The sequence below is a fragment of the Cetorhinus maximus genome, chromosome 25, assembly GCF_964194155.1.
Source record: "Cetorhinus maximus chromosome 25, sCetMax3.hap1.1, whole genome shotgun sequence".
Taxonomy (NCBI): domain Eukaryota; kingdom Metazoa; phylum Chordata; class Chondrichthyes; order Lamniformes; family Cetorhinidae; genus Cetorhinus; species Cetorhinus maximus.
Window position 1 is genome coordinate 28,259,753 of NC_135903.1, and position 288,358 is coordinate 28,548,110.

The 288,358-nt window shown below is 43.5% G+C and overlaps 4 protein-coding genes and 2 long non-coding RNA genes across 10 annotated transcripts; 5 read left to right on the top strand and 1 right to left on the bottom strand.

Moving 5' to 3' along the window:
- Window positions 1-2,855: 2,855 nt before the first annotated feature.
- LOC144667991 (abl interactor 1-like) lies at window positions 2,856-88,557 on the bottom strand. Of its 3 annotated transcripts, none has more exons than XM_078529685.1 (10): window positions 88,485-88,557; window positions 47,235-48,054; window positions 37,711-37,878; window positions 24,032-24,208; window positions 21,899-21,984; window positions 18,250-18,354; window positions 18,013-18,128; window positions 13,521-13,655; window positions 4,816-4,947; window positions 2,856-3,705 (listed from the first exon to the last, which is right to left on the bottom strand). In XM_078529685.1, exons 2-10 carry the CDS (start codon window positions 47,349-47,351, stop codon window positions 3,542-3,544), a joined length of 1,200 nt encoding a protein of 399 aa, XP_078385811.1. In that variant the 5' UTR covers window positions 47,352-48,054; window positions 88,485-88,557; the 3' UTR covers window positions 2,856-3,541. The 3 variants fall into 3 exon arrangements, with proteins under 3 accessions (XP_078385811.1, XP_078385812.1, XP_078385809.1); XM_078529686.1 differs by lacking the exon at window positions 88,485-88,557 and adding an exon at window positions 56,305-56,894 and having other exon boundaries at window positions 18,013-18,125; XM_078529683.1 differs by lacking the exon at window positions 88,485-88,557 and adding an exon at window positions 56,305-56,894.
- On the top strand, window positions 55,049-188,859 carry LOC144667990 (acyl-CoA-binding domain-containing protein 5-like). 3 transcript variants are annotated; one of them, XM_078529681.1, is made up of 13 exons: window positions 55,049-55,130; window positions 66,882-67,042; window positions 85,175-85,295; window positions 89,027-89,111; window positions 93,769-93,889; window positions 96,988-97,113; window positions 101,443-101,640; window positions 105,424-105,530; window positions 108,701-108,983; window positions 131,278-131,483; window positions 141,358-141,408; window positions 151,144-151,266; window positions 188,185-188,859. In XM_078529681.1, exons 2-12 carry the CDS (start codon window positions 66,967-66,969, stop codon window positions 151,255-151,257), a joined length of 1,488 nt encoding a protein of 495 aa, XP_078385807.1. In that variant the 5' UTR covers window positions 55,049-55,130; window positions 66,882-66,966; the 3' UTR covers window positions 151,258-151,266; window positions 188,185-188,859. The 3 variants fall into 3 exon arrangements, with proteins under 3 accessions (XP_078385807.1, XP_078385806.1, XP_078385808.1); XM_078529680.1 differs by lacking the exon at window positions 188,185-188,859 and adding an exon at window positions 180,755-181,293; XM_078529682.1 differs by lacking the exons at window positions 151,144-151,266; window positions 188,185-188,859 and adding an exon at window positions 180,755-181,293.
- A 1,924-nt stretch (window positions 188,860-190,783) lies between these two features.
- Window positions 190,784-192,157, top strand: LOC144667992 (uncharacterized). Its single transcript, XM_078529687.1, has one exon. The coding sequence runs from the start codon at window positions 190,946-190,948 to the stop codon at window positions 191,873-191,875; it is 930 nt and encodes a 309-aa protein (XP_078385813.1). The 5' UTR covers window positions 190,784-190,945; the 3' UTR covers window positions 191,876-192,157.
- Window positions 192,158-192,773: 616 nt separating this feature from the next.
- LOC144667745 (uncharacterized) lies at window positions 192,774-242,602 on the top strand. Its single transcript, XR_013573369.1, has 3 exons — window positions 192,774-192,903; window positions 206,257-206,347; window positions 242,372-242,602. It is a non-coding gene; the product is annotated as an uncharacterized LOC144667745 (long non-coding RNA).
- On the top strand, window positions 207,147-221,227 carry LOC144667744 (uncharacterized). Its single transcript, XR_013573368.1, has 2 exons — window positions 207,147-207,269; window positions 221,010-221,227. It is a non-coding gene; the product is annotated as an uncharacterized LOC144667744 (long non-coding RNA).
- Window positions 242,603-248,491: 5,889 nt separating the features above from the next.
- Window positions 248,492-251,652, top strand: LOC144667989 (protein HEXIM1-like). Its single transcript, XM_078529679.1, has one exon. The coding sequence runs from the start codon at window positions 248,576-248,578 to the stop codon at window positions 249,572-249,574; it is 999 nt and encodes a 332-aa protein (XP_078385805.1). The 5' UTR covers window positions 248,492-248,575; the 3' UTR covers window positions 249,575-251,652.
- Window positions 251,653-288,358: the final 36,706 nt, after the last annotated feature.

The following is a 288,358-nucleotide window of genomic DNA, read 5'->3' on the forward strand; positions in this document are numbered from 1 at the left end:
TCTGAGCTGTTTTTTTCAGTTTTGTACAAAAAGCTAAAATCTGTTTCCATCTTTCACCAGTAGCATCGTGAGAAAATAAAAGGGCAGGTTAATAAAACTCAAACAGAACAAGGATAGAAAAGTTTTACATTTTAAAGTGGGAGAATGCACTGGATAGAAACTCCACAACATAGTTAGCTCATATAGTTAAAGCATTGTCTATTGACATCACTGTGTCGATCAATGAGTTGGACATAGGGTGGAACTTACAGAAGGACTCAAAGTCTATTTACTCAGCAAACTGCAGAGCAGACTCTGTTTAAACAGTGCACCACAGCAGACAGTCCACAGAGTCGATTTAAAAAGAGAAATCAGCAACAGAACTCATGGCCAGAACTACAGTCACTGCTCCCGATGATAAAAGGGTGATTTTCCCCAGGAAAATGTAGTATGTAAAGGATAGTGACACAGTACGCACTGATTATTTCTCCAACGAATTGTAGTAAGGATGTTTAGGCCTACTAAGATCAATCCAGCTCATTTACAGTAGTGCAGTCTTCAGGCTTGGCGTTCTTTATACTTTAACAGGAGGCGATCCAGCATGAAGTACAAAAGCTGCCGGGATAGCGTGGGGGGAAAATAGCACAGCGTGCAATTGTGAGAATTGCAGGCTGAAGCAAACAAAACACCTTCCCACGCTTGTTTATAAAGTGTTGGAGATGCAATCAAAAAAGTTTGAATGGCCATCATTATTTTTTTAACATGCAACCACAACAGCAAAAAATAAAAGGCAACTGAACTCACCACAAGCAGCTTTCTGAATTCTTCAGAAACCAATGTGCAAAGTTCAACCCTGCTCCCCTTGTACTGTACCCAACATTGACAATGTGTTATAACAATTGCAATATAGTTGTTTAAATATTGTTGTTTATTTATTAAAGGATGTGTTTAAAAAGTTTTAAATTTAGCAAAATATTCACAGTGGATTAAAAGATGAAGTGGTAAATGTGTATTATTTTGCATTAGGGATTTGATGTAATTTGGTGATTCAGATTTTTTGAAGGCATGGTACAGGCTCTCCTTTTGACATACAGTAATCAGAAAGAGCTTAGGCTTTGACCTACTTAGAATCTACTTCTGAGCACGGTTCTTTCTGTGGTGAATTCTTGTTCTTATCAGGATTAAGAAAGATTTTGTTCCGTGAACCAGAAACCACATATTTTTCAACTGTTGAGTGGCAGCAAACTTTGTGTCATAAACTGTAAAATTGCTGTCATAAATCTAGATCTGCCATTAGCTGCTTCTTAAAACGAATCAACACTCTCACTTTTTTTGGGTAAGTGTGTATATTACTGAGGATGTTACACTTCATTGGTGTTAACATTTCTTTGGATAATAATAATGCCAGATGTGCACTGATTCATGATGCATAAAGGTATGTCCAATTTAGAATTTCAGTCCATATTTTTCAGAATTTCAGTAGGTTGTAAGTTCATGTCGCACTGCTAAGACTTGCGCACACAACCGAGACCGACACTCCCAATGAAGTACTGATGGAGTGCTGCACTTTCGGAAGTGCCGTCTTTTAGATGAGATGTTAAACCGAGTCCCCATCTACCCCCTCAGGCGAATGTAAAAGATCCCCTGGCACTATTTTGAAGAAGAGAAGAGGAATTCTTCCTGGTGTCCTGGCCAACATTTATTCCTCAACCAACGTTGGGGAAACAGAATGCTGTTTGTGGAGCAGTGCTATGTGAAAATTGCCTGCTGCATTCTCCTGCACTACAATAATGACTACACTTTAAAAAATACTTCATTGGCTGTCAAGCACTTTGAGACACCCTGAGTTTGTGAAAGGCACTACGCACATATAAAAAGTTCTTTCCGGTTCCTTTAATATGCGTGGGATTTCAGATTTCCAAAGAGATGATCAATCCAGGGGGAGTTTTTAACCTGGATTTATCACTAATATCACCGAGGTGTAGACCTTTACAAAACTAACCCGGCGTAAGAAAAGGATAAGATTCTGCAATGCGGTGACCTCCGCCATATTTCTACAGGTTTCTAATTATTATTTTTAAAAATAAAGGAGTTTATTTCTGTAATGCATTTTACTTTTTACATGACATGGACAAGAACTTTGAAAACAAGGTTTATGTTTTCAGGTCTGAATTCAGAGAGGGGGGGCAAAAAAATCTTAACAATTTCAAAATTAATCACTGGTCAGGAGCATTTCAGGAACTTGTTGACAAGCGGCTACTGGTGTGATTTTTTTTTGGGGGGGACCTCCTAACTAGCCACTGCCACGTCCTCCGCCCACCCAGAAGGAAAAAAACAGTAAAAACTGGGAAATAAGGGTACTGGTCCGAACTGGTCTTGCATACCTTAAAATGGAACACTAGTAAAACTGGGAAATAACAGTACTGGTCCGAGCTGTATTTTCCTTCTGGGCAACTAAGGACAGCGGGCGTGTCTCTGAGGTTGCAGGCCCAATCAGAGAGCCTGCTGTCTTGGAAGGACAGCAGCCTCACTGGCAGATTTGGGTCCTGCCAAATTAGGAGGGGAACCGCGAAGGTAACACCATCTTGAGGCGCCCTCTGGAGATGTCTCAATTTTCTTACAATAAACTGTGGCCACAGTTGTGGCCCGCTAATCCTTGCAGCTCTGGTGTGGGGGGGGGGGGGGGGGGTGGAGAGGAGGGCGGGGGGGGGGGGGGGGAAGAGGTGGGGGGGAGGGAGGGAAAATGGGGGAGGGGGGAAGAGGGGGAGGGGGCGGAAGGGGAGGAGGGGAAGAGGGGGAGGGCAGGGGAAGCGGAGAGGGTAGGGGGGGAGGGGCGCAATGTTGGAGGTCTCACAAATCACCACGGCCAACCTTTAGGCACCTGCTGGGCTTTGGCCTCAGCTGGGGTGCTAGCCAATACCAGGAAGATGGTGGCACTTTCCCCATTATGTCCACAATCAGGCACTTATAGATTCAAACTGATGACACACCAATGCTGGGCAAGTAGCCCTTTCCACCCTGCATCTGGCAAGATCAGCAGGGGGTTGGAAATCATTGGCCCACCAACCTGATGCCCTCTGGTCTGACCTTCCTCTTGATCAAAGCTACCTTGGTAAGATTCGGCCCACATAGTTAACAGGGGAGATTACACCCCTGACAGTTTCTGTTTGCTTTTAGCAAGCTCTGTGAAACTTTATGGATGGCTTGGCCCTATATTCTAGTTATTCTCGGTTGCTGTCGGGCTAGGGTTTACAATTGCTTTCAGCCAGTTAGACATGATATCCCTTGTGTTTCAAATGCTAGGGGGATGAACAGATGGTCAAGCTTCAATGGGTAAAGTGGCTCCCTCATTTACCTGGTAGTTCTATTTTCAGTCTATTTCAAGGTTTGAGAAACACCAACGGTGCCCACAGAATAGGATATCATTAATGCCCCATCTAGAGATGTTTATTGCTAAACAAAAAAACTGTTTTCAAATGAACATTACCACTTTGTACATGACTAATCTGACCATCGCTTGTGGCTCTATGAACATGTAAGGTCCTTTCTGTATTCTGCTGTCTTAATCCAGGCGCTTTACATAATTTGAAGGAAAGTAACCTGTAGCTCCATTGATCACGCCTTCATACCAGCCGTTCTCATTCTTGGTGATGACATAGATGATTTCTCCTTCTTGGAAGGCCAAATCGTCATCACTATGTTTATTGTAAGCGTACAGTGCAACAACTGAGGGGAAAGAACACACAGATCCAAACATTGGCTGACTCAAAGCATAGATACTGCGACACTGATCAAAGTTAATGTGAAACTGAAGTGTTTGAAAAAGGACATCTCCATAGGAAGCACTAATGCAGGTATCGCTACATCTTTGCCATTTCTTGCCTGAAACTAATCTTCATTTCTAAAGGACTGCTCTACATCAGAGAAAGGCATGTTATTGGCACATGTTGGAGGTCAGCTATGCATGCAAGGAATTTGGGAGATAATTTTAAGACTAAATTCAATCTTATAAAGTTGATTCAGACAAAGAAAGGTATAAGGTTGGTAAAGCAAATGGGAAAACATAAACCAAAAGGGAAGATATTTTCTGGAAACATTTGTTGGGAGGGTGTTGGGTACAGAATAGGATGTCTTAAAGAAGTCTTCATAGTCTTCTGTGGGTTAACTGGAAGTCTTTATTAACTACTAGAACAATTTGATGTATAATAAAAGGTACAGGTTAGGAGCTATCTCCATGCTTAGGTCTTTACCCATCTCTGCTCAACACCACACTGACCCCTGGGTCTGGGTCTTGCCCTCGTACATCACTGTGGGCAGACTGCACTCAGTCCCACATGAGCCCCTATGCTACAAGATTCTAAATTTCTGTAAATTTACCAATAAAGAATAGAAGAATAGAAAGCAAAAGGGAGCAGGAATATGGAGAGAGAAAGAAGAAATAATTAGAGAAGAAGACAAAAAGTAAGCTGAGAGAAAAAGAGCTGTAGGTTTGAAAGAGATAGTGCAGCAAAGCATTTTGCAAGATTACTGCACCAATTCCAAAATGTGTTCTATGTGCCTGCTCACAGTAGCAAACACTCTTTATTCGATTTTGCCCCTCAAGCCAATCATTTTTAAAGTATTTTTTTCCTGATCCTCGTTAGCAGTAATGTGAGCCAAAAGTATTAAACAACTAAAATTGAAGTTGATGGAAATAAATTAAATTATTGCACAAAAGTCAAAATCCATCCTTTTTCAAAGTCATACATTTGGTACAACTCCTATAAACAGTATCAATGTTCACAAAAAAAAAGAAATAAACTCCATAGGAACTGAAAACAGAAGTCCTACCAGTACCTTTTTCAATGTAGTTAGCTGGTGTCCATTGAGGCTCATCTAAGTAATCTATAGGAGGTGGTGGTGGTGGGGACAATTCATCAAGATCAAGCATAAAGTCAGGAGGAGGAGGTGGGGGCGGGCAATCAGTGACTGAAAGAGCAGGACAAGCACAAAATCAGAACAGTGGAATAACATAAGCATAACAAAAAATAAGTATTACAACAATTAAACCAAATCATAGAGAGCCAACAAAGATTATTACACAAGCAAGTCTGTATATTCATAGGTTCTAAGCCTCAACATTAGAATGTTTTTGGACATATCCAATGGCAATTTTAACTTTATTGTAGACTGGGCAACATCAAATTAGTCCTGCCCAATTTTCCCTTCCATTGATGTGGTGTGCAATAAAATTGATTTAATTTCACCCACTCTACACTCATCTAAAGATAAGTTATCCCAGCCCTCTTCGCCTATTTGTACCGCTTTAGGCATCCATAGTGGTAGCTCAGTAACAGAATACAAATGTCATTTCAAAATGGTCAAATGCATTCCTGAGGTTCATAGTGTAATTAATCAGCAACATATAATCAAACAGCACAATTTTTATTTTTTTTTGAATGCTCATGAGGATCGAAGAGTAAATCTGCGCAGTTGGTCTAAAGTTCTGCAGCTGCCCACGCTCTGGCTCCGAGCCAGCAGAAACACCATTGGCAGGCAAGTGTACTACTGCCTGTAGATACAATTTGGTGATATAATGGCAGATGCAGCCTATCGAGCCAATGGCAGCTGATCTTCCAGCATGCCTTTGTTTTCATTTCTTCCACTTCATGAAAATGTTTGAAAAAGTAACCCCACATTTACCAAAAAATGTCTGTTTTTAAAAAAAGTGATCTATCCTTTAGAGCATCTTCTCCCGAAAGTGATAATGTTGCTACTCTTCAACATCCAGTTTCAAAGGCCAGACTTAACAGTGGTTGGAATTTATGTCCGAGTCTCAGAAAAGGAGCAATGTCTTCATGCTTACACATGTTACACACCAGTTAAGAAGCTCTTGCATATTCTGTGCAAGAGCTATCATCGCTTCCAAGGAATTGGGAGTGGGAAATGGAAGGGTTGTAAGCTGAACCTGGCAATAAGTGACCAGTTTTCCCAGACTAGCTTGGGAGTAGCTTGTGGTGTAACAGTTGACTGTCACTGGGAGTTCCATTCCAATTGTGAAGATTGGTGGCAGTTGTCCTTATAGCAGGCGATGCAGCTCTTCAAATGTTGCTTTGCCAACTTAGAGCCTGAGAAGGCTTGGTCACTGGAAGTTAGCAATCCCAATCTTACCCCTTATACACTTGCTATCTGGTGTGGATATATAGGACTTTGATATAGGACCATTTTGTTACCTGTAACTTCAGTACATGCCAGTTCATATGCAACTTAAACTAGAGAAATGTGCAGTTAAAAACATTTTACAATGTTAACAAGAAAATGTGGCTTTAAGACACAGCTCAATTACAATGGGCCAGATTTTGCAATTGTTTGCACAGTGTGAATCTAATGTATTTATGTAAATTAAGTGTACAGATCTGTTGTGCATCGCCACCTAAATATTAAAGTATAGCATAAGAATTCTTTTATTTTTACTTTTATTCCCAATAGTTTTGCACTCAGCAAACATAGAGAAATTACTCCGAAACTCTCTGTGAGTTCATAATTTATGAAGTAACATAGTAAAAATTCAAAACACTATTCGAGATTTGCCTCCTTAGGGAACAAAAATCATCTTACCTTAAAAGAATATAATTTGAAGATACAACATTTCACTGTGGGTCACACATTCTTTTTATCTCCAGCATCTTAATGTGAATTCAGTTCTACCACTCAGCTGAATAATTCTCTCTCAGCTGACTGAAAGAAGAGTCTTTTTACAGTCTCAACCAGCAACTATTGATCCAGGGATGGTGACATTTCAATGACTTTATTCACACACCAGTAATTAAATGTAAAAGCCTAGCACTGTTACAGGAAAAAAATCAATTTTTACGGCATTGATAAAATAATTTTTATAATTTAAGGAACATGAGAATTAAACGAGGTCCAGTATATCCATTTGTACAAGCATGCAAACTTACTGTTCTCTTGAAAGCGGGCAACAAAGCCAGTCAGGGGGATCTGTGGAATAAACTGCAATAAAGGGGGAAGGATAGGTGCTGGGGAGCAGACTAAAGAAGTGGTGAAGAGACATAGAAGCTTTTGTGAGTCATTAGCGCAAATGAATAAGATTATAAATTGCACAAAGCGGAATTCTGAAATTCACATAGATGAAGGAATCTTACTTGAGAGCGGAGAGGATAGTGACACACCATTTACAAGTGGTTGCAGGGAAGCAGGAGAGCTCGCAGAGTGCCTGCACCTGAGGCTTGCAGAAGATGTAGCACTGTGGCCATGCCGAAGGCCCTGCCACATAAATTGGTATTGACAGCCTGAAGCAGAGCTAGCTGCATTAAAGATCAAGAGGGACAGGAGATAAATCCATCACTATCCACAGACAGAATAACAATGTTTTCAGCTCAAAAACAGAATTACCTGGAAAAACTCAGCAGGTCTGGCAGCATCGGCAGAGAAGAAAAGAGTTGACGTTTCGAGTCCTCATGACCCTTCAACAGAACTGAGTAATATTAGGAGAGGGGTGAAATATAAGCTGGTTTAAGGTGGGGGGTGTGGGGGGAGAGAAGTGGGGGTTGGGGGGGGGTTGCGGTTGTAGGGACAAACAAGCAGTGATAGGAGCAGATAATCAAAAGATGTCACAGACAAAAGAACAAAGAGGTGTTGAAGGTGGTGATATTATCTAAACGAATGTGCTAATTAAGAATGGATGGCAGGACACTCAAGGTACAGCTCTAGGGGGGGTGGGGTGGAAAGACTAACAGGGCATAAAAGGTATAGATTTAAAAATAATGGAAATAGGTGGGAAAAGAAAAATCTATATAAATTATTGGAAAAAACAAAAGGAAGGGGGAAGAAACGGAAAGGGGGTGGGGATGGAGGATGGATCTAAAGTTGTTGAACTCAATATTCAGCCCGGAAGGCTGTAAAGTGCCTAGTCGGAAGATGAGGTGCTGTTCCTCCAGTTTGCGTTGGGCTTCACTGGAACAATGCAGCAAGCCAAGGACAGACATGTGGGCAAGAGTGCAGGGTGGAGTGTTAAAATGGCAAGCGACAAGGAGGTTTGGGTCTTTCTTGCGGACAGACCTCAGGTGTTCTGCAAAGCGGTCGCCCAGTTTACGTTTGGTCTCTCCAATGTAGAGGAGACTGCATTGGGAGCAACGAATGCAGTAGACTAAGTTAGGGGAAATGCAAGTGAAATGCTGCTTCACTTGAAAGGAGTGTTTGGGCCCTTGGACGGTGAGGAGAGAGGAAGTGAAGGGGCAGGTGTTGCATCTTTTGCGTGGGCATGGGGAGGTGCCATAGGTGGGGGTTGAGGAGTAGGGGGTGATGGAGGAGTGGACCAGGGTGTCCCGGAGGGAACGATCCCTATGGAATGCCGCCGGGGGGGTGAAGAGAAGATGTGTTTGGTGGTGGCATCATGCTGGAGTTGGTGGAAATGGCGGAGGATGATCCTTTGAATGCGGAGGCTGGTGGGGTGATGAGTGAGGACAAGGGGGACCCTATCATGTTTCTGGCAGGGAGGAGAAGGCGTGAGGGCGGATGCGCGGGAGATGGGCCGGACACGGTTGAGCTGTTTTCATCTGGCTTTCTAACACTCTGTGTCATTCAGTACATTGTTCTCTTAACAAGCTAACAGATTGTTCATTTACTGCACGTCCCACCCATCTCAACAGCTATGTTTTTACTCTGGTTTCGTATGGGTAGCACAGAGATACCTCAGAGTTGGTCATCTAATGTGCTATGTCATAAAGTTGCAAGGCAGTAGGTGTAGCCCTTGGTGCTCCTGCTTAGTGAGTTCCTGTGACACCCGGTTACTTTATTGGCTGCATACAGTCACGCCACTATTTCTGGTCAGCATGGGAAATGATTGGGTAATGTCCCATCAATCACACCTGGAGGACAGTGCTGCTGTAAATAACTGGGGTTGATTTCACACACAAATGGCTGGAATTTATTGTGGGAGGGCATGCAAAATATGATGGGCCATTAGCCTACCACCTTCCCAGCCATCCCTGACCCGGTCCCCATAATACAGGGGGTGGGTAAGGCACCCACTAGCCCATCTGCCTTTAGACCGGTTGAAGCCCATATGTGGCCTCTTAAGGGCGTCAACCTGCCTGCACGACCAAAATATACTGGGCAATGGAAGGCGGGCAAGAGTAGAAGGCCATTTTTTCAATGCGTCTATCTCATTGACTGGCACAATTTACTATTATGAGTTGCAGTTGGGCATGGTGGCAGCTGCTTCTCCTCGTAGAGGGAGAAGATTAGGAACTTTTTTAAAATTTATTCGCGGGATGTGGGCTTCGCTGGCTGGGCCAGCATTTATTGCCCATCCCTAGTTGCCCTTGAGAGGGTGGCGGTGAGTTGCCTTCTTGAACCGTTGCAATCCCTGTGGTGTAGGTACACCCACAGTGCTGTTAGGAAGGTAGTTCCAAGGTTTTGCCCCAGCGGCAATGAAGAAAAGGCGATATATTTCCAAGACAGGATGGTGAGTGACTTGGAGAGAAATTACAGGTGATGGTGTTCGCATCTATCTGCTGCCCTTGTCCTTCTCGATGGTACCGGTTGTGGGCTTGGAAGGTGCTGCCTAAGGATCCTTGGTGAATTTCTGCAGTGCATTGTGTAGATGGTACACACTGCTGCGACTCTGCATCAGAGGTGGAGTGCGTGAAAGTTTGTGGATGTGGTGCCAATCAAGAGGGCTGCTTTGTCCTGGATGGTGTCAAGCTTCTTGAGTGTTGTGCAGGCTGCACTTATCCAGGCAAGTGGGGAGTATTACATCACACTCCTGACTTGTGCCTTGTAGATGGTGGACAGGCTTTGGGGAGTCAGGCGGTGGGTTACTCATCGCAGGATTCCTAGTCTCTGACCTGCTCTTGTAGCCACAGTATTTATATGGCTAGTCCAATTCAGTTTCTGGTCAATAGTAACCCCCAGGATGTTGATAGTGGGGGATTCAGTGATGGTAATGCCACTGAACGTCAAGGGGCGATGGTTAGATTCTCTCTTGCTGGAGATGGTCATTGCCTGGCACTTGTATGTTACTTGCCAATTGTCAGCCCAAGTCTGGATATCATCCAGGTCTTGCTGCATTTGGACACGGACTGCTTCAGTATCTGAGAAGTCGCGAATGGTGCTGACCATTGTGCAATCATCAGTGAACATCCGCACTTCTGACCTTATGATGGAATCAAGGTCATTGATGAACAGCTGAAGATGGTTGGGCTGAGGACATTACCCTGAGGAACTCTTGCAGTGATGTCCTGGAGCTGAGGTGACTGACCTTTGACAACCACAACCATCTTCCTTAGTGCTAGGTGTGATTCCAACCAGTGGAGAGTTTTCCCTCTGACTCCTATTGACTCCAGTTTTGCTAGGACACCTTGATGCCACACTCGGTCACATGCAGCCTTGATGTCAAGGGCAGTCACTCTCACCTCACCTCAGGAGTTCAGCTCTTTTGTCCGTGTTTGAACCAAGGTTGTAACGAGGTCAGTAGCTAAGTGACCCTGGAGGAACCCAAACTGGATGTCAGTGAGCAGGTTACAGATAGGCAAGTACCGCTTCATAGCACTGTTGATGACCCCTTCCATTACTTTACTACTGTTGATGGACAGTAGACTGATGGGGTGGTAATTGGCTGGATTGGATTTGTCCTTTTGTGTACAGGACATACCTGGGCAATTTTCCACATAGCTGGGTAGATGCCAGTATTGTAGCTGTACTGGAACAGCTTGGCTAGGGGCGTGACAAGTTCTGGAGCACAAGCCTTCACTGCTATTGCCGGAATATTGTCAGGGCACATAGCCTTTGCAGTATCCATTGCCTTCAGCCATTTCTTGATATCATGTGGAGTGAACTGAATTGGCTGACGACTGGCATCTGTGATGCTGAAGACCTCCGGCGAAGGCCGAGATGGATCATCCACTCGGCACTTCTGGCTGAAAATTGTGGCAAATGCTTCAGCCTTATCTTTTGCACTGATGTGCTGGGCTCCCCCATCATTGAGGATGGGGATATTTGTGGGGCCTCCTCCTCCAGTGAGTTGTTTAATTGTCCACCACCATTCACAATTGGGTGTGGCAGGACTGCAAAGCTTAGATCTGTTGGTTGTGGGATTGCCTGCTCTGCCTATCACTTGCTGCTTATGCTATTTGGCATGCAAGTAGTCCAATGTTAGAGCTTCACCAGGTTGACACCTCATTTTTAGGTATGCCTAGTGCTGCTCCTGGCATGCCCTCCTGCACTCTTCATTGAACCAGGGTTGATCCCCTCGCTTGATGGTAATGGTAGAGTGGGGATATGCCAGGCCATGAGGTTACAGATTGTATTTGAATACAATTCTGCTGCTGCGATGGCCCACAGCACCTCATGGATGCCCAGTCTTGAATTGCTAGATCTGTTTGAAATCTATCCCATTTAGCACGATGGTAATGCCACATGACACGATGGAGGGTATCCTCAATGTGGAGGCGGGACTTCGTCTCCACAACGACTGTGAGATGGTCACTCCTACTGTCATGGGCAAATGCATCTGCAGCAGGCAGGCTGGTGAGGATAAGTATGTTTTTCCCTCACCACCAACGCAGACCCAGCCTAGCAGCTATGTCTATTAGGACTCGGCCAGCTCAGTCAGTAGTAGTACTACTGAGTCATTTTTGGTGATGGACATTGAAGTCCCCTACCCAGAGTACATTCTGTGCCCTTGCTTCCTCCAAATGATGTTCAACATGGAGGAACACTGATTCATCAACTGATGAAGGAGAGCAGTACATGGCAATCAGCAGGAGGTTTCCTTACCCATGTTTGGCTGGATGCCATGGGGTCCAGATTCGATGTTGAGGACTCCCAGGGCAATCCCTCCCCATTGTATACCACTGTGCCACCACCTCTGCTGGGCCTGTCTTGCCAGTGGGACAGGACATACCCCAGGATAGTGATGGATATGATACCATGAGATTGACTATGTCAGGCTGCTCCTTGACAGCTCTCCCAATTTTGGCACTGGCTCCCAGATGTTAGTAAGGACGACTTTGCAGGGTTGACAGGTCTATCTGGTTTAATTCCTATTTTTGGAGACTTTGTAGTGGCTTGAAACAACTGAGTGGATTGCAAGGCCATTTCAGAAGTAGTCAGTAGGAGGCTTGCTGTGATGGTGGGGTGGGGGAGAAGGTGAGTTTTCACAACAATCAACAATGATTATACTTTTACTTCCAGATTTTTATTGAATTCAAATTACACCATCTGCTGTGGCAGGATTTGAACCTGGGCCCCAGAGCATTAAGATAAAAGCAAAAAACTGCGGATGCTGGAAATCTAAAACAAAAACAAAAATACCTGGAAAAACTCAGCAGGTCTGACAGCATCTGCGGAGAGGAACAAAGTTAACGTTGCGAGTCCGTATGACTCTTCAACAGAACTAAGGAAAAATAGAAAAGAGGTGAAATATAAGCTGGTTTAAGGGGGGGGGGGGGCAGGACAGGTAGAGCTGGATAGAGGGCCAGTGATAGGTGGAGATAACCAAAAGATGTCATAGACAAAAGAACAAAGAGGTGTTGAAGCTGGTGATATTATCTAAGGAATGTGCTAATAGATGACATTAAGGGTAGAAAGCAGGACGAGCAAGGTACAGATGGCCCTAGTGAGGGTGGGATGGGGGGAAGGGATCGAAATAGACTAAAAGGCAGAGATAAAACAATGGATGGAAATACATTTAAGAATAATGGAAATAGGTGGGAAAAGAAAAATCTATATAAATTATTGGAAAAAAGGGGGATCGGAAAGGGGGTGGGGATGGAGGAGAGAGTTCATGACCTAAAATTGTTGAACTCAATATTCAGTCCAGTCTCTGGATTACTAGGCCAGTGACAATACCACTATGCTATCCCCCACCCCCTCCCCCGCCCCAGCTCCTTTATGCTATTAGCTATCAGTCACAGAGACTAAAGAGCTGGTTTCTTTGCCAGTTGCTTCTCCTGTCCTGCAGATAGTGTTGGTGAAAAAAAAATCAGAGAGAAGTACAAACCAACTTAACACTTATAAGGAATGGTTTTCCCTAAATCACCTTTGGGAGTAATGTGAATGATCATATCAGTAAATCAAGGTGTTAACTGTTACACAACTTAGACTTTCAACTTGCTACCCAAATAGGAATTTCCATTGTGCATCAGTACAATTGTAAGAACAGGAATATCCTGAAGTCAATGTACATGAAAATCAGGCAATTTCTGTTATCGGCAGCTAATGCACATGATCAATTTTTGGCTTGACGGCAAGTTGAAAGTCTATAGTCCATTTATCGCAGGCGCCACAGTGGATTTCAATTGCATGTATCATTTGATTTTTTTTATGCAAGGAACATTTCTCTAGTTTCAAAAATGTTTTGCAAAAATTTCAAAATTATAACTTAACTCCCGGAAATTTCCAACTACATTTTACCAGGAAAGTAAAAACTGGGAGCTGAATGGGAATTGTGACAGGGACTTTAAAAACATGTCACATTCACTTGGTGATTTTGTTTGAAGACAGTGAGTACAAAAGTAAACCAGCTGATGTCTCACCTGATAAAGGAGGGTCAGACATCAACGGGGGAGGAGGAGGGAGACAGACCTCATTGGAAATCTGCGGAGGAGGAGCTGGAGGTGGAGGCAGTTCCATTGGAGGTGGGGGTGGTGAGTCTGGGAGGCCATTTCCATCTACAAAGTGTACACACAATAAGCACCATTAATCTCAATGAGTGACAACTGGATCAATTCATTTTCAGCAACAACAACAGAAACATTTTTGATTAAGACCTAATGAACTTAAATTACTTAATACATGACTCAAATCTTAAACATAAGAGTCCTAGCATTATGTCAAGCGATACCTAAAATTCAAATACAATGTATCTCCTTACTTAAGGAGGGATATACTTGCATTGGAGACAGTTCAGAGAAGGCTCAATAGGCTGATCCCTGGGATGAAGGGGTTGTCTTGTGAGGAAAGGTTGAGTAGTTTGGGCCTTTATTCATTGGAGTTTAGAAGAATGAAAGGTGATCTTTACATATAAGATTCTTATCATATGAAGTATATAGATTCTGAGGGGGCTTGATAGTGTAGAGGCTGAGACGATGTTTTCCCTTGTAGAAGAATCTAGAGCTAGGGGGCAAAGTTTAAAAGTAAGGGGTCTCCCATTTAAGACTGAGATGAGGAAGAATTTCTTCTCTCAGAGGGAATTTTGGAATTCTCTTCCCCAGAGAGCAGTGGGAGATGGGTCATTGGACACATTCAGGGCTAAGTTGGACAGGTCTTTCATCTACAAGGGAGTCAAGCATTACGAGGAACAGGCAGGAAAGTGGCCACAGTCAGATCAGCCATGATGTCATGTCCCAGTACACTCTGAATTTCAAACTAATTTTTATATTTTAAAACTGACCACAAAAGGCTGCAAAATATGGCAGCCCAAGTGTCACCTGATTTCTTTTGTGCATTGAAACCACTCCCCTGTCTCAAGAGGGAACAAACAGGACTTTCCAGACTGATGATAACCTCTCCTGAAACTAATCAAAACGGGTATTGTCAAATTAAATATGTCATTCAAAGACAAAGACCTTGACTGTCTCAAACTCTCAAGGTTCCCACAACACAGGATGTGTACTCAATGTAACCACCCGCCTTATCTAGAAAAACGACTTTGAACTTGTGGAATCACATGATGAGAGAACCATTTTTTTCTGCTTTTAAAATCATCAAGAAACTGTTTGCAGACAGCGTTCCCCAAACGCCATCAAATTAGCTGCAAGCCATCAAGCAGCCAAGGTAATCAACAGCAATACCTTTTAAGCAGAGAATCCCAAGAGAAGGTCTCCCCCAAACTGTTCCAGCTTTGAATTCACCTGAGAACTAACTCATAGAAATTCAACTACAAGAAACTTCACAGTCTGCTGAGAATCCTTCGCTTTACAAGGCCTTCACGCCAACTTAAACATCAACTTCATCTAAGAAACTACAGGCCTGGCATGAAAGAGACCAAAATAATTATAAGCTGTAACAGTATAATATCTTCATCTCTATATAATCTTTGTGTGTGTAAGAGAGTGTGTGAGGTGATCGAGTGAAACGTGTTATTTCAGGGTAAGTGAGTGAGAATAAATAACCTTCTTTATTTTTAACCTCACAAAAGCTTGCTACTGGAATCTTTTATTTGGAATACACACACAAAAGGTAAGAAAACATGTACCACTTCCATAAAAAACATACTGACCACAGGCAATAAAAGGAAAACATTAAATTTTGTCAGTGACATGATCTTATTAAATGATAGAGCAGACTCAATGGGCCAATTTACACCCCTCCCTTTCACATGGTCCATCTTGGACTCTTCCCTTCCTCAACTTCTTTATTTCCATTTCTGGGATGGACTATTGTAATGGACAATAGTCAACAAGAAACAGATAAACTTTATTACAGAGAGTTTTTCAGAAGCTACATGTTCGATCAGTACCCTCATCAGGAAACCCCGCCTTTAGATTACCCAAGCTTAGGGCCCTTTGGTCAGAGCCTCCAAGAACATCATGTGACCCCTGCTAGACACCAGGAGAAGCTAATCTTTCAATTACTACAACTATCAATCAATATTCGCTGTAAATATTCGCTGATTCCTGCAGCTGCCTGGACTGCACTTCCTCACACCCCTCTTCCTGTAAGGACTATACATCATTCTCCCAGTTTCTCACTTCCCATTGGATCTGATGCCACCTTCCATGCCAGTGCTTTTGATATGTCTTCCTTTTTCCTCAACTGAGAATTCCCCTCAACCATGATTGGACAAGGCCCTCTACCATATCTGTCCCATTTCCCACACTTCTACTCTCACCCACCCCTCCTTCCCAGAATGGCGACAGGGTTCCCTTTGTTCTCATTTTCCACCCCACCAGATGGCCTGCCGCACTCTTCAATCACCCTCAGCACTCCTCCTCTTCTCAAGCACCTTCCCTGCAGGTGCAGGAGATGTAACACCTGTGCTTTTAACTCCTTCTTTCCCATTGTCCAGAGTCCTAAACACTCCTTCCAGGTGAAACGGCAATTTACTTGTACTCCTTTCAATGAGGATGCGGTATTTGCTGATCGCGATGTGGACTCCTCTACACTGAGAAGGCCCAACCTGCACAGGGTGACAGCTTTGCAGAACCACAAATGTGACTCCATTCTTGGTCCCACTCCTATTCTGACCTCTCTGTCCTCGGCCTCCTACACTATTGTAATAATGCTCAACATGAGCCCAAGAAACAGCACCGCATCTTTCAATTAGGCACTTTGCAGCTTTCCAGGCCTAACAATGATTTTAACAATTTCAGATGGTAACCACTGTTCCCATTTTTTCAGACAGCAGCCATTGGTAATGATTCTGCTATTCCAATTTCTACCTCCCCTATTTCTTTACTTGTCCCATTAGTATGTGAAAAGATTATAGATTAAAACTAGTCTTTTAAACTTTAAGGTAATTACAAGGGTATGAGGACAGAGCTGGCTAAAGTGAAGCTGGGAAATTAGGTTAAGGGTAGGTCAGTAGAGATGCAGTGGCAGACATTTAAGGATATTTCATAGCACTCAGCAAAGGTGCATTCCAGTAAGAAAGCATGATTCCAGGAGACGAATGCACCCTCCACGACCACACTAAGATAATATCAAATTGAAAGAAAAAGTGCACAATTCTGGTGGTAGGTCAGAAGATTGGACAGAATTTAAAAACCAGCAAAGAGCGATGATAAAAGTAATAAAGAGAGAGAAATTAGATTATGAGAGAAAGTTAGCTAGAAATATAGAAACAGATAGCAAGAGTTTCTACAAGTATTTAAAAAGATAAAAGAGTAACTAAAGTGAGCATGGGTCCCCTAGAGAGTCTGGGTTATTAATAATGGAGAAATAAGGAAATGGCAGAAGTGTTGAACAGATAATTTGTCTGTCTTCACTGTAGAGGACACAAATAACACATATATGAACCACCCCTTTTGCCTTTCACCATCATCCTTTCATTTAATCTCTCCTGTATTCCACCTATTACAGAACTTCCCCTTTGTTCCTTTCTCCCTGCCTTCTTTTGTGTCTCTGTACTTGTTTATAACTTGTTACATCTCCAGCTTTTTCCGGTCTTGATGAATGGTCATTGACCGGAAATGTGAGTTTTGTTTCTCTCCCCACGGGTGTTGCCAGACTTGCTGAGTATTTCCAGCATTTGCTGTTTATATTTTAGATTCCCAACATCCACAGTATTTTGCTTTTATATTTTCCTGGCCCACACCCAAAAATGGGTGCTCTTGAATTTCTGGATCTTGGCATCTACACACTGGGGACAGAGTAAGAGATTGTCAGACAGTGTATTAAGCTTAGGAGGAATGAGAATGAAAAATAGAGGAGCCCTGATCGGAGAAGTGTTGAGTGAAGAGAGAGAGAGAGAGGGAGAGAGAGAGAGAAGATAGGCTGCAGTAGAAAGAGAGAAGATGGAGGTTAAAGATATAGGATGAATTATCTGTTAGATGGAAAGCCTTGCTTATTCAGGGATATGTGAAATACTTCCCAGTGCCGTCATGTTCTCATTACTCTCAATGGGAGAAAGAAGTAATAGAACAATTGATTATTAACACAGTCAGAATTCCACTAAAATCACTTGGAGTTCAAATTTCTTTACATGAACATTTTTGAATTCAAATCAAAGTGCTAAAAATGCAATTGAGCATTTTTAGAATGGAACTGGACTGTGATTTGCAACTTGAGTTCCAAATTGCAGTAGAGGTAACATTATTACGGTCCAAGTTATGCACTCCCATTGTTTTCTTTGAGATACTCATACAGCATGGAAAGAGGCCATTCGGCCCATCATGTCCGTGCTGGTCATCAAGCCCCATCTACTCTAATCCCATTTTCCAACACTTGGCCCATAGCCTTGTATGCTATGGCGCTTCAAGTGTTCATCTAAATACTTCTTAAATGCTGTAAAGGTTCCTGCCTCTACTACCCTTTCAGGCAGAAAGGGTGTACTGTTCAAATGTTCACACACTTACTAACACTGACCTGGTTCACATGCCACTGGTGGTGGTGGTGGTGGAGGAGGCATCGGCACAGGTACAGTCACAGGCATCGTCATGTTCTCAGCTCCGTAGCTATTTCTGTTTCTACTAATATCACTGCTTCCAACCAACAATAAAAAGGAAAGCATAAAGGAGCAGCCATAGGTATTCTGTATAATGAACATATCCAATTGTATCTATAAAAATGTCCACATTTTATTATTGATTTTGATAAACTTACTTAAGTTTTGGAGGCCCATCTGTTGGAGGAGAGTTAGTCACAGGACTGCTATATGCATTTGGGATAACAGGAGGTTGAACAGGTCTTGGTGCCTTAGCACTTCTTCTGAAAATGACAAAAACAGAAAGTTTCTTTAATAGTGAGCATGAGTTATAAGAGAAATTAAGAATGAAGTGGGGCAGAGACTGGCCTTTCAGCTCAGGAATCAAAGTTTAAATCCAGTCCAGACTGGGGACAAGGCAAATGTGCTCTTTCTGCTGATTGGATAGATCCTACAAGTTTGGGGAGATTCAAATCTGTTCATAGTGGACATGGGCTTTAACCACCAAATTGGTGGCCTCTCTCCCAGAGGCCACAGAATGACTGGGAACTCGAAAAGTTAAAGTTTAGGGCTCATACATCTCTCTTGAATCACACTAGAGAGAGATTTACTATGCGAGTAGCAGTGTTATATGTGGCTGGGAAGGGTTCTCGATGCTGATTGAAGTAAGTAAGAACATAATTAACCCTTAATGTATTGTTGCTCAATTTGGTGACCATACAACCTAAAAAGGTAACATGGTGAAAATGGCAGAAGAAGCCCGAACCCAGAAGTCCCACCTCCGAGCACGGCCCCTGCCATTTTCACGGGCCCCGGTCGGGGTTTGCGTATACGCATTTTACGGCAGCGGCTACCCATAGAAATGAGCAGCTGCATCCAGTGTGAGACGTGTCTGAAATGTGACATGGGCAGATTAGACCTAGTAGGAGTAGGTCTGAATTTTGTGAATTAATTTGGATAGCCTGGGTACCCTTTTGGAGAGGTAAGGTACCCTGTGGTAATCTGAGGTGCAATACACCTTTGAGAGAATGTGAGCAGATTGACCACGTGATTGCATTACCCAATTGCTGTGTAGCACGGGCTACATTGTTAATCAGTAGTTTAGGATGGATTTTTTGTCTGAGAAGCACACTTGGTTAATTGCTTATGTGAATAAACAGCATGTGCCTCACTTTACAACCGTCTCTTCGTCTACATCGTATGGATTACCAACTCACTCATCAGTAGATAGGCGTGCAACCATGTTCGCTGAGCAAAGCAACCCGAGAGAAGGAACATACACACCACTTTGCATATGGTCCCGGGTCACTTTTGCAGGAGATAAGGTGCCCTTTGGGAGGGGTCAAATGCCCTTTTTTACTAAACATAGGCATGAGTGTGCGTCAAAAGTGCATAACTTCATTAGAACTGTCAAAAACAACTGTCAAAAGTGTCAAGATGAACTGTCAAGAGTAGCTGTCAAGCTGTCAAGGAATTTAAAACTCCTGCCCTTTAAATCTTTGGGAGAAAAACTGTCTGGAGTGTTAAATAAAGATTGCTTACTATTTCACTCTGTCTGTTGACATAATACTTAGGATTACTATGTCTGGATTACTACTGCATGACTGATTTCACAACCTTCATAGTAGGGTGCCTTCCATTTCTCAGCATAGGTCCTTAGGTCTGCCAGTGGTGCATACTGGGTGAGTTGGCAGGTGTAAGGGCAAAGGGTGGGTGGTGGGGTCATGGGTTGGCATGAGTTGGCACTAAACTGTAATAGTGGCTATAAAATGCCATGGTTGGAGGTATAGGTCGGCATGGAGGATATGAGGGGCCATGGCTGGTGGGGAGAGGGGAATAGGTTGGCATGGGAGACATAAGGGGCCATAGGGTGGGCAGGGGGAATAGGTTGGCATGGAGAGCATGAGGGGCTATGGGGGGTGGGCAGAAGAGCACAAGTTTGCATGAAGGGTGTGAAGGGCCATGACAGTAGGTGGGGGACATAGGTTGGCATGGGTTAGCTTGGATGGGGTAGGGGAGTGTGCGGGGGTATGAGGTGCGAAGGGCTGTTTTACGTTTTCCTTTTTTTTAAAAGTGATACTGTGCCGGTGCACAGAGGCAGGCCTTCCTTCCAGCCCGCCTTGGCACCTGGCATCCTCCGCACTCGTTCGGGTCACCCGACCCGACTCCGAATACAACCCGCCACCCCAGGATGAAAATTTGTCAGACATTTTTAGAAGTCAGGTTTGCAGAGACAAGAGTTCTCCCGACTCTGCACAACTGGCGCTCGGACAAAAATCTAGGCCTGAGATCTGTCAATAACAGTATTTCAGCTTTCGGTTAAAAGAGGAGTTTGGTCTTTAAGAAAAAATCATGTTCATAGAATCATTAAACAGCACAGAAAGGGGTCATCGTACCTGCGCTGGCTCTTTGAAAGAGTTAAATAATTTGTTCCTCCCCCTGCTCTTTCACAAAACTCTGCAATTTTTTTTCCCCTTTTCAGGTAATTATCCAATTCCCTTTCACAAGTTACAACTGAATCTACTTCCATCAACCTTTCAGAAAGTGCATTCCAGGTTATAACAAGTCACCATGTAGAAAAAATGATCCTCATCTCCCCCAACTCTTTTGCCAATTATCTTAAATCTGTGTCCTAGGGCATGAGAACGGGTCTTCCTTTATTTATTCCATCAAAATCCCTCATCGTTTTGAAGGCCTCTAGTAAATCTTCCCTTAACCAACTCTGCTCCAAAGTGGGTAATCCCAGCTTCTCCATATAACTGAAGTCCCTCATCCCAGGTATCATTTTACTAAATCTCCTCCGTCCCCTCTCCAAGGTTATTAATATAGCATTTCTGTTATGCTTTTGTTTTCTAATTATGTCATTATTTGCAATAATTTGGGCTGGCTTTTCCTACAGCACACAGCCTAAAATCAGGCAGTACAGCAGCAGAGGAAAGACAATAAAATCATAGAAACATAGAATGGTTACAGCGCAGAAGGAGGCCATTTGGCCCATCGTGTCTATGCTAGCTCTGTGTAACAGCTATGCAGTTCATCCTCCTCCCCCACCTTTTCCCCGTAGTCCTGCAACTTTTTTCACTTCAAATAATTATCCAATTTCTTCTTGAAAGCTCTGATTGAATCTGCTCTCACCACGCTCTCAGGTAGTGCACTCCTACATAAAAAAAGGTTTTACTCTTTTTGCCGTTGCTTCGTTTGCCAATCACCTTAAATCAATGCCCTCTGGTTCTCAATCCTTCCACCAAAAGGAACAGTTTCTCCCTATCTCCTCTGTCCAGACCCCTCATGATTTTGAACACCTCTGTAAAATCTCCTCTCAGCCTTCTCTTCTCTAAATAGCACAGCCCCGGCTTCACCAAACTATCCTCGTAACTGAAGTCTCTCATCCCCTAAATCCCTGCCTTAAAGCTTGTACCTGAAATCTGCTTTCCCATCCCTATAGAGTATTTAGCCACTTGGCCGTTCAATGTCCTGCCACGTTCAAAGGATGTGGTAGGGGCCAAGCTAATGGAACCCGTTGATTTCCCTACCCTCCCACCACATGAACACCAGGTAATGCCACAAGAGAGTAGCGGTACATCCTGTGCAACCTAGGAAGTCTGCTGGTGGAGGGAGAGGGCTCTCACTCTTCAGTACCCTAAGCAATAGTCACTGCAACCCATTATATGCATTTGTAACCCCCACCATGATCTACTACTGCCCAATTTATAAGAGCATTCCGTGGAGCGGAGCTAAAAATTGAGAAAGCAGATCTCACAGTTTAACTCTCCCAAATGAACTTCCCCAGCTATCAGTAAACATGTTAGTTAATAAATTTACACTTACCCTAAAGTTCCTTGTGATGATGCAGCTTTCATACTCATTTGTCCATACCTTCGTGTTAATGTTCCAACCCTTACATTACTAAATTCCTACAACGAAAAATTGAGAATAAACTGTGGCTCAGAGCAAAGGTCTTAAACTTACCAAACCTCTTCAAACATCTATAATAGATTAAAACCTTATGGAAGTTAAACTGGTTAGCCACTGAAATCGGGCACAGCGATCGCAATGCATGATTAACCCACGCCCATTGAGTGGAACTCAGGCAGCTGCCAGCATTGTGCTGCCTGCTGATTTTTATGATTACTGTGTACAGCCAGAGGTACCCACGCTGTTCATTGCTGCATGCATCAGCAGGAAGCCCAAAATCTTAACTTCCTAGCACCACTTAAAGCTAACCGGCATGGTTAAAGTTAGCCTCCATCCCTTGAAGCAAAGAGAGAAGAATGACTGACCATGGGAGGGAGTGCAGGCATCAGACACTGCACTGGAGCTACTGGTGGAGGAGATGGAAAGGATAAGGATGTCACGTACCCTCAGGGGTGTTGGGGTCCTGCAGAAACATGTGGGAGAAGGATAGCCGCAGGGGTCAAAACCAGCAGTGTAGCTAAAGGACTGGAGGCAATGTCACAAGGCTTTTAATGACCCCACACAAGTGATAAAGATCAGTGAACGCATCTTCAAAACTATATTCTACGAACTGCATCACTAGCCTCAAACACTGCTCATTTCCCCACATCCCCATCACTCACCAACCAACAATCTCTATTAATCAGGACACATACACCTTCAGGCTTCACCTCTCCCTCACCCTCATTCACCTAGCACTGCTGCAAGCCTCATACCCACATCTCACAATTTGCACTCACTCCTCAGCCTTTGCTGCAGAGAAACCCCTACAATCCAACCAACTCTCCTTCTCTGCTTCCCAATCGATGCAAGTTTTACTATTCAATTAAAAATAAGAATATAAAACTAAATTATTGTGCAAAATGACAACACAACGTAAAACTTCAAGATGGCAACTGCGTTGCATCTGTGTGCCCTAATCAATTAGACACAACCCTCCAACCTCATTTCACCCAATCGGCCTGGAACTTCCTCAGAACTTCTCTGCTCCACTGTCGTAACTGTGCCGTAAGTATAACATAAAAGCACATGTTAACAGGGTTTCCGCTGCACTCCCGACAAAGATATGGCGATGGAACGGGAACAAATATGAGGCGATTCCAGCTTCTGTGTCATATTTGTTACTCATGTTTAAGGTCATCTTTCAGATTCACTCAGAAACTGGCATTTTCATTGTCGCTGGAAGTTTTAATACCACATTTCATTAAACAGGCGACATTTCTGCTATACCTGGTAGATGTACGAAATTACAGAATTTAACGTTGTACTATTTTAATTATCATTAAAACCCCAAATATATATGCAAACTGGTTTAAGAGAGCACATCATGTTCTTCATAGACATCGCAGCCCATTGGGGACTTGCAGTGTGTGTATATTCTGCTATATATGTTGAAATTTGCAGAAGAACTCAGTGTTGCAACTAACATATCATGCATATCTTTGATTGACATGCTAGCCATAACTATACAAGCTTCACTAAGTACAAGCTATGTAAAACCACCTATGGGGCTACAGGAGCCTTTCTGCTGTGCACTCCTTGCTGCAAAATCACAATTATATTCTTCATTTTAATGTTTATGACTTTGCCATGAACAGGAAAACAGAAAATGAGCTGAAAATGTGTAGAAAAATACTGTTTAATTTGGTCTATAAATGTTACACGGAGTTGAACCTCATTGAGTGTTTTAATTCAATTTTGCTTCATTAATATTGTCTGATCATTCTATTTTTAGCACTAAGTTCCCATTTTGCTCGTAGTTATACTGCCTGATTCAAGTTATTGGATAGTACACATTTTTTAATGCAAAAATGCCTTTGACTTGTTAGAACTAGACTGTGGTCCCAGCAAAAGTTCTAAGTTAGATATCTGTTCTCTTTTTATCTTGGAATTTAATATATTTCATGTCAAATTTTATTTTTTTTTTATGGAGGATAATAACGTGCATAAAAAAAATTCAGGCAGCTATTTATTTTTAATAATGCTATCCTGAATTACCTTACTTACCTTCACTCCATGTCCAGTATCATCTAGGATTGTATAAACAATGGGTTTCCTGGTGTACTTTTCTCGTTGCACAGGGTTTGTTGGAGGTATGATTCTGGCAACCCTTGCTGTGGTTTTAGGGACAGCAAATGCGCCAATCTCTCGCCGAGCTACTTTCTCCTTGTGCATCTCCACTTTCTAAGGAAATCAAATGGAAAAAAATAGGGAGACAAACAAATGGTGCTTTACCCGTGGTGGTGAGTGAGACCCACTCTACTTGAATGTTAAAGAGGCATAACTGTAGAATTATATAGAAGACAGGTTCTAGTTCCAATTTAACTGATCGCCGAAGGAGCAAGATTTGGAGAAATGGAGGGAAAAATTCTTGCTCCTATTCACTACCCAGTGATGAAAACTGCAAACATATGGAAAGAAGTTAAAAACCAAGGTGACTTGCTGTTCTGCTGTTTATGTTCAAAGAGCTCATAGCTTATCATGAAATGTGATTACATGGGTAAGGTGCTGAAGAGTTGCCAGTATCTATGGAACCTTATTCCAGCATGTGCCTGCAGAATAGGGAAAATTAGATAATGAAATGAACTCAAGCAGCAACAAGATGCAATGGTTTGCGGTTTGTCACGAAATGTTGACTCTGTGTGATGTAAAATGGAGAAGTCCATGGAAGTAAAAATTGGGAGAGGCGTAATATGGACTTCTGACCCATTATTACTCATTTTTACATGATCACACACATTCAATATCCACAGTGTCTAAAATTTCACTCCTAACTGTTGATGCCATATGGACATCATTCTGTCATCTCTGAACATTACAATAATTCCATCAGAAAAATCTGCTATTAAAAAGCAGTGGAAATAATTATGGTATAAATTAATTTATTTAACTCTTCCTTTGAAAGATTATAAAACAACACGTGAAACATTTCCTCTTGGTCACCATGAAGCCACTTCATGGGAACAAAATTAAATTCTCTCAGAACAAAACAGACCAAGATTTAGCACTATCCTGTTGTTCTTTTAATTATAGTTATGTATGAGCAGATGAGTTGAGCTCAGCAAATATTGCACTTCTCCATCTCTTAATCATCACAATCACTGCATAAAACATGAGGGCCCCTGTCAGCAGTAAATCATTGTATGAACTACAAGATTACGACATAAATGAGCAACTGTATTAAAGAAGGAATCTTCCCATCAGAAGCATCATAATATTTTGTGTTCTCAGCAAATCAGTGTTGGTTTTTGTTTCAACAAATAGCACAAGCAGAAGTGAAAGTGTTCCTGAAACTGACCGTATGAGGAAGCCAATCTGGCACGTGAGGCTGTCATGATGCGATTGTGGGGTCAATGGTTCTGTCAATAATAATGTTAATTTGGGTTCTTCACAATCATTTAAGCCGCTGTCCAACCTCTCACTCCAATCATAAAAAAATTACAAAAATCTAAAGCAAAAAGACTTGCATTTATATAGCACCTTTTGTGACCTCAGCCAGTGAAGTACTTTTAAAGTGTGGTCACTGTTGGGATATAGGAAATGTAGCAGCCAATATGTGCACAGAAAGCTTCCACATGCTGAAAGGTGATAACAACCAGATAGTGTGCTTTTAGTGATGTTGATTGAGGGATAAATATTGGCCAGGGTGCTGGGGATAAACCCCCTGCTCTCCTTCAAAATAGCTCATGGGAAACTTTTCCATCTGCCTGAGAGAGCAGACAGGGCCTCAGTTTAATGTTTCATCATGAAGATGACATCTCTGACAGTGGTCCTCCCTCAGCACTCACTTGATAAAATCTTGAAAGTTAATCGCCACTTTTTGTAACTTATTCAGGTAAGGATTTCAAAAAGATACACTCATGGTGGACCTTTCAGTTAAGAATATTCCCCTTTATGCATTGTATTAATTATTTCAGTTTATTTAACACACTGCACATCAAATAGCACGTAGTACATTATGGCCAGAATTTTGAAGTCGGCGTGCGGGGGCGGGCCCGGCACGCCGATGCGTAAAATGACGCACGGTGAAGTCGGGCGTGCATCCTGATGTCACCGCACGTCATTTAAATCTTTCGTTTGGCGGGCGCACACCGGAGGCGGCCGCGCACCCGCCGAACTGTCAAAGGCCTGTTAAGGCAATTAAAAACCTAATTAAAGTAATTATCAACGCTGCCCATCCAACCTTAAGCGGCCTTCCCATTTTTCAGGAAACCTCACTCACGGGCGGGATGAGGTTTCCTGAAAGTTTTATTAAATAAATAAAAAAAATTTTCACAATTCATAAACCTGTCCCAGCTCATGTGACACTTTCACATGAGAGGACATGTCTAAATAATTTTTATCTTTCTTTATTTAAAAATTTCAACGTGAACTTAATCTCGCTGAGGCAGCTCTGACTCTCCCTCCTCCCCCTGCCTGCACAGGTAGCACTGAGCGCTAGCGGCCGTGCATCACGCTGGGTGGGCCTTAATTGGCCCGCCCACGTTAATCAGCTGATTGTAGGCACCGATTGGCTCCATGCCCGCCCGCGCCCACTCCCAACCAGCCCGCCTGACATACAGAAAATTCTTCCCTATGTGTCAAAATGAATAGTTGATCTCATTGAGGTGAGGTTTCTCACATTGTCTTGGGGAATAGAAATTTTTTAAAAAGCAGATGTGAAAAAGATTCACATCCCATTCTCAGTCACAGAAGAGTAATTGTCATCTAAGTATGGCCCTTATTTTATTTATCCTACAGCAAGTGCCCCCAACTTCAGCAGCACTGTTATATTCAATATTCATTTGTGGGATGTGAGCATCGTTGTCAAGGCCAGCATTTATCGTCCATTCCTAATTGTCTTTGAGAAGATGATGATGAGACACCTTCTTGAACCATTGCAGTGTTATTAGGGCAAGAGCAAGATTTTGACCCAGCACCAGAGAAGGAATGGCAATGCAGTTCCAAACCAGGATGGTGTGTGCCAAATAAGGCTGCATTTTTGCTTCTGGAGATAGCAAGGCCCAATCTTCAAAATGCTTTTCACAAAAGCAACACCAGAGCCTTATTGTAAACAGCCATCATTTATTCTGGCCATGGGCTTAACTTTGTGTACAGGCACCAGTGTGTCTCTCTCAGTTTGGTCTGCATGGACCTTCTCAACCATGAGAAACAGGAAATTGCAACCTTATACCACACAGACAAAATCAGTTCTCCTTGTAGCAGATCACACTAGTTGCTGTAATATAACCATGACACTGCCGTTCTTAAAAAAAACTGCAAATGCTAGAAACATGAAATAAAAAGAGAAACTGTTGGAAATATTCTGCATTTGAAAGAGAAAACACAAATTAAAGTTTCTCCACCTAAAACTTTAACACTTTCTCATCCAGTTATTTGCTGTCTATTGCAGCGTTTTATGTCTTTATGGGCAGAATCTTCTGCCTGCCGGGAGAGGGTGCGGGCGGGCGCAGAGCCGAGCGTTGCCCGCGATCGGCTGCGCGCCGCCATTTTACATGGTCGGGCGCACCCCCCCGGGCCACGCCCCCTCCCCACCAGGAGGAGGGAGAGTTGGAGCTCAGAGCTGCCTCGGGGAGATTAAATTCAATTTGAAACTTCAAAATAAAGAAAGTTAAAAATCATTTACACATGTCCCCTCTTGTGACAGCATCACGTGAGCTGGGACATGTTTATGAAATGTTTAAAAAATATTTATTAATTTAATAAACCCTTCATGAAACCTCATCCCGCCCGTGGATGAGGTTTCATGAAAAATGCATAGGCCGCCTGGGCTCTTTGCCTGCCCGCCTATATTAAGGTTGGACGGGCAGCCCTGTAAATTTGGTTAATTGCTGTATTAATGGCCTCAACAGGCCTTTGACAGTTCGGCAGGCGCACAGCTGACTCCGGTGTGCGCCTGCCGAACAAGAGATCAGAATGATGCACGGTGACGTCAGGACGCACGCCCGATGTCACCGCGCGTCATTTTTACGTGTCGGCGTGTGGGGGCAGATGAGAAAATTCTGCCCAATGAGATAAACATAATGTGACTTACGCATTGCTCCAAAAGCACAGAGGCCTGAATCTTTAGAATGGCAGCGGCCCTGATTGTCCGGCAGCTTTCCAGTCCCTGCAAGCAACAGCACTGCCGGAAGAGGATCTGCACGGAAGTACCTGAGACTAAGTCCCGGGAACCGGAGACCCAGGTAAGTGGCGGGGTCCCGGGGCAGGGAAGGTAGGGAAGACCTGGGCGTTTGCTGGGTTGGGGGCGATTGTGGTCTCAGGGGATAGACCGGGGGTGGGGAGAGAGGTCAGGAGGTCATAAGGCCTTAAAGGGAGGGTGCCCCCAGTTAGAAGGGGCCTTCTGATGGAGGTGCATAACCTCCCCCGGGAAAGTCAACCACCTTCCCGTCCGAGATCTAACTTTCTTTATTTTCAGGCTTTCCCCATGGAACTTCAATCCGCCCGTAGACTAAAAATTGAGGCTGAACAGGAAACACTTAAGGACCTCAATTGGGGCCAAAGGCTGCCTGTCCATGGCCCTGCCTGCCCCAGCGTAAAATCGCTGCGAGTTCGGGGCGGGCAGGAACCCAGAGGGAATCTCATCTCTGCAATTTCACACTCCCCCACCACCTGAAAACCTGCTGGGGAGGGAGCGTAGAAATTCTGGCCACAAGGGGCTGATATTTGCCAGGTTTTTATTCTGTATTAATACGCAAAAAGACTTCAGACGGAGATTATAAGCTTTTCTCTTGCAAGTAAATGGGATTTTTTCCCCCTAGTGAAATGTAGAACAAGCAACGTAAAGATGAACAGTGGAAATCAGGGTGTTTCGCATTTCTCAATCTGGCACTTAAGTGGATTTTCACTCTGTTTTCACAGCAGCCAGAGCTAGTGTCACAATAACAGCTTTTCACTGAAGGCATTGAGCTGGGAAAGAGATTAAACCCTTTGTCCCAACTAAGCTGTGTGTACTTGGAAGGAACCATGAGGGTGGAGTGCACAAGCTGTTACATTCTGGCAGTGATTCTTATGCCATGAACTTTATTAACATCAAACCCCTTTGTGATGACCATGAATGAGTTCTGCATCTCTTGCTTAATTACTCTGTTAACTATTTGAGGGCTGCTGCAGGAATCTTGCAACAAATTGTTTTTTGTCTTTGCTAGCAAAGCTCCATACCCACTGACACACATGTAGCTGACAATGAATTCCATTAATTATATTTTCCTCCACAGCATTATCCTTTTGATCTAAAGTACATTTTCAGATGGACTGCTAGCTGGATGAAAATGTTATTTTATTAGAACAAAAACAGAAATACCTGGAAAAACTCAGCAGGTCTGGCAGCATCGGTGGAGAAGAGCAAAGTTGACGTTTCGAGTCCTCATGACCCTTCAACAGAACTCCGCCGATGCTGCCAGACCTGCTGAGTTTTTCCAGGTATTTCTGTTTTTGTTTTGGATTTCCAGCATCCGCAGTTTTTTGTTTTTATCTCTGTGTTATTTTGTTAGCATTTCGTGAACTGGAATTTCTGAAATGTAAAATACACTATAAAATGTGATATATTTTCAGGTTGCCTATTATTGATATAGTTACCTTATCACAGATAGCGTTGAAGGATAGTCCACATCAACAATTTGCATTAAAGACATTACAAGGAGCTCCACACAGGTGAAAACAAATGATAGGAGATGGACGGGTGAGTGAGGAAATGAATGAAAATCCGAAGCGATGTCTAATGGGCAACTGTTCCGATATCGCCCAGTTTACATTATGGGCCAAAGTTAAAATTGCCCCTGATGAGTTTTGAGTATTGAAATCTGGTTAATGAATCTAGCAGCAATGAGAGTGAGGTGGAAGCTGAATGAGGAAAGAACAGAGGCAGATATTAGGGAAATAGAAGCAGTCTTACAGATGAATAGGATTTGAGGGTTGAAGCTCGGTTGTGGGTCAAACACCCACAGCGGAATTTTCTGTTCCAGATACTAAGTATAGTGGGCGAAGAGAAAGTCAGAGTGGCCTCTGCTGAAGAACAGGACGGCTGAACAAGAGGGATCTCATTAATTATGCATCTGCGATGAGCACGTTGAATCTCATGGTGGGGCGGGCAGGAATTGGCCCGCCACGCTGTCACCTCATAGGCTGCAACGTCCAGAAGCCATATTTGAATGGCACTCAGACAGCCTTCCACTCTTCCGCCCTGCTCCTTGACTGCCTCCCCTCAGTCTTGGCTTGGTCGCACTCCCTCCCTGTGCCCAGCCTTGGCGCAGCATGTTTGATAGGCAGCTGATACCATTCAGTGACGATGTGAAAGAAAGGCGAAAGCATCATCTACTGACCTGAAAGTCCGGGAAGATATCTACCTCGCCAGGTGCACGCCACTTTTATGTACAGTTGTGAATCACAGCATTCTAACTTTCCACTGGCAATGGGCTAAATTTGGAGGGGGAACAAGATTCCAGTGTGTTGGGCTTTTAGTGATGCAAATGGGGTTCCCGGCATAGATCAAAGGGACACTCAACGCACCTTTAACCTGCCATGAAAGTCAGGAGAAGATTCCAAACTAATTTCCCCAACATCGGGAAACTGATTTTTAGTCTCCCACCAAATCTTGCTCCCCCGCCCACCATGATACCCGCTGTTGAAACCAATTTGAATTTGAAACCAACACCATGGCCAGAATTTTCAAAGGGCTGCAGGGTCAGGATCTGGTGCAGGCGGCCTTTAAAAATTGTGGTCCTAGAAGGCATGTCGGGATCCCAACGCCTCCGGGACAGTTTCAAACTTTCAATTGACCACCAGGGCAGAGAGGGACTGGGTGAGGCACTTACCTTCAATTAGTGGCTCCATAAGCTCCTTAAGGAGCTTGTTGAAGGGCCTGTCTGAAACGGAATGAGATTTTGAAAGATTTTCCTGCCAACCCCAGGCAGTTTTGTGCACGTTAGTGCACAGTTGTTGGGCTCACCACATGGCTTGGATAATTTGCTTTGCAGAACTTTTAAAATGTTATCAGTGGGCCCAACATGCGCAGTATGAGTGCTTCTCCTACCCATCTCGTCCATGGCCACAATCACGTTCCATCTTGAGGAGCTGCCTGCTCTAACTGGCAAGGCAGTGGCAGCCCCACATTGAAAATCTGGCCCATATTACTGAGTGGTAACAGATAAAGGTTGGAATTTGGGGTACTCCAGAAATGACTGTGTGGGGAGAAGCCATTGCTTCCAAAGTGCTGGCTGCAATCAGACGTCTGGAAACAGAATCAGGTGAGGGCAGTTTCACAGGGGCAGAGAATTGTTTAAACTACCTTGTAAAACATGTGACTAGATCAGATAGATAAGGACAAATTGCATGTCATGGTTAAAGTCACAGAGTACATGGCTGGTGACTAAGACCAGGGCAATCTTGATTCTATGGAAAGGCTGGAACTTGGACTGAATGGATTTGAACAGGGAACTGTCAGGGAGGTGGGCACAGACCTGAAAGGTGACAACACACTCTAGGATCTTGTAGATCTACAGGAAGAATGAGAAATGGGGAGGCAATTGAAAGGATGAGAAACTATGAGTGGCTTTATTAAAAACAAGGTGATGACAGCAGCTTTAAAGGGGAAGAACATGAGAATCTCAGGGAGGGTGTTTTTAATGCTCTGTTTTACTTAGCCGCTGGAAAGCCACTTGGATATCACAATTCATGACTTTAACAGGCACTTCTCGATCAGCAGCAAAGCTGCCTGCCAAAATGGGCAGAGTCCTAATTCATGTGTGCTAATTGACCCTCTTACCCAGACTTACCTAATCACTGGCGGGTGACGATTTTCCAGAGTCCAGCAGCTGCTGCAGTCAACTTACTCATTTGGGTGGCAAAGGGACTGGTGGCTTGCTAATGAGGCCCAGTGGTTACTCATTGTGGCCTTATACTGTCATGAGAGGCCAGGAGACTAACTGAAACCAACAACAAGGGAGAATCCAACTATCGCCCCTTGATGTTCAATAGCATTACAATCACTGAATCCCCCATTGTCAATATCCTGGAGGTTACCATTGACCAGAATCTGAACTGGACTAGCCATATAAATACTGTGGCTACAGGAGCAGGTCAGAGGCTAGGACTCATGAGATGAGTAACCCACATCCTGACTCCCAGAGCCTGTCCATCATCTACAAGGCACAAATCAGGAGTGGATGGATGGATTACTCCCCACTTGCCTGGGTGAGTACAGCTCCCACAACACTCAAGAAGCTTGACACTGTCCAGGACAAAGCAGCCTGCTTGATTGGCACCACATTCACAAACATTCACACCCTCCACCACTGACGCACAGTGGCAGCAGTGTGTACCACCTACAAGATGCACTGTAGGAATTCACCAACGCTCCTTCGATAGCACCTTCCAAACCCACGACCACTACCAACTAGAAGGACAAGGGCAGCAGACAGATGGAACACCACCACCTGGAAGATCCCCTCCAAGTCACTCACCATCCTGACTTGGAAATATATTGCCGTTCCTTCACTGTTGCTGGGTCAAAATCCTGGAACTCCCTTCCTAACAGCACTATGGGTGTGCCTACACCTCATGGACTGCAGCAGTTCAACAAGGCAGCTCACCACTACTTTCTCATCGGCAACTAAGGATGGGCAATAAATGCTGACCCAGCCAGCAAAGCCCAAATCCCATGAATGAATAAAAAAAAATGTCCCACTGATAGTTAGAATTCCCTTGATCTATTTGTGGAGGCACACCTGTGTGCACAGAAAATCTCAAAGAAGCGACATCATCATATTTCTGGTGAAGCCCTAACCCTACAGCTCCCCTTCCCCCTCCCCATCATATACCTGGCCTGTTGAACTTTACATTCTCCCTGCCTCCCTGTACAGGATCAATGCCATTATTATTATTTGATTCCTAAGTATGGAATGTTAAAGTCCTCGTGCAACTTTAAACTTTAATAGCTTTGGATGTGTATATGATAAAAGGAAATTGTAAATGGCCTAACAAAGCATAATCTTTTTTAAACGCTAATTTGTTTTTCATTTATTTCAGATGCTGAAACAGATTGAAAATGGCAACGGTCAAATAAATATAAAAGGAAGGTATAAGCATCAGAATTCAAAACCAAAATAGAATAGAACATAACATATAAAGAAATAAATGATAGTTAAAGTATATCAGAGGTAGCAATGCATTCCCAGCTACCTACTATTCTCCAGGTTTAATCTTGCATATATGTTGTTTCCAATGGCTTACTTTATGTACATTCCACAGCCCTTCTCATGAGGTTTAGATTGCCATGACCTTCAGAGATTTTATCTACAGTTTTACAAAATAGCCACTGAAATGAAAGAGAAATAGTGTCTCATAAGGCTGATGTGCATTTGAACAAGTATGAATATAGGAAATAGAAGCAGGTGTAAGCCATTCGGTCCATCAAGCCTGTTCCGCCACTCAAACAGATCATTGCTGATCATCTACCTCTTAATCCATTTCACCCCACTATCCCCATGTCATTAGTATACATAAATATATCGATTTCAGTCCTGAACCTGCTCAGTGACTGATCTTCCACAGTCTGCAGGGGTAGGGAATTAAGCTTCATCAACATCTGTAGGGAAGCTTAAGGAAAAATGAAGTCTAAACACTTTCAGTTTTCATGCTGGTGCCAAAGGTGGATGGCTAAGGCGGGTCACTGTTCCTAATTTTCAGAAATGCCCACCTGGTAGGAACTGAAATGAATGTATCTTTTTTGGCACACAGTAACTTGCATTCACATTGGGCGGAATCGTCCCAGAGTTGCACTAAGTGCAGTAGTGGGCGCAAAAGACGACGCTTTACCTGCCAGCCGCAATGGCGGGTTTTCACGCTGTACTGTCTGCTTCCTGCCTCATTAATTATGCAGCCACAATAAACACGCAATCTCGCTGGTGGGCAACCTCTGAATCGCCCGCCACATCGTTACCTCACCATCTCCTCACTCCGGGTGCCATATCTAAACTGCACCTGCCCACACACTTCTCAATGTTTGCAGCCCAGGACTGCTCCAGTGATGACATGGCCCCAAAAGCCAAAAGGAGTTCAGTGACCCATCGATGGGATGTCTTTTGGAGGCCCATCGCAATGTCCTCCAGCCCCGCTCTGGCTGCGGGAGGTCCAGCAATCTCACCACTATAGCTTGGGAGGCGGTGGCATTGCTGCTTGGAAAAGGTTGGCCATCCAGTGCAGAAAGAGGATGAATGATCTCATCCATGCTACCAGGGTAAGGACTCTCTAACTCTCTCATTATCACTCTAAACTCACAAAATCACAAAGCCATCACACATTCACTGGCATCTCACTCACTGCCAGCTCAAGGGACATCACCATTCACTCTCTCACACACACCCTCTGAGTCATACAGACTCGAAACGTTAACTGTATTCCTCTCCGCAGATGCTGTCAGACCTGCTGAGTTTTTCCAGGTATTTTCGTTTTTGTTTCAGATTTCCAGCATCCGCAGTTTTTTGCTTTTACCCTCACATAATCTTCTGGCCTCATGTCCTCTGGAGTCTGTCTTCTCATTCCTCATCATCTTGAGGCCACTTGCACAGAGCAACATGTGCCCCCACACACACCCTGGGATACCCCACTTCCCCAGTATAGCCGTCGCCCTGCAGCCTCTTCTCTTGCCTGAGGCCACTTCTTCCCCCTTCCCCAAGCAAGCCCTAGCCCTGCAACTGTTGAAAAGCCACCCACACCTTACAGCTGGTCTGGTAGGTAGACACCTGCCCCTGAGCCCCTCACTAAAAGCGATGTGGTGCTGCCTGCGAAGGCTGGCACTGATGACCAAAACAAGGTAGGCCAACAAACCTCCAAGTCCCGAGTGAAGTGCAGCTCGCCAGGTGCACGTCGCTTATGTACAGTCCTGAAACATATCGGTGTGCAATCACACGGACGTGCCCGGATGATCCAGCATAGGGGGATGATTCCGGCGAGCAGGGCTTATAATGAGATGCTAAAATATTGGAATTAGGTTCCCAATGTGTGGCAGTGAGACACACAGCCCACCATTGACAGGTTGAGCGGACAATCACAAACTCGTTTCACGACAGCGTAAAACCGATTTTTGGCCTTCTCGCCATATTGTCCGCTCACGCTGCCAAACACGCCCACCACCAACAGGGGCGGAAAATTCCGCCCACTGACCTCTAAGTTCAGGCTTTACTCACCTCTTGTCTGCCTAAATGTTTTTTACAGACTGCGATGCTCTCTACATATTACCCAATACTAATTAGTACATATAAATCGTGAGATATTACCCGATCATTCTACCTGGTTCTGGATTACCTGGTCCTTCTAACATCCCAGACCCCAATCCACATTTTGATTACTCCTATAAAGGGGCTACCTTCCTTTCACGGCTCTGATGCAGGGTCATAACCTGAAACAGTAATCTTTCCTTTCCCCTTTTCAGATGCAGATCTGCCTGTGTTTTCGTGTTATATTTCAGATTTCAGTATTTTTTTTTCTTTTTATCTCTATTCAGCTTTGTTTCCTCAAAGTGCAGGTTTGCAACCCTTGAGGCATCAGCATACGTTTGATGGTAACCTGCTTACGGAGGATTCACAGAACAGGAGTTAATACAATACATTGTCAAGATGGCTTTCAAAATTGCGATGGCTCGACGGAGCGGACAGGTTTCAACAAGGAACAACTAAACTTTATTACAGAGAGCTTTTCTGGTGCGACACGCTCGATCAGGACTCTTGTCAGGAAGCCCCACCCCCTGGATTGCCCGCACTTACGGCTCATTGGTTGGAGCCTCCAGAACATCACGTGACCCCTGATAGACAGCAGGAGGGGCTATACCCTCAGTTACTACAAAAAATCAACCTATGATTGCCACTGTAGAGAAAATACTAACTGTTTATCCCCCACAGCCTCATAACCATGATGCAAGTTCTATTAGATCATTTCACGAACATTTCTTCATTGCCATGAAGCACCAGTTGGTCTACTCACTAGAGCTTGAAAACAAGCTCTTTTGTTGGCCAACCTAGCTGGCTAAAGGTAATTGATGCTTAAAATAGGACATGGGAGTCTCTACAATTGATCCTCAGTTCCAACCCATGTCACAACATCTTCCTGGCTAAGAATTAACCCAGTAACGTTTGTGACAATGATCGGAGTGGTTTAGATTTCGAATGAAATTTGGCCAGTGTGTTCCCACTGATCTAGAAAAGCTTTGACTCTTACTTTAATCTGTGAAAGTCTATATGTGTGGACTGTGCAAATCTGTATGTCATAGGCTGATCCAGCTCGCCCTACAGTCTCTCTTGTCCCTCTCTCCTGCAGCAGCTGGTGCTACTCTGCCTGGTCTCATCACCTCCTCCCATTCCTCTGGCAGACCAAGGGAACCTGTAGCAAAATGCTGATGACCAAGCACTCATTTTCTGCTGGCGACTCCTATAAGGTATTCAATAAGGTGGAGTAGCACAGCGCTTACTACTTTTATGTGAAATCCTCGGAGGATTTCTGAAATAAATGTTGATGAAGTGTTGGTGACATCTTGACAAAGTGTCCCAGAAGTGCTCTTCAAACCGTCAGCAGCAAATGAACAGTAAAAGGCAAAAATAAAAATAAAAATAGCTGGAAAAACTCAGCAGGTCTGACAGCATCTGCGGAGAGGAATACAGTTAACATTTCAAGTCCGTATGACCCCTCATCAGAACCTGCTGAGTTTTTCCAGCTATTTTTATTTTTATTTTTGTTTCAGGTTTCCGGCATCCGAAGTATTTCGCTTTTATCTTAGAGTAAGAGGCAAAATACTTGTAAGTAGCTCTTGAAATCCTCTGCAACAACTTTTTACGCCCAATCAGCTAGTTGCTGTTCCGAGAAGGCATTAGGTGAAGCACTAGCAACCAAAACCAAGCCCCTTCCCCCAAGACACTCCCCCACACCCCCCTCCCACCATCACTCACCTGTGCCTGGGTCCATGGTAATCCCATGCCTCGGGTGAGTGTAGTACCACCTGCAGCCTCCCCGGTGGCACTGCCGAGCGCTAAAGAGCTGCCAGCCTCTGATTGACTGGCATCTCTCGGCAGGTGGGAATTCCGCCTCCTAGGGTCCTTGGTCTCAAGGAAGGACTGCCGCTGACCAGTTAAGTGCCTGATTTATACTTAATATAGCGTGCCTTCCCAAAAAGGGATGTGGGGTTCTTGCTGGCTCTCCAGCCAGCAGGTGAGACCCCCCGTCGTCTCCCATTAAATACTGCCCATACTGTTCCACAAAACTTGTCATGTAACCTCTTTCATGAGCACTAACAGGCAAGTTAAGTGGCAATCAGCTGCTTAACAATCCTCTGAGTGGCCAGTCTTAGACTTCAACTCCAAGATTGCGCCTTGCTCAAAATGTGGGCTAAACGGGCATTTCAGCTCACGACTCTTTCTTGGCCACCTGGGAGGCTCTTTGGCACCTAAAATATTACTGCCCTCCTAACATCTGTTTGAGGCAGCCACCAAGCATGCCTATAGATATCACCCAATCCAATATGGCATTGGACATATTTCCAGTGCTGTTCAGGCACACAAGATACCACCCAAAAAAAACAGGCACGATGAGTATTTGTTTCACTCTGCCTCATTTGCAGAAATCTCTGAAATTTGAAATGTTGCAAAATGAAGAAAATAATCACTGAAAAGGAATAAGATTGAATGAAGATTTATTATCACCTGAGATATGAAGTTAATGGAAGACTCCATTTTGGAGAGCTCAGCGGTCTGTAGATCCAGCAGTTGGAGTACTTTCTCAGCGAAGCTGTTGATTTGACTAGCTACACTTGCAAGAGATTGGGCAGCATAGGCCTTGGTCTCCTCAAAAGCTTTTGTCTTGTCTTGAGCCTGTAAGAAAAATAAATTATTTTAGGGACAGCTTTTATGAAAAAAGTGTAAAGTTCTCTCCAGATACTGAGAACTATTCATGCTGCATCAAGTATTGTGGTCCATCATTTTTGTAAAAATCCGTTGCTTTGGGAATCATGGAAAACAATTATCATTTGTTTATTTGTGAGAATATTGAAAACTAACAATAATCTTCAAATCCAATTGTTGCAATGTGCACTATTGGTTTTGCATTGGAACATGTTGAAAATACAATTTCACTTTTTGCACTTAATTATATATGTAAAAAGAACAAGGTTTTTTTATAAGCAGGGAAGCTGTTATAACTTCATTCAATTGCTCGACATAATATATATTTTTTTATTCTTTCATGGAATGTGGGTGCCACTGGAAATTCTTTATTGCCCATCCCTAATTACCCTTGAACTGAGTGGCTTGCTGGGCCATTTCAGAGGGCAGTTAAGAGTCAACCACATTGCTGGGGGTCTGGAGTCACATGTAGGCTAGACCAGGTAAGGATGGCATGTTGCCTTCCTTAACTCTTTCGAGTTATCAATAGTCACAGATTGCAACTCTTTCGAGTACATTCACAGTTCTTGGTTTCCAGGAGTGGGACATGAACCCACAACCTTCTGATTCAAAGGCGAGGGTGCTATGAACTGAGCCACAGCTGACACCTCGGGCATTAGTGAACCGCATGGTTTTTTTTGGGTTTTTTTATGACAATTTACAGGCACCATTAGTGATACTTATATTCCAGATTTTGATAATTAATTGAATTTAAATTCCACCAGTTGCCATGGTGGGATTTGAAACTGTGTCCTCAAAACATTACCCTGAGTCTCTGGATTACTAGTCCAGTGGCCTGACCACTATGGCACCCTCTCCTGCCTCTATTTATAATGTTTTAAAATAATTCCCTATGATATGCACACTGGAGCTGCTTATTGCCTACAGCAACATCAGTGTAGCAGCAGCTGCTATGAACCCCAGGAGCATCATCATCACCTCAATCTTCATCTGGCAAATGTCTCAGGCCAGACAACACATGGCTCCACAGTTCAGCCATGGCTCCCTGTAGGTTCTCCTCTAGGCTGTCCGAGAACGGCGGGATGTGCTTTTTCCCACCACCGGCATCAGGAAACCCTCCAGTCTGAACAAGGAAGCCTGGACAGAGATTGAAGTGAAGATTAGCAGCCTTGTGGTCCACAGGCACACTTGGGTCCAAGGCAGGGAAAAAGGTCAGCGACCTATTCCTCACCGCCAGGGTGAGTAAATGGTGGCATCAGGTCTATGTGGTTCACAGGGGTGGGGGGCAACAAGCAGCGTATTTCAGTGAAGGGGGGCAGCGGGCAGGCAGTAGAATGCAGAGTAAATCTCAGTAGCAGATGCATCATGAGGCCTGAAAATAGTTGGTCCAGAATTTGCTGGCTTATACTTCCATCATTGTACAAGTGGCATGAGAGTGAGTGTGGACCGTTATCCGGGAGGCCACATTATTTGTCGGAGAGATGCGTACTGATAAGGGAGTTCAGTGTCCCTCGCGGTGAGACTCATTGTTCCCTTCAGTCTGCAAAAGAAAATGGCACATAAGAACATACACACATAAGAAATAGGAGCATGAGTAGTCAATTCAGCCCCTCGAGCCTGCTCTGCCAGTCAGTTAGATCGTGGCTGATCTGATGTGGCCTTAACTTCACATTCCTGCATGTCCTATAACCCTTAACTTCCTTGTAGCTCAAAAATCTAACTCAGTCTTGAATATATTCAGTGATCCAACCTCCACTGCTGTCTGTGGAAGAGAATTCCAAATTCTAGCGACCCTCTGAGAAAAGAAATTTATCCTCATCTCCTTCTTAAATGGGAGACCCTTTATTTTGAAGCTGTTATTTTTTTTATTCATTCATGGGATGTGGGCTTCGCTGGCTAGGCCAGCATTTATTGCCCATCCCTAGTTGCCCTTGAAAAGGTGGTCATGAGCTGCTTTCTTGAACCGCTGCAGTCGATGTGGTGTAGGTACACCCTCAGTGCTGTTAGGAAGGGAGTTCCAGGATTTTGACCTAGCTACAATGAAGGAACAGCGATATAGTTCCAAGTCAGGATGGTGAGTGACTTGGAGGGGAACTTCCATGTGGCGGTGTTCCCATATATCTGCTGCCCTTGTCCTTCTAGATGGTAGTGGTCGTGGGTTTGGAAGGTCCTGTTGAAGGAGTCTTGGGTGAATTCCTGCAATGCATCTTGTAGATGGTACACACTGCTGCTACTGTGCATCAGTGGTGGAGGGAGTGAATGTTTGTAGATGTGGTGCCAATCAAGCGGACTGCTTTGTCCTAGGTGGTGTCAAACTTCTTGAGTGTGGTGGGAGCTGCACTCACCCAGGCAAGTGTGGAGTATTCCATCACACTCCTGACTTGTGCCTTGTAGATGGTGGACAGGCTTCAGGGAGTCAGGAGGTGGGTTACTCGTTGTATGATTCTTAGCATCTGACCGGCTCTTGTAGCCGCAGTATTTATATGGCTCGTCCAGTTCAGTTTCTGGTCAATGGTAACCCCCAGGGGGTTGATAATGGGGTATTCAGTGATGGTAATGTCATTGAACATCAAGGGGCAATGATTGGATTTTCTCTTGTTGGAAATGGTCATTGCCTGATACTTGTGTGGCACAAATGTTACATGCCACTTGTCAGCCCAAACCTCGATACTGCCCAAGTCTTGCTGTTATTGGACATGGACTGCTTCAGTATCTGAGGAGTTGCGAATGGTGCTGAACATCATGCAATCATCAGCGAATATCCCCATTTCTGACCTTATAACGAAGGAAGGTCATTGATGAAGCAGCTGAAGATGGTTGGGCCGAAGACACTACCCTGAGGAACTTCTGTGGTGAAGCCCTGGAGCTGAGATGACTGACCTCCAACAACCACAACCATCTTCCTTTGTGCTAGGTATGACTCCAAACAGCGGAGAGCTTTCCCCCTGATTCCCATTGACTCCAGTTTTGCTAGGGCTCCTTGATGCCACATTCTGTCAAATGCGGCCTTGATGTCAAGGGCAGTCACTCTCACCTCGGGAGTTCAGCTCTTTTGTCCATGCTTGAACCAGAGCTGTAATGAGGTGAGGAGCTGAGTGGCCCTGGCAGAACCCAAACAGGGCGTCAGTAAGCAGATTATTGCTAAGCAAGTGTCGCTTGATAGCATTGTTGATGACCCCTTCCATTACTTTACTGATGATGGAGAGTAGACTGATGGGCTGGCAATTGGCTGGGTTGGATTTGTCCGGCTTTTTGTGTACAGGAGTTGGATCATCCACTCGGCACTTCTGGCTGAAGATGCAAGTGCTTCAGCCTTATCTTTTGCACTATGTGCTGAGTTCCTCCATCATTGAGGATGGGGATATTTGTGGAGCCTCCTCCTCCAGTGAGTTGTTTAATTGTCCACTACCATTCACGGCTGGATGTGGCAGGACTGCAGAGCTTAAATCTGATCCATTGGTTGTGGGATTGCTTAGCTCTGTCTATCACTTGCTGCTTATGCTGTTTGGCATGCAGGTAGTCCTGTTTTATGGCTTCACCAGGTTGATGCCTCATTTTTAGGCATGCCTGGTGCTGCTCCTGGCATGCCCTTATACACTTTTCATTGAACCAGGGTTGATCCCCTGGCTTGATGGTAATGGTAGGGTGAGGGATATGCCAGGCCATGAGGCTGCAGATTGTGTTCGAGTACAATTCTGCTGCTGATGATGGCTCACAGTGCCTCATGCATGTCAGTCTTGAGTTGCTAGATCTGTTCGAAATCTATCCCATTTAGCATGGTGGTAGTGCCACACAACACGATTATCCTCAATGTGAAGGTGGGACTTCGTCTCCACAATGACTCTTTAGGAGTGGTCACTCCTACCGATGCTGTCATGGACAGATGCATTTGCAGCAGGCAGGTTGGTGAGGGTGAGGTCAAGTATGTTTTTCCCTCTTGTTGGTTCCCTCACCACCTGTCGCAGACTCAGTCTAGCAGCTATGTTCTTTGGGACTCAGCCAGCTTGGTCAGTAGTGGTGCTACCGAGCCACTCTTGGTGATGGACATTGAAATCCCCACGCAGAGCACATTCTGTGCCCTTGCCATCCTCAGTGCTTCCTCCAAGTGGTGTTCAATATGGAGGAGCACTGATTCATTAGCTGAGGGCAGGCAGTATGTGGTAATCAGCAGGAGGTTTCCTTGCCCATGTTTGACCTGATGCCATGAGAGTTCATGGGATCTGGAGTCGATGTTGAGGACTCCCAGGGCAACTCCATCCCGACTGTATACCACTGTGCCGCCACCTCAGCTGGGCCTGTCCTACCAGTGGGACAGGACATACCCAGGGATAGTGATGATGGTGTCTGGGACATTATCTGTAACATATGATTCTGTGAGGATGACTATGTCAGGCTGTTGCTTGACTAGTCTGTGAGACAGCTCTCCCAATTTTGGCACTAGCCCCCAGATGTTAGTAAGGAGGACTTTGCAGGGTCAACAGGGTTGAGATTGCCGTTTTTGTTTCCATTGCCTAGGTTGATGCTGGGTGGTCCGTCCTGTTTCATTCCTTTTTTGTGGCTTTGTAATGGTTTGATACAGCTGCTTGCTAGGCCATTTCAGAGGGCATTTTAAGAGTCAAGCACATTGCTGTGGGTCTGCAGTCACGTGGAGGCCAGACCAGGTAAGGACAGCAGATTTCCTTCCCTAAAGGGAAACCTATTGGAGATGAAAAGACAGGCGGGAGAACACCTGGCGGAGCTGCCAGAGGCATTGTGCAGACATGTGCAGATGATGGAGGAGGCCCCATCAGCTTTTAAACAGATTTCCTTCCCTAAAAGACATTAATGAACCAGATGGGTTGTTTCAACAATCGACAATGGTTTCATGGTCATCATCAGATTTTTAATTCCAGATTTTTATTGTATTCAATTGAAAATCGATTCCATCTACCATAGCTGAATTTGAACCCTTAGATCCCTGGGTCTCTGGATTACTAGTCCAGCAACAATACCGCTACACCATTGCGTCCCCCTACGTTGTTTTGCATGATATGTTAATATAACATATCATGCAAAGCAATACCAAAGATGGGTGGAGGAGTTTCCCGACGCTCACACCTGCAGAGCAGAAGGCAGTACAATTGGCCAGAGAGCAGGGTGGCCAGGCAATCATGGATGGCAGAGCAGGAGTTTCAAGAGAAGAGATTGAGGAGTCCTTGAGCCTGGTGCCAACCACTGGGCAGAAAGGAAACGTGTGTCAGAGAAGAATGGGAAGAGGGATTGTTAAATGAGGCGATCCTAATTGTTTCTGTTCTCTAATGCAAGTCCTCAAATTTGGGAGGGACCTCCTGCTCCATTAACCATGAACCTGCAGTCTACCTCTGAGGAGGAGGTTGTCAAAGCCTCAGAAGGTGCACCTCATATCTGTCCCCCTCACCCTTCACCAGCTCAGAAGGAGTCACCTTGATGGGTGCAGATCATGGTTAGAGTGGGGGTGGGGTGGGGGGTTGGTGTCATAATTTGGTGAGCACATCATGGATACGCCTGAGTGTCTGACAGAGGCTGTTACAGCCGGGGGCCCTGACAGTCGGAGGACTATCAGAGGCTAGGCCCATGGCGAGCCCCAGGCTGATGAAGGGCCTCTGGTCATGGCCACAAGAAACCAATTGGAGATGCAGAGACCAGGCGGGAGAACACCTGGCGGAGCTGCCAGAGGCATTGTGCAGACATGTGCAGATGATGAAGGAGGCCTCATCAGTTTTTAAACAGTTCCAAGAGAGAGACCAATGGGCCTCCCACACGCGTCCCTCCATGGCCCTGGCATCTGATCCCGGGCCGTCCAGGCCTTCCAGCACCAATACATCCTCCGCATACTCACTCGATAAGGAGTGTTGGCTCGTCTATGCCTGTGGCTGGCAAGTCTTCCGCCTTCTGTTGCGTTAAGTTTAGTGGGGTGCAGCAGACCTTCTTTGAGGAACATACTGTAGTGCTCCTCCACAGCGGTCCATACAGAAGCATTCCAATGGTTTGCTCTATAGTAACCCCTTTGGACCCAGAGAAAACATTGTGCTGCTCTTAGCTGGGGGTTGAGGGTTTCTGACTGCTCTCATAGCCAGCTTTTGAGTGGATAGCCCCTAACACACATAATCCATTCCTGCATGGAGGCTTGAATAGGCACTTGGGAGTTAGCTCGGATGTATGAATCATGAGAGCTCCCTGGAATGCAAGCACACATCTGGAGATTCCATTTCAGGTGGTCACAGGCTAATTGCACATTAATTGAGTGGTACCCTTTTCTACTTATGAAGGTTGCAGGCTGGTTTCAGGGAGACCTGATCACCACATGCAAGCAATCGATTACCCCTGAACCTATGGGGAACCCATGATGGCACCAAAGCCCCCTGGTCTTGCAACCAGGCTCTCTGGATCCGTACTGAACTGCACAAACTCTCCTTTTAAAGAGGGCATTCATGACCTTTCAGATGCAACATGGCGTTCTGGAAGGAGCTGCTGACATAGAAGCTTAATGCCACGGTTACTTTTAGTTCCACTGGCATTGGGTTCCCTCCTAGTCCACAGACCCAGAGGTCCTCTTGAAGGAAAGCACACAGGTTAGTGACTGCCTCCATAAATATCCTCAGCCATCTTTGGCATTGTCCCTCGGTCATTTGCTGGTAGTTTTGGCGTGTGTGGTGGACTCTAGGACACACTATTATTGCTCATTGCACCAGCCCCTGGTTACCTCCATCATGACCAAACACATCGTCTGGTGCCGCCCCTTGTTAGTTGGCTGCTGTTGTATGTGGCTGAATGCCATCCTTCCTCTGCCCTATTCCCCCTCCAACCAAGGCTTCAGGAACACTCCATGAATGAGACTCATTTTGACACCAGCGAGTGAACAGAGGGCAGAAGACAGTCAAAGGTTCATCCTCCACTGTTGGCCTGTTGTCTCAACCAAAACTTTGCACCTACGGACAAATGGAGATCACCCTGGTCTTCTTCGACCAGAGCCTGGTTTTGCTCTCAAAGTCCCTCGATCTTCCCACAATCAGCCTTGACCATCACTCGTTCACCCTCCAGCCTCACTTTGTCACCCTCGACCTTGCCTTGGTCAGCTTCGACCTTCTCTCGATCACCCTTGACCTTCCTTCGGTCACTCTTGAGCTTCCCTGCTCCATACTAGCTTTTACTGGTCATGAAAGTGGGGGCCCATGTTTCCCAAGCACCATCAACCTAATTCCAAAGATAGCACTTAATCACAAAATCATCAGTTTCAATGATTATTCATTGCATGCAAATCCATTACAATTAGTTTCCCACCACATGCCATTGGCATTGCCAATCCACTTCCAACCCGCTGTCAGGAAAATTTGGTGCTTCTAACCTGACTTCAGGAACTTCACTTCCCGTCCTATTGAGCACCCCTGCCCACCTCTTTCCCCCACCCCGTTCCTCATCCAGCATTAAGTTCTGCCCTACATAATACTTGATGCCACCACATAGGTTTTGAACATTGGTTATTAATGGATTTATTAGATTCTTATACTGGGATTCTTATACTGCATAGTTTGTGCTCTTTCCAATCACATAACCGCAGCAAACTGGAGGTAGTGTGAGAAAGGAGTATTTGACTCATAAATGTTCAAGCTACCAAAGCAAATACTCATCTCAAAACTCATCCTGTTGCATAGTTAACAAATGTCAATCATAACAATCCTGACAAATAAATCACAATCCTCCATCCAAGAAGTGTATTCACTATGTTAATCATTGCAATAAACAGCTAAACACATTTAGCAGTATGAAATCTGTCATTTCATTGCAATTTCATGGAAATAGCCCCATTGGGAATGCTTTTCATAATCATGGAATTTACATTAATTGTGATACATTCACGTGAACAGTTATTTTCATAACTTTGCAAGTAAAAAAATGGATAATAAATCACTGACAGTGCATTTTACCCAAAAAGAAAAATCTTTATTTATTTATCTTATTATCTTTATTTCTTAACTGAACAACTTTTTTATATCAGAAATCTACAGGAAAATAGTCCGTGATAGATAAAATGTGCTGTTTAATGCCATTTCTTCTAAAATAGAAACACATGTGAATTGGAAAAGCAAATAAGAAAGTCAGTTTTCTTTTATTCTAATTGACGTCAAGCAGAAATATTAACATTTGCATTTTCACCACTCTCATCTTAAAGTGAAACTTCCAAATGCTGATAGAAATCAGAATGGAAACCTGTGACTTCTGCTATCATTCTGGTTTATGAGTGGTCACAAGTCTTAAACCATTTTTAAAAAATTGTTGGAGGCAACATTTCAGCATTATCAGTATCAAGTGAATTAAGAAAGTCAGAGCATCGCAGGAAAATTTTGAAGAACATTGTTTCTCAGTTCGACTTTGTATTGTTTTGTATAGTGCAAAGTTCCCTGGCAACTTCAGTTTCCCAAAATCATTGTTAATAATGAGGAAATATGTGTTTGGCCAATAATGCACACACAACTGATTTTTTTAACAACCTGTGGAAGAAAATGTCATTAAAATCTGAATATTGAAAAAGCAGTAACTATACAAAAATGCAAAGTGTTTCTGAAATCATTTGTATTTGATGCAATCTAACCATAACATTCGGTATCAATATTTCAAGATTGATGGCTAGAATTATTGAGTTTTTCTTTAATATATGAACATTTACTTTGTCCTAATCAAGTGCATAAGCTTTTGAAAATCCAGTAATTGTTTCCTAATATAATTCAAAAAACATTGAGCTAGTTTCCATGTGTATCCATTAGCTACAGGTATTGAAATGCAGGGCACACAACTGCATGGAAACCAGAAGCATGCTGCACTGCCAGCCTTTCAATGCAGTGTGCTACAGAGCTAAGGAAGGTATATCAGTGCAGAAAAGTCTTTGCTTATCAGCATTGTTTAAAATTCTCAACACAGTGCATGTCAAATACACTTATGATTTTGCAAGTGAATAATTAATTTCTGATACTGTTTAATAAATATATCAAACGTTAGGCTGAATTAAAAGCTATCTTTCAAATATTTGTTTGGAATATCATTTTTGAATTTATCTGGTTAGGGTACTTGAGTCTAGACCCTCTCAAGTTTTGAACTAGTAACAGCATAAAATGTTACAAATAGTTTATTAAATACTGTAATAATATTCCTCAGTAAATTATATAACCAGTAAGCTGTAGCAAAGCTAATAGAGAAGTACAAGTTACCGAATATGAATGACCAGATGCATAGTCCAAGTGAATAGGGAATGCACTGCAGCTATGGTTAGGCTTGTTATAGTTACAAACACTTAACTAATTTAATTCACATACCTCTATGTAGTTATTCTCACAGTATTCAGCTACTTTCTGGAGATTTGTGTAGCTTTCCTTCAAAGCTTGTCTATCTGCAGGGATGTCTTGTTGAAATAAGCTCCGCATTTCTGCCATTTTGCTGAGACTGTTTTCATTTCCTTCTTCTGTGAACACTCAGGTTTTTAACTTGAGGTTTCCCCAGCCTCAGCTTATTTATTGTGATCTTTCAATCAGAGCATTCTGGGCATTTTTGCACACAAAAAAAAATAGTGCAGTGCTTTATACAAAAGCATTGTTTACTTAAAAAGGTCATGTCAGAGGTTTTCTTATGCAGAGTTTCTGTTTGATCAACATATTAAGTGAGAATATATAAAAATGGAAGGATTCTACATTTAAGAGGTAAAATGAACTTTTTATGCATAACAGAATCCTTTTAAGTTTATTTTTTGTAGGATCAATTTCTTTTCAAAGTCCATGATCAAATGTGTTCTCTTATGAGATTATTTACCCTTTTTAATTGTGATGGTATAAGAAAAACAGATCAGTTTCGATCATTCTATTGGTAGGTCCCACCACTTTTGACAAAAATGGAAAATCACATTCAGCACATGCTCTGGCTTTCACACCACTTTGAATTGCTTTTGGAAAACAGTATACTGTACAGTTTCAATATAAATTACATCAAAATATATTTTCCAATTATGTATGTGCTTTGAGCGGTCTTCAGGAGAAGGCACAGGAACATTAAGTTGTTGAAGAAGACACTGCTTGAGCAAGACTGAGGCAAGACGAAAAAGATAAGATCATTTCAGTCAGCAAGGTTTAAACTTCCTTATGTCTAAAGTAATGAGAAACAAAGACCAAATTATTCAGTGGCACCATCTTTGGTTCTAACTCATTTAGTCTAAGAATTGAACAGCATAGCACCTGGTTTACAGCACTATGAAGACACATAAGGCCCCCAAATGATGTGCAGGAACTTTTGCAGTCAGAAGTATGCCGCCCACCATGTAGAGTATCTTTCACATGCAAATCACAAGTTTAGGGAAGCCAAGTTGACACTCTTTGAGTCATCTTGTTTTCCATTTACAACTCTCAAAGTAAATTCTGTAAAACGGCCTTAGCCTTTTACCTGATTCTTAAAAGATTTCATTGTTAATAAATTCAAGTTTTTATTATCAAAGTGTAAAGTGTTAAGACATTAGGGCTCATATTGTGATCAAAATAACATAAACAAAATAAAAGTTGTTTAGTTATCCAGAGTTTGTACTCATTCCCAAATTTGGAAAATTAGCTCAACTCAAGGAGAGACACTCTCATTACCAATCAACCAGAAAACAAATGGATAATCATCAGCCCACTGGGAAAACAGACACAAAAATCTGACACAACATGGTCTTTCTACTGACCTTTGGGCAGGGTTTTTGGGTCATTGGGCAGGCGCGGCAGGCAGGTCCGGGAGCAGCCGAGGAACAGCCCATGATCAGGCCCCAACCGCGATTTCATGCCGGCTGGTCAATTAATGGCCAGCCAGCGTGAAAGGCCCGCTGAGAAGCTCAGCGCTGCTGGGGTGGGGGCAGGAGGAGTGCAAGCACGAAAGTCTGCACATGTGCGGGGGAGCACGCACTGAAAGCTCCCCGAAGGTGGGGAGCTACCCCTGGGAGGGAGCTGCACAATTTTAAAATCAAAAATAAAGACTTAAAACGTGTAAAAAAAATGGGCCTGACTCAAAATAACGTAAACAAAATAAAAATTCTGCCCAAAAATTTATATTTATTTTTTACTTAATTGTGGAAACCTCATCCTGCCCGTGGATGAGGTTTGCTAAAAAAATCAAAAGGCTGCCTGGCCAATTCACCCGCCTGCCAACCGAAAGGTTGGACGGGGCAATGAAAGATAGGTTTAAATTAATTAATTAAGGGCCTTAATAGGTCTCTTAATTGTCAGCAGGCGCGCTGCTGACTCTTGCGCGTGCCCGCCAACTGTAACATTGCTCGCCTACAGCATGTAAAATCCTGCCCATTAGGGGCTGCCTTCATTTCTTTTATTTGCTGTCTCTCCACCATCTGTAAAGCACTTTGGGACGTTTTCTCTGTTACAGGGACTGTTTAGATACAAACTGTTATTCTCTCAAAATGACAGATCCTCGGTGTGATTTTTCCGTCCAACTTTTCCAGCTAGGCAGAACGCAAATCCAACACCATCAATAGACAGAAGGAATTAGACTCATAGGACTGGATTTTGTGTGCCCTGCCGGGCCTGCTTTCAACAGGGTGGCGGGGGTTCAGGTAAAATAGGGTGAGTGCCCACCCCACCACCTTCCCACCCACCCCCGAGCTCAACCCCATAACACAGTAGTTGGGCCGTGCCAAAATTGGTTGCACGCCAGCCATAGTTAAATAAATAATCAAGAGTCAATTGAGCTTGTTAGCAAGCCAATTGACCCCAATAATACACTGCCCACACAAAATATTGTTGACATGGGGAGTTGGGCGGGAATGGGTGGGCCATTTTGGTTAAAACATTTTTAAAGGAGCAGGAAGGAAGTGGGGTACTATCTTCAAGCGGTGCCCTTTGCGCATCAGAGGGGGGCAGCCACCCTAAGATAGTGCCCTCCTCTTCTTCCTGCCCACCTGCTCTGAAAAACCCGCCACCCCCACGCCCATGCCCCCCTCCCTAAGCCATCTAAACCCTTCCTATTCAATACTCTGGATTTACCTTACTGCAGGATCTATTGGGCCTTCTTCTTGGGGCTAGTTGCAGTCCTGGCAGTGCCCACTAATGAGATCTTGGCATTGCCAGGGCTGCTGACACTACTGGCCAATCTGATTGGCCAGCAGATCCCAAGGGCGGGACTTCCTCCTCAGAGATGTAGGGAAGTCTGACTGTCACTGGCCTGCAGCGTATTATCACTGCGGGGAAGGCTGGCATGGAGCAAGTCGGCTTCATGCTGACTTTTCCTCAAGGGCGGGTGAGCCATTCGCCCTCTCATAATATGTAGCCCATAGTCAACTTTCCTCCCCCAACCTTTGCCACTGTCAAGTAATGTCCTATCATGCCCCCACATCCTCCTCACGCACCCACCCCCTACCAAACTGCACCCACCCCCTATCAAATTGCCAAATTAAAAAGTGCTCTGTTGTGCTGTGCCAATGAAAAACAGGGCACAAGTTTTATTTCCCACAATGGGTGGTCCCAATCTTGTTCATGTTGGCATTCTTCACCATGCTGAGGGTAGGTGTCGTGTGGACGGCAGATAATTTCCCACCATAAGTCATGGAAATCAGGAGTTAAATATGAGGGCCACTGTTGCGTAACTTCCAGCAGCAGGTGACAGAACAGCTTGGCACAGCGCTAAAGCAGGTCACCAACCCAGCCTCTTGAATGAAAATATTGCTTGATTTGGCATAAAGAGAAATGGGGAAAATAAATTTAATATAGAAATAGGAGGCTCCAGCTACCTTTGCAGAAGAAGCCACAAAAAATATTTAGGCATTTTTGTGGGAGGACAAAAAATGAAGTCACAGGCTCTGAATTGCCTTGAGGTTGTCAGCACCTATGCTCGTTATTATCCAAAAAAAGATTGAGGAACCGTGTTTGGCACATTATGTCACATATGCGCTATTAATACACTGCCTTGAGTTTCTACATGTTTTTGGCAGCTTTGGTGAAACCCCCAAGGGAATGATTCACGTAAGAATGCCATTCACTTGATGGTACTGTTCTCTGGAATTTCCTATTTGCAGCACTATTGCACTCATGGAAATTTGGAGCCACAAATAATGGGCTCAACTGTTCCTCTGTGATTCAGCGCTAAATGTGGAGCTTACGCTTTGAAGAACCCCTAAACTTTCTTTGATGATTTTTAGTCAATTAATTATTTTCACAAGTTTCACCTAAACTTTCACTTGACCCTGTCCTCATCCACAGTGAGTGTATTTCAAAAAGTACTTCACTGCCTGTAAAGTACTATTGGACATCCTGAGGTTGTGAAGAGCACTATATAAATGCAAATCTTTCTTTCCTTCTTTCTACACCATCCTAATGGAGGAGGAGGAGGAACAACAGCATGTAGAGGCTAGGAGAAGACACCAGCCCTCCATATACAACCCCTACAGCATGTCAATAGGCAGTACAAATCCTACTTCATTTAACTAGATCAGTATATCTCCTAGGAAAGTAGAACATAGTAACCGTGTGGGAAAGTTTTCCCATCAAGAAACTTTGAATATTTGCTATTTCTAACACCTGTCTTTTGCAGAAAAGATTTAACAATCCTGGACTTTCACAGCACCAAGCTAATTTAAAAGTTTCAAAACCAGGCTTTGGAAAATATGAATAAAATCAGTTGGTTAAGGTTGGTACTTTTAGTAGAGTTGTTCATTTAGAACAGGTACAGTTCCATGCAGTTGGGAGCTTTCTCAAATTGATAGCTAAATATTTTATGTAATTTAGAAGTTCTGAATCTCAGTCATCTAATTGCAAACCTGAACATGAATGGAAGCAACTTTGTGACGATCTGCCATGGGTTGGGCAATGAGTAGCCAAGCTCGAATTGTATGTGAACTTCAAAAAAGTCAAATTGCAGAACTCTCAGCATAAAAAATGAGGAAACTCAGATCACATGGGGCTACAAGTTCTAAAAATGAACTTGTATCATGTCATTAAAATAGAAGCCTTGAATGACTGCTTTCGTCAGTCATTTTCTGTGCAATATTACTGAAGACCATGCCCCTAGCCAAGCTGTTCCAGTAAAGCTAAAACACTGGCATCTACCCGACAACGTGGGAAATTACCCAGGTATGTCCTGTCCACAAAAAGCAGGAGAAATCCAACCCGGCCAATTACCGTCCCACCAGTCTACTCTCAAGGAACAGCAAAGTGATGGAAGATGTCGTTGACAGTGCTATTAAGCAGCACTTACTCAGAAATAACCTGCTCACTGACAGTTTAGGTTCTGTCAGGGCCACTCAGCTCCTGGCCTCATTACAGAAACATGGAGAAAGGAGCTGAACTCAAGAGGTGAGAGTGACTGCCCTTGACCTCGAGGCAGTGTTTGACCAAGTGTGGCCTCAAGCAGCCCTAGGAAAATTGGAGTCAATGGGAATCAGGGGGAAAACTCTTCACTGGTTGGAGTCGTACCTAGCGCAAAGGAAGGTGGTTGTGGTTGTTGGAGGTCAATCATCTCAGTCCCAGGCTATCACTGCAGGAGATCCTCAGGATTGTGTCCTGGGCCCAACCATCTTCAGCTACTTCATTGATGACTTTCCCTCCATCATAAGGTCAAAAGTGGGGATGTTCGCTGATGATTGCCCAGCACCATTCACGACTCCTCAGATACTGAAGCAGTCTGTACCCATAAACAACAAGACCTGGATAAAGTTCTGGCTTAGGCTGATAAGTGGCAAGTAACATTTGCACCACACAAGTGCCAGGCAATGACCATTTCCAACAAGCTAGAACCCAACCATCTCCCTTGGCATTCAATGGCAATACCAATGCTGAATCTCCCACTATCAACATCCTGGGTGTTTCTATTGGCCAGAATCTGAACTGGACCAGCCATATAAATATTGTGGCTACAAGGACAGGTCAGAAGCTGGGATTTCTGTGGAGAGTAATTCACCTCCTGACTCCCCAATGCCTGTCTACCATCTATAAGGCACAAGTCAGGAGTGTGATGGAATACTTTCCACTTGCCTGAATGCGTGCAGCTCCAACAACACTCAAGAAGCTCGACACCATCCAAGACAAAGCAATTTGTTTTATTGGCACCCCATTCACCATCAACAACATTCACTCCCTCTATGACGCAGTGTCAACAGTGTGTACCATCTACAAGATGCACTGCAGCAACTCACCAAGGCTCCTTCGACAGCACTTTCCAAAACCATGACCACTACCATTGAGAAGGACAAGGGCAGCAGGTACATGGGAACACCACCACCTGGAATTTCCCCTTCAAGCCACTCACCATCCTGAGGTGGAAATATATCGCCATTCCTTCACTGTCACTGGGTCAAAATCCTGGAACTCCCTTCCTAACAGCATTGTGGGTGTACCTACACCACATAGTTCTCAAGGGCAATTAGGGATGGGAAATAAATGTTGGCCTGACCAGCGACGCCCACATCCCATGAAAGAATTTTTAAAAATATTGTTTGACAAACTTATGTCTTGTGAGATGATGGTTTGTGCCAGGGTGGTCAACTTTGTGTTAAACATTTCCTGCCATGGCTCGGGAGCCCCACTCTGGCATGGCAGTCTCTGCTACATTTGTTGCAAATGAAGACAGTGGGCTGAGAAGGTGCAGGATTAGCAAGATTCTTCTGTTTTCTTTGGGCCCTCTCCTCACCCAGCTGAGCCTTCCCTTTCTCCTCCCTCTTCCAATGCCACTCCAAACAGTCATCCTCCAGAGGTTGTGGCCATTGGTGACTGTTTCCCAGGTGTCAGTGTCAATGTCCGCCATTTTCATAGCTCACTTGCAGGCATCTTTGTAGCGCAGGTATGGACGCCAGCAGGTTGTGACCCAGTTGTGACCCTAGCTGACCACGCAGAAGGTCTTTGGGTATACAGCCATCATCCATCTGATGAATGTGCCTGAGCCAACGCAGATTTTGTTGGTTTAGCACTGACTGTATGCTGATGGTATCAGTACCCTCCAGGACCTCTGACCTGATGTGTCCTTGTCTCACCAAGAGATGCCGAGGATAAATATGAGACAGCGATGGTGGAAGCTGTTCAGCCTTTTCTCCGTAAATATTTAGGTAGTATAAATCTACCTGAACTGAACTTCTTATACGCTGAAAAGAATCAGCAATCATTGTTATTAAGGAGTATTAAGGAAGTCTCATTTCCTGGAACACTCCAGGCAGCCTCCCTGCAAATAATGATACAGAATGACCATGTTGTTGGTAGGTCAAATTTTACATACACTCTCTCCTGGGCATTCTGAGCTTTTTGGATGGAGCTTATATCATTTTATTTCAGTTGCTGTTAAAAATGAATATCAAAATCTTATTTGCACTACTACTCCAACCCCAATGAAGCAACGCCTTAACAATGTAATTGTTAGTTCTTGCATTCACCTCTGAATGCAGATGCACTATAATGCTTTGCAAGACCTTTTGCAAAGAATAACTAGCTGTTCCACTACAATGGCAAAGCTTACACTTACATCCATGGTGTGGGGGTCGCTTTGAGTGTTTATAACCTCATTAATTCCTGTGTGCAATCTCAAACCACTAGGCAGACAGTATTTCCTGTTACATGCGCTTATAAACCATTACAAGCACCCAGTGCGAGTATCAAACAGACCCAGGTCAAGCATGGCCCAATTAGACACAAAGTAAAGTTCCTTCTACTCTACCAGAATAATAGCCTCTGTCCTGGCATCAGAAGTGAACCCCTTACTCCAGTAGTCTGACCATGCTTGAATGAGATTATCAACTAGTGTTAAATTAGGGGTACATCAGTGCTGGTGATGGAATGTTGTGGGGGGAGAGGGGCGGGGGTGCGACGTCCACTCACAACTAGCCTCAGAATATCCACAATTTGTTTCACATTGTTTCACATTTCAGCAACAGACAGGGGAGGCTTTCAGCGCAGCAGTAGATAATTATGGTATGCGGACCAAAATTGAATCTATATTCTCCAAACATTTCAATTAGCAGAATAAATTCACTTAATTCTCTCCTCAGGTTTTATTACAGCACTTGTAATATTGTTGTCTGTGTTTAATATATGACCTGACTCAAAAGCAAATTTACCCTGCATTGAATGGCACAATTTCCCTTTAAAAGATGACTGGAATGAAATGTAGCTCCACCTCCCTGCCTGTACTTCCTGTACACTCATTTAACTGAGGTTGGTGAAGGTGGTTTGCAGGCCTGTTCCTCATGGCTGTTCGTTAGGGTATTTGTCTAAATTATGATTATTATTATAAATGCTGGTTAAGCTAAAATATCCAGTACATTTTTGTGAATTTTCTGCTGTTGCTTGCCTTAATTCTTTTAGCTGTAACCCTTTACTTGGGCAGGTTTGTATGGCAGTGCAGTCTGGGCTTTCAGTGCAGACCTAATGCTGAATGTGATAATGTCAAGCCCATTGTCCATTAAACAGAACTGCACATATATCATGTTTCCCACTCCCGTGAATGTGTAGGACGCCTGGGTTATATACTCCAGTTGATCTCGAGGTGTTAGGGAAATGTTAGCAGCGCCGCCATCACAGATTACAAGCCTAACTAAATATCTGGAGCCATGCCTATTTCTACCAGTGCTGTACATTGGAATAGGTTTCGTTTTCAAATCAGACCAAATGGCTTTTGGCAGCTCTGTTTGATTTGCAAAGCTCAGAAGACTTTCCTGATGTGCTATTGGCTTTTCTTTAAAATTTTGATGTTCTTAAGTTTGCTGACAGTGTCACGTGTTTCTGATCTGTACACTGACCACCACTGTGCTGTTGTGGACACCTACATTGTGGGTGCATGTCAAACTAGCCTGTAACTGGAGCCTGAACAGTAGCACCCCCTCACTGTAATGTCAGTGGAAATACACATTACCTCACTCGGGTCACTGGACCCAAATGGTGTGATTCCTTATAATTCATTGCAGACTGTATGTCCTTTGTAATTTTTGCTCTAATTATCTGTGGCAGTTCCCACTCCCTCTCTCTTTTCTCCTCCCACCCCAACCCACTTCACTGCCTCCTTCAATGAAGCTGCAATGAGATATTGACAGATTAAGTGAGTGGACAACAAAGTGGCAGATGGAGTATGGGGTGTGGGGGAGAGTGAGCTTATTCACTTGGGTAAAAAGAATAGAAAAGCAGAATATTTTTAAAAGACATGAAACTTCTAAACATTGAAGCTCAGAAGAACTTGGGTGTAATCATACAAGGAACACAATGTTAATATGCAAGTGCAGCAAGCGATTAAGAAGGAATATGGCATGTTGGCCTTTATTGCAAGGGGATTGGAACACAAGAATAAGTAAGCCTTGCTACAATTGGAAAGGTCTTTGGTGAGACCAGACCTGGAGTACCGTGCGCAGTTTTGGTCTCCATATCAAAGGAGAGACATACTTGCCTTGGAGGCAGCTCTTTTGGAGGAGATTGGGGCTATGAGACCTGTGTGTGATCTCTCAGGCTCCGCTGGGCAGAAGGAGAATTTGTAGGTGACTCTGGTTCACCATCTGGTTACCACCTAGACCTTTTGATGAACACCGCATTTCTGGTCTGTTTGGTTGGGTACGTAATTACTTTGACTGTGTAGAAGGTTGCTTCTATGTGGCAACTAGTGGATATCTGTTTCATCTCACTCTATCATTTTCGGTTTGAATGAGATAGGACTGTGGATGTGGTGTCTGTTCAACTACTTGTCCATAGCGAGCTTGGTCTCAGGTCCAAACCGGCTGTCCTGGTTGGAGGTCTGGCAGGTTGCATGCTTTGTGATGTTAGTCATAGGGCAGAATATTGAGCTCGGTGGGCGAGCGAGTGTCCCGACGTCATCGCATAGTCCAGTGATAGTTCGTTTGGCGGGTGTGCGCCGCAGTCAGCACCGCGCCCGCCAACAATTAAAAGGCCTATTAAGGCCATTAAAAAGGTAATTAATTTCAAATTTACACTGCCCGCCCAACCTTACGGTTGGTGGGCAGGCGAAAATGCCAAGCGGCCTTTGTCGCTTCAGGATGGGATCCACAGGAGGGATGAGATTTCCTAAAGCAAATAAAATTAAAATTTCACACTTGAATTAAAAACATGTCCCTGCTCATGTGACAGAGTCATATGAAGGGACATGTTTTTCAATGACATTTTTATTCTCTCTTTTTTTAAACAGCGCTTCATCTCCCTGAGGCAACTCCGTGGCTCAGGGGGATTATTCAGAGCTCTTTCGCACGCATGTGCGAAGTTCGCTCTAGGTCCACTCGCACTCCCCCACCCCCCCCCCCCCCCCCCCACCCACACAGGTGGGCCAATTAATTGAGGTAATTAATTGCCTCATCATAGATGTAAATCATCAACTACACTGAGATGTCCCCTCTGTTCATAGTACTGTCTGAGAATGGGGTTGTGTAGCATGTATGCTGGCCATCCTTTGCAGCAGGACTCTCTGACCTGAGCACATTCATTATCAGGTTTCTGTGAATCTCTGATTTCATTTAGTCACTGAGTTATTGCTGTTAGAGTTGTGAATTGTTATTGATGCAAAAGTTTCTACCTTTCCAACAAGGACTATATCACTTTGTTCAGGCCTTGCCACAGGGATACAGGACAAAGCATCCGCATCAGTCTGCTGTTTTCCCAGAACATGCTCCATCTTTGCATCAAACCTCATCATCCTCAGTCTGAATCATTGTACTCGTGGAGACATTCTGGTTAACTCTTTAGAATTTAAGAGTGTCACTAAGGGTTTGTGGTCTGTCTCTATCTTGAAGTGGAAACCAAGAACATAACTGGAAACTTTTCACAAGCACCTGTAGCAGTTAATGCTTCTTTCTCTATCACTGCTTATCTCTGTTCAGTCTCTGTCAGTGAACGGGATGCATAGTAAACTGCTTGTGCTTTCCATCCACCTGTATCAGAAAGAGTACAGCTCCCAATCCTGTAGAAGATACATCTGCAGCAACGATAGTGGATAGCTCTGTGTCATAGTGAGGTAAAATGTCAGGTGATATCAGCATCTTTGTCTCAAAAGATGTCTGTTGTGCTTCTTCCCAGCACTATGTATTGTTTCGTCGTAGCAGCTGACGTGATGGTTCATTGATGCGAGTGGATAGTGGCAATTTGCATTCTGGCCAAAGACATACTTCATTGACTGCACCAAGGACAGTTAGTTGTTGGAAAAGTTGTTATCAAACTGTATTACTCGTGCTATTCTGATTGCATTCTGATCTTTTTTCCCATTCCTCCCTTTTAGAAATTGTTTGTCCTCTGCTGGCATTTCCCAGCAGGTAGAGTGAGGGTCAGGAACTCAGTGTATGAGCAATCCCTGGAGTGAACCTACGGCTGGGATTTTCCGGCCCTTGCCCACTGCTAGGATCATCCGGTCCTGCCAAAAGTCAGGGCTGGGCTGCCAAATCTTCCACGGCGGGTCCCGCCATGATGGGGCCAGAAAATCCGAGTCTACATTTGATTCCTAATCAAGGGAGTGCAACAGTGTACAATATGTGGCTCTTACTTTGGTGCTGTTAGTGTTCCATGCCCTTGACGCTAAGGTGTTCCAGGTTAATTTAAATCTTTAGGAGCCATCTCCTGCACTGAGTGCCATGTGTGACATTGTATTGGTGATGCAAGTTTTTGTACAACTCAAAGGGTAGTTGGTATGGCCCCAACATTTGGTCAATATTTGCAGTGAGAGTTGGAAATAGTGGGCTGTGAGAGATGTATGGTGATGTTTTCTGTTCCTCTTGTTTTTGTGTGAATGTTTGTGCTCAGCAAGGCAGGCAGTGTCAGTGCTGGGGAGGGGTTAAAACATTTTTCCACTTTGGCATCTATTCACACAATATTTAGCATAGGCTATCTCCCTAAGTGACAATCTCAGCAATTCTTGCATCATTAACATTCCCCACAATTTGTGGGTATGAATGTGGTTGGCAGTTTACCTTGCAGCTGTGAGGAGAATTGTAGAATCATCGAATTTTACAGCAGGGAGGAGGCCATTTGGCCCATTGTATCCATGCCAGCAAACAAGGAGCCATCCAGCCTAATCCCGTTTTATGGCCCTTAGTCCACAGTACATATCCCAGTGCTTTTTAAGTGTTATGAGGGTTTCAAATTAATAAAAGGTAAATTAAAGACTGATTACGGTGTCATCAAATTCTCCTCTACACAAAAAGTGATCACTTGATTTCCAGATAAAATTGTGGAGATGATTTGGGCCAGAATTTTAAGTTCTCACGCTACCACCACCCCTCCCCGGTGGGCTCTGAGGTGGGAAGTGGGGGGGGGGGGGGGGGGGGGGGGGAGCGTGAAATTGCACAGGCGGGGTTCTCTCCAGGATCCCACCTGCCCCGACCTACGAATAATTTCACGCTGGGGTGAGCAGGGCCTAGGACGGGAAGCCCGCCCTTGCCCTAATTAAGGCCCCTAAGTGGCCACTTAATGGCAGTTTCCCCCCTCAGCCTCAATTTTTAGGTTGGTGGGCAGATGACAGATCAGTGGGGGGGGGAACCAGAAATGAAGGGAGTTAGATCTCAGGTGGAAAGGTTGGGGGGGGGGGGGGGGAGTTAGATCTCAGGTAGGAAGGTGGGGGAAGAGTTAGATCTCAGGTAGGAAGGTGGGGGAAGAGTTAGATCTCAGGTAGGAAGGTGGGGGAAGAGTTAGATCTTAGGTGGGAAGGTTGGCGGGGGGAGTTAGATCTCAGGTGAGAAGGTTGGGGGGGGGGGAGTTAGATCTCAGGTGGGAAGGTTGGGGGGGGGAAGAGTTAGATCTCAGGTGGGAAGGTTGCGGGGGGAGAGTTAGATCTCAGGTGGGAAGGTTGGGGGGGGAGTTAGATCTCAGGTGGGAAGGTTGGGGGGGGAGAGTTAGATCTCAGGTGAGAAGGTTGGGGGGGGGGAGAGTTAGATCTCAGGTGGGAAGGTCGGGGGGGGGGAGAGTTAGATCTCAGGTGGGAAGGTTGGTGGGGGGGGGGGAGTTAGATCTCAGGTGGGAAGGTTGGGGGGGGAAGTTAGATCTCAGGTGGGAAGGTTGGTGGTGGGGGGGGGGAAGAGTTAGATCTCAGGCGATAAGGTTGTGGGGGGGGGGAAGTTAGATCTCAGGTGGGAATGTTGAGGGGGGGGGGAGTTAGATCTCAGGTGGGAAGGTTGGGGGTTTGGTGGGGGGGGGGGGGGGAGGGAGTGCCTCCATCAGAAACCCCATTCCCCCACCCCACCCCCCACCCAACCTCCCCTTAAGGCCCGGTGACCTGCAGACCTCCTTCCCGCCTCCTGACTTTCCCCCCCCAAGATCCTCATCGCCTCCCCTCGTGAACCCCCAAGCCTTCCCGCCCCGCCCTGCCTGGCCTCGCCTCGCCTGGACCCCTGGCACCTTTTTCCTCCAGTTCCCTCGGACTGAGGCTGGGGCAGCTTCTTGCAGTGTCTCTTCCGGCCACTCCAGCGCTGTTCCTGGAGGGATGGGCCTGCTCCTCCCCCAGGCGGGGCTCCTCCCCCAGGCGGGGCTTCCCCCCCCCGCCCCTGAGTGAGGGGTGGGCGGGACCCGCTTATTTCCGACCAACGCCCGTTAGAGTGTAAAATGGCAGTTGGGCTCTGGGATTTTGTCCCCTCCATCCTAAAAGTTCTGGCCGTCGAATTAGTCAAGGGGGGTGGGGGGAGACTTCTGGATGCAATTGAAATGGGTTGTGTGGCCCTCCTCATCCATAAGTCTCTTGTGAAATGGAATAGATACAAATGCCTTCATCGTATGGATTTAAACCCTGTCCCAGAGCTTGGCAGGCAAGTTGCTAACTCACTAAAACACCCAGGTCCTCCCAGCAACACTTTACAGTGCTTTAAAATATTGTGGACTGAACTGTATGCGGGCGGGCGGCACGTACTACTCAGTACCCCCCCCCCAGAAGAAAAGGTTTCTACGTCTAGATCTAGTTTGGTGTATTTTGGCATGTTGCCCTCTGACCGTCTTCCCCCATTCTTCCCCCATTCACAGAATCACACTGTGCAGAAGAGGTCCTTCGGCCCATCCAGTCTGCACTGACACGTGAGAAACATCTGACCTACCTACCTAATCCCATTTACCAGCACTTGGCCCATAGCCTTGAATGTTATGACGTGCCAAGTGCTCATCCAGGTGCTTTTTAAAGGATGTGAGGCAACCAGCATCCACCACCCTCCAGGCAGCGCATTCCAGACCGTCACCACCCTCTGGGTAAAAAGGTTTTTCCTCACACCCCGCCCCCCCAAACCTCCTGCCCCTCACCTTGAACTTATGCCCCCTCGTGACTGACCCTTCAACTAAGGGGAACAGCTGCTCCATATCCACCCTGCCCATGCTCCTCATAATCTTGTACACCCTCGATCAGGTCACCCCTCAGTCTTCTCTGCTCCAACGAAAACAACCCAAGTCTATCCAACCTCTCTTCAGAACTTAAATGTTTCATCCCAGGCAACATCCTGGTGAATCTCCTCTGCACCCGCTCCAGTGCAATCACATCCTTCCTATAATGTGGCGACCAGAACTGCACACAGTACTCCAGCTGTGGCCTCACCAAGGTTCTATACAGCTCCAAAATGACCTCCCTACTTTTGTAATCTATGCCTCGATTGATAAAGGCAAGTGTCCCATATGCCTTTTTCACCACCCCACTAACATGCCCCTCTGCCTTCAGAGATCAATGAACACACACGCCAAGGTCCCTCTGTTTCTCAGAACTTCCTAGTGTCATGCCGTTCATTGAATACTTCTTTGTCAAATTACTCCTTCCAAAGTGTATCACCTCACACTTTTCAGGGTTAAATTCCATCTGCCACTTATCTGCCCATTTGACCATCCCGTCTATATTTTCCTGTAGCCCAAGACACTCAACCTCTCTGTTAACCACCCGGCCAATCTTTGTGTCATTCTTACAGGTTTTAGACTGCCAGTCATTGGCACTAAAAAGGGCCTTTCTCTGCAAGGTTCTTTCCAATTTCTTTTCCACCAGCCTTGGTTGGCTACATCCAGATTTTAAAAAAGAATGTGGAAATGTCAGCTGTCACAAATGGAGAAAGATCTATTGAGGCGAAGCTGACATCTGTTACCATTCGTTATTCTTGCACAGTTGGCATTTCCGCAATTTTTAATATGGACATATCCAGTCATCGTTGCGGTCACCCGAGCCTTTTCTACTTTTATCGAAGAGGCTGGGAATCTGGGAGCTCCAGGCAGCTTATGGAGCTGGGGGTTGGGGGCAGTGGGAGAGAGAGAGATAGAATAATAAAATTTCCTCAGGCTGTTGCCTGCAAAGGACAGATTGTGTTTGCATGAACGCCCAGAATAAGCAGAGGGAACTAACGGCAATAAAAGTTTCACCTGGCATTCTGCAATTTAGTGGAGATGTTAACCTGTTTCAAAAAAATGTGTTAATACCTGCATTAAAGAGCTCTAAACATTAATCCACTGTATCAATGACAGGAATTTCTAAGATATATTATTCATAACTAGACATTTATGTGTGGTAAAGATCTGAATTTTTTACGAGTGGCATTAAACTACAATACAGGGCAGTTCATTTACAGTGATTTGTATATATGATGCGCCGAGCCATGTGAATTCTTAGTTACAGAGTGATCACGGACTGGTAAAGCTACTAAAAAATCTAGTTAGGATTCGGGACAAAGAGTCAAACTACATTCCTATTTCCCGGCTTGCCGCTCTCAAAACGTAATTGGGAAATAAATAACTTGTCATAATCTCTTGCCGCAAATTTGTATAAACATGGTGGCTGCAGCTCCGTATCCTGTGGTCATTTCAGGTATATTTGATTGATTGATGCTGTTGATTGTAACATGTGGCCTTGCTTAAAATCTCCTTCTCCTCCACCTCCCTATTACTCCCCAAATATAATCAGCTCTTTAGGTTGTCATTTTGTTGCTAATATTATGCAAGGTGCTAATTTCCTTCCTGCCTGCTGCAGAGCTGTTAGCCAGCAGGTGACATGAGCTTATGTCACACACTAGGAGAACACTTGTGGCTGCTTGTGTCTCAAGAACTTGCAAGCCAAAGCGCATTCATTTCCTGTCCACAGCTGCTTCATTCATAGTGGTGGCTCCTAGCATTTCTAGCTTTCCTGGATGTGCAATACTGATTCAATGAGATGTTGTCCCTCCTTGTTCTTTAGCAAATGAAGAAGACTGAAAGATTCTATGAGGAAATAGGGTTGTCCCACTTCCCATACCGTAAGCGAAAGGAACCTGTTAACATAGCTTATTTTTTGAACCTTTTGCTTGGATAGTTTTGTTCCTCTCTCCATGGGAAATTCCTGGTCTTGACTTAGCAACTGTCCACATGATTGAAACTGGGGACTCTTTGTATAGAAAATCATAGATGGAGACTACATCCCAACACTCATTGATGAGGTGTTGTGAGAGTGGCTATCACTTTGCATTGTGGCACTCATCCAGAATGTTAGTACATAAGATTGTTGAAAGATCTTTGCTTATAAGTAACATGTGTCCTTCAACTGAAGGAGAAAACATCTGTGTAAATGTGCAACCAAGCTCTCCTGTGATAAAAGTAGATCAGTCTGGGGTAGGTTCGTGGAACAGTATGAAAACTGTACAAGTAACTTCTGTAAAATAAATCTAGGACTAATGCAATTCAGGGGTATCCAACCTAGGGTTAGTTTATTGCAAAGATAAAAACAAAAAGCTAAAAGCTACTGCGGATGCTGGAAATCCAAAACAAAATAAAAACAGAATTACCTGGAAAAACTCAGCAAGTCTGGCAGCATCGGCAGAGAAGAAATCAGTCAACGTTTCGAGCCCTCATGGCCCTTCAGCAGAACTGAAGCATAGTTTCAACAAGGGAGAAATATAAATTGGTTTAAGGTGGGTGGGGGGGGAAGAGACACATTGAGGGTGTGGTGTGAGCAGATAATCAAAAGATGTCAGAGACAAAAGGGTCAAAGAGGTGTTGAAGGTGGTGGTCTTTGTCTGAGAAAAGTGCTAATTAAGAATGCAAGACAGGATATTCAAAGTACAGCTCTAGTGGGGGTGGGGTGGAAAGACTAAAGGTTTTAGTTTTAGATTTAAAAATAATGGAAATAGGTGGGGAAAGAAGAATCTATATAAATTATTGAAAAAAAAGGCGGGTGGGGGGGGGAAAAGAAACGGGGTGGGGATGGGGGGAGGGGGGTTTAAGATCTAAAGTTGTTGAATTCAATATTCAGCCCAGAAGGCTGTAAAGTGCCTAGTCGGAAGATGAGGTGCTGTTCCTCCAGTTTGCGTTGGGCTTCACTGGAACAATGCAGCAAGCCAAGGACAGACATGTGGGCAAGAGAACAGGGTGGAGTGTTAAAATGGCAAGCGACAGGGAGGTTTGGGTCTTTCTTGCGGACAGACCGCAGGTGTTCCGCAAAACGGTCGCCCAGTTTGCGTTTGGTCTCTCCAATGTAGAGGCCAGTCTCCTCTACATTGGAGAGACCAAACGCAAACTGGGCGACCGTTTTGCGGAACACCTGCGGTCTGTCCGCAAGAAAGACCCAAACCTCCCTGTCGCTTGCCATTTTAACACTCCACCCTGTTCTCTTGCCCACATGTCTGTCCTTGGCTTGCTGCATTGTTCCAGTGAAGCCCAACGCAAACTGGAGGAACAGCACCTCATCTTCCGACTAGGCACTTTACAGCCTTCTGGGCTGAATATTGAATTCAACAACTTTAGATCTTAAACCCCCCTCCCCCCATCCCCACCCCGTTTCTTTTCCCCCCCCCACCCGCCTTTTTTTTCAATAATTTATATAGATTCTTCTTTCCCCACCTATTTCCATTATTTTTAAATCTAAAACTAAAACCTTTAGTCTTTCCACCCCACCCCCACTAGAGCTGTACTTTGAATATCCTGTCTTGCATTCTTAATTAGCACTTTTCTCAGACAAAGACCACCACCTTCAACACCTCTTTGACCCTTTTGTCTCTGACATCTTTTGATTATCTGCTCACACCACACCCTCAATGTGTCTCTTCCCCCCCCACCCACCTTAAACCAATTTATATTTCTCCCTTGTTGAAACTATGCTTCAGTTCTGCTGAAGGGCCATGAGGGCTCGAAACGTTGACTGATTTCTTCTCCGCCGATGCTGCCAGACTTGCTGAGTTTTTCCAGGTAATTCTGTTTTTATTTTGTTTTAGTTTATTGCAATATCACTGTTCACAATACTTGGCATTATAACTTGATGATCACTGCTGTGCTATAGGTCTCTGAATTAAGGTCATTTATTTTGTGACATAATGCTATCATCTTTTATTACTTTTATTTTGGCTTGTTCTAAGCATCACCAAAAATCAATGGTGTAATCACTCCTGTGCCATAGCCCGTCATAACTGATGTGGTTATGAAATCGTCCATCAGATTAACGTGATTATGAAGCTTGGCGCTTCAGAAATACAGGGCTGTATATCTCGCTGGCAGTTTGTTTTGTTGTCAGGCTTGTCAATTTTTCAGTAATTCTTCTTCCTCTGATAAATTAGACTTTTCGAAGGTGGCCTTTGAAGCTCATTGCTTATTGACTCTGTGCCTACCAATGTGGGTGGTGGATACACTCCTCACAGAAGTGGCAGTGGAGAGAAAGGAAATGATGTTCAGAGGACATAAGGTAGAAGAACAAGGAAAATGAATGATTGCTGATCTAAAAATTCTAATTTTCATAATGCGAGGATGTATGCACGTCCAAACATGGTTACTCAGATCCTATTCTTGCAGCGAACCACAGACACCTGCCTATATTTGTTGTGAACAGAATGTACTGAGGTTTTGCACAGTGTGGTGTCTGCAACTTACCATGTAGGATGGTGCGTGTATTTTTAAAGGATATTGTGGCTTTGTTACAATAGTTTCAAGATTACAATTCAGTCATTGACCATCATAGCAGTTTTTAAGATGTGGTGAGCTTGTCCTCAGGCTGTTCGCATCCCTCTAAACAGGCCAGAAGCTGGGAATTCTGTGGCGAGTAACTTGCCCCCTGACTCCCCAATGCCTGTCCACCATCTACAAGGCACAAGTCTGGAGTGTGATAGAATATTCTCCACTTGCCTGGATGGGTGCAGCTCCAACAACACTCAAGAAGTTTGACACCATCCAGGACAAAGCAGCAGCTTGATTGGCACCACATCCACAAACATTCACTCCCTCCACCACCAATGGCAGCAGTGTGTGCCATCTACAAGATGCACTGCAGCAACTCATCAAAGCTCCTTCGACAGCACCTTCCAAACCCGTGACCTCTACCACCTAGAAGGACAAGGGCAGCAGACACATGTGGGAACGTATGCTGCAAGCTCCCCTCCAAGTCAGTCACCATCTTGACATGGAAATATATCACCGTTCATTCACCATCGCGGGTCAAAATCCTGGAGCTCCTTTCCTAACAGCACTGTGGGTGTACCCACACCACGTGGACTGCAGCGGTTCAAGAAGGTGGCTTACCAGCACCTTCTGAAGGGCAATTAGGGATGGGCAACAAATGCTGGCCAAGCCAGTGACACTCACATCCCATGGAAGAATTAAAAAGCATAAGTGGGCAGGTCTTTGCACGATGTCTTTCAGGCACTTCTGACACTTCAGTACCCCTGAAGCACAGTGCCAGAGTAGATTATGTCCTCATATCCTTGTGCAGGACTTGAATACATCAACCTTTGAACTAAGGGGAGGCAGTACTAATTTGAGCAAGATGGCACTGTGCCTTTATCATCCCAGTGACAGTGGACGTCATCTCTGACTTCAGTGAAGGATTAGCTATGAGAATCACCGAATGTTCATGAATAATAATATATAGTTAACTGCAAAATATCTATTATAATTTATCATTAATACTTTATACTTTACTGTAACAGTCCACACCACCCATCAACCAAGAATTTGACTATTGATATTTGCTGTAAGTGGCACAAAATCCTTCTTTGGGGATCACCATTCTGCAACTCACGGCATGAGAGATCCAAAAGTCGTTCAATGTCTGTTCTATATTTTTACCAACAGCTTTGTAGGACAACAGAAAGCCCGATGTGTTTTCCCAAAACTGGATCACTGAATTGAGCGTTCCACATACGCATGCAACTACATCATGGTTGAAGTTCAGTCCGACTGCCAGAGACAGTTTCAGGCTGCCGTGTCAGTCATCCAGGCCCTGCCAAAAAATGGTGAGTGCGTTTTTCTTAAATTAATTCTGACCTTACAATATTTAAGCAGGAGTGGTATAAGATAGAGACCATTTCATAGTTTTCTTCCCAGTTATTTTCTTGTCTCTTCTTTGCCTCGCAAACTATTCTTCACCTGAGAAGCCTGCCAGGAAATCTACTCCCAAGCCTTTGCCGGTGCTAATCACACTGTAATGAGGTGCGTTTAGTTTCGAGGCTAATTACTCAGTAATTTTGAAGATGAGGATTGGACAACCATACGTTTTTCAGATTGGTATTTTTTTGTTTCAAAAGGGCACGCTCATTCTCCTAGTTCACATGTTCTAATGTAATCAAAGCCGTTGGCACAGTCTTATTTAGAAATATCCCATCCCTATCCTGCTTTGGGACAGGCACAATCTGGCAGCTGTTGTGCGGGAAAGACTCTGGGGTGAATCAGCCTGAGTTTTCCACCCTTCCTGTCGGAAAGCAATTAGCTTTTATCTGGTAGTTCCCTCTGGTGGCTTGGCTGGGATATGGTGTTCTACATGAGAAATTTTAGGCACAAATGTTAGTCTTTTAACTCTGTGATACAGACTGTGCGTTGTTGTAATTTTCTCCTGCCGGTAGAAAGGATGCTTTGGTATATTGTGAAAGAATTGTTTATTTTCACTAGCATTGGTGATGACCTTTTTCTGTTCTCCTTTGGCACTGCCCATACCTCCCCATATGCCCCTCTCTTACCGACAACAACTTGCACTTATATAGCACCTTCAACACAATGAAATGTTGCCAGACACTTCACAGAGGCTTGCAAAACAAAATATGACACCCAACTACATGAGCTATTAGGACAGATGACCTAAAGCTTGGTCAAAGTGATAGGTTTAAAGGAGTGCCTTAAAGAAGAAAAGCAATTTAGAAAGACAAAGAGGCATAGGGAGAGCTAAGGGTCTAGGCAGCTGATGGCATGGCCACCAATGGTGGAGCGATTATAATCGGGGATGCTCAAAAAGCCAAAATTAAAGGAGCGTAGTTATCTCAAAAGGTTGTAGGGCTGGAGAAAATGAGGGAGATATGAAGGGTCAGGCCATGGAGGGATTTGAAAACAAGGATGAAAATTTTAAATTCAAGGTATTGTTTAACTGGGAGCCAGGGGTGATGGGTGAACGACACAGACAGCAGAATTTTGGATGAGCTCAAGTTTATGGAGGGCAGAATGTGGGAGGCCAGCTCGGAGTGTGTTACAATAGTTAATTTTTACTTTCTTGTGGGCCACTAACAAGATGACTGTCTCCCTGTCCCGAACCTCTCGGTTTGTTGTTGACTCCATATAGTCCCTCTCGCAATGCCCCTTTTAATGTTGCTCTTTGGTGCCACCTCTGGCCGAGGTTTGCAAATACCTGTGTAGGTAGAGTTTCCACCCGCTTAGGTAACATCATTGATACCTGAGCAGAAATAGATGAACCAGCGGAAAAGATCAGGGAATTTTAAATGAAAGTGAGTTATTCCTGAAATCACTTGCACTTGTGCTTTTCACCATGTTTCGTGCTGATTCAAGATTCAAGCTGCTGCATCAGACCTGGCCACACACCCGGGACAACATCACGTGATTCTGTTGTACAGGAAAGGCTCATCAAATTGCGCATATTTTCTTTCATGCACAGACACTAGTAGGCACATTTTCAAAGCTTTTTCATAATCCAAAATTATTGAATCTACTAAGAAATTGACTAGTGTACGCCCAATAAATGTAGTAACTGGATTGGTATAGCTTTTAAAGAAATTTTCCGTTTTTTAAATCAGATTACTCACTGGTGACAAACTGGACACTTACTAAAAATGCTTATTTTTCGGCTGCATTAATAAAACTTCCGGGGTCACTGCTCTTAAATAGAAACAAAGAAACTAGGAGCAGGAGTGGGCCATTCGGCCCTTTGAGCCTGCTCCACCATTCAATATGATCATGGCTGATCCTCTATCTCAATGCCATATTCCCGCTTTCTCTCCATACCCCTTGATGCCCCCTAATATCCAAAAAATTATCAATTTTTTTCTTGAATATACTCAGTGATCCAGCCTCCACAGCCTTCGGTGGTAGAGAATTCCCCAAGTTGACCACCTTCTGAGTGAAGAAATTTTTCCTCATCTCAGTCCTAAATGACCTGCCCCTGAAACTGTGGCCCCTTGTTCTAGACTCCCCAATCAGGGGAAACATCTTCCCTGCATCTAGTCTGTCTAGCCCTGTTAGAATTTTATGTTTAAATCAGATCCCCTCTCATTCTTCTAAACTCTAGTTAATACAGGCCCAGTTGAACCAATCTCTCCTCATTTGACAGTCCTGCCATCCCCGGTATCAGCCTAGTGAACCTTCGCTGCACTCCCTTTACAGCAAGTATATCCTTTCTTAGGTAGAGAGACCAAAACTGCACGCAATACTCCAGGTGTGGTCTCACCAAGGCCTTGTGATAGATCAAGGAATTTTTTAAAAATAAAAATAAGTAAACAATTATGTTGCCTGATTGATGGAAGATTTTACATTCACGGTTACCCAAATTAATTTTATCAAAATCTTATACTGTAACCTAACTTGCACAATTTTGAGCAAATTTTTGACAGTTTCCTGATTGCACCCTGTAGTGTTCAGTTGTTCTGTGTGTGGTTATGACAGTCTGGTAATTGATCTATGCTCACTGTGCTTGATTAATTAAGCCTGAATGTGGACTCAGCTAATGTAAACAGAGCTGCTAGAAGAAGCTTGAGATGGGATAAGCATGGTGCAGACATTTTGTGATTGCAGAGATGTTTTAAAACACTGTAAATAAAGTTCCTACACACTTAGAAACTAGTGTCACCTCTGTATTGCTCTGAGGCAAATCAATCATATAAAATGTACAATACATGCTAAGTGGAAGCTGTACCCCTAAAGTGAAAATATCTAGACTCATAAAGTGGTACATTATCACAGAGTGTTGCATAACACTGCAAAGTGCTATTAGGACAACTTTATTTACACACCTTAGCTCCTGACACCAATCTGCCTAACGCCCAGGGAATGGTCACACATGCACACTTGGCAAGCACTGCGTCTGCCGGTGCATGTGCGGCTGCTGACAGTGGTGAGCTGGTGCCAGTATGGGTCTGTGCCTGCACAAAGTGATTCCACTCAATACCTGCAGCTTGGGTGGCTGCCCTGTCCATTTCTCGCCCGCTCACTCCGCTGCCTTTTGCTCATGCCCCTATTATGATTTTTCTTCCTTCCCAATTTATTTTGTCCAAACAAGGGAAGTTTTCTTCTCTGGGTTTCAGTTGGTTGATTGAAAACCTAGTTTCCTTGAGCATTTTCCTCATTCCACTGTATAACCTCAAGCTTTTGGGAAATCTGAAAGCGGCCTTTTCAAACTCCACAAACCATTCACTTCTCCAGCTTTAATAACTTGAAATAAGGCACTTTATTGTACACAGCTTGGTCATGTAGGTTTGAGTTGGTTGTTCCTCCACTTTTGCATATCTGTGCCACCTTTGAAACCATCACAGGAAGTGCGCCCCCTCCAGTTACAGTGTCAGCAAACTCAGCTTTATCTACAGGCATCGCAGGCAAAACTGTTACCAAGGACATTTCATTGGAACACCACATTTAGGAATTTAGATAGAGATACAGAAGGAATTGTGATATAAACAAAACTCAAGTCAGGAAATTTGGAATGGGAAGCTTATTCTACTTCGTCACACATAAATGATCAAAACTGCTTCAGGAATTGAACAAATTCAATATGTGACAGATCCCTAAGGCCTACAACTTTAGCTCAATAAAAAATAACAGGCACAACTGAAAATGCAAAGTAGGAATGTCAGCACCCCAATCCCTGGGTATACCGAGGGAGATTAGGGTTGCCAACCCTTCAGGATTTGCAGCTCAATCTCCAGGACACTGCTAATCATCAAGATATTAAAAAAGATAGTTTTTTTTTAAATGTTCTTTGAATATTTCTTTTTACCAGATATAAAAATATTGAAAATGGGGGGGAAAAAGTGCTGTTTGGCTGGCAGTCAAGCATCATCCAATTGGGCAATGAGTGTTGTTGCTTTCTGACTGGCATAGGAAAACAGTGCGTCACAAGGATGGATGTATTAGCCGACTAATGGCTGGAGGGTGGGGACAAGTCATGTGATGAAACCTCCAGGAATACAATTAATCACAGTTGGCAACCCTAAAGGTGATCTGAAGAAAGTGTGTAACCAACCGGCAGATATTATGCACGCCCCTCAGACATAGAATTCCCAGTGGAAAATGGTATCAGTCCTGTTGCATATGTTAACAATGCCATAGAGGTGAAAATAATGCAGTGGGAGGCTTGAGGCCTCTGAGCAGACTAGAGAAGCATAAAATAAAGCTGAGAATTCTCTCAACATTTAATTTTATAAAATAACCAGGCTTGGCAAATCACTATTTAAATTTTTTATCTAGCCTTAATTAAATTTGATTGGGGTGGGGGAGATTATTATCTCCTCACAACAGACTCCTGAGGGCTGATTAAAGTTTAATAACCGCCTGTTACTCCAGTTCTCTTGAGGAAATTGAGCTCTAATGTAGAACAAGAATGCAGAAAATAGGCTTATCTGTTCCTGGTTAGGAGGATGTTATAGGTTTTCCTGGATATAACCCAAAACTCAATTTGCTGTCTGCCGACATATAGAGCATTTGATGGGATTTATAGTGCTGAACGTATCTTGAGCGGATTAAAAGTGTCTTTTTTTTTTGGCTTTTGCAAACAAATGAAGGGAGGTGGTTGGGAGCTCAGCATACTGTCTAGGCTGAATATCTCTGTCATTTTGTGTCTGTGTCAGCACCTATAAAAACGGGCTGCAAAGTTCAGCATGTTGCTAATTAAGTCAGAGTCCTGAGTCTCCATTCAATGCTGCCAAATAGATATATATCAAAGAAGTAAATGTGTCTGTGCCACGCTTACACTCTTGCCCGTAGGGAACTTTGGTGTGATGATAGGCAGAATTTTGCCCTCGGATGGCGGGCGGGCCCCACCGGCTCGGCGGCGGGCGGACAGCTGACCCCCGCCACCGAAACGGGGCTCGCCAATTAAGGCCCACAGGAAGTCCTGTGCGGGGGTGGAGGGATTCCCCAACTGTCAAAGTGCGCTCTTTCACGCTGCTCCCTGAGGCAAAGTGCTGTCTCAGGCAGTTTACTGACAGGTAAGAAAAGTCAAAAAATAGAGAAATATTAAAATTATTAACATGTCCCCCTCATGTGACAATGTCACACGAGATGGGACATGTTAATAAGAAACACATAAAGTTTATTAAATTTTTAAAAAACGGACATGAAACCTCATCCTGCCAGTGGATGAAGTTTCATGTATAATCAGGAGCCCGCTGGGGCTCCTGGCCTGCCCGCCAGCCTTAAGCTTGGATGGGCAGGTCTTTAATTATCTTAATTACTCTGTCAATGGCCTCAATTGGCCATTGACAGGTCAGCAGGCGGACAGCTGATTTCGCTGTCTGCCCGCCTTCCTAAAAATTTAAAGGGACCGGGATGACGTCGGGGGTTCCTCCTGACCTCATCCCGCGTCATTTTCCCCTCGGCGAGCAGGCCCCGCCCCCAAATCGCCAAGAGGAAAATCCTGACCGATGTTTCTGAAAAAATACAATTCTCACTTTGGTCACCGCAAGTTGTTGATATTTTGTGATCAGGGTGCGTGTGTGGTTTTAAAGTCATGGTTTGAGCCACAACTTGTCAAATGTTGGAGCCAGAGAAGCCAATGTTAAAAATACTAGAAATCTGAGATTGAGATATATTTTCAAATTGACCGCATTCTGAATACGTATTGTGCTTGTACTCCATTCATCTGTAAACTTTTCTCAGACATCAACACATTTGCAATAAATAGGCTGAAGCTACCTTACATGTTACATTAAGAAATGCAAAATGAGATGTTAAACATTTCTATATGAATCTCATCAATTGCAAAGTTGTAGTAATCTGAGATGTAATATACCTTTAAGACAAGTATTGTAATGTGAGGGCATATGATCGTATTGTCCAATAGCAGAGTAGCGCTGGCTACCTATATGTGAGAGAGTCTTGAGTTAGTCACGATGAGTGAAGAGTTTTATGTCGTGAGCGCACAAATTTAGTTGTAAAGTTTAGTTTGTAAATTAACAGCATGTGTTTATTCTAACAACGATCTCCTGATGTTCTCTGTTTCTGTACCAACTTGGTCACCCTGTACAAAGCGTGCAACCTGGATCCTTCAGCCCCAACAAACTAAGGGCTCTGGCTTCAACAAACTGGCGACGAGAGTAAAAGCATGAAAAATCACGGAAAAAACTAGGTAAAAAGCGAGAAAAACAAAGGAAACCAGAAGGACCGAAATCAGGCCATACCTCGCACGGTAGTTATAAGTTAAAGAAAATTTCCTTCTGAACATTGATTTAGTTCCCTAAGAGATGTCGCAATTTGGAAGAGTAGAGCCATTCGATCCAACCTCGGCCAACTGGTCTCACTATGTTGAACGCCTCGCATCCTTCTTCCAGGCGAATGACATTGCGGGGAGGAGAAGAGGCGCGCGATCTTTCTGTCCACGTGTGGGAGTAAGACAAACGGATTAATTCAAAATCTGTTGGCGTCCAGTGCCCCAGACTCCAAAAGTTTTGATGATTTAATGAATCATTATCAGCCCAAGCCGTCGGTGACCATACAAAGGTTTAAATTCAACTCAAGAATTAGAGCTGCAGGGGGAGGCTGTTGCTTCTTACGTGGTGAGTCTGAAGCAACTAACTGAATACTGCGAGTTCGGTACCTCAATCAATGATATGCTTAGAGATCGGTTGGTGTGTGGTATAAACGAAAGTGTGATTCAGAGGAGATTGTTGGCTGAAATAAATCTAGATTTTCCGAAGGTGTTGGAAATCACTCTTGCAATGGAAGGTGCAGTGCGACACTCGGAAGCCATTCGAGGAGTGCAAAATGGGGCCATCCTCCATGTTGGGCAGGGAGCGTCAACCAAAAAGAGCCCGAAAGTGCAGAGCCTTGTTCCAAAGCAGGAAGCAGCCGCTGCTAGCAGACAAATTAAAAAGGAAAACTCAGCAGCAAAAGCATGGCATCATAGTAACGGAGATGGAAGTAGACAGCCCTGTAATGAAACACAATTTAAAAAGATTGAATGTTTCTCTTGCCATCGATATGGACACCTCATGAGAAATTGTAAAGATAGAATCAGGCAGCCTGTCAGACAAAGACAAAAACCCATTGAAATAAATAGTGGTGAAAACCCTGAAGTAATAGATACTGATATCTGTTCACTATATAACTTAAAAGTTAGGAAGAACAGAGCCTACCTATATAACCACGAGAGTGAATGAGAAGCCTATCAGATTGGAGGTGGATACTGGTGCAGCAACTACGGTGATTGGAGAGCATACTTTTCATTACTTGAATCATGGATAATATAAGCTGAATTTATAAGAACTGTTGAAAAATTAAAGACATACACAGAAGACATACAAGTCAAGGGTATATGTAAAGTCACAGTAAACTATGAAGGTCAAACAGTGAGATGGCTCTTGATGGTAGTAGCAGCCGAAGTACCTAGTGTCTTTGGACGAAACTGGCTGAAAGAAATTAAGTTGGAGTGGAATGAAATCTTCCAGAAGAACTAATGGACTTTCACAGCTACCACAGAAATATGCCTCAGTTTTCAAGGAAGAACTTGGAAAAATTGAAGAGCTACAAGCAAGGATTCATGTAGATCCTGAGACAACACCAAGATTCATGAAGGAAGACCGGTACCTTATGCAATTCAGGTTAAGGTAGAAGCAGAACTGTACAGATTAGAAAAGCTGAGAGTGATACAATCAGTACAATTTTCAGAGTGGGCAGCTCCAATTGTACCTGTTCTCAAACCTGACCGAAGCATTAGAATATGTGGGGACTATAAATTAACAGTTAATCAAGTTGCAAAATTGGATAGACACCCCATACCTAAATTTGAAGATTTATACACTAAATTGGCAGGTGGAAAGGCTTACACGAAGTTAGATTTGAGTCATGCTTATCAGCAATTGGAATTAAAGCAGGCACCCCAAAAGTTTGTCACCATAAATACACATAAGGGATTGTATCAATACACCCGTTTACCATTTGGCATATCTTCTGCTTGTGCCATATTCCAAAGAACCATGGAAAGTTTGTTACAGGGATTGCCCCATGTTGTAGTTTATTTGGATGACGTTCTCGTGATTGGACTCACAGAAAAAGAACATTTGATGAACCTGGAGGAGGTTTTGAAACATTTTTCTCAGGCTGGAAAAGTGCACATTCCAGGCTAAAGAGATAACTTATCTAGGCCACAAGGTCGATTCACAAGGCCTACATCCGATTGAAGAAAAAGTGAAAACAATTAAAGAAGCCGAGGAACTAAAGAATACATCTGAATTGAAATCATCTTTGGGGATGATTAACTACTGATGCTTCTTGCCCAATCTATCAACAGAACTGGCACCATTATATTGTTTGCTCAAGAAAAATCAGAGATGGGCATGGCAAACACCGCAAGAAGAAGCTTTCAATAAAGTGAAAAAGTTGTTACAGTCATCTACACTTGTAGTACATTTTGATCCAAAGAAAGAGTTGATATTAACATGTGATGCATCAGCTTATGGAGTAAGAGCAGTGCTTTCTCATCGAGTGCATGATGGATCAGAACGACCTGTAGGTTATGTGTCAAGAACACTTGGTACTGCAGAGAAAAAGTACTCACAAATTGAAAAAGAAGGCCTGGCGATCATTTTCGGTGGTTAAAAGGTTCAACAATATGTGCAAGGTCGTCACTTTATTGTCATAGTGGACCACAAGCCATTATTAGGACTATTCGGTGAAGACAAGGTTATACCCCCTATAGCTTCGGCAAGAGTACAAAGATGGGCATTGATCTTAGCAGCGTATGAGTATACTTTTATTCATAGGCCCAGAAATCCAATTGCAAATGCAGATGCACTCAGTCGTTTACCCTTGCAGGTAAAAGATGAGGATTTTCCAATTCCTCAGGAATACGGCTTCTTATTGAACTTCTTGATTCACCACTGATATGTGCTAAACAAATTAAAGATTGGACGAACTGAGACCCAGTCTTATTCAAAGTGAGAAATCAAGTTTTTTTCTGGTTGGTCAAAAACACAAGAATCCGATGAAATGAAACCGTATTTCTAGAGAAGATACGAGATAACCAGCCAAGAAGGTGTTTTGTTGTGGGAAGCTCATGTAATTGTTCCCCCGAAAGGATAAAAGCCATTGTTATCTGAACTTCACAGTTCACATCTCAGAATTTCTAAAATGAAGGCAATAGCATGAAGCTGTGTGTGGTGGTCTGGGATGGATGGAGAAATGGAAAACTTAGTGAGAAGTTGTATGCAGTGTCAACAAGTACAAAAATTACCTGCAACAGCCCCACTACACCCCTGGGAATGGCCAGAAAGATCATGGGTATGTGTACTCATTGATTATGTGGGACCTTTTATGTGAACAATGTTTCTCCTTATCTTAGACACGCATTCAAAATATATACGAAGTAAGGTCACCCACATCTGCAGCGACAATAGACAAGCTACGACAAAGCCTCGCTATAAATGGATTACCTAAAGTTCTAGTATCAGATAATGGAACAGTATTCACAAGTGCTAAATTTAATTGACTTACAAGCCTCAATGGTATTGTTCATGTGAAAACATCTCCATACCATCCTTCTTCCAATGGGCTTGCCGAGTGAGCGGTTCAGATGTTCAAATCTGGTATAAAGAAATTGGAGTTTCGATAGCGACTAAATTAGCACGATTTCTATTCGACTATTGAACCACCCCTCATTCGACAACAGGTATCACCTGCTGAACTGTTGATGAAGTGCCGTCTCCGATCAAGACTGAGCCTGATTATATCAAACTTGGGAGAGAAGGTAGAAAGAAGGCAGGAAAATCAGAAAATGGGACATGATTGTCACAGTCAGGACAGAACATTTAATGCAGGAGAGAAGGTATTTGTGAAAAACTTTAGAGAAGGACCAGCATGGTTATTTGGTGAAATAAGTGCTGTAACGGGACCTATTTCCTATCATGTGAAAGTTGAAGATCGAATATTAAGAAGACATGTGGATCACATACGAAGTGGAGAAGCCAAATATCCAGCAGTGATTCCACCAGTGCTCAAGACTGAATCAACATTTCCTGTTGAAATAACTCAACCAAGTACCAATGTATTTGAAGAGCTGACTGTGCCTGAAAGAATTGAAGAAACAAATTTATAGGTACCTGCTGTGGAACCTGATGCTCGGACGACATCACTAAGGGAGGCTCCAAAGCAAACTTCAGAAGCTGTAGAGCTGAGACGTTCTATACGCATAAAGAAGCCTCCAGAGAGACTAACTTTGTAAATAACTGAACTGTGTAAAAAACTTGATATATTGAAAAATTGTAAAATGTATTTTTCAGTAAAGGGGGAAGGATGTAGTAATCTGAGATGTAATATACCTTTAAGATGAGTGTAGTAATGTAAGGTCACGTGATCTTATTGTCCAATAGCAGAGTAGCGTGGGCTACCTCTGTGTGAGAGCCTTGAGTTAGCCACTGATGAGTGAAGACAGAGTTTTGTGTTGTGAGCACACAAGTATAGTTGCAGAGTTTAGTTTGTAAATAAACAACATGACCAGGAGTTTTCAGTCGGCGTGTGGGGGCAGGCCCGACATGCTGGGGCGTAAAATGATGCACGATGATTCTGGGCATGCGTCCAGACGTCATTGCGCACTCTCGCGATGTTTCATTCGGCGGGCATGCGCTGGAGGATAATTAAAAGGCCTATTAAGGAACTAATTTATTTCAAATTTATGCTGCCCGTGCAACCTAACAGTTGGCGGGCAAGCAAAAAGGCCAAGCGGCCTTTACGTGTTTTAGGAAACCTCATCCACGAGCGGGATGAGGTTTCCTAAAGTTTTTACAGATAGAATAAAAATTTCTTTTGAAAAATAAAAACATTTCCCATCTCAGGCGACACAGTCACGTGAGTTGGGACATGTTTCATTACGTTTTTAGTACCTTTAATTATTTTTTTCAAAAGCGCTTTAATCTCCCTGAAGCAGCTACGTGCCTCAGGGAGATTGAAGCGCTCTTTCGCGCGCAAGCATGAAAGAGTGCTGGACCCAACTCTCCCTCCTCCCCCCGCCTGCACAGGTAGCGCACTACTGGTCGCGTATTACACTGGGCAGGCCTTAATTGGCCCGTCCGCATTAAATGTCTCTGCGACCGCCCCTGCTCGCTCCCACCGAGCCCGCCCAATGCAGGAAAAATTCTGCCCCATGTGTTTATTCAAACAACGACCTCCTGATGTTCTCTGTTTCTATACCGACTCGGTCACCCTAGACAAAACGTGCAACCCGGATCCTTTAGCCCCAACAAACCAAGGGCACTGGATCCAACAAAAGTGTCCTATCTCTGTAACAGTAGGGACCCTGTTTATTAATCCCTGCCCTCCTCAGTACATTGTAATGTTGCTGTATTATCAGTGACTTCAGGGCCCTCCTCAAATTTCTCCCTCTCAACCTTTATACCCTATGCTTTATTTCAACCCTCATTCTTGCTGTCTGACAATAGTACACCCCAATTTTCTGCAGATTCTGGATGCAGGCTCCACATTTGCTTGCTCGTTGTCCATTTTCTCTCTCTCTCTCTCTCAACAGACGCAGCAACAACAACTGCTTATATTTATAATAAAGCATCCCAAATCGCTTCACATCAGCCTCATAAAACAAAATTTTACACTGTGACAAATAAAGAGATATTAGGGAAGCTGACCAAAATCTTGGTCAGAGGTAGTTTTTAAGAATGTCTTAGAGGAAAGTGAGGTAGAGAGACAATGAAGGGAAGGGAGGGAATTCCAGAGCTTAGGGCGTAGGCAGTTGGTGGAGCAATTAAAATTCACGGTGCACAAAAGGCCAGAATTAGAGTAATAAAGATATCCCAGAGGGTTGGAGGAGACTATTGAGATAGGGAGGGGGAAGCCATGGAGGGATTTGAAAACGAGGATGAGAATTTTAAAATCAAGGCATTGCTTGACAGGGAGCCAATGTAGGTCAGCAAGCGAAGGAGATAGGTGAATAGGACTTGGTGCAAGTTAAAACACAAGCAGCAGAGTTTTGGATGACCTCAGGTTTATGGAGGATAGAATATGGGAGGCCAGCCAGGTATGTGTTGGAATAGCCAAGTCCAGAGGTAATAAAAGACAGGAATGTTTTAATTCCCGCAGTAGCGGGGAAAGGAGAGAAACAAACAGCGGGTGTTCAGGAAAATGCTGGGGAGTAAGCAGTAATCCCATTGGAAGTTCAGCAGAGCTTCCTTTCATGGTTCCTGAGGGATTTTGAAAGAGGCAAACCTACAACAAAAATTGACTGAAACAGATAGAAAACAAATAGAGTGTCTACGGCTTCCAGTCCAGTCCTGGAATCATCCACACATGCATATAATGTTGCTGACCAAATCACAAAATAGCTGATGCAAAGTTTTAAGATCACCAGTGGCGTGTTCCCATCCTGAAACATAGGCTAAATCAGTGGCAGAATTCTGAAGTAATTTCACAAGTTCATGTTTCAAATAAACTTAAAAAGAACATGGTGCACTCTAATTTTAAATTCATACATTTTTTAAAAAGCTTTAAGAATAGATATTTCATTGCATCCCCAATCACTACTACATTACAATTTGTTTTAAAATGCATCATTTAGTGACATGCCATTGGCTCTACTGCCTGTCCGTCAAACATCATGTGTGTGGATTGGTCAGTAGGCCCATGTCCTTGTCTAATAACTCCCTGTTGCTTTTTGGAAAGTGAATTTATTTTTTTATTGAAAGAAAACTCCAGGAATGAATATTAGAGTCAAGGGGGACAAATCTGAACAAATTGTGTTCAGGTTTTAGATTTAAAAGAAGCTGCCAGCTCTGTATCAGTTGGTAGCACACTCACCTCTGAGCCAGAAGGTTTTGAGTTGAAGTCCCGCTCCAGGGACTTGAGCACAAAAAAACAAAGCTGCCACTCCAGTGCAACACAAGGGAGTGCTGCATTGTCAGAGGTGCAATCTTTTTCATGGGTCGAACAATAATGACTTTATACAGCACCTTTAACATTATAAATATCCCAAGGTGCTTCACAGGAACATCATAAAGCAAGATTTATCACCAAGCCAGACATTAAGCCGAGGCCCTGTCTGCTGTTTCAGTTGGATGTAAAAGATCACTTGCCACTATTTCAAAGAGCAGGGGAGTTCTCCCCAGAGTCATGGACAATATTTATCCCTCAATCAACATGGCAAAAGAACAGATTTTCTAGCCATTAGCTGTTTGTGGGAGCTTGCTGTGTGCAAATTGACTGCCACATTTCCTACATTACAACAGAATTACATCATTGGCTGCAGAGAGCTTTGAAACGTCCTGTGGTCATTAAAGGTGCTTTGTAAATACAAGTCTTATTTTCTTTTCCAAACACCTGCCAATGTTGAAAATGTGAAACAAGATACAGAAATGGACAACCGGTCATTCTGTAAAGATGAAGGACAGGTTAACATTTCAGACAGAAACCTTCTTGAGTGCTGAATAAAGACAGTCATGAAACAGATAACAATGAAGCTGAACAGGATGAACATGAGGGAGAGGAAAGTCACAAGCATTTTTATTTCAAGTTTTTATAATTTGTTTGTCAGTTTTCTTTTCCTCAGTCAGGCGTAAGTTTTTAAAATTAAAACAACTAGATATTTCTGCTGTCTTTCTGAATGTAAGGCATCGGAGAGGGTGCAGAAAAGATTTGAGGTCGGTTCAAGGTGTATGGGAGTTCAGCTACAATTCTAGATTGGAGAAGCTGAAGCTGTTCTCCTTAGAGAAGGGAACGTTGAGAGGGAATTTAATAGAGGTGTTCAAAATCATGATTGGGTCTGGACAGAAATTGTTCCCATTGGCGCAAGAGTTGAGAACCAGAGGACACTGATATAAGGTGATTAGCAAAGGAAGCAATGGCGGTAGGAGGAAAAACTCTCGCAGTGAGTGGTTAGGACGTGGAACGCACTGTCTGGGGTTGTGGCAGAGGCTGATTCAGTCATGGCTTTCAAAAGGGCATTGGATCATTATCTGAAGTGAAAAACATTTGCAGGGCTACAGGGATAAGGCAGGGGAGTGGAACTAGCTGAGTAGCACTTGCCAAGACCCAGGAGGGACATAAAGGGCCAAATGGCCTCTTTCTGCCCTATAACCATATTATGATTCTATATCCATAATAAATGTGAAAGTTGGTATCTCTGGGTAAACAAACCCCAAATGGAAGAAAAAGTAGTGGCAGTACCTTTAATGACACCATTCCATAACTGGGCGATGCTCTGGTGGGTGGGATGGGAGCTTCATATTTAAACTGACCAATATATACAAATCACTTCAATAGCTAGGGGATACTCATTCTGTACCTTATCATCTTCACTCTCCTGAAATTGGAAATGCAGAAGCTGCAATTCTGACTTTGACCACATGGTGTCACCAAAATTTATTTCAATGAAAGTAGGGAAGACAATCTGATTCTGCACCTTCAGACATCAGTTGTTGAGGGCTGTGACCCAGGTTGGTGTCTAAATTCTTCTTATGAGCTGTTGATATTTAGCGCTCTACACTGGTCAGCTTAATACATTCACTTTGGAAGCACTAACGATGACAATTTACCACACCTCACCACAAGCACTAGACTAGAGTTTCTGTTGGGAGGAAATTAATGGTGTGACTCTGTGAGACCAAAGTGGCATAAAGTATTTGTCCTTTCAAAGACTTTACTTGCAAAGTAATATCTTCTGTTTTCTCCCCATTCACGTTATTGGCTTTTCAGTTGATCTGATCAGTTGGCCCAGTGAATATGCGCTGTTTGATAATCCTCCACTACAAATCGGACTAGGACTTCTCTAGTGGAGTGTGAGTTATGGTCTAAGTATCCCCTCAGTTTGACTTGGGAATTCCTGGAAGCCATGAAAATATTGGAGAAAGAAAGGAAAGTGTTGTTTAGCACGTTGAAAAGTCTCAAAGTGCTTTACAAAATTTAATACTTTGAGTATGATTATCAGTGCTCTATAGAGAGCAGAGGTCTGTACAGAGCAAAGTAACTGTAGTTAACCTGAGCAGCTTTTCATGGAATGTGTCAGATTCTAAGTGACACTGAGTGATAGTAAATAATTTGTTCTAACAGCCAGTGATCATACAATAATTTAATGCCATTAAGTTATCATTCCTGATTTTTGAAATGATTTACAACAGGCAGAAATATATTTTTGTATTTAAAGTGCATTTCATGAAGTCAATTTGGAAATTTAAATAGGAGAAGAATCAAAACATTATAACAACAGTCAAGGTATATACATATTTTTGAAAATGGGTTCTTTGTGTCTGGGGGAGGAAGGCAGCCTTCTCCCTGGGGAGAATTTTTCTCCCTGTTGGACAGGCCATCGGGACCAGGCGCGGAACCGATTGCTGCTCGCGATCGTCTCCGTGCCGCCATTTTACATGGCCATTTAAGGTCCACCCAGTATGACACGTGCCCTCAGCACTACCTGTGCGGGTGGTGGGGAAGAGGGAGAGTCGGAGGCTGCGCTCTTTCGCGCGAAAGAGCACAGAAATTTCCCTGAGGCACACAGAGGTGCCTCGGGGAGATTAAGTTCATATTGAAATATTTAAATAAAGGTAAAAACTATTTAGACATGTTCCCCCCCATGTAACAGTGTCACATGTGCTTGGACATGCTTATGAAATGTGAATAAATTATTTATAGATTTTATTAAACCTTCAGGAAACCTCATCCCGCCCGTGGATGAGATTTCCTGAAAAACGTTCAACCTTAAGGTTGGACGGCAGCGTTGATAATTACTTTAATTGGCTTTTTAATGGGCTTAACATGCCTTTGACAGTTCGGCACGCATGCAGCCGCCACTGGCATGCGCCCGCCAAACGAAAAATGTCAATGACGCGCGGTGATGTCGGGATGCACGCCCGATTTCTCCGTGTGTCATTTTACACATCGGCGTGTGGGGCCCGCCCCTGCTCACCAACGTGAAAATTCTCCCCCCTGTGTATGAGGGTGCATGGTGGGGTTGGTAGAAGGGGTCTGCAGGACTTCAGAAAGGGCACCCAGACTGCCTGGCACTTCTCGTTGCTAGAGTTATGCATTTAAACATCTCAGGCAGCCCTCACATCTCTGGGGACAGGATGAGTAGACAAGGGTCTTGGCTGATTTTTTTTTGGTAAAACCCTTTGTGGTATCTCATACCACTGCCAGAGTGGGGGAATCTGAGGGAAGAACCAGAAAATTTGCACCAGTCACATCCTCGTCAGCATTCATCCAATAGAGAGTCATGCTGTGTATGATAGGACGGGTCTATGAATCTGGCTTGGCTGTCTTGCCTTTTGCTGCAACTGCCAATTGTTCCCCCCCAAATGTTCCTCCATTTTGCTGCTTTTATTTAGAGCCTAGGTTAGTTTTGAGGTTCGCTGTGGAATCTGTTATTGCGATTACAGTGTGCAGAGAAATGGCTTTGTGTAACCTTTGAGGTGCGGGTAGTATATAGTGGTAAGTGGCCAGTTGCCACTAGGGTTTCTAGAACATCCTGGCACCCTGGGAAGAATCTGTGATCTGGAGGTAGCTGAATAAAGAAAGAACTTTAACTCCTTATCACATCTCAAAGACATCATACAGAAATGGTTATTTGTAATTGTTAATTAAGTAAACACAGGGTCCCATAAATAGCAACCAAATTAATGAATAGCTAAACCTTTTTTTGGTGGCTGAAGGACAAATGTGAGCGAAGACAGAGGAACTCTTCTCTTCTTGACGGTGCCATGAGATTCTTGCGCCCACTTGGAACAGGAGGATGGGGCCTTAGCTTAACATCCGATTGAAGGTTTGACAGTACAGCATTGCTTCAGTGCTGCATGGAAAATTGAGCTTAGATTCTGTGCTGAAATGGAGTTTAAACCCGTAACCTTCTCAGTTGAATTTAAGGGGCCTGCTACATCTGAACCTGAGGTAAAGCTTGTTGGGTGTGAGTTGAGGCTGTGGTTTGCACGTGCCTTGCAGTTCGTGGAACTTCTCGGGCAAGGAACAACAGTTTCTGGTGCTGAATCCATCCTGCACAGCATGCGTGATGCTGCATTATAAAGGGGAAGGTGAAAAAAATCACATTAGGGACCAAAACATGAGTGTAAATCTTTCATTAAAAGACGAATGCCTTGATAACAAAAGAAAATAAAAAATTACGGTTCTGCTGTATCTGCTGTCGAAAGCCGTGCGAGGAGAGTTTGGCTCAGCAATCACAGGTAAAGTTACACACGAATTCACAATCAGAGCTGGATTGTTAAAAGCCCAGTGATCACTCATGAACCTTAGAAGAACATTACCAAGAACAGGAAGGTGGAGTGGGCAGTGAGGGTGTGTTACAGAGTCCTATGGTTGTGTCTCCAGCTGCCAAGTCGTTTAGTTTCTAATTTTTGTGATATAACCTCTTTTTGTTTTATTGCTCTGTGCAACAAATTCTCATATTTGCACAATTCTGTAATCAAGCATCCCAATCATTCAGCCGTTAATTACCATGACGACAGAAAATAAGAGTATGCAGATTACTATGCTACTCGATTGGATGTGTGCCACTTTTTTTTCCTGTCCTGGTTCTGTAATGACTTTCCCGGTGCATATACCTAAAATTTTCATCACTATGGTTACAAATCTCGCCCACATTGTCAAGTATTGTGAATTGAGAGTTTTTGGAACTTAAGTAGCCAAGTATTTGATTGCCAGCTGGAAGGTATTCCAAGTCCTCTAGCTGGTATTCTCTTGTCTTGGTTGGCTGAACTGTTGAATGGAGCACTTCACAGCCATGCGAAGTAAGTATATCTAAACCCAATTGGCATGTCTCAAATCGTACCACTTATTAAGCAAACATGGATCAATGTTGTTGGCCACTATGGAAACCTCGAGCTTGAATTGTCTTCCCTTCTGTCTGACTGGTAGCAACAAGTGGGCCAGTCAGGAGAAAACAAGATTTAAAAATTTTTTGAAATGTGTTATTTTTAAGTTTGGCTTTCTGTCACCAGGCTCTTACCGTCCGTCCCATGAGAAGATGCTGAAGTTTTACAGTTACTACAAGCAGGCAACTGTAGGCCCTTGTAGCAATAGCAGGCCTGGCTTCTGGGATCCTGTCGGACGTATAAAATGGTAACCTTTAAATTCTCTTATGTTTGAAGTGAGGGTGAAGGTACTAAGATGAGTTATCTTGCCAGAGATATTAGCTTACTGTATTTAGTATGGAGACCCTGAGCTTGTCAGTAAATGCAGCCATCGGCACTTTCTTGCACTTGTTGTGAGGTTTGGAAAATCAAAGAAACTGTAAAAACGTAGAACAGGTGGGTTTTACTGAAAATTTAAGAGTCTTTTGTATTACAAATTGGCATATCTGTGAAATATTAAAAGTGCAAATTTTTTTAATAAATTACAAAAAATAGTAATAAATTTAATATCCTTTGTCTACCTCCAATATTATTTTTTAAGGTGCTAAATAATACTCACTGACACTGTTATGAGTATTAAGTACAGGAGATGGTGGCACAGTGGTAATATCACTGGACTAGTATTCTAGAGGTCTAGGCTAATGCTCTGTGGACATGGGTTCAAATCCCATTTTAGCAGCTGGTGGAATTTGAATTCAATTAATAAAATCTAGAATTGAAAGCTAATCTCAGTAATGGTGACCATAAAACTATCATTTTTTTTTGTTGTAAAAACCTACCTGGTTCACTAATGTCCTTTAGGGAAGCAAATCTGCAATCCTTACCTCATCTGTCCTGTGACTCGAGATCCACAGCAATGTGGTTGACTCTTAATTGCCCTCTGAAATGGCCTAGCAGGCCACTCAGTTCAAAGGCAATTAGGTAGGGATGGGCAACAAATCCTGACCTTGCCAGCAATGCTGACATCCCATCAAAGAATTAAACAAAAACTTGGAAGTTATCCTTAACCTAGTTTAGATAAATATGTTTTGTGATTGGCTGGATGTCTGATGTGCATGGGATCCCATTAGCATGTTTAAAACCCCCTGAGAAATCTCCACGAGTAAAATTCACCTAATACAAAGTGCACAATCTCTCTCCAGGCAGACACATCCTGCTTACCTAAATCGAGACAGTTTAGGTGCTGGCTGGCAAATTCAAGGCATGGTTAATTGATTACATTTCATTATTGTGCACATCACGGGTGCCTTCCTCATCACTTTATTAAGTTGTAAAAGAGCACTAAACAAGAAAAAGCCATTAAACCCATCAGGTCTGTTCATCTGAAAGACGACTGTAAACAGTATTGTTCAGGATTCTATCTAATCCATTTAAACTCCTGAGAAAGGCCTAAATGTGTCCTAGGCCCAAACACAAGTCAAACAAAACTCAATACTTATCTAACCTTGCATTCTAAATCATTTATCCTTGACTGGTTCCTTTTCTTGATGTGACAACATAAATCCAAGGGTCTGAGGTACCATTTGTCATCTGGCAGTGAAGATTTTTTTTGAAGTAAATGAATCTTCACATTTGATCTTTATTTTCACCTCCAACACAAAAGAGTAAATCACGACAGTTGAATTTTCATATACTAGCTGCGGTAAACATGGCAACCTAACCTGCCATTGATAGACCAGTCACGTGGCACGACCTGGGTTAACTTATATTGAGATCTAAGGGCACTCTTTAGCTAGAAGCTCATGCCTGTGCTGAGGTGAATGGACAATCAGGATATTTCACTCATCTGGTAAAAATAAAGGGGACGGTTGCAAGCTGGATTATTCTTGTTATTTTCCTTATCTTGCGCAACTCATGAAACATAACATAAAACATATAAAACATAACGGCTTCAAATCTTTTTGGGGCACGACACGCTGTTATCAACTTCTACTCGCAGCAACTTACAGGCCAAAGAATTTTGAGCAGAAGGTCGAGGGAAAAAGTCTAACTGATGGGGGTGGGGGTGTCACGAGATGCCACACTCAGGCAAACTCCAGGCCATTGTCTTTTAGACGTTTGAATTTAAAGGAGCCTGAGGTCCCAAACTTGCTGCAAGTGAACACCTGCGGCACCCTACGCTCACCCACCACCACCCGTGCCTTTTTCTGAGTTGGCCCCAGGAGAGAAGGCTGCTTACTTCATCCCTGTATGTCACCTCCCGCCTATTTCCCTTGTGATTGGGGGTCCTGATGATTCTTGTTTACAGGCATCCTCTTAAGCCCCCTCACCGTTTCCAATAAGTTTCAGAAATTGTGTTGCTCCCTATATATACGTTTAACAAACTGACCATTAATTGTGCACTTATGTGCTAGATTTTACAACAGCTATCCAAATTCACGTAAATGTAGTTATAGGAACTATTAATCATGTTTTATTCATGATTATAGGAACTATTAATAATGTTTTATTCATTAATTATAATGCACATAAGCATCATGGGAACTGGGGTTCCAGCAACAAATTCTGAAATGGTCTATATTTTGTTATCCTCCATGTTATGAGAATAATGGCCAGAATATAATGCTTGTCGGGCAGGCACACGCCCGACCCAATCGAGGGTAAAATGACCCGCGATGATGTGTGGGCGAGCATCCCGATGTCATCACGCACTTGCGCAATATTTCAGTCAGGGGGCGCGCACTGGAATCAGCAGCGTGCCTGCCGACAATTAAAAGGTCTATTAAGGTCATTAAAGTTATAATTGAAAGAAATTTTTCATTGCCCACGCTCCCCCCCAATCTTACGGTTGGCAGGCAGGGGCCTTTGAATTTTTTAGGAAACCTCATCCACGGGCGGGATGAGGTTTCCAACAGCAAATAAAAATAAAAACTTTAACGTTTCATTAATAACATGTCCCTGCTCATGTAACAGAATCATTAAAATCTTTATTTTTAATGTTCAAAGCCCTTCAGCTCCCTGAGGCAGCTCTGTGCCTCAGGGAGCTTCTCCAGCGCGCACACGTGGGCATGTGCGAACTTGCGCTCTCACCCTCCTCCACCCTCACAGGCAGCACTGAGCGCTGCCACGCGGGTTTCATGCTGGGCGGGCCTTAGTTGGCCCGCCAGTGTGAAATCGCAGTCCGGCCCCGATCGTGGGCGTGGTTGGCTTCCCAACTGCCCCCGCCAAGCCCCCCCAATGAGGGAAAATCCTCCCCACTGAGTCAAAATCCTGGAATTCCCTCCTTACCAGCACTGTGGGTGTACCCACACCACAGGGACGGCAGTGGTTCAAGAAGACGGCTCATCAAACAAAACCCAAGAATACTTGTCAAGGGCAATCAGAGATAGACATCAAATGCTGGCCTAGCCAGCGACGCCCATGTTCCATGAATGAATAAATAAAAATAGGCACTAACCTTTGGAGCAGGAATTCTGTAGGGAAGTATAAGGTTACGCCAGAGGATACAACCAGTCCACGTTGACCTCATCCTAACTAGAATGCATTGCAGGAAAGAGAAGGTTAAAAAGCTTATTTGTAATTATTTTAAAAAGCAACAATATATGTCTCAAAAAAGCAGTAGCTCATGGTGTAGTTTTTCATGCTTTTTTTGAACAAAACAAAACTGTCTTAACATTGAATTAAGGAACAATTTCGTAGCAGGTTAAATATTGTGATCTGCATCACTTAAACGAAGGACTGAAAAAATCTTAGCGGTTTAGTGATCCCCTTTAAAATCTATTTTATACAAAAGTACAATCGGGTTGCTTTGCAGTGAGGGTGCCAGTTTTATAATGAGCTGCTTTAGCTACATTTGAGTATGTTTGAAACGGGTGATGTCATTGTCAGCTATTTATTCACTCCGCTAGTAGGGGATCACTGTTAATGTGATTTGATGTGCACTGGGTAGAATAAGCACTCACTGAAAATGAACAGATGTGTGTTTGTTGCCTTCTGCAGGGACGCATGGAAAGCTCTGGGGAACTTGTCAAAAAAAGACGCCATGATGACTTACGTCGAAGAGATAAAGCAAACAGCACAGGAGGTACTTTTTTGTGTGGCTAATATCCACAACATCAGAATGCAATAAAAAAGGATTGTTTAATTGATAGGCCCTCATCATGTTCCGCTTCCAAGAAAGAAGCATTAGTTCACATTTTATTTTAACTTGTTTACTGGCCTACCCCTGTAGCCTTTGAAGAAGGAATTTGAATACCGAACATTGCTAAAACTGGCTCAGAGGTAGAGAAGGTTGGTACCCTGAGGTGCTGTGGAAGGATCTGAGTTTGCACTCACACAGTTTTGCCACTCAGCCTTATCTGTGCCAGTGGGAAGGTGCCCAGACTCTTCAGAGAGAAGGAGCCATTGCAGGAAGTTGTCCAGAGTGCTTTCACACCCCCTGGTGGCTGAATGAAGAGTAATTATATATCCTGTCAATTGAGAATTGCAGAGATCGATCAGCGGAGAAAACAAAGCCTAAAGCAGAACTCATTTCAGTTGTTGTTAAAAAAAAAACTGAGATCCGCCCACATCATAAGGGCTCAAACACTTTACACTCAGAATACTTGCTTTAGCCGGAGGCACTTAAATGTCTGTGGAACTACAAATGACCTAAATTATTTAAAAGTGGAAACATTTGCAATGCTATTAAACTGTAATGTAAAGTTGAATAACAAACGGATGAGTTAATGTGAGAAAATGTTGAATTTGTTTCGTGTGTAACACTTTTGTGGAAGACGCAGGGTCTCGACTGGCTAAATGGGGCAACTGAACATTTGGTAGGGATGAGGAACCTTTACTCTTGTCTGACCCACTCCGAAGATGCCCACATCATTGTAGCCCAGCAGTTGGCAGGTTTGGAGGGGCCATGCAGTATTGTAATTATCAGCATCACCTCACATAAAATCAGTTATAGTTGGAGGGTGATGTTGTGACTTAGAAATAATGTTAATGACATAGCACAATAGGTGCTAAATTCAAGAGGTGCCGAAAATGAGGATGGGGATTGCGATGCACAGTTAGCCCATGTCCATTGATTGAATTGCAGGCAGCATTCCAACTTTGTACTACCTGCTCGTTAGAATGATTTCTGCATGCAACCAGCACTAACCGCAATCTTCATTGGCTGCACACATCAGCAGGGAGTCCCAGAACTGTAACTTTCTAGTCCAGGCTGGTCCAACCTGTGGCCTGCAGGCTAGATTGTGGCCTGCGAGGCCCCTCTGTATGACCCCCTGTGCGATTGTTCAAAATACCAGTAAGACGGGTCAGTGAGGCTGAAGATTTCTGCAGGGGGACTGCTCCAACCACAGACCTTTCCTCTCCCATGTTTGTTGCTGATAGGCGCGCTCGTGAGTATTTTTGTCTTAGCAAAACTGGAGCGTTGAACACCCATCCATATGGATTACTGACATCATTTATACTGTAAATGTCCAATCCAGATACCTGACTGACCTAATATTTACTGTTATTGCCCATCCAAACACAGGATTGATGATTCTTATAGGGCAGGATTTTGACCTCGGCGAGCGGGCACAGTCGGCGGGCTCGAAATGGGCCACCGTCCGCAATGGGCCCCCCAACTGCAATTTCACACTGGCTGGCCAATTAACGGCCAGCCAACGTGAAAGGCACAGTGAAACCAACGGTGAAAGGGCTGGAGGAGGGCAAACGCTGAAGTCAATGCGGGTGCGGAAGGAAAGCTCCCTGAAGGCAGAGAGCTGTCTCAGGGAGGCTGACAAATTTAAAAGCAATAAAAACATAATGTAAAACCCAGAAACAATGTCCGTGCATCAGAATGAGTCACCTCAACATAAGGATGTTGAAAATTATGTCCACGCATTTTTATCTTTTTTTTAATTAAGCACGGAAATCTCATCCCGCCCTTGGATGAGGTTTCCTCAAAAATGCAAAGGCCGATTTGCCTGTCCGCCAACCATAACGTTGGATGGGCAGCGGTAAATCTCCACTAATTGAAACTGTAACGGCCTTACTAGGCCTCTTAATTGTCGGCAGCATGGTGCCGACTCTCGCGCACAACCGCTGACTGAAATATCGCACGAATGCACGATGACATCAGGACGCTCACCCAACTTCATCAAGCACCATTTTACGCTCCAGTGTGTTGGTCAAAATCCTGCCCATCATGTTAGTTATGAGTGTGAGTATGTGTGAGAGAGGCTAATGTGTGTGAAAGGGGTGTGTGTGTGTGAGAGGGATGAATGTGTGTGTGTGAGAGAGGGAGGGGTGAGTGAGTGTGTGAGAGAAGGGTGAGTGTGTGTGAGAGAGGGTGAGTGTATATGTGTGTGGGAAGGGTGTGTGGGGGGGGACGAGTGTGTGTTTGTGAGAAGGAGAGGAGTGAGAGGGAGGGGAGTGTGTGTGTCTGGCTCACTCCCAATCTCAGGGCTCTCACTCACCCTTATCTCCACACACCAGCACGCACTCCCACAGTCACACACACACACTCACCCTATCCTCCTCACAATCAACTACACGGCCAATTTTTTGTCATCTGCAAATTTCTTGAACATTCCCCGTACATTTATGTCCAAATTGTTAATCTATACCACAAAAAGCAGGGAACACTCTAATGGTCGTCTATTTTTATTACTCTTTTCTTATTATCAATTTATTGTTTTGATTTTTTTTTGCTCAGTAAGTTGTTTCTTTTCATACATCACAGTTTTTTTTTTACAATTCATGTTTACTGTTGTGCCAAATCTTATCTTTCTGAAACTTGCTCATCAGCCCTCTGAGTGTGAGGAAAATTGAAATGTGGCCCCCTCCCATGCGAAAACGTTGGACAAGCCTGTCCTCGTACCACCTAAAGCTAGCCTGCTCCGCTTAAAGGGGAGATGCTTCGTGACTGGGGCAGGTGCTGGAAGCTGTGTAGGAAATGAATGTCCTGGGAAACAGTGAGGAATGACACAGCTTGGCAGAGAGCGGGCTTCAAGGTCTTCAAACGCTGGCTATCCACACTGGAGGCAGGAGGCCCTTCAGACACACAGGCAGTGGGGGCAGATATCTGTGGAGATCAGTGCCAGGAGTTAAACCCCAATGACCTGGATGCAGTGTCGCAAGAATCATAGGAAGTTTAAGGCACTTATGGAGGCCACTTGGCCCATCATGTCTGCACTGCTGAAGAAAAAGGGCCACCCAGCCTAATCCCACTTTCCAGCATTAGGTCCATAGCCCCGCATAGCTACGGCATTTCAGGTGTACATCCAGGCACCTTTTAAATGAGATGAGGTTTTCTACCTCTACCACCCTTTCAGGCAGTAAGTTCCACCCACTGGGTGAAAAAGATTTTCCTCATCTCCCCTCTGATCCTTCTACCAATCACTTTAAATCTATGCTCCCTAGTCATTAACCTCTCTGCTAAGGTAAAGAGGCCCTTCCCATCCACTCTGTTCAGGCCCCCTCACAATTTTGTACATCTCAATCAAATCTCCCCTCAGCATCCTCTGTTCCAAGGGAAACAACCCCAGCCTATCCAATCTTTCCTCACAGTTGCAATTTTCCAGCCCTGCAACATGCTCATAAATCTCCTCTGTACCCTCTCTAATGCAATTACATCCTTTCTGTAATGAGGTGACCAGAACTGCACACAGTACTCAAATCGTGGCCACACTAATATTTTATATAGTTCCAGCATAACCTCCCTGCTCTTATATTCTATGCCTCAACCACTAATGGAAAGGATTCCAAATGCCTTCTTAACCACCTTATCGGCCTGTCCTGTGTGTTCAGGGATCTGTGAACATTCACTCCAAGGTCCCTCATTTCCTCTACACCTCTCAGTATTCTCCCATTTATTGTGTTTTCCTTTGCCTTGTTTGATCTCCCTAAAAGCATCATCTCACACTTCTCTGGGTTGAATTCCATTTGCCACTTTTCTACCCACCTGACCAGTCCATTGATATCTTCCTGCAGGCTACAGCTTCCCTCCTCACAATCAACTACACAGCTAATTTTTGTGTCGTCTGCAAATTTCTTGATCACTCCCCGTATATTTATGTCCATATTGTTAATATATACCACAAAAAGCAGGGGCCCCAGTACTGAGCCCTATGGAACCCCACTGGAAACAGCCTTCCAGTGGCAAAAAAATCCATCAGCAATTACCCTTTGTTTCCTGCCACTGAGCCAATTTTGTATCCAGCTTGCTACATTCCCCTGGATCCCATGGGCTTTTGTTTAACCAGTCTGCCATGTGGAACCTTGTCAAAAGCCTTGCTAAAATCCATGTAAACGACATCAACTCCACTAACCTCACCAGTCCTCCTTGATACCTCCTCAAAAAATTTAATCAAGTTAGTCAGACATGACCTCCAATCCTCCGGCACCACACCTGTACCACAGCTGTGGTAGTGGTAGAAGTTCAATGACCTCACACAAGTGGTTAAAGTCATTGAATTCCTTCAATTTATGATCAGAACACAGATATTAAGAGTCTGTGCAACACTTTATAGGCAAAATACCTTCCATGGTATCCCAAATCCTCAATAGTTCCTACCAACAAATTAAGTGTTGTAATTTTCTAATATTGATTAATATAAAGTAGAGTTTGAAAATAGTTTCAAACTGCAGAGCCCTTCAATGTTGTTCTGTTTTTGCAAAGCAGCTGACGAACAATTGCCGAGTGACTGTTGGGTGATACTCTGCTGGCTTTTAAGAGGCCCCTCTCAAATCCATTCCCCCAGGTTATCGATACGATGTCAGGGACTGGAAGTGCAGAGCAGCAGTTCCATCTGTTTGAGCCGCTGTATGAAGTTGTCGAGGACATGCCCAGACCTCCAGGCTTCTCCCTGAAGAAGGTATCAGGTATGAGCAAAAGACAGAGGGGTGGAAGATATTTCTTTGCTAATGGTTAAAAAGTTGGGATGAAGGAAATCGATTTGCATTCATAGTTTGTTATTGAATGAAGGCAATTCCACCCCAGTTCACTTGCAGCAGAAGAATAAGATTGACCCCTAACCCCTAGTTTCTGGTTCTCATAATTAAGCAGTTAGACATTCACAGGAATTGCTCACTAAATAGTGCGCTCACATTGGAGGCATTACACAAATCCATAAACACATTACAGGGTTCCTGTTTCAGCTCTCAGTTTTAAACTAAACCTTTCATTCCCAAAGTGAGTGCAGAAAACCTCCATTTTAGGTGTTCTTTGCACAAGCGCCCACCTACCTTACTGCCAGACCCTTCAGCTTTCTTTCAGCATTTGACAGTTCCTGAACTGGAGGACGGTGCACTGTACATGATGGGGAATGTTGCTTTATCATGTAAATTAATTCCATAGAATTACAGAGCCTATACCACAGAAACAGGCCATTCAGCCCAACTGATCTGTGCTGGGGATTGAAACCACACAAGCCTTTTTCCACCCTTTTTCATTTAACCCTATCTGCATATTTGTCTATTCGTTTCTCCCTGAATTGCTAATATAGCTTCCCTTAAATGTATTTATGCTATTCACCTCAAGTCCTCCTTGTGATAGCAAATTCCACATTCTAACCATTCTGTGGTGAAGAAGCTTCTCCTGAGTTCCAGATTGGATTTATTGGTGACTATGTTGTATTTAGAGGGAGGTCTTGTGGTGCACTGGGTAGTGTTCCTAATTCTGGGCCAAAAGCTCTGGGTTCAAGACCCAACCCAAGATTTGATGGCCATGGAAGATGCATTCAGAGCATAGCCCAACAGGTTGATCATCAACCTGCAAATCCCTCCAATAGGCCTATGGCAGGCGGTGAGAGTGGGAGACCCATGCTTGATGATGAGTGACGTCCCTCAAACTATAGCCCCAGGCTAGCAACGTGTTACAGGAAGAAATAAGCTATGGAAACAGATGTAAGCGTGTGCTTCATCTGCTTCGTGTGCCTTTGAGTGTCGAAAGAGAATCGAGAGAGATCTTTTATTTATGTCCTCTGGTTTTGGGCTTCCCTGTTTGTGAAAACATCTTCTGTAGGTCTAACTTATCAAACCCTTTCATAAACTTAAAGACCTCTTTAAGGTTGCCCTCTCAACTTTTGCTTTTCTAGAAAAAATAGGCAGCTTGTTTAGTCTTTCCTGATTAGTATATCCCCTCAGTTCTGCTGTCATCCTTGTGAATCTTTTTCCGCACTTTCCCCATGTCTCTATATAATTTTTTATAATATGGAAGCCAGAAATGTGGTCAGTACCCCAAGGGTTGTCTAACCAAGGTTCGATACAAATTTAACATAACTTCTGTTTTTCAATCCTGTACTTCTGGAAATGAATCCCAGATCCTGATTGGCTTTTTTTCATTTCCTCTATTGCTGCTTTTAGTGATTTCATAGAATGGTACAGCTCTGAAAGAGGCCATTCAGCCCATCGTGCTTGTGCTGGCTCTTTGAAAGAGCTGTCCAATTTAGTCCCATGCCCCAGTTGTTTTCTCATAACCATGGAAGTTCGCCAGCTTCAAGTTCTTGTCCAATTGCCTTTTCAAATCTCCTATTGAATCTGCTTCCACCATCTTTTCAGGCAGTGCATTCCAGATCTTCACAACCCTCTGAAGAAATTTCTTGTCATTTCCCCTCTACTTGTTTTCCAAATATATTAACATTATGACCTTTGGTTACCAACCCATTTACCGTAGGGAACAATTTGTCCATATTTTCTCTGTCAAAATCCTTCATAATTTTGAATGCATCTATTAGGTCTCCTCTTAACCTTCTCTGCTCCAAGAAGAACATTTCCAACTTTTTCAATCTCCCCAGGTATCTGGTATCATCCTGGTAAACCTGCTCTGTGGCTCTGTTGGGGCCCGTTAGCTCAGTTGGCTAGACGGCTAGCATGTGGACCGGATTAACACCAGCAGCATGTTCCAAAACCTCAGCTTTCCAGAACTGTAACAGATCTGGACCTCCGGATCGTTTTTTATCCTCTAACCCATTTCAACTCTTGTTAGCTAAGCAGTATGGGGGCTCCTTATTCCTAATGAATAGTGCAATGTTCTTGTACTTTTTAAAGTTGTGTTTAGTTTTCAACCAGGGCAAGTGCATAGGAAACTGTTTCAGACAACTAAAGCACTCCAACAATCAGTAGATGGAAAGCCTGGATGCTGAACGAAAATAATATTTAAAAACTTAGTGCGGGTTTGCTTCTATTTAGTTTGGCAACATAATTAAGTGAGGAAAGTCAACAATTGAGAAACAGACATTTAACATTACATGGCTGTTTCTTGTCAGCATCAAGCACTCCCCAATGCACAGTGAAACTTAAACTCCAGCCTCCAAGGTGTTTCGCCAAGTGCGCCACTCTCCATGCCAGCCATTCTGGTGTCTAATATCTCTGTTACACTTAAGCAATTGAGACATAGGGACTCAAACTCATACCAGTAGGTTTGCAATCCCTGCACTCAGTCTCTCTTGGACTGCAAACTTACACACTCCATCATGCACACACACCAATGGCCAGTTCCCTTCCTGAAAACAAAACACCCAGTGTTTATGTCCCATTTCATTTGGTCACATATGCTTTCCCTGCAGCCACTAAGCTGATTGAAGAAAGGACTGGTGAGTAAATGGTTTCATTGGATGCCCTGATATGGTGGTTTACATTGTTCACTGGGGTGTTCTTGCTTTCTGATGCTATGTCAGCAGAGAGGTATAGAATTCTGATTATTTATTAATCACAAAGGATGCTGTATGGACTCCTTCCAGTATAGTAAATAGTGTGTAATCGCCAGCTCACATTACCAGTAAGCACAACAGCTTATGTACTGTAATTAAATGGAGAAAAAGTTTTGGATGTTTTTCATTGCACATTCTTTTCATTGAATCACTGAGTTGGTGAGCCCATGTTACAATAGATTTTTTTTTCTATTAAATAATAATCTGCATACTCTTGAATTAAATTCCATTGACCACATTTTGTGACAAAATATTGCCCTGGATTTTTAGGTGAAAATGTTGAAACTCCCCTGATGTCGACTCCAGGTATTGTGAGGAACGGTCTGCTGAGAAACCACAATAGCAGCACGGCCTCAGAGGAGCAGTGTGATGAGGAGCAAGATGTAGTAAAAAACAGTAAGAAGACCTGCTTAACCTTATGCATTTCTCTAAACTAAACAACGATCGAGTATCTGCATAGGTCCGAGGCTTTCTTGGAAAGGATGAGTGAGCGTTAAGGTGGATTGAATCATGGCTAGAGTGTGCACAACTATCTTAGCCAGACCCATCCAGCTTTTCTTGCTTCCCAAAGCCTCTCCAGAAAAATCTCATTCACCGTGCCTATAACCCGCTCACAAATTCCTTTCCACTGCTTTTTTATTTGCCTCTTGCTTTAATCCACAAAGAACTTTGAGAGATATTTCTGTGCAAGAGAAATACTTCAAAAACGTAAACTATCCCTTTCTAGTCTTTTTTCTTTCTTCTTTCCCTCTTTATCTGTTTATCAGTGGGGCTAGCAGTTAATGTTCAGATAACTTTTGAAAAGCACTCCCTCATCCTCCCCCGACACAATAACCCAGATTTGGCAGCTAATGATTGAGTTGTTTGAATTATACATCATGTTGTGTTCAAACACCATGTACTTAGAATAAGGCACTTTATTTATCTTGGGTCATATTTTCCCTGCTAATTCTAACTAAAAAGTAGCCAAAAGTAAAACATGGTGTAATGTTGGTAGAAAGTGTTAAGGGATAATTAATTCCTGGGTTCCAGTTCCCCAAAAATTGATTAATGAACACAGGTTTAAAGAAATGCCTGCTTATTTTACTATTCTATTATTATATTCCATGTCCACATATGTTCTTTCAAGTTGGAGGTTTTGTGGTGCAGTGGATAGTGTCCCTGCCTCTGAGCCAGAAGTTCCAGGTTTAAGTCCCGCACCAGGACTTGATGACCAAGGAAGGTGAGTCCATAACGCAGCCAAAGAGTATCAACCTGAAAATCCTTCCAACACCCGCCAATGGCAGGTATTAAAAGCGAGAGAAATCCCTGGTCAGCCAAGTGATGGAAAGAACGCAGGAGCCTCTGCCATCACTATTCATATCTCCAGACTTCAACATGCATGTAAAAGTGCATGTTGTCACAGCAGCTTAGACTTCCTGAGTGAATTGTACCTCACCACCATATGTTGTGCTACTTTAACATGATATTCATACCTTACCATTGTGCTCCTCTTTATTTGTGCACAACTTCAGGTTGTGCTATTTTTTTCTGAATTGCCTGCAAGCCCATCAGTTTAATTAACATGGACTTTCCTATTTCAGTGCCAATTTGCCATGCCTGTTAACTCCATAACAAGTCTGGAGTCTACCTTCCATCAAAAATCCAGTTGTGATGCTGCATTACAAAGATTACCTATAGAGGGCCTGGTCATAACATGAGCCAATTGTTGACCCATCCTTTAAAAGTATTTCACATTACATAGCTGCATTGATGAACACTAATGTATACGCTGGCTTGGTGCCTTACCAGCTATCTGGAAAGATTTAAAAGATCATTATCTGAGGTCTTGAAGTTGGCTGCTTCTAACAAAACTGTACATTTCAAATCATGAGCAAGACTTAAATTATAATGAAAATCCAATTTTTCTTGTTACCTGTTTAACCAGTGCTTTTACAACTGGAGCTCAGCCTATACATTATCAAACTAGCATTTTTAAATTTTAAATTAAAGAAGCCTCTGCGTTTTTATTCCCCAGTTTCTTTCATCAGTTTGTTAACATCAGAACACAAGTGGTGCTTAGATCCTCTAGAGGCTGTGTATGGGAAGGCTGCATTCATTAATTTATTGGAAAAACTCCCTTGTACATTTTGTATTTTATTTACAAACATCTGAGATGAAGGTAAAGAACTGGTTTAGAGACTTACTTTGGCATCATCGTAAAAATGTGAATTTTTTTCCCATGCAAATGAATGCTTATAAATATGCAAATTAGTGTATTAAATTGGGTGACTGGGTGAGATACACAATAATACAGTAGCTCTTTTTTTAAAAAAAATACATGTGATTTTGGTGCTGTCCTTAATATTTTTATGAATTCAGATCTTCTATCTTTTTGAATTTTTTCCTTCTCTTCTGATCCCACCAAATCTGTCTCCTTCTACTCATTTAGAATTCCTTATAAGAGACATGCGACCCCTACAAGAGCTGTCATTTCATGCCATACTACCTTGGGAAAATAGGGCTTCTTGCTGTTATACCTAAAGACTAATATTTTTTCTGAAAGATGTTGGTGGAAAGTTGAAAGTGTTTACATGATTTGAGTTTTGGATATTGGAATTGCAGATAAATTGTCAAAGTCAAGCCATTGCCAGTGAACTGCGATTTAGGAAGGAAATAAAACTGCTGCAGATTGTACAATGAGCAAAGTGAATAGAGCAGCAGTTTTTGGAGTATAAATGTGCCAGGCTGAAAGACATTGCAGAACATGCAGATAGATTCCTGAGAAGGTTGGGTGAGTAGCCAGTGATGCCACACCATATTGAAACAACCAATGTTGATAGGACTGAGGAAGGAATCTAGGAAAAGCTATGGAAAAAATAAATAAAAGCTAGACCTCAAGACTTGCATTCTTGGGTATGCTACTTACATCATGCATTCAACTAGCTAGTGGAAGTTCAACCAGTCAGATGCATTGTTGGCAGGTTGGTATAGGAGGGAGCTTGGGGTTTCAAATTTGAGAGAGATCAGGACCAGTTTTGGCTCAGCAGGCGGCTGTATAGAAGGGACAAATTCTCCCTGAATCAAACTGGCCCCAAGGATTGATAAAGTCGTGAATATGAGGCTTTTGTATGTTAACCTGGAGGCGGTGTAGAGCGAAATGCCCTAGAATATGGTTGGGGAATAGGCAGGAATTATGATTAAGTATTGTGAAGAGGCAAAGCAGTCTAAAGTAATAATCACCATTAGTGAGGTATTGAAAGACGTACCTAGGACATATAGCGTAGTGCTTTTTAGATTGAAGGACCCCTTTAAAATGGATTCATAATCACAGACCCTCAATCTGTATTATACTAAATCTCATAATAAAGTGTTGTATGTTAGCAATACTTTGATAATGCTTTTCAGAAAACAGACAATTACTTAGAGTAGCAATTTCAGGACTATTTCATTGATCTGGACAGTGATGAGACGTACCAGAGATAATGAAGAAGGGCAACTCCTTGAACATTCTAGTGCATACCTAACTGACCTTCTGATATGGTTAAAGACTATGCATACATGCCCTTAACAGACAATCAGTTCACAGATCACACCAAATATAATCAGCTCTCGTCCAAATCAATATTAACAGAGGTTTCACCCCATTTAAATGTTTAACCATCTCAAAGCAAGTTATTATTTTAATTTTAAAGAACTTCCCATAATCATACAAGATTCCTCCTACTCAGTTCTATTATGGAGTCCTCACTTCAACATGACATTCTCGGGAATATTTTACAGATCTGTGCAAACCCCCAGCCTAGTTTCTCGGTGTTATTTACTCAGAAAAGAAATTTATATCTTTGTAACATGGTGGAAGATTTAAGTAAGTCCAACTGACAGCATTTCCACAATTACAAGAATCAAACCAACAAGAGAATAATATAAACAGAAAATGCTGGAAATACTCAGGCCAGGCACCATTATAATGGTGACAGAGTTAACGTTTTGAATCTGAATGAACCCTCTAGTCCAAATCCAGAAGGGCCATACGGACTCGAAACATTAACTTGGTTTCTCACTCCACAGATGCTGTCAGACCTGTTGAGTTTTTCCAGCATTTCCTGTTTTTGTTTCAGATTTCCAGCATCCGCAGTATTTTGCTTTTACCATTATAATGGCACTTGCTCACTACATGTGTCCAAACTGAATGCATTCCAACATCACAGCAGCAGCTGATCAGCCATCTTCCTTCACTAACTACCATTAATTTATACGAAGTGGCTTTCCTTTTATTTTTCCTTCTCTTTCCCTCCTTGTCTTTTTCCCTCTCTCTTTCACCCGCTTGAGCGACTATTTCGCAGATCCTCTGGAAAGCCTTTACTGATTCCCAGGAGGTCGTGGACCCAGATTTAAAAGCCACTAATATAATATGGTTCAAACGGGTCTGAAAGTAAAAACAAAATTGGAAGGGGAAATGGTCCTGTGAATTCTGCGTGTTAACATACCAAAGCCTAAAGCATTACAACTAGAGGCAGTAATTAGAATTGAGGGATGCAATGTTCTAGCCTTAACAGAAAGATGAATTCACCCAAGGCTGGACTGTGAACTGCATGGACTCGATTCGCCGAATGGACTCCTTCTGTGCCATAAATGACTCTCTCATTCTAAATATTCTGGAGAAGGAATGTACGATTTACTTGGTAGCAAATATTGAAAAGCTTTAATACAATAAATTCTTGAAATATGGACTTATTTTTGTAGGAAAAACAGTTCGATTTCATGAGAATGAGGTCAGCCAAGATGGTGATGGTAACAATGAGACAATTCAAACCAATGGCTTTTATCCACAAGATGGCGATCTTGATACAGAGCTTGGGATCTCTCAGAATGACACAACAGTAGAAATCGTGAGGAAAAGGCAACTTCAGGAGCATCCCTCACAACTTCATGATATAACAGGTACGTCATCTTAAAATAATGGGAAAATGAAATAGAGGGGAGATGAGAATTATTTTCAGTGAACTGTCATGACCTAAAACGCACTGCCTGAAAGGGTGGTTGATGCAGATTTAATACTAACTTGCAAAAAGGAAAGTGATTAGATATTTGTAAGGGCAGTATGAAGAAAGAAACTCAATTGGATAGTTCTTTTGAAGAGTGAGAACAGGCGTAAGAGGTGAATAGCTTCCTTCTGTGTAAACCTTTGGGGTGATTTTAACTTCCAGAAAAAAAGGTGGATTTGGCTTAGATGAGTGAAAACACTGGAACATAATCCCAACACACCTCAATCCTGCTACTTCTGGTTTCAGCGGACATGGGATGAGGGGTGAGTGACCAATCCGCTGTCAAGGAGATGGGTCGGTTGCTGAAACCTTTTAAGGAGGCCACATGCCTTTGTTTTAACAGCGATTATATTTGTAACCACAGTCAGCTCAGTTTCCTTGCATCGAGTTCAAAGACAGCGGTGCTTTCTCAGTGAGAGTTTTTATTGAACTTATGTAAGATGTCTGCTTACAATGAGGTCACATGGCATGGCAGAGGTCACATGACTACGGCAAGCCAGATAGAGCATGTAGCAATGATTGCATTTCAAAACCCAAACATCCCTTACAAAAATGAAAATACCTGGAAAAACTCAGCAGGTCTGGCAGCATCTGCGGAGAAGAACGCAGTTAACATTTCGAGTCCGTATGACTCTTCAACAGAACTAAGTAAAAATAGAAAAGAGGTGAAATATGAGCGGGTTTAAGGGGTGGGGTAGAGCTGGATAGAGGGCCAATGATAGGTGGAGATAGCCAAAAGATGTCATAGACAAAAGGACAAAGAGGTGTTGAAGCTGGTGATATTATCTAAGGAATGTGCTAATAGGTGACATTAAGGGTAGAAAGCAGGACGAGCAAGTTACGGATAGCCCGAGTGGGGGTGGGGTGAGGTGAATGGAAGGGATCGAAATAGGCTAAAAGGTAGAGATAAAACAATGGATGGAAATACATTTAAAACTAATGGAAGTAGGTAGGAAAAGAAAAATCTATATAAATTATTGGAAAAAGAAGGGGGGGAATCGGAAAGGGGGTGGGGATGGAGGAGAGAGTTCATGATCTAAAATTGTTGAACTCAATATTCAGTCCAGAAGGCTGTAAAGTGCCTAGTCGGAAGATGAGGTGCTATTCCTCCAGTTTGCGTTGAGCTTCACTGGAACAATGCAGCAAGTCAAGGACAGACATGTGGGCATGAGAGCAGGGTGGAGTGTTGAAATGGCAAGCGACAGTGAGGTCTGGGTCATGGTTGTGGACAGACCAAAGGTGTTCTGCAAAGCGGTCACCCAGTCTGCGTTTGGTCTCTCCAATGTGGAGGAAACCGCATTGGGAGCTGTGAACGCAGTAGACTAAGTTGAGGGAAGTGCAAGTGAAAGCTTCACTTGAAAGGAGTGTTTGGGCCCTTGGACGGTGAGGAGAGGGGAAGTAAAGGGACAGGTGTTGCACCTTCTGCGGTTGCATGGGAAGGTGCTGTGGGAGGGGGTTGGGGTGTAGGGGGTGATGGAGGAGTGGATCAGGGTGTCCCGGAGGGAACGATCCCTGCGGAATGCCACCAGGGGGTGAAGGGAAGATGTGTTTGGTGGTGGCATCATACTGGAGTTGGCAGAAATGGCGGAGGATGATCCTTTGAATGCAGAGGTTGGTGGGGTGATAAGTGAGGACAAGGGGGACCCTATCATGGTTCTGGGAGGGAGAAGAAGGTGTGAGGGCGGATGCGTGACACGGGTGAGGGCCCTGTCAACCACCGTGGGTGGAAAACCTCGGTTAAGGAAGAAGGAGGACATGTCAGAGGAACTGTTTTTGAAAGTTGCATCATCAGAACAGATGCGACGGAGGCGAAGGAACTGACAGAATGGGATGGAATCCTTACAGGAAGCGGGGTGTGAGGAGCTGTAGTCGAGGTAGCTGTGGGTGTCGGTAGGCTTGTAATGGATATTGGTGGACAGTCTATCACCAGAAATTGAGACAGAGAGGTTAAGGAAGGGAAGGGAAGTGTCAGAGATGGACCATGTGAAAATGATGGAGGGGTGGAAATTGGAAGCAAAATTAATAAATTTTTCCAGGTCCAGATGAGAGCATGAAGCAGCACCGAAGCAATCATCGATGTACCGGAGAAAGAGTTGTGGGAGGGGGCCGGAGTAGGACTGGAACAAAGAATGTTCCACATACCCCATAAAGAGACAGGCATAGCTGGGGCCCATGCGGGTACCCATAGCCACACCTTTTATTTGGAGGAAGTGAGAGGAGTTTAAGGAGAAATTGTTCAGTGTGAGAACAAGTTCAGCCAGACGGAGGAGAGTAGTGGTGGATGGGGATTGTTCGGGCCTCTGTTTGAGGAAGAAGCAGAGAGCCATCAGACCATCCCGGTGGGGGGTGGAGGTGTAGAGGGATTGGACGTCCATGGTGAAGAGGAGGCGGCTGGGGCCAGGGAACTGGAAATTGTTGATATGATGTAGGGTGTCAGAGGAATCATGGATGTAGGTGGGGAGGGACTGGACAAGGGGAGAGAGAATGGAGTCAAGATAGCAATAAATGAGTTCCATGGGGCAGGAACAGGCTGACACGATCGGTCTGCCGGGACAGTCCTGTTTGTGGATTTTGGGTAGGAAGTAGAAGCGGGTCGTCCGAGGTTGGGAGACTATGAGGTTGAAGGTGTGGAAGGAAGATCTCCAGAGGAGATGAGGTCAGTGACAGTCCTGGAAACAATGGCTTAATGTTCAGTGGTGGGGTCATGGTCCAGGGGGAGGTAGGAGGAAGTGTCTGCAAGTTGACGCTCAGCCTCTGCGAGGTAGAGGTCAGTGCGCCAGACAACAACAGCACCACCCTTGTCAGCGGGTTTGATGACAATGTCAGGGTTGGACCTGAGAGAACAGAGTGCAGCAAGTTCAGAGAGAGACAGGTTAGAGTGGGCGAGAGGAGCAGAGAAATTGAGACGACTAATGTCACACCAACAGCCCAAACATCCCTTGCCTTGGGAAACCAGACAGGTAAAAGGAGATTATTAGGGCTACGCCCATGCAGTAAGTGCCCTTACAACACTGCTTGTGGGTCAGGGTGAGTAGGGGTGTTTCCTCCCAGCCAACATGCTTACTTGCAAAATCCACACCTTCCCCCATCCCACCTGCATCAAAAAGACCTGTCTGTTCCTCCCATCTCGCCCCTCCCCGACCTCCGCTGCAATCAGACCTGCCCCTCCACCACACCTACTTGATGTCAGCTCCTTGTGCTGCAGGATTCCCACCCAAGAGACAACCAGCCTTTCATTCAGGCAGGAAGCTTACAAAAAAAAACTATCAAAAGACAATTGCAATTAAAGCTGGTAGGCCATTCGGGAAAACTTGCTCCTCCCAAGTTTTCTCTTACAAAGTGGCTGTCAAGCTATTAGTGCCTTGCTTCGTAGTTGAAGGAAATCAGTCACAAGGACCAGATGTTTGGGGTTTTATTTTAGCATTTAAAAGCACAGCTTGCCCTTTTGAAGCAATCCTTTCTTAGCTTATCTGGAAATTGGTACCAGTCCTGACTTAGTGCTGGTACGTTAGTCTTTCAAGAGTGTGTTATTCAGAAAGCCTGGTGAAAAGCCATGAATGTAGAAGATAAAATAAATCTAGTACAGAGTATGTGACACGAAACTTGAAATTTATTTTGGATTTTTTCTTTGCTTAATGTCAATTTTGATTTTGGCAAATTTCAACTTTTCGATCTTCAGACAGTAGCAAGAGTTACACAGTGGAAGTAGCTGACCAGAATCATTTCACAAGTGACTCAGAAAGTGAAGTGTTCTGCGATTCTGTGGAAGAACTAGACCATGAGAAGGTAAGCTGTATCAAAAGTAGCAAAATTTCATTACAATTAGGAGAAAAACACACATTTTGTTCTTTATAATGATAACTTAGAATTGAAAATTATTTTCAAGGAAAAGAGAAGGCAAATTGGTGGTTCAGGAATGTTGCTCATTGCAGTAATGACCTGCTGAACCAGGGCCTTTTTTTTTTAATTATTCATTCAAGGGATGTGGGCATCTCTGGCTAGGCCAGTGTTTACTGCCCATCCTTAATTGCCCTTGAGAAGGTGGTGGTGAGCTGCCTTCTGTCCATGTGGTGTAGGTACACCCACAGTGCTGCTGGGGAGGGAGTTCCAGGATTTTGACCCAGGGACAGTGAAGGAACGGCAAAGTATTTCCAAGTCAGGATGGTGAGTGACTCGGAGGGGAACTTCCAGTTGGCGGTGTTCCCATGTGTCTGCTGCCCTTGGTATCTTCCTTGTACATTCTATAATTCTCCACAGACTGGAATGGTTCCTTTTATGAGCTTAGTGTTGCATGGCCAGAAACCTGCTTATGATAAGGGGGAGATGGTGCACAGCCTGGGTGTGAACTTTGCAGATACGCTAGTTTAAGAGATCTCCTGTAAGTCAACTCATGCTGATCTTGCATGTTACTAAGCAGCAATACTGGGGGCCTGAAAAGAGCTTTTTTTTAAATTAGTTCTAATTTCTCATTTTTATTTTAATGGAATGTGGACGCCACTGGCACAGGCAGCATTTATTGTTCATTCCTAATTCCCCTGGAGATGAGCCACCTTCTTGAAGGCTCTGTGGCTTGTGAGGCCACTTCCAAGGGCCTTTAAAAGTAAACCGCGTTGTTGTGGGTCTGGTGCCACCCACAGGCCAGACTAGGTAAGGACGGCAGATAATCTTCCCTAAAGGTCATCAGTGACCCAGGTGGGTTTTTACAACAATCTGTTCGTTACCCATTTCTGATACTAGCTATTTTTTTAAAATACTGAATTTAAACTCCCCGGCTGCTGTGGTGGGATTTGGATTTGAACTCGTGTGTCCGGATCATTAGTCCAAACCACTGGACTGCGAGTCCAGTAACATAACCACTGTGCTATCATTCCCACATCCCGTTACATTACATGAAGTTCCCATCTATTCAGTAAGGCGAGGGGAGGCAATGGCATAGTGGTATTCTGACTGGACTAGTAACCCAGAGACCCAGGGTAATGCTCTGGGGACCCGGGATCGAATCTCGCCATGGCAGATGGTGGAATTTGAGTTCAATAAAAATCTGGAATTAAAAGATCTAATGATGATCATGAAACCATTGTTGTAAAAAAAATCATCTGGTTCACTAATGTCCTTTAGGGAAGGAAATTTGCCGTCCTTACCTGGTCTGCCCTTCATGTGACACCAGACCCACAGCAATGTGGTTGACTCTTAAAAATTCCCTCTGAACTAGGGATGGGTAATAAATGCTGGCCTAGCCAGTGACACCCACATTCCATGAATGAATAAGAATTTAACCAGTAATGGGTTTTTTTTATTCTTCATCGCTGGCAGCATTTGTTGCCCATCCCTAATTGCCCTTGAACGGAGTTCAATTAAATTCATTTAAATTCCACCAGCTGCTGTGGTGCAATTTGAACCCATGTCCCCAGAGCATTAGCCTGGATCTGTGGACTATTGGTCCAGCGACATCACCACTACACCACCATCTTCCATTGTAACCTAGATAAGATTGTGGACATCTACCTTCAAGATGTTGTCAAGGAGAATGGTAATAATGGCTTCTCTGAAGAGCTGTCTGACAACTACCAAAACAGAAGATTTGATTTCTGCTTTAATGGCCAGGGTGTAATTACAGTCCCATGTTGTCATATTAGTTTCAATTATGGTACCTTCCTAGTGAATATCTCCACAGTGGTCACTAGAGGGAGCAATTTGCTCTAGTTGAACACAACCTTCAGTTCAACCCTATGAGCCCATTCTTTCCATATGTTATATATAGGCTGCCTATAATGAGCGCTGTCCATCCCACTCAACTTCCCTGGGGAGGCAACCAACTGCCGATAAGTCTCCATTATAAAGCTCTGGATTTTCCCCCCCAAAATTGGCAGAATATTAAACCTTTACAGTTCTCATTTACACCTATAAGCCAAGATTCGTCCCTGCAAACTGCACTCACAAACCTTTGATTATGAAATTGAAAAATAAAATGAACCTGCTTGGGGCAGTGGGGAGAGAGGTCTGTTGGGTGGGGGTGGGGGTGGGGGAAGACTGATTAGCGAGAGGGGAATGATTGAGATTGGTGGCATGGAGAATAATGAAACCATAAGACTGAGTTTTAACTTTCAACGCTGGTGGAAAATGAGCACTGACGAATCAACTACTCGTTTATGCTTTTCCATTGATTTTTCTTCTGCCACATTTGTTTCCAGAATGAAGCTGAAAATTTCAGCCCCTGTAATACATTCACCAGCTTATTTTAGTTTAAGGTGGAAAGGCAGGAGTAGAGAGCTGGGCATAGACAGAAGGTTGGACATCTCTGTGACACTGATACACTGGCTAAAGCCCAGAAAAACCACACACACAAAAACAAACCAAACCAATGCTGTTCCTCTCAGCAGGTTCCTTAACTGTCTCTCCTCCCTCAACTTGTCCTGCTTCCTCTCTCTCTCTCTCTCTCTCTCTGAGACGGTTGAATTCACTTCCTAGGTTAGCGGTTGAGGCAGAAGCTATGTCAAATTTCAAGATTAGACTGGCTGGTTGGATGAATGAAAATGGGTTAATGGAATAAGGGAATAGGGTGGGTAAAAGTGATAAACACTGACAAGGACTGATTGATGTTGTAACTCAGTGTAACATTCAGGTGAGTTATTGCAAGCCATCCTGATCCGACCAACAAACTGCACTTACATTCCTACCCACAGGTAGGCCATGGCTCAGGGGAAACTTTTTGAGTGCTTATAAATGTGAAAGAAAAGGGAGCTATATAAAGGCTATTCAGACTGTCAACCTCAGTAGGCCAAGTATAATTTGTACAGTCATGGGATCTCTCCAGTTCATTTAATCCACTGACGGAGCTAAATAAACACAGCTAAAACTTCAAAGTGAGAGATTGCTGTGAAGTTTTTCCCAGATCTCAGAAGTTAATCACAAAAAGCCGGTCTGGTGATAATCCCCCCATGCTTTGTGTCTTCCAGATTTCAGCAGTTCAGAGCAGCAGATCTGTCGTGGAGTGTTCCCAAGATCCGTTCGGTTTACAGGACACTGAGTCCGCCGCATTGCCCTGCAGTGTCGATGTTTCCACGTGTAGGCCAAATGCTACACAAACCGCGTGTGATGACTTACCTCAGAACCAAGTGACACAAGCACGGGCAGCTAATGGTGGCAGAGGGAATGCACTGGATGGGGGAAGTTGTGAGAAGAGAGAGACAACATTTACTGGTCCACGATCTAAATCTGAATGGTTGACTGAGGGAAAAGGTACGTGCCATGGCCAACACATAAAGGGCTGCACAATCAGCAGTATGTAGAAGGTGATGAAATGGGACTTGCAGTTTGTAATGATAACTGATGGGATTGAGATGAATTTGGTTTGTCGTGGATACCTGCTCAGTTCACTGGAATCAGCCGCTCCTTTCCGTTGTCTCCTTGCCTGCTTCTTTACTGAAGTTGACTCCCACTTCCCTGGATCATGGTAGCAGGACCCGGGAATGTAACAGTGAAATGGCCTGGTGATCTGGACCATAAATTAACAACAACTTGTATTTATATAATGCCTTTAACCTGGTAAAATTGTGCCAAGGCACTTCACAGGAGTGTTATCAAAACAAAATTTGACACCGAGCCACATAAGGAAATATTCGGAGCTTGTTCAAAGAGGTAGATTTTAAGGAGAATCTTAAAGGGGGGAAGAGAGGCTGTGAGTTTTAGATTAGGAATTCCAGAGTTTAGGACCTTGGCCATCACATGGTCCATCTTTAACTCTTCCCTTCCCTTCCTTGATTTCTTGATCTGTATTTCTGAGGATTGGCTATTGACCAATATCTACGATAAGCACACTAACTCCCACAGTTACCTTCACTACACTTCCTCCCGTACCGCTTCCTGAAAGGACTCTCTCCATTTTCCCAGTTTCTCCTTCCTTTGTTCTGATGCTATGGCTCCTTTCACCTTCAACCAAGGATTCCTCTCCACCATGCCCGTTAGGGTCCTTGATTGCAACCATCCGATTTTTCACATTTGAGTCCTCATCCCTTTCCTTCCCATTGAAAACCACAATAGGGCTTCCCTTATCCTCTCCCTCCACCCCACCAGGCTCCGTATTCGACAGACCGTCCTCTGCCATTTCCACTACCACCACCAAATACATCTTTCCCTCTCCTTTCAGTATTCCGAAAGGACTGTTTCCCCCTGTGACAGCCTGGTCGGCTCCTCAGTCACCACCTACACCCTTTCCCCTTCCCACCACACCACCTCAGGGCGAGCACAAGGAAATGCAAAACCTGCACTCACCTTTCATTGGCCCAAACACTCTTTTCAGGTGAAACAGTGGTGCACTTTTTCATCTTTCAATGTAGTATTCACTGCTCTCAGTGTGGTCTCCTCTACAATGGGGAGGCCAAACTCAGATTGGACTCATCCAGTGAAGGGAGTGCTTCCATTAACAGCAGAGTGGTTCAACTGCCCAAACCTACCATGTAAATGCCCAACGCCAGGGTCTGGGATTAAATTAAGGTTACTCCAGACTGGTGGATGGATATCACACTCTGCCAGGTATCCAGCACCACTGCAGCTCAACAGGAACTTCTAGCCTTTATGATCCATGTTTATGAATGAGGAATGGACACATGGATGAGACATCAGAGGTCATCTAGTGTCAAGGATCTATATCCTGTCATAAATCTACTGACGAGAAGGAGAAAAAGTTGTAGTGAAGATGGGTCATCCCAGTTGCTGGATTTGCAGATAACCATGAACTTCAGGTGCAGTTAGCTGTATATGGCCCACGTGTCAGGAACCAACATGACGAGCACAAGTCATTGCACAGTGCAGCTTTAACCACACCTTAGAGCTGTTGGGTGGAATGTAATGTTACATTGTAAGCTGGTTCCATATCATTGCTTCAGACTTCAGTGACACTCTTTGGCATTTGATGAAACCTGACCTGCTTGTTTTTAATCTGCACTTCATCTGTGAAACTGTACTCTGAGGAGAACAATCCATTGAACATTACTTGAGTGTTCTGTGACTTGTGGCATCCCAATAGCAGATGGGACAAATGTGCTGTCCCCTGTTTAGAGACACAGGACTCGTACCTTGTGTGCCCGTTTTATTGTTTTTATTTCCTGCTTGTATTGTGATGCCAAAGGTCACAGAATGATCAAGTAATTGTGAAATGGTTCATTAAGCAAGGCTTGGCCTATTCTTATTGAAACCTTCATTATGACAGCAGAGCATTGCTTGTTGGTGGATGAAGGGATTATTCTCACCGTTAAATTGTCCTGGGAGAAGAGCACAACAATGTGACTACAGTGACACAATTTATTTTCATGTCATCAATTGCACTGGTCCTACAATATTATGATTGTTCTATTGAACGTTACGGTTAAGGATGAAAAATAAATTGAAAAGCACACAGTCAGCAGTAGCTGCAGCAGCTTGGATTTGCCATTAGGGTTAAAAGAGTTCGCTCTGCAGCAGGTTATGAAATAGCTGGAGCCTGTAACAAAACACAGTGAGGCAATAACAACCCCTTTCAATGTAATTTTAAACCAAAACAGTTGACTTTCTATGTATTACTGTATTATAGCTGCACTGAAATTAAAGATAAAGTTTACTGACGTGCTAGGGAAATAGCTTCATACTTGCTGGCACCACACAATCACACTGTGTTTCCCTAATTTGGAACTGCTGATTAGAGGGAAGCTGACAGGAGACAATTTACACAGAACTCCTCTTCAGACGGCATGCTGGAGTTGTGTTCTAGTGACAGATGAAAGAGGGTGCAGCTCATGGATACTGCTCCCATTCCTGAAGTCATTAGAGTAGAACAGGCAGGGAGGAGCCCACAAGATGGCTGCCACTAATCAGGAGCGATTCAGGGACAATTCAGTAGATAATGCTTCTCTTTTCATTTTAACAGTGAGCAAGATGTATAAGTGCCAATATGCCTGAGTTGTTTTAAGCTTGTGGATCAAATCGCCAAGCCAAGGTGCTTGAAATATATAAAAACTATGCCAGTGTGTATGCTGCAGATAACCAACAGATCATTCTATTCCTTTCTCCATCATGTGCTTATCTAGCTTCTCCATAAATGCATCTGTATATTCAGTTCACCTACTTCTTGTCCGCCTTTCATTACCCAGACAGTGGTTAAACTTTCTACTGAATTCCCTATTGGGTTTTTTAGTGAATATCATACATTTATTGCTTTTAGTTCCAGTCTTGTCTACATACTAGAAACAACTTCTCCGCATCTAGCCTATCAAACCATTTCATGATTCGATCAGGAAACACCTAAGTCTTCTGTTTTCTAGAGAAAATGGCCCCTTTCTGTTCAATCTTTCCTTTGGGTATAATTTATCAGTTCTAGTAGTATCTTTGTAAAATCTTTGTGCACCTTCTACAGTGCCTTGTTATGCTTTTTGTAATATCGAGACCAGAACTGTGCACGGTACACCCAAGCGTGGTGTAGCCAAGGTTCTACATGACTCTGCTGCTCTTCAATTCTAGAAATAGGCCATGTGTGGTAATCTGAGGTGCAATACACCTTTAAGAGAATGCAAGCAAATTGACCACGTGATTACCCAATTGCTGTGTAGCGCGAGCTACATTGTTAATCAGTAGTGTTAGACTAGGTTTGGTTTTGGGAAGCACATGTGTTAGTGCTCCATTACTTATGTGAATAAACAGCATGTGCTTCATTTTACAATGGTCTCTTCGTCTACATCGTTTTGATTACCAACTCACTTATCAATAGATAGGTGTGCAATCGTGTTCACTGAACAAGTGACCCGATAGAAGGAACATAACAACTGGCGACAAGGCAAAATGCGACCAGTCGATGACACCAAGAAATCAGCCGTACCTTGCAGGTGATTGTAAGTACAGCCTTCATCACAGCCATTGGAGCTATCTCCCTCCAGTATCCCACAGTTTGGCCGTATTGAACCGTTTGATCAGACCACCGATGACTGGTCACAGTATGTTCTTTTTGGCCAACGACATATCAGGGGAGGAGAAGAGGCGAGCGATCCTCTTATCGGCACGTGGCATACAGCCTATTTCGTAGTCCAATGCCCCAGATTCCAAGAGCTTTGATGAGTTGGTAAATCTTGTGAAAAGCCGCTTTCAGCCAAAACCCTCGGTAACAACGCAGCGTTTTAAATTCAATTTGAGGTGTCGCACCCCTGGAGAGACAGTCGTTTGCTATGTAGCAGCCTTAAAACAATAGACAGAGCACTGTGAGTTCGGGACATCCATTAATGACATGTTAAGAGACCAATTAGTGTGTGGGATTAATGACAATGCCATTCAAAAACAGTTGTTGTCAGAAACGAATTTAGACTTCAGCAAGGCGCTGGAGTTGGTGCTCGAAATGGAGAGCATAGTCAGGGGTTCAGAAGCAATTAAGGGAGCACAAAATGATGCCGTCCTTCACGTTGGGATGGAAGCACCGATTGGGAATGACACGAAAGCGCAGGGCTCCATGGAAAGGCAGGAAACAACCACCATTAACAGACCAGCAAAAAGCAATGGTTTAACGGATATAACTTACAATAATAATGGAACGACAGAAATGAAACCAGACAGCCTGCAAACGAATGACAATTTAAAAGAATTGAATGTTTCTTCTGCCATCATAATGGACACATCATGCGACATTGTAAAGACAGATTAAGACAAAACTTTAAGCAAAATAGCAGAAATCGTGAAATCAACATAATAGAGGAACCAGAAGAAACAGATATTTACTCACTATACAACTTAAAAATGGATAAAACAGAACCAATCCATGTGACAGTGAAAATCAACGAGAAACCCATCCAAATGGAGGTGGATACAGGGGCATCCATGACAGTTATAGGGGAACATACGTTCAAATATCTGAATGGTGGAGACCACCCATTAAATCTGGAAAATTCAGACGCTAAATTAAAGACGTGTAGTGGTGAAGACATACAAGTAAGAGGTATATGCAAGGTTCCAATACATTGTGGAAATCAGTCTGTTAATCTAACCCCTAATAGCGATAGCAGGCAGAGGACCGAGTCTCCTCAGAAGAAACTGGCTAAGAAAGATTAATGTTAAGAAACTACTGACATCTCAATTAGAAGCAGAAAATGTTACTGTTTGGAAAATGGAGTATGTAAAGATTCACCAAAAGGAACTCGCAGAGGTGATGCTTCAGGACAGAGTTCGAGTTGAAGTCAGTAACCTCCAAAAAGAAAAAGAAAATCTGCTCTAGGACTTTCACACATTGCAAGATTCCCTCAGATCCCAATTTATGCTACTAAAAAAGTATGAGGAAGAACAGAAAGAATTCAGCACGTCTCTGGCCGAGATGAAGAATAAATTAGCCGAGAAAACACAACAATGCTCAATTCTCCAGGAAACAAATAACAAATATAAGAAAGAAATGAAAGAGCTGAAGAACCAGCTACATGGAAGCCGAGAAGCTTTAAAAGTAGAGACGTCTGACTTTTCAAAGGAGCTGACAGTTGAGGAAATGCGGGAAGACTCAACCACTGAGTTGACTCAAGTTGATCTTATACTCTATTTAGCCTTGCCCAACATCCTGATTTTGAGCACCTTCCTGACAGCTGACCTTCATATTGTTGAACCTGGAAGGGAGGGGCAGCAGGAGTGCAGGCGATTGGGCCCGAAAGAAGGTGAAAACATTCCCGTTTGAGTCTACACCACATGTGAAAGGAACTCCCCTTGGTTTGGAAGCACCTGTAGGATCCGTTGAGCCTGAGAGAGCCGAAGAAACAAACTTACCGGTTCCTACTGGAGAGCCTAGTGGACAGGTAACTCCTGAGAGAGAGGCCTCGGATAAACCATCCGAAGCCGTAGAACTACAACATTCGACACGTTTGAAAAGCCTCCAGAAAGACTGCATTTGTAAGTAGTTTATTTATTTAAATAGTATGATATATTGTTGTTATCTTCCTTCAGTTGGGTCGCTTGTTCAGCAAACACAGTTGCACGCCTATGTATTGATAAGTGAGTTAGTAATCAAGATGATGCAGATGAAAAGACCACTGTGAAATAAAGCACATGCTGTTTATTCACATAAGTAATGGAGCACTAACACATGTGTTTCTCAAACCAAAACCTATTCTAACACCACTGATTAACAATGTAGCCCATGCTACACAGCAATTGGCTAATACAATCACGTGGTCAATCTGCATACATTCTCTTAAAGGTATATTGCACCTCAGATTACCACATTCCTCCACCTTTCTTCGAAGGTACAAATTACAATCTTTACAATATATCAACTATTTACATAAATAAACTATAAATCTTGCAATGTGTGAAAGTCCTAGAGCAGGTTTTCTTTTTCTTTTTGGAGGTTACTGACTTCAACTCGAACTCTGTACTGAAGTATCACCTCGACAAGTTCCTTTTGTTGAGTCTTTACATACTCCATTTTCCAAACAGTAACATTTTCTGTTTCTAATTGAGATATCATTAGTTTCTCAAGATTAATCTCTCTTAACCAGTTTCTTCTGAGGAGACTTGGTCCTCTGCCTGCAATTACTATTAGGGGTTAGATTAACAGACTGATTTCCATACTGTACTAGAACCTTGCATATACCTCTTACTCATATGTCTTTACCAATAGAAGTCTTTAATTTAGTGCCTGAATTTTTCAGATTTAATGGATGGTCTCCTCCATTCAGATATTTGAACGTATGTTCCCCTATAACTGTCATTGATGCCCCTGTATCCACCTCCATTTGGATGGGTTTCTCGTTGACTTTCACTGTCACATAGATTGGCTCTGTTTCACCCATTTTTAAGTTGTTTAGTGAGTAAATATCTGACTCTGTTTCTTCTGGTTCCTCTATTATGTTGATTTCACAGTTTCTACCTTTTTGCTTAAAGTTTTGTCTTAATCTGTCTTTACAATGTCGCATAATGTGTCCATTATGATGGCAGAAGAAACATTCAATTCTTTTAAATTGTCGTTCGTTTGCAAGCTGTCTGGTTCCATTTCTGTCATTATTATTGTACGTTTTCTCTGTTAAACCGTTGCTTTTTGCTGGTCTGTTAATGGTGATTGTTTCCCGCCTTTCCGCGGAGCCTCGCGCTTCCGTGTCATTCCCAATCGGTGCTTCCATCCCGACATGAAGGACAGCGTCATTTTGTGCTCCCTTCATTTCTCCTGAATCCCTGACTGCGCTCTCCATTGCGAGCACCAACTCCAGCACCTTGCTGAAGTCTAAATTCGTTTCTGACAACAACTGTTTGTGAACGGCGTCTTCACATAGTAATTGGTCTCTTAACATGTAACTAATCGACATCCCGAACTCTCAGTGCTCTGCCAGTTGTTTTAAGGCTGCTACATAGCAAGCGACTGTCTCTCCAGGAGCACAACACCTCCATTTAAATTTAAAACACTGCGTTGTGACCGGGGGTTTTGGCTAAAAGTGGATTTTTAAGAGATTTACCAACTCATCAAAGCCCTTGGAATCTGGGGTGTTGGGTGCCATTAGATTATGAATTAGGCTGCATGTTTTACTGCCACACGTCGATAAGAGGATTGCTTGCCTTTTCTCCTCCCCAATATGTCATTGGCCAAAGAGAAGAACGCAAGGCGTTCAATGTACTGTGATCAGCCATCGCTAGTCTGATCAAACAGTTCAATACGGCCAAACTGTAGCTTACTGGAGGGAGATAATTCTGACGACTATGCTGAAGGCTGTACTTACAATCACCTGCAAGGTACAATTGATTTGCTTCTGTTTAATTCCTGCAGCTTTCCTTGATGTTATCGACTGGTCATGTTTTGCCTTGTCGCTAGTTGTTATGTTCCTTCTATGGGGTCACTTGTTCAGCAAACATGGTTGCATGCCTATCTACCGATAAGTGAGTAGGTAATCAAAATGATGTAGACGAAGAGATCATTGTAAAACAAAGCACACGTTGTTTATTCACATAAGTAATGGAGCACTAACACGTGTGCTCCTCAAACCAAACCCATTCTAAAACTACTCATTAACAACATAGCCCGCGCTACCCAGCAGTTGGGTAATACAGTAATGTGGTCAATCTGCTTACATTCTCTTAAAGGTGTATGGCACCTCAGATTACCACAATTGTAAAGATTGTAATTTGCACCTTTGAGTAAAGGGGGAGGGGTGTGGTAATCTGAGGTGCAATGCACCTTTAAGAGAATGTAAGCAGATTGACCATGTGATTATATTATCCAATTGCTGGGTAGCACGGGCTACATTGTTAATCAGTAGTGTTAGAATGGGTTTGGTTTTGGGAAGCACGCGTGTGTTAGTGCTCCATTACTTATGTGAATAAACAGCATGTGCTTCATTTTACAATGGCCTCTTGGTCTACATCCTTTTGATTACAACTCAGTTATCAGTAGATAGGCGTGCAACCGTGTCCTCTGAGCAAGCAACCCGATAAAAGGAACATAACACCATGGGTAGCAGTTAGGATGATCTCACTGTCGGCAATTTGTCTCTGACCTTCAATGGTAATTTTGTTGAGGAAAGGCAGCTTCCGTTTTAACCCCAGCTATTTCAAAACTGTGTCAGATAAAATATAGAAACATCTCCATTTTGAACAATTCAAATGGAGCTTGTAAAAAGTCTGAGCTTTGCTCTTACGAAAGATGTGAGGGTCCTTGAGAGGGTGCAGAGGAGATTTACCAGAATGGTTCCAGGGATGGAGGATTTTAGTTACAAGGTTAGGCTTGAGAAACTGGTATTGTCCTCCTTTGAGCAAAGGAGATTAAGGAGAGATTTGATAGATGTTTGCAAGATTATGTCAATTTTGGGTACGGTAGACAAGAGAAAACTATTCCCTTAACTGACGGTACAAGGACTGGGAACACAGATTTAAGGTTGTGGGCAAGAGATGCAGGGGGAATGTGAGGAAGAACTTCTTCACACATCGAGTGGCAGTGATTTGGAAATCACTACTTGCGAGGCTAGTGGAAGCGGAAACAATCAATGATTTCAGGAAGAAATTGGCTGAGCACTTGAAGGAAATAAGCTTACAGAGCTACGGTGATAGCGCGGGGGAATGGGACTGACTGGGTTGCTCTACAGAGAGCCAGCACGGATTTGATGGGCTGAATGGCCTCCTTTTCTGCTGTTGTTGATTCCATGACTCTATGTCATCTGATTTCCTTTGGTGTATTGCCCATTAATATTAATTCTCCGTGTGAATTTGTGATGAACTGTAGCATTTAGATCTGACTGTCATTGAAATCAGAATTTTGGGAAATTGTTTCAGCCCCTTGGTTCTATTCATCTAACACTTGACTGAGTTTCACTGATGTAGAAGAGATATTGCAGCTGCTTCTGATTACTGGTACAGGCCAACTGTTACAGATGGGCACAATTGTTCAGCGATGAGTCCTTGGTTAAAAAAAAAATCAATGTTTCATTTGGTAACCGATTCAGCAAAATATTTTTGAGAATACAACATTTTTGTTTCATTGAACAACATTGTGAATGGAGAATTGCTCAATGCCTATAAAGTTCTTTAATTCTGCTTTATAACATTCAAGAATTTCTGTTGAGAGGCCTGGGTGAAGGCCAGTGCTGTAATTCCTTTCAGGAATTTCTACTGAAAAGAGGCAGTCATGCACTAAAGAAAGGACTTGGGTTATATATACTACACAATGCATTAGAAATGCACATTTAGCCTCCAAGAATATGCAGCCAGTTAACCAAGGGAACATATGATCCTTAGAGACCAGGGAAGTCCCAGGTTCACGCTTCGATTTGTGAGGAGTTCACTGATTACATTTAAGGAAAGGGTTAGGGCTTCCCAAACTTCTCCCCATTGGAGCCCTATGTTGATGCTTCAAAACTGATGTGACCCCAGAATGAGAGCAGACGAGGGTAGGGGAGGGGGGAAGAGTTGAGAGAGTGGAGGGGGGAAAAGGTGAGAATGGAGCTGGGGGGGAAGAGTGGCAGGATGATAGTTTTTTTAAACCAACCTTTTTGCAGGCTCTGATTCAAGCAGTGATGGGATCTTGTAGCTCATTCACCTAGGCCATGCCTACCAAACAACAGGAAGAAAATAAATTGTGCACACACGTCGGCTCTCTGAGCTGGTCCCAGGACTGTCAATCCTGAGTGTTCGTTCCACAGACACCACCGCTGTCTCGGAGGAGGGGGTGCTCGTGAACCCAATTGCTCGTCCCGTGACCCCACTGGGGGTCACAACCTACAGATTGGGGAAGCCCTGGGTTCAGGACTCTGCAGCTAATTTTAACGCCCTGACATAGGGGAAGATCAACCAAGGCACCTGCTTATTGATGGTGATCTAATGGCCTCTACTGGAAAGTTTGTGTCTATAACGATGGGCAAAGATCAACTTAATTGAGATGGTCCCATAGCCAGATAGCCTCCTGATAGTTAAGTCGCCCAAATTTCTGGATCTTTGTGGAGAAGGATGTGCAATTGTGAAGTGGTGATCAAGTGCCAGCTGGAAATTTGGGGTGGCACTCTATACTGCCGTATTTTTTTGGTTCTTCCGTTGAAAGTGAAACCTTGTTAAAAGAGGAATACTGGTGTCATCTGCAAATCCTGTGGTTCTGTAACACTAGACCCACGTGCTGCACACATGTATAGCACACCAGAATGCAATCTTGAAGGAAATGGCACCCACAAACATTTAGGGTGGAATCGTCCCAGATTTGCACTAACTGCTGTAGCAGGTGGGAAAAAGAACGTTTTACCCGCCGGCCACAGTGGTGGCTTTTTGCGCTATATCGTCCCAATCTCACCTCATTAATCATGCATTCCTGGGAAACACGCCGCTTCGCTGGCAGGCGGCCTCTAATTCGCTCACCACGCCGTCACTTTATCACTTCATCACGCCGGGCACCACATTTAAAGTGCAGCCGCACACACACCTCTCAGTGCTTCCAGCTCAGGACTGCTGCACAGAAGACATGGCCCCCGGAAGGCAAGAAGACTGCAGCGCCCCCCCCCTGCCGAAATCAGTGGCGCATCCCTGGGACACCATTGGAGACCAACTGTGATGTCCTCCACTCCCACTCTGGCTGCAGGAGGCCTATCAGTGTCACCACTCCAGCTTGGGAGGCAGTGGCAGAGGTGGTCGATGCCAATGCTGCACAGAAGAGGTCGGCCATCCAGTGCAGAAAATGAATGAATGATCTCATCTGTGCCGTCAGGGTAAGGCAACTGTCTCATCACTCTAAACTCACACACTCACAAACCCATCGCATATTCACTGGCATCTCGCTTAAGGGACATCACCACTCACTCTCGCACACAAACCCTCACATCTCTACCTGGCCTCATCTCTTCTGGAGATTGCCTCCTCAGTCCTCACCCTCTTGAGGCCACTTGCACAGATCAACATGTGCCCCTGCACACACCCTGGGATACCTGCAGCCTCTTCCCTTGCCTGAAGGCACTTCTTCCCCTTCCCCAAGCAAGCCCTAACCCTGCAGCCATTGAAAAGGCACCCTTGCCTTATGGCTGGTCTCGTTAATAGAGACCTACCCATAAGCTCCCTAAAAGTGATGAGGTGCGGCCTGCAAAGCCTTGTGCTGATGACCATGAGTGCTGCCCGAAGCAAGGTAGGCAAATGAACCTCGAAGTCCCAAGCGAGGTGCAGCTCGCCAGTGCCTGTCACTTATGTTCAGTTGTGAAACACACGCCAATGTGCTCGGATGATCCAGCGCGGGGGGATGATTCCAGCAAGCTGGGCTTATAATGATATGTAGATGTATTACAATGAACCTCCCAAAATCCGACGGCAGGAAACACAGCCCGTCATTGATGGGCAGAGCAAACGATTGCAACCTGGTTTCGCGACAACATGAACCCTTCCCATCATATTGTCCGCTCACGCCCAAATCCAGCGGGCACGGAGAATTCCGCCCTGAGGATGCCAATTGCCAAACATTCCCGAAACTTGTCTATTTTACCAAGGGTCTAGTGAGAAGGAGGAATTGAAGGAAATTAGTATTACTAAAAAGAGAAATTAATGGAACTGAAAGCCGATAAGTCCCCAGGGCCTGATAATCTACATCCCAGGGTACTAAAGGAAGTGACCATGGAAATAGGTGGATGCTTTAGTTGTCATCTTTCAAAATTCTATAGATTCCGGAACAACCCCTGCAGATTAGAGGGTGGCAAATGTATTTAAACAAGGGGGATGGAGAAAACAGGGAACTACAGATCACTTAGCCGAACATCAGTAGTAGGGGAAATGCTGGAGTCTATTATAAGGGATGTAATAACAGGATACTGAGAAAATATTAATGGGATTAGACAAAGTCAACACGGATTCATGAAAGGGAAATCATGTTTGACAAACCTATTGGCGTTTTTTGAGGTCGTAACTAGCAGAATAGATAAGGGAGAACCAGTGAATGTAATGTATTTGGATTTTCAGAAAACTTTTTAAAAGTCCCACATAAGAGGTTAGTGTCCATAATTAAAGCACATGGGTTGGGGGAAATATATTGGCATGGATTGAGAATTGGTTAACAGACAGGAAACAGAGAGTAGGAATAAATGGGTCTTTTTTGGAATGGCAGGCGGTGACTACTGAGACACTGCAGGGATCAGTGCTTGGGCCACAGCTTTTTACACGATTTGGATGAAGAAAGCAAACGTAATATTTCCAAGTTTGCTAATGACGCAAAAGGGCTGAATTTTACATTTTGTGGGCGGGCATGCACCCGACCCAATCGGGTGTAGAATCGCACGAGAAGATGTCAGGCGAGAGTCCCACCATCATCGCGCACTGGCACATTCTTTCGCTCGGTGGGCGCGTGCAAAAGTCGGAAGCATACCCGCTGACAATTAGGGCAATTAAGCCCATTGATGGCAAAATTGTTTCCGATTTTTCGTGGCCCGTCCAACCTTACTGTTGGCGGACGGGCGATTCGGCCAGGCGGCCGGCCTTAACATTTTTCATCGAACCTCATCCAAGGGCAGGATGAAATTTCCATTATGAAGTAAAATAAAAATAAAAATCTGTGGACAGCATTTTTATCAGCTATATTTTCAAGTGCTTGACTCTCACGTTATTTTGCAGCTTTTTAAAACTTAATTTGATGATTTTCAGGTCTGCAGCTCCCTGAGGCAGCTGTCTGCCTTCAAGGAGCTTTCTTGCACTGCTCGCCCACGCCCGCGGAAACGTTATCGCCCGCCCTCTTTCCGCCCCCACCCCGCCAGCACTGAGCTTTTCAACGCGCGTTTCACGCTGGCTGGCCATTTATTGGCCAGGCAACGCAAAACCGTGGTCAGGGGCCAATCGCGGTCAGGGACCCATTTCCCAACCGCTCCCAGGCCCGCCGATCACACGCACCCACCAGAGGTAAAATTCAAGGCAAAGTTAGGTGGGAATGTGAGTGATGAGGAGGATGTTAAGAGGCTTCAAGGCAATTTGGACAAGTTGAGTGAGTGCGCAAATACTTGCAGTATAACATGGATAAGTATGAAGTTATCCGCTTCAGGGGAAATAGATGGCAAAGTATTATTTAAATGGTGATAGATTGGGAAATATTGATGGATAAAGGGACCTGGGTGTCCTTGTACACCAGTCACTGAAAGCAAGAATGTAGGTGCAACAAGCAGTTGGGAAAGCAAATGGTATGTTGGCCTTCATTGCAAGAGGATTTGAGTACAGGAGCAAGGATGTTTAACTAGTACAGGGCCTTGGTGAGACCACACCTGGAGTATTGTGTGCAATTTTGGTCTCCTTACTTAAGAAAGGATATACTTGCCATAGAGGAAGCGCAGCAAAGGTTCACCAGACTGATTCCTGAAATGGCAGAGATGAGATGAGATTGGGTTGGCTAGGCCTGTCTTCACTGGAGGTTGGAAGAATGAGGGGATCTCATTGAAACATATAAAATTCCGACAGGGCGGGACAGACTGGATGCAGGTACAGTAAGTAATCAAAATGGCTGATGGAATTTTCAGTTTTCTCTCAGGGGATTGGAAGTCAAAAGTGAAGATGTGACGCTTTCATTGCATGGAGCCTTGGCCAGACCCCTATTTGGAGCACACTGTCATTTTTGTGCAATGCTCCTCAGGAAGGATATATCAGACTTGGGACGGTGTGCAGTGCAGATTCAGCAGAATGAACCAAAAGGTAAATAGGGGTATTTTCTATAAGGTGAGAAACTAAGTGCTGTAGAGAAGTAGAGATTTTAGAGTCCAAGTAGAGAGATATAAAAAGCAATCTAAAAGGTTAACGGAACGTTGGCCTTTATCTCAAGAGGCCTAGCAAATAAAGGGGAGGAGTTATGGTGCAGTTGCCTAGAACCATTGTCAGACTCCATCTGGAGTAGTGTGTTCAGTTTTGGGTACTGCGTTCTAGGAAGTCCAAATTGACCTTGGCACAGGGTACAGCACAGTTTCACCAGAATGATAACAACACTTAAATGGTTAAATTATGACAACAGGTTGCACAAACTTTACTTTTGTTCTCACGATTTTAGATGGTACAGGGTTGACCTAGCAAGCCAGCAAGAGACCCACATTGCCTCTTTTCAGGGCTGCCCATCAAACCACACACTAATCAGGCAGTGGTGAGGCCAGTGAGTGGCCTTCCCCTGGGAATCAAGACCCCTGGTGGGGGGTCGGGGGGGGAAGTTTCGCCTACTGAGAGCTGCCAGCCAATCAGAGGCCAGCAGTTCTTGTGCTCAGCAGCACCATTGGGGAGACCGTGGCTGCTGCCGGAGGGACATGCACTGGAGTCCCATGATCGTGAGTGATCCAGGTAAGTAAGGTGGGGTTAAGCTTTCACGGGGTGGGGTTCATGGGGAGAGGCATGCAGGGCCATTGGCAGCAAGTGTGGGGCGTGGGGGTTGGCTGTCAGCAGGCCCCCTTTCCTGATGTCCAATCCCTCAATCAGGCACTGAGTGCCTTTGGTCGAGGGACCCCCTTCACCCCGGGGGTGACAAGCTAGCTGCACAGTTGGCAGGACCGCCTGCAGCTGGGTTAACTCTTTTCGAGTCAAAACAATTAACTAAATTAACAATAACAAGGGATAAATCAAGCACAGCCCCTAATTCAGGTCAGCTGTAAAACCAAGGACAAAGTTTAAAGGAAGCTTACAAACATTAAACCAAAATGTGATTAAAGGGGTCAACAAAACACCCCAGACCCCGCGGTGCCCACCGGGCACGGAAGGCCTCGATGGTGCCGGCAAACACCGCGTGCTCCCTCTCCAGGGAAAAAAAATTCTTTCGAGTTATCAACAGTCACAGATTGCAACTCTTTTTTTGAGTACAATCACAGTTCTTGGTTTCCGGGAGCGGGACACGAGCCCACAACCCTCTGATTCAAAGGCGAGGATGCTATGAACTGAGCCACAGCTGACACCTCTGCAGCTGGGTTAATACCAGCAGCATTAATTGGCCACTGAAGGGCCTCAATTGAGGATGGGCAGGTTAACTATGGGCCTTCTCGCCCAGTATTTAATTCTGATGGAGACAGGAAGGCGGTGGGGTTCATTGGGCGAGCATCCCGATGTCATCGCGCACTCGTCTGATATTTCGGTCGGGCGGGCATGCACGGGAGTCGGTAGTACACCTGCCGACAATTAACAGGCCTATTAAGGCCATTAAAGTATTAATTAAATGGAATTTTTCGCTGCCCGTCCAACCTCTTGTCTGGCGGGTAGGCGAAAAGGCCAAGTGGCCTTTGGATTTTTTACGAAACCTCACCCACCGGGGGGATGAGGTTTCGATCTGTGATTTAAAAGAAAGTAAAAAATTTTCAAACTAATTTGTAACATGTCCCTGCTCATGTGACAGAGTCACACAAGGGGACATGTTATTAGCATTTTTAAATTCTTTATTTTTTAATGTTCAAAAAGCTTCAGCTCCCTGAGGCAACTGTGTGCCTCAGGGAGCTCTTACTGCGCGCACTCGCACGCATACATAAACTTCCGCACTCTCCCTCATTAATTCAGCCAGCGTGAAATGGTGGTCGCAGCCCGATTGCAGGCAGCGGTCCGATTCATGGCCACTCCCGCTTGTCCCTGCCGAGCCTGCCCGACGACAGGAAAATCCTAGCCTATGTCCTCCAGTCCAAGAATCCCCCACTAGTGGAAACAACTTCTCAACATCTACCCTGTCAAGCCCCCTCAGAATCTTGTATGTTTCAATAAGATCACCCCCTCATTCTTCTAAACTCTAATGAATAAAGGCCTAACCTTTTTAGCCGTTCACTGATAAGTCAACCCCTTCATCTCAGGAATCAGCCTAGTGAATCTGTTTTGAACTGCCTCCAATGCCAGTATATCCTTTCTTAAATACGGGGACCAAAACTATACTCAGTACTCCAGGTGCGGCCAACGCTCTGTACAGTTGTAACAAGACTTCCCTATTTTTAAACTCCAACCCCCTAGCAATGCAGGCCAAAATTCCATTTGCCTTCTTAACTACTTGCTGCACCTGCATGCTAACTTTTTGTGTTTCATGCACAAGAACACTCAGATCCCTCTGTGCTGCACTTTTTTGGAGTCTCTCTCCATTTAAATAATAGTCTGCCTTTTGATTCTTCCTACCAAAGTACATGACCTCACACTTTCCTACATTAAACTCCATCTGCCATATTTTTGCCCACTCATTCAACCTATCTATATCGTCTTGCAGATTCCTTATGTCCTCATCATAACATGCCCTCCCACCTATGTTTGTGTCATCAGCAAATTTGGATATTTACACTCTGCCCCTCCTCCAAGTCATTAATATAAATAGTAAATAATTGAGGCCCAAGGACTGATCCTTGTGGAACTCCACTAGTTATGTCTTTCCAACCTGAAAAAGACTCGTTAATCCCAACTCTCTGTTTTCTGTGCGTTAACCAATCCTAAATCCATGCTAATATATTACCCCCAACACCATGAGCTCCTATCTTGTGCAATGACCTTTTATGTGGCACCTTATCGAATGCCTTCTGGAAATCCAAATACACTATATCTATCGGTTCCCCTTTATCAACTCTGTTTGTTATACCCTCAAAGAACTCTAGCAAATTTGTCAAACATGATTTCCCTTTCACAAAATCATGTTGACTCTGTTTGATTGTGTTAAGCTTTTCTATATGTCCTGCTATTTCTTCCCTAATAATGGACTCTAGCATTTTCCCAATGACAGATGTTAGGCTGACTGGCCTAAAGTTTCCTGCTTTTCACCTCCCTCCCTTCTTGAACAAAGGCGTCACATTAGCAGTTTTCCATTCCGCTGGGACCCTCCTGGAATCCAGTGAGCTCTGGAATATTTCGACCAATGCCTCCACTGTCTCTGCAGCCACTTCCTTTAAAAATCCTTGGATGCAGGCTATCAGGTCCTGGTGACCTGTCTGCCTTTAGTCCCATTAGTTTGTCTAATACTTTGTCCCTCATGATAGAGACTGTTACAAGATCTTTCCTCCCATTAGCTCCTTGCTTATCTGATATCTTTGGGGTGTTTATAGTGTCCTCCACCATGAAGACCGATGCACAATATTGGTTTAAATTATCTGCCTTTTCACTGTTCCCTGTTATCAATTCTCCAGCCACATCCTGCAAGGGTCCCACGCTCACTTAGCCACTCTCTTTCTTTCTTTTCATATACTAGTAGAAGTTCTTGCTGTTTGTTTTTATATTCCTTGCCAATTTACTTTCATAATTGATGTTCTCCCTCTTTATCAACTCTGAGCCGAAGTTCCTTGAGCCAACACTTGCTGCAGATGTGGTCACCGTGGATCGCACCAGGGTTCACCAACTCCCACATACTACAATTGCAACATATCACCTGCCCAGCCATCTCTATTCTACTTAATTAACTAATTTAGATGCTAAGTATTTTAAAAGTGAATTTCTTAACTGGGCTCTTTAGCTGTAATAACGTCTCCTGATTTAAACTGCTTGGCCAATCAAAAGAGACACGGAAGAGATACTCACCAATCACCTACCTGTTTTCCTTTGATGTTACACTTCGGCTCGGACAGGTAGAAACAGGCTGAAACAGGTCTCTGCCGCCGGTTTTTATCTCCTGCCGCTGCCCTTCTCATGCAGGTCTGCACTCCGTGTGCAAGATTCCAGCCAGAGAAACTATTTTATCTGGTAGGGAATCGACAACAATGGGGCACATTCTTAATTTTTTTTATTATTCATTTACGGGGTGTGGGCTTCGCTGGCTGGGCCAGCATTTATGGCCCATCTCTAATGCCCTTGAAAAGGAGGTGGTGGGCTGCCTTGTTAAACTGCTACAGTCCATGTGGTGTAGACACACCCACAGTGCTGTTAGGGAGAGAGTTCTAGGATTTTGACCCAGTGACGGTGATATATTTCCAAGTCAGAATGGTGAGTGGCTTGCAGGGGAACTTCCAGGTGATGGTGTCCCCAAGTATCTGCTGCCCTTGTCCTTATAGATGGTAGCGAATGTGGATTTGGAAGGTGCTGCCTAAGGACCCTTGGTGAGTTTCTGCAGTGCATCTTGTAGATGGTACACACTGCTGCCACTGTTCGTCGGTGGTAGAGGGAGTGAATGTTTGTGGAAGGGGTGCCAATCAAGTGGGCTGTTTTGTTTTGGATGGTGTCAAGCTTCTTGAGCATTGCTGGAGCTGCACTCATCCAAGCAAGTGGAGAGAATTCTATCACACTCCTGACTTGTGCCTTGTAGATGGTGGACAGACTTTGGGGAGTCAGGAGGTGAGTTAGTCAACGCAAGATTCCTGGCCTCTGACCTGCTCTTGTGGCCGCAGTATTTATGTGGCTAGTCCAGTTCCGTTTCTGGTCAATGGTAACCCCTGGGATACTGATAGTGGGGATTCAGCGATGGTAATGCCATTAAATGTCAAAGGGTGGTGGTTAGATTCTGTCTTGTTGGAGATGATCATTTGCAGGCACTTGTGTGGAGCAAATGTTACTTGCCACTTGTCAGCCCAAGCCCAGATATTGTCCAGGTCTTGCTGCATTTGGACATGAGCTGCTTCAGTATCTTAGGAGTTGCGAATGGTACTGAATGTTGTGCAATCATAAGCTACTTCTAACCTTATGATAGAAAGAAGGTCATTGATGAAGCAGCTGAAGATGGTTGGGCCTCAGACACTACCCTGAGGAACTCCTGTAGTGATGTCCTGGAACTGAGATGATTGACCTCCAACAACCACAACCATCTTCCTTTGTGCTTGGTATGACTCCACCAAGTGGCGAGTGTTCCCCCTGATTCCCATTGACTTCAGTTTTGCTAGGGCTCCTTGTTGCGAATTAGAGCAGAAGCTTTTGGGAGAGAAATTCAGAAACATTTTTCACAAATAAGATAGTAGTCATTTGGTAGTACAGAACTTAAGTATTGCTGAAAAAAGAGACGTGTCTAAGCTTTTTGTCTTACACTCACCAGGACACTCACAAGAATACCAATATAAGGGAAAATATTTATACTGTATGTGAGGAGAGTGCTGATTGGTTGGCAAGTGGCGTGGCCATGGAGAATGCACCATTGATGGTGACTGACAGTTAACTGCCAAGCATTGTTTGAAATTTACACTAGACAGCTTGACCCTGATTGGTCAAGGCATTGCCCTGAGGAATGAGTCAGTGAATAGCTGTCATTCATTTTGTTAAGCTGAAACAGGCGCAATGTATATACATGTTCTTGATGTTTGCAAAGAGTAGGGCCCTGTGTATTAATATACGTAGCTCCCAGTACACACAAATGCGCCACACTGCGAGTCCGACTGACAATCTTAAATTGGTTGTCAGTATAATTCTTAGCACATTGAGGATTATTTAGCAAACGTTGTACAATCACGCAATCACATCTAATGTTGGACACCATGTTTTGAGTTTTGCATGCACGGGTTGGTTGGGTAAGGTCTGTACCCTGCCTGGTGCAAACAGCGGCTGGGACATGCTGCTTGATACGATCCGCCAGTCTTTGGGACATACGGCCGACATACCTAGCATCACACTGGCACTGAAATTCATATACCACATTACTCATTTGTGTGATAGGCAGAACGTCTTTTTGGCTTGACGGCAGCATCCTGTTAGTGGTGAATACCACTCGTGATGCTACTGCATAGTAGCTGCGTGAAACAGTTAGCTTCACCTGTTGCTCAAATTTTTGAGATACTTTGCTCTTCCAGAGTAATCTCAGGTAGACTAGGCACTTTTCAGGGCCGCAAATGATGGTCTTAGGCCCATTCTTGAGTTTGCATGATATACAGAGGCCTGGAGGCTACATATATTAGTACAGTGTGTGCTTTGTCACTGGTGAACTCTCCATGGCAATGCCACTTGCCAACCAATCAGCACTCTCTTCAGATACAGTGTAAATTGTTGTTTTCCCCATAAATTGTTGTGTCCTGATGAGTGCAAGACGAAAAGCTTACTTATGTCTCCTTTTCAGCAATACAAATAAGATAGTGGAAATTTGAAACTGACTCCCACAAAACACTGTTCTATTTTCCACGCCAGCCATTAAGTTAGGGTGTTACTTTACTACTGTCTTTGTAAATTAGATCAGTCCCTAAAATAAATGGAATTGAGATGACTCGTACTTTTTCCACTTTGGGCCTAACAGTTTGTGATTCTCCCCATGTAGCCTGACTCTTGTTCAGAGGCTACGAATGGGACAGTTAATGCAATTGGCTGCCTGTTATCATAGCCTAACAAATAAGAGCAGGAGTTGACCATGCGGCCCCTCGAGCCTTCTCTGCTAAGTGAGAGCTAGTCCAGGATTTGAACCCAGGATCTCTGGCAAACTTCGACAAGTAAACCCCAAAGCGAGAATCTTACCCCTAAAAACCAACAAGCCAACTAAAGCCACGGTAGGATTTGAATCATGTCTCCAGATTATTAATCGATTTAACTAATCCAAGAACATAACTACTATAATAAATATAGAAAATGCTGGGAATACTCAGCATGTCAGGCAACATCTGCATCTGTATATGTAACCTCAAACATTAACTCCTCCTTCTCCCCACAGAAGCTGCCCCACCTGCTGACTATATCCAGCATTTTCTGTTTTTATTTCCCATTTCCAGCATCTGCAGCATTTTGCTTTTGTGTTGGAACATAATCACTATGCTACCTGTATCTGTCACTCCAACTGGTCCATCAGAAGTTGAGACTATAGTACTCTCCTCAGGTTGGGAGCAGCAGCACCAGTAAATAAAGGATTTTGTATGTGGTGATTATAGCAAAATGGTAAACAGGAGCCTGGTTGAGCTGATAGTCCATGTATAACAGTGAAGAGTCCAGTTTCAGGAGATGAGAATATAGAATAGAATTACAGAGGAAGTTGCGAGTGGCAGATTGAAATACAAGTCAACTTAGTAAACTCACACCTCACCAGACGTACGTTTTTGTTATACTTGTTCTCAGGATATGGACAACGATGACAAAATAATGCTTTATTGGCTAACCCTGTGCCACTGAATGGCTTGTTAGGTTACTTCAGAGGGCATTAACAATCAACCATATAGTGTGGAACTGGAGCCATACATAACTCCAGTAGAAGTGACAGGATTTCTTTCTTAAAGCATACCAGAGAGCCGGTTGGGTTTTTATGACCAGTTTATAGTGCCAGACCACAAATCTGCTGCATTCACTTTCACGGTTTGCCATGGTGGAATTTGAACTCAATACCATAAACCACTACACTGCCATAGTCAGCTTACTATAGTTATACGAACATTAGAATGCGCAGAATATGACAAAACTTTTTGATTGACCCCTAATTACTTCTATATTTGTCACTCCTCCTGCAAATCATTTGCAATCAGTTCTATGTGTCTATCCACACAATTTGCAAAATTGCCCTTTGACTGCCACAGATAGTGGAGGAAAGCACCACAATATTTATTTATTTACATTTACATCTCTAAATTTAACCCTGGCAACTACTTTCCACTGATTGTTTTTCCATGATGGCTGTTTTTCCATGATGCCCAGCATTCTTTCTGGCCAAGGCCAGCATTTGTTGCCCATCCCTAATTGCCCTTGAACTGAGTGTCTTGCTAAGCCATTTCAGAGAGCAATTAAGAGTCAACCACATGTAATCACATGTAAGCCAGGCCATGTAAGGATGGCAGATTCCCTTTCCTTAAGGAAGGACATTAGTGAACCAGATAGATTTTTTTGACTATTGACAGTCCATTATTGATGGCTAGCTTTCAATTCCAGATTTTATTAATTGAATTTAGCTGCCATGGTGGTATTTGAAACCATGTCCCCAAAGCATTAGCCTGGATTCTGGATTCATGGTCCAGTGACATTACCACTATGCCACCATCTCAGGGTCAAGTACTGTTTGAACACCTGTATCTATAACCCTAATTTCTCACCTGATACTTGTGTGGCTACTGTTTTGAAGAAGTTTAGCTTGTTGGACCTTTGTTGCTCGAACTTTGTTCCACGGATCCATCACTGCTGGGTGGGGAAGGAGAATGCAAATTCGCTGATCCAATTTAAGGCTTGTTAGTTTTATATTTGCATCCTCAATTCCGTGCCTCATTTGTACTTTGTTTGGATAGCTGCCATTCAAACTGTGTTCAAAGGTGTTTCTTTATAACAGGCGTACAGCTGATTCAAGGTGGAAGCTCACAGAGACTGAGAAACAGCCGCAGGAGCAACACAGAGGCCAATGAAAGAAGGGGACACCGAGAAAAGAGTGTAATTAACCTCGATGATAAGATTGCGAGAGTTCTTCATCACCTACAGGAGGACATGCAGTTTTTGTCACAGCGACTCAGCAGACTGGAGGACCTGACAACATCTCAGGTACCCAAATAATTTGGATGAAATTTCATAAATTCAGTTTTTATTGCCAGTTTAACTACCTAGACTCTAGGGAAGATTTTCCAAGTTTTATTTTTGGTGTAAATGAAGAAGGAAGAAAATCAGTGGGGGAAAAATTGACCTAAATATTCAGAAAATTAAGAGCATATCAATGTTTAAAAAGTTATTTTGAACATGGTAAAAATGTAAGAAAACAAGAAAAGGATTTTTAAAAAGGCAGTCAAGCTAAATAATTCATCGTTATTCACGCATATCATATTAAAGGGCCTTAGCATTAGATTCTGTTTAACTCCCTACTTTAATAACTGGTAGAAAATGAAGAATCTATGTTTATTGTTGCCACTTCCCAACCTCTATGAAGGTGGGATGACAAAGTTGCTGGGAGATTATTTGCAGGAGTTAAAACTTGCACTGTCCTGACAGTAGGCAGCACAACCTCTGGATGGTCAATGGTGATGCCAGGTGGCAGTTAAATGACTCATCGCCTCTAGATAGTGTCGATGACTTTGGGCAGATGAGTGCCAGGAGGAAGGGAGTGGAATCCTTGATGGAAGAAATGCCATCTAGAGGCAGATGAGTTGATCCTTGAATTAGCGACCGTGTCCACAGCTTGCAAGTATATAATAAGTCAATAAGAGGGCAGCCATGGACAGTCAAAAACACAACAGCAAGGCTCAGGCCACTGGCTTAAAATGCCACCTTTCATGGTGAAGAAGTATGGAGGACAGTCATAGGAGCTTCGGCAATTGTCGACTAATGATACTCTTTCGAGTTATCAACAGTCACAGATTGCAACTCTTTTCGAGTACAATCACAGTTCTTGGTTTCCGGGAGTGGGACATGAACCCGCAACCCTCTGATTCAAAGGCGAGGGTGCTATGAACTGAGCCACAGCTGGCACCTCATCGACTAATGATAATGCACAGGGGAATAGTTGCAATTTTGCAGTTAGTAAACAATCATTAAGTGCGCGACCTTAGTCAACCTTTGATTGATTCCCTCAGTCTTTAGGGGACTATCAGTACAATAATTGTGTCACTGAACTGCAGCCTTTGTTCCACAGCTAACTAGGTATGAATGATTGACATTACGTCCTCACAGCAATATCTAAAGATCATTCTAGGCCTCTTAAAATAAAAACAAAATTTCACAGCCTGTGTTCCTGTTCCTGATTGAAAATCAGGTCTAGAAATATCAGTGAGCTCCACATGATGTTGACACCTTGGATGCAATACGCAAATCTCCAGACTCGGTTTTTGATCAGAGAACAGTAGAAATATTGTGACTTTTTAGTTTACTTTAGTTCAAGAGGAAATCAGATTTTACTGATTGACCCAAAATATTGGATGTTTAGCAGTGGAAATGGGTAAAAATAAAACTGAGTTAAATGTCTTTAGTTATGTAACAGCATTTTATCAGTTAAGTATTAAATCAGATATTTATTGACTACAAATCTAATACATCAGTTTGTCCCTTTCTTGAGATGGGAGGCTAATTATTGGAACTAGTTTTGACTCTCTTGCTTAAGTTTCCTTCAGACTATGTTATAGTCAAAGTCCACAGCCTAAGCTACTCTTGGCTGTTGTTTGGGCTGGAGTCAGGAGCACAGGTGTCTGTGAGCAGTCCCCCAGAGTTTACATGACTAACTCCTGCTGCTGGGATAATGGAGCTAGATTCAGTGGTTTAAATGCTGGGAACTGGCTCATGGATACTGTTAACCCAGAATCCAGTCCACCAAAAGAGCTCTCGATGCTAGCAACATCAACACTTCTTTGAAATGATCTATAACTGCTTTTAGCCTCTAAATAAGGACATTTTTGCTCAGATTCAGGTAGGAGCAGACCACAGTTCTAAGCGGAGCCTGCTGGAGCTTGAACAAATTGTATTAATATCTTTTGTCTCAAAAATTCACTGAGATGATTAATTATGATTTAGGTGAAAGATTTGTATTAGATATTGCTGGTAAACAATAGGTGGATATTTGTTTAATGAGACCCAGATGATTTTACCTCTATCCTTCCAAAGCCTCACCGTCACCATCCAGTTTAGTAGCACTACCTTCACCTGGTTGCATTCCTAATTCTCTGTGGCCTGAACATCTCCAGCAATGTGTCTTGTTCACTCCCCTACACCATTCAGCACTGGAGTTTCCCAAGGATCTGCCCTTAGTATGACACTTGCTCCTCTACATCCATGTCCCTTGACAACATCATCTGCAAGCATAGAATGGCTTCCACATGTAAGCTGTTGACTACCCGCCACTCCACCGAACTCTGTCCCTACACCACTGCTCTTGATCTCTTGGCTGCCTCTGTACTATTAGGCTACTTGTCTGACTTAGTTGGATAAGTCAAAACTTCCCCACCATAAACTCTGCTCATGCCACCAAGGCTACGCATCCTCTCCGTGACACTGACTGCCTATTTTCACTTCCATTACAAATTTGTACCACTGAAACCCTTAAAAGTTCTTTTGTCATCTCTGGATGACAACCCTCGTGCTTTCCCTACCAGTTTCCCTTCCTCCATTCTCCATCAATTCCACCTGTCCAAAGGTCTGCCACCCAGATCCTATCGCTGCTGAGCCCATACGCCCAGTGCCCACTGCCCTACATTGGATCCTCATCCTCGAATGTATAGAATTTGAAATCTTCATTCTCAGTTGTGTTCGTGGATTACCCCACCCTATCTCTGTAATCTCTTTCATTCCTACATCTCTCTAACACACTGGTCTTTTGATGGCCGTTTTGTGTATCCCCCTCTTGCCTTTGCCCGACATTGGTGGCAAAACCTTCAGCTGCTTCACTCTGACCTTGTGGAAATACCTATATCTCTATCTCTAAACCAAGCTTTCTGTCTTCCCCCATATCCCTCCTCCCCACAACCCCCTGGTCTCGCCCTTCCTGGCAAGGCATCATTTTTCCTTACACCTTGGGATTGCTTCCACGGTAAAGGTACTGAATAAATGCAAGTTGCCGTTGTACAGATTTGATTATGTTAAAATGGAGACATATTCACTAGAAAGTGCCTGTGTTGTGGAGGTATGACCAGAATGAATTCTAGGAAGAAAAGCTTGAGTAACATGGAAAGCATGCGGGGCGTTGAATTACAGCCTAATAGATCGACTGCATCTCTGCCTATAGCAGCATATCCATGCTCCTGTGTGCCATTGAATCCTCACATGGCCCTTCAGTTACAATGACCTTGGTGACTGCATATCCGACCACTCTCCAGTCCTGGAACTATAGAAGATACTCTGGCACATGGCCTCAGCTCCCATACACTCCTAATTCAAACTTGTCCCCTCCTTCCTTCCCCCAGCGACCACCTTGAAGAAGTGTGGGTATAAAAAGTACATAGTTTAGCACATGTTGCTATTCAGATAGTAGCTCAGGGCTGGCTGCAAGGTATCTCCTGACTTCTGCTCACATGTCATCTGGCTAATGGCAGCTCCTCTTGAATTTAGATTGCAAGCCAATGATTGGGCCACTGAGAGCACGCCATGCTGAACACACGCTAGGTTAAGCTGGTTTGTTTTATCACAAGTCCACATGTCCGTGTGGTCCAATTGTATGTATACAATATTCAACTTAGTATCCCAAATGCAGGATAATTGCACAACCCTGGATGTATTTTTATTGTTCTATAAGTCATACGCCAGCTTGCAGACTACATCATTTGATTTTTCACCTCGGGTATCTCAGTTTAAACAATGAAGGTTCAGAGGAAAATAGATTTTGGCATTTTCAAATCGGCCCTCTGCAACTGCAAGTTCACAATGCGGGGGACTGAATTTTGAGCTCCAGCCGGGACTGGGATTGGAGGCAGTTGGGAGCCAAAAATAGCCCTGCCGGCCAGCATGCAGGTTCCCCAGCTCCATCCTGCCTCTCGGTCACTTTTGTGGAGGCAGGCGGGGGAGCGGCAGGGCTACTGCCCACACATGGCAGATAACCATCACAGTCCACTGAAGCCAATTAAAGGAGGCCTACTGGGATTCTTCACATGGCCTCCAGGGTCTCACAGGTGGCGGGGGCCAGTTTGGGCACCTGGAGGTGGATTGGGTCAGAACTCCAGGCAGAACTAGAGGCTCTTCTTGCCTGCTTGGGTGCAGGAGCAGGCAGCCACTGGTATGGGGTTCCTAACCCTCCCATTACCCTTCACCCCCTCCAACTCTGCACCCGGCCACAGTGGTATCCTGGTTGATGAGGCCATTTTTTAAACTTAGGTTTGATAGATTTGGAGAGAGGCCGCCTCCATTTTGAAGTGCCCTCAATTTTATTTACCTTCCATTGGAGCCTGCTGCTACTTTCAAGCTGGAAGGCCTCTAAGTGGCCCTCCAGCTTCTAGAGCCTGCCCGTTGTCCTTAATTGGAAAGTTTGTCTCCATGCCAATTAAGGAGGTGCCCATGAGAAAATCAGAATGAGTGACTGCTTCACACCACCCCACTCCCCCAACTCTCCCGGACACTGGACCAAGAAGCTGCCACGACCTTTGTTCCTGCTCCCAGAGGAAAAATCCTGTCCAGGAGGCCCAAAGTTAACAGTATGGTGGTAACTTCCCTCAGAAAGGTATGGGAATGGAACCTATGTGAAGAATTGCAGTGCTGCACCAGGAAGGCAAGTTGGGACGATGGAACAAGTTGGACAAGGCAGAGACAGGAATGTATTTGAGGAGATCCAGGGTATCAGTTTTGACGCAAGGGAGAAGATTTCCTTTGTCCGCTATTTCTACTGACATATTAGATCCTCTCTAAAATAAATATAATGATGATTTCACTCGATAGTGATCAGGGATGGATTTTCATTATCTGTACCATGTTGCTAATGCCTAGTGCCCGGAGGAAATCTGCTCCCCATCCCCCACCCCAAGGGAGAGATTTCTGTTGGCAGATTCACTTGTAATACATGACAGAGCACAGCAGTCGTATTTAATAGCCAGTTTCCAGCCCTTAAACTCAACAGATTCCCTTCCTGTGGTTGTTCTTTATTTAGGTATTGATTATGTGCATAAAATATGAATGGGTTCTGGGACAAAGCACTTCTTTGAAATCAATCCCACACAGCCAGATTCCAGTGTTTCAATTTATACTCGGTGTGTAATTATTGAGCTGAACAAGAGTACACAGTGATTCTTTTTAAGTCCTGTTTGTATATTTGAATATTGGGTGTGTCTTAGTGTAAGCAATTTGCTTCTCTACATTCTGGCCCTTCTTAACTCTTGGGGGGGAAAATAATCTGTTATTACAGTAAAAAAAACTGCTGCTAGGAGCCGAGCATTTTAATGCCTGGTTTAGTAAATGTTGCAGGCAGTAAGCGGCAAAAGCAGCCAGGAGCTGTCAACTTTATAGCCTTCTATTGAATGTGAATTACATTTAAACATTTAGCAAAGAAAATCTAGAGGGAGAGCCCGCTCCGAGCTTTTCTCAAGCACTTGCTAGTGCATGACACATTAGCGGAGGCCTGGGAACGAGCCAGGCACCGTTACCAAGTGGCCCACGAGGCCTGGGAGAAAATGATCAGAAATCATTGAGGGAGTTTACCTTTCACTCATTTTTTTAAAGAATTGGTTTCCCACATTCTGATATAAATATGTAAAAACAAACATTATTTTAAAATTACATTTAAAGGAAAGATGAATACTTGAAGCGGGTTTGAAAATTTACAAACCATGCATTTACCAAAATGTGAAATTATCCTGCACTTGTAAAACATTTCACTTGTCATCAAACACCTGACTTAATATCTGTTCTTTAGCTAAACAGTTATACAGTGGGACTTTACTTTTTTTGTATGTAGGACATTTATAAAATATTATGTTAAACTAATGGGCAGAATTTTGCCCTTGGTGGGCATGCGGGCCCCACTGGCTTGGCGGCGGGCAGACAGCCGACCCCCGCCACCGAAACGGAGCCTGCCGCCATTTTGAGTGAGCGGGCCAATTAAGGCCCGCCCAGCGGCCTGCCCGACGGGAAGCGCTATGCGCTTCCTGTGCGGGGGCGGAGAGGGAATCCCCAGCTGTCAAAGTGCGCTCTTTCACGCATGCGAAAGATTACTGGGAGGCCTGGGAACGAGCCAGACACCGAGATTACTGACAGTCCAAAAAACTTTAAAAATAGAAAAATTAAAAAATTATTAACATATCCCCCTCATGTGACAATGTCACATGAGATGGGACATGTTAATAAATATCACAGAAAATGTATTAAAGTTTTTAAAAACGGACATGAAAACTCATCCCACCAGTGGATGAGGTTTCATGTATTATCAGAAGCCCGCCGGGGCTCCTGGCCTGCCCACCAGTCTTAAGCTTGGACGGGTAGGTCTTTAATTATCTTAATTACTCTTTCAATGGCCTCAATTGGCCATTTAAAGGTCAGCGGGCGGACAGCTGATTTTGCTGTTATTACAGTAAAAAAAACTGTTGCTAGGACCTGCTAAATGGACCAGGATGACGTCGGGGGCTCCTCCCGACGTCATCCCATGTCATTCTCCCATCGGCGAGCGGACCCCGCCCCCAAACCGCCGCCGGGAAAATTCAGGCTAATGTCTTTGCAGCATTTTTGAAAACTCTGTACCTTCTCCTATTGTCCACTTGGTGGCTGGTATCAGGCAGAGTCGACTAAATTTGTCCACCATCTACAAGGCATGAGTCAGGAGTGTGATGGAATACTCTCCACTTTCCTTGATGAGTGCAGCTCTAACATTGCTCAAGGAGCTCCACACCATCCAGGACAAAGCAGCCTCCTTGATCGGCATACTCCCCACAAGCTTAAATATTCATTCCCTCCACTACCAATGCACAGTGGCAGCAGTGTGTGCCATATGAAAGATGCACTGCAAAAATTCACCAAGGCTTCTTCGGCTGCACCTTCCAAACCCATAGCCTGTACCACATAGAAGGACAAGGGCAGCAAATGTATAGGAACACAACCAACTGCAAGTTTCCCTCCATCCTGACTTGAAGCACCACATGAGCTGCAGCAGTTCAAGAAGGTGACTCATCACCCTCTTTTTGAGGGCAGTTAGGATTGGGCAATAATTGCTGACCTATCCAGCAACACCCGCATCCCATAAAAGTTTTAAAAATAACTGATCACACCCCCAGCTGAAAATATTTTACTTAGAGACATATTATTTCATTCATTTCCTGAGAGTATGAAATCCCTTTTTCTCCTTTACATGTCTTACTCCAGTAGGTGCCAAGATACTAGTTCTTACTCAATGCCCCTGAACTACCAGTTGGAAAGCAAATAAGGGACCCCAGCAAAGACACTGATATCATTTCCTGAATGCTTTCTCTTGGTAGTACAATGATGATCAGGGGGTCTCTGACATAGGAGTCCTGTTGGTATAGGTACAGTGAGATTGTACTGTAAGACACTTCTGTGTTATCATGTTGTAATTTTTCCTACCTGTTGGTCGATAATTCTGACTGACTTATGAATTGGACTTATTGAAGAATCCAACTATTTCAGTGTCTAACCTATGTTTGTTACCATTGTGTCATTAAATTACTGTTGCTGTAGTGTCAGATTTGTGGCATTTGTCTGCATCTACTACAGCAAAGCGCCTTTGGAAGCATAAATATTTTATCCTTTCCTATTTAAACACCTCCCTGGCTGTTTTGTCCTCACATTCTGTTAACTAGTGTAGTAAAGTGTCGGTACTTAAATACCAGTCACCTTTATTATTGCTTTAGTGTTCTGAATGCTGAAAATGACTGGCGATTCTTTCAATTCAGAATTTATTGAATTCATGTTAAAAGAGTGGATGTGTGCTGAGATTTTAGGAGTTTAGGGAGTTTAGGAGCGGGGCGCCCCCAATCGGGAGTGGGCCGCCATTTTACGTGGGAGGGCCAATTAGGGCCCGCCCAGCGTGACGTCCGGCAGGAAGCGCTATGCGCTTCCTGTGCGGGCGGGGGAGGATTCCCTGAGCCAGGAGTGTGATCTTTCGCGCATGCACACGAAAGATCACACTCATCTCCCTGAGGCTAAGCTTTTAATGGCTTTAATAGCCCTTTGACAGTTCGGCGGGTGCGCAGCCGCCTCCGGCACGCGCTCGCTGAACGCAATATCGAAATGTCGTTGGGACGCACGCCCAACGTCATCGCACGTCCCCACACGCCAACGGCAATATCCTGCCCATGGAATCAGATTGAGGAAAGATGCAGCATTGTTAAATTATGGGTATCTACATGTACCTGGGATTATTAATTATTATAAGTATTACACATGGAACAAATTTTGAATCATTTCTCATGTAGTATTCCCAATAAATACTCATACATGGTTTTTTCACCTCAGCTTTTATCCTCCTTATTCTTTCCCTGAAGGCAATGACTTATATTGGACTATAGTTACACAGTGGTTAGCGACTTGGCAGTATCTCACTCAAGTGGTTAACAGGCTATCCACCCCCACACCTCACCACGTTAAACATGCATTCCCTCCACTACCAACGCATAGTGGCAACAGTGTGTACAATACACAAGATGCACTGCAGCAACTTGTCAAGGCTTCTTCAATAGCACCTTCCAAACTTGGGACCTCTACCACCTAGAAGGACAAGGACAGCAAATGCATGGGAAACACCACCGCCTGCAAGCTCCCCTCCAAGCTGCACGTTCTTCTGACTTGGAATGATATCGCTCACAGCTGAGCCAGATCATATCCTTACTCAACAGCCACACATGGCAGATAATTCCAGCAGAGGCTACTGGATGGGGATCTGGAGCAAGACATAAGCTCATACCAAGACCTTTAAAATCATTCTTTAACTGATCAATAAAAAGTTACTTTTGCCCAGTTTTTACCTTTCAAAGGCTTTAATTCCCTTGTTGATCCTGAGATTTACACCCATTGAATTGATGAAGTCGAAATGTAGATTGCTTGATGATATGTGGAAACAACACATGCAATGAAGTCAGTAGCACATTGGAGGTGCATCCCAGAACTGGCTTTCAGCCCCAATTTCTGGAGGTAGAGCAAGCTTGGATAAGTTTATCACACTGCTTATAGTGTATTTAAGTATCTCTCTTATTGGTTCTGCTGGGTAAAGCAACTAAGAGCAGATGCAACAGAGCCCCTTGATATCATCATCGACTGTAACCAATGGAAAGACTGATCAATTCATGAGGTGTATGGAATAACACGGGACCTACAGAAGTGGAACCAGTACCTTAAAAACCAAACTTATGGAACTGCTATTGGGGGCCATAAAAGTGGTTTGTCATTCAACTTAACCATGTGTTATTAGTCTCTTGCATATTTCTTGAGGTTTAATGATATTCAAATTAAAAATTGATGTTCACTGATTTCCTTTGAATTTACCCTTGCTTTTGTCCTCTATTTCTTCCACTGATTTCACAACATTCCTGTCGAATTCCTCAAGAAAGTGAGAAAAAAATCTTGTAAATTAAACTGAACAGATCCAATCCAGTTACTCCGTTTAAATTTATACATCTAAAAGATAAAGCCAGAATGATTGGGTAGCAGGCAGAAAAGCTTAACATTTGCTAACTAGAAAAAGTATCCTCACAAATCTGTTTCTCGTGAAAGTTTTAACTATGCACTACAAACACACTTAAAATAGCAATGAGACAGGGCCAGAAATGAAATACTGGAATAGATGTACAGCTGCTCATTGATAGTCTGATTCCCACAAATACACTTATTTTCAGCATAATCCTCTCATGGGTATGTTATTGAGTTCTATGTCAACAACCCCAGAAATACAAATCTCACATTGCTTGATTATGTTCCATTGAGTGCTTTCCCCTGGCTTAGGTAATAATAGGAATTCACTGAGGTATGAGATCAATGTATATGGTTAACATATATTTTTACTGTCTTATTACAGGTGCAAACAGCTGGCTTACAGCCTCCATGCTTGAAAACGCCTGGTCATAAGGTGAAAAATCTCTAGTGTCATGAAAGCAGTTTTATTTAATAATCTCCGACCACATTGCATATCTTTTTTACCTCTTAGGTTATTTGGTATCACGGTTATGTTGAGGGGAAGGCACAGCAGTAAGCATTTTTTAAAGTGTTTTCTTCTTCATTAAGTCTCCCCCCTTACAACAGGAATAAGAGAAGGTTGCCAATTGTAGTGGATGTGGACCCCTGTCAACGTTTAGGCTTTTTCCCAACATTATGTGTTCACAACAGTCTAAGTCTCCTATGAACTAAAATCTGTGCCTTGTGCCTCATATAGAACTAATAAATTACTCCTTGGCTATACTATAGTGCAGTGGAGATCATGGGATTTCCAGCATGCCCTTATGTTTTTGGCACCACGCTCTAACAATCTGAGCTAACTGGTCACTGCTTAGGCTGACAAGAGCCAGCAAATGACCATCTCCAACAAGAGACAATCCAACCATTGTCCCTTGACATTCAATGGCATTATCATCGCTGAATCCTCCACTATCAACATCCTGAGGGTTACCATTGACCAGAAACTGAACTAGACCAGCCATATAAATACTGTTGCTACAAGAGCAGGTCAGAGACTAGGAATCCTGTGGCAAGTAACTCATCTCCTGACTCCCCAAAGCCTGTCCGCCATCTACAAGGCACAAGTCAGAAGTGTGATGGAATACTGTCCACTTCCTTGATGACTTCCAACTACACTCAAGAAGCTTGACAGCATCCAGGACCATAAGCCCGTAAGACATAGGAGCAGAATTTAGGCCATTTGGCCCATCGCGTCTGCTCTGCCATTCAGTCATGGCTGATAGGTTTCTCAACCCCATTCTCCCGCCTTCTCCCCGTAACCTTTGATCCCCTTACCAATCAAGAACCTATCTATCTCGGTCTTAAATACACTCAATGACCTGGCCTCTACAGCCTTCTGTGACAAAGAATTCCATAGATTCACCACTCTCTGGCTAAAGAAGTTTCTCCTCATCTCTGTTCTAAAAGGTCTTCCCTTTACTTTGAGGCTGTGCCCTCGGGTCCTAGTCTCTCCTACTAATGAAAACATCTTCCCCACGTCCACTCTATCCAGGCCTTTCAGTATTCTGTAAGTTTCAATCAGATCCCCCCCTCATCCTTCTAAACTCCATCGAGTATAGACCCAGAGTCCTCAAAGGACAAAGCAGCCTGCTTGATTGGCACCCCTTCCACAAACATTCATTCCCTCCACCACCGATGCATTGTGGCAGCAGTGCATACCATCTACAAGATGCACTCCAGGAATTCACCAAGGCTCCTTAGATAACAACTTGCACACCCTCAACCACAACCATCTAGAAGGACAAGGGCAGCAGATACATGGGAACACCACCACTTGCAAGTTCCCCGCCAAGCCATCCACCACCCTGACTTGGAAATATATCACCGTTCCTTCACTGTCGCTGGGTCAAAATCCTGGAACTCCCTCCCTAACAGCACTGTGGGTGTACCTACACCACATGGACTGCAGCGGTTCAAGAAGGCAGCTAACCACCATCTTCTCAAGGGCAATTAGGGATGGGCAATAAATGCTGGCCTCACCAGCGACACCCACATCCCATGAATGAATAAAAAATATTATGTCGTCACCAAAACAAAAAGTAAATATCACAATCAGAAAAATACATGCAGGCTAAGCTGCTGATATCATTTATTGTAAGATAGAGAAAACAGGAAGACATAGCAAGTAATGAAAAAGCGATTCATTGGAGTACGAAAAGTAGAACCAATCCACAAATAACCACAAATATCTTTTGGTGGAATATATTTCTCATGCAGTACATTATGCAGTATAGCTTTTGAATGAGCTTGCAATTTCTCACAGGCTTGAAGGACGTGATGCAGTGACGCAATGCATATCTATGAGTCCAGCTAATACCTATGTTGCTCTTTCATGCTTAGTGTCCACAGGCACAAAGTCAGCACAGGAGGTCTTAGGGCCCATTAGAGCCACAGAATCATAGAAAAGCTATGGCACAGAAAGAGGCTATTCAGCCCATCGTGTCTGCATCGATTAAAAAATAAAAAACTAGCCACCCATTCTAATCCCACCTTCCAGCACCTGGTCCGTAGCCTTGCAGGTTACAGCACTTTAGGTGCAGATCCAGGTACCTTTTAAATGAGCTGGGGGTTTATTTTTCCGGCACCAAAGCAGGCAGTGAATTCCACTGTGAGGGGGTGACACTCACTACCCTCTGGGTGAAGAAGTTTTTCCTCATGTCTATGCTGATCCTTCTACCAATCGCCTTAAATCTGTGCCCCTGGTAAGTACCTCTCTGCTAAGGGAAACAGATCTTTCATGTCTACGCTATCTAGACCTATTATATCTTGTACACCACAATTAAGTCACCCCTCAGCCTCCTCTGTTCCAAGGAAAGCAACCCTAACCTATCCAACCTTCATAGCTGCAATTTTCAAACCCTGGCAACATTCTTGTAAATCTCCTCTGCACTCTGAAGCAATTATGTCCTTCCTGTAATGTGGTGACCAGAACTGTACACAAAATTCCTGCTGTGACCTAACCAGCATTTTATACATTACATCCCTGCTTTTGTATTCAATACCTTGCCCAATAAAGGAAACCATTCCATATGCTTTCTTGACCACCTGTCCTGCCACCTTCAGAGACCTGCACTCCAAAGTCTCTCATTTCCTCTACCCCTCTCGTTTTGGTGTATTTCTTTGCTTTGTTTGCCCTCCCCAAATACATTACCTCACACTTCAGTGGATTGAATTCCATTTGCCAGTTATCCGCCCATTTCAACCAAACCATTGATATCATTCTGAATTCAACAGCTATCCTCTTCACAATCAACTACATGGCTAATTTTTGTGTCATCTGCAAATTTCCCAATCATGCCATTGCATTGTCATGACTCTTTTCTAAAAAAAACCAAAACTAATCCCATTAATCTGCTCTGTCCCTATGTCCCTGTCACTTTGAAAAGGTGCAATGGTCTCTGTCTCAACTACTCTTAGAGATAAAACATACTTTAGTCTTAATGCCAAGTAAAGACATTTCCCAACTTCTCTCCACACACTTACTAATAGTTTAAAATAGATTACTCCTCATCACTAACTCCACTACTGTTTGAAAAAGCCTTTCCCTTCTCATCCATCAAAATCCTTCCTAACTTTACAAACCTCAATTAAATCTCCTCTTACCCTTTTCTACTGTGGTGGAATTAGTCCCAGTATCTCAACTCTTAACCTCACTTATTAGTTCCCATCCCTGACATTATCTATGCTGTATGCTTTATATGTCTTTAATGTCCTTTCTGTAATGGTGGATCCAAAACTACACACAGTACTGTAGGTGTATATATTTTATGAATATATATATATATATACTTGTGTACTTTCTGCTCCTGTTTATGGAACCTAAAATGTTAGTAGTTTGTTTATAATGTTAACCGCCTGAACAACTTATTTCCAAGGATTTTTGAATCTCTAAGGCTGTTTTGTTCCTCGACAGTCTTCAGCATTTATTCGTTGAATATATATTCCCACTTCTTCCCCCCACCCCCCTCCCAAAGTGTACTACTTCAGATTTGCCACCTGTGCCCATGCCAGGAATCTGCCTGTGTCCTCCTAAAGTATTTTTTAACCATCTTCCTTTCTGTTTGTGTAACCCCCACTTTTGTGTTATCAGTAAACTTTGATAATATGTTCCTCATTCTCAAGCGCAATCATCTATGTGTACCAAAATAAAAACTGAACCTAGCACTGGCACCTAGGGAACACCTCTTAAATTCATATACACCTTGCCTATGACATTCTCCTTTTTAACAAAAAAAGAGTATTGGAGTTGTCAAACACGACTTTCCTTTAACATAGTCGTGATGTCTGGTCTTGATTAACTCACGCATTTCTAAATTTTCACAAAATTTATACTTACCGTAAATCACAGTGTATTAGTTGCCCAGCATATACGAAGACCACACTTTTCCATCCCCAAAAATCGTGTTTTTGCATATACTCAGTATGTAAGTTGACACCACCCCACTCTGTTCAGAAGTGACATTCTATACTTGCATTAGTAGTCAGCTTCAATTTTTCACCCCACAATGCATGTTTTAATTACTGGTACCTTATAACTGGATTCAAGCTGTGTGTCGAAGATGCACGGGAGCTTAAGACACAGCCACTCTTTGCATCGGATGCTGATGACATCTCAAAATGGTGGCCACCCACACCCATGCCGACTGTTCACCATTATATTCAGCGTATAAGTCGACCCCCCCCCCCCCCCCCCGCTGTTTTTGGAGAGATTTTTCAAGGCTTCTAAGATCAACTTATACACCAACAACTATGGTAATTGTGGTTTGTGTTTGCCCAGAACTGAAGTTAGACTAACAGATCTATAATTACTTGGTTTATCCTTCTATCCTTTCTTGAATTGAGGTATATATGTTACCCTCTGTCCCCTGAAAAAATTTACATGTGTAAGGAGGTTGGAAAAATAGTGACTGGAGCCTTTGCTAACTCCCCTCTGCAACAGCGTAGACTAAATGTAGTGCCCAGTGACCTATCCATCTTGAGTTCTACTAATTGTTTCATTATCAATTCCTTTTCTGCAGCTATTCCTAACAGTCACTCATTATACCCTTCTAATTCACATACATTCTCACTTCCACCATACTATAGGCATATGTCCTCTTTTCCCTTTGAATTTTCCCTTTTCGGTCTAACATTGGGATTTTTCAATCTTCATCATCCTTTTTTGTTTTATATTGAATCTAACTATATGATAGTCGCTATTTTCCAATTGTACTTTCTGCTCTTACAATAGCTAATTAGCCTACTTTATTTCCTGGAACCATGCCAATCAATATTTCTTTCCGATCTAGGAAGCAGTCTTGGATGCATTCTAAAAAGCATTCCCCAATTTAACCAAATGTATTATCTTTATTAACGCTATCTTGAGAGAGCTAACTCATCCAGCATTATTCAGAACAGGAACCAGTTGGCATGAGTTTATGTTGAACTGTTATTTGTTTGGGAGCATCAATTCACGCAGGTTTGTTCAGGCATTTTCTCTGAGTTTCTGAGCTCTTCAAAAAGTTGAAGTAAGCAGATGAAACAGCAATTGAGATAACCCCCTACAACTGTAGAAGGTTTTAGGCCTTTTTGCAGTGCAAATCAATGCAATTTGCCCACAAGAGGGATCTGTTGCATCAGCTGAAATGTCAAGTATTTCATCTGGACCAAGTAGCTTTGACTTCTGAAAGCAAGAAGGTTGTCACCTCCTGCAGTGGAAACTTTAATGCCTTTCCAGAAATCTTCCACAAATAAAACTCATAAAATTAAAGGACTTTATCAGCCAACACAAATAAGTATCTCTTCCCTGGTGTGTTCCTTTTGACATGAGTATCTTCAACACTTACAGAACATTGACTTGAGAAGGGAAGACTTGTTCTTATACAGTGCCGTACCATGCTTCTTAGAAATGTTCACAGTGAATGACTTCAGTCTGTCCTATTAATAAGCCTGTTATAGCAGCTGCAGTTACATACATCTCTCAAAAGATGTTTCCTTGGAGAATGTTATCCTCAAACTGTGTTTTATGAAGGGAGAAAAAACAATCTAATCCTGCTCACTTTAAGCTATGAAATTTGAATTTGCTATTTCATAAAATGCTGTACCCTGGTTTAAATTGTCCAGCCCCACCCCCACCCCATGATGGGGCTGGCGAGCCATTGAAATCTCCATTCACATCGGCAAGGCCACAAGATCCCACCGACCAGCCCATGTTTTTGAAAGCTGAAGTTATTACCCAGAAAAGAGAACTTCAGTCAAACTGATTTTAGTTGGATGTGTTAGTGAGCTCCAGGTACTAGGAGTCAACCAGACAAATTTAACTCAACTATCCTGGTACTTCATCCTTGGATCCTACCTACAATATTTTTGAAATCTGATGTAAAGCACACTACTTTTTTCTTGCTTTATTGAGTTTCCAATCATTTACATTCACAAGCATATTTTATAAAATAATTGTGGTTCAGTTTGTTTTTAATCCACCTATTAGATGCCAAGAGTTTTGGCTATTACAGTGATCAAACAGCCACTTTGCTGGCTTGACAGAAAAAGTATTAAATCAGAACAAAATAGAATATGAAACTTACTAAACAGGATAAGAGCTCATTGTGTACGAAGTAATATATTGGCATGGATAGAGGATTGGCTAACTAACAGGAAACAGATTCCGGATAAATGGGTCATTTTCAGGTTGGCAAACTATAATTAGTGGGGTTGGAGAACCCCAATTGGAGATTTCCAGTTTTCCAATTTGGTCTCCAATTTTCAACCCGTGTTACCTCTCTAAGGTTATCTCTAAGGTTCTCAAATGTGTTATTATCTCCCAGCTCTGTGAACACAAAATTCACTGATCCTCTTCCTTACAGCATTGAAATGCCCTAGCCACAGTTATAAATAATCACTTGTGACTGTGCCTGTCCCAATTTTCCACAATATCTTAAGCAGCACCTCCTCTTCCTTAGCTGTCATCATCCACTGTTTCACAGTGAGATTGACGACTGCCACTTCCAGCTGTACCTCATCTCTCTTAACTTCTTGGTGCTCTTGTGCTGTTCAACATCAAGTTTTGGATGAGTAATAACCTCCTCCAGGCCAACATCAGGGAAAGAGCAACAAAAGACTTTCTTTTATATAGCACTTTTCATGACCTCATACATCGCAATTATAGCCAATGAAATTCAGTGTAATCACTGTTGTACTATAAAAAATATAGCAGCCAATTTGCGTGGAGCTAGGTCCCAAAAACAGCCGTGTGATAATGGCCTTACAATCTGTTTTGTTGATTTTGGTTGAGGGATAAATGTTGACCAGAAAACCAAGGAGACCTTCCCTGCTTTTCTTCAAAATAGCGTCAGAGGATCTTTTATATCCCCCCTAGGGGGCAGACGTGTTGCAGCGGAATGTCAGCCCAGGTTTTGTGCTGAGTTCTCTGGTTTGTACTTGAACCCACAGCCTTCTGCCTCGGAAGCATAAGTGTTACCAACTGAGCTATGGTTGACATTGCTGAAAACACTATCTTCCATTCCTGCCAAAAGCTCTGCTTCTTTGCCATTGACTAGATTCTCATCCCTGACCTGAATCAGATGTTTTGCAACCTTGATGTCTTGTTTGACCCTCAGCTGGACTTTAAATCTCATAACCTAGCAATACCAAAATTGCTTACTTTCACTTGTTCAATGTTGCCTGTCTCCACCTATACTTCAAGCTCTTAGTCACTGAAACCCTTATGACGTTATTCATCATCTCCAGACTCAATGCCCTTGATTTTTGTCTAGCATGTTATTTTTGAGTGAGATGGGCAATGAACGGGAAGGTGAAAGCATATTTGAGAATGTTGGAGTAGAAAAATATAAATATCAGAAGTAAACCTACCGCCAATCTTCCCGCCTGAAAATGTTTTGAGCGGGCCTCAGTTTAGCCAGTGCTCGGCCCGAAATTGAAGGAATTTCATTACTGCATACAAATTGGGGTTCTATGACATAGTTTGGATCTTGATGTCATATTGGATGGTATCGGTGTACCATCCACTAAGGGATCCATAGACACAGCTACTATATGTAGGCTTTACAGGGCAGGAAACAACCAGAACAAATCCCGGCCAAGTGATTTATTTTCCATTTCCCATTTTCTCCTCTGCTCCAGAAGATAATGGAGGCACTTTTTGTTCTTTATGGTCCCATGGGAATGGGCAACATTCTGATAAGTGCCCAAGTGGCTACACCAAGCGTGAGCTTGAAAAATCATCATGAATTGAATATTCAATCGTGAACAGACATCATCACCCTACCCTGATGCTCAAATACAAGCTCTTTCCATCACTGGATAATAATCAGCGGCAGGAACTCTGATCTTTCACTCCCAACGGGCAGTAGTTTTTCACCATCCTGGTTAAAATGAGCTAACTCGGCGCTGCACTGGCTTTAATCCTGAGACATTCCTGGTCTCCACTGCTCATTGTCATGGCAGTCAATGCATTTATCTACTGAGATATCAGGAAGTCTATCACAATGCCTTTTGTAGCAGCCTGACTGTCAAAACTGACTTGCTGTCAGTCGTTTAAGGCTTGACAGGGCACTGAGAGGTTGTTTCCCCGGGCTGGTGAATCTAAAACACAGGGGCACAGTCTCCAGATAAGGGATCGATCATTTAGGACCGAGATGAGGATAAATTTCTTCACTCGGAGGAGTGTGAATCTTTGGAATTGTTTAACCCAGGAGGTTGTAGATGCTCCATCGTTGAGTATATTCAAGACTGAAATTGATATTCTCGGGGAATCAAGGGACATAGGGAGCAGGCAGGAAAGTGAAGTGAAGGCAGAAGATCAACCATGAATGTATTGAATGGTGGAGCAGTCTCGGGGGCCAAATGGTCTTCTCCTCCTATTTCTTATGTTCCTATGTTCAATCATCACACAATGGCAAGTGGGTTTGATGTTAGTCACCCATGATGACTAAGCAATGGCCTAAATAGCTCTACAGCAGAGCTTCCATTCTCTCTCTTGTTCCCTATCAATTATACATTTTATCCTAGCCCTTTGATCAGTGACTTTGATTCCATTTTATACTAAATTATCACAGTAAAATGGTAGTTAGTCTACTCCAGGCTTGTCCAATTGACCAGAGTGTGAAAGGGTCAGTGTGTGTGTGTGTCTGGTTCATTCCCAGTCTCAGGATGCTCAATCCCTCACCCTCACCCACTGTGAGTGGCTGTGTGTGTATATGTGTTGGCATGTGGTGGTGACAGTGGGTGAGAAACCTGAGATTAAGCCAAACGCTCTCACACTCACTCACTCCTACATACCCACCATGGCACTGTCTCCTCCCAGGGCCCACCGCAAATTCATTCTCCCCAGGCTCCAGCCCTGCCATACCTTGGCTCCCAGGGCCGCAGCCCTGCTTCCCTCAGGCCCAGCAGCCCTCAGCACGGTCATGGCCACCGGTGTTCACTGCTTCTCCAATCAGAGAATGTTTCTCTCCCTCAAACGGAACGAAAGGAACGGCCTATGATTGTAGGAACAGCTCCTTGCAAAATCTTGAAATTCACTTCCCTGCACGTTCTTACCAGCTTTTGAACAGTGGCTCCATTTTTTTTTTTATTCATTCATGGAATGTGGGTGTCGCTGGCTAGGCCAGCATTTATTGCCCATCTCTAATTGCCCTTGTTCAGAGGGCATTTTAAGAGTCAACCACATTTCTGTGGGGTCTGGAGTCACATGTAGGCCAGACCAGGTAAGGACAGCAGATTTCCTTCCCAAAGGGCATTAGTGAACCAGATGGGTTTTTACAACAATCGACAATGGTTTCATAGTCATCATTAGACTTTTAATTCTAGATTTTTATTGAACTCAAATTCCACCATCTACGGATTACTAGTCCAGGGACAATGCCACTATGCCATCGCCTCCCATGGGCCACATTGAGCAGATTGCGGCCCACGGACCACCTGGTCTGCTCCTATTAACTGCAAGCCATCTAATCCATGTTCCTAGTCTAATTGATGGTGCATGTTATTCCACGACTTTCTATTGTATTTTGTGCTGTTTACTTGCAAAATCACTTGAATGCGATTTGATGATCGTTGTAATCTTTCAAATAATCAACTGTCAGAGCTGACCCATCCCTGGAATGAGAATGGACTCTGTTATGTCTCTTAGAGAACTTCCAGGTGGGTGTTTGGTCCATCGGGGCGGACGTTGCTGTTTCTAGTTGTGTGGCCTTTCGTTGCTCAGTGGATAGTGCATGTTTTTCTTCGCAGAAGGAGGAGCTGAAAAATTGCGGTAAGTGTTAATCACCTTCGGGTATCAGCTTCTTTAAATTTGTTTGATCCATCTGGGTCAATCCAGGCCTACACATTGTTTTGCATTATAGTGTTATGTCGTTAGGACGTATCAGTTCATACGAAGTGTTGGTCCCACCCAGAAATGCCTGAAATCTCCATTATTTGGTGTGGGAATTCGGAGCTACAGGAGCATGAGGAAGCATTAGTTCTGCGCAATTATTTTATTTTAATCAAAGAGATCTTTCCCAAAATAACCCTAAAATGCTGGAAAAAAAATCTTGGCCACCAGTCCCCGCTACTAGCTGAGATACTATTTGTTTATAGTCATTAGTCTCCCTTGTCCATGTGATGAGGACTTCGGGCTGTTGTTGCCAGATTCCAGCCACAGTCTTAGCCACACCCACATGGTTCTGACAGCTCCAAATGGAAACAAACACAATAAAGCTTGAATTACTCAGCAATTAAAGGGATTCAGAGACTGTGAAGTGAAAATTATTTTGCGGTGGGCAGAGGACTCGCTGCAGTTTTTTGGAAAACTTCCAGATAGCTATTTGGCATATTGAGTTTGACTCAACCGAAGCAGCTGAGCTGTATGAAATCCCACCTACCACTCCCCACCCCCCAATCCTCATTCCATCATGTGTTTTGGAAAGCTCTTATTACAAATGCAAAAAAAAACTGGCTCCTATAAAGTTACAAACGAAGGTCACTTTGTTACTTTTTGTAAAACTACATCTGTTTTGAGCTTATTCTTGGCTATTATTTACTTCAGAGCCAGTTGCGAGTGCTGTGGCTTCCTTCCAATGCTTAACAGTTGTGCATGTAGATGCAACGTGAGAAGTATGATGAAATATGGGTGGCATTGGGTGGTATTTGCAAGAATTTTGAGTTCTTAATCAGCCACCTAGTGGAAATAGTGAAATAAGGAGCTTCTTGCCTTGACCTGGGCATAGTCTCTAATAAGGTGTATTTGTACTCTTAACGTTATGTTGCTGCACATTTGCTTGGTTCAGATGGGGAAATGCACACAGTATTTCAATGGACCATGTCCGTCATTGTTTGTATGCTCGTAAATTTTTTTGAATTCATAGCAACAGAAAAGTTATCCTCGTAAAATTATCCTGATCTTGCCGAAGAATGTAGCAGAGCAAGGTCCTTTCAAATAAGCTGTCTCATGTCTTTTTAACTTGATTAGCATGAGATAATGATAGCATGGGGCTAAAAGAGTTATTAGTTTGGATGGACAGGTTGCATGGACTAGACTTCAATGCACTCCACTGAGCATAGAAGATTAAGGGGTGATCCAGTTGAAAAAATGAAAATGCTGGAAATATTCAGGAGGGCAGGCAGCATCTGTAGAGAGACAAGTAGAATTTACGGGCAGGATTTTCCCCCACAGGATTTGGAAAATCATTGTCATGGTAAAATGGGAGTCAGAAGCTCGCACTCTGTGGGTAATAGTCATCTAGCTGTGATTTTCCCCGGGTTGCTGAGCTGGGTTGCTAAGCAGAGAGAAGTTGTGGATTCAGTCACAAGTGCTGCCTTTGAACCACTGATCTAATTAAGGGTGGCGTAGGCGGACTTTTGAAGCTGGAGGGCCAATAGGAGGCAGCAGTGAGCCACCATCTAGAATACAGCTGAGTGGATTGCTAGGCTATTTCAAAGGGCAATAACTGCTGTAGGTCTGGAGTCACATAGAGGCCTGACTGTGTCAGGATGGCAGATTTCCTTCAGCAAAGGCCATTCGTGAACCAGATGGGTTTTTAACAACAATCCTGGCTACCATGACTGATACCAAATTTTATTAATTATTTGAATATAAATCCCACATTTCCATGGTGGGATTTGAACTCTTGTCTTTGGATCATTAGCCGAGTAACATAACCACTGTGCTACCATACTCCTGGTGACAATTGCACAAATGCAACCAATGGCATGACTTGGTCATGGTGAACTCCAGATTTAATGCTGGTGCTAATTATCTGAGACTGGCAGTGCAGTGTAACTACAGCTTTAGTAGCTTGCTTATACCAAGACCTGGTGCCATCAGTGACACTCTGGGGCTTCTAGCCAATGGTTTTATCCTCATTTATTACAATTATCCTGTCCAGATTTGGTACGAAAATTTAAATACCTTTGAATCTGCCCTGGTATGCCTTTGAAGCAATTTTTGTGTCTTATCCACTTGAAGTAATCCCCTTATAAATATTGGGTTATGGAGAATTGTCACTTTAATAGTCAGACATGGTTTTGGGTGAATTTGTTTAACCACTATGAGCAAGGCACCTACCATGGTGGAGCAGAGAGAAGATGTGGGTTCAGTCACAGGTGCTGCCTTTGAACTGCTGATCTCAGGCAGATGATCGAGGGCAGGCCAGACCCTTCCAAAGGGAGTGAGTCAATTGTCAGTCAGGAGGGAATGATTGTGAAGTGGGTGAATGAGGAGTATCTGAATGTAAATTCCAAGTGCGGAATTTTCCCTTCCGGGACTAAGTTCCATGGTGGGAACGGTGAGTGTTTCCCACCACGGAGGCTGCCGGGAATTCACACGGCCTCGGCCTCATTAATTATGTAGTTGGGTGTTTCCCGACGTATTGCGCAGTGGGGTGCTGGATGCTGCGCGCCCCGCCGTCATATCCAGGCGCCATTTTTAAAAGCATCAGGACAGCAACCTTCACAACGTTGAAGAAGGAGAAGGTCCAAAGAGGACAGGGAGCTCCAGTGCCCAAATTCAGCAATGCCTCCTTGGGCGCCCTGCTCAACGAAATGGAGGCCAGGAGGGACGTCCTCTATCAGAGGATGGGAGGAGGAGGCTGAGCAGGGAGACGAACCCGGCATTGGAGGAAGACTCCAGGGCATCAGTGCCCAGTGCCTCCACCAGAGGACTACCTTGCAATGCCACAAACAGAAGAATGACCTCATCCGCTTCGCCAGGGTAAGTGAACCCTCAGATGCTCACACTCACCTCAATGAATGGTACAGGGGACATGGGCCTCAGCAGCAATGTGATAAGATGATGCCTCATAGCCCCACTGCAGTCTGTCTACTCTGCAGGTGGAGAGGCCCCTGTGGGTCCCTGACTCATCCATACAGAGAGCTCACATGCTGCCTGGGCCAGCGGGGTCAGGCTTTGAGGGCACCAGCAAGCACCACTAATGACATGCCTCCATGAGCCTTATCCTTGTATCTTCATGGCTCACTGCTCTGGAAGGTGCTGCCCCAGAACCCTTATGGACAACCTGCAGTACATCAATCACATGACACACAATCCAATGGTTTATTTGTAAGATTGGAAGCAGAGGAAAGATACATGAAACCCAATTGCTCTCTTTGCGCAGGAAAAGCTAAGCCATAATAGGAGAAAGGGGGAGAAAATGGGAGGGGGCCAGCCACATGTAAAAGAACTGACCGACTTTGAGGCAGGGGTGGTGGGGGACAGAGCCTGCAGAGATGGGGAGATTGGCTTGCGGCCTCCATCCAGTAAGGATCTGTGCATGTCATAGAAACCAAACGGTCAAGCGTTCCTCCATGTTGGAGGCAGCTTGTGCAGTCATTCACGCTCTCTTCTCTGACTTACAGGTGCCAGCAGGTAGAGGACAAGGCCCAAAAGAGACGAAGCCCTGTCCAGCACGCAGACAAGCCCGGAGAAGACATTGCAGAGGAAGAAAATGGACCTGTAGAGGCATCACAACAGTCACCTGCACCCTCCACCTGCCCAGAGACACACACCTCAGTGGATATTAGATCTAGTTTAGGAAGGCTGTCACATTCTGGTGGTCGCTGCATGGACATATGTCCACAGCAGGAGGAGGCAGGGTCAGCCAAGCTCACTCGCACTTGGAGGCGTGCTAGGGAAGAGGCATCTGTGAGGTTCAAGTCCAATGACGAGCCTCTGGAATCGGCCTTCCAAGAGATGCTGGATAGGCAGCAAGAGACAAAGGAACAGAGTGGCATGGGAGGAGGAGGGGTCTGTCCGCCCGCTAGCTCATGAAGTGGTGCCGACCTGCACATGCATGGAGGTCTCCATGTGGAGGGTGGCAAACTGCATGGAGGACCTGGTCCAGCAGATTCTGCTGGAAATATGCACAGACCTGCACTCCATCGCTGTAGCCATCTGTGAGCCTTCGCAGTGGCTACAAGGGAGGGGGACGGGGCACCTCGACCTCCCTCCAGGTGTCCCTTCCCCTCAAGGAGTCAGGCATGTGCCCTCAGGAGCCCAAAGGGAAGAGGAGCAGCTGTTGGACACCCCTGGAAACTCCACTCAGGACCCTGAGGGTGTCAGGCCCTTCCGAACCCCCCTGGCCTGTGACTCATTTAGCCTCGTCCTCTGTGATAGCAAAGGGAGCAGCTGCCCCATAGCAAGACAGCCAAAGTAAGCCGGGGACCTCCAGGCCTCAGGTCTCCGGAGGACAGCCGCCAAGCTTAACAAATGCAACAGGGCCAACTGGTCAGCAGGCTGCCTGCACCCCAGCTGCAAATGTCGGGGGAACACCTGGAAGAAGTGGTAGGGAAAGAAAAATTAAGAAGTTCCGATTTCACAAGTGGTTGTGCGGGTGCACTATGATTGTTACAGATACCACGCTTTCGTAAATATAGCTTACTTGCACTTCAATCATGCCTGATGTGGTTTATTTGCGATAGTCCTTAACCCCTAACCCCCCACCCACGCCCCTAGTCTTCTAAGGGACACCCCATGTCCCCTGGAATCAGGTATGTGCAGGGAGGCAAATGTATTTGCCATGGCCCTTGCCATGAAGTCTCCCACGCACGCAGATCCATTGCCCTTCACACACTCATCTGTCCCAGGGCCCTAGCATTGTAAGTACTCCATGCTGGGGTTCCCCTTCAGTTGTCCAGTTGAGCTGACCTGCATTTCCTGATGACCCAACTCCCGTGCAGCATCTTGAGGGTCTCCGCCACGAGGCTCTGGATAGCTGTGAGCAGCCACGGTGCGAATTTTTTTTTTATTATTCATTCATGGGATGTGCACGTTGCTGGCTAGGCCAGCATTTATTGCCCATCCCTAATTTCCCTTGTTTAGAGGGCAGTTAAGAGTCAACCACATTGCTCTGGAGTCACAGGTAGGCCAGACCAGGTAAGAACGGCAGATTTCCTTCCATAAAGGACATTAGTGAACCAGATGGGTTTTTACGACAATCGACAATGGTTTCATGGTCATCATTAGTTCCAGATTTTTATTGAATTCAAATTTCACCATCTGCCGTGGTGGGACTTGAACCTGGGTCCCTAGAGCATTACCCTGGGTTTCTGGAATACTAGTCCAGTGACAATACCACTATGCCACCAAATAACGTTTGAAGTACCTTTTCCCCTCTCCCCGTCTCCCACACCCTCTTCCCCCATAACTACTGAACCGCCCACCTAGTGCTACATTTAATCTCCCCACTGTCACCTTTCAACCCTCCCCCATCATCTTCTGATCTGTGCAGGTGAATGTAGAAGTCCCCTACCTCCTCCCCGTTACAATTGACAATTCCCCCCCTCCATCCTGCAAGCCCCCAGAATCCTCATCACCTTCCACATCCCCTCCAACAATCCCCAGCGCCACTTTATCTGCCATTGCCGTACTCTCACCCTCCCACCCTACCGGCTCCCACTGCCCCTTTCAACCCTCACTGTCCCATACTACCACCGATACCCTGAGTATGCCCCCCAGGGCCCCTCCTTTCTACAAACCCCTGCCTCTGAACCCCTTCCCCCTCTTCCCCCTCCCATGCCCATCCACATCTCAACACTCCTCCCATGTCCATCCACACCTCAATACCTTCATCCCGTGCCCCTTCACACCTGTACAACCCACCCCATGGCCCTTCCCACCCTCCCACTCCATACCAGCTCACTCATTCCACAACCCCTGCATTTTCTCCCTCTTTCTCCTACCACCTTCCTGCCTCCCAACCTCCCCCACACCTCTCTAGGCCTCCACATCCGCCCCACCTCTTCATTCCTCTCCTCCCTGTCTAATCCCCACCCCCCCCATCAGCACAGACTATCGCCACTCAAAAGTACCTCCTGCAGCCACCCAGCTGCAGATTGAAGATCCGAACCTGGGAGAAGTTGCTGCGCTGAGAACAACCATCTCCTGGATGCTGCTGCGAAGAGAAAATCCACGTGGTTGATACTCCCCCCCACCAGTGCTGTACGTGGTGTTCCAGGGTCTGGTCGCTGGAGGCCGCCACCTTTTCTTCATATCTCCATGAGCTGCCCCAGGCCTTCTTTAGACATGTTTCTGGACCAGCTGATTTTCCCGCTGGCAGCCTGGACGATCGGGCATGGGGGGAGCAATTCCGGTCAGGCCTTCATCAGCACGTCCCATTAGCGGGATGCAGATCAGTTTCACGCCGGTCTCTGGCAGGAATGGAGACCCGACGTGGTGGGTGGGAGCGCAAGTTCCCGCTGTCATTTTACGCCAGCAGGAAACCAATTTTTCAGCTCCCGCTACATTGATCCCTCCCCCACCGCACGCTGTAGAGGGGGTCTGGAAAATTCCGCTGTATTCCATGTACACCGATAATGACCAATCAATAGATAACTACACAGCGATGGTGTTCAGGAAGGGACAATGCTTCGTGCTAAATGGAAAATAAGATACTTTTTAAAAATAATATCATTCTAGTCTAATCAGTTTCATGAACCTGAATTTGTAGGTTGACCGGGAGAAAAGTGTCATCCAGGTTTCGATGGAGAGTGTTCTTCAAATCTAAACAAAGGAGCACATTACGGTGTTTGGAACTAGCTGTCTCCTCATATGATTCTGTATCTCCTGAAAGAGCTGCAGTCCCATGACTATATGGGTATCCACTGTAACTGAATCCAAGCGTCCACTCTCCATGCGAGTGCAGACAATGAGCGACAGGGTGATTGTGGAAAGGATGTTTCCTCTTGTGGGAGAATCTGGAACTAGGGGTCATCTTTTAAAAATAAGGGGTCGCCCATTTAAGATGGAGACGAGAAGAAATGTTTTCTCTCCGCGGGTGGTGAGTGTTTGGGACTCCCTTCCCCAAAAGGCAATGGAAGCAGAGTCTTTGAATGTTTTCAAGGCAGAGCTAGATAGATCCTTTGATAAACAAGGGGGTGAAGGGTTACTGGGGGTAGGCGGGAGGCTGCAGTCAGATCAGCCATGATCTTATTGAATGGCGAAGCAGGCTCGTAGGGCCGAGTGGCCTACACCTGCTCCTGGTTCGCATGTTTGTATATATGTTCATACAAAAGGAATTTGACTATGATAGCTCAATCCTGTTATCACTAACATCCAAATACGACCCAGGTGACACTGAATAGCAATCAGAAGGGATAACTCAGGCTGATTTTGCTCCCTTTCCTGACCCAGGGCCCAGATTTCCGTCCCCAGGTTGGGAGTGCAGAGTCGGATGATTTACTGACTCGGTAAACCCAACCTTTAAAAATGACCTTTCCATAGGTGGGATTTTCAGTTGGTGGGGCTGGGGTGGGTGGGAGCAGGCTGAATCAGGAGTCAGGGTGGCCAGCCCCGGAATGACTCCACAGGCTGCCAGGCGCAGAGGCGGGCCGGGCGCAAGGCCTGCCTCCGTGCTCTGACACTGCGTTTAAATAAATAAAAAATAATAATAAAACAAAAACACTACGAGACCTCACCCCCCCCCCCCCCCCCACCCCCCACACACCCTATGCCTAATCCATGCCAACCCATACCCTCCACCCAACCTCATGGCCCCACACCCTATACCAACTTAGTACCCCTCTCCACACCCCATTGCCCCCTATGCCAAATTAGGGCCAACCCATGCCCCCACCATCCTTTGCCTTTACCCTCTCCATGTCAACTCATCTTGGACAGTTCCTTGTCAGCTTTGACACTTTCTGGATATCTTTGACAGACTTCACAGTTTTGACACTTCCTGGAAAGATTAGACAACTTCTTAACATTTCCTGGCAGCTGGACAGTTACTGGACAGCTGGACATCTCCTGGACACCTCTTTTACAGCTTGATAATTCCAATGAGTTTGTGCACAAAAAGTGCATAATCATGTTCACTTTTAACAATTCCAAAGGGTGCCTTACTTCTCCCAAAGATGTCCCAGAACCCCTATCCAAAGGGGTACCCCGGCTACCCATAAGAATCCACCAAGTTCAGATCTCCTCTTACCTGTTCTGATCTGCACACTCCCAATTCCACACTCCTGTTCTTCCAGAACCCCACTTCAGTGGAGGCAGCTGGTGATTTAAATGGCCAGCTGCTTACGTGAACCCCAGCCTGATTACAGTCCCGCTCCTGCGAAGATGAGAAATACCGGATTCAGGGACGGGACTTAGAAATTTCGGCCATTTCTGAGATTTTCGCCATGCCGGATACTGAAGAGAACTCCCCTCCGTTTAGTGCCCTGGGACCTTTTACAGCCACTTGATTAGGTAGATGAGGCCTTGATTTAACTACTCATCCAAAAGCCTTGATTTAACTACCCATCCAAAATCCCTTTGACGATGCAGGACTCCCTCAGTATTGCACTGGAGTATCAGCCGAGATTATGTGCTGAAGTCTCTGGAGTGTTAAACTAACATACCTATGTAACAGTGACTGTTCTTCAAAATGCCTCGTTGTATGTGGCAGTTCTTCAGAACATTTCTGAGGGACACGATAGAAACTATATAGTTTGATATTCTTTCTTGCTGTTGGATAACATGTTAACCAATTCAGTGGGTTTGCTTTGTGATGTCTTAACCATATTGGTAGTGTACCTAACATTGCTAAATCTCTGGTCAACCAATGAATAAAATTGTGTGGTTAATGATTAATTCGCACAAGCAACAGAACTACAAGTGTGTTTATTTACCAGTCCCTGCTGCACTGATCATAAAGTAAAAATCCTCCAGAACTGGTATATGTATGGTGTGCATACAGTCCTTGAACCCAGTTTTATGTTCACTGTTACCCATCACAGGGTTCATGTAGAAATTTACTCTGCTGGATATTATGAGGAGGACTGCCACTGTGTGTATTTATTTTTAATGATATTTTTGCACACGTACTTCAATGCTGCGGTATTAGGCTTTGATGGACAAAAGTAGGCCTGTTATTTTTCTCTCTCCACACCGATGCACTACACACACAATGCTTAAAATAGCTGATGCTTTTGGCTGTATTGATATCCCTACTAATATGAGTGAAATCACTATTGATGTTTGTTTCGAACTTCCTATAAAGCTATGTCATTGTTTAGCGGTCGATAATGGTCCATTATTTTTGACCTTAAATCATAATCGTCTTCACTCGTTGTGAATTTTACCACTTATCAAGAGAGTACACTGGTTATCGGTGCCTGTGCTAGGATCCAAAATAGGAAAACAAAACTCCTGATGAAGTTCACTATATTTTTAAAGACATCGAGCCAGGTTTTAACACCCTCCCCTCTCCCCAACACATACATAAAAATGTGGGGAGAGGGTCACTCAGGGGGTCAAATTAGTACATTTGTGAAACTCAATCCCAACCACCGCAAATGTGCCTACTTCCATTTTAACCACTGTGGATTGGAGGCGTGGTGAGTTTTCATGTTTTGGCCCCTGTTATATATTGCAAGGAGCTTAGGTTCAATAAAAAGGCCATTTGGTCCAAAAAAAGTGAGCCCTTTTTTCACACGTCAACCAAATTACACATATCTTTAATTCCATCTCTCTCCAAATCTCTTGAATACATTCATACTCTCTGTTTCGATAGCCATTCTAATCATTTATTGTACTACACTGTTGCCCTTTTGCATTATTTGTAACTTGTATTCTCTCCTTCCCCTGAAGTTCTAATTAATATTTAGATGCATCACCATTCTGAAGAATTTGCCTGGATCAGTTTTGTCAATTTCATAATCAGGAAAATTACAACTCGATCACAATTTTCCAAAGAAAATTGCCTAAGATAAAAAATTTCCTAAGATAAAAGCAAAGTACTGTAGATGCTGGAAGTCTGAAATAAAAACAGAAAGCACTGGTAAAACTCACCGGGTTTGGAAGCACCTTCGACTGCACCTCATCCTCCAATTTCCACCCCTCTCTCACATGATCCATCTTTGACACTTCCCTTCCCGTCCCGTCCTTGACCTCTCTTTCTCCATTTCTGATGATAGACGGTCCACCAATATTCATTACAAGCCCGCCCACTCCCACAGCTACCTTGACTGCAGCTCCTCACACCCTTCTTCCTGTAAGGGTGCCATCCCATTCTCTCAGTTCCTCTGCCTCTGTCACATCTGTTCCAATGATGCCACCTTCCAAAACGCACTCCTGACATGTTTTCCTTTTTCCTTAATCAAGGGCTCCCCCTCCCCCACTCAGTGGCTGACAGGGCCCTCAACCTTGTCTGACCCATCTCCCGCACCTCTGTCCTTACCCCTTCCCCTCCCTTCTAGAACCATGATAGGATTCCCCTAGTCCTCACTTCTCACCCCACCAGCCTCCACATTCAAAGGATTATCCTTCACCATTTCCGCCAACTACGGCATGATGCCACCACCAAACACATCTTCCCCTCACCTCTCACCCCCCCAAAATCCCGTCAGCATTCCACAGGGACTGTTCCTTCCATGACACCCTGGTCCACTCCTCCATCACCTCCAACTCCTCATCCCCTTCCCAAGCACCTTCCCATGCAATCGCAGAAGATGCAACACCTGTCCCTTTACCCTTTACCTCCTCCCTCCTCACTGTCCAAGGCCCCAAACATTCCTTTCAGGTGAAGCAGCGCTTCACTTGCATCTCCTTCAATTTGGTCTACTGTATTCGCTGCTCCCAATGTGATCTCCTCTACATTGGAGAGACTAAATGCAGACTGGCTGACCGCTTTGCAGAACATCTTCGCATAGTCTGCAAGCATGACCCAGAACTTTCTGTCGCTTGCCATTTCGACTCACCATCTTCCCCTCATGCCCACATGTCCGTGCTTGGCCTGCTGCAGTGTTCCAGTGAAACCCAACCCAAACTGGAGAAACAGCACCTCATCTTCCAATTAGGCATTTTACAGCCTTCCGGACTTAACATCGAGTTCAAAAACATCAGACCCACAAACTCTCTCCTCCATCGTGACCCCTTTTTTTAATCCAATTTTTACTTTTTTTTGTTTTATTTATTTGTTCTTTTTATCCTCCACTACCCCCCACCCCACAGGGCCATCTGTCACTTGTTTTTATGTGTTGCTTTCACAGAGCACCAACCCTTGCTCTGCTATTAACACACTCTGCTATCTTACCTTTATGCCACTGTCAGCACCTCCTTTACTCTTTACCACTACCATTAATACTCCCTTTGCCTTGTGTCCATGACATCTTCGTCAATCCCGCCTTAGCTGTCATCTATCCCTGACCTTCTATCTTGCTCCACCCCTCCTAAACAGTATAAAATCCATCACATCACATTTCTACTTCTCTTTAGCTCTGAAGAAGAGTCATATGGACTTGAAACGTTAACTCTGTTTATCTCTCCGCAGATGCTGCCAGGCCTGCTGAGTTTTATCAACATTTTTTCCTCTTTTTTCCTACTAACTTAAATTCCTAATACTCAGGATTATGTTTGTTTCTTATCTCTTCACCTTCTCAAGGGCAATAATATTCTTCCTATGATTCGGTGGCCAGACTTGCACACAGCAGATAAAATGTGACACAGTAAGTTGAGTGCTGCACAACTAAGACAGAGAGATGTGATGGACAAGAAATGCGCACTAGACTTACCGCTGCTACATTTTAGTAACTTGATGATATCCCATAGCATCATTCACAATGTCAGCACATATGATCTCTCTATTAGCTGTCTGTCATCTTTTTGTTGCTCACACTCTCTTTTCTGAACTGCATCTCTGTTCACTTTCTGCTTCCCCCTATTTTCTGCCTTGCTCTTTTAGTTTTGTTTCAGATAGGAAGTGGTGGGTGCTTTGATGCAGCAGGGAAGGCAGCTACCATTGACCATAGGTTACATATCCTGGTGGTGGATATGGGCAAAATACACTGTGGAACCCTCACTGGCCCCTTTCCCATAATCCCTAACCTCTTTACTCTTAATTCTGCTTGCCCTCTTGCTCCCTTTACATCTCCCAACCCTTCCCACCACTTTGTCCCTACTACCTCTTCCCCAGCCCCGACATAAAACCCTCGCTCACATCACCACCTCTGCATTTTTATATTTTGCAATGTATTCAAGATGCTTTCATCAATTGAATTTCCTTTGTTTTTATTTATTATCTCAGATTTCAAAAGAAATCATGTTAAATTATGGAAGGACTATATCATTATTCAAGTTTGGAGGGAGTTTCTGAATGAAAGTCTGAATTGCAGATATATACATATAGGCAGAGCCTTTTGGAAATGCTAAATACTGTTGCAGAGATATTTGGTAATGTAGAAAAGATGTAAGTTAGTTTCATCTTTTCTTGCATTTTTTGCTGTAAAAATCTACAAAACAACAATGAAGATAAAGAGCTTGTTCCTGTGCACATGCAGAGATTTATTTGCCTGAATGTGTTGTGATTTATTTTGCTACCTGCAATATGAGGAAGATACTGTATACAGTATATAGAAAATATTGTACATAGTATTTTCCAGGAAACAATCAAAAATCACTTCTTCACTATCTCTTTGTAAGAACTCTCATACAAATTTCTTCCCCATTTCTTTTAAAAGAGAGGTGCAACCTTCTACATCGACATGGCAGCTCACCCACTTATAGCAGCATGATGTCTTATCCACTCTAAACAATACCACCAGAACTCTGTGTATATAGAACTGTTTTGAGACATGTCAATCACTATTTGTCACACTTAAATTTTCTGTGCCACATTTTAAAAATTTTTTAGAAAGAGAGAAAATAAAGCCAGCTATTTCCACTCTACCAAAAACATCTATAGCAACAGAACACACCTCCTAATAAACTATAGGACTCAGGATTTCCCCATATCCTGTAATTAACGTAAAGACATTACTACAATCAAATCTTTGTCCTTAAAGATAAGGCGAGGTTATGTACAGCTGTTCTTTAACAGCACAATGTTGCATTGTGTGTTTTAAGGTATTGTGCCTTTGCTTATAAAACAGCTTTTCATCCATCTTACGGAGAACAATGTCTCACGAGACCTGTTAATACACTTTAAAAAAAATCTCAAGACTAACCCATTTCCCATAGAAAACTATCCTGGTTTTAAAACAATATTCTATCCAGTGTCATAGGTTACCTCTTTACTACGCCTTACCTTAGCCCCTATTTGCAAATGCAAACCTTTATCAAAAGCTCTCTGAAAATTCCAACTCAAAATCAAGTGCATGTCCGCTTGTTCATCATGCAAATTATTTTTACAAAAATAATCCCCAGGTTGGTTCCACATGACCTCCCTTTCCTGAATCTATGCTGACTGTCCCTTGCTTTTCAGTGGCCTTTTACATCATTTCAGAGATTTTCTCTGCAACGGATATGAAATTTTACGAGTGTACAGTTTCCTGATGTGGCTTTTGATTCTTTTAAACAATGGCGGAAAGTCCCTAATCTAACAAACTTAGAAAAATGTCATGTAGAGTCTCAATAATTTCAGTCTCCCATTTCTAAAACTTGAGCGTATATTGTCTGCATTGGGTAGCTTGTCTCTTTTAAGAACATCTTGAGGTACTTTTAAAATAACAAATGTTATGTGCAATTGTCGCAATTTAAAATACATTAGTAGCTTGCCTGAGGGTCCTGTAAGCGACGTAATTGTCCAGTGTAGTATTAGGCCAGGTTTGGTGAAATAAATTAGATTGTACGCTCAAATATTTTGAAGTTTAGTTTCCTCCTCATTTCAAAGTATTGACTTCATGGGCAGGATTTTCAGCTTGGTGTGCGGGTGCACGCCCGACATGCCCGAGCATGAAATAGCATGCGGTGACATCGGGCGAGTGTTCCAACGTCATCGCGCACTCACACGATATTTTGGTCCTTAATCAATTAATTTATTTCCATTTTTTTTGCTGCCCCGTCCAACCTTACAGTTGGCGGGCGGGCGAATAGGCCAGGTGGCCTTTACAATTTTTGCAAAACCTCATCCACGGGCGGGATGAGGTTTCCAACAGCAAATAAAAAAACCAAGAAAAAATTTTTAAACTCATTTTTAACATGTCCCTGCTTGTGTGGCAGAGTCACATGTGGGGACATTTCCCTTATTTTTAGAACCTTTATTTTTCATTTTTAAATCCTTTAGCTCCGAGAGGCAGGGAGCCTCTGTGCCTTCAGGGAGCTTTCAGTGAGCGCGCCCCCGTGCATGCGCAAACATTAGTGCACGTGCTCCTCCCGCTCCCACCCTGGCAGCGCTGAGGCTCTCAGCATGTGTTTCACGCTGGCCGGCTGTTAATTGGCCAGCCAGCATGAAATTGCGTCCAGGCCCGATTGCAGGCAGACCATTTCGCGGCTGCTCCCAGGCCTGCCCACTGCACCCACCCGACGAGGGGAAAATCTTCAGCCATATTTATCTAAGTTTAATTTAGCACTGAATTCCCACATTGCTTAACGCAAATGATTAGATACTTCAATCTTTTTAGCGTAAAAACGACTGAATTATCAATGGTACACTACGTTTATTTTACAAGCTTGATAAAGTCCTCAAAGCACAAATTTTTTAGTAATATTTTTATTATATTTTGAGATTTATAAAATCACCAAGAATTGTTCTTACTGTCATTGTAATGTGTTGCATCTGTATGTCTGAAAATCTATAACAATTTATTACCAACCTAAACCATTGTTGTGTTATATGATTAATCTGCTAGCTACAGCTTTTGAATCATTGGGTAACATGAGTACCAGACATCAAAGCAGACCTTGACACATTTTGATGTGATAAAGCACTGTATAAATGCAAATACTATTTATATATGTCCATTTAACATGAAAGTCAATTAGCACTTTTTTCCTGACAAGCTGCCTTGACTGCATAGCATTCTAATGAAGGCTGCCATTGAATAGCCATTCAACAATAGTTTAAGATTTGTAATAGTGTCAAAATTAAATTATTACCAATTTTAGTAATAATTAAAATTTATGGGTGTGAGCAATGTTTTCTCTAATTTTCCATTACTGTGCACGGTCAGTTTGATGCACTGTATGATCCCTTTAAGAGGCCACACATGTACACATCTTAAAGGGGTCTCTTCTTGTGTGCAGCCTGTTTGTCCACTGGAATGCTGCATGACTATGTACTCACACAGCTTACAGCAAACATTGGATACGAGTGGAGTGCATTTTAACCTGCAAAGGGGCAGGTGGAGCAGCTGTCAGTGCTTGCGAAGGTTAAAAGATCAAAAAATGCTAGTGTGTCTAGAAGGCGACAGGAAACTGCTGACTTCCATGTTTAACTGGGGCATCACTCTAAGCACACAGGAAGCCCCCATGGGACAGGTCGCCCAGCAATTTAAATATCAAAAAAGCCAATTGACTGTGAATCAACCATGGATTCTGACTTTAACTACGAGCACACAAGCTGCCTAAAACTCTCCGGGATCAACAAAGTGAGAGTAAAGCGGGAATCGACAGGGTTCTAAAATTGACAGGTTGGAAAGCTTTTAAATGCTGAACTTTGACAGTTGCCTCTTCACCTAAATGAAAAACTATTGCTCAAAGGATTTGTCTGGGAGTGTGCATTTACTGCTTTGGAGGTGATTTCCAAGACTTTGGAGGTCTTTGGAATTCTTTGGCTTCGATCTGCACTTCTCAACTGCCAGCCTTCACAGCGTCATGGTAGCAGCTTTTGCAGCTCTACCTTGGATTTCTGGTGAAGAATAAGAGGGGCAGTACCAGAAACACCATCAACAGCAAAATCAGCAGCAGCCTTCTCCTGGGCCACTTGCCATTCCAAAGTTCCAACCCTCAGGCGATGATATCTTCAACACCAGGGAATATCAACAGAGGATTAGCTTTCTGCATACGACATCAGGCTCCTGCTCCTCCTCTGAAGATGCAGAGCAGTCTTCACCTTCCTCCTCCCTACAGAGCAATGTTGTGCAAGGCACAGCAGACCACTACCATTCTGGTCACCCTTGTTGGTACACACCAAATCTGCCCAGGCACCTGAATCACATCTTTGGCATCACAGTGGCTTTCTCAGCACTGCAGCTTCCCTTATATCTTTCCTGTGCATCAGTTGTAGGAATCCTCATAGGTGTCAGCAGCCATGTACTGAGAGGGTACCCCTTGTCTCCATGGAGCTATCCACTGACCTTGCTTGGAGGTGCAAATATCTGTGGGAGATGTGGCGCAGAGTGAAGGCAGCATGGCTGCTTTCTGAATATCTTGCAGAGACGTGCATGATGATCTGTGGGAGGTTACATACCAGCTGAGCATCGATGGAGTGGAATCCATTTACATTGACAAATACTGCTGGTTAATCTGAAGGTGTCTTGATTGCCATATGTGCTGTTCATGACTCCCTGCACATGCGGGAATCCAGCAGTTCCAAGTTCCTTCACATTTAGAATGGCCTCATCAGTAGCAAAGCCTCCTGGACAGACACAGGCTCCTAAGTCTGCAGGAAACCACAACAGACATGTTTCAGCTAACCCGAAGTGAAGTCATACGGCACACCAATGCTGAACTCACTGCCCCACAAACCACCCCACCCTCCTGTCCCAGCCAACTAAACAAAAGGCATTCCTGCAGTCAATAATTTATCTAACTGACACCCACTGGGAGTCTTCTACTTTCATCATATCATTTTTCTCAAGGTTTGTGGTCACTGGGCAGGCGAGAGTCAATAATGGAGATGACAAGTCAATGGAGACTTTATGGTGCATTAACATTGACAATAAATTTTATACATTTAACAGATGTTAAATGCCTTAGTGATTTCCCTTGTGAAACCACAAAGTCTTTGTTTTACTTTTAATATTACTCCTACATGGTGCTGCAACCTCTGTGGCTTCAGCAGAGCTAGAGGTAGACTGCTCATTTCCCAAGGACTGCCCACTTGCAGGTGTAGGGGCAGACTCAGCCGTCAGGACACGAGGCTGCATGCGACCTCTGACTGAGGGTAACTGACGAGGGGGGAGGAGTGGAAGTGCCCTTGAGCAGAGTTCCCACTTCCACATGCCCTTTCTCTAGCTTCCCTCTCGTAGCTCACCCGTACGTTCCTGCTAGCTGAGGGCTGGCTAGCACTTTGCTGCACTTTAGCGAGGTGCTAATGGCCAAGGCGAGGCTTTCCTCCATCCTATGTAAACTGGCAGACTGTGTACAGGTCATTGGTGAGGGGCAAGCATTCACACTTTTGCATGGTGGATCTAATGTTCCTTGCAGGTGGAGGTTTGTGCGAAGGCCTGACATGACATGGCACTCAGACGGGGAAAAACTCCTCCAATTTCTTCCCAGTGTTGTGCAGTGCCTCTGGAAATGCTTACAGAACATCACACATTTACTGCTGCTGCACAAGAAGACTGAGGGTGACCTCCTGAGGCACAGCACCTGCATCCCGCTGAGTAGAGTTTAATGGCTCTCCACTGCTTTCCCCTCTCCAACAACTGCTTATTTGTGATGTGTGGCTCATCCTGTGGCAACCTGCTGTGAGACCTCGCCAAGGTGTGTGTATCTGAGCTGGTGGATGGTGTGCATGAATCATAGAGTCATAGTTATACAGCACAGAAACAGGCCCTTAAGCCCATCATGTCTGTGCGGGCCATCAAGCACCTATCTATTCTAATCCCATTTTCCAGCACTTGGCCTGTAGCCCTGTATGTTATGGCGTTTCAAGTGCTCATCTAAATACTTCTTAAATGTTGTGAGGGTTCCTACCTCTACCACCCCCTCAGGCAGTGTGTTCCAGATTCCAACCACTCTCTGGGTGAAAAATGTTTCCTCAAATCCCCTCTAAACCTCCTGCCCTTTACCTTAAATCTATATCCCCTGGTTAGTGATCCCCGCTAAGGGGAAATGTTTCTTCCTATCTACCCTATCTATGCCCCTCATAATTTTGTATACCTCTATCAGGTCCCCCTTCAGCCTTCTCTGCTCTAAGGAAAACAACCCTAGCCTATTAAGTCTCTCCTCATAGCTGAAACTCTCCAGCCCAGGCAACATCCTGGTGAACCTCCTCTGCATCCTCTCTAGTGCAATCACATCCTTCCTATAGTATGGCGACCAGAACTGCACACAGTAATCCAGCTGCGGCCTAACTAGCGTTTTATACAGCTCCAGCATAACCTCCCTGCTCTTATATTTTGTGCCTCGGCTAATGAAGGCAAGTATCCTACATGCCTTCTTAACCACCTTATCTACCTGTGCTGCTGCCGTCAGAGATCTGTGGACATGTACACCAAGGTCCCTCTGATCCCCTGTACTTCCTACGGTCCTACCATTAATTGTGTATTCCCTTGCCGTGTTAGTCCTCCCAAAATGCATCACCTCACACTTCTCAGGTTAAACTCCATTTGCCACTGCTCTCTGTACTGACAATTACAGATTGGGATCCAGTCTGACCCTGTGGGGGTCCCTTTAAGCCGTGAGGCTCGCACAGTCAGGTGTGAGTCGTGATCATGCTCGCCTGCACTGATTGGTTGGAAACCTCTGATGCTAATGCAAAAGCTGAGTTAAACTCACTGGCCAGGATTTCCAGCCCTGCCATAGTGGGTTCCTCAGTGGCGGATGTGGCAAGCCATTCAAATGTCCATCGACTTCGGCAGGACTGGAAGATCCCACTGGGAGAAGAGGCCGGATAATTCCGGCCACTATACATATAGCACATAGAGTGCTGACTTGTGCGTAGGCGCTTTGAAGGGTGAAAACAAGTGATTTCCCACCGCAGCATGTGCTGCAGCAAGGCCCAAGATGGACTTTGAAAAAGGGAGGTTGGAACAAGTCTCAGCAAGTAAGCAAATGAGCCAGACGACCAGAGTGCGCTGGCATTCCATACGACGCTGACACGCTCGGGCCAGAAATTTTAGCTTGTTGGGTGGGCACCCGACCGACCCGAACGTGCGTAAAATGACATGCGATATTTTTGTCGGCGGGCAGGCGCAGGAGTCAGCAGCACACCAGCCAACAATTCACAGGAATATTATGGCCATTAAAGTCCCAATTGAATTCAATTTTTCACTGCCCGTCCAACCTGGTGGGCAGGAGAAAAGGCCAAGCGGCCTTTGGATTTTTTAGGAAACCTCATCCACGGGCGGGGTGAGGTTTCCAACAGCAAATAAAAATGTAATCAAAACTTAAACATTTCATTAATAACATGTCCCCGCTCATGTGACAGAGTTGCATGAGGGGACGTTTTTTCTAACAATTTAAAACTCTTTATTTTTAATTCTTAAAAAATCTCCAATCTCCCTGAGGCAGCTCTGTGCCTCAGGGAGCTTTTCCTGCGCACACCCGCGCAAAGTTCACTGCTCGCCCTCCTCTCCCTCCCCCCCCTCCCCTCCCCCCCTCCCCCCACACAGGCAGCGCTGAGCGCTGCAGCATGCATTTCACGCTGGGCGGGCCTTAACTGGACTGCCAGCATGAAATCACGGACAGGCTCCATTCGCAGGCGGAGGTCGGCTTCCCAACTGCTCCTGTCCGCCCCCGCCGAGCCTGCCTGACGAGGGCAATACGAGGGTCTACTGCCTCGTCACATTTGCACCTCAGAAAAATGATATAATTTAAATGCAATAAAAACTATATACAACTAACCAGTAAATAAACAGCATCCAGTAATATCTATACAAATACTGAGACTATAGGGCAGGTCAGAAGCTGGGAGTTCTGCAGCAAGTAACTCAATTCCCAACTCTCCAAAACCAGTCCACCATCTACAAGTCACAAGTCAGGAATGTGAAGGAATACCCCTCACTTGCCTGGATGAGTGCAGCTCCAACAATACTCAAGAAGCTTGACACCATCCAGATCAGAGCAGGCTGCTTGATCAGTACTACATCCACCACCTTAAACAATCACTCACTTTATCACCGATGCACAGTGGCAGCAGTATGTACCACGTACAAGATGCACTGCAGCAACTCACCAAGGCTCCTTCAACAGCACCTCCAAAACCCACGAACTCTACCACCTAAAAGAACAAGGGCAGCAAATGCATGGGAACACCACCACTTGCAAGTTTCTGACTTTGTTCCTTCACTGTCGCTGGGTCAAAAACCTGAAACTGTCTTCCTAACAGCACTGTGAGTGTACCTACACCAGATGAGCTGCAGTTCAAGAAGGTGGCTTACCACTGTCTTTTCAAGGGCAATTAGGGATGAGCAACAAATGCTGGCCTTGCCAGAGATGCTCACAAGCCATGAAAGATTATTTTTTAAAAACTCAATCCTTGGCCATTATTGTTTTGATATCTTTATTTTATGTAACGACCTTCAAAGAGCTACACTTCAGCTATAGAAGAGCGCCATGCAGCTCCTGAAATTCTAGTTGTCCACCTGTGCAGGATCATAGATGGGAAATTCCCAGTCCCAATCTAGGAATATCGAAATATTTCCAGTGCGGCAACAGCTGGAATATTTATTTGTGTAGTTGACGAGAGTGGATACAATTGGGCTTGGGTGTGATGAACTCCGCAATCAAGTGGTCTGCTGAATCCTGATATCTACACTGAAACCTGGAGAATGGGGGGGGGGTTGATTCCATAAGGCTGGTGATACCCATGGAACAGAATCCCAGTAAAAGTAATGTCATGGTGTGGGCAGGGAGAGACAGTGAGGATGGAATTTCAGGGAAAATATGTTTTTAATGGATTGGTGATTTAAACGAAATTCAGACCAGGAGTCCAAAGAAATTACTTAGGGCATGTTTATAGCTGAAAAGTTCAATGGATAAACCTGCGAGCACTGGAACAGTAACTAACCTTTTTAGGAAGTAAAGTCACAATCATCCCGGTCTCAATGTCGACACTTCACCTGATTTTTCAACAAAGGGAACAAGCTGGAAATGTTTGTCTATTTTTATGTTCGTGGCAACTGTATTTTATAAACCAGTAAAATTAAATTGGTAACTAGCAAATCCTTGGAGGCCTTACTCAGTTTCATGTCTGGATTTGTTGGTTTAAAATGTCAAAATGTTATTTAATGTAAATGAATATGTATTTCATTTGATAAATGTTTACTAGAATCGGGCATATAGAAAGATCAAAGTTTCTAGAATTATGTTGGGCCACATTGCAGAAGTATTGGCTATGGTGCAAACATTCTAAATGTTTTCTTTGAACTTTAGTTTTTTATTAAAAGTATGATTAAAATTGTAGTTCCAGACACTATGAATAGCATGATCATATCATTACATCATTGTCTACTTTAGAGTATAATCATGATAAACATGGCACTTTACCATGGCAACAAAACATTTTGAATAAACACGTATTATAGGCAGATATGATTAAACTTCAGCAATGGGTGGCTGTCTCCAGGTGAAACTTGGATGTAGTTACTGTGCTGAAACGGAGTAAAATTGTGTGACATTCTACTTGTAGTTTTATGCTAGGCTCAGATCAAGAATTTTGTGTAATAGTGAATGGGAAGTGGTTCAGAATGCTGGACTGCTACCTATAAATCTGAAATGGTTTTACATCAGGTATCCTTTCCTCTCAAGCCTCTGCCGTAGAAACAATTCCACTCCAGCTTGTTCAAAAGTAGTGGACTTGCAACTAATATGGAAACGCTGACTGCATTTCAGCGACTGCTTCATTACCAGCAGCTCAGCAGAGATGCCAATATTGAATTTTCAGAAATTGCAATTTCATGACTTTGGCTAGAGAGAGAGTGGAAGGGAGTGCTACTCTTTGAAGTGTCTTGCATCAGCAGCCTGAGGCATTTGGATTCAGCGATCCAGAATTGTATTAAAATGTATAAATTAAGGTTGATTGCATTTGTGGAGTTTTTTAAAAAAAAATCATTGTGGGGCAGTGGAGGAATGTAGCACAGGAAATGGGACAACATTCAATAATAGTTAATGTAAAAAGATGTGAAAAGTTGTTGCTTTGAAAATATAGCCTCTGTGTCCCAGCTGTGCTGTTTTGTTGCATGTCGACTTTTCTTGATCTGACTGGATTTAGGGTGTTTGAACACATTGGTGGAGAGACATACAGAATGGAAAAGAACATAACCCACACCTATGAATTCTTGCTCTACTAAAATCTGCAGCTTCTAAAGATTAGAATGATCATTTATACTAGCGAATTAAAGATTTTTTTTTTAGAATTGTGATGTATGCCATTAATGTGTTCACTTCTAATAACACAGGTTTGCTTGTATGGGGTGGGTGGGGGGTGGGAGCGGAAAGGGTGGAAAGGAAGCATTTGAACACTTTACAACTCAGAAAAGTTAACCCATGTTTAGTAGTCCAGTGTCTGTTTACATAAGACCTATGTCAAACAGGCTAGTTAAAGTGCTTTTGGAATATTATGTGGATGATAACATTAATTCCTAATGATACATGTTTTGCAGCTTTCAGATATTTTATGTTTAGTTGCACAGAATAAAATGTGCACAAAGAATACTGTACATTCTGACATCTTGAGTATGGACTTCAAGAACAGCTATTTCATGTTGGTTAAAATATTACTAACGGATATCTTCTTATCAATGTTAGCAAGTGTGAGAAATTGAGGAGATTGACACCCAAAAATGCAAGACTATGGTATGAAGTTTATACAGCGATTTCATCATTAGGGTGTCAACATGCACAGGAACAAAAATAGATAAAAGAGGCTGCCCTACCATTTTGTTAGCCATGGCCATCCTAACGTTCTAATCCCAACTTTCCTCTAAAACCTTAAGATTTGTTGTATCTGTTGATTGTCATCATTCGTATGTCTGTTAATGTTCCTTTTCTAATTGGTTAAGTGAGTTCTCTTTTTTTCTCATTTGCCAGTCCCATTGGGCAAAAAGGTTTGATCCAATTTCAGTAATTTCCCTCCAAATCTATTCTAGCAAAAACACAAGTTCACAAATAGCTCCTGGATGCACCTGGGATGTGATATAGCCCACCTATTATACAGCACTGAACATCACATGGAACAGATAAAGTCCCAAAAATAGGGTCCAACAATTTTTCTTCAGCAAAAATCCTAATGCTCCTCTTAGCCTTTGAACATCCTTGACTCTGGCTACATTAAATCTAGTACTTCAGTGAAGCTTGTCCTCTGACTGTTCAACTTACTCCATCTAATTGCCAAGGGATGGGTGTTCCTACTTATAGGTTTGTTACTACTCAAAATAATTAGGCTTAAAGCATTTATCATTGACAGTCACAGAGCATTAAGAACACAGTGATAAGTATCATTGATAATCACACATTATCAGCACAATTACCTCCACCTATCTCCCCATACTTCATGATCTCCCATCCAACCAGCTGACTCCCCACTTTGGAGGTTCAATGTAATAGCTTCAAAAAAATAAGCAACAGCTATAACCAGTGGTGGCTTCAAAACTCTTTCGAGTTATCAACAGTCACAGATTGCAACTCTTTTCGAGTACAATCACAGTTCTTGGTTTCCGGGAGTGGGACATGAACCCACAACCCTCTGATTCAAAGGCGAGGGTGCTATGAACTGAGCCACAGCTGACACCTCCCAGTGGTGGCTTCAAGATGCACATGCATATTACAGACTAATATCGCCAAAGGACATATAATTAGTAAAATAAATAAAAGGAGAGAGTTGTCTCAGAGTTCAGTGAAGTTTGATCAGACATGAACTCCTCAAACTCAAGAACAGTCATGTGCAAATTCTCCAGTGAATTTGCAAAGTATTGCAGTAAGTATACTCTTAATGTGTAATTATTGTCAAGAATAGTTTTTGCTGTATTCTTAGTGCTCTGTGAATGTCAATTATAAATGCTTTTGAGCCCCATTATTTTTCGGAGTAACATAAACTTAAAAGAACACCCACCCCCTAGCAACTAGACTGAGTGAGTTGGCAGACCAGGGGGCAAGCTGCACTGAAGGACTAGATTCAATGAGGTAAATGGCCTTTTATTGCCCTTTGTTTTTATGAAGTAAATGAGATTTTAAAAGTAAGAATATGGAAGGTGGATCAGAGGGAGAGAGACATCCTTTTAGATCAGGCCATGACAGAGAGAGAGAGAGAGATTATGTTGAGTGGAGAGGGACATGGACAAGGCTACAGAGCAGATCCATTGTTGCAGGGATTGTAGAAGGAAACAGTTTAGTGGGAGAAGGTGTAAACAAAGACACTTGGATTTAGGTAGTGCTTTTCATGATCACCAATCACAGCACTTTACAGCCAATGAAGCACTTTTGAAGTGTAGTCACTGTTGTAATGTGGGAAATGTGGCAGACAATTTGCGTACAGCAAGCTCCCACAAGCAGCAATTTGATAATGACTAAATAATCTATTTTTAGTGTTGTTGATTGATGGGTGAATATTGGTCAGGACACCAGGGATAACTCTCCTGCTCTTCTTTGAGATAGCGCCATGGGAGTTTTTACATCCACCCGAGCAGGCAGATGGGGCTTCAGTTCAAAGACTTGTCCAAAAGGCAGTGCCTCCGACAGTGCAGCACTCCCTCAATGCTGCACTGGAGAGTCAGCTTTGGTGGGAGAAAAAGGGGTGATTTTCAGCTGTCTCTTCCTCACCTGAAAATGGGTGGCCAGCAATTGAAAAATGAGGAAGCACTTTTCACAGAATCTCACTGTGCAGAAAGAGGCCCTTCGGCCCATCGAGTCTGCACCAACACATGAGAAATACCTGACCTACCTACCTAATCCCATTTACCAGCACTTGGCCCATAGCCTTGAATGTTATGACGTGCCTAGTGCTCATCCAGGTGCTTTTTAAAGGATGTGAGGCAACCCGCCTCCACCACCCTCCCAGGCAGTGTATTCCAGACCGTCACCACCCTCTGGGTAAAAATGTTTTTCGTCACATCCCCCCTAAACCTCCTGCCCCTCACCTTGACCTTATGTCCCCTTGTGACTGACCCTTCAACTAAGGGGAACAGCTGCTCCCTATTCAACCTGTCCATGCCCCTCATAATCTTGTACACCTCGATCAGGTCGCCCCTCAGTCTTCTCTGCTCCAACGAAAACAACCCAAGTATATCCAACCTCTCTTCATAACTTAAATGTTTCATCCCAGGCAACATCCTGGTGAATCTCCTCTGCACTCGCTCCAGTGCAATCACATCCTTCCTATAATGTGGCGACCAGAACTGCACACAGTACTCCTGCTGTGGCCTCACCAAGGTTCTATACAACTCCAACATGACCTCCCTACTTTTGTAATCTATGCCTCGATTGATAAAGGCAAGTGTCCCATATGCCTTTTTCACCACCCCACTAACATGCCCCTCTGCCTTCAGAGATCTATGGACACACACGCCAAGGTCCCTTTGTTCCTCAGAACTTCCTAGTATCATGCCATTCATTGAATACTTCCTCGTCAAATTACTCCTTCCAAAGTGTATCACCTCTCACTTTTCAGGGTTAAATTCCATCTGCCACTTATCTGCCCATTTGACCATCCTGTCTATATCTTCCTGTAGCCCAAGACACTCAACCTCACTGTTAACCACCCGGCCAATCTTTGTGTCATCCGCAAACTTACTAATCCTACCCCCCACATAGTCATCTATGTCGTTTATATAAATGACAGATAATAGGGGATCGAGCACAGATCCCTGTGGTACGCCACTGGACACTGGCTTCCAGTCACTAAAGCATCCTTTTGTCATCACCCTCTGTCTCCTACAACTAAGCCAATTTTGAATCCACCTTATCAAATTACCCTGTATCCCATGTGTATTTGCCTTCTTTATACTTCTTCCATGTGGGACATTGTCAAAGGCTTTGCTGAAATCCATATACACTACATCAACTGCACTACCCTCATCTACACACCTGATCACCTCCTCAAAAAATTCAATCAGATTTGTTAGGCATGACCTCCCTCTGACAAAGCCATGCTGACTATCCCTGATCAAACCTTACCTCTCCAAGTGGAGATAGATTCTCTCCTTCAGAATTCTCTCCAATAGTTTCCCTACCACTGACGTGAGACTCACTGGCCTCCCCAATTAGAGACTCACTGCCACCCAATTAGTGCCCAATGCTGGCCTGATGCAATTCTCCAATTTTCACTAGGAAATAAGCGAGTAGCCTGCCTAAAACAATCTTATTCTGCACATATATGCAATTCAGGGTCCCCAGTTGAAACGCTTCAGTCAACTGTACTAAGTAATGGGCAGAACTTTCCGTGCCCGCTGGCATTGGGGTGTTTGGTGGGGCGAGTAGACAATATGGCAAGAAGGCCGGAAATCAGTTTCACAACGTTGCGAAACCATTTTGCGATCATTTGCTCGGCCCATCGATGGTGGGCCACATTTTTTGCCATCGAACGCCAGGAACTTCATTGTCATATATCTGCATATCATTATAAGGCCAGCCTGCTGGAATCATCCCTCGCACACACACACACACACACACACACACACCCCCCCCCACCCCCCCCTCCCATCCACTGAATCGTCAGTTCGGCGTGATTGCACGCTGGTATAGAACATGTCTTGACAAGTGTAACGTGCAGAAGTCGGGACTTACCACCAGGGTCTTGCTCACATCGCAGACATCTGAGGAGCAGAAGATGCTGGAGCCCGACAGCAACGGCACACTGGAGGAAGGTCCATGGCATGCTGAATGGATTCTCATGGACATGGTTCTGCTGCAAAGCAGCTCATTCAAAAGTCAGCATTGCGGGTCTGCTTGAGGAGGTGGATAGGAAGGTCCAGCTGTGTTTGTGTTATGGCAGGCGGAAAGTAAATGCCAAACTGCTCAAATCCCATAGGGAAACCTGAAACAACTGTTTTGCAATTTGTATTTATTTCGAGATGCGTGCCTTGAATTCAGTAGTAATAAGACCACTGAGTCTTATAGGTTTCTTGTAAAACTGAATTAAACCTTTATTAATAGAAGAAATTATTTTAAGCACATACCTAGATCTACAAATTACTACTATAACATCTAAACTCCAGTTACTCCTCTGATAAGGCAACAGTGAGACACATCAATTTTAAAAGACCCAGGTAAAGTAATACACAACACCCTGAATAGTCGAATTCAAAGTGAGTTTTCTTAACTTCAGTTCTTTGTAGACAACAGCTTAAGGCTTAGATGCTGGAGGCTTTTCACATTTGTTAGATCTTAGAGTGCCTGACCTTACACACAGCTTTCTCTCTTTATACATATTTACCCCTTTGAATGCAAATTCCCATTGTTTCACTATGTCACTGGACTTTTCCCTCTCTAATAATAAAAATCTATCAAAGTACCAATTTTACTAGTAATCTTTGGGAAGAATAAGCACACCATTTCTTAACTTCTCCTGGCTATGTGAAACATTTCACTCCCTTTTTTAATTCAAGCTAGTCTGATTTATTTAAAAATGCAAATGTTCCCTTTACACCTTCAATTCTAAAACTTCCCCCATGTTTACCTGCTTAGCATTTCAAACTTAACTTATCTTCTGATACATCAAAGTCTTCAGACCAGCTGCCTTTAATTCAATTAAGTCCCCCCACCACACACACACGCACACACAGGCCCCACTATTACTCTACAATAAATTCCAATAACATTATGAAAATTATTATATCTTCCTGACAGTTTGGGACAGGAAGATCGAGGATCGACTGGGAGAGGAAAAGGTGTCGGGAGGGTTGGGGAAGGCTGAGGTTGGAAGGGGGAGCAAAGGTTTCTTGGGGGGGTGGTGTGGGGTTCCTGCGGCCAGAACCGGGGTAGAGGACATCACGGCGGGCCTCCGTTGTATCCAAAAGATGCTCAAAGGACATGTCAGTAAACCGGGGAGCTGCAGTCTTTTTGCCCTTTGGGGCCATCCTGTCTTCTGTGCAGCAGTCCTGGACTGGGAGCACTGAGAGGTGTGCAATGTAGCTGCACTTTTAAATATGGCATCTGGCATGATGAAGTGGTCAGGTGATGGTGTGACGGGCAAATGAAAGCCTGCCCACCATCGAAATGGTATGTTTCCCGGGAATGCATAATTAATGCAGCTGGTTTGTGGCGTCATGACTTGAGAAGCCGCCATTGCGGCCAGCGGGTAAAGCGTCATTTTCCCCATCCGTTACCGCACTTAGTGCAAATCTGGGACAGTTCCACCCATTGAGTGGGCGAGCCAGCGGTTCTTTAAAAAAAACCATTGCAGGCCACTGAAACAATATAGGAAGCTTTCAGTTTTTTTTTTACTTTGAGCCCAGAGTGAGCCCCTGAACGCCCCCACAAAATCTCTGAATTGTTCATAGCATGTTCCCCACCCCCCCACCTTTCTATGATCACTTCCCTACCACACTCTTCCCCCTCCCCCAGCCCCAAACCCGCCTATGCCTTGTCTGCTGGCTGGCTGTGTCGTAGCTGCTCATTTTACCACCCTGACATTTTCCCTCCCACAAAGGTTTTCTACATTGATTGTTTAATCTCTCTGGATGGTTTGATGATTAAAAATCCTTTGAACCCCCCCCCCTACCTGGATTTAAAATTGATGAATCTACTTATATAAACTCATATTTTCAATTGGCCTTACCATTGTGATAACAGTCAGGCCCATAAATTCCTGGGCCTGTGAGGGGAGGATGGTGGCATCCTCCAGATAGGGTGGACGGTAATTTGGGTTCAGCTCAGGACCCAGTTCTGCCAGATGTCCAACTCGTTCTCCACTGCAAAAATTCCAAATGGAAGATAGATGATGAGTGGACGTTTTTGTTGCTGACCCCTCCTTCCCTGGCATTGCCATCATTGTATAAGGTGAGAATGGCACCAGAAATCTCACTAGATCTGCTCCGTGGAAAGTACATCTTAAGGAGACACTTGCATATGACTGAAAACTACTTGCATGGAGCTCAGTGTCTTTTTTTAAAATTCCTCTGGAAAGCAGTAAGTTTAAAACTGACAGCCACTTGGAATATTTTGGTGCCACTCTGAATTCCCTGATCCTTCTCCTTGTGGAGTGAACACCGAGAAGCGTTACTTGATGCAAACCTTTTGTGATAATGGTTCTGTCGTAAGGATATGACTGTTTTGACAAATGGAAGTCCCACCCCACTGTACTTCCAGCACTGGAGGTGGACTCAGGAAATTTCATCCTCCCGAAGTTTCATCAACCAATACCAGCAGGGCCCACTTCATAACTGTGCAGAGGTGCCATCTTTCAGACGAGATGTTAAACCAAGGGCCTGTCTGCCCCTCAGCTGGATGTAAAATACGATATAAAATAACCCATGGCACTACTTGAAGAATAGTGTCCCAGGCTTGCTGGCCAATATTTATCCCTCAAAGGACAGATTGTCTAGTCATTGTCACATTGCTGTTTGTGGGAGCTTGCTGTGTGCAAATTGGCTACTGTGTTTCCTACATTATGCCTAAACTTCAAAAACTATCTTATTGGCTCTAAAGTGCTTTGGGATGGCAGTGGTGGAGAAAAGCGCTATATATATGCAGGTCTGTCTTTAAATATTACAATGCTAAGGATTAATCTTTGTTTTTTTTTCAGAATTTAATTGATATGTTTCTGCCACGGAGTGACATCATTGCCACAATTTGTATATAATATTATCCCTGAGTGAATACAATCAACACACACTACTCAAATAGCTGTTGTGCCACAGAAGAACAATAATGGAAAGATTCAAGATGAACAAAATCTACTCAAAAATCCGCGTTGAAGTTAATGCTTTACGGCAATGAAACCAAATACATTAATACATTAGGAAGCAAATCTATGCAGATATAAAACATTAGAAATTCTGTGCTTGTATCGATTGCAATAACATAGATACTAAACTGTGTATGAGTAATGGCTGTTTCATAGCATTTACAAAATTCTAATATAAAGATGAAATTTTCAATACTATGAACGAAAGTACATTGTTTCAGATAAATGATCTGAAAGTGTATATCTTCTGTTATTCCAGAAGTAACATAGCACTTGCAAAATAAGTTGTTTTAAAATAAATTAATTTCATATTTTAAAATGTGTAAATAATAAAATAGAATTTTAAAAAGTAGTCCTATTAAACATTTAATTGGTTACATTTTTCTTACAAGTGATTGATTTCTTGGTTCTTATTTGGAGAGGAAGAGCTATATTTGACACGTGTTGAGGAAATATAGAGCTCACTATTGAATGGCCTAGTGGGTGAATTCACTGATCTTTCAGCCCTCATCATTGAGTTTGAATCTAGTCCAGTTGATGGGATCAAACTAGCCCCAATCTGCTAGTTGTAAGGGTTACTGTGTGAAATGAGTTTAGGAAGTCTTAGACATCTTGGTAAGAAGAATAGGGCCACAGCACATAATTTGGCACCAAATTGACCATCTTAAGAGAGGCCAGAATGTTGGCTCCTTGATGCGGCAGAGGTGGGTTTCTTGCACTTTGCATCTGGCTATGGATGTGATTGTGCTGGAGAGGGTGCAGAGGACATTCATCAGGATGTTGCCTGGGCTGGAGCGTTTCAGCTATGAAGAGAGACTAGATAGGCTGGGGTTGTTTTCCTTAGAGCACAGGAGGCTGAGGGGGTACCAGACTGAGGTGTACAAAATTATGAAGGGCATTGATAGGGTAGATGGGAAGAAACTTTCCCCCTTAGTGGAGGGGTCAATAACCAGGGGGCATAGATTTAAGGTAAGGGGCAAGAAGCTATGGGGGAATTTGAGGAAAAAAATTTTCAGCCAGAGGGTAGGGGGTTATCTGGAACTCACTGCCTGAAAGGGTGGTAGAAGCGGGAACCTTCACAGCATTTAAGAAGTATTTAGATGAACACTTGAAACGCCATAGCATACAAGGCTGCAGGGACACGATGGGCTGAGGGGCCTTTTTCGGTGCTGTAAAACTCAATGGGCAGGATCTTCCCCCTACACCCTGTCGGGGGGGAGTTGTGTGGGAGCAGGCCCGGGCGCAGGCGGGTGGGTTCCCGATTGGCCCCCCCCCAGTCGGGGGCCATGCTGCCATTTTAATTGGCCTGCCCAGCATGACGTCCGCCAGGTGCAGGTGGGGGGGGTAATTCCCTGAGCCGGGAGTGCGCTCTTTCGTACACGCGCAGATCTCCGTGAGGCAAAGTGCTGCCTCGGAGATCGGTTCAGGTTTGAAAGTTTCAGTAAAGAAGGGGAAAGAAATTAGTGACCTGTGCACTCATGTGCCACTGTCACATGAGCTGGGACATGTCAATTTATTTTATTTAAACATTTTATAAAAATTTTAATACCCTCATGAAACCTCATCCCACCCGTGGATGAGGTTTCATGTTCTTTCTGAAGCCTGCCTGGGCTCCCGGCCTGCCCGCCAACCCTAAGGTTGGACAGGCAGGTCCATTAATCATGTTAATTACTTTTTTAATGGCCTTAATAAGCCTTTGACAGTTTGACGGGTGCGCAGCTGCTTCGGCTGCATGCCCACCGAACTGAAGATTTAAAGGACACGGGGTGACGTCAGGACGCACGCCCGACATCACCCTGCGTCATTTCACCCGTCGGCGGAAGATTACGCCCTATGACTCTATGCTTAGGAAAGGTGATAGGATGTTAATAAAGGCTGCCCATTCTTTTTTCTTAATCCAGGTAATAATTTGCTCCCACTTTGGTACAAATGAATCTGTTCTTTGGCTTGACCTTCAATTATTCTATATATGTGAGAATTAGCTCATATGCATATAGCATATGTTTTGATACTTAAAGTCATAATGACACAGTATGCTTACAGATGCCATATATAAAAAGGAAAGAAGTGGGACATTGACATAAAGCTATATTAAAGTGGGTGATGTTAGCATGCACCATTCAGCCGAGATAAATCCTCTGCACAATTAACAATCTTTCTTGGAGGTAATATTAGGTATACATTTAGGCAGTTGCCTCTGAGTCAGAATATTGTGGGTTCAATTCCTATGTCAGGGTTTAACTTCAATCTAAATTAATGCTCCAACGCAGTAACAAGATAGTGTCATTCTTTCTCTGCCTGTTTGTAATGATTTGAACAGGTGCTAAAGATTCAGCGGGGACTATCAAATAGTGGAGAGTTTCTCCTGGTGTCCTGGTCAATGTTCCTCCCTCAGCCAATTTTCTCATTGCTCTAGCATGTTCCTGGAGTTGTAACTCATTTCCTGCCATGTTTCTGACAAGTAGCCTCAAAGTTTACCCCCATCTCTTTCAAGCCTTCAACTACCTTTCTTAATTGTCAGCTGGGGCTCAGTTGGTAACACCCTCACCTCTAAGTCACAAGGTTCCAGGTCCAAGTTCTACTCCAGGGCTTGAGCACAAAAATCAAGGTTGACACTCCAGTGCAGTACTGTGGGAGCACGACACTGTCTTTCAGATGAGGTGGGAAAGCAAGGCTCCATCTTCCTGCTTGGGTGGATGCAAAAGATTCCATGGCACTATTTTGAAGAAGTGCAGGGAAGTTATCCCCAGTGTCCTGGCCAATATTTACCCCTCATTCAACATCACAAAAACATCATCCAGTCATTATCACATTGCTGTTTATTGGATGTTTGCTGCGTGCCTATTGGCTGCCATGTTTGTAGAGTAAAGGGTTAACATCAGAAGCATACATGATGCTTATGTAATAATGATGTCAGATGACATGACTGAAAAGTAAAAGAGATCTGGAAGGAGAAGCTCCAACCTCGTGTAGATGTTCAAACGTGTAAATACTTTTTGTAAATAAAGAGTAATGGTTTTGAGAAACTACAGACTCAAGCAGCATACTTAGGGAGAATAGACAATCCCCAAAACCCCCATCAGAACCTCAGCTACACAACGAAACATGGTGACAGTGAGTAAAAGACCCAGTGAACTTTAAAAAGAAGATACAGGGCTTGCAAGAAGAGATTCACGAAGGAAGGACAAAAGAAAAAAAATTAAGACTCACCAAGACGTCAGAACATCACAGGAGCAGCAGATACAATCTAAGACACAGACCCAGAGACGGGACAGCAGTGAACACAGGTCCGAAGCAGCACAGGAGCAGGAACAATTCCAGATCTCAGCAGAAGCATAGAATCCACACTACCACTTCCGGAATCATTTCAGAGTGCAGAAGGCTCACAACAGGCCCAGAACTAGGACAACTGGAGAAAAAAGTTCACAAGGTACAGAACAGCTTCAGGATTACTCAAAGGTCAAAATGACTGGGTCAGTTCATTACTTTATGCAGTAGGATCCATTGCTGATGATGTAATAGCAAGGCAGGGGGTTGATGAGACTTCAACTTCTTATAAAGAAGTCCTGAAAGCTTTTGACTCTTATTTGAGCGTCCGTCAGAATTTAATAATAGAGAGGGATAAATTTAATAAAAGAAAGTGAAGACCAGGTGAAATCATGGATTCGTTCATCAGTGATCTTTATAGGCTGGCAGGGAACTGTGACTATGGAATCTTAAAGGATGAAGTGATTTGCAACAGAATCGTAGTCAGGGTCTTAGACGAAGCATTATCAGGTCTCTTGCAGACAAGAGCAGATTAACACGAGTGAAAGCAATGCAGATTTGAGGTAAATGGAACTCAGCAAACAGAATCAGGCATTTTTTCGTAGTGAAAGAGAGGTTCCACGGAGAAAATCGAGTGAGAACATTCAGTTTGCAGGCCATAATAGCACGCCGAAGCCCACCAAAATGGGGAAAAGCATGCCAACTGCCTTTCTGAAATATCTTTGGTGGGGCGGGAACAAACTGCGCAAGTGAGAAGAATGTCCAGCAAGAGGGGGAGAGCGGAAGGTGGGGAGGTGGTAGAATGCCACTGTGGGAAAATAGACCTCTTCAAAACTGTTTGTCACTTGAAAACGCTGACAACCTGTAAAAAGAGGCATAAAATTTCAAAACAGAGCCACAGGCAAAAAGTGGAAGAACCACAAGCAAAGGATCTAATCTTCCCGGGGAGGTAAATGATACTGAAAACAAGTATTGGAGTGTTAACTTCGAAGTGGATGGACACACCACAGAGTTTAAAACTAGACACAGGAGCAGGGGTTTCTGTATTATCAGATGAAGTCAAATGGCTCAAATCGATTACATTGCAACCCTCATCTACTAAGTTACAAGGTCCTGGTGGGACAACTTTAAAAATGAAAGGCCAACTCATGGCAAAGCTGAAAATAAAGACCGAGAAAGCCTTGAATGCCTCTGTCATTCAAAATCAAGAGTGCACTCTACTAAGCAGAAAGCCATGCCTAAAACTGAAATTAACCTATAAAGTAGATGAAGTTGCTGATGAGAACTACAGCAGAACATTTCAAAATGAAAAATTGATTACAAGCCTAGGGAAGTTAAAGATCGAGTACCATATCACCCTACGAGCTGATGGTAAACCAATTTGCCTCTTTACACTGAGGAAAGTCCCTCACCCACTATTGGATAAAGCCAAGGGTGAAATTGAAAAGATGCAGCAGCAAGGGGTTATCTCACCAGTCACCATGCCAACAAAATGGTGCTCAGGAATCGTTATGGTCTCAAAGCCAAATGGCTCTGTAAGAATCTACGTGGATTTAACCCAACTAAACAGATCAGTAGAACATGAGATCTACCCAATGACCTCAGTGGATGACAACCTTGCCAAACTAACCAAGAGGACTTTATTTACCAAATTGGATGTAAGCGGTGGATTTTGACATTTGTTTCTAGACGAATAATCCAGATTGCTGATCACAACTATAACACCATTCAGTTGTTATTGTTTCAATAGACCACCCTTTGGAATAGTGTCCACTCCAGAAATTTTCCAAAGAACAATGTTTCACGCTCTAGAAGGCATGGAAGGAGTAATATGCCATATGGACGACATACTTATATATGGTTCTACGGGAGAAGAGCATGATGAGAGTCAGAGCATCCCTGAGAATCTTACAGGATGCAGGCTTAATATTGAATGAAAAATGTGAGTTTGCCAAACCTCTGATCAAATTTCTAGGTGACCTAGTACAAGCTACTGGATCACAGTTGATCTACAAAAATTGAAAGTAATCAGAGAGTGTCCACAATCCAGGAACATAACTGAGCTTCAGAGATTCCTTGGGATGGTCAACCAAGTAGGCAAGTTCCCACCAAATTTAGCAGAGGTCAACGAGACCTTGCGACAGCTGTTGAGATAGTGGTGCTGGAATGTAGACCAGCAAAATGCTTTCAAAAGGCTGAAACAACTTTTAATTTCTTAAATCTTGGCACATTATAACCCAGGATTATCGACAATAGTAGCAACAGATGCATCGTTTGCAGCTCTGGGGGCAGTTTTATTTCAAGTGCGGAGAGATGGCAAGTGCAGGCCAGTCTGCTATGCCTCTCAGTCACTGACAGGAACAGAACAACGATACACCACGATAGAAAAGAAGCATTGTCAGCAACGTGGGCATGCAAAACATTTTCTGACTATGTTATGGGATTACATTTCAAAATCGAAACAGACCATAAGCCATTAGTCTTCCTTCTGAACATGAAAGAAATTAAGAAGATGCTGCCCAGAATCCAGCGGTTCAGACTAAGATTGATGAGATATGACTCCACCACAGAGTATGTGCAAGGGAAGTATCAAACAATGGTAGACACACTGTCCCGAATACCAACAGAAGGAACCAAACAAGAGGATTCATACTTCACCAAGGAGGTTGAAGTGTATAGATCCTTAATTGCTCAGCTTTTACCAGCTACTGCAAGAATGTTGCAGGAAATAAAACAAGGTCAACAACGAGATGAAGAATGTTTCCAAGTCTGAAAATGTTGTCTGGAAGGATAGTCAGACTAAATCCCCACTAATCCGATACTATAGCAGTACTTTGAACAGTGCAAGCACCTCACTGTCATTGATGACTTCCTAGTCTTCAATGAGAGAACAGTCATTCTGAGAGCACTTCAGCTTGATGCGCTTTAAAGACTTCACCAACATCTAGGAATTGTCACAAAACTATAATAATTTTCATAATATTATTGTGGTTTATTGTAAAGTAGGTTTATGGGTGTGAGTACTTTGGGTGTAGATGTCTGTGAGATTTAATTAAATTAGAGTCTGATAGGCTGCAAGCTTGAAATTATCAAAAGAGGTTAGGGGTAAAAGGCATTTGAAATGCTAATAAGTAAACATGGATGAGGGCTTAGCATGTAGGATGTGAAGGAAATTTGCATTTTTAGATAAGTGATGGAGTTGTTTGGGTTTCAAAGGGATGATAGGATGTTTACAACTAACAAGATAAATAGGGCAAGGTTATTATGTTTATTTTTCCCAAAAAGTACTGACCACATTTACAACAAGAGAGATTTTTATATTATGGGAAAAGTACATTTCCAAAGACAGATGGAACAATGGAATTTACAGATTAAAGAAAGAGAAACATATATAAAGAAGGAAGGAAGGTGATGTTGTGGGGCTGTATAAGAACTAAAAGGAGTGTGTAAATCAGCCTTGGGGGAACCTCCAGCCATTTTTGCAAACGTCTGCTGTGTCCAGTAACTAAAGTTGGAGAAAAGCCTTTGGAATTCACTGTCAAGTGGGTGCCGTTGTAAATTTGCTGGCTTGCTATTTAAATTAAAAATCTATTTTGGACTATAGCCTTAAAGGAGGTGTGTCATTGGGAGTCAGGTTAATTAGGAATTTTGGGATCTGTTATAGTATTAAGTAACTGTAATCTTAGGTACGTGCTTGGAATCTTATCGTTTGTTAATAAATGTGTTAATTTAGTTTTTAAAATCTCTTAATGATGTTAGTGGACGCATTACTTCTGAATTCAGTGCCCAAATCTTCTCATAATCTATACAAATTGCAAAACCGTTGTGATAGTGTGACCAAGTTTCCTTTGTAGATTTGATCTGCTTGGCACACATCAGCTGCCACGTCATAACAGAATAGCAAAATGTTATGGAAGAACACAGTAATCAGTCTGGTGGCCAGACATTACTTACTCTATAGGAGAAATGATTTCTAATTGTCTCACTTGTACCATAAGCAGCCAAACACAAAAACTCAAACCCAATATCACCACAAACGACCATGAGAGGATAAAATAGTATGAGGAAAGAACAGAGGCGCAACCAGGCTTTGAACTTGCATTACAGACATAGAACATGTGAATTACCAGTCCTGAAGCCAGTCCAGGGAGAGAATATGGGTTCAAGACCAACAGAAGGAAGGCACAATCATTGAAACAACTCCACAGTCAAGATCATACAGAATTGAGTCAGAATTGAGTATCATAAGAAGAAACCGAAGCCCTTGATATCCCTGGAGAGAAAGCCAATAGAACTTTGGGCTTACTATTCAAATCTTGAAAAATAAAGACCTACTACAAACTCTACAGCCACCCAGGAGAAGATCACTCACACTGACAGAAGGGAGAGTACTGGATGTCCTCGACATCAAGGAGATTGGCCAACGAACCTCAGAGACTAACCCTGTGAAGTCTGAGGCTTTGGGGGAGATGTAGGAGGATGTAACTATGGTGGGGATAAAGACTTTGGGGAAATGTAAAGAGTTAACATCAGAAGCGTACGTGATGCTGATGTAACAATGATGTCAGATCACATGACTGAGAAGTTAGCGAGATCTGGAAGAGAAGCTCCAACCTCCTGTAGAGGTCCAAATTTGTAAATGCGTGATGTAAATAAAGAGTAATGGTTTTGAGAAACTACAGACTCAAGTAGCATACTTTGGGAAAATGCCCAAAACTCCCATCTAGACCCAGCCACACAACAAAACAATATTTTCTACGTTACAACAGTGACCACACTTCAAACGGTAATTGTGAAAAGGGCTATATAAATGCAAGTCATTCCTTTGTTTCTCCTAATCTTACTTCCTGACTTGGCATCAGATTTTCTTAAATTTATCTTTGAAATGCCTTGGGAGGTTCTTTACATTAACAACTCTGTATAAATGCAAGGTATTATTGACAATGTCATTAGCTGCAGTAAGGTCAATAGATAATTTAAGCTATGCTTCAACATTCATGTTAGTTTGACTCCTCACAGTCTGGTTTGAACGCAAAAAGGTCGCCATCCCCATTATAAATATAAATTTGTTTAAAAAAGAGACAGCAACTCAAAATGACAAGAGATTGTAATCCCCTCTTAACCTCTTGAGTTCAAGAAGTAGCACCGATTCCATTCATCACAACACTCTTTCAAATGCCCATATAAGAATCAGTGTTTAAACACTGCAAAATACATTTGTGGAAAGGATATTTTAAAGTTGTGGCAGGCGGAATGTGAGAGATTTGGACGTTAAACGTTAAAATTTGGACGTTAACTTGTACTGGAATGCAATGCAGCTCGTTGGATCGTAAGTAGCCACCCTTGTCAAAACCTCCAGGTTTATGTAAATCCTGTGGATAATGGGCGTGAAAAAGCCCAAACACCCACCCTGTGAAGCAATTTAGTTGCAAACCAGCCTGAAATGTTTTGTTTATGCTGCCTACTGCAGTTCACTGGCAGTGGAGGAGTTAGTGCCCCCTGCGGGTGTGTGAAGGGAGCGCAGCCTGGAGCTGTCTCCACAGCAACGCCCCACCCCCTCCCAATCCCCCTCCCCCACCCTGCAAGGCTCCCTGTGGGGGAGGGGCTCCTTTCCCTCCGCCCCTTCCCTTTGTGTTCGCTTCCAAACGGCCGCTTCACACCTCACGGGCCCCGACCGCGCTCCTCTCCACACGACACTGTCAAATCGCATCCTTCCGCTGCTCCCTGCTCGCAATTACATTTCAAAATGACATTAATTGAACAGGAGGATAGGTGAACCCCGAAATAATTCCTATTCGCAGGATTTGAGAGGTTCAAATCACACGCTGCACCGCTTGAAAATCAGGGACTACATTTTATCTTTTGGGACTTGACTTTCTTTCCGGGGTAAATTGTTTGTTTAAATTTTGACCCATTATAGTTTATCCTTTCGATTAATGGATAAAATTGTAAAAGCTATAGATTTTTGAATAATCTTTATACCCTATGCCTTTCCCCCCCAAAACCCTATACAAGCCACAGTAATCACGAATCTGACATGTTTCCCCTCCCCCCCCATTTAATGGCACAGTCAGCGAAAATGGTTTGTTGGTACACGCCCTGCAAACAATGAGCGATTAAAGTGATTGGTGGGGAAGCCGTTCTGACGCGTAGGATTGACAGCGTCGCCTCCAATAGCTCAGAGGAGCACTCGGCTAGCAACAGCGGTGGAAGAATCTGAATGAAGGAGCCCCGACCAATCAGCGGCGGGGCGGGGAGGCGCGCACCAAGGAGCAAGCGGCGGCGGCCGCCCGCTGGGTTCGCGCGCGGGGGGGGGGGGGGGGGCGGGGTTTCGGGTAAGCGAGTCCGAGCCGCCGCACTCACTTCTAGCGGAGCGGGCGGGCGGGAGGAGGTGTGTGTGTGTGTGAAAGAACTACCACTCCCGGAGGGCCGTGCCAGCGGATGTATGCGCATGCGTCATAACGGGCGCGCGGGGGGGGGGGGGAGGAGGTGGGCGGGGCGGAGGGTGTTTATCCCCGCCCACTCCCTGCCGCCTATATAAAGGCGCGTCGCGCTAGGCAGAGCAGCAATTGGAGGTAGGTGTGTTAGGTGGATGGGGAGGGAAGAAGGGGGAGGGGGGGGTTTTTTTGGTGGTGTTGATGATGGAAGAAATAATAAAGCATGGAAAGAAACTTCTGAAACAAACCCAATGAAGGTGGGCGTGATTCAACCAGGGGGATTGACAAGTCGCCTCATGAAAGAGGGTCTCTTGTGTTGAGCGGGATGGGAGAGCGGTTGGTTACGGAGTGTCCGGGTGGCAGGTCTCCGAGGCGGGGGCATCCCTCAGCCGCCCCCGGTGCGACCGTCAACAACAACAATAATGACAATGACAATAATGGTGATGGGAGCGGGGGGCGGCTGTTGGGGACAGAGCGGCGCTGCCCCCCGGGGAGCTCCCCCCCGAGCCGCGGGGGTCACCCGGGGCCGGCCGAGTGCCTCGCACCCCCTCCCCCTCAGCCCCGGCAGCCCAAGAAGCGGCACCGCAGGCGGCCGTCCAAGAAGAAGCGGCGCTGGAAGCCCTACTTCAAGCTGTCCTGGGAGGAGAAGAAGAAGCTGGACGAGCGCGAGAGCGTCCGGGCGGCCAAGACCCGCGCCGAGATGTTCGCCAAGGGCTTCACGGTGGCGCCGTACAACACCACCCAGTTCCTGATGGAGGAGCACAACCAGGAGGAGCCCGACCTCAACACCGGCGGCGGCGGCGTCTGCCCCCGGCGCGCCGGCCGCCCGTGCGAGACCAGCGAGGAGGAGGAGCAGGAGGAGCCGCTGGACGAGGCGGAGCAGGACAGCGGCAGCGACGGCATGGGGGGCGGCGGCGGCGGCGGCGAGTTCCTGCAGAAGGACTTTTCCGAGACCTACGAGCGGTACCACGCCGAGAGCCTGCAGAACATGACCAAGCAGGAGCTGATCCGCGAGTACCTGGAGCTGGAGAAGTGCCTGTCCCGCCTGGAGGACGAGAAGAACCGCCTGAGGGGTCGGCTGGACGGCCTGAAAGCCGCAAGAGGCGGAGATGCCGCTGCGGCGGCGACGGCGGCGGAGAGACAGATGCAGGAGATCGAGAGCCAAGTGGAGAAGTTAAAAGCTGAAAACCAGAGACTCGAGAAAGAGAATGAACTGTACAAACAGGAGGGGAGATGTTTAGAGAACGGGAAATAAATGGACATTAATCACCTACAATGTAAATATTTTAATGTAAGTGTTTTATAAAAATGCATTGGAAGAACATCATCTCCCCCCTTTCCCATTTTGTGTACATTTTTCTGTTGAACTTTTTAATGTGCAACTTTGCCTTATTTCTCCTCCCTGAGGTCAAGGTATACCATGTTTTACTGACCAACTTTTTGAGGCGTTGTGTCCAGAGTCATGTACATCGTCAAAAGATGACATCTATCAAAGTAATAGTCTTAAGAATAAATATAACATTAGTGAAGTCATGAAGATGGTTATTGGTGTGATATTTGTGTTCCAAAGTAATTGTGTTTTTTTTAGCAGCGTAAAGGGATCTTTGGCAGACGTTCGGTGCCAAAAGTGTTTAAGGGTCAGTTTGTGAGATTGGCGTTTTCCAACGGGTATGGACATTCATTTGAACGTTCCCATTCTGACCCATTTGATCAGAGGGCTGCCCAGTGTCACTGGTGATAAACTACTTTTGCTGGTCTCCCAAGTATTTGCTGAAAATGTTTGTACAGAGTTTCAGTTTATTGAAAGTCCAAGGATTGTACATGGGGGGGGGGGGTGAAATGATCGGACTTGTTTGTGCAACCGCAGGATTACACAATTATTCGTACTGTCAAACCCAAAGTGTATGTGCCATTTATGAAGATTGCATAGGTGCTATAGTTACAGAATGTCAATGGGGAGCAAACATATGGGCAGACTCGCTTGGGAGTTGCTTACTTTCTGCTACAAGAATTAAAGGTGTAGCGGTAAAGTGTAAAGAACATGCAGGTCGCCACTGCAACCGACCACCGGACTGTGTCGGCAAGTGTGAAGGCCGATTAACTTTGTCCCTGTAACAACCAAAAAACAAGTGTGTGCGGACCCTCAGTCTTAAGCTGGAGCAGTGAACAAAAGGAAATGGGGAGTTGTGGGCAATCTTTTTTTATTATTATTAAGTGGGGGTGAGATCCACACATCTAAACTGATTTGACGCTGACTGTGAAGAAAACCTTGAGAGACTGAAGGTAGGGGGAAAAAACCGACCCCTTGCGATGCCTGTTTAATAACCCGCGCCATTTATTGCAGCCTGGATTCAGTTGGAATCTTATAGTGAAAAACAGCTGTTGTAAATCGGCAGTCATGACTTTTGAAAATATGACAGACACCTATTTTACAAAGGGTGGCGATATTTGAAAGTTTGAGCGTAAATTGCTGACCCCCAAGTTATATGTACATCTTTGACGATATGTAAGAGATACAGATTGCAAGAATTTTGCTTTTAAGCACAAAGTGAAACTCGTTTAATTCAACAGCATGGAAAATATTTTCCTATTGCACAAAGCAATGCCACAGATTTAATCTTTCAACAATTTAGCACGATGTGATTCAACAATCATTTACCATTTTGATCAATTTTAAATCTTGCTCAAATTGATATTCCACATACTTATCATAAGAGGGCGCATTTCCATTTGAGAAACAATTGATAACCACGTATAACTGGACCTTAAAACAGCATAAATGTTAAGAAAACATGACTGGTATTGTTTCTGGGGGGTGTATCTTGTTGCATTTTTGAAAAGTGAGAAGACCTTGTTTGGTTAAAGTTGAACGCGTTTCCACATTGCTTCATTTGTAAACAAACAGTTGACACTCAGCCATTCAAAGAAGAAGGTTATAGGTTTGATCCCCATTTTATGCCGACTTAGCTGATCTCAGCCCAGGCAGCAGTCCATAGAATGGTACAGCACAGAAGGCCATTCAGCCCATCAATTTTGTGCCAGCTCTTTTAAAGAGCAATCTAGTTAATCCCATGCCACTGTTCTTTCTTCCTATACTGCCAATATTTGTCCTAAGCATCACAAAATTGTGATGGCACAGGAGGCTATTTGACCCATCATGTCTGCACCAGCTCTCCAAATGAACAACTCACCTAGTGCAAACTTCCCCTCAGCCCCAGTAACCCTGCACATTCTTCCTTTTCAGATAGCGGTCTGCATCCAATTCCCCCATGAAGGCTGCTGCTCAATCTGTATCCACCACCACCCTATCAGGCAGTGTATTCTGAATCTTAACCACTTATTGTGTAGAAAAGTGTTTGCTCACGTGGCCTCTGGTTCTTCTGGCAATCATCCTTAAATCTGTGCCTTCTGCCATCGAAAATGATTTCTCCTCATTTACTCTAAACCTTTCATGATTTTAAACAGCCCTATGAAATGTCCTTTTCTGTTCTAAGGAGAACATTTCCAGCTTCTCCAGCCTATCCACATAACTAATGCCTCATCCCTGGAACCATCTATGAAGATAGTTGTTTCATTATGTGTGTGGATTGTTTTTATTGATCAGTTTAAAGGATGCATTTGTTGGGTTTATTTGGTGGGTGATGCCTCGTGTAGGCAGAGGCACATGGGGCATGCAGAGGACTGGAGCACCTGCGGCTGGTGGCGGCGGCAGGTGTGGCTGTTGGTGGAGCACGGAAACAGCAGGAGGTAAGGGAAGCCCAACATGAAAGTTACCCTGGCTGGAGAGAGTGTTTCTGCAAGAGATCGGATAAGGTTGATGGAAGGGTTGGGGATGGTAAGAGGTTGAGGATGACATGGGAAGGGTGGAATGGCATGAGGGGGAGGGGCTGGTATGGAAGAGGTTGCCTCGGAGGAGTGGATGAGATGATGGAATTAGCTAAGTATGATAAAATGGCAGGGGAAATTAATATGACAAAATTTATAATTAGAAAACAATTCTTTGTGCTAAATTTGAAGATTCATTAGAATTAAATGAAAAGGTTTTCGAGAAGCTGTCAAGTGAATTAAAAGAATACATTGGCGTTGATTCTATAGGCAAAGTTTATACCCTCCAAAGTTTCAACATAGTATAATTCCAATGGGCATGCTACACACAAACTTAGTCTCAAGGAAAGAGCAGTTATAATGTTGCTACAATTTAGGATTTATCATGGAACAAGATTAGGAGTAATGAAGTTGTTTTCTTCAATGTTAGATGCAGAAATTATAATAAGTAAATTTCAAAATAATAGTTTATTCCTCAAATAATATTGAGCCCATCAGAAGGGCCATCACCTTCCCTTTCAATTCAGGAGAAAAGTCTAATTGGAAAGAGTTTTGTATTCTTTGGCTATAAGCAAGTCACAAGACCAGACTCTTGAAAAATGTTATGTATATTCCTAGGCCTGTTCTTACACAGTTTTATATGGCTTTTTCCAGAGTGAGATGTTTTGAATCTGTTAGTTATTCTTTCACCAGACACTAAGTCCGGCATTTAAAGAAGTACTGTTGCAATTACGATACTAATTTGACTGCAAATGTTTCTGGGATTCTGCAAGTTCTAGTAGATTACTATTGTACCCTCTTGGAAGCATTAACAGCCTTTGACAAGTGGTGCCTAGAATTAGACACTATTCCAGCTGAAACAGAACTAATGCTTTCTATATGTTTAGCATAACTTCCTGGCTTTTGTACTCAATTTAGAAAGCCCAGGATCCCATATGCTTTGTAACAGTTTTGTTAACCTGTCCTGACACTTTCAAAAAATTATGGACTAACACCCCAGAGCTCTCAGTTGTCCAGTTCTACAGTTGTCCTTGACAGCCCTGTGAAGAAAGAGAAAAAGGAGAGAAAAATCGTGGTTTATTCTCTTAATCTCCATTCCACAACCCTGGGAAGAAGTGTGTGTGTATTAATGTTCAATGAGAAGGAATAAGGCCTTGCTGTGATGCTGTTGCCAGTTAAAGTATTTGTCAAGACTCTAGGCTGGTATGAAGAATGATCATTTAAGGTGAGGTTTGGAGAGCCACTTATAAGCCTATATTTCAGGATGACTAAGCTCCTTCATCTGAATGCAGAACTGGAACAAAATAATGTTGCCTCCATTAGTTATTAAAAATATAAAGCTATGATGATATTCCATCCACCACCCAAAATTATTTTGTTTTTATTTAAAAAGACAAAATTACTACACCTAAGTACCAACTAGTGAATATCCAAGGCTTTGAATCAATTAGCTGACAGTTTTTCCATCATTCATTGGAGAAACCTCTCACATCTACAAATTATCATACTGAAAAATTTGACAAAGCACAAGTGGATTCTCAAAATCAAGTGTACAATAGATGCTAATTAAAAGGATTTCTGCTACAATTTGAAATTGCAGACATGCAGAGCGTGCGAGTATGTTGCTGCATGAGGAAGTTTACATTTTCCAATATTAACGTTGGGAGATACAGCATTAACTTCTACCATTGTCCTTCAGGATTAAATTGGAACTCAATTTAATCCAGCCAAAGAAAGTTAAGTATTGTTGGCTTTTCCAGCTGTTAAAAATCACAAATTTAACGATCCTAACTTGTACCAATTCCCATCCTATTCTTGCTGACCTACATTGGCTCCACATACACCAACGCCTCAATTTTATAATTTTCATATTCATGTTCAGATCCCTCCCTACAACCCTCCCAAGCTCTGGGAATTCCTACCAAGTGACTTTATCTCTCTAGCTTTGTCCTCCTTTAAATTTATCCTTATAATTTCTCTCTTTGAGCAAGCATTGATTGCGTGTTCAAGTAGGAACAGGAGTAGGCCATTTAGTCCTTTTGAGTCTATTCCACTGTTGAATGAGACTAGGGCTGATCGGTGACTGAACTTCATGGGCAACATTTTCCTCCCGTTGGGGGGGGAATGTGTGGGCGCGGGTGGACGGGTTCCCGATCAGCGCCCCTGAATGGGGATGCGCCGCCATTTTATGTGGGCGAGCCAATTAAGGCCCGCCCAGTGTGACTCCCGCCAGGAAGCTCTATGCACTCTCTGTGCGGGCAGGGAGGGATTTCCTGAGCCGGGAGTGCGCTCTTTTGCGCATGCACGCGAAAGAGCGCGCAGGTCTCCCTGAGGCAAAGTGCTGCCTCAGGGAGATCAGCTCAGGTTTGAAACATTAAATACAGATGAGAAAAAATTTTCGCTGCCATGTCGCCTCATGTGACACTGTCACATGAGTTGGGACATGTCCATAACTATTATTTTAAGATATTCTGAAATTTTTAATTCCCTCATGAAACCTCATCCTGCCCGCCAGGGCTCCCGGCCTGCCCGCCAACCTTAAGGTTGGACGGGCAGGTCCATTAATGATTTCAATTACTTTTTTAATGGCCTTAATAGGTTGTCGACAAGTCAGCAGGTGCGCAGCCGAGTCGGCTGCACACCCGCCAACCTGAAAATGTAAATGACGTGGGGTAACGTCGGGATGCCTGCCCAATGTCACCCGGCGTCATTTTACGCGTCGGTGAGCGGAAAATGCAGCCCCATATGTCCATCTTTTTCCCTTATCCCTTAATACCTTTTAGTTAACAAAAATCTATCAATCTCAGTTTTAGAATTAATAATTGATCTAGCATCAATTGCCATTTGTGAAAGCGAGTTCCAAACTTCTACGACCCTTTGTGTATAATTTCACTCCTGAAACACCTAGCTCTAATTTTTAGACTCTGCCTCTTAGTCCCAGATTCCCGAACCAGCACAAATATTTTCTTTCTATCTTCCCCTATCTGTTCCCCTTAATATCCTGAAAATTTTCATGTAATCACCTCTTAAACAACATAAATTCCAGGGAATATGACCCTAGTTTGTGTAATCTCTCCGAGAAATTTAACACTTGGGGTCCAGGTATCATTCTGGTAAATCTACGCTGCACTGCTTCCAAGTCCAGTAAATGCAATTATGATGCCCAGGACTGCTCCAGGTGTGGTCTAACCAGAGCTCTGTATAACCAAGGAATGAGTTCTACCCCTTTGTATTCTAGTCCTCTAGATATAAAGGCCAGCATTCCATTAGCCTTTTTGATTATTTTCTGTACCTGTTCATGACATTTTAAATGTAAAAACCAAACTTTGGCGCCACCCAATTTTAGCTTCTTGATTTGTCTTCTTTTCCATGGTTAAGTTTTCATTTTCAGCACTCCCAATGCATTTTCCCGAGTGTGTCATTGTGCAAATTCCTAACAAGTGCTCTTCGGAGGTGGAGCTCCGGTAATGGTTCTGAAGGACAAGATTTACCCTCTCCTCTCACCAACATTCATGGCATCCCACACTCCAGGCCTTGGTTCTTCAATTGGATTTCTTATTAACAAAAAGGGACCGTTTTTGGTTGTCTGATCTTGGTCAATTAGTTTCTCACCATTTCAAAAGTTTTCTCTGGTTAAATGCATAACCTTACTTGGAACTTTTTTCCACACCATTCAAACTTAATATCAAGCTCAATAATATTACAGTCCCTATTCAGAAGTTGCTCTTTTGACCATCAGAATGTTAACTCATTCTGATTTGTTACTCATCACTAAATTTGTTTTGGCCTGTTGCCTTGTCCGGAAAACTGTTCCGCACACATTTGAGATGTTTATTGCCCTGACTGTTCATTTCTCCTAGTCAATTGAAAATCAAGATTGCTCATTAAAAGCATGTTATTCATTACTCTTACTTTATTTTTAACAGCTATTTTATTACTACTTCCTATAATCTTTTCCATTCCTGTTACCTTTGTCACTTTTTGTACTCTGACCTTTGTTCTTATCCCTTTTTCTTAAGGTTTCTGTTATTTCCACTCACCCTGCACTCACTTACTGTCCTTTCTGCTTTCCTATTTATCCTTCCCCTGGATCTTAATCCCAACTCAGTTCAGTTTCTTTTTGTTTTATTCATTCATGGGATGTGGGTGTCACCCAAGGTGGTGGTGAGCTGCTTTCTTGAACCACTGCAGTCCATGTCGGGGTGGGGAAGGCGATGGTGTATTGTCACTGGACTAGTAATCCAGAGACCCAGCATAACGCTCTGGGTACCCGGGTACAAATCTTGCCACGGCTGGTGGAATTTGAATTCAATAGAAATCGGGAATTAAATCTAAACTATTGAAATCATTGTCGATTGTCGTAAAGACCCATCTGGTTCATTAATACCCTATAGGGAAGGAAATCTGCTGTCCTTACCTGGTCTGGCCTACATGTGACACCAGACCCACAGCAATGTGGTTGACTGGTTAATGTGGTTAAATACCCTCTGAAATGGCCTAGCAAGCTACTCAGTTGTATCAAACCGCTACAAAGTCACAAAAAAGGATTGAAACTGGATGGACCACATGGCATCAACCTAGGCACCGGAAAAGACAACACTGTCACTGGGTCAAAATCCTGGAACTCCCTTCCTAACAACACTGGGGGGGTACCTACACCACACGGACTGCAGCAGTTCAAGAAAGCAGCTCACCACCACCTTCTCAAAGGCAACGAGGGATGGACAATAAATGCTGGCCCAGCCAGAGAAGCCCACATCCCGTGAATGAATTTTAAAAAGTAGGTTGTTATGGCACAGCTGTTGGTAGAGGCTAAGTTGTTTAAATCCCAAAGGGAAACTTGAATAGCTGTCATAACCTATATTTTCAATTGTATGTTTGAGATGCAGCTCTCAATTCAGGAATAAGACCACTGAGCCTCAAAAGATTTTTTATATAAAAACTAAAACATTTATTAATTTAACAACAAATTAAACACATACACATGTTTACAAATTACTACCATAATAGCTTTTAAACAAATCCTCCAGGTAAATCTTCATCAAGGCAACAATAACCCATAGATTTTAAACAGGCACCAGGCAAAGCACATTTGACTATACGAATTCAAAATGAGGTTCTTTGCAGACACAATTGCAGGCATACAGGCTGGTTAGATCTTAAATGCCTCTGACTTACACACACAAACTCCCTTCTGTTTATACCTAGCTTCCCCTTTGAATGTAAATTTTTCATTGTATTACTAGGTTTTTAATTTTACCTCTCCTAACAATAATCCCTTCATTCCACCAATTTTATTAGTAATATAAACACATTTCTTGGCGTCTTCCAGCTAGGTGCAAGACTTTACCCATTCTTTTGATTGGTTTATTCAACAAATGCGAATTTACACTTACCTTCTCCTCCTTATGTTTATCTAATTAACATCTCAAAACTACTATACATTAAAGCACCCAGACTAGCTGGCTTTAATCCAATTAAACCACACACAGACACACATATAGACACACACATTGACACAGACCCTTCTGCAATTCCAATTCAACAATAATTTCCAATAACATTATAGACATCAATATCTCTTCATGACAAGGTGCACCTACAGTGCTGTTAGGGAGGGAGTTCCAGGACTTTGACCCAGCAACAGTGAAGGAACGGTATTATATTTCCAAGTCAGGATGGTAAGTGGCTTGGTGGGGAGCTTGCAGGTTGTATTCCCATGTGTCTGCTGCCCTTGCCTTTCTGGATAGTAGTGGTCGTGGGTTTGGAAGGTGCTGTCTAAGGAGGCTTGGTGAGTTACTTCAATGCATCTTATAGAGGTAAAGGTGCAGCTAAATTCATTGGTAGGACTCTTTCCTGTCCCATTATGAGTGCCAGAGGGCCATCAGAAAGTTCATAAAAAGGGAAAAGTAGAATATGAGAGTAAACTAGCCAGGAATATAAAAACAGATTGTAGGAGCTTTTGTAAGTATTTAAAGAGGAAGAGAGGAGCTAAAGTAAACCTTGGCCCCTTAGAAGCAGAGACAGGAGAAGTTATCATGGGGGATGAGAAAATAGCAGAGGTATTGAAAAAATATTTTGTGCCTGTCTTCACAGCAGAGGACACAATTTTCATACCAGAAATAAACAGTAACCTAGGGGCTAAAATGAGTGAGGAAATTAAGGAAATAAACATCAGCAGAGAAAAAGTATTGGCAAAACTTGAGGGACTAAAATACGACAAATCCCTGGGACCTGATGGCCTACACCCTAGGGTTCTAAAAGAGACAGCTGCAGAGACAGTGGATGTGTTGTCTATGATTTTCCGAAATTCCCTTGATTTGGTAATGGTCCCATTAGATTAGAAGTTGGCAAATGTTACACCAATTGAACTACAGGCCAGTTAGCCTGATATCAGTTGTTGGGAAAATGCTGGAATCTATTATTAAGGAAGTCTTAACAATGCATTTAGAAAGGCATAGCATGATTAGAATAATTCTTATGGTAGAATAAGTCTTATGGTCTTACTAAGGGGAGATCCTGTTTGACAAATTTATTAGACTTTTTTTGAGGATGTATCTAGTAGGGTAGATAAAGGGGAACTGGTAGATGTAGTATATTTGGATTTCCTAAAGGCATTCAATAAGGAGCCACACAAAGAGTTAACAGGCAAGACAAGGGCTCATGGAATTGGGGGTAGTATTTTAGCATGGGTAGAGGATTGGTTAATGGATAGAAAGCAGAGAGTGGGCACAAACAGGGCTTTTTCAAGTTGACAGGCAGTGAATAGTGGAGTGTCACAAGGATCAGTGCTGGAGGCTCAGCTGTTTACGATCTATACTAATGACTTAGCTGAAGAGACAGAGAGCAATGTACCAATGTAGGCTGTGGGGAGGACACAGAGCCTGCATGCAGATATAGACAGGTTAAGTGAGTGGGCAACAAGATGGCAGATGGAGTGTAATGTAGGGAAGTGTGAAGTTATTCACTTTGGTCATAAGAATAGAAAAGCAGATTATTTTTTAAAAGGTGTGAAACTTGTATGTGTTGATGTTCAAAGAACCTGTACAAGGAACACAGAAATGTAGCTTGCAGGTGCAGCAAGCAATTAGAAAGGCAAATGGCTTGTTGGCCTTGATTGCAAAGGGACTGAAGTACAATAATAAGGAAGTCGTGTTACATTTGTACAGGGTTTTGGTGAGACCACATCTGCAGTACTGTGTGTAATTTTGGTCTCCATGTTTAAGAAAGGATATACTTGCATTGGAGGCGGTACAGCAAATGTTCACTAGATTGGTCCCTGGGATGAGGGGGTTGCCCTATGATGAGAGGCTAAGTAAATTGGGCTTAAGTTCTCTGGAGTTTAGAAGAATGAGAGGCGATCACACTGAAACCTACAAAACTCTGAGGGGTTTGTTAGGGTGGACATTGAGAGGTGGATTCCACTGGTTGAAGAATCTAAATCACAGGGACACAGTCTCAGGATAAGGGGCCAATCATTTAAGACAGAGAAGAGGAGAGATTACTTCACTCAAAGTGTTGTGAATCTTTGGAATTCCCTAGCCCAGATGGTTGTGGATGCTCCATCGTTGAATACATTTAAGGCTGGGATTGACAGATTTTTGGTCTCTCAGGGAATTAAGGGATATGAGGAGTGGGCAGGAAAATGGAATTGAAGCCCAAGTTCAGCCATGATCGTATTAAATGGTGGAGCAAGCTCAACGGTCTACTCCTCCTATTTCTTGTGTTCTTGCCAGTGCCTCATGAAATGGAATCCCCTTTTCCACACTACTCTTTCAGTCATATATTTACCAATTAGCACATGGTTAAGGTATTAATCCAAGAGATCATCAGGCTCAAGGTCCTGCTTTGTAATTTAGCTCCTAGCTCCAGTTATACCCTTACAGGACCTCCTCCCTATTCTTTCGTATGTCCGTGGTTCCAGATGGATTACAACAATAGGTTCCTCCTGCTCACTTTTTGGGTTTCTTTCCAACTGCTTGGAGATATTCCTTACGTTGGCCCTGGGTCGGCCACACATCCTCCTGGACTCTCAATCGCAATTACAGAAGATACCCCCTAACCTGTAAATATCAAATCTGCTAGAACTAAAACATTTCTATTCAGCCCCTCCCTTAGAAATGCCTCCTTCCCCATGGAATCTTGGTTAGCAATCTGGCCATCGATCGAACCCCCCCCCCGCCCCGCCACCCTGACCCCCCACCCTGCCCCTGCCCATCTCCTGGACAACATTGTACCTGGCAGACAGGATCACTTTTTGTGGTTTCTCCTTCTCTATCGCCACAAGTTGTTCCTAACCTGCTGACTGCCAATGACATCCGTCTCTTCCTGTACCTTTCTATATGGGGTGACTGCATTCTGGAATAAACTATCCAGATATCGTTCTCCTCTTTTAAGTGCCAGTATTCCTTCACTCACACTCCAGCCCAATAACTGACATTTCCTCCAGGTTCTGTCATTTGGGACAATCTCACGGTCCACAAATTCCCATATTCTGCAATCCCTGACACACTGCCTTTCCTGCCATTATCTATTCTGTATTTGTTGATTGTACAGCAGTTATCTATTTACCAGTTTTCAGTGCCAATTAATTCATCATTGATAATTTGTCAGATGGGTTTAATTTTGTTTCTTCTAGTTACTTCTATTGCTCGTTTAATTTAGTTTACTTTGCTATTGTCGACATCAATTTTCATGTATTTCATTTTTATTTACTTAAAGTTGCTAGTTAGATTTTTAACCTTGCCTCTTTATTATTACCTTTTTATAAAGGTAAAAGTTTAGGTGCCACTTAATCTACTATATAGTTAAGTATTAATATAACACTTAGCTTTGGCTTCTCTGTTAATTCACTTGGCACTTCCTTGCCCCTCTAAACCAAATTCCCATTCTCACCAAATTCCCATTTGAAAAATCCTTACCCTGGTCCCAGTTCACATTGATTCCAGCTTGCTTTGGTCCCAGCTCATTTTGTTCCCAGCTCACTCTGCTGGGCTCCCGCCAGTGTCACCCTTTCTGTGCTTTTCAGACACAAACGGGCTTCTGCAGTCAGCCCCCAGTAAGATATACGGCCAGGGACCTACTTACAGTTGACTGACAGTTAATTGTCAACTGACTTGCAATTATTTAAATTAAAAACTAATCTTAAATTTTAGTTTAATAAAAAAAAACAATCTCTTTCAATCACCCACCATTTATCACCGACTCACCCCTGAATTGCCATGTTCGCCAAATTCACATTTTAGAAGTGATTGCTCTGTTCTCAGTCCACACCATTACCAGCTTACTCAGCTGTGCCCTTGGTTCATGTAGACATTGTTTCTCTGGGGTTGTCATGGATCTTCTGCTGAAGTTGAGAACTATGATCCAGTCAATTGAAAGTTAATGGGGTTATCTCTCTCTCTCTCTGTCCTCATCCTTCTCTGTTCAGAATAGATGTACTGACAAAGGGTTACAATGCATAAACTGAACAACTGGCTCACTGAGAGGTTCATCAATTTTGCAGTGTGGGCATCTGAGTCCCAACAATGTAACAGTTTTCTAATGCAGGCCTCAAACTGATTGACATGTTCTCCTAACTGTTAATGTCTTGCACTCCTGATCAAAAAGTCACATTCAATTAATCTGAAACTACTTCCAGAAAACAGCCATTAATGTTAATTGACAGAGTTTCTTATAATTATTTACATTTCCCCAAGCTAACCACAATTCCCATTTATCCTCCAGCTCTATTATTAATTACCTGAACACCATAGTTTCCTTAAATTTTTACCTCTTCTTCAGGCATGAAGTCATCAGCAGTCAGAAGAACACGCTTTACAATTTTGTTGTCCACAGGGTCAATCTATTTGACATTAAACATAAAATGAACAGTATTCAGTAGAAACTGTGTATTTACAGGAGTTAGAATCATAACTAACCTTCCCAAAATGTCAAATCAACAAAGGCACATCTCCTGCACTATATCTAGGCATAAAATTGATCCTTGAATCATGGTCACTTGCTTCTTACATGGTTATGTGATGCTGTGCTAGCTTCAGACTGACTGCTGGGCTCAGCACAAACAGCCAAATATAAACATATAATTGGAAGCTCCTGGCCACATAGATATTTGTCAAAAGGGACTACAAAGAACCATTGGTCCTGCTGTCTCACAGATCTAGCCCATCCTGTCACCACAGACACAACTGTCAATCAAAACTACTAACCCAAGATATCAATCATCATAATTGGAATTGAATGGCATGCCTTAATTCATTGTTCTGTGTCAAATAAATTGAATGATCTGCTGGATTGATCCCTAGTATAAAAGAACATTAGTTTTTATCTTAAAGATTGGAGAATTTTTTTAAAATTCACTCATCAGATGTGGGCATTGCTGGCTGTGCCAGCAAAAATTGCCCATCCCTAATTGCCCTTGTTCAGAGGGCATTGAAGAGTCAACCACATTGCTGTGGGTCTGGAGTCACATGTAGGCCAGACCAGGTAAGGATGGCAGACTTCTTTCCCTAAAGGGCATTAGTGAACCAGATGGGTTTTTACAACAACCGGCAAGTCATAATCAGACTTTTAATTCCAGATTTTTATTGAATTTAAGTTTCGCTATCTGCCATGGTGGGATTCAAACCTAGGTCTCCAGATTACCTTGGGTCTATGGAATACCAGTCCAGTGACAATGCCACTATGCCATTACCTCCCCTAACAAAGAATACAAAGGAATGGAAGTAATATTCCCTTTAACTTCTGTTTCCTGTGCATGACTGGCTTGTTGCAATGTGTGGCCCCTTTAAAATGCTCTTGACGCACATGTATGCATCTTAAAGGGAATGTTGCATTTTGCACAGTATGTTTGTTCCCTGCATAGTACATTCCCAGTTGCCGCATGGGCGCATACCCACACAGCTTAGAAGGAACATTGTATGGAAGCTATGTTTTAGTTGTATAAAGCTCAGGTTAGACTGGATCTGGCGTACTGGATTCTATTCTTGGTACTGCAAGGGAAGGATACATTGGCATTGGAGGGGGTGCAGTACAGATTCACTAGAATGATACTTGGTCGAAAAGGATGAAATTATTAGTACAGGTTGCATAGGCTTGGATACCTTTTTAGTATAGAAGATTCAGGGGTGATCTCATTGAGGTAGTTAAGATGATCAAAGGGTTTGACCATGTAGGCAGAGAAAAACTATTTTCTTTTATGGGAGAGTCCAGAACAAGAGGTCATAACCTTAACAGCTAAACTGTTTGAGTGATGTCAGGAAGCACTTCTTCACACAAAGGGTAGTGGAACCTCAGACGCTATACCTCTGAAATTTGGGGTTGGAGGGCAGTTCAATTGAAAATTTCAAAACTGAAATAGGTAGATTTTTGTTAGGATAGGCTATCAAGGGATATGGATCAAAGGCAAGTAAATAGAGTTGAGGTACAGATCAGCCATGATCTAATCGAATGGCAGTGCAGGCTTAAGGGGCTGAATGTCTTATTCATGTTCCTATATATAATCAAACCATGCATACCAAGGATTTCCTGCATAATGCACATCTCTGCCTTACCTTGTGGTGTGAGTAGTAACCAAAATTTAGTTACATTCTTTACCATTTGCAGAAATAGCTAGCAATAATTAGACTTAAACATGAGACTGTGTGTGTGTGTATTTATTGTGTCTAACAATAAGAAATCCAGTAATTGGCCCAGTAAAGACAAAAATGTTTTATTTTTGTCACATCTTCCACTAATTGTTTAATGAAGAAAATGTAAATTTATTTTTAATCCACATTTTCAGCAAATCCGATTTATTCTTATTTTATTCAGATTTGTTCTTGAAAAAGAGGAGGAGAAAGGCAAAGGCATACGGAACTGAGGCAACAAGTACTCTTGCTGTAGCATGGATCTTAGATTTAAGGTATTGCATGATAAAGAGGTTTTACTGTATCTTAAAAGTGTCTGGTGTAGGCTCTCTGACTTTCGGGAAGAATCTGGAGTCCCCTAATCATGTAATTAATCAGTGGGATATGGTACACCTTTAATATATTCCCACAGTTCCTAGAGAAATGGTAATTTATGAATGCTTACAGTCCTGATGGCAGCACTCCTCCTCTGTCTAAATTAAAAGTTTTGGAAACCCAACCTAGCACACTGATTTAAAGATTCCTTAGAAAATCATTCACAAGGCCAGATGGAATGCTTTGAGTTACTGTCCAACTTGAATGTGTAACTCTTTCATAACAACCTGATGCTACATATGATGCTTGGAGTAGTTCCTTGTAGCAATGGCTACCCATATTATCTATATTGAAGTTTCTTATCACCAAGAAGTAACTCTTAAAAAGTGAAGGCCTGTTCCTTAACATCACAAATGTTAGCAGTCACGCATCTCTCTTGCACACATATCAGAGGGGACAAGCTTTATTTAAGTTCATCTAACCTTGTGAAACATTGTCTGGACTCGACAGCATTCACAGGTACTTTTCCCATGCGTCTGCTTTTGAGTCTGATGCTGATATACAATATCCTGTATTTCATCTGATCTTATCCAATCTGATCCAATCTTAACACTTAGACGGCAATATCAATACTGCATTTCCTTGGCAGCATGGTGCTGATAGACGTTAGATTTACTTGGCCATGCAAATGATATTTGTTGGGGGTTTTTGATGTCTTTCTAAATCACCCCGACTGATCCAGAACTAACTTTGCACCTTGCTTCCTCTACTGCTGTGGAATCCATTGGATGAGGACTGGAACCTATCACATTCAGAGACCCTTCTCATTGTGGGCGCTGGCATATATTATACAACCTGAAGATGATTTCTTCTGCTTGTATGGTAAGGAAGCAAGATTCACTGAGCCGATCCTTGCGCTTGTAGCAAGTGCTGTTCGATATTGTAAGCACTTTCAATGAATTATTAAATTGGAAATGTTATGGTTATACCAACATGCAAACATGAAATGAGGTCAAATTGCACTACCCAAACATACTTAGGGTATTTTAGGTGAATCTCAAGCTCCTCAGGACCAGTTAAACAGAAAAGCTTGGTGTACTTTTCATCACGTAGTGTCAATGATAAGCCAAGTGCACCACAACCAGCTGCACGCAAAGTCCCTTTGTTCTACCCTCACAACATGGTTGAGTTTTGCCTTCACCAGCTGGATGGAAGTACTAGAGTAGTGGAGAGGGAAATCCAGTAGACCTTGCCTAGCTGAACTTTCAGAAAGTCCTTAATAAAGTACTTCATATGAGGTTACTCATAGAACCTTGTGGCGTAGGTAGGGATTTGAAACACTGACTGAAGAATTGGATCCAATCCTGCAGTCAAAACTTTGTAGCTAATGGGTGTGGTTCAGCCTGAAGGCGTCTTATAGCCGCATTCTCCCTACCCCTGACTCTGCTACTGTTCATTATCTTTCTGAATAACCTGGACAGTGTGGTTGGAAGTATGGTCAATGAGTTTGTAAATTACACCAAAATGTGTGCGTGGGTTAAGATAGTAGAGGAGTACAATCAGCCACAAAAATATTTAAATATGATAGAGAATTAGGGCAGACAATGGCAAATCGTATTTAATCTAGATAAATTTAATGTCATGCAAATATTCCAGGGAGCATAAGCCTTGTTTATGTAATCTCCCACCATAATTCAACCCTTGGTTCCCTGATAACATTTTGGTGAATCTACGCTACACTGCTTCCAAGGCCAATACATTCTTCTAAGATATGATGCTCAGAACTGTACACAGTACTTCAAATGTGATCTAGCTAGGGCATTGTGTACAGCTGGTTATATTCTAGCCTACTCACTTAATCTATCAAAGTCTTTGTAATTTTATGCTCCCATCTTGACTACTTACTATGCCAATCCTTGTGTCATCAGCAAACTTGACTATATGACTCTGTATTGTGTTATCCAAGTCATTAATAAACATAGTGAATAGTTGAGGCCCCAGCACAGATCTTTCCTTTGAATTTGAGTCTTCTTCTTAGGCAGTCCCTCAGGATCGAGGATGTGATGTCAGCTTTAGCTATAGTTTCTCTACATTGGATGCCAAAAGAGGTAAGAGATAACATGAAACTAAAAGAAAAAAAAACATACAAAACTCTAAAGAGTAGTGTAGATCCAGGGTGTTATGAAGAACAGCAAAGGAAGGCACAAAATAAGGAATGAGCTGCCAAATGGGAATATGGAAAGAAACTTGCAAGGAAAAACAGCATTAGATAAAATAATGGCACTAATGGCCAACAAATCCCCAGGATCTAATGCTTCCTACCCCAGGGTTTTGAAGTGAGGAAATTGCAGGTGCTCGAGCCATAATCTCCCAAAATTCTCTCAATTCAGGAATTGTCCCTTTAGATTGGAAAATTGCAAATTTAACTCCATTATTTAAGTGAGAAAAATTAGGAAACGATAGACCTGTTATTCTAGCATCTCTTCCTGGGAAGACTTTCGATGGGTTCTGAGATGGCTAATAAGTCCAATGCGCAACCTGCAGACTCGCCACATGCAAGGCAGGCGGTGTTTGAAGGGTCAGGCAGATGAGGTGTGCCTCTGACACATCAACTTCACCTCGTCGTGCTCCCGATTTCTCGATGCGTTTGGTGCCTTCCCGAATAAACCTTCTCCACTTTGGTCGATCACAAGCCAGGGACTCCCATGAGTTGGACAGGATGTTTAATTTCATCAGGAATGCTTTGCGGACATCCCTGAAGCATTTCCACTGTCCTACTGGGAGTCTCCTGCTGTGACTAAGTTCCGAGTAAAACAGTTGCTTCAGGAGTCTGGTCTCAGACATACGAATGACATATCCGACCCAACAGAGCTGGTTCTAAGTGTTTAGCACCTCGATGCTGGGCAAGTTGGCTAGGGAGAGGATGCTGGTGTTGGAACACCTTTCTTGCCACTGGATTTGGAGGATCTTGCGCCGGCACTACTGATTTGAGTACCTACCCATTAGCCCTACTCTTTTGTCTTTTATCACCTGGTCAATTAGAGTCAATAATTAAGAACAGAGTGACCTGAGATAATTTGCCTTCAATTTCATGAGCAATAATTTAGTTGACTATTTCTTATGTGGAACCTTCTCCTGAAATGCCCTCTGGAAGTTCATATGAAATACTTCCATTGACATTCCCTGTCTACTACTTTAGTTCCTTCCTCAAATAAAAACAATTAGGTTTGTTAGAGATGACCTACCCATTGGTCTCTCTAATGAACTCAAATTTATATTAAGAGCTTAGTCAGTCTTTCCTTAATTATAGACTCTAATAACTTCCCTGCAACAAATGTTAGAGTAACAGGTCTATAATTTCCTCATTTTTCTCACTTAAATAATGGAGTTATGTTTGCAATTTTCCAATCTAAAAGGACAATTCCTGAATTGAGAGAACTTTGGGAGATTATGGCTATGGCACCTGCAATTTCCTCATTTTAAAATCCTGGGGTAGGAAGCATTAGATCCTGGGGATTTGTCAGTCATTAATGCCATTATTTTACTTAATACTGTTTTTCCTTGCAAGTTTTTTTCCATATTCCCATTTTGCAGCTCATTCCTAATTTTTTGCCTTGCTTTGCTGTTCTTTATAACACCCTGGATCTACACTATTCTTTATAGTTTTGCATGTTTTTTTCTTTTAATTTCATGTTATCCCTCACCTCTTTTGGCATTCAATGTAGAGAGACCATAGCTAAAGCTGACAGGTTATTGAATTGTATTAATACAACCACTCAGTATAAACCAAAGGATATTTTGTCATGATACAATTCAGTGATCAGACTAGATCGAGAATACTGAGCCCAATTTCGTTTCCCGCCTACCAGGACTGATCTTGGGAAAGGTCCAGAGGAGAGCTACAGGAATGATTCCTAGCTTAAGGAACCTCGGCTGCTCAGGCTCAGTTAAACCATAGAAACAATAGAAAAGTTACGGCACAGAAAGAGGCCAATTAGCCCATCGTGTCTGCACCGGATAAAAAAAACTAGCCACCCATTCTAATCCCACCCTCCAGCACCCGGTCCGTAGCCTTGCAGATTACAGCGCTTCAGGTGCAGATCTGGGTGCCTTTTAAATGAGTTGAGAGTTTCTGCCTCCACCACCAAACCAGGCAGTGAATTCCAGACACCCACCACCCTCTGGGTGAAGAGGTTTTTCCTCATGTGCCCTCTAATCCCTCTACCAATCACCTTAAATCTGTGCCCCTTGGTAATTGACCTTTCTGCTAGGGGAAACAAGTCTTCCCTGTCTACTCTATCTAGGCCCCTCATAATTTTGTATACCTCAATCAAGTCAACCCTCAGCCTCTTCTGTTATAAGGAAAACAACCCTAACCTACCTAATCTTTCCTCATGGGTGCAATTTTTCAGCCCTGGCAACATTCTTATAAATCTTTTTTACTCTCTCCAGTGCAATTATGTCCTTCCTGTGATGTGGTGACGAGAACTATATGCAAAACTCCAGCTGTGGCCTAACCAGCATTGGACCTTGGTTCTGTTGAAGGGTCATGAGGACTCGAAACGTCAACTCCTTTCTTCTCCGCCGAAACTGCCAGACCTGCTGAGTTTTTCCAGGTAATTCTGTTTTTGTTTTGGACCTTGGTCTATTTAGTTTAGAGCAACGCAGACTTAGAGGCGTCCTGATAGAGGTCTATCCAGAGGCTGGATAGTGTCCCTATTGATAGATATTCCAGTTCAACAGCTTGGGGAGAACCTGAGGTCATGAGTTTGAACAATGTAAAAATAGGAATAGACAGAATATTAGGCGGTTCTTCATTTCCCAGAGTGTAGTGAGCCTCTGGAATGTGTGGCCAGCTTGAGCAGTAGGTATGAATCTCTGCATGTCTTCAAGAGGGAGATGGATCAGTTCTTGACTGAGGCAGAGATGCATCACGTAGACAACAAGGACTTTAGAGATACACTTGGTCCATTTAATCTCGTGGATTTGATCAGCAGAGGGGTTCGGAGAGGGATCTTCCAGAGTACCTTTTCCCTTATTGGTTTACTTTTTCCTGTTTTTGATTCTCCCCAGAGATTAAATGGTAATGGTGAGATTTGTTGTGGGGGGCGGTGGTGGCTGTGATGTGGAGAGGGAGGGAGTCACAATGCTCCAGCCATCATGAGTGTGAAGCAGTCTTGATGGACCAACTAGTCTCTTCCCGCCTGTCAATTTTGTGTGTTGATATGACCGACCTCATTTCACTTCTGTCCCTTGTCATCTGCTAGATTTCAACCTTGCTTCCCGCCATAAGAGGTGAGCCAGTTTAATTCATACCACTGTCACTGTACAGCTGTACAGTCCATTATTCTATACAATATTTAAATGTGATGCAAAAATAGCCAATGCAGAAAATACTGTTGGAGCATGTTTCATTGAATAAGTTAAACTTAATTTGACTGAACTTCACTTTCCATGTTGTTTCAAAGACATTCGATGGGCTACACTAAAATTCAGAATTGAAATTTCAAATCAGAGTTAAATATTGTGTCAGTTTGAGTCACCATATTGCCGGATTTGGATGCTCTTGTCAAGTGGGCTTTTGCATATCGATGTCCTTACTGTGGTCTCTTTGCCATAATGCTACTAATTTTTTTCTCTTCAAAAAATGTTATTTTGTTCCCATCAAGGTGGGAAGTAGTGCCAGGAAATGGAAATTTCATTTTGGGCAACACATCCTCCTCTTTCAGGTACCATGCCCTAAGAGTGCATTGGTGACCATAGGCTTCCCACTGGTCCATGATTATGATTGGCAAAGTACTGCAGTGGTTTGCCATTGCCTTCTGCAGTATGGCTGACCAGGGGACTCTCCCACTCTTTACTGCCTGCCATCAGGATTATTGGAAGGATTTAGAGGCTGATAATCAATCTGGTTGACCACGTTATGAACGCACCTTCTACGGCCATCAAGTCCTGGAATGGGACTTGAACCAAGACCTTCTGGCCCAGGAGTAGGGATGCCACCACTGCACCACAAGACCTCCCCTGGGCAACAAGTATCAGGATCAAAAGCTGGTTGTTATTGGTATCTGTGGATGAATCAGTGGATGGGCTGGAGAAAAGGTCTGCAGGGCTATGAAGTCCTGAGGCAGAATGCTGCAGTCCCCCCTGTACCAGATATCTCAGACGTCTTGTTGTCTACTGCTGAAGTTCTTCACAGCTTTATTTCATGCCTCCTAGCTAGGGATAGAATGGATCCTTCCATGAGGCAAGAGCAGTTTCTAAGGCTGGAATTGTTGTGTTTGTGGACAGGAAAGCATTGCTATCAGTCAGTGGAACATTGGTATGCTGATGCACAATGGGGAAGGTGCTTTAAGTGAGCATACAAGCTTGTTTAATTTCAGGACCAACATATCAGTGATTTTCCCAAGCACTGATCTTATTGGTACTCTACTTTTATATTTTAGAAGTCCAAGTTCAGTACAACGGAAATCAACTAATCTAGTAATTCTGATGTCTGCTTTTATATTTGGAAACACAGTCACTGCTTGGAAAATAAGTTACCCGACCAGTTCTTACACCTCATTGGATGAAAGAGGAAATGGCTGTGTGGTTACATAATTGGCCAAGGGACAAATAGCAGATAGTAGTGGTGAGCCATTATTTTCCAGACTGGAAGGAAGTGTTCAGTAGTGTCCCATGGGATTATTATTGGCACCACTGCTATTTCTGATATATATTAATGATCTGGACTTGGATATACAGGCCATAATTTCAAACACTGCAGATGACACAAACCTCAGAAATGCGGGGAAGATAATAACTGACTCCAGAAAACATTGACAGACTAGTGAAGTGGCCAGATACATAACAGATGAGATTTAGCACAGAAAATTGTGAGATGATTAAATTTGGTAGGAAGAATGAAGAGAGGCAATGTAAACTAAGTGGTACATTTTGAAAGGGGGTGCAGGAACAGAGACACCTGGGACTGTATGTACACAAGTCTTTGAAGGCGGCAGGATAAGTTGAGGAGGCTGTTAAAATGGCATACGGGATCTTTGCAAGGCAAAGTGTACAAAACCAAGGAAGTTATATTGAACCATTATGAAACATGACAACACACTTTAGGAAGGATGTCAAGTCCTTAAAATTGGTGAGAAGAGATCTATGAGAATGGTACCAGGGATGAAAGACCTCAGTTACATGCAGAGACCAGAGAAACTGGGGTTGTTGTGTTTTTTTTAATCCGTTCTTGGGATGATGTGGGCGTCACTGGCTAGGCTTAATAACTTTTATTAAGTAAATAAGGAAAAAGGTTATCTCCAGTGACAGAAGGGGCATTAACTAGAGGCCACAGATTTAGGATATTTGGCAAAAGAACCAGAGTTGACACAAGGAAAAAAATATTATGCAGAAAGTTGTTATGATCTGGAATATAATACCTGAAAGAGTCATGGAAGCAGATTCAATAATTACTTTCTAAAGGGAATTGGATTTATACTTGTAGAGGGCACATTTGCAGGGCTATGTAGAAAGAGGAGAGTGGTGCACTAATTGTACAGCTTTTTCAAAGAGCTATCACAAGCATGAAGGGACAACTGGCTGCATCATTCTATGATTTAAATACCAACCTTCATGTCAAACAACAATAACTTTTAATGCGCTTTTAACAAAAGAAAAGCCGCAAGGCATATCATCAAGCCACAATCAGATGGAAATGGACATCAAATCAGAGATATTAGAAGGGGCACCCAAAAACTTGGTGAATGAGGTGGGTTTTAAGCATGGTCTTAAATGATGAGGGCGCAGGTGGAGATATTTAAGGATGTAATCCAGAGCACGGGGCCTAGATGTGTGATACCATTGCTACAAATGATGGAGTGAGGGGAGCCAGGGATGCACATGGGTTGAGAATCAGAGGTACAGAAAGTTCCAGGGAAGTTGAACAAAGTTACAAAGGTAGCTTGGAGCTTGGAGCAAGAACATGAAGGGACATGAGGATGAGATTTTTAAATTGAAGGTTTGGGGGAAGCAGGATCAGTCTGGACAGGCTGATAGGTGAGCAGAACTTTGTGCAGGAGAAGAAATAGACAGCAGAGAACATTGAAAGTGACAAAGGCATGGATGTGACTTTCAGCAGCTGATGAGGCAGAATTTTTAGTTCGGCGCGATTGGCGGCCCGGGAGCAGCCGGGAAAGATGCCGCTGCCTGTGACCGGCCCCAGACCACGATTTCACACTGTGTATACTGTAGCCGATTAAGGCCCACCCAGCATGTACGCCGGCTCCCCAATGGTCAGGAAGGGGCGGGCGGGGGCGGCGGCCTGTCAGCCGCCGGGTCCAATGTCGACCCGGCGGCCGCTTTAAAAATGGCGCAGTCAGCCCCTGGAGGGCTGCTGGCGATGGAGGCATCTGCGGTGTTGTCAACAGGAAATTATGACTTCAAGTGCAGCTGCAAACGCCAGGCAGGAGGGCAGGTCGGGTGGGCACTTAGCCCCCGGCTTTTCTGACAAGTGCACCACGGTCCTCCTGGAGGAGGTGGCTGCCAGAAGGGACACCCTTGTCCCCAGGGATGGAAGGAGGAGGCCACCACACGTTACAAGAAGAGCTTAGGAGGAGGTGGCAGCACTGGTCAGCAGCCATGATGTTGTGCGGCGCACCTGGGTCCAGTGCCACAAGAGGCTTAACGACCTGCTGCGCTCAGGAAGGGTGAGTACCATGTTGGCAAGGATCAGTGTGTTCAAGTGTTAAGGTCTGGCCGCCATCGCCACCCCCCTCCCCACTCCCCCCATGGAGCTCGGAGCTCGGGTGTTAGAGTCTGAGCGCCAACCGTCAATGACGCCGGAGTTGGCCAAGGGGGTGAGCCCTGGCTGCTTGGACTGAGTGCCTTGCGGCTTGAGGGCCACGACTTGGATGTGCCCTGCAAGGTGCTCCTCAGGTGGAGTTGGCCAGGCTGCAATGGTGCTGCAGGTAGAGAGTGGACTAATCAATGCTCCTCTGTCCTTTCAGGAGAAGTCGGCCCATAACAACATTGAAAGGTCATGGACCGGCAGAGGCCCCCAAAACCTCCTAATCCTCATTAGATACGAGCAGGATGCCTTGGAGGTGGAGAGTACCTCTGTCAACCAGCCACAGAGATGCTGGGGTGTCAGACGAAGATAAGAGCGCAGTGCACAGAGGTGAGAGTTTCGGATGGTGCAAACATTCTAGTGTAGTCTCATCATTGTTGGGAGCCTCAAAACTGGATTCCCCAATGATTATTGAAAGACGATGGCACCATGATGCAGATCTCCATGGTCTCACCAGGGTGCCTGGCATGCACAGTGGCAGTGTGGTGATTTAAACTAATGACATGTCATTATTCTCTCTTAGATTTGCCACCACGCACCAAATCACAGCACCCCGAAGAGCCACTCTGACGCCAGAGGACTGCCAGGCTCCAGATGCACCTGGGTCACACCTGCTCTCTGAACCAGGCACCAGCGCAGATACCAGCACCTTGTTGGGCGTTAGATTGACAACTAGAATGTCAGTGCACAGCGGGGAGGGCAGTTTACACTTGCTTTTGAGATGCAGGCAGAGGCAGAGAGTGCCCAGGGCGCTGGCAGTCGGAGGGCTGCTGGAGACCAGGACGATGCTGAGTCAAAGGCAGATGATGACCCTCTGGAGTCATCCATTAGGCGGCAGATGCTGGATGTCCAACGAGATGTGCAGGAGGATCTGGTGGAGATCCATGAGGGTATGCGTGCCATGGTCTCTGTTGTGGAAGAGTCCATGCAAAGCATCAGCTCTGTGTTGACCTTCATGGCTGAGCACACTGCCTCCTCCATTGAGAGAGTGGCAACTTTCATGGAGAGGCAGCTCCAGGAACAGAATCAGGGGTTCCTGGCGTTGCGTACCTGCAAGCCCTTACACAGGCACGACCTCAGGTGGTCAGTGTCAGTGTGGGAAATAGATGAGGCACCCAGTATCCCAGCTAGGTGCCCGTCCATCAGTGACGAGCAGGGAGGTCTAGAGGAACCTCATGTTGGTGCATGCGCTGCCTGTCGTCTCTGCAGGCTCCTCTCAGTGTGCTCCTGTGCCCCTCTGCCAGTGACTGTGCATCTGATGAGGTTGCGGCGACTGAAGAGATGGCAACCATGGCACTGGCCGCTCCCTCCCAGGCGGGACCAGCACAGGCTCCACGGGCAGAGGATGACTACCAAGGTCATCAAGATCAACAGGACAGCAGAGTCAGCAGCTGTCTCCAATGCCGCTGCCAGCGAGGGGGGAGCACCAAGACTTAGTAAGTTAAGTTTAAGGCACCATGAGCACAAGAGGGACAGGTCAAGGGTGATCTTCTGTCGTGCAATGTTTTGTTTATTTTAACTGGTCTGGGGTTGAAGACCAGAGAAGGTTCTGTTAATTTGTTTGGACTGTCAAAATGAGATAAATTTTCTTTTGTTGTAATGGCCTGAGTATGCTTCACCTTTTTTATTTAATGTGGTGCAGGGTACGCCAGTATGTAATGCTGGACATGGGTGGTTCTCAACTTTATTGCACAGGCACTAAGGGACTTTGGAGTCAAAGGAAAGGGTCATTTCAGACATACGGGATGGAGGCAGCAACCCTGGCATGAGGTGGGAATGGTTGTTTGGCAGCCTAGCTGAAGGAGCGTTGGATTAAGGTATTACTGATGTCCCTGCCTCCCTGGAGGTTACCGAGGTCTGCCTCCACACCCTCAGCGTTCTCCTCACTGTGCTCCTCTTCTGATTCACTACTGGATTCATCATCTGTGGCCTGCGGAGCTGCGTCAATATCCTTTTCCTCCAGTGGGTCCCCCATTGCCAGTGCCAGATTGTGGAGAGCGCAGCATGCAACCACTATCAGTGACACCCACTCTAGGGCTCCCCCGAACGGTCCAGGCATCAGAAGTGAATCATCATAAGACCTATGATTCTCTCTACCACCACCCTTGTGGAGGCATGGCTCCTGTTATACCACTGCTCTGCTTCTGTTCTTAGGTGGCGGAGAGGCGACATAAGCCACCTTTTCAAGGGATAGCCCTTGTCACCCAGCAGCCATCCATCCAGTTGGGCTGGAGCATTGAAGAGCCTCGGCACCTGAGGTGTCTCAGGATGTAAGCATAATGGGAGCTGCCAGGGTACCTTGCACAGACTTGCAGAATATGCATCCTGTGGTCACACACTATCTGCACGTTCATGGAGTGGAATCCCTTCCTGTTAATGAAGGCACCCGGCTGATCCCCTGGCACATTGGAGGCCCTGTGTGCAGTCGATTGCACCCTGGACGCGGGGGCACCTAGCAATAGCTGCAAAGCCTCTGGTTCGCTCAGCCTGGCTGGCCTTATCCGTACAGAAATAAATGCAAGTCAATACCCGCTTCAACACAGTTTGACGCAAGTATGGACAGCTGATTGGGAGACTCCATACAGATCCCCCACTGACCCCTGGAAAGAGCCGGATGCATAGATGTTGAGGGCCACTGTGACCTTCAGCGCCACTGGAATGGGGTGTCCACCCACACAGCTGGAGGTGATCTCAGGCCCAATCATCTGACAAATGGAGGTCACTGTCTCCCTTGAGAGGCGGAGCCTCCTTCAGTATTGCACCTCTGACGTATTGAGGTTGCTGCATCGCTGCCTGTAAACCCTGGCAGCAGGATAGTGGCATGTTCCATGGCCCCTAACGCCTTGGACTGCTTGCTGGCCCTGCGCCCCTTGTGCATGCGCCTCTCCTCCCACAGGTTGCTTCCCTGTAAGCTGCATTGGGGCATCTGACCTCCTCTCCCTTCTGCCCCTCTCTTCCTCCTCAGAGGAGGTGCCTCCAGTGGAGAGCACAATCCCCATTGCCAAGGTTACAGAAGGCTGTCTGATACCTGGAAAGGCCCACATGGTCTGAATCCTCCGGGGGCCTTGGAGACACTAAGGAGACCTGAAATGAAGCCCAGAAATGCTAAGAATGAAGCCCCGAACAGAGATGAAGCTGCCAAGTACCAGTAAGTCACCAGCAGCAAACTATCTACCAAACGTCTCACTACTCACAGTGGCAATGCTGCTGACCCTTTTTATCCCGCCTGTGGATGAGGTTTTGCAAATTGTTGGCTGGCCACCTGCTGCTTTTTGCTCGGGCGACGAGCGCGAAATTGCACGAGCAATGTAAAATCAGCGTCAATTGCCTTCTTAATGGCCTTAACTGGCCTCTTAATTAATGGTGGGTGTGGTTCCAGCACCCGCGCATGTCCGCTGACCAAAATATCACGCAAGAGCAGGATGACGTCACAACACTTGCCTGACATCATCGCGCGCAATTTCATGTCCAATTAGGTCGGACATGCACCCGCCCAATTGGCATAAAATTCTGCCCATGGGCTGAGACAGCTGTGGGCAATGTTACCAAATGTGGAAATAGGTGGCCTCTGTATTGGATAGGCTATGGGGCTGCAAGCTTGGGGTCGATTTGGATGCAAAGGTTGCAAGCAGTCTGGTTCCATCTGAGATCGTGACTAGGAAAGGGAATGGAATCAACGGAAAGGGTTAAAAGTCTGTGACTGGGACATAAGACAATGGGCTGATTTTAACTCACTCAAAACCTATTCACTTAGTCAGAATTAAAATTGGGCCCTGTGGCTTTAGTCTGCCCAGTGTTTAACAGAGCTCATCTAAGATTAGAATGTCATTGAAGTAATCTGACAACACAATGGCGAAGTCAAGACAGCTTGCGAAGAAATAGAGCTAGGTACTATCAAGAGCTGGGTATTATCAAGTCTTGGATGTTGTCACCATACACGTGGAAGCTGACCATGTGTTTTTAGATCATGACACCACGGGCCAGCATGTAGAAAAGGAAGATATGAGGACCAAGTATAGATCCTTAAAGGACCCCAGAGGTAATGGTTGAGGGCAGTAAAAATGGCATAACTGGAAATGCCATAACTACATTTGGATAAGTGACAATGGAACCAAGTGAAGGCAGTACTACTGATCTGTACAATTGAGGAGAGGCATTGGAAGAGGATGATATAGTCAACTGTGACAAAGGCTGTAAAGGATGACATTTTTAAATTTGATTAGGGCTGTTTCAGTGCTGTGGCTGGGGTGGAAACCTAATTGGAGAGATTCAAACAAGCAGAACTCAGGACATCCAAAATAGTTTGCAGCCAATTAATTACTTTGGAAGTGTAGTTACTATAGGCATATTGGAACTCTCACACCATAGTCTTGGCTGACTTTGAGCCTCGCTCCCAGAGGTGAAAGGCCAGTGTCTAATTTACTGCAGCATCCACTATCTTAGTTCATATCACTCCAATAACATTATTGAATTATCATAACTTTATGGAGGCAGTCCAAGTGATGGATCACTGGTATCATTTGCTCTGTTTGTATTAACAAGTATGCTCGCAAAATTTCAGTTACTTTTATTTCTACGTGTAAATCTTACTTGTTTATATTTATATAGTGCGTTTCCATGCATTCAGAAATAAACATTTGTCTGGTTAATGAACTGGGCCACGAGTGAGAGTTTGGTTTATTTTCTCTATGCGCAGGATTTTGCTCTTGGCGGGGGGGGGGCTCGGTGGGGATGGGGTGGGGCGGTCGGGAAGCCGCCTGCCGCCTGCGATTGGCTCTGCACCATGATTTTATGCGGGCGGGCCAATTAAGGCCTGCCCTGCATGGATCGCGAGCAGCAGCGCTGAGCACTGCCTGTGCGGGCGGAGGGAGGAGGAAGAGCCGGGCCGATCACGCAGTTCACACATGCACGAGAAGGAGCGCTTCAATCTCCCTGAGGCAGCTCCGTGCCTCAGGGAGACTGAAGCGCTGTGTAGAAAAAAAATGAAGAGATTAAAAATTTAATAAAACATGTCCCCTCATGTGACTCTGTCACATGAGCTGGGACATGTTTGTAAATCAAAAATAAAGGTTTTATTTAATGTTTATTTGCTTTAGGAAACCTCATCCCGCTCGTGGATGAGGTTTCCTAAAAAAATGTAAAGACTGTTTGGCCTTTTCGCTTGCCCGCCACCCGTTAGGTTGGATGGGCAGCATAAATTAGAATTTAATTAGATTGCTAATGGCCTTAATAGGCCTTTTAATTATTGGCAGGCGCACAGCCGACTACGTTGCACGCCCACAGAATGAAATATCACGAGACTGCGCGATGACGTCGGGACACACGCCTGATGCCATTGTGCATCATTTCACACTCAGGCGTGTCGGGCACGCGCCCGCACGCCAAGAGTAATATTCTGCCCTATGCATACATGTTCTGTGCATTCCATAATTCCATTTAACAGAATCATGAAATGTACAGCACAGAAATAATTCCCATTGTGCTTGAGCTGGATCTCTGAAAATTAATATGAGACCATTCTGTTGGCGGCCATGAGAAAATTAACGTTTGGGATTGGAATTTAACAACACGTGGGCTAAATCATCATTTAGACACATAGATTAATGTTAGTACTTTCGATAATATCAAGAGCAATATATTTTCTTTGAATTGTTAAAATATTAATAAGAAACATTCTTTATGACCCATTAAAATAATTTGGGAAAATTGTGAAAAAAATGTTTTTCAAAGACATATAAGATTTTGATGAAATCATGGATTATTTATTAATCAGTTAATCTTGTCCTTTCCAGTTGAATACAATATAATCAAACTTTACACAGAGACTCATGGACCCAAAGCTGACTGAGAAGACACAAAATTGCACTCCTTCAATACTTAAACAGCGTTCTCCTCCATCAGATATGTGATTGATATAACCATATTACAAGTTTCTGAAATATTTCTCAGAAATCCATGTAACAGAGTATTCCCTAATGATTTTATAAACCAGCTCAATGCGCATAGATTAGAGCAAATTTTATTCCAGTTATTGCATTAATACTGTTCTTTCATTAGAAAGCAACAGAGTCTTTAACAAAGCAATATGTCCCAAGGGACTTCACAGTTCAAGGTCAGATCCAGTAGGAATAGGAGCGGGGCCACGATGAGTAGTCAAGATCCTGCTGAAGAGATAGATTTAGATCACTTTTTTTTAAAAGTGGCAGACATAAAGAGAAGTACAAAAATTTATTAACAGTCTTCTAGAATGCAAAGAAAGATGGCTGAAGTATTTGCCGCTGATGGAGGGAATGCATAGTGAACCAAAGCTGGAAGAGCAGAGAGTGCAGACAGGAACAAGAAGTGATGGAAGAGGATGGTGTAGTTTAACATAGTGAAAGGTGCAATGAAGCTGAGGAAGGTTAATGCATCATGGTAGCAGGCACACAGAATGTTGTTGACTTTTGACCAGGGATGGTTTTGATGCTATGGGTGGGACGGAACTGGACTGAAGAAATTTGTAAGTTTGAGTGGCAACAACAGCTTCCAATATCTGAGTAGAAGATAGAGAAGTCTGGTAGTTTGAGAGGACAAGGATGGGCTTTTTAAAGAAAAACAGAGACTTTTAAAAAAACAGGGTGGTTATGGCAATTTTAAAAGTGGAAGGAAAAATGTCTGAGAAGAAGGAACAGTTGATTATGTCAGGGAGCACAGAGTTGAAAAGGAGCAGCTGAATAGTCGGAAGCTGAGAGAGGAGAGGCCAAGGAAGCAGGATGTGAGCTTCAGGGAGAGATGAGTCTGGTGAAAGATAAGAAGGTCAAAGTTAGGATGGTTGAGGAGGGGACATAGGAACATAGGGACAGGAATAGGCCATTCGGCCCATCGAGCCTGCTCCACCATTCAAACAGATCATGGCTGATCATCTACCTGTTACGCCATTTTTCCCACGATCCCAATATCCCTTGAAGCCATTAGTATCCAGAAATCTATTGATTTGTGTCTTGAACATGCTCACTGACTAAGCTTCCACAGCCCTCTGGGGTACAGAATTCCAAAGATTCACCATGCTCTGAGTGAAGAAATTCCTCCTCATCTCAGTCTTAAATGGCGTGCCCCTTATTCTGAGACTGTGTCCCTGGTTCTAGACTCACCAGCCAGCAGAAACATCCTGTCTCGCCCTGTAAGAATTTTGCAAGTTTCAGTGAGATCACCTCTCATTCTTCGAAACTCTAGAGAATATAGGTCCAGTTTCCTCAATCTCCCCTCATGCAGCCATCCCAGGCATTGGTATGGTGGACCTCTGTTGCTCTCCCTCTATGGAAGATACATCCTTCATCAGATAAAGAGACCAAAACTGTACACAATACTCCAGATGCGGTCTCACCAAGGCTCTATACAAATGCAGCAAGACATCTTTAGTCCTGTACTCAAATCCCTTTGCAATGAAGACCAACATACAATTTGCCTTCCTAATTGCTTGCTGCACCTGCATGCTAGCTTTTAGTGACTCATGAACAAGGACACCCAGGTCCCTTTGGACATCAACACTTCCCAACCTCTCACCATTTAAGAAATACTCTGCCTTTCTGTTTTTTCTATCAAAGTGATAACTCCACACTAATTCACATCGGGCAGAATTTTTCCCCCGTCAGGGGGGGAAGTTGAAGAGCGGGCGCATGGAGGCGCGCCTCTGATCGGTGCCCCCAATTGGGGGCGCGCCGCCATTTTACGTGGGCGGGCCAATTAAGGCCCACCCAGCATGATGTCTGCACAGAAGCACTATGCGCTCCCTGTGCGGGCAGGGGGAATCCCTAAACCCGAGGGTGCGCTCTTTCGCACATGCGCATGAAAGACTGCACTCATCTCCCTGAAGCTAAGTACTGCTCTACTGTAAAAAATATTAAAAATAGAAAAAAAAATCCTTGATATGTCCCCTCATGTGACACTGTCACATGAGTTGGGACATGTCTATAACTTTTAAAAAGACTTTAATTAAATTTTTAAAAACCTACATGGAACCTCATCCCGCCTGTGGATGAGGTTTCATGCTTTTTCTAATGCCTGCCGGGGCTCCTGGCCTGCCCGCCAACCTTAAGGTTGGACGGGCAGGTCCATTAATTACTTAAATGATTCTGTCAATGGCCTCAATTGGCCATTGACAGGTCGGTGGATTTTGCTGAGCCCGCGCCTACCTGAAAATTTAAACGGGGAACGGTGACGTCCGGAGTTTCGCCCGACGTCACCACGTGTCATTTTATGCGTCGGCGAGCAGGCCCCGCTCCCTGCTCACCGACGGGAAAATCCTGGCCATTGTATTCCATCTGCCATGTTCATCCCCATTCACGTAACCTGTCCAATTCCCCTTGAAGCCTTCTTGCATCCTCTTCACAACTCTCATTCCCGCCTAGTTTGTGTCATAAGAAAATTTGGAAATATTACATTTGGTCCCCACATCCAAATCATTAACATAAATTTTAAACATCTGTGGCCCCCATGTGGTACCCCACTAGTAACAGCGTGCCATTCTGAGAACGACCCGTTTATACTTATTCTCTGTTTTCTGTCTGCTAACCAATTCTCAATCCATAGCAGTATATTACTCCCAATCCCATGTGCTGCAATTTTTTTTACTAACATCCTGTGTGAGACCGAATCGAAAGCTTTCTGAAAATCCAAATACACCACATCCACTGGTTCTCCTTTATCAATGCTACAAGTAACATCCTCAAAAAAAACTCCAACAGGTTTGTCAAACATTTACTTCCCTTTCATAAATCTATGTTGACTCTGCCCAATCATATCATTATTTTCCAAGTGTCCAGTTATCACATCCTTTGTAATAGATTCTAATACTTTCCCTACAACTGATGTCAAACTAATAGGTCTGTAGTTCTCAATTTTCTGTCTCCCTTCCTTCTTAAATAATGGTGTTACATTTGCTACTTTCCAGTCTGCAGGAACTTCTCCAGAATCCATAGAATTTTGAAAGATAACCACCAATGCATCCACTATCTCTATAGCCACCTCCTTCAACACTCTGGATGCAGCTCATTTTGTCCAGAGGACTTATCAGCCTTAAATCCAATTAATTTTTTGAATAGTACCTCTTTATTAATACTAATTTATGTCAGTTCCTTGGTTCCCTAGTATTTCTGGGAGATTTTCTGTACCTTCCTCCATGAAGACAGTTACAAAGTAATTGTTTAGTTTCTCCACGATTTCCCTATTCTCCATTATAAATTCTCCTGTCTCTGCCTATAATGGATCTACGTTTGTCCTTGCTGATTTTTTCCTTTCCACATACCTAAAGAAGCTTTTAATGTCCACCTTTGTTACTCACCATCTTGCATTCATCTATTCCCTTTCTTTATCAATTTCTTGATCATCCTTTGCTGGATTCTAAATTGCTCCCAATCCTCAGGTTTACCACTTTTCCTGACAATCTTATAAGCTACTTCCTTTGATCTAATACAATATTTAACTTATTTTCTTATCCACGGTTGATTCACCTCTCCTGTTGGGTTTTTATGTCTTACAGGAATGTACATTTGCTGTAGACCATGTAATACATCTTTAGATACTAGCTACACTGTCTACCATCAAATCTTTTACAATATTTTCCCAACCTATCATAGCCAAATTCCCCCTCAGACCTTCATAATCTCCTTTGTTCAGATTTAGGGCCCTAATTTCAGAATGAACTATATCACTTTCAAACTTAATGTAAAGCTCCATCAAGTTGTGGTCACTATTTCCTAATGGCTCATTTACAGCAAGGTTATGATTAGCCCTTTCTCATTAGATAACACTAAATCTAAAATAGCCCGATCGCTAGTTGCTACATTAATGTACTGCTCCAGAAACCCATCTTGTACACACAGGAAATCATCCTCTATGGCATTAGTGATAACTAGGTTTACCCCGTCTATATATAAATTGAAGTTACCCATTATTACTGTTACATGCAGCTCTAATTTCCTGATTATTTCCTGATTAAATCATCTATATTGTTGCAAATGCTGTGTGCATTCAGATAGAGTGCCCTTAACTTTGTCTTTTTAACATTATTCCACATTCTCATCCTATTTGATGCTTTCCTTTGTTTCATCTGCCTTCGAATTTTGTTTACTACTCTTCTTCTTCCCGTTACCAGCTTTGCTTCCCTCCAATCTGAGCTCCCTTTCAGGTTCCCAACCCTCCGCCAATCTATTTTGGCAAATCTCCCTGCGAGGCTGTTACTCCCGGTCCTGCTGAGATGTAACCCGTCCATCTTGTACTTGTCCCATTTGCCCCAGAACTAGTCGACAATGCATCAGAAATATTATGCCTTCCCTTCTACGCCAATTCTCCAGCCACGCGTTCAATCCTCCTATTCCTATGCACAGTAGCATGTGGCACTGGGAGTAATCCTGAGATTACTACTTTTGAGGTCCTGCTTTTTAATTTCTTTCCTAACTCCCTAAAATCTGCTTTCAGGACCGCATCCCTCTTTCTGTCTATGTCATTGGTATCAATGTGGACCACGACCTCTGGCTGTTTATCTTCCCCCAGAAGAATGTCCTGCAGCTGTTCTGTGACAACATTGATCCTGGCACCAGGGAGGCAACTTACCATCCTGGAGTCAAGTCTATGGCCACAAAACTCCTGTCTGATCCCCTAGCGAATCCCCTATAACTATCATCTTTCCACTCTTCTTTCTCCCCTCCTGTGCAGCTGAGTCACCCGTGGTGCCACTGCACCAATGTAAGGATCAAATACTGGAGGGTGAAAAAGGTAGAAAAAGAAAGAAGCACCTCTTACCTCCATTCAGCAAACTCCCTTACTCATCAAACTCCTAGTTACACACGGGGCGGGATTTTCCGCTCCTACCTGTGACAGGCGTAATGGTGGATGGGAGGGGAAAATATCACGGGAGCGCAAAAGTCAGTTTTATGTCGGCGTGAAAACAGGTTGCAATCGTGCACTCCAGACTTCAATGGCGGTGCACGTTTCCTGCTGCGCCATGTCAGGAACGCCATTTGAATATATTTGAATATCATGCATGCTCGTTATGAAGGCATCTGGCTGGAATCAAGCCCCCAATCCAGATCAAAAGACCACACTGGTGTCTAATTAGACCGGCATGATTCACAATCAGATATAAGGGTCGTGCACCTTGCAAACTGCGCTTCACTCATCACTTCAAGGTCTGTTCACCTATCTTACACCGCGCTGTGCTCGCAGCTACTGCGACTCCATGCCAGGCTTTGCAGGCAACAGCACATCGATTTCAGGGGGCTCTTGGCCAAGGCAATACATACTAAACCAGCGGTGAGGTGGGGTTGAGTTGAAATGGGCTGGAGGGCAAAGGCTTGACTGGGGGGATGTGGGGTTGAGAGCAAAGGTTCACTGGGTGGAGGGTGGGGAAGACTGGGGAAGGGTGCACTCGCTTACGTGATTGGGGGTGCGGGAGAAGCATCCTTGGGGCCAAAATGGGAAAAGAGTCGCGGGCAGAAGACCAAAAGAGTCGGAGTCAGTATGGGAAAGAGTGTCTAGTAAAGAAGTGCTTTGGTTTAGATTGATTAGCTTCCAAAGACTGCCTTAGTCCCAGTCCAGGTAGGGGGAAAGCATGCCAGTCCACCTTCAGCCATACCCAGAATAGTTCGCGCAGGGTGTGGTCATCACCATATGCACATCGGTCTGGGGGGTTTCGGGCATAATACTGGGCTGCAGATCGTCGCAGTCAAGGGAGGCATCTGCAGCCTATCTATTGGGAACAGGTAGTGTAGGGGTGGACACTCGATGGCCACAGTGTGGGGGACCCCTATGTGTTACTTCAAGGTGGGGAGGGGTAAGGTCAACATGGCGCATAGGCATATCCATCTCAAACGATTCAGGGGATAACACAGGGACATCCACCACAATGAAAATGGGATGACGGATTACAGGGGAGGACTGAGAATTATTGAACAGATGGAAATCTGTACTTTATGCTCCTCCAGGACAATGGGCGAGATTTCCACAGTCACACTGGACTGTTAGTAAAACTTCAGGACCACCATCATGCAACCTGAAGCTATGGGGCAGTTGCAAATGAAACTAGGAAAGAAACGCTGCTGGGGAGGGCTCTTAGGGCTCCTGGGGGGAGTGGATCACTGCACTGGTGGGTCAATTTAAAGGGTACACAATTGAAACCTGTATTCCCAAATGAACAGAATTTTTTATTCATTCATGGGATGTGAACGTTGTTAGCTAGGCCAGCATTTATTGCCCATCCTTAATTGCCCTTGAGAAGGTGGTGGTGAGCTGCCTTCTTGAACCGCTGCAGTCGATGTGGTGTAGGTACACCCACAGTGCTGTTAGGAAGGGAGTTCCAGGGTTTTGACCCAGCGACAATGAAGGAACGGCAATATATTTCCAAGTCAGAGTGGTGAGTGGCTTGGAGGGTGCTGTTCCCATGTGCCTGCTGCACTTGTCCTTCTAAATGGTAGCGGTCATGGGTTTGGAAGGTACTTTCTAAGGAGCCTTGGTGAATTCCTGCAGTGCATCTTGTAGGTGGTACATACTGCTGCCTCTGTGCTTCAGTAGTGGAGGTAGTGAATGTTTGTGATGGGGTTCCAATCAAGTGGGTTGCTTTGAGCTGGATGGTGTCAAGCTTCTTGAGTGTTGTTGGAGCTGCACTCATTCAGGCAAGTGGAGAGTATTCCATCACATTCCTAATTTGTGCTTTGTAGATGGTGGACAGGCTTTGGCGAGTCAGGAGGTGAGTTACTTGCTGCAGGATTCCTAGCCTCTGACCTGCTCTTGTAGCCACAATATATATATGGCAGGTCCAGTTCAGTTTCTGGTCCCCCAGGATGTTGCTAGTAGTGGATTTAGTGATGGCAATGCCATTGAATGTCAAGGGGCAATGGTTAGATTCTCTCTTGTTGAAGATGGTCATTGCCTGGCACTTCTGTGGCATGAATGTTCCTTGTTACTTCTCAGCCCAAGCCTGGATATTGTCCAGGTCTTGCTGCATTTAGACATGGACTATCTAATGAGTCACAAATGGTGCTGAACATTGTGCAATCATCACGAACATCCCCACTTCTGACCTTATAATGGAAGGAAGGTCATTGATGAAGCAGTTGAAGATGGTTGGGCCTAGGACACTACCCTGAGGAACTCCTGCGGTGATGTCCTGGAACTGAGATGATTGACCTCCATCAACCACAACCACCTTCCTTTGTTCTAGGTATGACTCCAGCCAGCAGAGAATTTTCCCCTTGATTTCCATTGACTCCAATTTTGCTAGAGCTCCTTGATGCCACACTTGGTCAAATACTGCCTTGATGTCAAGGGCAGTCACTCTCACCTCACCTCTGAAGTTCAGCTCTTTTATCCATGTTTGAACGAAGGCTGTAATGAGGTCAGGAGCTGAGTGCCCCTGGCAAAACCCAAACTGAATATCAGTGAGCAGGTTATTGCTAAGCAAGAGCTTCTTGAGAGCCTGTTGATGACCCCTTCCACTACTTCACTGATGATCGAGAGTAGACTGATGGGTCAGTAATTGGCAGGATTGGATTTGCCCTGCTTTTTGTGTATAGGACATACCTGGGCAATTTTCCACATTGATGGATAGATGCCAATGTTGTAGCTATACTGGGACAGCTTAGCTAGGGGCGCGGCAAGTTCTGGAGCACAACTCTTCAGTACTATTGCCAGAATATTTTGAGGGCCCAGAGCCTCTGCAGTATCCAGTACCTTCAGCTGTTTCTTGAGATTGCGTGGAGTGAATCAAATTGGCTGAAGGCTGGCATCTGTGATGCTTGGGACCTCCGGAGGAGATGGATCATCCACTTGGCACTTCTGGCTGAAGATTGTTGCAAATGCTTCAGCTTTATCTTTTGCACTGATATGCTGGGTTTCCCCATCATTGAGTATGAGGATATTTGTGGAGCCTCTTCCTCCAGTGAGTTGCTTAATTATCCACCTATATTCATAACTGGATGTGAAGAATTGCAGATCTGATCCATTGGTTGTGGAATCGCTTAGCTCTGTCTATCGCTTGCTGGTTATGCTGTATGTAGCTTCACCAGGTTGACACCTCATTTTCAGGTAAGCTAAACATACCTGGTGCTGCTCTGGCATGCCCTCCTGCACTCTTCATTGAACCAAGATTGATTCCCTGGTTTGGTGGTAATGGTAGAGTGGGGGATATGCCAGGCCATGAGGTTACAGATTGTGGTTGTATGCAATTCTGCTGCTGCTGATTGCCCACAGCACCTCATTGTTGGCCTGTCTTGAGTTGCTAGATCTGTTTGAAATCTATCCCATTTAGCATGGTGGTAGTGTCACACAACACGATGGAGAGTATGCTCAATATGAAGATGGGGTTTCATCTCCACAAGGACTGTCCAGTGGTCACTCCTACCGATACTGTCATGGACAGATGCAGCAGCAACAGGCGGGTTGTTGAATATGAGGTCAAGTATGTTTTTCCCTCTTCTTTGTTCCTTCACCACCTGCCATAGACCCAGTCTAGCAGCTGTGTCCTTTAGGACTCGGCCAACTCAGTCAGTAGTGGAGCTACCGAGCCACTCTTGGTAATGGACATTGAAGTCCCCCAGCTAGAGTACATTCTGCGCCCTTGGCGTCCTCTGTTTCCTCCATGTGGTGTTCAACACGGAGGAGGAGTACTTATTCATCAGCCGAGGCAGGGGGTTGGTGGGGCAGTACGTGGTAATCAGCAGGAGGTTTCCCTGCCCATGTTTGACTTGATGCCATGAAATCTCATGGGGTCTGGAGTCGATGTTGAGGACTCCAAAGGCAACTCCCTCTTGACTGTATGCCACTGTGCTGCCACCTCTGCTTGGCCTATCCTGCCGGTGGAACATGCCATACCCAAGGATGGTGATGGTGGTGTCTAGGACATTGTCTATAAGGTAAGATTCCGTGTGTATGACTATGTCAGTCTGTGGCTTGACTAGTCTGTGAGACAGATCTCCTAATTTTGGCACAAGCCCCCAGATGTCAGTAAGGAAGACTTTGTAGGGTCAACAGGGCTAAGTTTGCCACTGTCGTTTCCAGTGCCTAGGTTGATGCCAGGTGTTCCACCCGGTTTCATTCCTTTTCCAATTTTCTGGAGTGGTTTGATACAACTGAGTGGCTTGCTAGGCTATTTTAGAGGGCATTTATGAGTCAACCACATTGTTGTGGGTCTGGAGTCACCAGGTAAGGACAGCAGATTTCCTTCCCTAAAGGACGTTAGTGAACTAGATGGGTTTCACAACAATCAATTCATTGTCATCAGCAGACTTTAAATTCCAGATTTTTATTGAATTCAAATTCCACCATCTGTCGTGGTGGGATTTGAACCCCAGGTCTCATGACAATACCACTATGCCACTGTCTCCCCAATACAGACAACTCTACATCACAAGCGGTCAACGCTATATGATTGTGCGCTAGGGCAAAAATGTGTCGGCGAGGGTCAGATCTCAGGAACATTGAGGTGGGAAAGGTGCGCACTAATATTGAGGAGCTATGCAGATTTACAGTCTGAGAGTCGACAACGCTGAAGGCAGACAGGAGCACACATGACCTCAGAGTATGGGCTGATGGATTGAATACCCTCATGGCTGACGGAGAGTACATAGAGTTCAAGGAAAGATAACCCATCTCCATCTACATCTCCCCTTCTACACTTCACCTTTACCTTTCCACAATGCAGAAAAGGCGGTGGACTACATGAGCCTCCATTCAGCACAGCCAAGAATGAACGTCACTTGAACCTGCAAAGCATGTCTAAGAGATGCCTTGCACAAGCACACTTACATTGAGGCTTACACTTCACTGATGTCAGAAATGAGCTGAAAATATACACACGCTGTTATGAGATGGCTGCACACAATATCGACCAAAGGCACATGATGTGACATCTGCTATAAGTGAGAGGAGGAGACATGGTATGACACCTGATTGACTGCAACACAGCTCAGCAAACAGAGGAGGCATATGCAAAAGGAGATGTTGAATGGGTGCAATTCTATTTACATTGTTGGAAATTATATACATCTGGTGAACACCCTTGCAACCTGTGTGCTCCTAGTATTTCTTGATCTTCTTAACCTTACCACTACATCTTGATGCATTCCCAACATCCACAGTGTAGGTGGCGGCAGCCTGCTGACTGCTACGCCCTGTTGTCTGTGATGACTTTGGCGGGCATCCTCTGGAGGGCAAGGGCTGAAGGTCCTTGGCCTGCTTTGGGTCGCCTGCTGAAGGCCAGGTGCACCCTCCTCGGCCCGTGGAGCTGGAGGTGATGGGGTCACAGACAGAGGGGATTGGGATCGGCTGGACGCTCCCAGAGTCACCTGGGCGGAGGACCCGGGGGGGTGGGGGGGGGACGGCAGCTGCAGGTCCTCATTCCAATGGGTGCCAAAGGGTCCCTGGCTGAATCCTTGAGGAGAAAGGGCACTTGGAGTGAGATTGAGCTGCCCTGTCCCCCATTGGCGTAGCCACTGCTGGATGCCAGCAATACTAACAGCTATGGAATGCAACTCCTGGTGGCACAGTGCAGGACCTATGTCTAGGACCAAGGTCTCCATGCGGCTGCCATCCTACCAGTTTTGACCTTGGTGCGCTGGCATGCCAGCGCTATCACCTCAGACGGAATGCAGACAGACTCCTCCATTGTCTGTTGCAATCTATGGAATGGATCTGACAACCATGCCGTGTCTGTGGCTGCAGTTCCAACACCTGAGTTAGGACCAAATCCACAGCTCGTCATCTGGCTGAAACTCAGCAGAATCCTTGCCTCCAGCAGTCCTCCAAGTATCGGTGAACTTTGATGTGCCTGCCTCTGCCTGTTGTGGACCCGAATCTGTGCTGTGCTCACCAGATTGTGGCGCCCAGCCTGCTCTAGATCTACGTTCCACCAATGTGTGTGTCTCTGTGCTGGTGGAGGGTGTGTGTGAACGCTATGACAGCTCTTCTGTAGGTGTGTCCTCAGCATCCTCATCCAAGGTGTCTTTGGCACTGGATACGAGGGGCTGGCTCCGTGTCCTGGAGAGTTTGGCTGCGATGCCTATGGAAGAGTAGAGATATTTAGCGCATGGCTGCACACTCCAAAGCATAACAATTTCACTCGCAGTCTCGCTGTCTGAAGGATCAGCTAGTGCAGGGTCTTCACTTGGGTCTGCACCTCTGACCTTACCCTTCCAGCAGTCACAGTCCCAGTCAGAACCTTGAGCTCAGGTATCTCCCCGTCAGTCTGGGACCTCTCCCTTTTATTGTGGGCGAGCTTGTCCTACATAAAGACAGATGGAGAGGATGTGAGCTGGACGCATGCCAAGGTAGATGATAAGGTTGCCTGCCTTCTGTGGGTGCTGAGTGGAGCTGTACACAGGATAAGGACGCAAACTGCACAGGATGTGAGCCCAGATGTTAGCATATGTGTGGGAGAATCATTGGCGATGTCCCTTTTTGCTGGTAGTGAGATCCCTTTGGACTGTCAGCCTACGAATGTCTGAGGGGCTTGTGAAAGCGTGAATTGAGAGTAATGAGAAGGTTGACTTACCTGGCAGCACGGATGAGATCATTCATCTTTTTTCTGCATTGGATGGCTGATCTCTTATGGACTGCATTAGCGCTCACCACCCTGGCCACCCTCTCCCAAGCTGGAGTGGTGAGGATGGTGGACCTCCTTCAGCCATCACGGGGGTAGAGCACTTCACGAGGGTGCTCGACAGCTTCCAGAAGGTGATCCAGCAACGCATCACTAAACTTGAGGGCTGCAGTCTTCTTCCTTTTGGGGGCCATCTCTCACTTGGAGCTGTCTTGGGCGCAGACATTAAGAAGGCTGTGCATGAGTGCACTTTAAATATGGCACCCTGAGCGATTATCCGCTCAGGTCACCACGGGGCGGAAGAATCATAGCCTGCACAGATGCGTGCAATATGATGTGTTCCCTGTTTATGCATATTTAATAAGGCGAAAATTGGGCACGAAAACCCACCATTGCAGCCAGCGAGGAAAACGCCGCTTTTCCTGCCCACCGCCACACTTAGTTCCCGGAGGGGAAAATCTCTTCCTCAGTTCAGGGCGCACTCAAGACCTCAGTATTTACGTTATCTGAAAGTCAGAAGAGTCAGTTCTGTTGCAGTTACAGAAACCAGATCAGACTAGTTAGCTAATTTCAGCTGCTCTCCAGTAGAGCTTGTTTATCCCTGCCTAAGGCTGGGAGAAACTTACATTACTTAGACACTGGCCAGAATTCTCCCGTCAGCGATTTGGGGGCGGGGCCCGCTCGCCAACGGGAAAATTACGTCGGGAGGAACCCCCGACGTCATCCCGCCCCAACTAAGGCCATTGACAGGATAATTAAGGTAATTAAAGGCCCTGCCCATCCAACCTTAACATTGTCACATGAGGGGGACATGTTAATAATTTTTTAAATTTTTCTATTATTTAAGTGTACAAACCTTTCAGCGTTCTCCCTGAGATAGCACTTAGTCTCAGGGAGCAGTGCGCTCTTTTGCGCGCATGTGTGAAAGAGTGCACTTTGACAGTTGGGGAATCCCCCCCCCCCCCCCCCCTCCACCCCCCCCTCCCCCCCACCGCACAGGAAACGCATAGTGCTTCCTGTCGGGCAGCCCGTTGGGCGGGCCATAATTGGTCCGCCCACTTAAAATGGCGGCGGAGTTCGGCTGCCTGCACGCCGCCGAGCCGGTGGGGCCCGCCCATCGAGGGCTAAATTCTGCCCACTAAATTTCAGTCAAATGCAAAATGCAGTCAAGACTAGATTTTTAGAAAGAGATTGACTCTTAAGACTCTCTCGCTCACCAAACTCCGAAGCCAGGATTTTCTGGCCCCAGCACTGCATCAGATGCACAGGCCATTCAAACTTCCAGTCACTTCGATGGGACCGGAACATCCTGCCGGAGGGAGGCGCCAGAAAATTCTGGCCCTAGTTTCACACTCAGTTCAGGCTGCACTCAAGTTGCTGGACAGTTGCTGGCAGAAGCTGAGGGTGTTAGCCTCAACTTTGAACCTTCATAACTCTCAATGCTCACAAGTTAAGGCTCTTTAAGACTCATGGAAAGAAAATGACACACACACAGTATTTGTTTGACATAATGCTGTTGCTCATCACCCAACTACAAGTGGAAGACATAACAGTTTGGAAATTCATCTTGGGCTGTCATACAGCCTTGGATTCTTCTTGGGATAGGACTGAATACTGTGCAGGGCTTCCAAGAGGCAGCCCATGTGATTCTGCCCATTTTTTGCTAATACCCAAGGCACATTTTTAACCCAGCAAATCTATGATGAATGTTATAATGAAAAAAATTGCAAAGAATATTTCATTATGAAATTGCTTCTTTTTTAAAAAAGTAAATTCTGACGCATATTGGCGATTATATCAATCTTGGTTTGTTTTAATTGAAATCAACCAAATGTGTTACATCTATAGCAGATTGAGACCATTGTTAATGTTACTCGTTCAGTTCCCTGAGCTTTCTTCAGCACCTTTACCCTCTTTGACCACCAAAACCCAATAGTCTTTTTAACATAGCAGGTTCCAGGAGTTGTCAATGAACTTGACAGCTATGTGTTCTGACACAGAATCATAAAATATTGAGCGGTTACATTATTAATTTTCAATAGCTGGTCTTTCAATTGGCCAGAGAAAAACAACCTATAATACTGTTGTTCAGTCAATGTAAACATTATTTTCAAAAGTTGTCCCCACCTTAAAAATGGACAGTGGGAGTCAATAGGAAGAGGATGCAGAGTAAGGGAAAGTTAGGTTTTTTGTGGGGGTTGGGAGAAGTTTAGAAAAGATAAATTAGATAGAATAAAGAGAAAACTGAGACGATATGATAAGACATTAAGCCCTGGAAACTCCTTGGATCCAACCACACTGGTGTGAGGGAAAAGGAGTGATCCTGACCTTCTCCAAGGCCAGAAACCCCAAATCAACTCCAAAGGACAGCATAATTTACATAGCCACTGCCCCAACCTGAGCTAATCCACCTCCCAAGAACAAAGTGGAGTCTCCTGACACCTAAAGGGGCCGAAGAAAGAAATTTTAAGTAACAATCCGCCCTCGAGCCAGTTGATTACAGGAAGCAACCAATCCCCTTTGAGAATGAATACCCTCCTCTAGTAAAGGTTTGGGGCCTTCAAAAGGTGGCAAAGGCCTCGAGTACACCAAGCCATAATTGGCATGAATTCTGTTAAAATCTTTCAAGGGCATAAATTTCCTTGGAAAGCCTTTGAAATGACCTGCCACACATCCTTGATATAGTGGGGAGCAGGCAGAAACACTGGAAAATCAGGGAGCTCCCTGATTTCTATCGAAGATCAGAATTTAAAGGTCTAATCTAACTGGAAGCTCATGTTACACCCCTGGGCAAGAAATAAAAATTATACCCACAGGAATTTCAGTGCTGAAATATTTTGTGTTTATAAGCTAAAATTGTCTTGAATGTGACTTTTAGTTGTATATGATTCATATTGTCGTGACCCCAGATACAAACGCATGTTTTATTACTATAGTATTTGTGTTTACTTCAGTATCACTGTATTTGGGCGAAAACTTACAAAAATCATCCAGCCAGGGAGACAATCATTTCCTTGCACCTGGCGGCAGGATTCATTTCTCTCATCAACTTCTCCTAGGCTCATGTTTGCACATCTAATTTTGAAAGATTATGTTGGAAATGTCTACCTTGACCTAACCACCACTGTCAGCTACATTTCCATCAGGTTCAGATAGGTTCCATGCTCTTAACATGTTTGGTCTGTACCTGGATCTCCAAACCTTGACAGATTTCTAAATTCTAATACTGTTCATGGACACCTGACGCAATATTCTCACACCTGTCAACGACATTCAGTAGTCCCATCATAGTTGCTACAGATATGAACAGATTTTTCCACTCTCTCAATCTCTATGAAATTGTGCCCTCTGTGGACCAAACACACAATATTTCATTAGGAATTTGAAAAATTGTAATTCCAGTTAAGGATTGTAATTATTCTTTTTGTGCCAGTTTTAAAGTGCTTAAAGTCTCTGCACTTATTTTTAAAAGAACTCTGACAGCCATTGGGTATCTTGTTGAAAACCCAGTGTCTCATTGTTAAGGATCCTAAATTTACACTACTCATATGAATGCATGGTGCTCTCCTTTGTACATGAGCTATTCCACTAGATGGTAATTAAATATATGGTTGTGGTGAAAGGTTGAGTTGCAGTGTATAAAAGTAGTCCCTAAGATGTCACTTTCAAAATAACTCATTTTGGTGGCATGTTCTGCTCGTCAGTTAAGTGTCCAAACAACAGGACAAGAAAAGATTGGCTTGTTCACGTCAATAACACACTTGGGAGATTTGATTGTGTGAAAAATTTGGACTTGGTAGCATAATATTTAAATAAAGCTATGCTCCTTTTCAGCAAAACCATTGTAAAATCAAGCTCAATGCTAAAATGCCACAGATCTGGCTGTTGTTTGTGAACCAGACTTTCTGGTACCCTAGCAATTGTTCCACAATCGACCTGAATGACCAGAAAGTATACCCACAGGTGAGAACAGGATCACACTTGCTGTGATGATGCTTAGCCAATTAAGTGGCTAAAATGCATTGTCAAAACTCATACATTGATAAATAATCACATAGGTGAAGTACCAGATGTAGGACAGCACCTGCGAAACTGTCTTAATGAATGAATCATATCCTTTGGAAGATGGGTAGTAAAGGGGGAACCCCCTTTGCCTGAGATCTACCGTCATCTATCTGATACCAACTCAACGCTAAATAAAGATTAGAAAACTAAAACAGTAGAAACACAAAGATTGAAAACCAAGAAGGCAATGAATGTACCTGTCCCAGAGATCGAAGAAAGAAAAGTAAGAGGTCAGATGAGAAATAGAATGAAAGTAAACTGATTATTAACAGGATGAACACAATTAGAAAAAAAACAAATGAAAGAGGATACAGGAGTTTATATGAACCATGAAGCACAACTTTAAAACTAAAACTTCCCTTTTCAGATGAAGGCATATAAGAAGTCATCAGTGAAATAATCTGATAAAATTACTTTCTACTCATGAGTCAGTCTTCAAAGAATTCAGAAATGACAAAGTTAAGAATAAGTCAGTAACACAGGTAAAACTAACCATATTTCACAGGAAGGGACTGAATATTCTGATTATTGCAGTGATAATGTTTTTATTATTGTTGAGAAATATTGTTGGCAAAGGAAACTATCATGAACAGTTGGGAGTGATGTCACAAGCCACTGATATGCAGCCAACCCCCACAAGTGTGGCAGTTAAGTGAGTTCAACTGACTAGCTTACATTATGTGAAATGGGTTTCATTAGTTCACATCAAACCTGCCAGAAAAAACAGATTCAGGTTCTGCAGCTTAAAAGTGCAGCATCTGCTGAGAGATCCACAGGTACCGAAAGCCAGATCAAAATGTTGAAACCTTCCACTTATTTTCCTGCAAGTTACTATTTTGGGTATCATTAAAATGGTCTGATTATATTGAGTATGTAATAAAATTAAGGTTTCTAAGAATTAGTCATTTGAGGTGCATATTATTTGTTCTAAATCGCTTTTCAGTTTAAAGATCTTTCATTACTATGATACCTCCCTCAGCTTAATTGCACTCTGAGGTCTTCCTCTGAACTAAAGAAAAAGTAATGTCTTGTTATGCTGTCAATATTATTCTGTGGTTTATGCTCTACTAAACGGCAATTATTCAGGTTGTGTACACTGTTTCAGCTGGTGGTTTAGGTCAATGCACACAACTGCTACGACAACAAATCTCTGCTGAAGTCACTTCATAACTCCATTTGGGATTTTTCATTTCATCAGCCATCACACCTTGTTGGAAGTCATTTATTTCACTTGTTGAACCTAGGGTGTTTAATTTCTAAACAATTAATTATCATATCTGAAAATAGTCTAATTCTGACATGAAAAAAACTCAGATTGTGAGCTGAGTGAAAGTCAAAATACAATGAGGAACTGGAACTACCCAAGGTCTATGCACGTAATCTTTGAAGAATGTGTATAAGTTAAAGGGTCAAAATAACCATAATTATAATAATTCCACAACTGAAGATCCTCTTGTTTCAAATATAAAAGTTGCACACATCTTTCTACTTAAGTATTTGGTTAACGGCATTGTGAATTCATTAGGTGGGAATTCATTAGCACCCAGTTTTGCACCCAAAGGTGGTGATGCAGACACAAGAGACTGTATTTTCCTTTTCTGGCCATGTACTGGCAGGCTTGGAGGAGGGGTTGCTGAAAAAATAAGGGAGTGCTGTGTCGGCAAAGGGCCCTGTCCATTCCTGGAGCAGACAGAGAGGATTGGTTATGCGGTCCATGGAGGAGGGCAACCAATTGAGAAGATTAAGTCCCCAGTTAAAGAAGATTTAGAGGATTCCACTACATGCAAGGAAATCTGTAACTGACTTTGTAAGCAAATATCAACGATAGCCCACTAGAGGCTGCGATCTCAATGGAGCAGCCTCCCTATGGTAGGCTGGAGACCCACTGGGGCCAGGGGCTCCATGCCCCAAAGAGGGGACTGCAGGAAGGAAAGGCCACACCAGCAGCCCAAACAATGTACCATCTGCTCTGATAATAGCTATGCCCCTCAACCTCCAGGTTGAGGCGCCCTCACGGTTACCAACCTGTCTCAGCAGCCCCCACCTCTCCTGGTGGGGTTGTCAAGGCTCAAGAGCTGCTAGCCCTCTGGGCAATTAGGAGGCCACCACTGGGATAATTATACTGGAGGGCATGCTGCTGCCAAGCGTGGGCTTAGGGCCCCCATTTGGTTCTAACACTGGGGTCCTGAAGCCCACAATAAAATCCAGCTCAACATATGCTCAATCTGGGAAGCCTGAGGATAGCCCAAAATTGGGCCATGCGTCTTCTCTAAATAATGTGAGTGAACTGCTGGTGGTAAATGTCAAGCCTTCAGATGCTTCCTGCTGCTTTAAATGTCAGGTTTCCTGATTTGCCAGTAATTGAAAAAAAAAAGATGGTGGGTGTGGGCCATTGCTGTGGAGCCAGGAATAGCACTTCTACTTTTCCTGGTCCCACAAGAATACTATTATTATATAAATTTTTAAAACTCTTTTTTACATTAGTGGCTACTGAAGAATCCAAATCTCAGACTAATTTCGGCAAGAGGGCCTAAAATGGTGTTTTATATTTACATTTTTAAGGGACATGAAGCAAGGCAGGGAAAGCTTCTGAGAGGCATCTGCAGACAGTGGGCAGCTGGGGGAAAGAGATTGACAGCCAGTGGGTGGGTTAAAATAGGAACTGTAGCCAGCTGGAGGAGAGGAGATAGGAATGAAATCTGATTGGGGGGTTAAGAGGCCAAAATCTTGCCTGGAAGAAGAGGGCTGAAACCCTCTGCTTTCAGTCTTAAAAACTTGCTTTGCAGCAGAGGTAGTGTTTGTGATACGTGGGTGCTTGAGGACAATTTTTTTAAAAACAGGGCAAGAGTAAGGGGAGTAAAGTACAACTTTAAACTAAGAAGTTTATGGCTTTAATTCCTGTGTTTTACATTGGGGCTCTCATGTAATGTTAGTTCCAAAGTAAATAATATTCAATTGTTTAGGTTTCAACTAGATATTCTTTTTCCAGAACAATTGAAGGAAGATGCCAATTACCTTCTGAGCATATGCAGTTGGTATTATGCCCCAGCAGCCATTCCCAATAGTTTTCTCCCAGTTGAAAGAGAGGGCAGAATTTTCCCCCCATTGAGGGGGAAGTTTAGGAGCAGGCGCGTGGAGGCGCGCCTCTGATCGGCGCCCCCAATTGGGGGCGCACCGCCATTTTACGTGACGTCCGCCAGGAAGCGCTATACGCTCCCTGTGCAAGCAGTGGGGGGGATTCCCCAAGCCGAGAGTGCGCTCTTTCACGCATGCGCATGAAAAAGCGTACTCGTCTCCCTGAGGCTAAGTGCTGCCTCAGGGAGATCGGCTCCACAATAAAAAATCTTTTAAAAAAATTTCCCTGACATGTCCCCTCATGTAACACTGTCACATGAGGTTTTTGAAAATGATGGACATGTTCCAACTCTGTCACATCTCAATACCACTCCACAAGAACTCAAGACTTCCCTCCCATTTCTAACAGGCCCTTGTACCCCTTACTAGTACCCTCAGCACCATCATACCCTTTACAGTGCTCCCAGATCCTACAACCACCAATTCTCTCTCCCATAACCTCACACTATCTAGTGCATCCACACCTTAACCCTAGCTTTCAGATCTTAACTTCTTCAGTACTACCAAAATCCACTTCCTAATTCTTCTCAATTTCCAATAACATATGCTAACATTGTTACAAACTGAATGATATTACTTTCCACAGTGCTAACTGTCTGTAGGAAACTAAGGCTCATAAAAATTGGGTTCTTTGCCTGATGTTCCTTCTGCTGGTACTCCACTCCCAAGTCTCCAGTGTGACCTTCTCCAGTTACCACTCTAGGCCTTTCTGCATGCCTCAGGTTTCTTTGTGGACCTGAAAATAACCAAGTTCCCAGCCATGATCTGGCAACTACTTTTAAGTTCTTTAAAATGATGAACACTTTAAAGGACATAAAGCTAGTTCCTGCATCACAGCCTGAAATGTGGTTATAATGCTTTTCTCAGTGGGTAAGAGTTGGATGCCCAACAACAATTTTATTGGCACAGAGTCAGGAACTGTTTTGTTAAATTTAAATCACTTAGTGCATGTATACAGTAATTGCTGACATACAATGAACAATTTGCAATATAAATGCAGTTTGTGTTTGAAATAACTGAAATAACTTCTGAAATAATTTTTAGAAATGTTCTGGGGGAATTAATGAAAGTTTAGAGACTTCATCCTATACTCGCCCCAAAATATACTACCAGAACACAGCCACTGATAAATATCAATCCCAGGCCCCCCAGCAGGTCGACACCTGAAACGAAAGACCTTCTACCCAAGAATCACAGAATCTTGCATCATCCTCCTCACCACGTGAGCCAAACTACCCATTCCCCACACCGATTGCCATAAAGTACACCTCTCTCAGCCATCTGATAACTAATGTGCCCTTCTCCAAATCTAGCAGAGTCCAACCCCACCATATGCCTCTAATAACTTCCAGACCTTCAACAAACCATTACCTGTACTGCAAGATTCCACAATATTCACATTTCCACTTTTGTTCCTTGAGCTCTTTCCCAGTATTACTACACATCCACCCCCACTCTTATGGTGGAATTTTCCTTTCCTAAGTCCCGTGGCAGGGGCAGTGATGGGAAGTGTTTCCCACCGCAGAGGCAACTGGGAATTCATGTCATATCACATGACCTCGGCCTCATTAATTATGCAGTCGGGGTGTTTCCCGACATATCATGCAGCGGGACGGGCTGGATGTTGTGCTCCCCGCCATCATATCCGGGCACCATATTTAAAAGGCATTCGGACAGCAACTTACCCACCACGCCGATTGAGATGGCCAAAAGAGGACAGGGTCCTCCAGTGCCCTGTCAGCAAATTCAGCGACACTTCCTTGGGTGTCCTACTCAACCAAGTGGAGGCCAGGAGTCCTCTTTCCAGCTGATGGGAGGAGGAGGAGGCCGAGCAGGAAGACCAACCCTGCATGGGAGCAAGTCTCCAGGGCAGTGGGTGCCCACCACCTCCAAATTCAGAAGAGGATGAATTACCTCATTCGTGCCACCAGGGGAAGTGAATACTCAGCTGCTCACACTCACCTCAATGAATGGTACATCGGCCTCAGTGATAACATGATAAGGTCATGCCTCATAGCCCCACTGCAGTCCATCTATTCTGCAGATGAAGAGGCTCCCTCACCCTTCCACACAGAGAACTCACATGCTGATTGGAAGGGGAAGGGGTGGGGGTGGTTAGCGGCTCAGGCGTTGAGGGCACCAGCAAGTTCCACAAATGACATACCTCTCTGAGCCTTATTTATATCTGCATGGGCTCACCACTCTGGAGGATGCTGGCCCAGAACCCTTCTGGACAATCTGCCGTGCATCAATCACATGGCACACTATATTGTGCGGGTTATTTGTAAGACTGGAAGCATCAGAAAGATACGTGAAATTGCTATTTACAATTAGATGCTAAATACAATTGCTCTCAACCCCATCTTGTCTTTTCTCTTTGCGCAGGAGAAGTTAAGCTATAATCACCGAGAGAGGGAGAAGACGGAACGGGGTTGGCCAGGGTTGAAAGAGCTCACTGATTTTGAAGGAGTGGGCAGCCCAGTTGGTCAGAGTGGACCAGGTTAGGGCCTTCGGAGATTCAGTGATTGGTTTTCCGCCTCCATCCAGTAAGAATCCATGCATGTCTTAGAAGCCTCAGGGCCAGGGGGGCCTCCATGCTGGAGGCAGCCCATACAGTTACTTGTTCTCTCCTCTCTCACTGACAGGTTCCACCAGGAAGAGGGCAAGGCCTGAGCCTCAGGAAGCCCTGTCCAGCTCCAACACAAACCCGGCGAGGAACGAGGACATCGCAGAAGAACAAAGTGCACCTGTAGAGATGTCACAGCAGACACCTGCACCCTCCACCTGCCCAGAGACACACACCTCGGTGGGAATTAGTTGTGGTGCAGGAAGAATCTCACATTCTGGTGGTCACTGCATGGACTTGTGTGCAGTGCAGCAGGAGGGAGCAGGGTCAGGCGAGTTCACCCTCACTTACAGGAGTGCTGGGGAAGAGTCACCTGCAAGGTCCGAGTCCAATGACGGGCTTCTGGAATCGGTCTTCCAACTGATGATGGAGAGTCAGCAAGAGGTAGGGGAACATCAGGCAGAGATGTCAGAGGCCCTCAGCAGGGTGGCACATGAGGCAGAGGAGGCCATCCGCCTGCTGGCTGATGAAGTGGTGCCGACTTATGCCTGCATGGCGATCTCCATGGGGAGGGTGGTGGACTCCATGGAGAACCTAGTCAGGCAGATTCTGCCAGAGACACATGCAGACCTGCACTCCAAACTTTTGTAAATATAGTTCACTGGCACTTTAATCATATCTAATGTGGTGTGTTTACAATAGTCCTTAAGCCTTTGCGCCCCACCCCACTTCACTTTTTCTTCCTGGGGACACCACATCCCCCGGAATGAAGCTTCTGCAGTGAGGCATTTGACAGGGCCTTTCGCACCTCTACAGCCCCCGTGCCCCTTCACACCTCCAAATACCCCATGCCTCTTCACATCTCCATACCCCTTCACAACTCCAAACCCCCTCACCATGCCCCTTTACACCTCTAAATCATACTCCATGTCCCCTCAGACCTGCAGAAGCGTCGCCCTCCCACCACCCGTCCGCAATTCACCATGGCCCTTCCCACCCTCCCGCTCCGTACCGGCTGACCCATTGAAAGAACCCCTTTGATTCCATCACTTCCCCCAGCACCAGCCTTCCCTTGCCCTACCTCTTCATTCCTCTCCTATCCACCTTTCGCTCCACCACCCAATGAACCCTTGTCGCCCAACAGTACCTCATGCAACCTTCCATCTGCAGATTGAAGATCCGAACCTGGGAGAAGTTGCTGCACTGAGAACAACCATCTCCTGGATGCTGCTGCGCAGAGAAGATCCACGTGGTTGATACTCCACCCACCCCGTGCTGCACATGGTGTTCCAGGGTACGGTGGCTTCTCTTCAGATTTCTGCGTGCTGTCCAAGGCCTTTTTAAGGTAAGTGCCGACTTTTACACACCACGTACATCCAGAATACCAACCCCACCAGTCTGAGATCTAACACCCTCCCCAGTACACACAGACCTGACCGCTCCTCTGTTCCTCCTTCCTCCCACCAGCTCCCCCCAGCATTCCATGGTTTATACATGCCAGGACTATTCTCCCAGTACTGCCAATGATATAACCTCTCCCACCTTCAGTATTGTCACTTGCCTCCAAAACCTTCCCCACTGCCTTCCTATACATCCTGCATTTAATAAAAGTATAACATAATACTGAATATGGCACATAGGTAAATAAACAATCAAAGCTGCCGATTCACAATTTCAATGAAAATAAGGACAGAATTACAAAACAAATGTACAAATGCCATTAAACACTCCCATATTCATTCTTAATAAAAGCTCAGTTTCACTTATTCAACTAATAATCAATTGCCCTTATGTTATCCATTACACAGCATAAAATGTCCTCCAACTTATTTGTACAATGTAATAGGAGTACTTTATTCATATTTTTTTCAAATACAACTTATACCATATATCTTGCAAGTTATCTGAATGGTTACTGTAAAAATTGCCACATCAGTAAAATACACAAAAACTAGGATTGTAGGCACAAGCTCTAATCAGGGCCAAAGTAAAGAAACTTCATCGTCAATGTTTGACCACTGACTGGAACAACTTCAGAATCGTTCCTCCTTTTAATTTCTCTGATCACGTTCAATAGATTAAAAATCCTATTCATCTATATTTGCCACTTTTTCTATCATTCAATCATTATGGACACCTCAAAAGGTTATTGAACGTATAGCCTCCCAAGTGCTAGGTATCGCCTGGAGCCGCCAGCTAAGGTGATTTTTCTCAGCCTGCTCCCTGCACTGAAAATACTTTAGGCCTATAGATGACTAGCTTTTCAACAGCTTCCTATCGATAACTTTCAAAGACTCATTAACTGCTGTGCCTAACAGCTGAAGAAGTGTGATTAGGCTTCTTGGTATCACAGCTACTGTTTGCTCAATGAAGAAAAGTTTTAACACTCCAATGGTTTGCACAGAGCTTGGTATCAAGGAAATTGAGCTTAAATTTTGTTCCTTTGTACCACCATTAAGTATATAACTACCATTCAGTGTAGTGTTAATGTCACTAGACTAGTAATCTAGAAGCTGAGGTTAATGCTCTGAGGATATGGGTTCAAATCCCATCATGGCAGTTGTGGGAATTTCAATTCAATGAATAAAATTTGGGAATATAAAGCTCGTCTCATTAATGGTAACCATGACAACTATTATCCAGTGTTTTTAAAAAACCTATCTGGTTCACTAGTGCCCTTCAGGGAAAGAAATCTACCATCCTTACCTAGTCTGGCCTACATGTGACTCCAGACCCATAATAATATGGTTGACTCTTGATGGCCCAGCAAGCTACTCAGTTCATGGGCAATTAGAGATGGGCAACAAATACTGGCCTTGCCAGCAACACCCACATCCCATGAAAGGAAAAAAAGAAACGTATTTTACATTGTTGTGATGTGACATCTGAATCCTTTAAAAGTAATAATTTTTAACTTACCATTAACCACACATGCCATTGCCAGATTAAAGTTAATGTACTTGCGAGCAGTTATTATTGTGACATGGATTGGTTCCCCTTGCTGGTCCCCGAAATTCGCTGGACTTCAAATTAACACCTTGTATGTTCCTTCATGCGAGCTCCCAAAAGCTGGCCATCTCTTCCTAAGGGTCATGTGGTGCAGTTTTACAAGTCTGTCCCTTATTGCATTCCTCTTCACAAATTTAAATACACAGGTAGGCTGGGGTTTGTCATTTGTGATATTCTTCATTGACGATAATCAAATTCCGATAATGCCAACTGTTTCTTCCTGCTCTTCTCATCAGGGTTCTGTCCGGCAACTTTTCTTTTTCAGATCACGTACCACTTGGACTGCATTTAAATTTACTTGCAGAACACATAAGGATTTAGTTCTTCTGGACCTTTATACTGGATCTGTTCATATTTAAAATACTTGCTTCTTCTCAGCATTTTTTTAAAAAAGCACTTGCAGCAGGAACTGGTAAGTTACATATAGTCATTCACCTGTGGAGCTTGGGTTCAACTCCAGTCTAGCCTAATGAAAGTTTTCTCTATCCCCTGGTTTTAAGGGCTATTTGTACCTGCGGCACAAAAATATCTAATTTGGCATTATTTAGTAGCCTTACTTAAGAGTTATTCCAAGGGAAAGAATGCACATTATGTGGGAAAAATATTGAACTCTATTTTTATAAAAATGTTCATGTACTAGGATGGGCAATAAAAAGAACATTTTTTAAAAAAATCATGCGGTTGCAATAATTTTGCTATGTGAAGCTATATTTGTGATAATATGAAAATTTATATTGTCTTCCACATTGTCCAGAAAAAAAGTGTCTTTACTGTCACGGCAGAAACCTACAAGGCAAATCTGTGTTCATCTTTGCAGTGTCAAATGAAATAATGTAAACTATAATGGATGATGAATTCTAATGCCTCACTTACACAAAAAAAACTATATACTGAAAGGTTAACATCCCTTAGACTGTGTTCATGATTATATATTCCTGAGGTTCGGTCACACTCACAAATTGTGCGAGCAGTGTCAATTAATTTCTTTCCCCCACCCTTCATAATAGTTTTGCAGTCTTAAAAAAACATGTTCAACTGCTTGATATTCTCCGTATGGAAAATATATGATCATATACATGGTGTCGTTTCATCCTCTCTTCCTGTCATATCCTGCTAGCTCTTAACTTATTCACTTACCAACATGCTACAGACAACCTTGTAATACACTCCTAATTAATTGCTTTTTGATGCAGGAGGACTATGCAATTTCTCTATAGTTTTTTTTTAAAAAAATGTATTTCAACTGTTTCTGTCAGAGGGCATCTCTAGTTTGCAATGCTCAAATACAGCAGGTAAAGCTGAATGACTTAAGACATAAAAATTAGGTGTGATTAATAAACTTATAAACGTTTACAGTTAATTTCGACTGAAGCCTTCTCAATTTGATAATTGCATGTTTCTATTATAAATACATGGCTGTAATGATAGACTGCATCTTGCTGTGAATGCCATTTGAATCACACAGCACTGTCCCAAAAATGGCAGGGGCTTCACCGAAGATGGGGAAAGCAAACTTGAAAGACAGAAACAAAATATAAAGAAAATCCGAAAATGAACCTTCTCTCTCAGGCCGACATATATTGAGTACATGAGCTTATTTCTGGATTTAGGAAATTATCTGGATCTCTAGATGAAATTATCATAGCTCCCTCTTCGTTTACCAAGTATTGGAACGCCGCCAGTGAGAAGTACATAGGAAACTAGATTCGAAATATAGAGAAAATTGAATGTAGTAGTGCTTTGAATTACATTTTTTGAACAATCATTTGGAAAGAGGGCTCTAATTAGTGGTTTTTAGGGAGGTAATGGTTTGTGCTCCGAGGCCGAGATGTCACTAGGCCCGAATGAGGCCCGCCGCTCGCTTCGTCCGCCCGCCCGTCAAAGGCGTTTCGCGCGCGTCCGGGAACCAAGGCAAGGACACAACGTGGTCTGAATGGAACTGCTGGGCCGAATGTGGTGGGTTTTGACACTAAAAATCCTCCATTTTGTTTTGTAGCCGTCTCTGTGCAACATTTTTACACGGCGGTGATTTTTATTTGCTTTTTAATTCTGATGCTTTAAGACCAATCGATCGCTTCGCCACTCAGAAACGTTTCCCTCATCGGTGCCCTTCCGCCGGCAGCACAGAGTGCTGCTCAATGCAGCAAACGATATGTGACAAGTCTCGCTTTACAGCCTTGTTTTCTGTGAGGGGGGGTTAATAATCAAATAAATCTTTCGCTCGGAGATGAACCGCCATGAACTTGGGGCCACCAACAAACACTTCACTCTGTTCACAACTGCTACGTGACTGTTTCGATCAGTTTACTCTTCAGATAGGGGTAGGATCATAACATGGATAGAAATCTAATAGATAATCGAAGCAAAATAAGCACTAAAGATGCTAATAAGCTAATTTTATTATTATTCAAAGTGAATTTCACAAAGGGAATACATCAGTAACATATGAAATCACATTTTGATTTTTGTTCCTTATTATTGCCTCCCTCCTCAATAGAAGTGGCACAGTCACCTCAATACCCAGCGCAAGGATATTTCTCCTCGATTCAAACCCAAAGGCGTTGAAGAAGAGGTCCCGGGCACTGGGACGATGATTGATAGCGGGGAAAGCCAATCAGACGTCGCAAATCCGCGGGCAACTTTCCGGCACTGGGCTATCCAACCAATAAGCATAGAATAGAGGCGGGCCTTCCGCGCTGGTAGGCAATTGGGCCGTCGGCTGTTTTCCCGCAGTGGTTTGTAGGGGCTGTAGTTTGTCGCTTGGTGGTTGGTGTAGCGGGTGCGGAGGTGATGGACTACAAGTCCCGTGGGCAGGAGCGCGGTGGGGACATGCGCAGTAATGGGTCACGGTTTGTATATAAAGGCCACCTCGAGTACGAGCCGCAGCAGTTGAGGAGTGAGAGCAGGTTGTTGTGTGTTGCTCACTGGAGGGGGAGGGTTCCCTGTCGAGAGAGAGGCTCCACTTGGGAAGAGGGAGAAAAGAAAATAAGCTCCCACTTGACCCGCGGGTCAGGATGAGCAGGCCAGTGATGTCCGCGGGCCCGGAGAACTTCCTAGGCCGGATAGGGGAGCGGAGCCAGGGGGAGGGCGGGCTGCTGCTGCCTCCGTCTCCGAGCGCTCCCCCCCAGCCGCGGGAGGAGGAGGAGGAGGCGGCGGAGGATGAGGAGACGAAACAGCGGCGTCGGGACGGCAGAGGGCGAGCGGCGCTCTCGCAGCTCAGCGAGAGTGTGAGTGACGGGGAGGCTGAGCAGCCGGGAGCTCCGGCACCAGGAGGCGGGGTTGGCGCCGGTGGAGGAGGAGGAGGAGGCTGCGGCGGAGGAGGAGGAGGGGGGAAGAGGAGGCACCGCAGGCGGCCGTCCAAGAAGAAGCGGCGCTGGAAGCCCTACTTCAAGCTGTCCTGGGAGGAGAAGAAGAAGCTGGACGAGCGCGAGAGCGTCCGGGCGGCCAAGACCCGCGCCGAGATGTTCGCCAAGGGCTTCACGGTGGCGCCGTACAACACCACCCAGTTCCTGATGGAGGAGCACAACCAGGAGGAGCCCGACCTCAACACCGGCGGCGGCGGTGGCGGCGTCTGCCCCCGGCGCGCCGGCCGCCCGTGCGAGACCAGCGAGGAGGAGGAGCAGGAGGAGCCGCTGGACGAGGCGGAGCAGGACAGCGGCAGCGACGGCATGGGGGGCGGCGGCGGCGGCGGCGGCGAGTTCCTGCAGAAGGACTTTTCCGAGACCTACGAGCGGTACCACGCCGAGAGCCTGCAGAACATGACCAAGCAGGAGCTGATCCGCGAGTACCTGGAGCTGGAGAAGTGCCTGTCCCGCCTGGAGGACGAGAACAACCGGCTGAGGTGCCGGCTGGAAGGGAAGGTGGCGATCGCCAGGGGTGGAGGGGAGGTGGTGGAGAACAAACTGAAAGAACTGGAACGGGAGATTGAGAGGCTGAAAGCCGAAAACCACCAGCTCCTGAAAGAAAACGAACTGTACAAACGGGGGAAAAGAGTATCAGACAGCGCTGACTGAAATATGAACTCTGGAGAGAGAGATATATATATATATATTAACTTGTATATAAATCTGTAAATATTTTTAGTCTGTACAGATTGTAGATTTTTGTTTTTTTTGCATTGTTTTTGGAATTTGCGTTGTACATTTGAAATGATCTAATTGGTTTATTTTGAAGTTGGGTTGGAATACACTTTTTTCTCTTTCGCATTTTAAAACATCTGCCTTTGCAGAGATTTCGAAGTAACTTTTTTGACTTGTGTTTTATACAAGTGATCCCCATCCTTTTTTTTTTTCTGTGCACCTGTTAACCTCCAACCAAAACCCATGGGCAGTAGTTATGTACAGTATTTTTTAAAAATTGGGTTCAACAGTTTTGGTGAGAATGCCATTGCCTTATTTTAAATGAGTTAACCTTGTCAGTTTGCTACCAGCTTGGGATTTTCCCCAAAGTTTTGCCAAATGATTAATGCCTACAGTACAAAATCCAGCACGCCTCTCCTCCTGGAGGAAGCCTTGCCCTAGCCATTTGGCTACTTTTTTTAAATGCATGATTTCCCCCCCCCCCCCCAAAATCTACATTTAAGGCTGTCAATTCCCTCTTCTAAATCTGATACTATTTTCCCCCTTACTGTTTCAAATGTTACTCTAGTTAATGATTTTGAATCATTTTCTAGAGATCCACTGTGCCATTTGGTCAGCAGTGTACCAACTCAACCAGTTAGACAAATCAAATTTAGCTGTGTGCATACCCCTAAATGAGTTTGAAACCAAATTTTGCTTTTGGTGGGATTTTGTGTGGCTGCTTCCTGTGTATTTCATAATTCACTATTCTGCATCTATTCAATACATTAGAAAGAATGGTCTACAAAGGAAACTGGCAACTGAATCACTGTCTTTTTGTTTAAAAATCTTAACAGTGGTTAACACTTTTTTTAAAAAAAAAAGTTTCCAAGAATAAACTTGGAGGCCAGTATCAAGATTTTTGGGGGTAAATTTGTAAAATGTACCTTTTCAATGGATATATATATATAAAAAAAATTAAAGAATAAAATTAGTATGTCTTTAAAGAAAAACTTTGTACCTTTTCTATGAAAGTGGAGAATAAACTTGGCGTTCCCAGTGAAGTGATGCTTAGCAACATAGTTTGGAATTGTGGATAACCTGATACTTTCAAAATACACCCATCTCATGGAGACAAATTTTTAAATTTGTCATCAGGGAAGAATCTTAAATTCAGATGATCCAAATTCAGAACTGCTCTTGGTCTAGAATGGAATATAACTTTGAAGTATGTAGATCAGTAGGGGAAAAGTCTGATTAATTGTGGATCGGAGAACTTAACTTGGGCAAACGTAAAGGGACACGACGGGCATGACCTTGAATGTGTCCACCAGTAGTTGCTTGTTTAAAATCAAGCTATGAACAGATGAGTCTTCCAAAGCCAGTTGCAGTTACCTTTCTGCTGTGGCTAACATTGAACTTAACAGTGCCAAGATTAAATTTATCACATTACTCTGAGCTTTTGCTTCAGTACATTGTGTGGAATTTACTTTATCTGAAATGAGTACATTTTGATTTGACATACACAAAATGGAAGTTGATGTAGGAAAGACACTTGCAGTAGTGGGCTCTGACAATGCAAAAGATGGGAAACGTTCCTTTTAAAGTAATGAAAGTGTGTTAGTCCGTTCTAACTTGACATTTTTTTAGAAAAGCTGGTATCAAGCAAATTATCAAAAGATGTTTATCTTGCTATTTTTAAAGGAAACAAGGTACTTTGTACCAAAAACATGGCTGCTAATCGCATTTTTTTTTTAATCCTATGGCGAAAATATAAGAATTGACCTCCATTTTGTGCAGTGTAGTTTTGAATAGGTTGTGTCCCTGATAGTAAAGATAGACATCATTGGTGCTGCCTTGAACAAGTTAGTTAAGTCAGGCCTTTTAAGACAGAAAACCATTGAATCTTAACTAGGCTGTAGATTAGTAACTAGTCTCTTACTGTATGAGGCAGGTATTGATTTTCTTTGCCAGCATCTAGATATATAATGTGTGACCTATTCAATGTAGTAATTAAACTATGTCTTCATTCATTCTTAATGTGAATAATTATGCTGAGAATACTTGCATCTTACTGTTATTTCTTCTAAGCAGTAGGATATATTGATATACAGGGACCAGAGGCTTCAACATTCCCTTTGGTTGCTAAGGGATTTATTTAGTTAACTGCTAAATATGAGGAATACAGTGCAGAGTTATGCAGAGAATGAAATGGCTGGGAATAGGAGTTGGAAATTTCAAGTGCTCAGTGTGTTTCAAAGTTGATTATGCAAAAAGATGGGCTACTCAGTTTCTCAAGCTAATTTGTCCCTCATCATCATTTATAACAGTGAAATTTTAAGTTCTTTTGAATAAAGGAGACTAGGGAGCAGATAATTCCTGTGTACTGCTTATTACAATCCATAGGTATGGTTTTGAAACACATTTTAACAATTTTAATTATTAAAAGTGAATGGTGAAAATCGTCCCCCAATGTTACAGTGCTCGGCCAGGGGTTTTGCAAGGTTTGAGCACGTATATTAAAGAATTTGAACAATCAGTGGAATATAAAATCTTCCTGGAGTGTAGTTTCCCTTCTGTTAGCCAACCATGAGCATAGAACTGGATAAAACGTTTGATAGTTTTAAGACGTGCAATTGTCAGAAAACTTGGTTTTAAAGTAATGTTCCTTTTAAACACTTCCTGATCCGTCTTGTAAAGTGACGGGATTTAGAGAGAGTTCCAAAGATTAGGACCTCAATGTAAGGAAAATGTTGGACAATAATGTGGTTCTTCCCTTTTCTTCAGATACATCCAGCCTTTTGGACCTACAAATTAAGGTAGGATTTTTTTTAAATTAGGGTTGGATACTATTCTGATGTATCATAAGTGACCAACATAAATTTGGAGCTGCTATTATGGACTTTTTCATCTTTCTAACAAAATGAAAATGTTCACTTTTTTTTCAAAAGGTGAAACAGAATCTTCTCAAAGGCATACACCCAGCTGAAGCTGTTCAGACCTGTTGAATTTCTTCATATACACTCACAAACATTTTCTCTATAAATAGGCACCTTGATGCTTGGATACATCTAATGACCTGTCAAGATTCCTGACCATCAGGTAGGTAAACTACATTTTTGTCTTCATTCCTCTTGTACAGGGACTGCTCATTATGAGTTAATACCTCTGTTATTGCCAGTCATGGCTCGGATGCAATTCAGAACAACTTTGCCACGTAATGCATAGAGGATGTTTTGCAACAACTTAGATTTTTGTACAGCTTAACATAGCTGCAAAGCACTTTGTAACATTTGAGAGGACAAGTGCCAAGCAGATGGGAAGAGTCAGAAAAGATTACACAGCTAGCCAAAATGATGGATTTTGTGATTTTAAAGACAGATGGAGGAAAAAGTAAGGCGAAGGAATTTAGGAAGGGAGTTCTAGAAATTAGGCTGGAGACAGTGGAAGACTGTTCTCCCAATGGAGGAGTTGTAGAGGAGGAGAACAGGATGCCAGTTGGTCCAAATTGCACAAGCTAGGATATGAAGCTGGAATGGTAGCAAGGAAAGGGCTAACAAGGACAAGAATTTTGAATTTAATGCTTTGGGGATGGGAAAGGGGAAAACTTTGACCTACTCTGGAAGCTGGTGTGGGGATAACAAGCTATTCCTTTAAACATTTGCTTTCATTTTCCCTTAAACTATGTATTTGCTACCAGAGACTTGTTTACTGTGTCAGCAAAGGATAGGAGCTGAGTGCAAAAAAAGTTGGTTGGTGGGTGGGGGGGTGGTTTCAGAAGTGTTGAGGTTTGAATAGGGAGGAGTGGGGATTGAAATTGCAAATCATCTGGGTAAGGGACAGAATGGAGTGAGGGAAATGTGGAGGGGAGAGGAGGTGGCTGACTTACCTGTGCAGATTGTACTTGGTTGGGGTGATGTGAGGAGGTGGGGACAGGGTGTGCTTGGAGTAGGATTATAGTAAAGGCAGTTGACATTTTTATTGTAAATTAAATACAAACAGTATAACTGATATGTATATCTATTGGATAATCACAGATCCCATGAGCGATTGCCAGGTAACTCAGAGGATACATTGTTTTATAAAAATGTACCATATAGTACATGATAATGTTCAGCCATGCAGCTGCAGCATATAACATAGTCTGTCCCTTTAAGATCACATGGTCTAATTGCTCTAACTTCCTGAAATCAATTAGATTTAATTGTCCTTATAGATATCTTGAGGTCAATTAGTTACTGGAGAAGTTTTTCTGTCAGTTAGAAATGATTGGCTTGCTTTCTCTATTTTTAACATCTTACATTGTGACACAAATTTGCATGCATGAGTCTTTTTTTATATACAAATACACACACTGGCTGACAGCGCACAGGTACTGGTCTAGAATCCAATCTCTAAAGACAGTTTAAAACTCCAGTGAGGAGGAAGCAACTGTTTTGCCAGAAGATGTATTTGTAGCTTAGGACATATCAATTGGGCAGTGATATAGTAAGGTAAAATAGTGACAAGGAAAATCATGATAGGAAGGGAGAGCGACTGGGGTCGATACAAAATCCCCATCAGACATAATAGGATTTCAGATAATCTCCTTGAACCTCGGGTTGTATTGTTTTACAAAAAAAACTCCAGCTTATGACGTGTTCTTCGTGGATACAGGTGGAGTTCATCAGGGTAGTTTCACCCAGTTTTCAGTGAGAGTTTTTATTTGGAACAAGTGTGCACAGATTCAGGGTTATGATGGACATGTTTAGGTTAGAAGATGGGAAGTATCTCTTTACAGAAGGGTTGCTAAAGCATTGAATGTTATAATGGGGAAACTGGAAAGTGAGATCTGAATGATTGGGCAGATATCTCCAATGTGTATCTAGGTCAAATGACCTTTTCCTGTTTCTTCCTTCCCTTGCATGCACTACCAAGTTAATCATTTCACATCTTTAAAAAAATTTTTTAAGACATTCTATCCATAATTATACTGGTTAGTGAGTGCGAATGGGTATTTGAAAAATTTAATTTTTTTTATGCAGACCTACACACAACTTTCTGAATCTTCCAGGATACAAAACTCCAATAGTGAAATGACTAAATGCAGTCTAATCGACGCTTAAAGAATGTAAAATTGTTACATAAATCGCGAGCTAAATTAAATAGCATACCAGGAAAATAGGAAAAATTGTCCCAAACTCCTCTGGCTGGAAATGGCTGTTGCCCCAAAATTTCTCCAAAAAATTACCTAACTAAAGTGATGCCGTACACCTGCTTTCCAAGCCCTTATCTATTACTAGCCCTCTAATTTATCCCCATCTTGCTCTTACCACATGTTCTACCCCTCCATCTTGTGTGCCATTCTTCCAGTGGCCACATGTAAGACAAAGGCACAAATGATTTCTCCTAACAAACAAAGAACATGATTGGAAATCCTTGAGGGCTAATGTTTACCACTTTTGTAACTTCTGGCAGAGAGAACCTGGCACTTTCCGTCTAATCCATAATGTATCCTTAGGTTGCAGGAAATAACTTTAGGAATTCCCTCCAGCTGGTGGAAATCCAATGTTTGGCTTTCCATTAAAACAATTGTGGGGGAACTGAATTAGTGCGTTTATTCTATTTCCAATTTCACAACAAATTAAATTTGACTTGTCAACCCCCAATCCCATCAGTGTAATGGAGGCACTCCCAAATTCACAGACTTCTGTACAGTTTCTCTGGTAGAGAACACATCTTTTATGTAATACAGACTTGTAAAAGAACCAGGATTCAAGCTTAAACTAACCAACATTAACCATCTTTCAGTACCTCCCACTTCCCCCATGTTGATTCCACTATTTTTTTTAAGAGGTGGTTCTTGCTTGGATTGAACTTGCAAAAATGTAAGGTTTTCCAAAGTTCCAAGAGCTATTAACGTTTGAGTGGTTATCTGAATATCTTTTAGAATTAACATAATACTTTACCAACTAGAAGTATAAATCATCCTCAACTGTAGGAAGTAACTTCAAAAGCTTCACTAAACAAAACAGATTCCTATTTTGTTACGGTAGGATCTGTATCCAAACCTATTGAAATAGCTGAAGTGTGAGTAATCTTTCTGGGGATGTGCAATCAACAGCATTGCTCTGTGTCCTAAAAGTATTTACCACTAACAAACAAGCTGTTCACCTCAAAAATAGGCTGGCAGCCTAAGGATGGAATATTGTCCTCTATCTCTCTACCCTCTTACACCTCCAGCCGCCCTTACTGTCTCTCAAAGTCTGTCACATGCAGAGCTTACAGTTATATAGCCCAAAGATCTCATTTAAAGTTCAGATGGTTACGCCTCCCTTTTCCTGACAAGTCTTTGGTACAGTTTCCTATTGAAGGGCAAAATTATGTGCTTAAAGCATATGGAGCACACTCATACAACATATGGATCAGATGCAGCAAAGCATTTAATTGAATTATTTTTCTGCCCAAAAATGAAACTTGCAATGACTACTTTGTAACATTCTATGTAACAAACTAAGATGGATTACTAAACCTGCCCTAATAGTTATTATCCATTTGCCTCCCATACAACTCCAGAGATGGGTTAAAATGGATGCAAATCCTGAACTCTTCATTATTTCATCCAAGTAATGCTGCCGTAATGACAATAGTAATTTCTCTTTTCAGTTCTTGTCTCCTTATATTTCTGCATACTTCCTGAGGAAACAATTGCACAATATAAAAGTAACCTTATAAGAGCAGCCTGTTCGTGTCTAGAATTATGATTTCCTCTGCACAGTAGCTTGCGATAATCCATTTCATGTCTTGGATGTAAGAAGTTTGTACTATCTGAGATTCAGGTGGGATGGTGAATAAGTAATGCAAGTGGGTGAATGTGCCTTCTGTCCACTATGGATTGAGAGGGGCAACAGTCCATTCCAATTTAAATACTGTCACCAAAATCCTTATGGTGGTCAATATGGAGGACCATTTGCATGCTCCAAATATCTTTTCTGGCCAAAGAAAAGTCAAGACTCAATCCTACTTAGAACTAAATAAAAATAATCAAGCCACAGGGGATAATGTGATTCAGAAACAGTTGCATTATAGAAGATGAAGCTTTTTACTTTTTGTCTTAATTGAGTGTCTACAGCAATGAGGTGAACTGTTTCACTCCAGAAATGGATGAAAAATATACATTATACTTGCTCTGATGGAACTTTTAATGGTTCTTAATAGAATACCAATTTCTAAATTTGTTTGGTTCCGAAAGTCTGGAGATGAACTCCTGCCTTCATGATAAAAGTAATGCAACCTAAGAAAATGTTCTGATTTTTCAGACTAAGAATAGCCAGGATGTAATCTGTGTAAATGCTCTATTTTGCAAGTGATGTAAATGGAATACTGATTCTTGGTTGGGCTGAGTGGCCTGTTTCTGTGCCGTATAACCTATGTTTTTCTCATGAAATGTGTTTTTATCATTCATTGTACTCAACATATTTGATTTATTAAGTCATTATTCATTTCATGCTTTATTTCAGCTCTTTGAAAAATGTGGTTACTAGCACCATTTGGCTAAAAACCTTGAATTGGCAGCTTTTATTAAAATAAATTCCTCAATCACCAACCACATCTCTTCCCTCTTTCCCCCCCCCCACTTCCTCAGCATTGGCGGCATGTTCATGTGATAGACTGGCAGGCACAAAGTTTTGAACCATTCCACGGACATGCAGATTATGGGGCTGTATTTCCAGATTGTCATTAATTTGATGCTGAATAGAAGCCAGACATGACATTTCTTTGGAAAGGAAGGGAGGAAAAATCCATCTGATGAGTCATTGGATAATTCTGGCACATCGAGTGGAAAAATTGGTAGAGACCCAATAGTTGGTCACCTGCTTGCCTTCCCAGCCAGGGATTGGGGCATGGAGTCAGCAGGCCTGGAGAAGAGGAAAGGCTTAAAGTATGCAACATGATAAGGTTGTTTTGTGCCTCCACTTGCCACTGGTTATAATGCGCTGTTTCAATTTGCTGAAAGAAGTACAGAATGAACAAGTGAAGAAGGCACTCGGTAGAGTGCATACCATGCTGTGTTAGCTCAACATTATTACAATTACACCGATCTTACTTGAGGCTTTCCCCTGCCTAGTTGATGCTCTGTAACTACAAAGCTGAAAAAGACATCTTTTTATTAAGAGCTGTAGAGTAAAGGTTTAACATCAGGAGCACCTGATGCTGATGTAATTATGATGAAATGTCACATAACTAAGAGACAGACCTGGTGGGAAGCAGAAGTAGAACCTCATGTAGAGTACTGAGATGTATATAGATCTGTAAATAAACAAGAATGGTTTCTACAAATAGCAGCCTGTGGTAGCATTCTTAGGGTTTGCATGTTACCCTAACTAAACTGCGAACCCAAGATGAAATTAGCTTCCATCTCTCTGAGGAGGTTTCAGGCCAATCAATATCCAACAACCTGCTCTGAAAACTCTGCTCACATTTTAACAGGTGTGCCAAATTGCACCATAACAGCTGAGACAATCCATAACATTCTAAAGCAATCAACAACTTTCTTAATTAAACAACCACAACATTCTTTTTAAAAAAAAAAGTCAATTTGCCCCATTAAAGGATCATTAAAAAAAAAAATTCCAGGATCCGTATCCACAAGTTTGCCAAAAACTAATCAGACTTCCTTGGACCATACCCATCCATTAGTTTGAGGTATATTGTTTACGGACTAACAGGCGAAAACATTACCTCTTCCCACCTTCAGTGGCAGAGGTAATAATAAATGGAGGGGAAAGTCTTTTCTATCTAAAAGAATGAATTTGCATTGATATAAAACACCTTTTGTGACCTCAACATCTCTAAGCACTTTACAGTCAATTAAATACTCTGAAGGGTAGTCACGCAAGCTTCTATTGTTAGATTATTAGTTATGCTTCTGTACCTCTATCAATATGTGACATTTGCAATTTAAAAATGCAAATGAGAGAAAGACTTGTCTGATGGTGTGGGAATTGGTGTGCGAATGTGTTGTGGAAGGGTATGGGTCGCCAGTGAGATCCTCCAATTGGCGATTTTCTCAAACTTGGCTACATCATAAGGCCAACAACACCAGAGAGAAAATGAAGATTCCCCCCACACCCTCCCTGGAGGGAGAGATAACTGCAGAGTCTCCTGAATCTTCTATCCAATGTTTCAAAAGCAACATTAGGAGAAAGTCACCTGACTTAGCTGTGCTTAAGCAATACTACTGGAATATCTAAAAAGGGGGTTAAAAGTAAACTAATTTTTAAAATGGATTCTTCAAAAAGAAGCATTTAAAATAAAGGTAATGCCTGAAATAAAAAGTGGCAAGTTTACATCTGTCATTCATTGGCACCTCATGATTAAAATATCCTAATTGCTGTAAAGAACCTGTAGCCCAGGAGGTATGAATTCCAATCCAATATTTTATTGCTTGTAGTTCATTGTCTTCTGTGGGTCAATTTTGCTAATTCTCAGTTGATTTACTAAACAGTGCACTGAGCTCTGCAATGCAACAGAAAAGTGGAAATACCAGATGTTGGAAGGAAATGTTTTCAAGGAAGGGGAGAACTAGAAGGGCAACTATTCATGGAGCATGTTGGTGTTTATCACAGATGCATAGATTATACTTGGGCACATGCTGCACATCTCTCCATAGCAATTTTCAAGTTAAAGGTTTTACAGTTTTTGAATGGTGCACCATGTTATTGTCCACTGCCGTGCGCTGTAATTGCAGGAAGTAATTTAACAAATTTGTCAGTAAAACATGGATGCACAGCTTCTTACACCAGTGTACCTTGCAAACATGGTTCAATTTTCTTGATTATCGTGAGTTAACTAATAATTCCAATGGACTTTAGCACCACTGGGCTCAGTTCCTGATCACTATACAATGACCCTTTCTTGAAAAGTACATCTTTGGCTGTCTGGTGTGGATAGGACCATGTACACTAAATGGTGAATAGCTTACCAATGCTATGTCCAGGAGCACACTTGAATGTTTGCTTGGAAAACTGCTAGAATATTTGGTCTGTATGTGAACAAGTATCTGTGCCAAATGGAGAAATCTGAGAAGTGTAAAATGTACTGCTAAATTATACATATATAATAAACTTTGTTCCAAATTTACTGATTGAAGAAGTCATTGGATCAGATTCATCTGAATGAGTGTGCCCTTTCAGCATTAATCTTCTACTCAAAGTAAAGGTTTAAAATTTCAATTTTAATGGAGCAGCTCACCTTTTCATCAACTGAAAGCTTACCAACAGATTCAGGTCATCAAAAGCCTCTTTCTACCAACCAGGAAAAAAATCAGAATAGTTGAAAACCCAAATTCATTTTAAATTGAAAATTGTTTTCCTGCTGTTTGAAATGATTTCTCAGCCAAGCCCTTTGAGATGCAAGAGAGAAACCAAATCTTTGTTGTGCTGGTATCTATTGATAAAAGGCATACTTTTCAGTTGGGGTACAGTATGAGGTGACTTTTTTTTTAAAAAGGCAAGAAAAATTGCCAGGACTGCCATAGACTAAAGAATGTTAAATTTAATAAATTTTTAAAGTATTTTTTCTTTATTCACTTCCAATTCCCATAGAAATAAGCAACTCTCTACAGGCTTATAATGCCGCTTTGTAGTCTGTTGCAAGCATTTTCTGTTTTCTGTCTTTCTCGTGTTCAGTGTCTCCCCTTGTTTGGTTGAGGTCAGGAGCTCGCTGTCCACCATTTCCCCCCTGCCCTTGTTAATTCTTTATCCTGATTGCCAAGACTTATTTTTTTTAAAAATGGGTTACAATCTCTGTTGTTAATCCCAATTCCAGTGCCCTAGTTAAGGATGATATATGGAGAACAGGGTTGGTATTGTCCTCTGTACTATAATGCTATTTAAGATACCTTTCCCTGTTCTGATAATCAGTAACAATAGACACTTACTTGAATGCTTCAGGCAGATATTAGGGGCTTGTATGATGTTGGACCAATCCTGACAGTTTTCACAACTTTCAGTAGCATTAACATCTTTTTAACAATCCAAAGAGACTGGGTGTTGAGAGAGTGAGGCTGCTCTTCTATTGCTGTGGGAAGCAGAGTTGGACATATTAGACAAATTTCAGAAGATTCTTTGGGAGGAAAAAAGGAAGTGTTTTTTCAGTTAACTTGTATCACTGTTGTGGATTATTATTAAATGCACCATTCTACATCAGTTATCATTTGGAGCTTTGGACGAAGCTGTAAATGCCCTTACCCATGCACTTGTGTGGATCCTCCTGTCTTGTAATTTGTGTTACAGCAAGCAGTTACTCCATACGCTTTAGATTTCTCAATTCTGGTTGGATGTTTTGCTGAAGATTTTATCTTGTGACGCTCAAATACCCTGTCCGCTCATTTTTGCCCCCATCTCCAATAGTTTTTATATCGAATAAACAAGTGTTAAAAGAAAACTCATGTTTTTTTTTATATCACCATGACCCTTCTCATTGGGAATTAGCCCTTTCCTGCAGACTCTAGGGTGATCCTGGAACATTGACAACCCTAAAACAATGCCAAAAACCATATGATGCCTTCCTTATATAAGATATGCAGTGAGGAAAAAATAGACTTGCAGTTCTAAAGCACCTTTCATGATCACCAGAAGTTTCAAAGCCCTTTACAGCCAATGAAGTACTTTAGAAATATCGTCACTGTTGTAATGTAGGAAGCATGGCAGCCAATTTGCACAGCAAATTAAAGCAGCACAATGGCTTTTCTAAGGAATTAATTAAAGTCAAACTTTAACTCAAAATCATAGTGGGCATGATTACTTGGGCTGTTTCAGACATAATACTTTTGGTAGTTTCTAGCCAAAGGAATCATTGGCCATTAATCTTATAGCTAAAACTACAAACCTGTGGGGGTACATTGAATACCAATTATTGCTACTCTTCTAAATGGCAAAGTGGATTACACTGACTCTACAGTCGGATATATGGGTAGTTTCAATTATACAGTTTTCAATATCAAAATATGGTGTAAAGAATCGCTTTTGAAATTGGAGAGAAAATTTGGAAGAGTACTGATTATGCGAGCATTGATAAAATAGATGCATGAAAGACTCTGCTGGAAGGAAAATTGTTGGATATTGGAGGTGAGAACAGAATTGCTTATGAGACATCGAGGATTCAGATGCCAGACTATCATAATTTCCAAGTATTTTACACTCATAATATGCACCCAGATTTTCAAGTCAAATTTGCCTTGGCCATGTATATGCACCTAGCCTTTTGCAGTACTGCGCTCCAAGTTGCTCTTCATTGACAGGAGTAGTGAGCAAACCAGACCAAGCTAAAGGGTCACTTTCCACCAGAGTTTGTTGAGCGGCAGGCTCCCACGCCCAGTAAAATGTGATCGATCAATCAAACTTTGCATCTGACATGCAGACAAGTTTCTCAGAACAGCAATGTGCTCTGACTGGTCCTTCATGTTTCACTCACAGACTAATCATTCACACTGGCTGACTTGGGACAGTAAGGTACGTATGCAAGGAATTTACAGGCCTCCCGTTTGAGTGGACTTGGAATTGGAGCCAATCAGTTTAGCTTCAGCAGCAAACTTGTAAATCAAAAAAAATGATGATTTCTTTCAAAAATTTAAGTTCATAAATGCTGAAAATAAATCAGAACAAGAGGTGGTTCTCATGCATCAGAAACAGGAAAAAATTAAAAGAAATAGCATTGAAATGCAACAGTTCTACTAAGTATGCATTATCATTTACAACATGTCTGGAAAAGATGTTCTTGACCAACTGCAAAAAAAGAAGCCATTTTCATGTGTTACCATGTATAACGTAAACTTATAAAGATTTTTTACGGAAAATTATATTCAGAAAGCTATGGTAGTAATATTGTCAAAAGGTGGAATAACAAGAAAGGTTGTGTTGGGTACAGAGAGAGGCATGTTGCTACTAAAATGGTAGTGGTATATTATCAAGGTAGGTCTAGTCCATGATTACTACTATGCCCAAACCAGTTATAGAAGCTGTCAACAAGAAGTCGGTGCCAAGCAGAATTCAAGCTCTTGGGAGCTTCGTTTTTTGAACAGTTGTATATTCATCTTTTTGACATCCAACATTTTTGAAATTTACTATCTTGATGGTCTGGCAGTACAGGATTTCATAGAGAATAACATGGCTTGATATATAAATAAAAGCAAAATACTACAGATGCTGGAAATGTGAAATAAAAACAAATTGCTGGAAATACTCAACAGGTTGGCAGCATCTGTGGAGAGGGAAACTGTTAACATTTTGAGTCAAATATGACTTTTTCAGCGCTCTGAAATTCTGAAGAAGAATAATATTCAACAAACATTAATTCTGTCTTCACGTGTTGCTAGACCTGAGTATTTCTAGCACTTTCTCGTGACTTGGTATGTGTTGAGAGCGAAATACACTCCTTTGATTCAGATGGTGTAAACAGGAAGAGGAAAGCTCAAGCAGTTCAGGACTTGACCTGAATCCAAGATTATTTCAGCCTTTCACACAATTTTCTATTTTTTAAAAAAATCACACTTGTAGCTTTCCATTTTCTTTTTTCCCCCCTGTTTCCAAACCCTTTTATTTTGAGATTTGGATCTTCCATCATTGCTAGCAAGCTTTCTTTATCCCCATTAGCTGCCACCACTTGAATTGCCAAGTCTGATTATTTTTTAATAACTTCATGAAGCAAGAAGCATTTTTCAAAAGTTTTTTTAAATAGTTTGAAATATTTTAAGATGAAAGCAAAATATATTTTGTCTTGGGACAAGAAGAAAGCAGAGAAAAATGCATGCTCTATTATACTTATAACCATAGAAAAGTTACAGCACAGAAAGAGGTCATTCAGCCCATCATGCCCATGCTGGCCAAAAAAAGAAATTTAATCCCACTTTCCAGCACCTGGCCTGTAGCCTTGCAGGTTACTGTACTGCACTGCAGGTGCAGATCCAGGTGCCTTTTAAGTGAGTTGAGCGTTTCAGCCTCAACCACCAAATTAGGCAGTGAAGTCCAGATGCCCACCACCCTCTGGGTAGAAACATTTTTCCTCATGTCCCCTCTAATCCTTCTGTCCAGCACCTTCAAGCTATGCCTCCTAGCAATTGACCCCTCAGCTAGTGGAAACGGGTTTTCTCTGTCTACGATATCTAGGCCCCTCATAAATTTGTACAGCTCAATTAGGTCACCCATCAGCCATCTTTTCTAAGGAAAACAACCCCAGCCTATCCAATCTCCTTTGCTGCAGTTTCCAAGCCCTGCCAATACTCTTGTAAACCTCCTCTGCACTTTCTCCAGAGAATTATGCCCTTCCTGTAATGTGACAACCAGAACTGTGGACACAATTCCAGCAGTGGCCTAGCCAGTGTTTTATACAGTTCCATCATTACATCCTTGCTTTTGAATTCAACACCTCGTCCAATAAATGAAAGCATTCCATATGCTTTCTTTACCACCTTATAGACCTTCAGGGACCTATACCTATACCACCTTCAGGGACCTGTGGACAAGTTGTCTCACTTCCTCGACCACTCTCAATATCCTCCTGTTTATTGAGTATTTCCTCGCTTTTGTTTGGCCTCCCCAAATGCATTACCTCTAACATCTCCAGTTTGAATTCCATTTGCTACTTTCCTGCCCACTCTACAAAACCATTGATATCATTCTGGAGAGAATAGCTAGCCTCTTCACTATAAACTACACAGATGCTCTGATGGTCATTTTCCAACCCACACTGGACACAGACGGGGTACCAGAGGATTGGAGGTCTGCAAACATATCGCCCTTATTTAAAAAGGGTGTGAGGGATAGGCCAGAAAATTATAGGCTGGTCAGTCTGACTTCGGTGGTGGGCAAATTATTGGAATCAATTCTGAGACACAGGATAAACTATTATTTAGAAAGGCTCTGATTGATCAGGGGTAGTAGGGCATGATTTTGTTAGGGGAAGATCATGTCTTACTAACTTAGTAACATTTTTTGAGGAAGTAACAAGGAGGATTGATGAGGGTAGTGCAGTGGATGTTGTCTAAATGGATTTTAGTAAGGCATTTGACAAGGTCCCACATGGCAGACTGATCAGAGAAGTAAGATCCCATGGGATACAGGGGAAGGTGGTGAGTTGGATCCAAAATTGGCTCAGCGACAGGGAACAAAGGTTAATGGTTGATAGATGTTTTTGCAAATGGAAAGCAGTTTCCAGTGGCGTTCCTTCCACAGATCTTTGTTCGGGCCCTTGCTGTTTGTCATATATATTAATGATTTGGACTTAAATGTGGGAGGCATGATTGGGAAATTTGCGCTTCTGTGTACGTTGAATTTTGTCCCAACTATGTACAAAACTTATTTCAATAGAATGTTCATTTTATTCTCAACATCTTACACTACTGTGTAAAAAAAAAATCAATTTTTGGCATGTTAAATGACTTGCTGTTATGTTGATAAAGGGCCTTTTCCATTTGACATCCTGACACACAAGTTACAGCATCTCCGTGGAAACAATCCTGCGTGCTGTTTAAGTAGCCTGAAGGCAGAACCTTTTCAGTTCAGTGGTAAGATTCATTGCTGAAAATGTTGTCAGCATGTTGGAGGGCAACAGTAATATTCTTTAAAAATAAACTCAAATAATAATGGAAGCTCTCAATACTGAAAACTCATTGCACTTTCTACTGTGCAACATAAATTCAAGAGCACATTTTAAGCTATTGTGTATCTCTTTTTATACAAATATTAATCAAAGCTTATAAATTGAAAACTGCCCAAGTGTCCAGTTACTACCCACAATGCTCTAAAATTGTTTGAAATAATGGGAGTTGATTTTAACCTATCTACAGTTATACAAATGCACAGAAGTCTTTTGGATTTGAAACTCAGCCAGTCAAATTGATCAAAAGAAACATTTCCAATTCTTTTTAATCACCACGTTTTTTCGCAGTTACTCATTAAATTCCAAACTAAGATTAGGAACACGGACTTCAAAGTTGAATATTTCACCTCAATGTGGTTAAATTTAACTCAAATTTCCCTTTGTGTCTTTGACTATCTTTGATTATTGACTCTTTTGACTTGAAAATCTCAGATTCTTAAAAACCGGAGTACTCTGTGCTATTCACATTCAACTAATGCAGCTGTTGTATTGTTCCCTGTGTGTTGTAAACATTTCCTTCCTACTCATTCCAGGAGTATTTCCATTTAATGCATCTTTGTTCACATTTTGCCAGACTTTAAATCTAAACTCTCTATGCCTATTTATAGGCCACAAGTTATTTGGCCCTTTTTTTTGCATAATGCCCCATGGTTTTCTAGTTTCTCTTCAAATTCCAGCTTTTGGGGTGGTCCCGGTGCGTCTAAGATCATGTTTCTACCCATTGGATTTCTACATGTTTTACACTTGGGCTTACTTACTGGTGCATTATTTCTCTTATGTAATAACGGCCATTTTCACAGGTTGAATACATATGACTGAGGCAGTTAACCATTGAAGAATAGAACCTACAGTCACACCCCCATCCCTTCACTGTATCTGATAAACCGTTAAATAATTCTGGGGATTTTGTCATCACTTCTGTTGTATATTTTATGAGATCTATGCAGAGAAGACGCACCAGCTCTATGCATATAACAGCTTCTAGTCACTGGTGTAAAATGTCTATTCCATGTTCTAGCTTTCCAACTCTTTCTACAGTTTTGTTTACTGAGTCCACATCCAGGCTTAACCAATCAAGCACATCAATAGTAAACAGGCTCACATAATCAAACACAGAACAATGGAACACTCCACCCTCTCTTCCTGGAGGTTTGATCCAAATATGAATATACAATATGTCTAGCTAGTGCAGGCACTACACACCAGATTTCATACTTTGCTACAGATGCAAAACAATATGTTGAGAACTTCTGAGCTGCATCCTGAACTAGAGTGCATTCCAATTTGCAAGGTTCCTAGACCAAGCAATTAAGTTGACTGGCCTGATTTGGTGTTAACAGTTAAACTTTGTGGCCTTTGTGCAAGGTAGCCTGCTTTAACAGCAAAATCATGCACAGTGTTATATGGTATAACCTGTAAAACATCATCTGACTAACCAAAAACAATACCATGGGTAATGTACTAATCTGTGACATATTAAAACCCTTTGTATATGCTTCGCAACACTTACTTTCTGAAAATGTCTCAGTTTTGCCATCTCACATTTCCTGAAATACTTTGCCTCAAAGCAAAACAGCAGCAAGTTGTAACTTGAGAGGTGGAGAATATTCAAATCAAAAGTGAAGAAAATATCTTACGACTGCTAATGAAAAAGCATGAAGAATTTATGAAACAGCTAATTTTGATTCTGAATGATCAGACAGGAAAACCTACCAATAAAAGATCACTACACAATTTCCATTAAAGAGGTACTGTGTTCACAGAGGGAAAAAAAACTCTTTGAGGAGGTGTCACCTGCAAGGACATTTCAATAAGATTTACCTCGTTGCTTTGTGTGTTCAGCCAAAGAATAATTAACACTTTTTGGTGAAAGTGCCCTTTTAAGCACAACAATACTCAAAGTACTTGTTCTTCACTTTACCAGCAATATAGCAGAGAAGCTGCTTCATTGGATAGATACAGTCTCACTCCTGCCATTCAAGCTCCAAACCTTCTAGTTTATCAGGATGGTCTACCTTGGATACCTCATCTATTTACTGTTGGCTACAGAGGGAGTGTACTTTGCTCTACCTTATGGTTCTGTCATAATGGATTTTGAACACAACTAAAACACTGCAGAGATGGTGGTTGGTGACCCAATGTTATTTAAATACGTGACTTTCCATATTGTTCAGCTTAATTTTGGATCAATGCTACCTCCAGAGGAAGGCCTGACACACTGTGGAGCACAAGCTTTCAAATACTTCTCACAGTTGCCTTGGACTACCATTGAGGAAAAAACTTTTCTAAACTGCAATAATACCCACTGCTTCTTAAAATGTGCATATTGCATTTGATGCGTTGTGAAAGAGAATTTTCTGAAGTCATTAATGCCTTGGAGATGTTTAGTGGGGGTTAGGGGTGATTAAGCAGTAACATCTCACACTAACAAGCCTGTTTGAAAATTCCAGTGCATGTGCTACTGTGACATTCGTGTTTGTTAGGAAATAGCAGAACTCACTAAAGTGAACCAAAAATTGAAGCCTTTGCCAGAATCAGACTGTTGAATATTCTACTCCCCAATTAAAACTGGTGTGAAAGAAGACTTGAGCACTGTGCTATTTAAAATGAGTGCCTTGGGGAATGAGTTCAAAGTCAAAAGCTGATGGGATGAAAGTCAGTCTTTACTGGCTGTAAGGGCCCTGAATGAAGTGGATTTGGGAAGCCTTGACCCACAAATCCTTCCCTGTACAATGCTAACTGTAATTCAGTACAATTTAACAGTCAAACAAGTTTTAAGCATATCACCTATTTTCATGTAAAGTTGAGAATGAGATTCAGGGAGATGTAGAGAGAAGAAAAATAACAAAGATAATATACTTAAATTGCAGCTACTTACTTTGAGAACTGTACTTGTGTTACTTGATGGGGAGCCATCAAGTAACATATATTTGAATTTTGTAAAATAATGCATTTTGTGCTTGGATGCTCTCTAATTAAAATTCCTTCCACAGATCATAATTATGTTTAGTTCCCAGTTTCACCACTGATTTTAACTAAACAGAATACAGTTGCTTAGATTTTAAAGTGCTGACTTGCTTTGCTCTATATTTGCCCACTTTAGTCACTTGAAGTCCATCTAACAGCCAGGCTAAGTGACATTGTTCAGTCTCACTATTTCCCCTTGAAGCAGTTGTATTTTAAACATATATTTTTGATTGAATTCTGCAAACTTGACTGTAATATCTCTCATAACATTGAAAATATAGTTGAGCAGCAAACAACTGACATTCCTTTCCATCAAATACTGATGCATGGACACATTACCCATCCACCCCCTCCCCATAATCAATGAGGCTCAGCACATGTATGTACCCTTTCCCCAAAAGACATGCTGATTATTTCACCACATAAGGCGACACATCCTCTATCCACTAGAGCATGAGACGCATAGGAACATCAGTTCCACCCCCTCACTAGACACCAGGGCCCCTCTTCCCTACAGCAGATGCACAAACCCTGCACCAGACTGTGGCCAAACACAAGCCAATCTCGTTCCCTAGAATGCACAAAAGCACTATGTGCTGTTGAGGGATGCATATGCATTCCACACTTTCGGTTTGTACTCTGAAGGAACTACAGAGAAGATTTACAAGAATATTGCCAGGACTTGAAAATTGCAGCAATGAAGAAAGATTGGATAGGCTAGGTTTGTTTTCCTTGGAACAGAGGAGGCTGAGGGGTGACCTAATCGACATGTACAAAATTGAGGGGCCTAGATAGAGTAGACAGGAAAGACCTAGCTGAGAAGTCAATTATCAGGGGACATAGATTTAACGTGTCTTAAGAAGGATTAGAGGGGACATGAGGAAAAACTTGTTCAACCAGAGAGTGGCGGGCATCTGGAATTCACTGCCTAAATTGGTGGTTGCGACTGAAATGCTCAATTCATTTAAAAGACACCTGAAGTTAGGATCTGCACCTGAAGTGCTGTAACCTGCAAGGCTACGGACCAAGTGTTGGGAAGCGGAATTAAAAATGAGCACCTAGTTCCTTTCGTCTCTTTTTATCGCTGGCGCAGACACGATGGGCTGAATGGCCACTTTTCTGCACTGTAACTTTTCTGTGGTTCTAAATATCCACTAGAATAAATGAATGCATACCCACTGCTTCTCCACCAGGAATTGGATGCTATCACCATTTTTCAAAATGAATTAGCTATTAATATGGAATAATTAATAAACCTAATCTGTAAAATGATTTCATGCTTACTCAGTGGACCTCCTAATCGATATGCAAAGATAAAACGATGACTAGTACGGTACTCAAAAAAAATACACTTTGTGACTCCAACTACAGACATGCATCAACTTGACGGGGAAACTTGGCAGGAGACAGACTACATGTGGAAAGGGATATCTTGTTTATTTTTTCTGTGGTACAGGACAGAAAACTATCAAAAAGGCTGAGGGAAATGTTGGCCTTTATCACAAAAGAGCCGCTTTACAAAAGGAAGTTGAGAATATAGAACCTGGGTCAGACCCCACCTGGAGTCTGTGTCTGGTTAGGGCCACTGAGCCTGGAAGAAGATATTGGCCTTGGATTGACCAGAATAACAGTGGGGCTTAGAGTTAAATTATGCAGACAGATTGCACAAGTTTAGCTTGTATTTCCTTGAGTCTAAAAGATTGAAAGGTGATCAAATTGAGATGTTTAAAGGATTTATTAGGTCAGATATAGAGAAACTGTTTCATTGGGGCAGGGGAACAAGAGAAATAATAAAATGACAGCAAGGCCATTTAGGAGGGAATTCAGGAAATGTTCTGTCACAGAGGATAATAGAAATCTGAAATTTTCTGCTCTAGAAGCCATGAATGTTGGGACAATTGGAGCTTTGATGATAGAGATTGATATTTTTTGTTTTGTTCAGTAAGAGGATCAAAAACGGGTAAATGGAGTTAAGATACAGTTCAGCTATGATCTCATTGAATAGCAGAGTAGGTTCAAGGGCTGAGGAGTCCTGTCCCTACTGACAGGACATGAAAATTGATACCATTTTCTATCCCTCATTTAACAAAAGACGTAAGCACATTCAAAGCCAAAGCTGCAGTTAAACTCAGTGAATTGGAATTGGCAAATTAGATAATTGATAAATTTACCAAACTGTCCAGCATGTTGCAATGCCATTTTTAAGCCAGTTCAGTGCACAACTTGGGAAACTCCCAATTATTTGTAAAGTTAATAAAATTACTGGTAACCTGCGACTTCTGCTTTAGAAAATTTTTTGATATCTTTCCAAGTATCTATTATGATCATATGATGGCAGCATTTGCAAACAGATTCCGATGCTTTGTTCATACCACTTAATTGAACAAAATGGCCTCTAAGATTGTACTGTTTGACAGTTGATGTAGGATGTGGTGAATGAAACTGGAAATCCACCAAGATGTTAGTCTTTTTTTTAAAACCATCGACACCTTCCAACTTGTACCTGATTATAGTCTGTGTATTTAACTTATAAATTTTTGCACAGGTTGTCTTATTAAATTATAACATAAATTATTCATCTCCTTGGGGAGGGGGGGGTGAGGTGAGTGGAGACCTTCTGTTGAAGTAAATGAATTATAGGTGGCGCTGTCCTTCAGTTTAGGCGAAGGGCTGAGGCAACAATTCTTTAAAACAAGTGGAACAACGTAATGAGGCAATGCTTTCAGAGGAGGGCCTTCTGTTGAAATGGTCAGCAATGTACCATGGGAGCCTAGCGCATCGCCCTGGAAAACTGGTTTCAACCTAATGTGTCCTGACAGCAAGTTCCTAAGCTAAGCTGTGATGTCACAGAGGTGCTGAGCAAAGCCAAGGCCACTTTACTTTGGAAGGGGCAAGAAGGAAAATCAAAGGGGCAGTTATCCCAGACTGTGCTTGCTCACCTAGAAGTAGGGTTTACAATTGGGACTAAATGTATTCCTGGAGGTTTTGTCACATGCCATTATTCAGCCAACACATCCATCATTGTGATGCACTGTCTTCCTACTCCAATTGGAAAGCAAAAAGACTCATTACTCAATTGGATGATGCTTGACTGGTAGTCAAACAGCCTATTTTTTTCCCCCCCCATTTTCAATATTTTTATATCTGGTAAACAAATGTTCAAAGAAAATGATTTTAAACTATACTTTTTTAATGTCCCTATGATTTCTTTCCAGAGTTGCACAGATCTGTGTCCTGGAGATTGCTCTTCAATTCCTGGACACTCTAGGCCAATCCTGGATTGTTGACAACCCTACCAAGAAGCTGTTTATAGGGTAGCGTCAGGGAGAAGGTTTCATCCACTCCTTCGGAGCTGGGACAGTGCATAGCCTAATGGGAAGGGAAGAAAATCTCTGCACGTCTTTCCTGCTATTGCCTCACAATCAGACAAATGAGCAACAGGCTCTAATTTTATACCTCATCATCACTATCACAATCACATGGCAATGATGCAGTCAGCAGCATTATAAAGTTAGATCTAGAATACCACAAACACAGGAAATAGGGCTGATTGTGTTTGTCTAGAGTACCCCAGCAATAATGTTACACATGGTTTGATGAAAATCCAGATTGTGGGATTGGTATTTAATTAACATTGAAGCAATTTGTCATGTTATTAAATGAAGCATTCTATAGTTTGCTGAAATAAGGGAATTTCAAGCGGCTTGAAGCACAAGGAGCATAAAATGTGTTATCTTTGTTAATAGCTTGCAAGGTGACATTAAATTTAATCATGCCAATAGATTTGTTTTAAAGTTGAATATGGGATTTTGACAAAAAATATAAAGATGCTGCTATTTCTGTGAGAGTTTATCAAACATTTTTTAAAATTCTGATTATTGAAATGTTGTATTGTAAAAGTTAAAGAAAATTGATGGAAATCCTCTGTTTAATATTTTAGCCAGTTGTCTCAATCAAATCATACCACAATTACAATTGTTGTATTGAGGAATTCTTGGTTTATGTAGAAACATAGAAACTAGGAATAGGCCATTCGGCCCTTCGAGCCTGCTCCGCCATTCATTATGATCATGGCTGATCATCCAACTCAATAGCCTGCTCCCGTAGAAACATGTCATGCCAAGCACATTAATAATACCAACATGAATATTATCCCTTTCTAGTAATTACAAGTTAATTTCTGACTGAAATTTGCTTGACTCACCCTTTTTTTTTTCAACCTTATCAACGCTTCTACAAATGGCGCCGACTTTATGGGTCTTGGCCCTTTTCCTGGGTTTGTTAGTAACATCAAATAGCATCACCTCAGTGTAACTTTCCACCGCTAAAGTTATCGATAAATTTTCATTTTCTTGCATCTCGGTGCTTGTAAACTGCACTTGTTAAAACAGCAAAGGGCACTTGCTGGTTGTAATGTCACTGGTAATTTCTAATACCAGCAAATTAAATCTGAATGCAAGTAAAAATAGTGTGCACGTTAAAGATTCCAGAAGTTTGAAATATTTGAAGACTAGATAAGATCTGATTTCAGGCTCAAGGGACTGAATGGCCTACACCTCTTCCTATATTCTTCTATTTTCACCCGGTTTGGTATTAAAATGGTACCAATGCTGATGCATCTTGGAAAAAATAATCTCAGCTCCGTGTATTTAAGTGGGTTAGCAATCAATCCCACTCATTGATCATAAATCTGTGTTCTCTGATCTTGACAGCTATGTTCTATTGATTTGATTTGTTTCGCTGCTGTTTCCCTGTCAACTCCTTTCTGCTGAGTCGCTCTTTTGTACCACAGTGAGGTGCTGTAACCAGGCTGAACACTAACTTACAGCTTTGAATATTTCATGGTACTTTGGCAAAAGTAGGGTTAAATCCTCGGTTTAGCCCCTGTTGTGACTATGCTGCTTTCTGATTGGAGCTTGTAACACATCGATATATTGTGGGTTTAGATTGGCTATTTATGTTGTAGCAAACCAATGGTAAAGCTGAGTATATGGCTTCCTCTTTTAGTCATTTCGCGATTTTATTTTTAACCCTACTTTTACTGAATGCTTTCCCCTCCCCCCTCACCCCCCCTGCCCCTTTGACAAACCTGCCAATCTCTCATTAATAAATGCTACAGGTGAGAACAGAAATAGAAAACACAGCACTTAAAGAAAAGGAAATGCCAGCTGCAGGCACAGTCAGCAGTCAGTAGGTATGTAGCATGCAAGAGAGTCACTAAATAGGAGATTACACAATCGAAACTTTTTAAATACTTTTACCAAGTGAAAGCAATAATCAAGGTATATTTAAAAAAAAACATTTAAAGCCTCAGGTAATCAGAACCCATTGTTTGAAAAACACATCCAATTGTTGCCCGTCTGTTTCAAGCTTACCCTGGCCTTGGCATGGCCAAATCTTTAATGATTCAACGTAGTGCCCAGCTGCCCCCAGCACTAACTTAATATCACAGAAATGGGGCTACTGCACGTGCTTTAGAGCCAACTGACATACCTATGCTTGACTAGAATAGGGGAGACGGGGAAGCAGTGGTATTGTCACTGGACGAGTATTCCAGAGACCCAGTGTAATGCTCTGGGGACCCAGAAATCTGGAATTAAAAGACTAATGATGACCACAAAACCATTGCCAATTATTGTAAAAACGCATCTGGTTCACTAATGTCCTTTGTGGAAGGAAATCTGCCATCTTCACCTGGTCTGCATGTGACTCCAGACCCAAAGCAATGTGGTTGACTCTTAGCTGCCCTCTGGCCAAGGGTAATTAGGGATAGGCAATAAATTCTGGCCTAGCCCACAACTAATAAAAAGAAGAATAGTTGCCATTTTGGACACATTCTTGCCCAGAGTTTCTTTTGTCTCATACTGTTCTCGCTATGGACTGCCTTTCAAAGTTTTATGTTGTTGGATATTTGATTGCATAGCCCCGGAAACAAGGTTGACCATCAAGTGATCGTGTCAGTTCATTGAAATGTTGACTCGAACCTTTAAAAAGGGCAAAACTGAATGCTGGATAGGACCGGGGCTAGTTTCATCTTGAGTTTAGATGTTCTGCTTATAAGCCATCAAAAACCTTCATAACTAACATTTCTACTCAGAAGAGACAGAAGTAAGTGGGAAAAATTGATTTATAATTTAAAAGAAAGGCTTTTACTGTCTGACTTACACTTCGAGATTTCTTGGCAGCCTAATCGATGAATGGACTGTTATAAAAGCCTATTTCACCTTCCTCGATGTGAGTTTCCTAACTTCTGTTTTTTTTTTAAAAAGCGCAAAATCAATAATGTAATAAAAACTGGAATGTAAACAGCACTGTCATGCAAACTGGAAACCAGAAATGTGGGGAGGTGCAGAGCGGGTGGTTGTACCTTGTGTGATTTATGCCCAAAGCTACTTGCGCTCATGTTTTCCGAATCCTTCATGCTGGTTAAAGATTCAATTCACCCCAATCAGTCCTTGTTCATAAAACTGCACATGGCCCCTCACCCCCACCCACCAACAATTCTCCCTCTCCAAAATTGGTCAAAATTGTGACTTTTCACCAATTACACTGGTTTGAGAAGGATCTTCAAATTCCACTTGTGTTCTTCGACACTAGATTTTTTTTTTAAACATAAAAAATATTTAATCTACTAAGAAACCAACTGGTGTGCACATAAGAACTTATGGTAAATCATTTAATTACGTCATTTCCAGTGGTTTTAAATCATGTCATTCCTCAGTATATCATGAACTTTCTGTCAATATTTAAAAATTGGGACAAGAAAAGTATTAAAATGGTCACTGCAAATCATGTGACCTTTGGCATTGAGCTTCAGACAGTTCTAAGTCTCAAGTGAATACCCAATCAAATATGGGCATTCGCAGCCATCCGGGAAATTCACACATCCCTTTGTTTAAGGATGGATCAACACAAAAGGACTTTAGAATTCCTGTCTCCTATCAGGGGCCATAGAGGAGGTGGATAATGAGGTAATTCAGCGTGACTTAACATGGACTAATCAAGCAGGTTGGTGGGGGGATGGTGAGGGGGGGAAACAAGTAGGGGCAGCCATTTGCATTGAGGGGGGTGACCACCATTGGGCACAGGTTTCCCAACAGGAAGCACCCCGTGCCCCACCCCCATCAAGCCCACAGCCAGGCTTCTCAGGTTCACCTGCTGGCTTCACTACATGGCATGGACACTCCTTTCAGCAGGAGGAGACCCTTAAGTTACCATTAATTGGCTACTTATGGGCCACAATATTCCCAAAGGGTGGGCAGCTGGACACTTCCCCCTCCGCTGGTAAAATTCTAGTGGAGTCGGCTGGGCGACAGACATGGCTGAAGCAACAGGCATGGTGCCCTCCGCCCCACCTTGCTATCCAATTTTAAAATCCCACCTCCCAGTCCGTTCTGGGGTGGGAGACATAAAATTCCAGCCTAAAAAAACTCAGATCAAGTTAGCACTCTTAAAGACAGCAAAGGGTTTGTTTTTCTTTAATGGAAAGGGGGGAAATGAACAATTATGTTCTATTGCTCCCAATTGTGCTGGTTCATGGAAGATTGTGTTTGTGATCAATTCAAATTAATGTGAAAATTTGAAGGCTGAACAAACCAGTGCAATTTCAAGCAGAGTTTGGACACACTTTACTGATTGCCCAAATAGGAAATTCTGCCCCATAATACTTTTTGAAAGCATTATTTGCGTTCAAACGTGTCAATGGTCAGGGCCCTCAAATCCCTAAGCAACACTCTGCATGCCAGATCCTTGGTGATGATGCTTGTTAGTTCGCTAATATTTTGCAGCAACGATGAGCAGCATCCGTAGTTATTCACTCCAGGAGTTTTTATTCTCAGTTCCATTTTTTACATTCCCCACTTTTCAGGAGAAGCTCTTAAAAAGAGGATGGTGGGCGCCCTGTTTTGGCCCAATGTCGCTCAAGATAGAGGGCCACAGGACGACAACCTATCTGAGAAATGAGAGTGACTGCCTGGTGAATGCAGACTCACTTGCTGATGTGACGTGTTACAGCACATTACTGCACCAACATGCTGAGCTATCCAGCTGTACTGAAAACAAATCAAATATAGCATCTTTGTTTTGTTTTAAAGAAGCCCTGCTGCTGAATTGGGCAATCCATACATTTGCATATAGAATTCTGCCTCTGCCAGGGCATTATCCTTTACTTAAGCTTTAGTGAATATTTGCTGCCCTGTCTTATCTGTATCCACAAACGTTTTGACATGGGCCTGTAGGAGAACCAGCTACCACTAATGAAAAGGTGACAATTGTGGCTGGCATTCAGTCTACAAAAATCTGCAGGTTTAAAATGGTGTCTTTGAAGTGGGTCTCACATTATGTACCCGCCCTACTGATTTTGGTGGCGGCTTCCTCTCTTTAACTGCTGAAATTCAGCCTCAAGACCTAATTGCTGCAGATCTTCCCAAACCAATCACTGCAATCTGAATGCAGAATTTAGCCCAGGCCGAGCCGTTTGTGTACCTTGGGCATTGTAGTTCCCTGCCCAATTTTTGAGGAGAATGTGAAGAGAACTACAAATCCCATAGTTCCATTTAAATATGACTGCTGAAGCACTAACATACGCTGCCAGCTAAAGCATCGAGTTACAGATTATAAGAAATGGAGAACCAAACTTTTTGACTGAAGGCGCACCTGGAGAAATGTAGAAAGATGACTTATAACTGGTTTTAAAAATTAATGATTAGCATTTCAATTGAGAGGTTTCGAGAACAACTTAAACAGCGAGGCTATGTCGGTTTAGAAATTTCAGCCCCTCTATAAAATTAAATATATTGGCATAAACTCTCTGCTAGCCATTTGCTACATTCTATTATTACATCATATTTTAAAAGTAAATTTTATTATTGTACCTCAGTGGCTTTGCACAGCAGAGATCACATTATATTCTTTATTCATATTGCGTACGTAAAGTAGGGGCTACATGTGTATTGCATTATGTGCTGCTGTGTTAATTCAAATCTTACGCACTATTGTCAACACTGGACAAATCCTAGGTATAACTTGGTTTACACCTTGAACTAGATTGCAAAAACAGAAATAAAGCTAAAAGTAGCTTCCGTTAAAACCTGATGGGCTACAGTTTTAATGACAAATTATGAGAGAAAGCAAGAGGAATCTCTGGCACAGTGCAAAGAAAGTAGTGGATCAGAATCTCCCTGTGAAACTATTTGCAAGAAAATTGGGAGTTCTGCCATATGTCCCAGTAAAAGTATTGAAAGAACATTTCAGTTCAAGCTGCTGTTCAAGGCCTTCTGTGCTATATGTGCGCTAATCAATTAGAAGCTGAATTTTGGGAAAGCCCTGCCATATGGCAGAAGTGCTGTGTTATCGTGTGTTGCTTTTTTTTTCAGGAGACAGTTTCCAATTGCAAACAGCACTTAATGCATTGGTGACCAAAGACTGACTAATATAGCAAATCTCTCAATTGGTGGTTTGGAAGTATTTGGTAGAGCTGTCCCTGTGTCAGCCTTGAATAAACAGTATTCCTCAGTTATAGCTCCCACTCCTCATGAAGTGTAGATGATGAAGATGGAGCCTCTTCAGCCAACCTCAAATCAATTTTGGGTGCTGTAGAAAATTGGGTACCAGACATCTAAAATTAGTCACCCTCTGTATCCCTGACCAATCGTGGAACAAACCGCAATCTGGCTTCTGAAAAACACTGCTTAAAGGCCGACACCATCTCAGTTTCCTGAGTTACCTTCTGTCTGGACCTTTGGCCGGTTTTACCCCCTCTCCAGCTCACTGCTCCTCCAGTTACCTAACTCACCACACAGATAAATGTCTGAGTCTGGAAGCTTTCTTCCCATACAGGCCAGTGACACACCGAATGCTGCATGCACCTGTTTCTATGCTGCAGAGATCTGGGAGAAGCAAAATTTGATCCAAGAAAGGGAAAGAAAAATTTGAAGTTTGCCACACAATGAAGGTCTTAAGTAATTAGCTAATCAGATGGAAGTCTTTTTCACAACTTTGTGCTACAGTCACATTGGGAAATCACTATTCATAGTCCACATTTTAAAAGACTTGGGGAAGGGGATTCATTCTACCTACGTTTGGGCATTTGTACCTTGCTTATATACAATGCACGTGTCTTGATTTGATGAGGGGTGGGGGGTGAGGGAAAGGGAAAGTAAAGTAGCTCAAGGTCACTCCAGGCATCATTGTTTGGCCAGTAATAAAAAGCAATCGAAAGCATATCGGGGCTGGTTGCGTGCTCCAAAGAATACAGTAAGGACGGTTCTATGGTGTCGAGGGTGTGCTCAGTCAGTATGTGTGATATAGTGGTTATGTCAGCAATGCCAGTAATATACAAAATGTGTCAGGCCTGGTAATTTGGAGGGTTTGTTCAAGGCCAGTAATATGATATGAAATAAGTCCTTGGGCAGCATCTTCCAAACCCACGACCGCCGCCATCCAGAAGGACAAGGGTAGCAAACACATGGGAACACTGCCACCTGGAAGTTCCCCTCCAAGTCACTCACCATCCTGACTTGGAAATATATTGCCGTTCCTTCACTGTCGCTGGGTCAAAATCCTGGTGCTCCTTTCCTAATAACACTGTGGATGTACCTACACCACATGTACTGCAGTGGTTCAAGAAGGCAGCTCACCACCACCTTCTCAAGGGAAATTAGGGATGGGCAATAAATGCTGGCCTAACCAGCGATGCCCACATCCCATAAAAATGAATTTTTAAAAAAACGACAGCAGCAGCATTGTGACCCAAGGAGTATGAGACTGCTGGAATTAAGATGAGATAAAATTACAGAAATGCAAATGTCATTTTAGCCCAATGAGCCCGGGCTGCAGATAACTTTACGCTGAAGCTATTACCTCTAGTCTCAGTCTCCCGCTCTTTGACCAGGAGAATGAGACCAGAATGAAAAGCTTCAGTGTGAAGCCTGCTGTGGCTTTGTATTTTCCCCAGCTTCTCTTATTATTGAGTTGGCCTGCATAGTATTAGATTTTGTTGTTTAATAAGACTTTGATGTGAAAAAATCTATCAGCTTATCTCTTTGTTTCAGAAGGTCTGTGTGATATAAATGGCAGTGTGGTAGGAGGATATGTATATCTGCTAAAAATCACAAAAACCGACCAACTATTTCAAAAAAACTTTAACTGAGAAACAGCCAACAGCAACATACATTTATACTGTACAGAATCACACAGTGCAGAAGAGGCCCTTTGGCCCATCGAGTCTGCACCGACACGTGAGAAACACCTGACCTACCTATCTAACCCCATTTACCAGCACTTGGCCCATAGCCTTGAATGTTATGATGTGCTAAGTGCTCATCCAGGTACTTTTTAAAGGATGTGAGGCAACCCGCCTCCACCACCCTCCCAGGCAGCGCATTCCAGACCAGCACCACCCTCTGGGTAAAAAAGTTTTTCCTCCCATCCCCCCTAAACCTCCTGCCCCTCACCTTGAACTTATATCCCCTCCTAACTGACCCTTCAACTAAGGGGAACAGCTGCTCCCTATCCACCCTGTCCGTGCCCCTCATAATCTTGTACACTTCGATCAGGTCGCCCCTCAGTCTTCTCTTCTCCAACGAAAACAACCCAAGTCTATCCAACCTCTCTTCATAACTTAAATGCTTCATCCCAGGCAACATCCTGATGAATCTCCTCTGCACCCGCTCCAGTGCAATCACATCCTTCCTATAATGTGGCTACCAGAACTGCACACAGTACTCCAGCTGTGGCCTCACTAAGGTTCTATACAACACCAACATGACCTCCCTACTTTTGTAATCTATGGCTCGATTGATAAAGGCAAGTGTCCCATATGCCTTTTTCACCACCCCACTAACATCCCCCTCCCCTTCAGAGATCTATGGACACACACGCCAAGGTCTCTTTGTTCCTCAGAACTTCCTAGTGTCATGCCATTCATTGAATACTTCCTTGTCAAATTACTCCTTCCAAAGTGTATCACCTCACACTTTTCAGGGTTAAATTCCATCTGCCACTTATCTGCCCATTTGACTATCCTGTCTATAGCTTCCTGTAGCCCAAGACACTCAACCTCACTGTTAACCACCCGCCAATACCAGACGTTAGTCAGCATGGCATCTGGGTAGCCAAAGACATAGTCGTCAATAGTGGGTGAAGACATGTTGGGGGCACATAATCAAGATACCTGATTCAAAGGAATGGCCAATTTGAGGGGGGGGGGGGGGGGGGGTGTGGTTTGTAGAGTTAGAGGAAGTTACGAAGATAGGGAGGGGTGTAGCCATGAAGGGATTTAAACCCAGGACTGACAATTTTAAATTTGAGGCATTGTAGGACCTGGAGGCACATACCCGCCCAGCGAGGGCAGAAGCATTGGCCGAGGTGGCTGGAAGGGAAGAGTTGTGGCAGGAGTGGTGTGATCGGTGGCAGGGGGTTGGCACCCGTGAACAAGGGGTGGTGGGAGCTGCCTGCTTTCATTTGATGCGGGGTCAGAACAAACAGTAATGTGATTTACATTTTATCATGATTGGCATTGTAATCTGCATAATTTGTTATTACAAATAATGTTTCATAAGCAAAGTTGGGCTGGCAATGTGATACAAAGGATGTGTTTTAGCTGGGGTTGTAAGCTGTGTGATTTGTAAGGTACACCAGGGCCATCTTTGTGATACAGAGGGAATGTTGGGGCCAATAATGTGATGTAAAATAAGTTTAGGTTGGTAATGTGATGTAAAAGATATGCCATGGCTGTCAGTATGAAATAAAGGCTGAAACAGTTTGGCAAATTAATATAAAACATGCATCAGGCCGGTGTGTTTTTGGATTCGAAGGTGAACAAGTATGTTGGAGCTAACAGTGTGATATAAAGGGTATATCATAGACAATAGTGTGATGAAGGGACTCCAAGTCCAGCTTTGTGATATCGATGGCAGTCAGGGTCTGTAACTTTATCTCATTGGACAGGCAGGATGATAATGCCAGAGCCAGAATAGTGATACGCGGCATATGTATTGTTGAAGATATGATGCAAAAAAAAGTGTCAGGGACATGAACGCTTTGCAACTAATTATCAAGGTTTGTTGTGTAATATAACCAGTATGTCACAGAGGGCAATGTGATGCAAAGGGCATGTTGGAATTTGTAATGTAAAGTATCTGGCAGTGTGACAAAATGAATATGCCAGAGCGGGCTCGCTGATGTCCAGGGTGCATCAGATTCTTTTAATGCAATATAGGTGGTTTGTCAGGGATATCTGTGTGATTGTAGATGGTTTGTCAGGGGCGTCGATGTGATAAGGTGGCTTCTCAGGGTCATCAGTGTGATGTAGACAAAAGATCAAGACCTCAAATGTGATGTAGAGGATATGGGCCCAGCAATGTATTTAGAGAGTAGATAGAGTGTAGTGTGAAATTGGGGATTGCATTGGTATTAACTAATGCTGGACACGTTATGTTAGAATCAGCAGTGTGATTTCAAGTATGAGAGTCAGCTGTGTGATATAAAGTCTGTCTGCCTGAGCAATGTGATAATATGTCAGAGCCAGTAAAATGACCTAAAGTGTTTCAGGACTGGAAAGGTTATGACCACGCTAACTGTGAGATACAGAATGTATATTTGTTATTGATGTGTAAGGTCTGCCTTGCATGGTTCAGGGGGTGGGAGCGGGGGTGGATTCCAAATCAGGAGTAGAATTCTTGACAGATAATTTCCTTCTCCTTAGCTCAGGGGAACTGATACCAACTGTAGCACATTTACTAGGTCCTGACTTGGCACTGAGCCCAAGATCTTTTTAGCATGTATGTCTCTATTCCACAATATCCAGCACACTTATCTGAGCCATCAAGGAATCTCTCAGAGCCTTTTAGAAGGGGAACCTTGATATTATCAAGAAATTGTAACATAACTTCCACTGTTGTACAACACATTCCCAAACAGATTCACAGAATCCCACTGCCTTGCTAGCAACTTAACAGAAGCAACATTGTATATTTAGACTTAAAGCCAGACTGACATAAGTGTGAAATATTGATCCAAGTCTGGAAATATGTCAGGAGCAACACAATCAAAATCATATAAAAGAGTGTTAGACTTATGAGAGCTTAGATTCATCATGCAGAGCGGAAATAGAATTAAACACATCTGTCACACGAGTGAACCTTCCCTATTCATGAATTAAAACCAGTAGTTGACCATTATGAGTGCAATATAGAAACTAACAAATCGGGGCATTTCTCAGTAAATCACAGGGTTTATAAGAAGAGGGCATTATGCCATATGCTATTACTAGCAACACTGCTCCAACAGCACTGGGATGAACCTAGGAGTACTGGGGAGAAGTCTCAGGGCCAAAACATTTGAGGGGATCTAGGAGTGTAAGAGAGGGGTACCACAGTTCCAGGAACGCATACTAAGATGTAGAATGATTGGAGGAGGATTCCGTGATGTGGAGACATTGAGGAGAGAGATCTCATGATCTAGTAACATGAGGGCAGTTCTGGAATCAATGGACATTGGGAATCTACTTTAGGTGTTTGTGAGCATTGAGAGGAGGTCCCAGGATCTGGAAATGGGGGTGAGGAGAGGAGGAGATGGGATTCTGGGGTCCAGCAAGACTCAGGAATGAGTTTTGAAATATTAAGGGGCCAGATTCTCGCAGTACTGGGGGAGGTGGTGTCTCACGGTATTGGGAGAACCAGGGTCTTACTGCATTGTGGAGTGGGGAACCCAGAATAAATGGAACAACTGGTTCCTTTTGAAACATGATACTCCAATCTCCTACCATGTCCCAGCCTGTCAGCTCATTTCACAACACAGCTTCTCAAGCTCTTTTTTTATTCATTCTTGTGTTCTGAGCATCACTGGCAATTGGGCCAGCATTTATTGCCTATGCCTAATTGCCCTCACTGCCACCACCTTGAATTGCTGCAGTTCATGTGATATACTGACAGTGCTGTTAGGGGGTAGTTCCAGGATTTGGACCCAGTGACAGGAATGGTGATACATTTCCAAGTCAAGATGGTGTGTTGGCTTGGAGGGGAATTTCACATGCCGCTTATGGTGGTGTTCCCATGCGTCTCCTGTGCATGTTCTTCTTGGGTTGCTGCAGTGCATCTTGTAAATGGCACACTCTGCTGCCACTGTGTGCTGATGGTGGAGGGGATGCTGGCTGCTCAGTGCCCTCAGACTCTTCACATCACTTTCTCATCATCAGCTGAATTCTGTCTTCATGTTTCTGCCTTAAAGCATTCAAGTGTAAATTTTCTGCAACTTAAAATTAATGGATGAAAAATCACAGGCTGAGTGCACAATTTTCTGATATGTATTTCTAGGGTGTACATACTAATAACTAGGTTAATGCCAAGAATATGTTAGCAGACAGAGGAATGGCATATTAAAGTGAAATGTTCATTTAATATCATAAACAGTAATTTCTAGCCTTCCTTTGACAGCTCCCTTTATTGGATACAGTGACTGGAGCAGATATATTACAGAATATACATAAATTCTGTTGTAATCAATTCCAGTAACTCCGTTAAGTATTTATGAATAATATAGAAACATAAATACAGAGCATAGATTCTATTTCCATATCTCAGTTTTTCTGTGTAACACATTTAACAACTTTTTGTTTGTATTTGAGTCCTGTTTTTTCTGTATAATTTTCTGTTTTTACCAAAATACGAATTTGGTGTAGAGATAGTGTCCCAGACTTTTTGTGGTATTTCAATTGTGTGTTTAAGAAAAAATGATTCCCTCAGTCTTATCCTACTACAGCCCTGTTTCTAACTTCAGCATCCCCTAAGATCCTTGGATGAATCATCAGTATCCAGTGCCATTGCCAGTCTTTGTTGCAATTTCCTGCTCTAATCCCTTCAGTCTAGTTCCTACCCTGCCTACCACACTGAAAATGCTGTGGTTTAAGTCCTGGGTGATTACAACTGTGATCTTGCCCTCATTCACCTCTCTAATATCTTTGATACAGTTGACCACGTCTATTACTTTTTCTTTATATGCAGCTCCATGGCAGTACTCTTTCGTCCCTGGCCCTTTTTAAGTAGCACATCTTCTGTAATAGCTTCTGTCCTCACATCCAGAAGATCACTTCAAGTGTCTGACATATTCAATCATTTGCCCTCTTCTTTTCCTTTACACCCTGCCTCTTGGTATAAGCAGTGCCAATATCCAGCTTTATTTCTCCATGACCTCCCTCAACTCCATGAATATTGCTGTGTTATCTGGCTGCCTGTAAACTTCAAGCGTCAAGGATGGTGCAAAACCTTTTTTAGGCTCAGCCGGAGCTATCCGGTTTGATTCTTGATGGAAACTCCCTATCCTCACTTCTAATTCCATCTCTCCATCTCAGTTACTCAATAAGTTTGATTTCAATCGTGAAAAAACTCCGTCCTGAGCTGAATTTCAAAACTGCACAGCCGACTATTAAGACCACTTACATCCATTTTTCAAACACTGGTCACCAGTGCACCACCTCACTTTCAACACTGTTAAAACCTTCTTCAGCTTAAAGCTTGACGTTTTTGGTGCCTTCCTAGCTGACTTTCCAAACTCCACCCTAAACAAACTCCATACCATTCTAATTTCTGCTGCCCACACCTTATACAAGCTCTGTTCGCCATCCTCCAAATCTTGCTGACTTCCACTCACCATTCTCCTGTGCCTGATTTCAAAATTAACTTATCGCATGCACTCTTCTCTCCACATCCCCCCCTCCCTGAACTCCTGCACCAGTGACACAGTCTTCTGCTATCATGTCCGTCACTCTGAAATTCTCCTAAATTTATTAGCTCCACCTCTCTCCACCTTCAAAACCTCCTTCGAAACTAACTTTTTGCTTGCATCTTTGGCTATGTGCACTCACCTCTTCTGTATTCCAGTTCATTTTCTAATGCATCTGTGTGTGAAGCAGTTTGGGATCTTTGAGAGCGTGTTAAAGGTGCTTTAAGCTGTAATTATTGAAAGCCACAACAGATTGTGTTTACATTACTTGCTGTTTCTTATTTGTTTGGTTTCTCTGCCGCTTTCTTTCCATGGATCCAATTATGGGTGGAATTTTCCTTTTTGGGACTAAGTCCTGTGTCGGGGGCAGGGGCGGGAAGTGTTTCCCACTGTAGAGACCGCTGGGAATTCACACCATATTGTGCGACACTGACCTTATTAATTATGCAGTCGAGGGTTCCCCAACGTATCGCATGGCCAGGCGGGTTGGATGGCACGTCCCCTGCTGTCATATCCGGGCACCATATTTAAAAGGCGTCTGGACAGCAACTTACCCGCCATGCCAATTGAGATGGCCAGAAGAGGAGAGGGACCTCCAGTGCTCAAGTTCAGCAATGCCTCTCTGGAAGTGGTCCTCGTCCAAGTGGAGGCTTGTCCAGGAGGGATGTCCTCTTTCCAGCTGATGAGGGGAGGAGGAGGCTGAGCAGGGAGACCAACCCTGTATGGGAGCAAGCCTCCAGGGCAGTGTGTACCCACTGCCTCCAGCAGAGGACTGCCCTCCATTGCTGCAAGAGGATGAATGACCTCATCCACTCCGCCAGGGGAGGCGAACCCTCAGCTGCTCACATTCACCTCAATGAATGGTATAAGGGACATGGGCCTCAGTGAAAACATGATAAGGTCATGCCTCATAGCCACACTGCAGTCCATCTACCTGCAGGTGAAGAAGCCACTGTGGCTCCTTGACCCTTCCACACAGACACTGCCAAGCTCTGCAAATGACATGCCTCTCTGAGCCTTATCTATATATGCATGGGCTCACCACTCTGGAGGATGCTGGCCCAGAACCCTTCTGGACAATCTGCAGTGCATCAATCACATGGCACACAATATAGCGGGTTATTTGTAAGACTGGAAGCATCAGGAAGGTACGTGAAATTGCTATTTACAATTAGATGCTAAATACAACTGCTCTTAACCCCATCTTGTCGCTTCAGTTTGTGCAGGAGAAGTTAAGCCATAATCACCGAGAGAGGGAGAGGACAGGAGGGGTTCCCACACATGGAAGAGCCCACTGATTTCGAAGATGTGGGTGGCCCAGCTGGCTGGGGTGGACCGGGTTAGGGTGTTCGGAGATGGAGAGATTGGTTTTTGCCTCCATTAAGTAAGGATTGATGCATGTCATAGAAACCTCAGGGCCAGGGGGCCTCCATGCTGGAGGCAGCCCATACAGTTACTTGTTCTTTCCTCTCTCACTTACAGGTTCCACCAGGAAGAGGGCAAGGCCCGAGCCTCAGGAAGCCCTGTCCAGCTCCAATACAAACCTGGAGAGGAACGAGGACATCACAGATGACCAAAGTGCACCTGTAGAGGCATCACAGCAGACACCTTCACCCTCCACCTGCACAGAGAGACACCTCAGTGATTATTAGTTCTAGTGTAGGAAGGGTCTCAGGTTCTGGTGGTCACTGCATGGACATGTGTCCACAGCAGGAGGAGGCAGGGTCAGCCGAGCTCACTGGCACTTGGAGGATTGCTGGGAGAAGAGGCATCTGTGAGGTCCGAGTCCAATGACAGGCACTTGGAATCGGCCTTCCAACTGATGGTGGAGAGTCAGCAAGAGGTGGGGGAACATCAGGCAGAGGTGTTGGAGGCCCTCAACAAGGTGGCACATAAGGCACAGGAAGCCATCTTCTGCTGGCTGATGAAGTGATGCCAACCTGTGCCTGCACGAAGGCCTCCATGGGGAGGGTGGTGGACTCCATGGAGAACCTAATCCAGCAGGTACAGCCAGAGACGCGTACAGACCTGTACTCCATCGCTGTAGCCAATGGTGGGCTTCTGCAGTGGCTCTGCGAGAGGGGGTGGGGTACCTCAACCTCCCTCCAGGTGCCCCTTCCCCTCAAGGAGTCAGGCAGGGGCCGTTGGCCACCTAAAAGGAGGAGGCACAGCAGCTGGACACCCCTGGGATCTCCATTCAGGACTCTGAGGTTGTCCAGCCTTTCTGAATCCCCTTTGCCTGTGACCCTTTCAACCTCACCCAGCTGCCCCACAGCATGGCTGCCACATTAAGCCCAGGCCACAGGCCTCCAGAGGACGACAGCCAAGGCAGCAGGTCCAACTGGTCAGCAGGCTGCCTCCACCCCAGCTGCAGGTGTCGGGGAAACGCTTAGAAGAAGTGGTAGGCAGTGAAAAATTAAGCAATTCTGAATTCACAAGTGGTTGCACAGGTGCACTGTGAATGTCACAGATATCAAACTTCTGTAAATATAGTTCACTTACACATCAATCATGTCTAATGTGTACTTGCGATAGTCTTTAAGCCTTTGCGCATAACACCACCCCCCCTCCCCACCAATACGTCACCTTCCTGGGGACATCCGTCTCCTGGAATGAGGCATCTGCAGGGAGGCAAATGTATTTGCCACAGCTCTTGTGAGCCAAGTGCAAAATCTCCCCCGTGCACGCTGATCCTTTTCTCTTTGCACTCTCATCTGTCCCAGGTCCCTAGCATTGTGAAAACTTCATGCTGGGGTTCCCCTTCAGTTGTCCAGCTGAGATGAATCTCTATCCACCCCGATGACCCAACTCCCATGCAACATGGTGGTAGTAACATTCTATCTGCACTCTGACACCTTTGCCCCTCCCCCCAAGTCAATCACACCCTCTTCCCCCTCCACCCCTGCTCAACCACCGAAATCACATTCGACCTCTCCACTGTCACCTTTCAGCCCTCCCTCCATCACCTTCCATACTGTTATGGGAAAATTAAAAATGCTAAAAGAGAACACTAAGAATTTACTGAAAAACCCTAAAATCTCCAGGCAGACATGGATACTAAACCTATTGACAGCTGAGGGTAAGCAGATGGACATTGCACACAAAGGGGTTTTGAGTTTTGTGTGATTTACAAAGTTTCAAGAAATGAGCTAATATCTAGGCACAGACAGAACCATTCAAGTGGTAAAATGGTGCGTTGAAGCCTTGAGAGCTGGACTGGAGATAGAACATAACATAAAGTTAGTTTAGGTATACTCCTCTCTCAGATAGGGACGGGGCAGATGGTTTAGCTTAGATATGGGAGGACATACAAAGACAAGAGAGGTCTTTGATGAAACACCAGCAGTCTTGAGTTGTGAGAACCAAGGTCTTTGCGAACATGTTTTAATTTTGATTGGATAATATAACTATGTA

Excerpts from the sequence above, each read along its gene's own strand:
- LOC144667992 (XM_078529687.1), top strand. The coding sequence starts at position 190,946 with ATGGGAGAGCGGTTGGTTACGGAGTGTCCGGGTGGCAGGTCTCCGAGG.
- LOC144667991 (XM_078529685.1), bottom strand. The coding sequence starts at position 47,351 with ATGGCAGAAATGCGGAGCTTATTTCAACAAGACATCCCTGCAGATAGA. Across the intron at positions 37,879-47,234 it reads GTGAGAATAACTACATAGAG|GCTCAAGACAAGACAAAAGC; the intron begins GTATGTGAATTA and ends TTTTTCTTACAG. Across the intron at positions 18,129-18,249 it reads GATGGGCCTCCAAAACTTAA|CAGTGATATTAGTAGAAACA; the intron begins GTAAGTTTATCA and ends GTTGGTTGGAAG.
- LOC144667990 (XM_078529681.1), top strand. The coding sequence starts at position 66,967 with ATGGTTGAAGTTCAGTCCGACTGCCAGAGACAGTTTCAGGCTGCCGTG. Across the intron at positions 101,641-105,423 it reads ACAACTTCATGATATAACAG|ACAGTAGCAAGAGTTACACA; the intron begins GTACGTCATCTT and ends TTCGATCTTCAG. Across the intron at positions 105,531-108,700 it reads AAGAACTAGACCATGAGAAG|ATTTCAGCAGTTCAGAGCAG; the intron begins GTAAGCTGTATC and ends TGTGTCTTCCAG.
- LOC144667989 (XM_078529679.1), top strand. The coding sequence starts at position 248,576 with ATGAGCAGGCCAGTGATGTCCGCGGGCCCGGAGAACTTCCTAGGCCGG.